General features: G+C 40.6%; 9 protein-coding genes and 1 non-coding gene across 15 annotated transcripts; 3 read left to right on the forward strand and 7 right to left on the reverse strand.

Moving 5' to 3' along the window:
• The first annotated feature begins 27,033 nt into the window (after positions 1–27,033).
• Positions 27,034–91,912, forward strand: hs6st1a (heparan sulfate 6-O-sulfotransferase 1a). Its single transcript, XM_067613326.1, has 4 exons — positions 27,034–27,962; positions 82,118–82,340; positions 84,029–84,277; positions 86,828–91,912. The coding sequence occupies exons 1-4, from the start codon at positions 27,463–27,465 to the stop codon at positions 87,143–87,145; spliced, it is 1,290 nt and encodes a 429-aa protein (XP_067469427.1). The 5' UTR covers positions 27,034–27,462; the 3' UTR covers positions 87,146–91,912.
• A 6,398-nt stretch (positions 91,913–98,310) lies between these two features.
• uggt1 (UDP-glucose glycoprotein glucosyltransferase 1) lies at positions 98,311–131,529 on the forward strand. The gene is made up of 40 exons (XM_067614485.1): positions 98,311–98,451; positions 100,640–100,778; positions 101,153–101,232; positions 101,560–101,690; positions 101,808–101,920; positions 102,023–102,197; positions 103,384–103,480; positions 103,575–103,653; positions 103,905–104,005; positions 108,411–108,510; positions 108,637–108,697; positions 110,925–111,016; positions 111,563–111,713; positions 112,164–112,283; positions 112,376–112,461; positions 114,121–114,256; positions 114,393–114,524; positions 114,969–115,133; positions 117,226–117,346; positions 118,417–118,515; positions 119,258–119,352; positions 119,939–120,145; positions 120,293–120,424; positions 120,561–120,691; positions 120,774–120,869; positions 121,143–121,245; positions 121,370–121,449; positions 122,385–122,574; positions 123,045–123,203; positions 123,366–123,451; positions 123,613–123,697; positions 125,141–125,229; positions 125,427–125,531; positions 125,672–125,756; positions 126,366–126,548; positions 126,734–126,894; positions 127,031–127,145; positions 127,940–128,056; positions 129,303–129,453; positions 130,169–131,529. The coding sequence occupies exons 1-40, from the start codon at positions 98,421–98,423 to the stop codon at positions 130,186–130,188; spliced, it is 4,599 nt and encodes a 1,532-aa protein (XP_067470586.1). The 5' UTR covers positions 98,311–98,420; the 3' UTR covers positions 130,189–131,529.
• A 1,595-nt stretch (positions 131,530–133,124) lies between these two features.
• On the reverse strand, positions 133,125–142,421 carry LOC137199886 (transcription factor Sp3-like). Of its 3 annotated transcripts, XM_067614486.1 has the most exons (9): positions 142,267–142,421; positions 141,881–141,978; positions 141,031–141,261; positions 140,344–140,940; positions 139,393–139,605; positions 139,096–139,300; positions 138,810–138,999; positions 138,113–138,309; positions 133,125–135,945 (listed from the first exon to the last, which is right to left on the reverse strand). In XM_067614486.1, the coding sequence occupies exons 2-9, from the start codon at positions 141,947–141,949 to the stop codon at positions 135,692–135,694; spliced, it is 1,956 nt and encodes a 651-aa protein (XP_067470587.1). In that variant the 5' UTR covers positions 141,950–141,978; positions 142,267–142,421; the 3' UTR covers positions 133,125–135,691. The 3 variants fall into 3 exon arrangements, with proteins under 3 accessions (XP_067470587.1, XP_067470589.1, XP_067470588.1); XM_067614488.1 differs by lacking the exon at positions 141,881–141,978; XM_067614487.1 differs by having other exon boundaries at positions 141,881–142,421.
• Positions 142,422–144,381: 1,960 nt separating this feature from the next.
• On the reverse strand, positions 144,382–151,841 carry LOC137199888 (obg-like ATPase 1). The gene is made up of 11 exons (XM_067614489.1): positions 151,726–151,841; positions 151,310–151,407; positions 151,049–151,192; positions 150,036–150,163; positions 149,084–149,259; positions 148,898–148,978; positions 148,593–148,690; positions 148,349–148,489; positions 147,098–147,194; positions 146,124–146,246; positions 144,382–145,989 (listed from the first exon to the last, which is right to left on the reverse strand). The coding sequence occupies exons 2-11, from the start codon at positions 151,405–151,407 to the stop codon at positions 145,888–145,890; spliced, it is 1,188 nt and encodes a 395-aa protein (XP_067470590.1). The 5' UTR covers positions 151,726–151,841; the 3' UTR covers positions 144,382–145,887.
• Positions 151,842–154,855: 3,014 nt separating this feature from the next.
• Positions 154,856–160,218, reverse strand: tra2b (transformer 2 beta homolog). 2 transcript variants are annotated; one of them, XM_067614011.1, is made up of 9 exons: positions 160,039–160,216; positions 158,309–158,583; positions 157,776–157,915; positions 157,511–157,670; positions 156,696–156,884; positions 156,233–156,348; positions 156,012–156,131; positions 155,783–155,853; positions 154,856–155,625 (listed from the first exon to the last, which is right to left on the reverse strand). In XM_067614011.1, exons 4-9 carry the CDS (start codon positions 157,541–157,543, stop codon positions 155,615–155,617), a joined length of 540 nt encoding a protein of 179 aa, XP_067470112.1. In that variant the 5' UTR covers positions 157,544–157,670; positions 157,776–157,915; positions 158,309–158,583; positions 160,039–160,216; the 3' UTR covers positions 154,856–155,614. The 2 variants fall into 2 exon arrangements, with proteins under 2 accessions (XP_067470112.1, XP_067470111.1); XM_067614010.1 differs by lacking the exon at positions 158,309–158,583 and having other exon boundaries at positions 160,039–160,218.
• A 1,717-nt stretch (positions 160,219–161,935) lies between these two features.
• Positions 161,936–169,550, reverse strand: senp2 (SUMO specific peptidase 2). Of its 2 annotated transcripts, none has more exons than XM_067614021.1 (17): positions 169,224–169,550; positions 167,544–167,605; positions 167,337–167,449; positions 166,861–166,927; positions 166,630–166,711; positions 166,351–166,522; positions 165,921–166,027; positions 165,723–165,805; positions 165,357–165,405; positions 165,207–165,279; positions 164,940–165,092; positions 164,710–164,841; positions 163,812–164,045; positions 163,428–163,507; positions 163,232–163,316; positions 163,041–163,136; positions 161,936–162,950 (listed from the first exon to the last, which is right to left on the reverse strand). In XM_067614021.1, exons 1-17 carry the CDS (start codon positions 169,394–169,396, stop codon positions 162,888–162,890), a joined length of 1,824 nt encoding a protein of 607 aa, XP_067470122.1. In that variant the 5' UTR covers positions 169,397–169,550; the 3' UTR covers positions 161,936–162,887. The 2 variants fall into 2 exon arrangements, with proteins under 2 accessions (XP_067470122.1, XP_067470121.1); XM_067614020.1 differs by having other exon boundaries at positions 164,940–165,095; positions 169,224–169,549.
• Positions 169,551–171,141: 1,591 nt separating this feature from the next.
• Positions 171,142–209,662, reverse strand: pcnt (pericentrin). The gene is given in 68 exon segments (XM_067614939.1): positions 171,142–171,619; positions 173,395–173,550; positions 174,743–174,870; positions 174,961–175,102; positions 175,199–175,278; positions 175,366–175,592; positions 176,013–176,231; positions 176,347–176,562; positions 176,676–177,452; positions 177,625–177,754; positions 178,239–178,396; positions 178,513–178,788; positions 178,880–179,052; positions 179,151–179,253; positions 179,374–179,708; positions 180,077–180,269; positions 180,437–180,607; positions 182,322–183,347; positions 183,463–183,642; positions 184,018–184,170; positions 184,447–184,620; positions 184,726–184,962; positions 185,336–185,356; positions 185,750–185,857; positions 186,012–186,244; positions 186,748–186,990; positions 187,205–187,367; positions 187,502–187,686; positions 187,869–188,041; positions 188,365–188,525; positions 191,305–191,451; positions 192,172–192,324; positions 192,634–192,738; positions 193,414–193,485; positions 193,665–193,862; positions 194,025–194,478; positions 195,009–195,159; positions 195,293–195,539; positions 195,659–195,793; positions 195,883–195,923; positions 196,012–196,123; positions 196,280–196,384; positions 196,571–196,628; positions 196,718–196,837; positions 197,062–197,188; positions 197,444–197,555; positions 197,826–197,926; positions 198,164–198,461; positions 198,590–198,669; positions 198,879–199,116; positions 200,156–200,299; positions 200,434–200,529; positions 201,082–201,300; positions 201,384–201,800; positions 202,085–202,489; positions 202,491–202,503; positions 202,776–203,135; positions 203,224–203,299; positions 203,302–203,442; positions 203,445–203,754; positions 203,756–203,808; positions 203,811–203,931; positions 203,933–204,157; positions 204,345–204,494; positions 205,300–205,443; positions 205,931–206,107; positions 208,375–208,404; positions 209,465–209,662. Coding segments are annotated over 68 exon segments (12,768 nt in total). The 5' UTR covers positions 209,513–209,662; the 3' UTR covers positions 171,142–171,575.
• Positions 209,663–209,883: 221 nt separating this feature from the next.
• zgc:112416 (uncharacterized protein LOC550509 homolog) lies at positions 209,884–214,425 on the forward strand. The gene is made up of 9 exons (XM_067613567.1): positions 209,884–210,719; positions 210,815–210,871; positions 211,046–211,103; positions 211,393–211,466; positions 211,697–211,921; positions 212,710–212,824; positions 212,918–213,054; positions 213,165–213,394; positions 213,491–214,425. Exons 1-9 carry the CDS (start codon positions 210,705–210,707, stop codon positions 213,507–213,509), a joined length of 930 nt encoding a protein of 309 aa, XP_067469668.1. The 5' UTR covers positions 209,884–210,704; the 3' UTR covers positions 213,510–214,425.
• trnak-uuu (transfer RNA lysine (anticodon UUU)) lies at positions 214,133–214,205 on the reverse strand. Its single transcript has one exon. It is a non-coding gene; the product is annotated as a tRNA-Lys (tRNA).
• A 55-nt stretch (positions 214,426–214,480) lies between the features above and the next one.
• atg9a (ATG9 autophagy related 9 homolog A (S. cerevisiae)) lies at positions 214,481–224,582 on the reverse strand. 2 transcript variants are annotated; one of them, XM_067613564.1, is made up of 20 exons: positions 224,400–224,582; positions 224,055–224,110; positions 222,941–223,092; positions 222,767–222,810; positions 222,609–222,673; positions 222,327–222,476; positions 221,534–221,675; positions 221,232–221,372; positions 220,981–221,101; positions 220,680–220,855; positions 220,441–220,563; positions 220,045–220,232; positions 218,991–219,144; positions 218,148–218,327; positions 217,767–217,979; positions 217,436–217,668; positions 217,062–217,179; positions 216,644–216,914; positions 216,190–216,335; positions 214,481–216,102 (listed from the first exon to the last, which is right to left on the reverse strand). In XM_067613564.1, exons 3-20 carry the CDS (start codon positions 223,041–223,043, stop codon positions 216,094–216,096), a joined length of 2,577 nt encoding a protein of 858 aa, XP_067469665.1. In that variant the 5' UTR covers positions 223,044–223,092; positions 224,055–224,110; positions 224,400–224,582; the 3' UTR covers positions 214,481–216,093. The 2 variants fall into 2 exon arrangements, with proteins under 2 accessions (XP_067469665.1, XP_067469666.1); XM_067613565.1 differs by having other exon boundaries at positions 224,370–224,582.
• Between the last annotated feature and the right edge of the window lie 5,666 nt (positions 224,583–230,248).

Below are 230,248 nucleotides of genomic sequence, written 5' to 3' on the forward strand. Positions count from 1 at the left end.
AGGGCGAGTGGTCCAAAATGGATGATGCCATTGTAGCTTATTAGTGATGTTGCACCATTCACTTTTTTATTTAACCCTCTTCCGTTCTGAGTATAAACTGCGCCACAAAAGATGAATGGTTTACATGCAGTTATAAAGACGGGAGATGATAGTACAAATTTTGAATTAACAATTTATTGTCCCGTTTGTGACCAAGCTAATGGGACAAGCTAACTCTGAGAGAGTTATTCAGTATCTCTTTATTGAGTGAAATGATGTACAATTCCGAGAACAGTTACATGGGGAATAATCAGACATAACATTTTGAACTGTTTATTGCTTTAGGTTAAAATGCCAACAGGTGTTCAGTCATGCTAACATGGAGCTATTCACAACGCGGAGGGATATCGACTGTGAGCCACAATACAAAAGGATTGGTCTTTTTTATCTGTACCATTATGTCTGACTGCTACGCAGCATTAACTAGTTCCACATCATTACATTTCAAGAACAAAATGACAGAGTAAACAGTAACAGTCACAGTAAACTAGTCTCCCAATCAGGGGATACTTCTGCAGTTGCTTGTGGGTACGTGGTAAGATTGTGGCGTAGTTCATTTTAAAGAGTAGAAATTACAATAGAAATGTAAAAAAGTATATTCATGTACAGAGTTAGCTGTAACACCTGAACTCCAGGTGTTGAGAGTATGTGAAAACTATAGCAATGAGCAGAGCAGAGAAGTTGTTACATTTAGCTAAAAATGATTTTTGAAACAGCTAGTTAAAAGCAATGGATAATAGTTCATACAGTTAGCTGAAAGTAATGATAAATTGTTGACTTAGTTAAAAGTAGGCTAATGGACAGTTTAAACAGTTAGCTAAAAGTAGTGGATAACAGTTCAAATAGTTCGATTTTTAGCTACCTATAGGAACATTAATGGATAAATTGTTGAATGTAAAAGTGTAAATAGCTAACTAAAAGTAATGGATAAATGGTTGAAAAAGCTAAAAGTAATGAACAAATAGTTTGCTAAAAGTATCAATAAATGGTTGAAACAAATGACAATGTAAAAGAAGGGGCACTTGAGTTCATCTGACAGGACTGACAAAAATGTTGGGAAGTACAACCAACCCAGTACAGCAAAAATACAACTTGGAGAGCTACTGACTAGCATTAGTATGTTCCCAGCTGGCAAGCATGTTTGTTACAGTAGTGTGCCCTACCAGTCCCTATTTCACAGAGCCTCTAAAACCACATATTTTAAGACATGCAGGTAAGTTTTCTACTTTCTGGTGTGATCAAGCCTTTAGTCTCCACTCTTCGCCCTTTTCTTCCTTCCTGTCTTCTTACTTCACCTGCTCTTTTGCTCCACATGCAGCCCTCTCCCCACTCTTGTTTGTGTGTGTGTGCTGAGTTGCGTTTGTGACAGGGCCAGTATTACAGCCTGCTTAATAGGGTGGCGGACAGAGTCTCTTTGCCAAGGTCAGACTGACGGAGTGCATTATGGGAAAGTAATTCACGAGTTTACAATGGAGTGCATTTACACACTCGGCGCTGTCTGCTCAGTCATATTCAAAGGATGATTTTTACATCACAGCTATTGAGTTATTAAGAACACCTGCTTTTTATGCATGTGCATGTGTGTGTGTGTGCGTGCACACATGTAGATGTAGTGACATTTGCTGCAATGTCTGATTAATTACCTTATACAGCTTGGACAGATCGTGACAGGTGTTAGTCATTTCCTTGGGATTAGGAAGGTGGGAGGAAGACAGGAAAGAGGGGATGAGGGGAGGGTTGCAGAGGTGTATGAAAGACAGCGATGCAAATGAACATGACCAAGTCTCAAGAATATCATATGACATAAAAAGGAAAAAAGTGTGTGTGTGCGTGTGTGTGTGTGTATGAGAGAGAGAGAGAGAGAGAGAGAGAGAAAGAGAGAGACTTACCCCTATCTTGTTTGGAGCAATTATCTCTCTATTCCAATCTGTGTTGATGTCTGAGTATAATTGTCTGTAAACACTAAGTGCGCCTACACTTTGTTTAACGAGACTGCCACACACACATATAAACACAGACACACACACACACACACAAAAGCCATTATTATTGTCTGATGGCAGCTAGTGGCATTACCATCCTCTCTTCCCTGTTCCTCGTCGCCTCTCGCTGCAGAGGAAGGAGAGTTCAGAGGCAGTCAGCACCGCCTGGATGTCTGATAATGAGAGGCGTCGGCAGCACAGATTGGAGTAAAGTATTTTTAATTCATCCCAGAAGTATAGCAGGTGTGATGTAAACACACCTGGAGCCACCACTTTTAAATAAAAAGATGTTCCCAACTCACTCCAAAATTATCAGCATGATTTTTTTTTTAATAATTCAAAGATGTGCATGTGGCAAGTTATGAAACCTTGGTATCACAAGTTTAAATAAATGAGACTTTTTCTTGTATTATTTATCAGTAGTATGGATGAATGATACTGTACATTGGTTGGTTAATAATAACTTTAAAACATGTTATTGAAATGTTTTGTTTTTGTTTTTTTTGTTTTTTACAATTAATCAATTAGTCATTTAACAAGAAAATTCTCATCACATGGTCCTTTTATTGGTTTTTCAAAGCTTTCAACCAAATAAACAGTGCATGGAGTTTGTTCATCATGACGAGGATTTATTTGTTTTCATATGAAGTGTAAAATTTCAGTCATGGAATAAGATGGCTGTAGGGGTGTGTCTGAAAATGAAATAGGTGCACCTTGTAATAAGAATTTTTAGTTATTTTTGTCCATTTTTTTTCTATTTCTAAGGTTAAGAATGAACCTTCAAGTTCAAATTAGTCATGTATGCCACTTTTCCACCACAGGAACTTTCCCTGAGCACTAAGAACCTAAGAACCTTTTAAGGAGCTCAGTTCCCCAACCTGCTTTTCCATTGGAGCGACCAGGGTCTGAATGACGTTCCAGGGAGATTGTTTTACCCTCAAAAAGCCCCCTGCTTAGGGGAGGGGGGGTTGTACTTTCCAGAAGTACAGGAACTTTGGGCTTGTGGTTTTTAGGGCCAAATACAGACACCACAGCTGCTTCAACTTCATTCACAAAACAATGAAACACCCTAGTATTGATATCAGGACAATTGACAATTTTCAGGAAATTTGCAAATCATCTAAATGACAAGTAATTTCAGCACTTATAGGATAGATATCAAAATTGTATGTCACCCAATATGTTACACCAGTGTTAAACATACTTAAAGCCAGCCCTTGATGTTTTTGACCACCAGTGGCTCTGTAGCAATGTTTAGATGAACAGGTTCCTATGCATGCCCCACACACGTTTCTGCCGACTACATTATAAAGAGAGTGGTAAACATCAGAGGTGGTAATAAGCGATAAAAGGTAGTGATAATAGAGGTGCCAATAATAGAGGTGAAGAAGAAGAAGATCACAAGATAATGTAAACGATGCAGGTTCTAAAACAAAAACCTTGGTAGTGGTTTTATGAAGTAGATGCATCAACTGGGTTTGTTAAACCTTAAGAATTAAACATGCTGTGTTCTGTTGAGGAACGTCAAATGCAAACAAAAACAAACACAGCAAACAACAAATTGTTTACAACAGAAACTCCACAGGGTACCTTAGAATAGAGATAATTTGAGCTGACTTCATTCAGTGAAAGCAGACACATGGAGACATTGTCACTTAGCAGGAAATCAGAGTAGGAAATGAAAACTCTGCGGATGGAAACTAGACACATGGTCATATTGCAGTGAAATTTTAGAATCATTTCAAAACATCAGTGTCTGTTTTGGTATATTTCAAAACTTTAATTACAGCTAATGAGATACTGAGCTTTTGTTATATTTTAATTGCATAATGACAAATGAAAATGAAAACAATATGAAATGAAATCATTCATACCGTACATACTCACCATTTTAACTAAGTACATTTATTCAAGTAGTGTATTTAAGTACAAATTGGAGGTACTTTATGCATTTTATACTGTAGCTGTAGTTACTTTGAAGTTGGGTATTTGAAATACAAAACATATGATCCTCTAATGAAATATGTGCATTCTTATAGATTAAACTACCCAACAGCATATAAACTAGTTAAAATTATCTCCACTTTGACCAACTACAACACTAAAATACATTAATTACACATTAATGTATCAGTAGTCATAATACAATAATATATGTAATAATATCACCTTATAGAACTTTTATTACTGATTGTTTGAGAACATTTTGCTGATAAAGTTTCCAAAGGAGAACTTTCACTTGTAATGGAGTATATTTTACACTGTGCTATTATTTAAATAAAGGGCCTTTATTCAGCTTATTCAGGAGTTGTTCTTTGTTTAACTATCAAATTTGGCAAGTTAAAAAATATTGATTGTCTGAGCTGTGCGATCTGGTAGAAGTGGAAAGTGTTTTTCTCTGTACTTCACATCGCTGCTACAGTGAGACATACAGTAGCTAGACAAAACCCTAAAATATTCTGGTGTACCCATACAAAATAAAAGTAGAAATGGCAACAATCTGACCTCAAGGTCAATTTAACAGCTTTTTTGCAGCTTTTGTTCATATCACCAGATATTCATCACAATGAGAAATGGACTCAACTTGAAACCTCAACTTTTAATCCAACATGGACAAGAAGTCTTTAAAGTACTCAGGCAAAATTTAAATCAGAATATCTACAATTCAAAGTTGGCAAACTCCATCTGCTGATGAAGATCATGTGATATGGTTGAAAGTTTCAGACCAGCTACTAATTAGACCTTTAGTTGTTTTGTCAACTGCTGTTTCCACACTCCAGATTGAACTTCAAGTATATAATTAGTGTTTTATTTCTCCTGTGGGTTGCAATTACATCTGTAAGTCTTAAAAATATGTTTACAGTAGTTTTGTGAATTGTTTTGGGAGTTTTTGGAGTGTCATTTGAAAATGTACTGTATTTCCTGTATTCTGGATGTTGTTTGTATCAATTTGTGGTGTCTTATTAGTTCTTGCCACATGACACAAAAATGGAAACAACTTCACAAATAAAAATCACCAACATATTAAGCCATCATTATGAATGTCAGCAGAAGTCACCAGATGAGATGTTGCGCTGCGTTGTATGAATAACATCTACATCAGCGCCTGATGATGGGAACTCATCAGCTTGCTTGGACAGATATCTGCTCTGTGACGCATTTTTCACCTGTTTAGAATGCAGTGTTATCGGCTGGTTAACCACCCACTGCCAACCTTCTCTTCCCATCCCTCTCAGCTCTTCTCTCTATCTTTAGACATGCCTAGCAAACTGTTTCACGCTCTGTCTCTTCAGCGACGCCTGAGAGACCCCCCTCTCTCTCTCTCTCTCTCTCTCTCTCCGTCAGCACTCCCATAGAAAGACATGCCTGGCTTTATCCATTACCTTTCCCTAATAGAAACCTGTTTTTCCACCAAACAGTATCCCCCCAAAAAAATCTCCATTTCAGCAAATCTGTGTCTTCCAAAACCATTATCCCTCTGTTCTGACACCTCTAAAAGCCTAACCACTTTATCTTTGTGTGTTCAGCACATTTGCAGGTTGAATTCAGGTGGAATTGTGTTTTGATGAAAACTAATTTAGTGCTGTTTGTGGCACCGCCGGCATGTATTTGGACCAATTAGACAGGAACGAGGAGACGGAAAGAGAGAGGACAGTGATGTGAGAGGAGGCAAAAGAAAAGATAAGAATATTGTAAAGTCCGATGGAAGTCATTTCCTCATTTTGGAGCCTGTGGGTGCGTGTGTGTGTGTGTGTGTGTGTGTGTCCCTTCGGCGTGTGTGATTGGCTTTGCATTATGATGAGTGTACGGGGGTGGCGGAGTGTTGACATGCAGAGCACAATGCCTCCATAAGCAACAGGATAATGAATGCATTTGGGCTCCCACGTTCAAACACAACTAGCGAGGCTGTTTACTCTTTTAACAGACAATGTTCCTCTTTGGTTTTCTAATTTCCCTCTGTAAGTGGCCGACCAGGTGTACACATGGGTGGGAGCAAGTGCAGATTAGTGTGTGTGTGTTTGCATGTGAGTCTGCGCATGTGCGACTGTGTGTGTGCGCATACAACAGCGTGTAACAGTGTTGAGTTCGACTGAGCTTCCAGGCACAGAAACTCATTTAGGCTGCAGTTTCAGTTCAGAAGAGGCCCGGGGCAGCGGTTCCTCCAGGTTGACATCAGGGATGGCTCACATTTTTACCCCCGTTATCAGAGCTTCTCTCTGGGCTGAGCCTGGCGGGAGGCCTGGCTGCCTCTCCGTTCCTCCAGGCAAGACAGATAGCAACCAATCACTGGCACCAAAGAGACTACCCCAGGGCTCTTACTGCAGACTCACATTAGCATATCCAGGTGTGTGTGTGTGTGTGTGTGTGTGTGTGTGTGTGTGTGTGTGTGTGTGTGTGTGTGTGTTTGTGCATGCTAATCAAAATGCACTAGGGGTGCTTAGTGTGCTCTGTGTGTGGGCTTAGCCTGAGTTTAATTCCCGGTCAAACTGTAGTGTTTGATCATATTTTGTTTACTTTTGTCACCCTTATCATCTGAAAACTGCATACATGCCTGCGCACACACACTCACACACACACACACAAATAGACAAAGCTTAATCACAGCAGCCCATGTGTGCACTGCATTCACCAGTCCTTCTCATCTCATAGCACATGATTTATGTGAAAATTATTTGCTGCTACAAACACACGCACACACACTGAGATGTACACACACTAACGCACACGGTCCGTCATCGTATTTATGACAGCAGGACGCTGTGCCAAGGGGATATTGGACTTTCTCTTCAGTTATCAATGTTTCGGTTTTGATTGATGACCTTTATTGTAATTATTTATTGAAAGGCAGGAACAGGATAATTAGAAAAGGTCTGGAGGGGAGGAAAGTGCTGATCCAGTGGGAATTCTAAGGAGGAAACCGTAATGCTGAAGGTGATAAAGTTCACGGATCTCCTCAGAATTCCGTGTCAGTGAACGAGGAGGAGGAGGGGGGATCTGCAGCAGGAATCGATGATCAGAGCTAATGGCATACTAATGATGTAACTACTCACCCATACAGCACAGACAGGGGGGGGGAGAGAGGGAGAGAGAGAGAGAAAGAGAGACAGAAAATTCATTTATAAAGACATTGAGGCAAACATCAGAGGTCACAAACTGACCACTAATCAAAACAAGTCACAGACACGGTGAACTAGAGATCAGGCTGAGGGAAGAAAAACACTGAACAATTTGTAGATTTCCTTTTTGAACTGTCTCTACCTTGGAGTAGGAAATGGAGCGATTGCCATGTAAACATGGTTATCAAAGTAAAAAAACAAGCAAGCTGCAGTTCTCTGAAGTTAAACGGTTCTTTATCTTTCATGTTGCTCTTTCAGACGTCATTATTCCTCTGTGATAGTTAACTTGATATATACATCACTTACAAATAACTCACCATTACTGCTTCACATGATTATTAACAGAGGAAACATGAAATCACAGTAATGCAGTTGTCACGGCTGCTCTCGGAGCAATCATTGATCGAGGTTGTGACTCATGCTCGGGGTTTCTCACTTTGACTGTGCAAAACTGTTACAGTGATCTACACAAGAGTATGTGGCTCTAACTAAAAACAGTAAATTTATACATCACACTTTGTTAAACTTCTTTTGGTGTGTTGACTCCTCCACATAGCAGCTGATAATTATTAATAATTGAATAGTTGTTGCGATCCAAAAAAAAGCCAAAAATATCATGCTGGCATTTACAAGAGAAGTCAAGGGATCACCAAAGACAGTTGGCTTCATCCTCAAGGGGTCTATGAATGTCTGAACAAAATTTCATGGAGATCCATCTGATAGTTTAGATATTTCAGTCTGGACCAAAGAGGTGGACAGACTAATCAACAACATCAATATCACTATCTCTAGAGTCATGCTGCTAGTGTGGCTAATTAAAAGAACATATCCTGAAAAACCAGAGGCAAAAACAGTTCATTATTTACCGGTGAACATGTTTCAGCCGTTGCCTTTCTCAGCTCCATTCTGTGTCATAATTACCTCAACTGGCAATTAACAAGCAATTACAATTCAACCTAATTAGATGGATACCGAATACTGTAATAAAGGTGACTTGTGAAAAACAAGAGCCTGCAGCCTTGCTGGTGGTTCTCTGAGGCTTTTACTTAATGCATGCTCAGAATGATAATGCTAGCACGTTGATATTTAGCAGGTATAATGTTTAACCATCTCAGCTTAGCATGTTAGCATGCTAACACTCTAATTTGCACTGAACACAAAGTACAGCTGAGGCTGATGGGAATGTCATTAGTTTTGAAGGTGTGGCACTAGATGAAAGTAAGGGAATCAAAGTTGCGATAATTCATCCACTGGGAATCATGACTATCTGACCAGTAATCCATCCAACAGTTGTTGAGATATTTCAATTAAAAAAATAATAAAAAAATTGTCAACCTTCTGGTGGCGCTACATGAAAAGTCAGAGGATCACCAAAGTCCTTAGAATAAACTGGGAACCATGAACAGGTGTACAACATGTGGTGACAGTCCATCATGTCTGACCAACATTGCCATCCTTAAAGTGTGATCACAGTACATTTCCATTCTACGAACATTTGTTCCATTTCCCACTCATTTCTACTGAAGCCCGTCCGATAGACAAATTAAAACGTGCATTTCCTGTTTCGGTGTGATGTCCAGCCATCACAAAACCAGATTACAAACTGTAGCGTCACTGTCATACACTGTTTACAGTTTGGAATGGCTTTGATCAATATTAATTTATTACCTACATCAGAAATGTCCTTTTTCAGAGCAGAAGTAAAGGGAAACAACTTAATGTGACCGCAAACATGGTCAGAAACAAGTCTCTCAATTAATAGATTTTTAGTGCACAATCAGGGCAAACATGTTGCAGCATTTATTTAGTAAATATGAAAAACAGATATTGACATATTTGGATAAAATTAAATTGTGAAACCAGGTTACTGAGAGAAATTACGCATTTACACGTATTCTCAGTTTCTCCTTTACTACATATGATGAACTAAGCATTCACAGCATTTGGACTCATGTCACAGTGTGAAGACACACAGTTTTTGCTTATTCTGTAGATGTGTTTGACTTTGACAAATCAATATCAGTTTTAGTCAAACTTTGTATAGAATTATTTTACAAGTAAAAAATATTCCTTCCTCTGCACTGCTGCCAGTGATACTTTCATTGTGTTAAGTCTTTGCCTCACACACATGTGCACATGTAAAAACAATGTAAGAAACTTGATCAAGCATATACAGTACCAGTCAAAAGTCTGGACACTTTTTCCATTCCTTTGAATGAGAAAGTGTGTCCAAACTCTAGACTGGTACTATACATGACCAATAAATCTGGTTTCCACAGCACAAACTTAGTTGTGGATTACCCAATTAAAGAAACCAGGCTATTTATTTTTACAATATGTGCATGTAAACATATAATTGGTTTATTGGTCTTTGATCTCCTTTGTTGGGTTAGTGGATTAAGCAAAACATGGTTGACACATAAATTTCTACTGTAGAAGCCTTAAACTTAGGCCATGTACACAACTTCTACTTAAGACGTTTTTAAGTGTGTGCTACAATATTGTTGTAGTAACAACTTCCCTTTCATCAAGTGGAATGAAAGGGAAAATTGGTACTTGTAGCTTTGCAATGTTGCATCCAAAATGATTCAATCTAAATGCCAGCTGAGACTAGACGAAACTGTGTTGAATTTCCTGTCAGAAACTATAAAGCTGGTCAGTCGTCAAAGCTGAACAATAGACTTCATGAAAGTCTAACACATGTGCACAGTAAAGGAAAAACTGTGTGCTCTCCAACTGCAGAGCCTGTCCTCTCATCCTCTGCACCATCGGTCCAAAATCTCAGGGACGGCCTCATCACACACAACGGATATTCTTCATACGCTTAAAACCTGCCAATACTGGTTCAAAAAGTGTCAAATTTGTACGTCTGGCTCAATGGCAGAGTGTTTGTTCTTTGTCTGGTCGATCAGTGCTTAACTGTCATCTGATTGCTGCCATGCTTCATATTGACAAAGGGACATCCATCAATGCTTATTAACTCTCTAACTGAACTTAATGGAAGGATGAACCTCAGCTCCCTCTCCCCATGAAGCACGGTGGCAGCGATGAAAACTCATTAATGTTTTCCTTTTTTTTTTTCTTTTTTTAAATAGATAAGCACAAACTAAGATCTCTGTATATCTGATTCATGAAATGTGAGAAAGAAACTGTTATTTTAAGCAGCGGACTGATGGAGTCAGGATGTCACTGATGCAGTTATTGCAGCTGAAACTGCACATGTGTGAAGAAGATAAAGGATGAGGTTTGATTTGAAACCAAGGACCAAAAAATATCCGTCAGCTGTCAGGTGCAGCATGATAGGTGGGACAGGCATATCCCAAACAACTGAAATGGATGAGTGCATTGGGTTTGGTGTGTTTTAGTGATGTAAATTATTTATGTGGTTTGCTTTGGAGTAGTGGGCAAAATGGTGACTTATTTTAAATCATCCTTCTTTCATTTTACTAAGAATATATCATCAGTATAAGCCTGATTTGAACTATGGTATTTTCCCAGTAAGCTATACAACCTTTATCTAATCAGGTAATTTCATTGAGATCTCCTTTGCAAGACCAGAATACAAAATTAAATAAATCCAGTGGGAAGACCTTTGTAATTCATCTAATGTGTATGCTGCAAAGACTTTATATAAAGATGGATATCGCAAGGTGTGACATCACCCATTGGATCCGGTTTGAAGCCCAGAGTTTCAGCTTATGGTTGGCGCCATCTTTTCCGTTTGGAGCCAGGATCTTCCAAATAAGGAGTGCGGATGTTGCCTTTCATGCTCTGAAAACAGGCCTCGCTGCCTCAGAGTGAAGCAAACAGGAGCTTACTGGGAACACAGATCAGGTTCGGGTCTGGTTAACAGTAGATTTAGATATAAAAGATGTAATATACTGAGGTAGTTTTACAAGGATACACTTATAAACAAAAATGATTGTAGTTCTCTTCTTGTTGCGTGTGAAGACTAGTCTATTTTTTCATATAGTACGTAGTAATTAGAAGGATATTATCTCCAGTAATGTAATCCTATTTATATATACAGTAACATACCTTGAAAAAATGATGTTGAAATTAGGTCAGGTGAAACATATTTGGAGTCTACAAATGGTACCAATCATTCATGAGAAACAGATGTTCTTCTTAAATATGATCATTTCAAAACTAAGAAAATGTGATGGGAAACAAACAACCACTAAATGAACGAGGCCCCTGGACTTTGACAGCACAATGTATCTCATCCTGTACCAGAGTAAACAGAAGCCTAATCTAGTCTAAATGAAGTTTACCCTGTGGCAATACAGAGGTTCATTTACTTTATCTACAGGGGCACCACAGTTTTGATGATTTCCTTTTTGCTTTCATAATGAAAAAGTGTAGCTTCTTGCTGGTTTATGTGCACTAGGACACATTATTTTTTTTAGTAATATGATGTCTGCACAGATTTTAAACACAAAACAGTCACAAAAACACTAAACTGACACAAGGTTTAGGCACCTTCCCTCGCCACAGTATTCTAAATAAACAAAAACGTATGCATGGACACAGCACAATCATTAATTTCCTCTGAAACACACTTATCTCCTATGGAGTGGTAAGGCAGATAAGGTAAGAACTGCAGCAAAAGGAAACAACAAAGAGGTACACCAATGACAGATACCGCAGAGACGCAACTACACACCAGAATTTCCTAAAATTTTCTGTATGAATACTTACCTCCTGTATCTACCCTCCCTTTCTCCAAAACAACTTTTTTTTCCCAGGCTTTTATCTGACTGGCTGTTGAGGAAAGGCGCATGTGGCTGCCTCAGTAATGTGACATTTAGACAAATTCACCAGGCGTACCAGCGGGATGCTGCCTCCACTATGCACGCATGTGTGCAAATGTCTGCAAACACGCCTCTGTGCGCATGTGTGCGAGTGTGTTTTCATATGCATATGTGTGTTTAAAATTGGTTTGACAATCTGCCTAACTGTAAGAGGTAAAGGCTCTGCTTTAGGTGCACACACACACACACACACACACACACACACACACACACAGAGACACACATATACACATGCCGTTCCGGTGTTTGGCAGACAAGCTGCAGCCCTTTTGATGTTTGTGTTCTCTATGAGCTTCCATAGTCATAAGTCAGTGCGGGAGGCCTCAGATCCTGTTGAAACAGAACGTTTCTCTTTGAAAACCTACAGGACCCAACTGTGTTACCGGACCAGCAGCCTTTATCTCTTTCCAATAATATCACTAGTCTCTTTCCTGCTTTTCTCCCCATCTTACTTCCACAGCTCTGTGTTTCATTCTGTGTCTGTCCCTCCGTGTCTTTCCTCTCACTTCTCTCTGTCACCACAAAACTCCATCATCAGATCTGTCTGGCTGTGAACCTTGAGCAGCCTGAGACAGACGGTCATGGTGAATTGGTAATATGAGTCACAGCTGAGTATTGGAAACATGACAGCCTTCCGTTTTTTTGTTGTGTTTTTTTCGCACAGAGCTTTCAAGAACATCTCACACAGGGTCTTTTTTTTTTTTTTTTTTTAAATGTAGGAATACACACTGAGATACAGCAGAGATACACTTGAATACAATGCAGCGCTTCAATTTCCCAGGCAGAGAGGATGTGAAGTGGGTAGACGCTGAATAGATGGAAATAAATTCAGATTAATCGACAGAGGAAAGAAGCAATGCAATGAAATTAGGATGGAGAGACAACTAAAGAGGGCACCTTAACCCCAGTGAGAAGAGCGAAAAACTCAAAGAGGGAAAATTTAGAGGATAAAGTGTGTGTGTATGTGTGTGTGTGTGTGTGTGTATGTGTGTGTGAGGGGCAACCAAGTGTGCAAAATCAAAGTGCTTGCACCTCAATCAGTGAGAGTTCAGATGGAGGGTGACAGAGTGTAGCAAAGGGGAGGATGAAGAGAGCGGTTTAAAAAGGAGGGAAGAAATTAGATGAATCAATGGAGGCATCTCTCAGGTTATTTTTCATCATTTAGGGTCAATTCTATTCCATTACTATTTATCCTCAATCACACAGTTTTTGCATTATACCAAAGCAGAGCATCCAAACACTGAGAGAAATCACTGGGGGTGAATTTAATTTCTCAATCTCCAAATTGATTTAGTGGAACCTCCTGCACTGGAGGCTACAAACCGACCTCTGAATTTAGCTTATATTATAGCTTCTGGTGTACGCTGTCAAACAGACGGGATTTCAGATCAGCGCAAAGTTATGACCTGACTACGCTAAGATGATAAGATGATTAAATATCTAATTCACTTTAGATCATTAACTTTAATCTGCTGATACTTAGGAGGCAGAAGAGGCGGTGGGGGCGGGTGGGGGAGGAGAGGGAGGAGGGGAGAGAGGGAGAGAGGGGAGGAGCTCCACGCTCTGGCTTCCATCATTCAGTATTCATCATGGAATCAGTTTTATCTTCACTGTCCATCTGACAAAAGGCAGAGGACAGAAAAAAAAAAAACAATCCCAATGAAAGAAGAGGAAATATAATGTATGTCAGTCTGTTTTTCCTATCCAATCCATCTGCTGCTGCACTTTCTGTGTGATTGAGATGACGTTATCCCACCTAATTTTCAGAATAGGTTGACTGGAGTCTTCATCATTGTACTTGTCTTAAAGAAACATACCAGTGTTTTTGCACTTTTAAGCCCATTGACTACAAATCTTGCATACTTTAGTCTACTACCGGCTATTTCCTCAAGTATATTATGGCTTTTTAGATTGATTAATGTGCATGTCTTACTGTCCAAACAGCATTTTTTTTCCAATTTGTGTAATGAAAATCAGTATGCAGAGACTACAAAATTGCTGATACGTAACACATTGAAGAGAACATTTAATTACTATAATTGCTATAAAAAATATGATGTGGTTCTGTGATGATTCGATTGAAAATTATTGTTTTGAAAAATTATGCAGATTGGTGTGCTGATGAGAAGCTCCACCATCATTTTTTAATTTCCCTTTTCACTACGTCTACGTATGCTAATATTTTTTTTATATTCTATAATAATTGTTTTATTTTTGTAGCTTGAGATTTCAAAGATGTCCAGCAGCCAAATGTCACACATCAGATGTCAGAGCTTAATTCCAGCCTCTAAACTTATCCTCAGGAGTCTTTTAAAAACACTTCATGTTTTTAACTGCATTTTTCATGCTACAATAGTGTAACCTTGCAAAAAGCTTAAATGTTCACTGTTATAAATTCCCAAATTTACACAAGTCTCAAGTCTGAACAGATGAACTGAAACAGAGCAACTGCCTGTAAGGTAGGAAAACTCTGAAAACCTGTTGCATGCTTTGGGAAACATACAGCAGTGAGGTTTACTATAAATCGTGGAATGGTTTGTCAGTCTCTTTATCTTTATGTATGTTTAGTTAAGCATTATTTAGGACATGGTGCTTGTCATGAGTCTCATACTGTATGTATTTGTATAAGGGTCAATCAATAAAGTGCAGTTAAATCCACTCTTTCAGATTTGGACAATTCTACAAAGGCATAGATTACATTCAATGCTTTCTGCAATATCTGGCAACTATGGTACTTTTAAAGGATAAGTTCACAATTTTTGAAGTCTGTATCTTCTGAATATCTTTTTGCATAAAACAAGAACTGTCAATTTTGTCCCCCATTACATACATTGGAAGTGCATTATGAAGGGACCTTGTAGTGGTCAGTGTGACCAGGAGGAATGATTACAGCAAGCAAAACCTGTTTCAATGTTCATATGGGCACCTCTTGTTTTAAAACAGATTTGAAAAATTGTGAACCTGTCCTTTAAGGAAAGTGTGGAATGTGGTTGTAGTAAACAAATTATGGTTAAATTAAATAAAACACTTGGCTATGGTTATGGATTGTGGTTATGGTTAATAAAAGGTGAACATAAAATGCATGTTGCATGAAATTTAGAAGCACTACACACTCATCTATGACCAAACCTCCTCACCCTTACTTTCCACCTTGCTAAATGAAGTGCACACTACTTCCTGCACTGGTACTGAATGTTGGCACTGGACATAAATTGTGAGGTGCAGAAGTGTCCAGTATGAACATAATTCCTATAAGCTGCAATAACTTAGAAATAATAGTTCATCCACCACCTCTAAACTTACTTTGCCATAAACACTTGTTGGAACCAGGGTTGAAGGTACTGCATCTTGCCAGTGATCGCAGTTCCCGTCATCGACTGGGACTACACTGATAAGGTAGAGAGGCAGACATGTGTTTTCATGTCCTGAGAAGATACCTCAGCAGGTCCATTGCATGACTGAAACAGAGCTTTGGTTGCAATCTGCAATCTGTTCGTGACAGAGAGACAATTCTGAAGCCAGATCCTGCAGCTATCTTTGGAACAATATTGTTCAATCAGTCATGTCAATACTGTGCGATTGACATGTGGCGGAAGTTGAGTTAGAGGGCAGAGGGGGGATGTGGCTCAGATGAAACAGCCGAGGAGACAAAGCTGACGCAGACGAGAGGGGGAACGGGATTCTGAGGTGAAAACCACCAACAGCCCAGTAATTATTGTCCATTTATTTCAAAGGAGATAAGCAGTGTGACAGATGATAGTACAGATTTCTCTCTGTGAGAACCAGATGCCATGTGGCGTACAATAAAAAGAAGAAAGGACATGGTGAGGGGAGAGTCGGCAAGAGCGGAAAACAAAAGTGGTAGAAGAGGAGAAAAAAGGAGAGAGAAAGGGGGAGGAAAGCGGAAAGAGAGTGAGACAGTGTGAGGTTACTTCCATTAGCCGTTCGTTGTCTTCCAAGAACTGGAGCAGCAGCTAGATCAGATTGCACTCCACTCAAACAAAGAGCTTTGGTTATTTGAGTCGTCTTGCATTGTACCAGCTAAATTTCCCAAGGCAAATGTTGACAGAGAAAATTGATATTGAGTGCAATATTATTCTCCGCCGATCACAAGGAATTTCCTTCACCAAAGTTGGGATCTATGATGTCTGCGCAGCGTTTATCTGCGTTCACATTAAACTGAGCTTCAGCCATGTGGAAAAGGGTGTAAACATCGACTTTATGTAGAAGATTAGTCGTCCATAAGCACTAAATTAAACCAGCTTATACACTGAATATTACTTCTGGTGTGAAAACAAAATTTATAATAAAACTTACTTTGCAATTTCATTTTTAAATGACGCATTAATCTGCAAATTTGCAGCTTTGATCATCAAGTTTAAATTTTTTTGTTTACTCTTGTTTGTCAGCCATCAGATATTGAGCCCAAGTAATCTCCACAAATCAATAAATGCTCAGTGGCCAGTGACCAACAGACAGTGGTTATGCACAGCATTTTAAATAAACCCTTAATCATTAACAACGGCCTTCAAACATGAGATAATTCAATTCCCTATAGATACACGCCTATATGGACTTTAATCCCTCATGTCTGTGAGAGAGCATTACGTGTAAAACCTGAACCACTCATAGAAAAAATATGTCCTCTGGCAAAAAAAGTTCAAAGGTCAACTTGTCACTAGAAAATAACAACCCTGCAGAGAAAAGTATAGTACACACGTGCACGGGCGCTCAAAAATGTGCACACACATGCAGAGGAATGTTCCAGCAGTGTTATATAGACGACAAGGGGGAGGTTGAGCCTGGGGTATGCTTGAAATGAACTCCTGTCGTCCAACCACGTCTAAAGGGCAAAAGCGTTTGTACCTGTTCCAAATGGCCACACTTGAAGGTGGGGTGAAAGGCCCGCTGTCACATATGGGGGCGAGATGAGATGATTCATTCAAATGGGGATAATGGCACACAATTTTGGACAGTCTCGTCTCTCCTCAAAAGCTTTCATAGTGTGGCGCTCCCGGTACAAGTGAAAAGGTGACAGAAGTGGTTGTGTGAAGAATGAAAAGAGAAAGCTTGAGCAACTACTTTCTCACCCCTCACCCTGAACAATGGCTGCATGAAGTAGATGTGATTGTTGGACTGTTGGTTTTGGAAAAAAAAGTTATAAAAGCTCTCTGATGCAACCTCTCAATGCCGACATGGAAAAGGTGTGGGGGCTGTGTGACGGGGTTTCAGATGTTGTTTGATGCTCTGACAAGCACCTTGCTTGAAGCATAGTGACATCTTTAATGAGGCGGGGAAGGAAAAGAAAGTTAAAGCTTCAGGTGGATACGTGCAAACTAACACATCTCCCATCGGGCTGCAATCAATGAATATTTTCATAACTGATAAATCTGCAGATTATTTTCTTGATTAATCGGTTGGTCTATGACATTCACAATTTCTTAGAGGCCATATTGATGTCTTCAATTTGCTTGTTTTGTCTGACTAACGGTGCAAAACCTAAAGATTGTAAATTTACTGTCACACACAGTATGATAATGAACAAATTATTACATTTGAGAAACTGGAAGCAAAGAACATTTGGCATTTTTGTTTAAAAAATGACTGAAATCACAATTAATTATATTAATAGTTGCCAATTAATTTCTGTCATCTAATTGATTAATTATTGCAGCTACTGTATATTCTCCTTGTAATTTTGCTGCCTGGATTACGTTTTACAGTATATCAATATAATAAGGAAACGTTTCAATGAACATATACGTGCCAAATTGCTTAATGTTTATATTGAATTTATCTGCAAAGCTTTGACAATGTATTTGACTTGTTTCCCCAACAATATCTGCTCTTGCATTAAAATATAATGATAATACATTTTATTTATAGAGCACTTTTCAAGGTACTCAAAGACGCTTTCCACAGAAGAAAGAAAAATCTATATATGAAACACACTAAAAGCAAGAGAACACACTAAAAGTACATTAAGTAGCAGGGACATTAAAAAAATTCACTTGTAGCAACAGAATTACATTTTTTTGATGGTTTAGGCAACTCAAAGCAAAGAACTAGGCTAGGGAAAGATTGTGGTTGTGGTTAAATATTGAACAAATCTGTGAAAAAGCGACTTGAAGCACAAGACGACAGGTTTACTTTACTTACATTTAATTGAAACCACAATCTTCACTTAAACTTGACCAAAGTGCTTTTGTTGCCTGAACCTAACCACACACAGGACTCAGGATGCAAACCCTGGTGTCTGGTGTCAAAGTCCTTCACTTTGTAAGCTTTCCATGCAGTCCAAACACATCCTTACGACTTGCATGTGATCCAAAAAGCAGCTGCATTTTAAAAGAAACATTGCCAATGAATATAATCCAGTTAGCAGCTGCATATCCCTCACAATGTACCTGGCAGGACAAATTAGTAGTATGTAAACAGAATTACTAGGGGACAGGGTTGTACAATGACATTTACTATGTACACACACATGCAAATTCTCCTGTGCACATGGAAAACATGCCAACATGTAATGCACAAACATTCAAATACACACGCATATGTACATCATTACATCGACACAAACTCCTATTATCACACTCTGAAACGTCCTCAGTGTCCTCTCTTTCTCAGACACACACAGTCAAACACTAACAGTCTCTGGAATGTAGGAAATACATGGCGCCCAGTTTTGTTTTCTTTCTACAGTGTGTGCACTTCCCCTTAGGCACATCCAAAGAAAATATTTGTGTCTGAAACACTCCGAAGGTTCAGGGAATAATTCATTTCAGGGCTTCATGATGAAAACAGATTGCTAATTCTTTTGACTTGATTCTTTTTTTTGTTTGTTTATGAAAAAAACAAACAAAAAAAGTCAGTTCACTCCAGAGTAGAGAAGAGTTTATGTGTGTGTGTGCGTGTGTGTGTGTGTGTGTGATTCTGTGTGTGTGTGTGTTGCCTTTGTTTTTGTGTTTTTTTTCCTCAATGGAATTCGGTCCTGGCCGCTGGCTGAATGAAAAATAAAGCACAAACAGACGGAGCATGTCTGAGCATGATGTGTGTATATGTGTGCGTGTGTATGTGTGTGTGTGTGTGTGTGCAGGGCGGACATTAGGGCCTGACAGCAGATTCCTAAAGATCAAGACAATGTCGGGACAAAAATGTAAGCACCATGAATGAACCCTCTTTTGCTTGTGTCAACTTGAGCAGTAATCTGCTGACCACATGTTTATTTATTAAAACAGACAGTTTTTTAATTGGGGGCATTTTATGGGTCTCAAACATATGTAAATATTTGTATGCGTGTGTGCGTGTGCATCAATGCGCTTACAGTATTTGGTGTTTCTTTCTTTTTCATAAACATATGTGACTCTCATTTCATTATCACAAGACAAACTTCACTAATAAAATGTGCCTGTGATACATTACAAGTGTAAAAGAAACAAAGAGACATAATGTGTGCATGCGAGACACTGGAACAGGACATAATACACAGCTCAAAGCCTCTGGAAACAGTATGAAAATATCCATCTAAACAGGATCATTATGCAAAGGCAACAATAAACTGGTTCTGATGATAAACAGACTGTCATATCTCTATACCCGAGCCAGAGGGCAACACACTCTGTGACATCCATCTTCTTTAAGTAACACCGCTCACAATGACACTGGCACATGGTGAGAGCAAAGCACACACATACAAACACACACATGCCAACGTACTGTCATAAACACACACATACACGTTAACGTTCACAAACATACAGTATTAATATTCTCAGCCGCTTTCTTTGTGTCACACAAACACAGCGAGACAAGCTCACACACACACACACATGCACACATACACACACACACAAAAATCTCCCAGTATTTAATACAACTGGGTAATGCCAGGGGCAAAGCAGAAGTCATAATCATGAGTGTGTTTAACAGCAGTATGACAGGCGGATGCTGCTTCAGTGTAAGTAAAGAACATTTAAATAAGCAAGTCTGAATTATTCAAGACTGAGACCGGCTCGCACATGCTGGTTGCCCTCACCCGCTCAGCTCCAGTCATGCTGGGATAAGCTCGGGATGGGAATGGGAAAGGGGGAAGAAAAAAAAAAGAAAGAAAACAACCCAACATCCTCCATTAAGGTGCAAACAGTCTAAACCCAGACTGAGCCAAGCCAGAGTTTTTTTTATTTGACCAATGTAGTTAATTCACGTGACATGGTTGGTTAAACTCAGGATTTGTTGAAGTCATGGAGATGCACATGTGGTGTCCACAAGGCTGTGGTGAGCTCAGGGTAGATGTGGTGGATGTGTGTGTGTATGTGTGTGTGGGTGGGTGTGAGGGCAGCAGAAACAGAGCAGTTTAGTGCATGTAGAGCTGAGATGTTGAATTACAGAGAAATAATTCTATTCATTTTAAGTAGTTTTCTAAAGAAAAATAACAAACTTTCCGTATGTCTGGCTTCTCCAGTGTGATAACGTGCTGCTTTTCTCTGTTTTATATTATTGTAAAGTTGAATATCTTTGAGAACAAAACAAGCAATTTGATGGCGAAATTGTGCTTTTCACATTTTATAGATCAACAGATTAATGGATTAATTGAGAAAATAATCAGCAGATTAATTGATTGTGAAAACAGTCATTAGTTGCAGCCTTAGCAGGATGTGACTGGACGTGGCCAGAAAGGAAAGTAGACCTGGAACTGATAAACTGATTAACTGATCAGGTCAATTAACAGAAGATTAACTGGCACCTATTTTTATTACTGATTAACTGTTTTGCTTTTCTTTGTCTTTTATGAAAGTTAATAATATATCTTTGGGTGGATCTTTGGAATGTTAATCAGACAAAACAAGCACTTTAAATACGTCACTTTGGGCTCTGAGCGGAGCTGAATTACCAAGCACCAGAGCCTGAGGGGCCCCCCAAAAGCCCCAGGTTCACTGCATGAGAATAAGAATTGGTAATTTGATTATTTGCATATTTGCACCACTACAGTACAATATCCACCAAGGCAGTCCTTCATTATTAGCTACTTTTGTAGCCATGTGTTGAACAGGGACCCTCTGCCATAATCTAGTTTTAAGAGCTCTTTTTTCATTCATTTTAGTTTAAATTGTCACTCACATAATGCATATTCTTAATAAAGTTGTGTTTAATCAAAGTACCGCAAACTAAAACAAATTAGTAAGCTAATTCTGCAACAGGAGTACTTACAACGGCTTATTCCTGTAAGAAATTGTGATCTACATTTGTCTCTACTTTCTGACTATTTCATTGACCAAATAATCATCAGAATAATCACCTTTCATTTTTAGTGTCATTAATCTAGTTTTTCAATTAACTGATCAACTGATTAGTTAATCAAACGTCATAACATTGAGAAAACTGCCAAACACCACTTACCAACTTGCTTGCTTTGTCTGAAAAGCAATTCAAAACCCAAATATAGTCAATTAACAACAATAATAAAATAGAGAAGTGAAGCAAATCTTGACATCTGAGAAGCTGGAACAGAAGTAACATAAGTATTCAAACATCACATGTAGGTGAAAGGCTGAGAGGAACACTGACTCCACTCCACAAACGTATTAAAATAGAGAACTTTTCTATTTCTGCTGGGTCTTTGTAAGGTCAGAAAAAAAAATGACAGGGATTGAAAAATGTAGTTAAAGCTGTGGTTTGGAGTCAGTGTGCTGGGGTTCCTCTTTTCATTATTTGAGAAGTTGGAACAAGGAACTGGCCTTTTTTCTTATTACATGACTTAGATGATTATTAAAAATTGTTATACATTAATATTCTGTCACTCACTTAATTGATTAATAGACTAATCACTTCAGGTTTTTGGCTCCTTATGTATTCACAGCAGTGGTGGAAGAAGTACTCAGATCCCTTACTGAAGTTTGCTTAAGTAAAAGTTCATAAGTATTATCAGCAAAATGTACTTAAAGTATTGTAGTAAAAGTAGTGATTTGATCCCTCTGACTGATATATTATTATATATGATGTCATTAGATTATTAATACTGAAGCATCAGTGTTAGAGCAGCATGTTACTGTTGTAGCTGCTGGAGGTGGAGCTAGTTTGAACTACTTTATATACAGTCAGCTAGTTTAGTCCAGTGGTTCCAAATCTAGGGGTTGGGCCCTTCCAAAGGGTCACCAGATAAATCTGAGGGGTCATGAGATGATTAATGGGAGAGGAAAGAAGAAAAAACAAAGTTCTGATATACAAATCTGTTTTCAGTTTTTGGACTTTTTCTCTAATCTTTGATTCCTGGTGATATATTAGATCACTGGAACATTTATTGAAATGAAACCATGTGAGAAGTTTTGAGGGGAAAATCACTATTTGGTGGAGTTGTTAACAACTCATAGACATCTGAAATGTGACCCCGACTACACACTGCTGTAAGACGTCAAAAAGGTTGGAAATCACTGGTTTCATCTTTAACAATGTGTTCTATTCTAAAAGCTTGTTATATTATCCATTGTGTCAGATCTTCATCTGAAAAGTAACTTAAGCTGTCAGATAAATATAGTGGAATTGAAAACACAATATTTTCCTCTAAAATGGAGTGGAGTGGAAGTGTAAAACAGCATAAAATGAAAGTGAAGTACAAGTAGCCTACCTCAAAATTGTACTTAAGTACAGTACTTCAGTAAATGTCCTTAGTTACTTTCCACCACTGATGCACAGAAACTCTTTTAAAATGTGGCTGAAGTGTCTGAGTATCTGAAAATTGTGAACACCTGGCCCTCCTGAACTCCACCTGAGATAAATTATAAGTTATGACAGGTTTTCACGAAGAGGATGAGCACAGAGGCCGTTGGAGATCCAGATCCAACTGGGAAATCATGGAAGCCGAAACTGTAGATAAACACACACACAGGCAATTACAGCCTGACTAAACACACATCACATCATCAACCAAAACCACTCAAAGTGAAAATATACCCTCATCCCTTACCAACCACATTTGCCTCCAGCCACAACCAACTGCTGTTTTCACACCCACGTGCTTGCTGATTGCGCTGATCTTACTGATTGAGCTTCATTTACGAAACATGTGGGAATAAGACCTAGTTGCTCACCAAGATTACACACAGCCAGTCATTTTGCTTTGCCCTATTACCACAATAAACATCAGCAATGACAAATGCTTGAGAAATTGTTGCTAAAACCACAGAGGGCAGAGGAAAAAAAGCACACAGTCAGTTTTAGTGGGACTAATCTTACTATCTGATCATCAGCAGTTGAAACATGTCTCTATATTTTCTACTATTAGATGTGATTAGTCAAAACATGTTCGACAGTTATCATATAAACATGCCTGACAAGTTATTTGGCTGCAGGACTCAGTGCTGACCACCAGCGGCAGCAACACAACAGCAATGTGAACCAGCGGGAGACGTTGATCTGATGGTTGTAGGTCATTTAGGCTGTTTTGTAAATTAACCAGTTTGGCGTTGTTTTTTTTTTAAACCAGTTAGATTGTTGGCAACTTTTATGTTTGCTTTTTATTTTGTCGCAATTTCTTTGGAAGTAGCATTTTAAACAAAAACAGAACAGTCAGTTATTTCATGGAAGCCCACAAATAGGGAACTTACTATTTCTTAACTTCCCCTCAGTGATTTACTCATAAATGCGTCAAGATCTATATTACTTGCACAAGTCGATCAGCAAGGGAGCCACTTTTTTTCATGTATAACTGATGTTGTTTGTTCTTCATTAGTCTACAACAAATTGATTTTGACCCTCTTCATATGTGTAAGCCTGTCTGTTTCTGTACTGTCCCAGATAAATATTTTGTGGACAAGTCTTTCTTGATTAATTCTTACATCATATTTTTAAGTAATTTTGCCATTTTCTATGTTTGCTTACAGAGATACAGCTAATTGTATGTAGAGGGAGAGTGAATGGTGACTATAGTCTGCACAAAAATGTAGCCTAAAACATAAAATAATGTATTTTTCACATAAGTAAGAGTAAGAGCTTTTGGATGGTAATTTTCCTACAAGGTTGCACATTTTTGGGCAAGACATGAAATGAAACAGGCTTGAATTGAATTTTAAAAGTACTGTAAACCTGCAGGTTTTAAATGACGGGACAGGTTGCTCTGGATACCTCCGGATCTATTAACAACAAACATGTTTGATGAGTAAAAGATCAAAACATCAGCACACTCCCTTGCACCAGACTTCTTATCTAAACTTTTTTGTTAAGACCTTCGTCAGAGCGTGAGGAGATGTGCCAGATTCACACAGAACACAGTCTCTTACACGGAAAAGGGGTCATCATAAAAATGTGTCATCTTGAAAATATGTTCACAGAGAGAAAGACACTCCAGAACCAGTATGAACAGGTTTCTGGTAGTTTTACCAACATAGATTTTGCAACATGTTTCAAGATTCTGGATGGATAAACACTTCGCGTTCAGGTTTTTTGTTTTTGCCTGATCAGATACAAAAATCCTTCTTTTTTGTTTTGGATCTTAAAATTGTTGGCCAAGAGAGCCACCAGATAACAGCGAATTCCAATGTTTCATAATAGTATTGTTGATGGCACAAGAATGAGGACTGATACTGAAAACAGGGAGCTGCTTCTTACACTTTTCTTCAGAAGAGCCTCTCTTGATTTAGTAAGGACACACTCATAAACTTCTTCTACACTGTGCAGAGTAAATCTCTCTAGAAACTCTCTAGAATGGCGTATTTGATTAAATTAATACCCAAATTCAACATACATCAGCACATAAATTTTTAACACTTAACAGTTGGAAGATTTGCAATTTGCATTTTTGTAGCCTATATGTGGACTTGATTGATTTCTCATTTTGTGAGACTCATTAGTTGTGCTGTAGAGGCAAATTTAAAATAAAAAAAAAAAAAAGTTTTTACAGATGTGAACTACAATTTGTCATTATAATTTCACAAACTAAAACAAAAATCAAGAAAATAATTAATGTGTGCTTTTAAATAAATACTCTTCTATTGATCCTGTTGTGTTTACTTAAGTTTGTGTTTTTTTATAATTATTATTATTACTTTAATTAATCTATGAACATTTTAACATTGCATCTGTATAAAAGATACAAGCAGTAACCTGATACTAATAAAACAAAGTAAAAAGAAAAAAAAGAATACATAAAACACACACACACAAACACACACAAACAAAATGAAATAAATTGGGGGGGGGTTACATAATATATCTTGCCATCTGTTCATATCATCTCAAGGCATTTTTGCTCTGTAGTTTTCTAAGAGATTTAAAATAAAGTCTAAAAGGCTGAAAAAGCTCCATCTCTACTCATCAGGACATGGTTGCTAAGAAGGGTGACCATGTTGAGTCGTACTTATCTAGAGAGCCTTTATTTGTGCAAATTACTTTTTCAAATTTAGCTTTTTTTCAAAAGTGCTTCAGTCCAGTCTTGAATATGTGGAGTGCCGCTGTGTCTCCATTTACAAAAATAAACTTTTTGGCAACAGCAAAAGCTACAGAGAAGCCACTTATTATGTTGTTGATTAGGTAATCTAGACAGAACCCCTATTATACAAAATACAAGATCGGGCTTAATACAAACTTTTGTCACAGTACAAATTTGCTGGTACACTTCAATCTAAAACTTTTGAACGGTATGCAGTATGTAGATATGACCCTTTATTAGATGAGCATTTCCAGTAAATTGGGCTTAACCCAACTCTCCACAACCTATCAGGAGTCCAGTGATATCTCTGTAATGTTTTGAGCTGAGTTAGTTTCAATGAGACATTCTCGGAAGTGGACTGAGCTCTTCTCCAGACCTTGTTCCATTCATCATTAGTTATACTATGGCTTAGATCTATAACCTGAGCCCTTTTCAGAGCTGGAAAATCTGATGATATTTTGTTTTCAACTTCTTTATAGGTATTTTTTTGTGTTTAATTTGGGAGATATTTCTTGCTGGTAAACATTTGTCCCAATAGAGGACTTTGTGCAGCTCTCTCTCTTCCCCACTACACAATATTTAAATTTTAATCAGAAGTGTTCATTACCCATCACTTATGTGCAATACACTTATTTACCTAATTACCACTTATGTGCATTACAGCACCTGCACACCAATGTGCAATATAATATATATTTGTATATATTTTAATTAATCTCTCTCTTATCTTCCTCTTCTCTCTCATTTTATTATATACTCTAATTGGAACTAGAGCTTCACTGCCTTCATTGTTGCCATCTGCTGTGTTGCTGTGCATGTCTGACAATAACACCTTTTGAATTTTGATCTTGAATCACTCCTCACCTGGAGATGGGTATTTGTCTAGGGGACATTTCTGAGTCAATATGATTTAAACCCTGTATCATTATTAAGATCAGCTACTTTATCCATCTTCCCCCACATATAAATGGCTATAGATGGGATTAAAACTATGTTTAAGATAGATAGATAGATAGATAGATAGATAGATAGATAGATAGATAGATAGATAATTCAATCCAATACAGCAGCTCTACCATAAATTCTACATTTACAAAGTTTATACATTTTCAGTTCAGTTTTTGTTGACATTGTCAAAAAGGTGATAATTCTACTCTATGTTTAATATCGAGATCGTTGAAAAGTGTTCCTAATATTTTGCCCCCCTCATGTATGTTAATGGAGTGGACAAAATATTAGGAACACCATCATATATATATATATATATACACATATGCATATACATATAATTAAAGAAAGAAATAAATATGTGTATATATATATATATGTATATATACTAAATAAAATAGTACTATACTAAATAAAATAAGCAATATAAAAAAGAAGAATAAAAATAGAATAATTATAGAAGTGTAGTTGAACCTTTAAACAAGATATTGCTGTTAATGTGCAAATTAATGTAAACTGATGATGATGATGATGATGATGATAATGACGATGATGATAATGATCATGACTAGGTAAGAGAATGTAAAAGATGACGAGAGCAGCTGAGTGACGCAGTCGTTACGTGTCAACCAATAAATTAAAGCGACTCTCCCTTTCGCTCGGTTTTCAGAGAGAGAGAGAGAGAGAGAGAGAGAGAGGGAGAGAGAGAGAGAGAGAGAGAAAAGAGAGAGAGCGAGAGAGAGAGAGAGAGAGAGGTTGAAAAGGTAAGAGTCGCGCTGCATCCTGGGTACATAGCTCCATGGTGATGCAGTGAGGCTGTGGGTCGTGTTTTTGTGTTTTTGTGTGGACGAGGAAACCAAAGTAAAGTAAACGGGGGAGGGTCGGCCGCTGGTGAGTGAGGAAGGGGGAAGGCTTTTAAGCGAGTTACAATGCGTCTTTCACGGTGTTGAGCGGTCTCGGTGAACGATGAGCCAACTTCGCCGGTCGTCTCGAAGCGATATGAGCCACTCTTGAGCCCCGTGGAAACCCTTCTTCTCGGCGGGGGGAGAGCGAGCATGAAGAAGCCGAGCGCCCTGCTCCGTGTTGCCGGCTTGACTGGGAAATGGTAGCGTGCTGCAGGAACCGCACTGGGAAGGAACATGGTCGAGAGGAGCAGCAAATTCTTGTTGATCGTCGTCGGATCCGTGTGTTTCATGCTGATTCTGTATCAGTACGTGGCCCCCGGGGTGATCAATTTCGGTTCCCCGCACGGTTATTTCACGGAGGAGGACGAGGGGGACATCTTCCCGACTCCGGACCCCCACTACGTTAAGAAATACTACTTCCCCGTCAGGGACCTGGAGAGGACGATCGATTTTCAAATCAAAGGGGAGGACGTGATCGTGTTTTTGCACATCCAGAAAACAGGGGGGACTACCTTCGGCAGGCACCTGGTCCAAAATGTCCGTCTGGAGGTTCCCTGCGACTGCAGACCGGGCCAGAAGAAGTGTACCTGCTACCGGCCGAACCGCAAGGAGACCTGGCTCTTCTCCCGGTTCTCCACCGGCTGGAGCTGCGGCTTGCACGCCGACTGGACCGAGCTCACCAACTGTGTGCCCGGGGTCCTCAACAAGAAGGAGAGCAAGCAGAAGATTCAAAGGTAAATCTGAGATTTATATATTTTCTAAAAAAATGTATTTCGGTCTGCAATCAATAACAGAAATAACTGGGTCATACATGTATAAATGTACAAATACACATACAGACATACATAAACACAAAAAAGGAGGCAGATAGTTGAAACCAACACAACTTAAAAGATTTCTGCAGTCCGTAATAGGTGTAGACTGAAGCTACAGCTTATAATGCATACCCACCCTTTTAACAACACATCCTATGTGACCTCAAAAGATAACATCAAACAATACACAACAAAAAAACCATAAACAACTTACATATGCTGTACCTCGTCCTTCTATGACAGTGTTTCTGTCTAATTATCAGCTTATTTTTCTCTAAACTTACTACCTGTTTTCAGCTCCTACTACAGCTGCTCCAGAAATTCACTCCTCTGACTGAAATACAGAGATATTTTACATCAGTCCTCTCTAATAGTTTTTTTTTGAACATGCAAATTCCTCTCAAGTCATATTGATTTTCTCTCTTTAAACACAGAGAAATGTTTGGTTTAACTATAGATCATGAAGAAGCCTTAAAATGTGAGGTTTTAGATATAACTTTGAAATCTATTGCAACTGTTTGACATATTTTTGAGGATTATATCACTGTAACTTGATTACTTTATTATATGTTGTTTTTAGATGATTACAGCAGTGCAGCAATAGTAGTGAAAATATACCTTAAGGTCACTTTAAACTCCCTACACTTTAAATTGTGTTTCTGTAATCATATTGAAATAATCAAAAGCAATTAAAATAAAAAGAAAATGAACTAAACTAACATTCTCCATCTATGTTGCCAGTCCCACTTCTCTCTAATCTTCGTCTGGTTTACAAAACGGCCTTTTAATGCAACGCTTATTCCTCTAGAGAGACAATTATAATAGGTTTAATCTAAGCAATTCACTCAAAATATCAAAAACTTAACTAGACTATGCAGCTATTTTTGGTTTAATTTACACCACAGAAATGCAGTAGTTACACCAGAGAGGATAAAACATTAAAAGAAGGTAATAAAATGTTGTTATAAGCCCATAACCGAATACCACAAATTGTCTCCTGATGTTAATGCATAATGTTCCATCGGTCTCTATGTTACTTTAAATCAAAGGGCTTTCTTTCCACTTGGGTGCGACAGTATTGTAGCATGACTTCAAATTAAAAAAAAAAAAAAGAGAGTTGCAAGGATTGTGTGCGTCGTCATGAAGTGGTGGGCTGATAATAGATGCTGAGAGACAAATGATTATTGACATTTCTACATTGCGCTGTCACAAATGCCACAGGAGCTCAACAGCGTGTCTGACAATTGTTGATGGGTGCCAATATCAGGGCGCCCTCCCACTGAATCGCATACAGAGACTCAGCTGAATTTATTTCAGGCAGTGGGGAGTGTAATACATCCAGGCAACATTTCCACTCAGTAATAATCCCTCACATTGACTGCGAGGTATTCAGACACGACACACATTCTTATTAAGTTATAACCCATTTCTTCTACACGCCTCCCCATTGTTGTTGCCAACATATTGCATCCCTCTCCCAGACATATTGACGGCTGTATCAACTTCCATTTCACTGCACCCTTGTGGTTAAAGGGTATGCTTGTTGGAATAGGTTATGTTGTCTTTGTGTTGCTTAAGCTTGTTCAATATTTTATTTTGGCTGCGGATGATCAATAGGACAAAGAGGGCGCAGAAATATGTGGGAATTTAAAAAAAGAAAAGTGTTTTTCGCCTCTCTGCCTGTCTGTCTCCCAGCCAGGCGCGCTTGGAGATGTCAAGCCGGCTGCTCTGCTTCCCATGGCTGCTCAAACTGGGGATCAGAGCTGCAGGCTGGGCAGGGCTGGGCTGGGCTAGGTAGGGGGCGGGTGGGGGTGGTGGGGGGAGAAGGGAGGGAGAGAGAGAGAGAGAGAGAGAGGGAGAGAAAGAGAGAGAGAGAGAGAGAGAGAGGGGGACCCTGCAGGGGTTTGGCTCCGCTCTAATCCGGGTGATTATTACCGCTGGGACACACACACATACACACACACTAGCGCTGGTATTTGCTGCTGGCGTCAGTCCTGACTCCCGTGGTTTCCCCCCGGTCAGAGGTGATAACGTGTCCGGCCATTCTGCATGGCGAGCTGAGATATCACAGTGGACGCAGGATAAACGGCCTTTCATCACTTTGTGAGCACTTTTTCAAAGCCTAAACTTTTGTGTGGGTGCGTGTTTATTTGTGTGTCTGCGTTTTTTTTGTATGCACCTGAAGAGGCCTTCGAGAACAGAGAGAGAAAAGGAGAGGCAGAGTAGATGCGAGAGGTTTAGGTATGAATGCAGGGGTGTGAGCGCAGCAGAGAGAGGATCTCTTGCCTCTGGTATAATTGACTATCCTATCACTCCTGACAGGAGAAACAAGGGACTATAAGCTTAATAGCACCCTGAAGAAAAACAATGCTGCTCCATATTACACGCAGCTTCACTTCCACAGGGAAGAGAAGTGAATCGCTGCGATGAGGAGCTCTGAAGAGAAACTGGAAGCACACTCTCTCCCTATTTTTGGTTCCTCTTCTGACTCATTGCTTGTTTTTTTTTCTTTTATATGTACTTCTGTCTCTGTCTGTTTGCCCCCAAAGGTTCAAGTCTCTCATTGTTTGACCCTCTCGTATCACTGTGGTAATGCTCGTTTAGGCACACTTGTCTTCAGGGCAGTAGCAGAGCGGTTGAGAGGCCAGAGAAAGTGTGGAAAAAGATCATCTGTGTTTACAGAACGGTGTTGAAGGATTTCTTGGCGCAGTTTCGTATGCATAGTTTTCAGATCAGTCGTGAGTACTGTTGTCGGTGGCAATATACGGTCTCTAAACCCAGCCAGTGGCGTGACAGATTTATGTCTCTGACACGTATCTGTTCACTCTGTGGAGGAAGTGGTTTGGAGTTGCTGCGTTAACTACGAGAAACGGAAAAGGCCACAGCCTATCGAGAAATCTCGGGCCACACAGCAGCAGCAGCAGCTCTAGTGTTTAGATCCTGCAGCTGTGTTCTCGTCCAGCTGTCAAGTGGATTTTTACACAAACGTTTCAAATGCTGCAAAAAAGTAAAATGTGAATTAGGACCATTTCCATCAGCCTGGATTGAAGCACATAAATACTGTACTCCTGAGTTAAATAAAAATCCACATGGAAAAATGGAAAAAGTCAATAATAGACAAGTAGATTAATCAGTACTTGGCAAGTTTGTAAATCACATTTACTGCATTTTATGCTTTCATTTGAAGATGAAAACAACCAATTTTTGTTAATCTGCTGATGATTTTCTTGGCTAATCATTTAGTCTCTAAAATGTCTATTAGCCTACAAGTTTCCAGAGCATAAGTTGACATCTTTAAATTGCAGTCCAACCAGTCCAAAACCCAAATATCTTCAATTTACTGTCATACAACACAAAGAAATCAGCAAATGTTCACATTTGAGAACCTGTAAACTGTGAATTTTTGTCATTTAGCAAAAAAAAAGATGAAAAACAATGCATAGATGATCAAAATTATTGCTGCCAGCTGATTAATCGACCGACTGTTTCAGCTCTGCTTACGTATGTCTTGTAAAACACAGTATAATGGCCTTTTAGCTCACCAGATGCCCTTTAAATGACAGAGAGAGAGACAGCCAGTCTGACATTTTGCGAGATTTTTAAAAACATTTCTGATTGTCCAAAGCCACTATCGAACTGTTGTGTATGGATATTGTAACATTTACCAGGCCCGTTGTCCTGGCTGTATTATTTATTGATTCTGCAGATGGGTCTCTATTGCTGTGTGTTGCACGATTTCTGCAAAATGTTTCTACTTCAAGGGAGCATAAAAAACATTTCTGAGACAGTGAGGAAATTGAAGTGAATATGGTGGTTTTTCATATTCAGTATATCGGAAATTGTGGGGAAGAAACGCTACGATGGATTAGGCTCAGTTTGGTCTGGTGACAAATGTGTCAGCTTTTAGAGGAAGGCGCATTAAGCAGGAGTGAGCGGCAGCGAGATGAATGGTTAGTAATAGGAGAGACAGGTCTGTCTGATCGGTGATGAGATGAGGACGAGATGAACGGTGGCATTGTGGGACAAAAGAACTCACATACTAAGCAGAGCGCCACTCATGGATTTGTCATTTCCCACCTCTTATATCAGTTTTAATATTCCTCACTGATCCCGCGGGACACGCTGGCGCACACCCTTAACACGCAGACACACACAGAGAGAGTACACACGCTAATGAGTGTGTGTGTGTGAAACAAACAGACACAAACCCTAATGCTAGGCCTTAGATATGGGGCTTTTAATTGGTTAAGGAGGTTCCTATCACTTTACTCAAATTAGAGCCACACTTTCAGATGGAGGATACCATCTGTCCTGTGTATGTGTGCACACATCTCATGACTCTGTCTGTGTGTGTGTGTGTGTGTGTGTGTGTGTGTGTTTAATCCCAGTGTGTCATAGAGTGTCTTAGTAAGCGAAGTGATGGGGCTAATTTTACTGCCTCTATCTCGGTCCTCTCAAATCACTCCCTGTTTTTTCTCTGCATCTCTTTCTCTCCCGCCTCCTTCTTCATCCCCTCTGCTTGCCTCTGAAACACTCTCCATCCTTCTCCTTCCCTCCTTCCTCCCTTCTTCCCTCCATGATGGTGTCACTCTCTAATCAAACAGCAGGCTTGCTTTCCGCTTGGTGGCTTTATGGCCAGGGGGGCTCACTCTATCTCTCTCCTTCACTCCTTCTCTCCTTTTTCCATCTCTGCCCCCTCGTCTTTCTTTCTCTCCTTTTGCCATCTCTCTCTCTCTCTCTCTCTCTTCTTTCCCCCCCCTCTCCCTCCGAGCGTGACTACCGCATTAGAGGAAATGTCTTTTCATGGAAGATTTGCTGCAATTTCCAAAATGGCTGCTTTGCCTAATGGACAACTGCCTTGGTTCTAATGAATGATTACATATATCAGTATGAGGGGAGGGAGGGGAGGGAGGGAGGGGAGTTGAGGGGGGGAGGCAAGGAGAAGGGGGACAGAAGAGGAGATGGAGGTGATGAAGAGTAGCATGAGGAAGACGATGGCATGAGTGTGGGACAAGAGGGGAGCTGTCAGGGAATGATTGAAAAGATAAAAGATGGAGGGGTGAAAACGTTTAGTTTCATTGGTGGGGAGGGGGCTAGTCAATTAGCACGGTTGTCAAGCACTGGGCATTACTCTTCTTTCAATAGGTCTGTTTCAGATTCACAGCACAAATCACTGCACTCTAAGATGGCTCTGTGATGGCTCTGTGTGTGTGTGTATGTGTGTGTGTGTGTGTGCATGTGGTGTGAGAGCGGATGCGTGTGCATGTGTTAGCCCAGCATGGTGCCATCAGCCAGCCAGCCAGCCAGCCAGCCAGCACAACCCAGAATCCAGATGAACTCCAGGAAGCTGCAGAGGCAGCCCTGGCTGATTGGCATATAGTACATATGTGTATATGTGTGTGTGTGTGTGTGTGTGTGTGTGTCCATGTCTGTACGCAGTGCATGTGCGCGCTCATGTGTAGCCAGGCAGGTCGGTGTTAATCCAATCAGATTAGCTGGGTTTAAGCGCTGGCGGCCAGGCGCTCCAAAGCCGGTTACGTCCGCTCATCCCGCGACTGCGGCTGCACCACGTTCCAGCATTCCCAACAAACATTCCCACATCCCTCCAGCCAGTTATTCCCTGCCCTGTTTACTGGGATCATATTGCCCTTACTTATAAGACAATCCAGTTTACTGGAAACCAGCCTCTAATTGGGTTGTGACAAATACCTGTTGACTACGTGAGGAACAGGCAGAAGCGTTAGAGTACATTTGGTGATGAGAAGTTAGCAAACATGATGCTTTTCTGCATGAGTTCATGTTCACATTTTGTCCTTAATCCTTCAATAGAGGTTAATCAGTGACTATTTTTCTAACCGATTAGTCTTTGTGGTCATTCATTTATTTCCAAGTGAAAATACCAAACATTTGCAGGTTACAGCTTCTTACATACGAGGATTAGCTTGCTTTCCTCACTTCTGTGTCATTATAGGTTGAATAATTTGCATTTTTTGACTGGTGAGTCTGGTTGTCAGTCAGAATAAGCTATTTCAAGATGTCACTTTGGGCTCTGGTAACTGGTGATAAGGATTTGTTTTTGACATTTTAAACACTAAACCAAATGGTTTTTTGGCTTGCAAAAAAAAAAAAAAAAAAAAAAAAGTCCCACAAACCCAGATGATGACAGCTTGTATATGTACAAGCTGTCACCACTTCAATCAATATGAAACTGTTTCTTCTTGTGTTGTTTTTCTTTTGAATACTTTTTTGAGGCGTGAAGAGATAAAAACCATCCAGTAATTCATATGATAAAAGCGTATATATAAAAGCCTGAAAAACACGGTCTTCTTTCTAAACTTGTCCCACGACCCCTTATATTTATGTCATGACCCCTCGGCGGGGTCCCGACCCAAAGGTTGGGAGCCACTGCGCTAAACAACCAATTAATTCATAAAAAGAATTAGAAATACTTAAGCATTTGCAGTTATAATCACTACATTTTTATACTTCTCACTGACACAACATCCTGACTTAAATTCCAACACTAGATCGGACTACCAGAAGCAGATAATGCAGTCGAGCAAGTGGCCCTTCAAGTTTTATGCTCTGCCCTTCACAATATAGTGAAAGGATGGTCGACTCACATGTAATCTCACACATAAAAGGGTGAGATATAGCCCCTATGTGTTTTCTTCTTCAGCGGCTTGTGGCGAGTGTTGACAGGCCTTTCTCAGCTACACCGACGCTTCCTCTCGACCACAAGAGTTCAACACGGGTTCAGCCTCGGGTCGCCGTAACGCACACAACCCAGCCTCACAACTCGCGAAGTGAAACTGTAGCTCAACAGGATATGCAAATACCTCTCTCGCTACAAACACACGGGGCTTTACTTTGACTTCCTTACATAGCTGCTGTCTATAGCCATTTTGCGGGTAGACCACTGTTTGGATGGATTTGATTGGGGATGCAAAACCTGCCTGATTAACCGAAAAACCAACCAAACTGTTGCTGTTGGAAAAAGATCTGTAGATTCTTTTGTTCTTTTTTAGGAGGATCATAGAATTAACACAGAACTGAAACTGCGCCTCGTTCCAAACCGCTACGGACAAGTTGAGTTACAGCTGTTGCCACAATTGATTTGCCCCAGCTGTCTCACCTCCGGTGCATTGTAAAAGATGGGACAAGGACAGGAAGCCGCTTGAACCGCCGACGACCGTCTCTATCGGTGGTCTGTGAAGGGTTATCTCCGGTCTGCCTGCGAGCCTTCAGTATTGATTAGCTGTTATGGATCTGCGAGGGTTTTTCATCGATTGATTAAAACTTGAATGACACCGACGTAGCGCAGAGCCTTTCCAGACCCATCAGACTGCGCTCGCACAACAAAGAGTACAGAGAGCAGGAGAGGAAAAAAGCAAGAGTGATGTATTTCTTAATCATTACACAGCCTCTATGACTCTGTGTGTCACTCTGTCTCTTCCACCCTCTGCAGCCGACTGTCAAATGTCAGCCCCCACCCTCGTGCCCCCCCCCCACTCCCATCACTAAAGTGATTGTGCAGCCCTGTGGACAAATAACCGTGCGGTGAATGATTAGCAGACATTTCTATGGCTGGTAATGAGGGGCGCTACGCTGCAGCAGCTCCGCCAACAGGATTACTGTCTATTGATTAGCCTAGCCTAGCATTAGCCTTGCTAGCTAAAAGCGACTGACTGATTAGTGGGCATTTCTATAGTGGTTAATGAGTGGTGCTTTGGAATGCTATGGTATGCTATCCATGAGAATAGGATTACAGGCTATTAATCAGACAAGAGGGTAGAAGAAGTCATTATCCGGCCCTGCGGCAATGTCAGTGGCTGATTCTAGTTCCTGGTTTCTAAATCTGGTTTGGCCTTGTCTCTGTCATCCGGTCTCTTGCTACATATCGACCCTGAACATCTCTCTTTTTTCTTTTAACACCCCGCCCCAAAGGTGCCCTATTCTTTGATGGCACTCCCTGTCTTTTCCCCTCCTTCCCCGTCTTCCTTTCTTCTCCTGAGATACAGAAGGACAGAGAGAACGAGCGAGGAAGACATCCCCGGGGACCGCTCTCTGCATCCATTAACAGCACTGTCTTTTCATGTCCCTGGATGTGACAAGTCCAGACAGGATGTGACCCGGGAGCTTCTCCTCGTCTCTCCCAGACTTGAGCTCCTCTCATTATTTGTAAACGTATAAATAAATGCATCCATTTTCTGCATGCATTCCGTTTATGAATAAATACATCTATTCATGAAGCTGACGTGTTTTGCGAGAGAGAGCGTGTTTGTATGTGTGCGAGCGAGAGATCGCCAAAGGAGGCATGTGAACGGAGAGGAGAGGCTGACAAGCGTGTTAATTGAATTGTGGGAAAAATGCAAATCCCGTACTGCCTCTTTGAATTAGGGGGAGGAGTTTTAACTGATTGGGACTGTCTCTTGTTTGAGCACACACACACACACACACACACACACACACACACACACACACACACAGTAGGCTAACTTTTAGCAAATCCCAAAAAGAGAATGAATGATACTGTTGTGTCTGCATCCCTTCCACGCCTCACCCTGTCTTTTCCCATCATTCCTCTCCATTTTTCTGCCCATCATGCCATCCCAGGACTTAAGCCTTTTGTCTTGAGTGTGCATGTCTGTGTGTGTGTGTGTGTGTGTCTGTGTGTGTGTGTGTGTGTGTGTGTCCGACCGACCAGAAGAGCTAAAGGGCTGATGCCATTCATGGAAAGACAGAGCGAAGGAGAAAGCAGAGATTCCTCATTCTGCTACACTTGGTTTGTCTGCTTCGCTCTAGGGCAGAGCTGTAGATCACCAGAGTTGCTCCTTTTTGAAACTGCACACGTTCTCAGTGTCTGAGTGTGCGTTTGTGTGTGTGAGTGTGTGTGTGTGTGTACATGCTCTGCCTTCATTTGTGCATTCGAGCAGAGGTTGCATGTGTTCGGGTGTATGCAGTGTCTGAAATTAACTTTTTGACTCACCTGCCAAGGGGACTCGGTAGATGAATAAATCCACCGGCCACAAATAAATTGTGTCACATATACAGTCATTTCAGTACATTTCATGGAGATTGAATACAAACACATAGAACAACTCATCACTGCAGCTTCAGCATCATATCGGCGCCAGGTTCATGAAACTCCTTTATCTCCCATTTCTCACAAAACTTTTTTTATGTGCTTCATCCTCCTTTTCATCGGTGGGTTTTTAGTTTTTAAAGGTCGGCTTACTCCTCAGGAATGTCAACACATGATAGCGATTTATTTAACGGTAGCTAGCAGCAGCAAGGGAAAGCTTAGCAGAGAGCTGCGATGTCGAGTAGCTGATGTCCCGTATGGTAAACAGTGCCGCGAAGCTAGCAGCGCTCCTCCAGATGATCTTTGGTGAGCGCGCCTTCGGCTCAGACCGTCTTAAGTGCTCCTGCAGTTTTGCGACACTGTTTAGACACGCATAAAAAAACACATATGCGTGTCTACTCTGTATAGGGACAAACATGAGTAATTTCCTCTGAGCCATCATGCCAGATATTTTAATACATGGCTATTTTGGTTTTAGCCACCAGTGTGGCGGATAGCCCTCCGAGATGTTGCTCGGTGGGTGTTAATTTCAGACCCTGGGTGTATGCCATGTGAATGTGTGGTCTGTGTTCAAAAGTCGGAACGCTGATTTGATGTGTGTGTGTATTTGGTAAACCACACACTAAATGTGTCAGTGGTTACATTACTTGTGGAAACATTTGAGAAAAATACCAAGGTGTAAATGTTCTCACCAATATCAGCAGTGTGATTTATACTACTTGTTTTCTATAAACTCCAGGCTCGAATTAATGATATATATTATTAAGATAAGTTTGTAACAAGCTTAAGTGAACTTATTTCTGTACAAATTTACGGACTTATTAAGCGTTAGGTGACATATATGCAGTTTCTTGAGCATTATAAGTTCAATTTTGACCCTGAAAACAGTAGTTTGACAAAAAAAATCTTAATTTAAGGTTGTATTACTAACTTTTTTTCAGAGCTTTCAACAATATCTCATTGTTAATGAAGACCACAGATCAAGTCCATTTTTATTTATACAGCTCAATATCACAAATTTGCTTTACAATCTGTGCAGCATACAGCATCCTCTATCCAGGAAGGTAAAACTCCCCCAAAAAACCCTCATACAGGGAAAAAGTTAAAGAAACATCAGGAAGAACAACAGAGGTCTGTCAGGACAGACAGACATGCAATAGATGTGTGTACACAATAGACCAAGAAAGCAAAATTGCAGTATGAAAAAACAGGATGACAAAGTTATAGATAAATTGATAACGTATATGTATGATCAGGAAGGCATCGAAGAACTTCCAGATGCTGCCAAACAGATAGGACCTACCAGTCTCATACTTATCAGTGTTTCCAATTAATTAATTGTTTTGCACCATTGCTTTAGCAAAACTTCTGTCAATCCAAATAGGAAGCGAGATGAGAGCGAGACGTGAGCGGCGAGAAACGTTCCGTCGTCCAACGCACACTGACTGCGTCTTCCACGAACAGCCGTCTGTCAGCTGCAGCTCCCGGAGAGCTGAGAGGACAGCGGCCGGCTAAACCGCCTCCACCGGGCTGACTGACAGCAGAAATTTACTGAACCAAAACAGTTTTCATGTCGGCTCCACGGGAAGAAATCAACAGTGTTTGCATTTATTGATTCATTGATTTTATTTCCCCGCGCCCACCGCAGCGAGTGAGGGGAATCTGCCTGTAGTGAAACAGGCGAGCTCACACACAGACCGGGAGCCTTGATCAGTCACTGCAGATACTGTTAATAAGTTCAAAACACATGTTCAGCGGAATATTTGTGTGATTTAAGCAGCTGTCTGTGCTGATTACGCTTCACTAAACGTGACAGAAAAAGTCTCGAAGCGTAAAAAAAAAACTACGGGGGGTCTTGGTGAGATCATTTGAGTGTGTCTCGGAGTCAGTTTAGATCGATACATTTAATAAAATGGAAGCGTGTCTGGTCCGCGCGAGTGACGGACGTCAGATACGCTTCTAAAAACGCTCTCTATGTGGATTGGCTGTCACTCCCAGTCAGTCTGGCCCCCCACCCCATCCCCAACTGTGCATGTGCACACACTCTCACACACACACATGTTCACTGGAATATGGACTTTTCAAGCTGGTTAATGATGTCCAGAGATCATCCATCAAGTTATACAGTTTGGTTCGGCCCCATAATCTATTTTCGGCTAAAAACTTCAACTTTGTAGTGGAAAAATTTAAACAGGGAAATAACGATGTGCCCTCCTCATCCAGTATATGTTTTATTTTTCTAAAATATGAACCAGTTCAACGCAGGTAAACACTCTTGCTTCATTTCTTCCGATGTCTCAGATGTTCTAGTCGATTTTGTGTTTTGACCATTTGTGAACTGCGTTACTTTGTGGTTGTGACGTTTTTGTCACGTCATCTTCTTTTATATCTATACAACCAATGTGTTTATGATTAAGTTGTTTACTAGAGCACAAAATTGTTTACAAGAGTACAAAATTGTTTACAAGAGCACAAAATTGTTTACAAGAGCACAAAGTTCTTCCTAGATCTAGCCTCTTACTTTTACTCTCAAAGCGCACCAGATTGATTCATTTAACTTTAAAAATGTACAGTCTCACAAAATCCTGCAGGAAACACTTCCTGTATGAGCTTCAGATGAGTCGAACACAGTCGGTAATGTACAGTTTCTTGTTTTTCTGACACTCCCAGTTTAAGAAAAGTCAACTGACAAGTAAAACTTAAGTTTTCTATACAGAAGTTCACCAATTAAACATTCAACAGTAGCATTATGTTTTTTATAATAGCCACATAGTCCATTGATGGATTTTAGTGGACAAACAAATTAAAAAAGACACTGATTCTGCTCTTTTTTTCAAGAGTGGTTCCTCTTTCTCAATGAAACCGTCTTCAGCCAGGTTTAAATAGTACAGACTGTGACCCGCAGAGAGCATATTAACCAGAGAGCTGCCATTAGCAATAATTAGCTACAGCGGACCAAATTTGCCGACGACAGTTGTCTTTACGGCCGGCAAAATTGATGGTCGCCAAACTATACTTTCACTAAACTTTTTCAAAGATTGTGAAGACGGTGTTAATAATGTAATTAAGTCAACAGAAGTCATCTCAGGGCACTTTTCACATAGAGCGGGTCTAGACTGGATTCTTTAAATTGAATTTATTACATTTGCGTGTCTTGTGATTTTCAAAAAATAAGTAATTGTTCCACCCTACTCTCACCACACAAACACACGCTGTACATCACCGCTCCATCACACACAGTTCTCAGGGAACTGATCTGGTCAAACAGATTAAATAAATATCTCCTCATCTCGACATGGATTGTTGCGGAGGCAAATTTAACAGTTAAAAAGTAGGACAGTCCTCTCCTGTAATGGCAGTAAAGAGCAATTGAGAGAGCGAGGGAGAGCCCTGCTGAATAAAGGTCAGTGTTAAAGCTAATCCAGTTATACTATTCTTAGTGTCTCTTCACCTCTTTGTCTCTCATTGCTCTGCCTCCTCCTCCTCCTCCTCCTCCTCCTCCTCCTCCTCCTCCTCACCCCAGCACAGCGCTGCAGATCTGGGCCATGAGTATGTAGGTTTCACCTCTGTACTTTCGTTTTTTTCCCCTCCACCTCGGGTTTACCTTTCTTTTCCTTTCTCTCCTCTCGCTTCTCTATTTCGCTCCGTCAAAAAAAAAAAAAAAAAGTTTCACTTCTTCACCCCCGCCCCCACCACCACCACCACCACCACCACCACCTTGTCGTTTTGGGTTCCCAGCGTGTGTCAGCTTCCTCCAGAGAGAGGAAGTGATGTGTCAGGAAGTGCTTTTATCTGCCAGTGATCTGATCTGATGTGAGATACAGATAAACAAGGGAGCAGTGTGGTGTTCTCTTTCGCTCTCACCCTGGAGAACTGTACGATGGAGAAGTCCTCTTTTTCTTTTTACCGTCTGCAATTTCCTCTTCCTCATGTGCACAGACAGAAAAATCTGACGGTCTTGGGGTGATTGCCAAATTAAGAAAAGAATAGCGGCGAGTCGGTCTTTTGAAACCTGTTCAGTCCCTCAGTTCTCGTCTGTGAATCCTAATAGAGACGTTTAGATAGTAGTCTTTCTTCCTTGATGATACATATGTCTGCTGACAGCCTTGTGCTGTCTGTCAAAGTGTCTGAGACAGAAACTAAACCTAACCTAAAGTCTGACTTATGTAAGACGTCAGATAAATACTGAAAAATCTATTAGATCACTTTCACACGCTCCATTGGATGGGAAGTACGCTTCTGTGACATTGACGAGACTAATACATGAAAAAGTTACAAAATATATCAATATTTTAGATTTTGCCTTGGGTTGTCCTAACAAGCGCATACAGTAGATCGGATGTTTAGAGTTTAATAGGAGGGGAAAACCCAGTTCCACCGAGGCCAGGCTATTTTCAGGAGTCGGTGTAGTGGCTTTAATTTAATTTAAGTAGGTTGTGTGTGTTACAGTAGACACACACGGAGAGGCAAAGCTGATTCACATTCATCAAGCACTCATAAATTTCAAACCAAGCCGGATATTTTTAGAAAATTTTGCTAACTTAATCTGAACATTTATTTTGCAGTGTATTAGCGAGGAGGCTACTCTGTTGTGCATAGATGCTCTTTCCAACGTATCCCTGATCACACATACAGATTTAAACACCGGAGATGCGACAGGATGCTGATCATTGTCTACTGAGTCACCACAGCCACAGAACTCAAAGGTTGTCTAGTGACGTGTTGGGGACGATTCAGACTTAATGTGAATGTCCTCTGATGCGTGGGAACAAAACCATTCCTGTTCGTTTTTGACTTCCTCAGAATAAGGAAGCACACAATGGAGAAAAAGCCTGGTCGTCATTTCTCATGATATACTGTATCGTAAACAAGCTAATGGGACTCGAATAAGAAAAATGTTTCATATAAACACATCAGTCTGGGAAACTGACTACTTCATTGTGCAACATTATTGCAACAGAAAGGAAGAAAGTAATTACCCAGTCAGAGTATGGAAACTTCATGTTCAGCCCTGAAAGAGAGAAGAATGAGCCTTCCACTTTGAGTCTGTACGTGTTGACCCTCGTAGTAAACGGCCATCAGATCAAAAACAAACTTTCCTGGAAGTTTAGTTTGAGTAATAGATGAAGGTGAAGATTCATCAGACCCAAAACCCCATACAGCAGTTTATAGCACTATAGGAGCTATGAAAGATATAAGACGCAAAAAATAATTTAATCTTCTGTCCCAACGATCGCCTGGTAAACAGTCAAAATGCACCGTTCACATCAGAAAGTGACATCCTGAAATCTGTGCTTGCATGTATATGACTGACTAACAAAGCACTTTGCTCTATGTTGAAAGAAGTAGAACCAGGTTCAAGTTTTTGCTGGACAACCCTTCTATTTTTTTTTTTTTCACTTGGGCGGCTTCACTCGGGCGGCTGCATTTTTTCATGCAAGCGTAAAGTCACTCTTAGCACAACCTCAGGCGTGAGTCTGGAAGGCAAACAAGATCCTAAATCTCCAACTCCAACAAGTTCTCAAATGCTGATAAAATATGTCTTCTGGTGGACAAAACATTAAACATTTCCTTTCACATTAGCTTTTAACCGTCTGAGATATTTAAACCGTTCAGTAGCTTTTGTTTGTTGTCAAAATTTTACTTGGCTGAGTATCCACGTCCTTCATTTCTGGACAAGTCAAACCAAAACAAAGACTACCAAACAGAGCTTCTGAATGTCTGCCTGGTTGCTCTGCTGCCATCTAAATTTCTATCAGGCTGGTATAATTCCTAGAAAGCTACCAAATAGTAGCAGCAGCGGCTCAGAACTTCCCACCAAAATGTTCCCCACCGCCACCAACAAGCCTTTCAGGAAAGGCATTTTAATCACACTGGGAAACTGTGTACCGAGCAACTTTCAGATGTTGTTGTTCTCTCAGTACATTGTAGTAGATTCAGTTTAATGTCAGCTTTCATTAAGCAGAGGAATCAGTCGAGAACAAATCCTTATGTACTGTTGTTAGGGGCAGTGTGGGAAAGGGATTGAACCACAAAAAAATGAATAAATAAGGTAGTTAACACATAAACAAAGAGAAATACAGAGTAAAGGGCTAATCATTCGCAGAAGGAAACAGAAAGCCACAACAATGACTATAAAGCAAGAAAAACAACAAGAAAACCACTAAAAGTAATTAAAACAGGGTGGCACTGTTATGGGATTGATTTAAAAAAAAAAAAAAAAAAAAATCTGTCCCATAAGCAATCTATTGGTTTGTGTGTGTCCATAGCGATGAACGAAAGCGAGAAGAGGCATTCGAAACCCATAAAAGACCCAAAGACCTCCGGGCGGTCCCTGCAGTCCAGAAGGCCTGTTCCAGAAAGATGTCACCCTGTCATGACATGGGTTATTTCTCGCTTGCGTGATGCTGGCTTTTTGCATGTTGAGCGCCACAATGCAAATACTCTCTGAGGCACTGATGCAAAAATGCAGACCCTGCTCTCTCTCTCTCTCTCTCACACAATCTCTCTCTCTCTCTCACACAATCTCTCTCTCTCTCTTACCACACACACACACACACACAAACACACTCTGTCCTCTGTCCCTCGCTGACTTTATGGATGTTCGCTGTTTGACGTTTTCTCTTGTTGAATACACCCCCCGCCCCTTCACACCCCCTCCTCCTCCTCCTCCTTGCCCGTCCTCTCTTCCTCCCTTCCTTCCTTCCCCCCCCCTCCATCTCTCTCTCTCTCTCTTTCTCTCTCTCTCTCTCTGCCGTCTTTTGTCCGGCATCTCTTCACGCTTGACCAGCCTTGCTGTGACTCTTGACTTCAAAGAGCTACTTCATTCATCAGTCACTCATCAGAGAGAGAGGGCCATTCAGCGCCGAGCTAAAAGAGAGGGAGGGGACGAGGAGTGAGTGTATAAAAAAAAAAAGAAAAAAAGAGGGGGAACGAGTGTATGAAAAGAGGGCACGAGAGAGAAAGAGGATCCGCTCTTGACCGCGGGGAACCTCGGGAGTCACAAAAGCTAAAAAAAAAAAAAAAGGGGACACACTCCCACACATCTACACACCCATGCAGACTCTCAACACTCACTCACTCTTCTTTTTTTTGTGTGTTGTTTTTATCCTGTTGGGTGTGTGCAGACGCTGCATACATGATCCTCTTCCTCCTTTTTCTGTCTATCCATCTTCTTTCTATCTCATCTTTCCCTCATTCTTTTCACTTGAGCCGGCAGTACAAAGGGGTGTTGAGGCCTGTTCCTTCCAGTAATCCCTCTCACTGCACCTGGTTTGTGTGTGTGTGTATGTGTGTGTGTGTGTGTGTGTTTTTTCAAATGCCTGTCTTTTCCACGACACGGCCTCTCCCGTGTTTCTAAATCTCGCCTTCTGTATTTTCATCGCCTTCGTGCTCACTGACATTCTCCTTCTTTTTTTTTTTTTTTTTTCCTCAGTCTTCTATATTTTGAGGTGGCTGGCAAGCTAGTTTTCAGGTCAGTGGGAATTGCTATTGCTTCCCCTCTCAGCTGGAGTCAGGCTCACACTCAACTGCACACAAACACACACACACACACACACACACACACACACAGATTTTGCACTCTCTCTTTGTTCGTGCCTCTCTCTCTCTCTCTCTCTCTCTCTTTGTGTGAGCGGCGTACACGGACATGTGGTTGTGTGGTCTTGTACACACGGTTGCCTAACTTGTAAAAGGTGCGTCGCTCGTAGGTGCGCCGGGGTCGCTTTTTCCCCCCCTCCGTCTTTCGGCTCTTCATTATTCTGTCGTTTATTTGTTTTTCTCCCCCCAAAGTAATAAGTCACAACTGAAAGTCTGTCACGGTCTGCGCGCCGCTCGCCTCGACGTGTTTTTGTGGTTGTTCAATTTCTGTACAAATGAGAGGAGCTTTCTTTTATGACTCACCTTGTGAGTGAGCGTGTATCTATTTCACCTTTTTATCTTTTACCACCACAAGCAGGTTTTGATGTTTATTGCCAGCTAACAATCCAGATTTATGTAAGAACAGTTATCATGATTAATGTCTGGGAAAGTTAGAACATTTGCAACTTTTTAGTAAAGCATTCTTCTTCTTGGTCTCCGGCTCTTATTCACAAAGATGACCTAATGAGAGGATATAAAGAGATATTTTTTGACAACTAACTTTAACTTAACTTACCTTTTTAGACAGTAATGAAGAGTGAGAATAAACGCTTATGCTCTCAACTACTGCTGTAACCATTGGTTATTTTCTCAAATACTCGTTTTGTCTGTAAAATGTGAAAATAGTGAGAAATGTCCATCATAGTCTCTTAAAGCCCAACTTGACATCTTCAGATTACTTCTTATTAAGACCACCAATCTACAACCCAAATAAATGTCATTTACTATCAAATTAAACATTGAAAATGGGCAAACCCCCGCAATGGACAGGCTCGAACTTGCTTGTGTGTGACGGAGTCAACTATTTTCATAATCTACTGATGAAAGTTGCCCTGTGGACTTTTCTTATTAACAAAGTTTCTCTTTACATCGCGTGTTACTCACCAAAAAGCAGCGCATGTGTTCTTTCTTCCTAACAGATATGTTAAATGCATTTTCTTCCTCATAAACTGTAAGATATATTTGAAATCCTGCATTTTACATCCATATATACTTGCTAGCAGTCATCTTCTTCTTCTCTGCCTTTGCTGGCGGGTTACCGCCTCATGTGGATCAGTATTAAAAGCAGTATTAGTTGGTGGTGTTGTATTGGACTGCAGTAATATCAGAGCAACACAGAACTTGGTTAAACACAACCATAGTTACCGTACTAATTAAACACCAGATGACATCTAAAAGGCTTCAAACATTTCAAATTTTTTTTGTCGCCGCATTTCGAATGTTTTTATAAGTGTAGAAAGTACAGAAGTGGAATTGAACTCACTGAAAATCCATCATAAATTTGGCGTGAGCATCTGGCGTGTCCGCAAACCACAGTGTTTGGATTTTGAGAGTCAAATACCGTGTCCACACACACACACACGCACACACACATCCCTTTAACTGGGCAAAGCTTCCTCATTGCGGACACACAAGCTGCCACGTGCCACTACACACCAGCGGCCAGGAAAAGCTCAGAGAGAGCAGGTGTAGAGGCGTACATGAATCACAGGTCTTAATAAAACAGCGGAGGTGTGGAGTAGTTAATGAAACACCTTGTCATATTTTTGTTATTCTGATTACCAGAATGGAAATGTGTTTTTTTCTGTGTTTGTCTATTTTGTAAGTGGCTGTGGCACACATATAAAACTTTTTTTTCTTTTTCTTTTTTTTTTTCTTTTTCGAGCATTGGATTTAAAGCTATAAAGGGAAATCACTGTGTGAATTATGGGCGCACACACGGTCCGTTGTGGTGAGTCAGTGAAGTTCTTGTAAGCCTGCGAGCTGAGTAACGGGCCTGCCACAACATGCACACATGGACACACACATACACATACACACACACACACACACACGTACATGCACAGACGTATTAACCCTACCACAGGAGAAAAATGGAGGCGGAGGTAGAAAGACGGAACTTCATAAAAGTACCAACGGAGGAGGAAATTGGAAGGGAGGGATAATTGCATTCAAGTAGGCAAAAAAAATAGAAAAAGCGAAGAGAGATGGAGCGAGCGGTTGGAGGTAAAGGGACTGAAAGAAAGAGGAGATGGAGTGAAAAGGAGGAAAAACAGAGGGCAAGAAGGTGAGGGGAAAGTATCTCTTCATCTTCCCCTCCTCCCCCGATGGAATGTTAATCAGCGTAAAGAGGTCAGGCCTTTTGGCGTTTCAGAGAGAGAGAGAGAGAGTGCTATTTTGTGTGTGTGTGTGTGTGTGTGTGTGTGTGTGTGTGTTGGGGTGAAAAGGTCGTACATAGTGTCCTGGCCTTTTGGAGCCTTGTCTGAAGTGCTTGAAGCGAACAACTGCACACAGGGGTCCCAACGCAACACAATGCCCCTTACAACCTTTCTTTACAAGACGGTCCCAGCCGCAAAATTTAGATAAACACTCCTTTGATTCGTCAGTTTCGACAGAATTATCATAATAATGGAGCCACCGCGTGATTTTTTTTTTTTTTTAATTCTGAGACATTAAATATTCAGTTCCGGAAAGAAAAATGTATGCATGTTTTTTCATCTGTAAAATCATTTGGTTCACTAATGAATTACCTGCTTTCGTTTTCAAGTTGTCTTGTTCTTGTGCTGTCATTATGTATGTGTGTGTGTGTGTGTTTTTTTTAAGGTAGCTGTCAGCATTTTCAAAGGGTGGGTTTATAATTTTGAAGCTAAACTCTGAACATCCATACCTGTCTTTTTTTTTTTTTATTTCCCCACACAGTTTACAGAGTGAATTCGTTGCCAGTGGGCTGGCTTTGGCAGGCAGACACAGGGGACTGTAGATCACAAAACAGGCAAAGGATCAAAATGTGTCACACATGGCAAAGATTTAAAAAGCATTGTACATTTCATATTTTTATTACAGTGGTCTGTTATTTTAGGTTATTGCCCAAGGGTGCGAGAAAAGGCTTGCACAGTATTGAGAGAAACACATATTTTTTTTTACAATCTCAATCGTGCGCGTTGGCACGAGTTGCGTCACATTTCGACACAGCTTTTTTTTTTTCCCCTCACTTCAATTAAAATTTCACTGCTTAAAATATAATACACAATATATAAATGAAGGTGCAGCCTTCAGACGAGCGATGCTTTAGGATTCGCTTGGTTTAAATGAAATGAAGGATCTTTTGTTTATTGGCTAGAAGATTCTTCACCGGCACCAAATTAAATTGTGTATGAAGCCGTTCGGAACATTTTTTGGTTTTAATAAAAAAAAAGAAATTGGAGCCTCAGGTGATTTTTGAAATTGCAGCAGTCAGTATTGAATTCCTCCTGATATGACTCATCATGCAGCCATGTTACAGACAGGTTTGACTAGTTTATAGTTTTATGGTTTCTCAAAAGTCCAAACTTCCAAAGTCCTCCTGAGGTTGTTTGTCCAGTTCTGTGTCACACATGAAAGATTCAAAAACGACATACAAATAACAAATAAGTCCCTCTCCATTCAAAAAATATGTTTTTCTTCTTGTTCCTACGGTGGGATATTTGAGCTTCATAGTGCAGGATGATGTATGGGCAGAGTTTGACACTAGAAGGCTGTTTTCACATTCATCTGCTGAAGGTGGGAAGTTTCTCCTGTGGAAAAAAAAACAGTTTTTTTTTTTTGTCACCCACAAATTTACAGTTTGAGTTACTCCAGCTGCTCTCATCTGCATCGTTTACAGATGCATCAGGCAGTTCTTTTCAGCAAAAAAAACCCAACTATGATAAGCCCTCTGTGCTGTACCTGCACAGCAGCAAGCAGCAGACTGACAAAGTTAGCAACTAGCTGGTGAACATAGTGACACATTTAGCAGTTAAAGAGTCAGATATCTTCTTTAGGAGTTAGTGGAGACCAAAGCGGAACTAAAAGGAGTCAATATTGGACTTGAATGAATGATAACGTCCTCCTCTGCTGCATGTGTAAATAAATAAGCAGCTGTTTCGCCATATGAACTTGAAAGGTGATAGTATGGCAGGGCTGTGTTTACAGCTTGTGTCTGCTGCCCTCAGGAGGCAAAAAAAATCTGTTTAATGCAGCTTTAAATAGATTTTCTGATGACTAAGCCATGTTCATTAGTATAATTTTCCTACTACTGATGACTGTCATGCATGAAGTAATGCAGATTCAGCCCGAATTATACATATGCACGCATGTATCACTGGAGATACACTGCAGGTCAGCTATAGGTCTATGTACCGATTAAACATAGCAAACATCTTAATAAGAACATAACTTCCAACAATCAGATGAGCTTCTTTGTCCTGCTTTTTCTGGGGGGAGGCTGTACTGACTCGGGTTAGTCTTCTCTCACCAACTTATTCTCTTATTCCACACTGATTGCCGTATTTCTCGGGTCACTAGTCCAATGTCGAGAGCGCCAGTTTGTGTCAGCCTCCTTAGCTGAGGTCGTTTTTACAGCTAAATCATTTGAAGCAGCCATTTCAAGCTAGAAGTGCTTTTCCCTTATTTCAGTTTATTGGGTCGTATAAGAAATTGGGCCGTGTAATTCCACTTGGGACCAAAACAATCAGACCAAGACCTTGTTGAGGGGGCGGGCTCAGTACGTCTCAGTGCTCCTCTGAAGCGAGAATCTTTTGGAGGATGAGATCTGACCCGCCATCCATCTCAGCAGCTGTACAAACCACTGCGCAGTACAGATGTAACAGAAAACCCTTTTTCAGAAAAACATTCATGATGGTTCAATTATGTGCTGCAACTACCCGTGTCGTAAAACTGAGAAATTAAACGAAAAGGCACGATTGATTATTCGTAAATAGTCAAGATAATCCTTGTTTTTGTACATTATGACCACAACAGACACGAAGTCTAAGGGGAACGTGGTGTAATCAGTGCACTGATCCACATCCGCAGCAGATGCCGATGCTTCATGTTTGTTTAGCTGTTAAGGAAGTCGTCCACAAATATCTGACTCACAAAGAAACAAGGATCAAAGAGGTCAAATCTGTTGCTTTCTGCCATCACAAAGTTTTAAGAGTCACACAGAAAGTTGGACAGTAATTAAAGAACTCCTCCAGACGTGTTTTGAGACGTATAAAAACACTCCGCTCGGAATAATCATTTGTATCTGATAGGGATTTTCTGCCAAAAAAAAAAAAAAAAAGTAATTACCTCATTAAAAGATTATTAAAATGACATCTGCTCATTCTCCCTCATTAAAATATCCTGAATCTATGAATATACAAATATTGTTCATTTAAATAGCAGCTGGACACAAGATGTTGCGTGTTTCACTGAAAAGTCCGTTTTTATTATACGAGCGCCGGAGGCTTGAGTTTCCACATTACAAATTGTGTAAGATGCATCCTGGACCCCGATTGGCTCCGGACTAGTTGTGATGTCACAAATCGTGCTCATAGTTACACGTCTTCAACTCAGCCTTCTGGTGTCAAACTATGCACATACATCATTCTGCACTTTGAAGCTCAAACATCACAGTCAGGTAACAACTAGAAAAACAGTAGAGGAAGACTTCAAAATGTATGTTTTATGCATGTATTACATAGATATATATCTCCTGTCCATGTACCTCAGCTTTTGTCTACATATGTGCACAGTTTGGGTACATTTACTAGAATTTGCAGGTTGGGATGGACACTTACCCCTCTTCAAACTCTCGCCTCCAAGTTTCACTGATTCGAGTTTGGGACCATGTTGTTCCCCTACTTTTGTATCCACCAAGTGTGCATGCTTGAGGTTACGTGCTTGATCGTAACATTGCATTTTAATGCGTCGATGCATATGTATGATCATACACGAATTAGCTGTCATCTTTGCCACGTCTCTTTTGATTAATTTAACTTTGAGGTGAAAATAAAGTGACTCTGACACGTGCTCACTTACACACACAAAAACACATGCGCACACACATGGTTCGTGACGGTGTTGATTGCTGTGGATATCTAAAATGCGATGCGGTCCCTGTGGAATAAAAGATGCTATCTGTGCCTCCTTGCGTCTCTCTCTCTCTCTCTGTCTCTCCCTCTCTCTCCGTCCCTCCTTCCCTCAGCGTTTCTCCGCGTCTCTTTCTCACTCAATTCTTACCTGTGCTCACTCTGTCATCTCTTCATCTCTTCCTGTCCTCCTCTCTCTCTCTATCTCTCTCCCTGCTCTTCTTCTCCCCTTCATCAGATAGGAGCAGACAGCTGCCATCAGGCTTATTTCAGGCTCTGACACACACCCGCTCCCCTCTCTCTCTCTCTCTCTCTCTTTCTCTCTCTCCCTCTCTCTCTCTCTGTCTGTCTCTCTCTCTTTCACACTTCCTCCCCGTTTGTCACCTTCTCTCGTAATTTCTCCATCCTTCTGTTTGACTCCACCTGAACACACCTGCTTTGTGAAGGCTTATCAGCGTCCAACTTGGATTGGCTTCTGAAGCGCGGCACCTCGTCGGCAGAAGATCTGGAGGAAGATGAAAGCAAACTGGGAATCACTCCTCTGCTACTTCTTCCTTTCTCTCTACCTGTCCATCTGGTCTCCTACTCCAGGGAGGGGGATTTCTCACTCCGTATGTGTGTGTGTGTGTTTCTCCCCAGAGCGTCAGCCTCTTTGAGCACACATCTCTCATTCATTTATAATGAGGTGTCAGGCCTTCCTGTCCTTCCAGTTGCACAAATTCCCTGATTTTTTTGGCATGCCGTCTCTGTCAGTCCCAACATGCCCGTATGTCTCTCTTCCCAATTTATACATCTGTCTACCTGTCTGTTTGCCGGCCTGCCTGTCACTCTTTTTGTCAAATAAATAGGTCACCCACCTATCTATTTGTCCTTCTGACTGGCCTTCTTGTCTGTCTTTCTTCCGTCCGTCTGCCTGTTAATATTTTTCCTCACTCGTCAGTCTGTCAAATTAATTCGTCTGCGTCCTTTAAATGAGCCAATGACTGGCATTTTGAGCTATTGATCTCACGCAGCGTGATTGCTTAGGGATTTTATACGGTTCTCTAATGTTTACACAGTGTCACTCTGCTTTAGGAGATGCGGCACCGCCCAGTGTCAATGCAACTCATTATTTATCTTTTCTTGTCTTCTCTCTCTTTTTTTTTTACATGGTCGTCCCATCCTCCTCCTCCTCCTCCTCCTCCTCCTCCTCTACGTGGCCTCTTCTGCAACAGGTAAGAACTTTTTTCTTTTTTTTTCTTTCTTTTTTTTTTATCTGACCTGTTTTGTGTGTTTGTGTAAATCAGTTCTGTTGTCTCAAGACTCAATGTCATGTCATGGAGGTTTGTTAATCAAACAGTTCGCTCTGTCCTTGTGGCTTTCCACACACTCACACTTTGTTAGTCTCACATGTACTTACAATCTCAGGTCACACACACACACACACACACACACACACACACACATACTCTCCATGTGTGTTGATTTACTAAAGTGGTTAAATGTTAACTCGACTTTGAAGGGCCGAAGGTCTCTTTGTCTCTGTTTGTTCTCCTTCACAGTGTGATCGCGTGGGCGGATGTGTGTGTGTGTGTGTGTGTGTGTGTGTGTGTGTGTGTGTGTGTGTGTGTGTTTTATCCCTCTATTGGGACATTTTCTTGCTATCCCAGCTGGGATTGGCCTCTTCCTTCCTTCCATTCATGTTGCCTGTGGGACTGGTTTTGTATTTGGGTGATTTCTTTATAATTGTGAATGCTGTAGTGTGTGTGTGTGTGTTTGTGTGTGTCATCACCTGCAGGATGTTGTTTTCCCTGAGCTGTCTCTTGTGATCTTCTCTCGCCTCTGAAGAAGCCCTTCTCTAATTTCCCACCATTCTGTATTCTCTCCATCCCTCCTTCTTCTGTTTTTTTTTTTTATTTTTTTTTTTCCTGCCATCCTCTTCCTCCAGTCCCTTATCTCGTCTTTGCAGCGGAGCCAAGCCCAGAAACAGCACCTGTACGGACCTGTGTGTGTGTATATATGTGTGTGTACGTGTTGTCTCTGCGGTGCACTCTGGTGTAGTCAGGAAAGGTATTTCTCCTCGTTCCACCGCCCACCCTTCTGTTTTTTCCAATTCCTTTTTTTTTTATCCTCCATTTACTTTCTCCTTCTTCTGCCTTCTCTCTTTCTTTTTTTTTCCCTGAGTGTGCGTTTCTCTCTCTTTCTCCCTCCTCCCCCTCCTTCCTCCCTCCCTCCCTCCACTGAGTGGTCTTCAGTTTTACAATCTGTTGAAAATCAGTGTTTCCAGCCCAGTGCCCTGCTTCCTCCTGCACATCTAAGTGTGTGGATATTCATCTGCTTGACTACAGTGTGTGTGTGTGTGTGTGTGTGAGTCTCTCCCCGGTCTCCGGTGCATCGGGCCCCATCACGGGTGTATTCTCATTCAGTCCACTGATGTCGACATGAAAGCTCTCTTCTTCTCCTTTTATCATTTTTTCTTTTTCTTATTTCTTCTGTTTTTTCCTTTAACTAGCCCGAAAGCCAATACAATAACAACAACAACAACAACAACAACAGCCAAAACAGTCTAACTTCCATCACCACTATGCCAGCCAGAGTCTGCTGCTCTGCTCCTGAGGCTGGCAGGCAGAACACAGACACCAGGATGTGTATTTGACTCAGTATGTGGAGTTGGTAAAAGAACTGTCAGCGACGGGAGACGTGGAGACTTGGGGTGCTGGACTTGCTTCCACAGATATTTTGTCAGAAGCTTTTTTTTTTTTTTTCTTCCCCTTTCCTTTCCTTTCTTAATTTTTTTTTTCTTGCCTTGTTCTGTACCTACTGTACACCCGTAGGGAAACAGAAGAAAGGATGACCCAGATAGAGAGAACGAATGAGGAGGGACGGGGGGCCGCTGAGGTAAAAAAAAAAAAAAAAAAAAAGCGCGAAAAAAGTGGGATTGAGAGAAAGGGAGGGAGGGGATGGCAGTCGAGAAATTTACTGGTGACACCTGCTTCATGTCAGCACTCCGTCGAAACAGACACATTCTTTCCTCTCCCTCGTCTCTCGTTCCTCAATCTGTCTTCTGCGTTTCCCTCTCCTCTTTTTCTCGCCAACCGTGAAGCGAAAGGACGAGGGAATAGGAGGGGACAGAGAAGAACATGTCATGCAGGGAGGGGAGCGAGGCAGCGTCCCATGTGTGCCTGCTTGTGCGTGCGTGCGTGTGTGTGTGCGCGCACGTGTAAGCATGCACTTGTCTGTCTGAGAACGTGCGTGTGTTTGAAGAGGGATTCTCAAACAGCATTATTAACTCATCTGGGTTTTGCATGAGTCGCCTCCCATTCTCAGACAATGCACTCACACGCACACACACACACTTTTTTAACACACACTCGCACACAGAAAACGGTGCAGTGCGTCTTGACAGCTCCCCAGGCTCCTATCCTGGAAAGGCGAGACAGGAGAGCAGCGGAGCATGCTGGGATAGTAGAGGACCCGGACATTCATCTCTGAGCCCCCCAGCTCAGTTAATACTTAATGTCCCAACACACACACACACACACACACACATACACACACACATACACATACACATACACATACACACAGGCAGTAGCAGTATGCAGACTTGCACAGTCATGAACACACATGTGCACACACACACACACACACAAACCTACACGGACATGCTTATACACATCCACACACACACACACACACACACACACATACACACTCACAGTATATAAAATATTCAGGAGCCCATGAAATAATGATGAACATTGATGGAATGAAACTTGCTAATTTAACTGGGACCTACTCTTTCCTTTGTTAGAGAAAGACGACAGACAATGGAGACTTGGACGCACACACACACACACACACACACACAAACTCACTCACTCACACACACACACACACCTTCCTAGAACTAATCGCAACACAAGAACAGAAGTGACAGCTTATAGGCACCGCTGGGACAGTTTCTGAACCAAAGTATGTTCTTATTTTTTCACAGCATCTGTCCCATCGGGTTTGAAGCACGCTGATACGCACACGCAGCAAGTGTGTGTGGGCGCGCGCACGTTCACTTAGTACATATCATAGTAGGTGCGTTTTGAATTTTACAGTGGTTTAATTGGAATATATATACATGTGGCGTGTGTGTATGTAGGGCAGCTTGTCCTGCTTGCTTCAGTGCAACAGCTTCAGCGGCGAGTGGGAAGTGCGGCAGTATTGCTATAAAGATTAATAATGCTGGCTGCCATTTGTAGCATTGAGATAGAAGTTTGGTAATCAGTTAATTAAATCAGCTAATTAAATCAGTGTTTGGGGGCGAGCGTGTTTTTCACATTTTGCTTTTCTGAATGGTTTGCAAACAGTGGGAGGGAGACGGAGAGAGAGAGAAAGCACAGGGAACGGAGAGAGAGAGAATATGAGGGCCCGTTGAAAGCTGGACGTCTTTTAACGATGGGGGCACAAGACATAACGCGTCTGTGTGCGTCTGCACGTGTGTTTGTTGAATGTAGCTCATGAGCGTGTGTATGTGCGTGTGTGTGGTCATGAGTATTTACATACGCTCACCCGTGCACATGTGCGTGTTTTCAAAGAGCTTTATTAACTCATCTGGATTTCGTTCCCCTCGCTCTCATGCACGCTTATTCCTGTGTGTGTTTAACTTAAACAGTTTCCAACAGCAACAACCTCACTTTTCCCCCCCAAGTGGCAAATTGTAAGTGTGTGTGTGTGTGTGTGTGTAATGCACATTTTCCACTGATGTCAGCATTTGGACACAGAATCACCTTATAGAGAAAGTTGTTACACTGAAATGCTTTTTCCCTATAACAACCTGCATTAATGCTGCGTTATCCGGCACTGATTGTGCTCTTTGCTGCGCTAAGCTGTCAGATAGCAGAGGAGGCAAAATAAAAATGTTTCCTCTTATATTCATGAATCCCAATTTACACAATTACTTGAGCAGCAAGACCTGAATTACAGTAAACTTCATATTTATGTCAGTTTTTTTGGAAAGCACAGTTAAGAGCTTTACAAAACACAGAGGAAAGAAAGCCATTAAGATTAATAGCATAATGAGATGAAACTGCTAGACGTGAATTAAAAAAGCAAGACTGCAGCAAGATAATACGCCGGAGAACACAGCCGGAAACGAGCTCAAACTAAATAAAGTGAAAGCTCGTCCATGAAAGTACGTTTTTAACAAGTGTATCCAAAGGTGGCCCTAATTTTTCCAAGCCTAAGCTCCTCAGGCAGTGTGTTCAAAAGCCTCAGAGCCCGTTCGCCACATCCAGGCCCCGAAGGCTTATTACTTCCTGCAGTGCCTTCAAACTGCAGCACATTAAATCTAAGTTAGCAAAGTTTGTATCAGCATTACTCGGCGAGTCTATTCGTCATGACTCTGGGCTGTTTGATGAGGTAACAGGCTTGGACGTTACAGAGAGGAAGAGTTTCAAATTGAATTACACGTCTAAGGTGCAGTAGTTCACGCGCGCCTATCTGTGTGTACCTTTCGTAGCAGCGTGAGCGCGATCGTGCGTGTGACATCGATCACTCCTCATCCGTCGACAATCTAAAAGTAGGGGATCCCCGCCGCTCGGCAGATTGGCACTGTTCGCTTCACCTTTTAATCTGTACCCCCCCCCGCATCGCGATATAATCCCTCCCCCGCTAACCTGCGCTGACAGGTGGAGGTTGCACTGGGGTGTCCTTGACCTCTGCTGCACGGTGGGCCGGCGTGGCACTGGATCAGATCAGATCAGACTTGACTCACTCTGTGCTTGCGTGTGTCTGGGAGCCGGAAAGAGCCACAGGTATCAGAGAGGCTTTTTTGGGGATTTCTTTTTTTTTTTTTTTTTTTTTTCTGACGAGCGAGTACAATGAATCTCACCGCACCTTTTTTATTTGATGTCTAAACATTTTCAAGCACGTCTGTTTCAACTGAGGCGAGTACATTTATCTGTAGGAAACGTGAACGGACTGGAAAATGAAAGATGAGTTGACTTTTTCTTCTTGTTTTTCAGGTGCAAAAGTAAAAAAAAAAAAAAAGTGCAAATTTTTATTGGTCAAGTGACAGCCTGCAGTGCATTTTGCCTAACATATACTCATTTCATTGCTCAAAATAGAGACTTATGTTGTGAATCCCTGCTTAAAATGTACTGCTGTCCTGGCTAACAGGCATCCCCAAATAAGAAAACACTGATTTGATAGTTTGTAAGGGGCTGTTGTGTTTTCTCAGGCCTCTCTCCTGGCAGAGGAGGATGTCGAGTAATTGACAGTGAACAGAGCAACGTAATGCATCAGGCATCTGAAAAAACTCGCAGCCCAGGAACAGTGAAATAACGCAAGCAAAACCTAATTAAGGCTTATACAATAATAATAAGGCTGTTTTTCATACTTTGTGAAAGTGAATGGCAGCTAATAGTTTCCCCTGAAGGTAGGGAAATGAGCCCAGATATTTTCATTTATGCTGACTGTATTAAGATACCAGCAGGAGTAGTAAAAAAAGAGGAGAGTGGGGAATATGCAGTAGATGATTGGCTCAAACCCCCGGCATTATCCTCAGAACTGAGCCATCCACGCAGGTCAGAAGAAATAAATCCATTTGTCTGAAGTCATATAGTCATATTGAGTAGTTCCTGGTTTAACATACTGATTCCAAACGGCATAGAGACAAAATAATGGCTTGAATAGAGTAGTCTACAGTCAAATATAGTAAAACTGCTCTTATCTTACAAAATTTGGTTTCAGTAATTGTGATTTTTTTTCTACAACACTGATAAACATCTGCAACATTTGCATAATGACCAGAGAAGCACAGAAAGGGAAACTGCTTCACGTATACACACAGTGGGTGTAGCTTCAGGGTGGGAAACAGCTTCAAATAATGAACAAAACAGAACTACACCCCCATATACTCATCTGCCAACTAAATCAGAACAGAATCATAAATTACCACCCCGCCATAGCTTAGAGTCCATTAGTTTTAGTTGACATGGAGTAGTAAACCTCCCCTTTGTTTCTGCAGCACTTGTTGTCTAGCTTGCGCTATGTATCCAGTAACTACCGCTAGTTTTACCCATGTAAGTAATTACTGAACTCTTACTTCTTACAAACTTAACTGTAGTGTCTGTAAAGTATCTTCAAATAGTGAAAAATGGCTATCACAGTTTTTCTAAAGCCAAAGTTGACATTTTCAAATGGATTTTTTTGTCTGAACAACAATCTAAAACTAAACTGCTATCACTTAGAAAAGCCTCATTAAATCCCCAAAAGCTGAGAAACTGGAACGAGGTAATGTTACAGTGAATCAATTATCAAAATAACTGCCATTTATTTTTCTATCAATCAACTAAACCTTCCAGCTCTAGTTTGTTATACCACTTATGAGGACTAGGGTAGACCTGCAACGATTAGTTGATTAATCTATTAGTCAGTCGACTGAAAATGAATCGGCAACTATTTTGATAATCAACTAATTGTTTTGAATATTTTCTGGTTTCTTTAGTCTGATAGTAAACTGAATATCTTTCGGTTGTGGACTGTTGGTCTGGACAAATGAAAGCAGTTTAGGTTGCATCTTGGGCTTTTGGAAACGGTGATCGACATTTTTCATAATGTTCTGACATTTTAAAGACCAAACAACTAATCGATCAATCAAAAAAATAATTGACAGATTAATCAACAATGCAAATAATTGTTAGTTGCAGCCCAAGACAAGTACTGGCTGCATCTTTATACAAAGAAAGACCCTTATTTGTCAGTCTATGTATACACTCAACTTGAATTAGCACATATAAAGATGGTTAATCTATCAAGGCCTGTCGTACACAACAAAAGCATAAATGTCCAAAATTAGGATGAACATGATCACTGTCCTTCAGCTGGAAGGCCTGTGTTCAAATTCCCTCAGGAAAGCAAGCATCCACCTGGCTGCAATGTCCTTGTGCAAGGTACCCTCAGATTGGTATCACACTTCACAAAAGTCTTATCTGAAGGCCTTGGGCCATACTTTGCCAGCCTTGGAGACAGACGTACTGCTTCCCCCGGAGAACTGTGAATACCCTAATAATTTAAAAAATAATACTCTCTTGCACTGTGCCGCCGCAGTCGATGCGGGAGACCCTGTAAAATCCATTATGATCATCATCATCATCAGTAAAGCCCCTTGGCGCCTAGAAGATGCTATACATCATAGTCCCCATCTATTTTTCCAGTTGGCCTTCTTCCCCCTACAGTCCAGTTCCAGTCCGGTGGCGATGGATCTCTGGAAGTGTAGTCAATTACATCCTGTAGTTTTGTATCTGTGGTCACTTCTTTTTAACCCCGCGGTCAGGCTGTCCATCAAATAGACCTTTAGCTATCACATGCGATAGTTAGAGGATCAATCAATTCCCCCCCTATACAGGTTTTTCTCTGTGAATGTGTAGAAAAAAGAAAAATACATCAGAGCTACGTGCGGTACGAGAGCAGTAATTGGAGGTGAATGCCAAAGCCTGCAGCACAGCTTATTCTGGAGTTGATGGGAAATCCGTGTCTTTGCTTTTGAAGCCGGAGTTTGAAACGTATTCTACCTTGACAATAACCGCAGTCGCATGTCTTAAACGTTTATTCGTGACCTTTTCTGCCACCAGGGATGATACGGTACAAAGTCAGTAGTGACTCTTGTAGATCTTACATTCATAAAAGTATCAAATGCTGTAAGAATGAGCGTTCAAACTCAGGACTAGCTGATAGAAAAAATACCAGTATTAAAATTCACACCAGTCAATGAAGATGGTGTCACCTGATGGTCCATTTAGTAGCTGTTCTGGAGCTTTCAACCACAGAAGACAACATTGTACAGCTTTTCTCTGGTATGGTTCCTTTCATGGATTTTTTTTATTGTTTAACTTTATGTATTTTTGTACTCCATCGGTGTATAAGTTTACTTCTTCCTTTTGGATAATAAAATTTGATTTTATTTAGATGTTAACCAACACACACAATGTTCATCAGCAGATGGAATTTACCAGTTGTCGTAGATTTTCAAATTTCTTTTTTTCTGTTTTTTGAGCTATTCAAAGACTTCTCGTCCGTGTTGGTTTAAAAGTTGCGGGTTAGTTTATTCTTGACCTTTTTGAAACAGCAGTTGACAGAAGAAAAAATAAAATCATGCGATATGATCAAAAGCTCGAATGAACTTTGGAACAAACTTAAAATGTTAGTCGGAGAAACTAAATATCCAACTCCCACAAGTGTTGTTGTGTCAGGGTTCACAATAACACTGAATTCCGTAATGAAGTATGGTTGATATTTTATTCAACAAAAACTGTTCTTGAGTTTGTTCAACTCATGCGCAACTCCGATGTATTTTGTCTTTATCTTCCTTGTGTTTTCTTTATGGCACTGCCAAGTGCTGATTGAGCATGGGAGTAGAATGGAACGGAACAGATTAGAAATCTACAGTAGAATTTTAATTCTCCTCTTCTAATGGCCTACAGTAGAGTCAGAGTAATGTGAAAAGGATTAACGCGGGGATGAATGCACGAGAGGAGGGAGAGAGCCTGAGATTACAATGAGAGCTTTGTTTCTCCAACTATCGAGCCGAGGTTTCTGCAAGGATCCATTATTCTTGCTTTGATGCTGCTGTCTCGATGAAAAGTGGTTGGCAGCGATGCATTGTTTCAACAGCAAAGGGGATATCACTGCAGTGCTATTCAGCATAATTTAGCCTACTCACCCTCCACCCCCCCCACCCCCTATTCCTCCTAGCCCACACCCCCTAACTCACTCCCTGCCTGCTTCGTTGTGACTCCGTGCAATTACCTGCGGTGCTAAATCAGAGTTTGACAGCAGTGGCTAAATATGGAGCTTCATGCCCACCTTCACCTTATCAAACTTTCAGGGGTTTGCCAAGCGGAAACCACTCCAAAGAGGATGGAGGCCCCTGATAAACGCCTCGGTTACCCAGGACGACGGTTGTCGAGGGCACCGTTTGTCAGTTATATGGGCTGGTTGTCAAGGAGCAGATTGTCAGAGACCTGGGAAGTCGGGGACAATTAGAAGATGGGTGATTTATGGCGTGTGATAAAAAACAGAGCGGCTTCCGTGTTCGGTTGGGTGTCAGCGTGTCTGAGGCCCCCGCCATCCTCAGCTGTGCGTGCTTGTGCGTGTTGCAGTCGGACGCGTTGATATGTCAGAGTGTGACAGATATTCCTGGCTAGGCACTTGCAACATCATTTCCCATCGCTCCTCACAGCACAGATGTTCGCCCGTGCACGCCCTATCACACACCCCGCCACACGCATACACACACACACACATAATGAGCAGCACTCCACACGCATCCCAGCTCCAGCTGTTCCAGCAGTTAGTGGGACATGGTAGATGCCTCTATTAGAGAGCCGCAAATCCCTACAGAGGTAGAGAAAAGAGATGGAGTGAGCGATGGATGAGGAATGAACAGAGAGAGGGATGAACAATGACCCCAGTGCTGCAGGGAGGGAGGGAGGGAGGGATCGCGCTCTGGCTCTGGCAAGTCTCAAAGCAGACATTCTGGACATTTCTGGATCTAGCTTCAGAGATTTTTTTTAGTGGGGGAGAGGTACACACAGCGGGGGCATGTGGGGGGTTTTGAGGAGGGGTCTTGGAACGGGTGATGAATGCTGGAGGAATGCTCCTGGAATGTTGGATCCGGCTTTTTTTAGAGGCGGCCCGCTCCAACGAGGGCAGATGTGGCCCCGAGGGAAATCACAGGATCATCATTCCGCCACTGCTTACCTCTTGTCTTTCCAACACACACACACACACACACCTTCAGATACACACACATGCATTCCAGTGGAACATTTTCCGCTGTACGACCGTCAAGGGGGGGAAAGTTTAAGGGGGAATTTAACCCCCAGCTGTGGAGGGGTGGCTACCTCCAACCTTCACAGATGGTTTTATTTACTTTTTACAAGGATTTATGTTTGCGAGTTTGAAGCTCCTGCCAGCTGCTGGTAGTACTGCGGAGGTTAAATGCTACAAAATAAAGTACAGGGTTGGTAAAATCCCTCTGTTACAGCTGGGTCTCTTCGGTACGTATTCTCACTGCTGAACCACATCTGACCTCTGCAGAAGTCTATCTTGTCCAATCCCTCCTATTCCTCCCCTTATCCTTCTGTCCCACCATAACTCCCCCCGAGGACAAGTTGTGAACTGACGGAATCGTTGTCCAAAGCATCCAAATCGTGTAGGTAGACCAGCAGCGGTTGTCAGGGCGAAGACGACACAGCGTAGGCTAGATGAACAGACTTGTCCTGCAGGCTTTTGGGCGATTAGCTTTCCCTACGTGTCTCGAGGTCGATCTTTTTTCTGCAGTTAATAATGTTTCCTGTAACATTGGGATGAACCAGTGTGGGTGGATTAACAGATAATAGGCAGTGGGAAGACATGGGAAAAAGTCACAGTGAGCTTTCAGCATGGTGACCCAGTGTGGGAGGTATGCAGGCAGGCTCTGATAAGGGCCAGACTGCTAACTGTTTCCTCCAGTTTCCACTGAATGCTAATCAGGAGGAGCAGAAGACAGTATTGGCTGGTTTCTCTTATTTCCTCTGTTGAGCATCTGCCTCTTCCTCCCCTATCCATCTCTTGTCCTGTCCTCTAATTCTGTTTTTCTCTCGTCTCTCTTCTTCTTTTTTTTTTTTTTCTCATCTCAGACTGCTCACAGAGAAAGCTGTGGAAATAGCGGAGGAAAAGCACAAGACATGTTTCCATGTATGTGTGTGTGTGTGTATTGAGCAATCCATTGACTCACCATATGGAGTAGCTTCATTTGCATAGTGTATTGTTCCCTTGGCACATGGTCTCTTGTGAGCTTTAGCCATAATATACTCAGTCTCTCTCTCTCTCTCACTCTCTAAGTCTGACCCTTAAACACACAATCAACCACACTTGCACACACACACCCACAGTCAAGACTATTCTTCTTCAGCTCCTTTGATATCAGCAAGAAGCTTCTTCGTGTTTTTCATCAGGGAATCTTAACTAGTGTCTTCTTTTATGCCGTGCTCTGCTGAGGGGTGGCGGAGGTGGGGGGGCAGCATCACTGCGGATGATAAAAAAAAAAAACAGGATCAATAAGATGATCAGAAAGGCTGGCTCCGAGATTGGCTTCAACCCAGACTCACTTGGAGGTCACTGTAGAAACAAGAACAAGGAGCCCAAACTAAAAAGCTCTGTATTTTGAAGGCCGTCTATTATACGGTGTTTTTTAACGGACTCAGAGGCTCATTCAGTAAGCGACTAGTGATGCCTCAGTGTTCTGCTGAATGACTCAGAAGGTCTTTTGTTCGAGCAGCGGTCAGATTTTTTAATGAACACTTTCAGATGTGGTCTAGATTCATGGTACCTTTCAGCTGTTAATCATGTCTCTAAAGGCTTTTTATGGAGTTATTTATTTGTTGTGCGCTGTGAACACAATGTCTGTTATTTGTTGTCTGTATGAGTTGATTTGGTGGCAAATGAGTTTCCCCAGTGGGGATTAATAAAGCTGTCTAATTCCTTATTCTAACTCCTAATTCCTCTTGCCCACCCCCCTCCTCCCCCCCTTCCCTTGCACCCCCTGCCACAGTATCTGATCCAAGGATTTGTTTGGGATTCTCTCGGATTCACCCTGACGCTCCCCTTTTTATCGACGTGGACGTGTGCGTGTGTGTGTGTGTGCGCGCATGTACACGTGTGCTCGTCTCTACATGTTTCTTCTGGCTGGGCACATGAATTTAATTACATATCAGCCTCCACCCACACAGTCTTTGATATATTCCAAGGAAACAAAATCGTGTATTGTTAGCCTTGCAGAGGGTAGACTGTGCTGCAACACATTCAAAAACACACACACACACACACTGATATTATTAGTTATGTAGACATTCCATTGACTAACATCCGTTGCTAAGCCTAAGACTTATTATGTCTAAATGCCCAACCCTAAATATAATACAACTTTAACTCTTAAAAGATGATTGCAGTTTATTACAACATGTTTCTTTGGTTTGTAGTTTTGGCCAGTATTTCTATTGGTTATATGATAATATTATACACGCCAAAGTAATTTGGGAACACAGTGACATAATAGGGCAATAAATTAGTGATTGGACAGTCATACAATACTAAACTAATATTAATAGTAGTATATTAAATACTCTAAACAGCTTAATTTGAAGGCAAAACTGAAAGTAAACACACCACAAATATTGGTATTAGCGCATTGTCCCGAATATAAGACGACTCTGATTATAAGATGACCCCCCCCTTCCCCTCTTTCCAAGATACAACACACTGGCACACCTCAGGGCAAGTTCCCCTGAGACACTATTAATCCAAGGAGAAGAAAGTGAGTCCTCATCTTTGAAGCCTTTTCTCTTGTAAAAGTGAAACACTTCCATTAAAACAGAACGTAAATCCCACATTTATGTAGCTTGTCTATCAGTCACACACACACACACACACACACACACACACACTTTCACCTGTCAGGCTGTTGGAAGAGGTCAAAATTATTTTTCTTCAACAGTTCAACAGTTTTTCAGACTCTCTGTTTGCGTTCCTTATCATCTGTGACAGCTGTAATTCTTGGCTGCTCGACAGACAATTTGGACTTAGTCTATTTCCGCAGTGAAGACGTCAGAAGACGCTATAAACTCATTTTCACTCATCATGAATTTATTTCCTCATTGGCAGAATAAAACACGTTACACAAGCCTTCAGAAACTCCTGCAGGTTAAACGGAGCTAATGAAACAGCTTTAGGGTTGACTAACTCTTAACAGATTCACTATAAACACTCGCTAACCTAGCAACATTAAAGCTACAAACAACACATAATGCAGCACTCTCTGTAGGAGCCTCTCTTTTACTCTTTCCATTCAAAAAAGGATATCTGATCTCCTGAACGTAATTACCTAGTCCTCGAATACACTGTACACCGTCTTATATTCAGGTCAGTCCCTCATTGTACAGTCATTTTCTCTCTCAAGTAAGTTTATCCCAGGAAACTGATGATTAGCAGAGAAAACTCCTTTCCAAAACATTATGATGTGCTGCTCTGATTAATCACTGCAAGGAGGGAACGTATACTGTGATCAATCAATCACATACAGAGCTGAATCAGACAGATCCTGACCCGTCTCATCTCGTTATCAATAGATAACATGTTTAAACAACATTAAATACACAGCCTTTTCTGTGTGTTTTGTTACGCCACACCTTAAATAAGCCTTATATTGTGTTTCAATAAAACATAATAGTAGGCTCTTTTTATTTCAGGCATGGCAGGGCGTCCTCCACTAAAAAACACGGCAGGAAACTCTGATTAGGGTTTGTTTTAAAACTGCTTATGTTTCCTACCACTTCTGACTTCTTTTTTAGCGATGTTGCCGTTTTGCCAGATTTCAGCAGTTAACTTGAGTATGATGTCATTATTACCAATGCAGTAGGAAGGAAACTACAAAAATAAGATCCTGTCGTGATAAACCAGAAATATCCTTTTCTTTTTTTTAACAGGAAAGTTCGGTTTTTTCCAACAACACTCAAATATTCTTGCAAGTCTCACGTTTTTTTTTTGGGTAACTGCACTAGTTGTGATAATGAAAAGACTTTCATTACTTTTACCTGACCTTACTCCAGTCTGAAAACCATTTCTTCTCTGAGGTCTATTCTAATATACATGACTATTTCATTTAATATTTCTTGCCTCTCTTGAAGTAGCGCTCTGCCTTTGACCTTTGGCTTTTGTTTACTTTTATTCTAGTGGGTAGGATAAACACGTCAGACTTGATATATATTTTTTTTCCATGAGCCGCACGCTTGTTATTATATTTCCGTTTTATTTGTCTTCCGTTGTGAGCAAATCCCAAAGCCTGGGCTCAGTTTGTGCTGGAAGCACACAGCAGCCTTATGCCAGTTTAGTTCTTTAAGGCAAACGAGCAGATTTCTTGCCAAATCCAACCAGGTGGCACAAATTGTGAAAGGCGCTGTAGATGCCGTTAGAGGCTGCCAGGCTCCAAATTAATTTAGTGCTGATTTATTGATGTTAAAAATGTTCCAACATTTACATTTATCCTACTTTTTGATTTATGGGTGTGGTCCTCAGCTAAATGCTTAATAGTTACTGACAGCATGAACGGTTATTGAAGCTGACACACACACGCACACACACACACACACACACACACACACCCTGCATGCACCTTGTCCTCTGCTGCGTTGGATGTCGGGGTGTTGATGCTCTGTAACTTTCTATCCCGCTTGGTTGGCGAGGAGCGTTGCCAGGCCGACAGCTGCTCCGACTCCACATTCCCCCGCATGTGATCCGGGATTGGAAACTCGGGGGAGAGTCTGCTTGTGACGGACACACTCTCGCACACACACACACACGTACACACACAGTGAAACACATGTACTTAAAGGCACACATGCACCAGCTTACACACATGCGCAGGGTGGGGGGTGGGTGGGGGGGGGTGGTTGACGAACTGGAGAGGCTAGATGTCACAGGCCTTATAATAGAGGGATGCCCTCTTAAGCTGCTTCACACCAGAGCCCAGAAAATCAAACTGTCATATCAATGAGAAGCTCACACACCCCCCCCCCGCACCCCCTCCCAAAAAAAATTTAAAAAAGGACTATCTCCCCCTCTCCTCTCCTCCTCACTTTTCTTTTTCAGCCTCTCACTTCTGCCGCTCTCCCTCCTCTTTTCCTACGCCTTTTTTTTTTTTTTTTTTTGAAAAGCAGGTTTGATGTTCTGTGGCGGACTGAGAGGGCTTTTCAATTATTTTCGGTGTCATTCGTAATGGTATAAGAGCGAGAGATGAGAGGAAAAAGGGAAGAGAGAGAGAGAGAGAGAGCGAGCCAAGAGTGGAGGAGAGCATGGGCGCTGGTGGAGCAGAGCTGTTTGTGGCGGGCTAAATGGAGATCTTATTCAGGTTTAGCTATGACCAAAGGCCAGGCTCCTTTACTAAGTGCCTATTTGCATCAAATGCAAACACAACATCCACTTTTTTTAAAAAAAAAAAATCCCTTTCTTCTTTTTATCCAGGACTAGAGGGCTTTGTATCCCTCCAACATGTCTCCTCTTCTTCTTTTTCAATTTTTTTGTAAAAGGGTTGTTCCTCCGCTGCCTTCGATGTTGGATCTTGTGTGGAATTAATGGCTTTTTGAATCTCTGAATGTGTAGTCAATATGCACCCAACAGATGGTGCGTGGTTCCTCTGCTTTTCTTCTTCCTGTTTTTTTTTTTTTACCTCCTTTTTTTTTTTTTTTTTTTTTGCCTCCCCTCTCCACTAGCCAGTAACAATTTGCTGCTCAGTGTATGTTCGCTGCATGTTACTCTGCGTCTGTTTGTTCTGCTCTCTTTCTCGCTCTGTCACAGATGTAGCCTGAAATCATGTCTGTCACACTGGCCTTAATCTCAGGGTTAGCAGCTGCCAGTTGATTGTGTGTGTGTGTGTGTGTGTGTGTGTGTGTCTGTTTGTCTGTGTGTGTGTGTCTGTGTGTGTGTGTGATCTTGTGTGAAAAATCAAACAAGAAATTTAATTCCCCTTTCTGCTCTGGTCACCTGAATGTGTAAATGATTGTTTGAAGCCATCGGTCAGTTGATAATTAAACCGATAGTTTGCCATTTTGGGAAGTTTGCCTATTTGCTTTCTTGCCAAATGATAAATTTAAAGCTACAGCCAACAGCTTATTAGCTTAGCTTAGCATAAAGACTGGAAACGGGGGGAAACGGCTAGCCCTTGCTGGGAGCAGCAACTACCCAAATATCTGCTGATTCCCGGAAACGTGGAGATGTCAACAACCTAAACCTTCCTGTTTTTTTTGTTTTTTTTTACAGATTAAACAAACACAATATGATGTGTTAATTAGCAAGCTGTAGAGGTGTTGGTAGGCGGATTTTGTGGCCTTTGGACACAGCCAGCTGTTTCCCCTCTGTTTCCAGTCTTTATGCTAGACTAAGCAGCTGTCAGCTGTAGTCGTATATTTACCGGACAGATATGAGAGCGGTGTCAACGTCTCATCTGACTCTGGGCAAAGAAAGCAAATAACCGCATTTCTGTAAAATGTCAGACGATTCCATGAAGAAGAAACTGGTCTGGTTGAATGGGGAGTGTAAGCGAGGAAGGAGTAAATGAGGACGAAAGGAAGGAAGGAAGGAAGGATGGATGCTGCTGCCACACAAGCTCGTTGGAGGCGAAGCCGGTGCTGTGAGCTTGAGTTACACTGCCAGACAATGGGCTTCTTTCACGCAAACTCACCCACACTTGCACAAGACACACACACATACACACACACACACACACCACACAGAGGCATTGTATCTCCAAAACTGTTGTTACTCCTGTTGCACAATATTTGGCTCTTATTATTTCATTATGCCCCCTTCCTCCCGCTGTCCTGCCTCTTCACCCCTTTCTGGTTTTCATTTTCTCGGCCGCTTGTTTCTCGCCCGACTGATCGGAGGCGTCCTTTTGTGCGTTCGCTGCACGTGCACCGCCCTGTCACATGTATCTGGCCTGTACCGTATGATTGCATATGATAACAAAGGCTAATTTTAGCTGTGAAATCCTTCTGACGTCGTGTTTCGGGAGTCACGGCCGCATAATGAGAGAGAGAAGGCAGGGGGACGAAAACGGGGTATGTCATCCTTATTCTTTAATTCCAAGGAATTTCTTTCCCATTTTCTTCTAGCTTTCTCTCTCGCCCCCCCCCTCCCTCCTCTCTCTCTCTCTCTCTCTCTAGGCAGTGCTCATTAGCCCCTTGGCCCTCTCTAAACAGGTGGGGCATGTTTGGCACAGCCCTCCGACATGCAGTCAGGCTTAATTGGGCTTGGAGGACCCCTTACTCACACACACACACCATACATACATCACTCATATGCGGCCCCTCCCTCTCCCTTTCACACATTTCCCTCCATTCTTAAAGAGCCAATTGTCCCCTTCCTATTCCCCAGGGTGAGGTTGTGGTTCCTGGGCCGGAGAGCGTAAATCCAGCCCCGGGCCTACCTCCGGGCCTGGATGACTGACTGACTGACTGACTGACTACCTGACTGACTGACTGACTTGTCTCCTGGCTGTCCTTTCCTGTCTTCTCCTCCCATCTCTGTCAAAAGATAATAACAACCACTACCCATACAAGCTCCATTGATATGCAGACGTATCCCCCAAATGTCAACGGGCTGTTCTAGCCCCTGGCTTCTCTGTCTCCTCGCATCTCTTTTCTCCCTAGCTCTCCACCTCGCCTTCACCTCTCCACTACCTCTCTATCTCGCTGTCTTTTTTTTTTTTTTTTTTTTCCCCACTCTGTCTGTCTGGCTCTTTCCCAACTCCACTCTTTGTGCTTCTTTGTGTCTCGGTTGCTCAATAATTTTTTAACCCACGGAGAGGATTTTTGTCTCTCTCCCCCCTCTCCTTTTTTCTTGCTTTTACTTTTCAAGGATACCCAGAGACTTGAGAGTTATCCTCATGTGACTCAGTTTTGTGTTTGTTTGTGCCGTGTGTATGTGTGTGTGCGTGGATCTGTTGAGACTCTCTGTGAAGCATCATCGTACCTGCGTCTGTGTAATTACAGGCACATCAGCCTGTTTTTTCACTTTCCTAGGCAAACACTTGACACTACCTTGAAAGACTTGTTTTATGCAAAAAAAAAAAAAAAAAACCCAAAAAAACCTGTCTCGCTTCTGCTTCTTTCACACTCACGCACACACATACATACATATACTATTCGCCAGCACTACTCGCTCAGCAATAGCTCATTATCCTGTTTATTCATACAAACGAATGCCTACTTTTTCACACACACACACACACACATATATATATACACAGGTGTAGCGCTGGTGCTGGTGTGGAGGGGCAAGAGCGGAGCGAAAGAAACAAGTGTGTGTTTATATGTGTGCACGTGTGTGTCAGTGGGGTTCACACAGGGCAGGTGGGGGAGGTTTGAATGTTAACTGCCTTATCACTCCAATTTCACACTCTCGCCTCCAGTCTCTCACACACACACACACACACACATGCACAAAACACAATGCACACGCACAGAAACACCCTGTTGCCTCCGGTCTCGTATGTGACGACTGATTAACGGGGAAACAGGGGGGTCAAACACTCGCATACACACTAATCCCAGCCAGAGGGGGAGTTTTTTTTGTGTGTGTGTGTGTGTGTGTGTGTGTGTGTGTGTATGAGTGTGTTAATGAGTGTGTGCGGCTGCTTCTGTAATGGGGCCACCTGTCTACTCATTAGCCTCGTTACCCAGCCTTTTAATTGCCCCCAAACTCTGCATCATGTCTCCTCCACCTCCTCCTCCTTCTTCTTCTTCTTCTTCTTCTGCTTCTTCTTCTGCGTCTTCCCTCCTTCCTTACGTCTTTTCTCCTGATGATTTCCGTTCATCATGTTAAGTGAGCTACTGGGACATATCAGTAATCTGACATCATCGCATACAGCGAGTGTTTGTGGGGAACAGAGGATTATGTCGTTCTGTGCAGGGGCGTATGTGTGTGAGTGTGTGTGTGTGCGTGGTGGGATTGGGCGGGGTTGTGCAAGTGCAGCATGCCCATATGTCAGCGAATTAGCAAAGTGATTGCTTTGACCTCGGTATCAGGAGGCATATGAACATGACGCCGGGTGGAGAGGAATTTTGCACGTACACATACCATGCATGCACACACACACACACACACACACACACACACGCACGCACGATAAGGGCTATCAGGTTGATTTGTGTTACCTTGAACAACCTAAAGCTCCACCTCCATTCCTCTCAGTCTCTGACCCACATATCTCTCCTTTATGACCACGTGATTATGACTCTGATTACTAGGGCTGCTCCATTATGGCAAAAAAAATCATAATCACAATTATTCCGGTCAATATTGAGATCACGATGATTTAACACGATTACTCGCTGACTTTGGAGACATGATGCATTTACTGAACTTTTAAATACTTGTGGATTTCCTTGAACTTTTAATATAATTCAAATGAAAAACATATTTATACATAAGATCAACTATGTTGCAGTGCACTTCCAGAACCTACTGAAACCTACTAAACATATCTTCAATATATAAAAATAATAAATAACAATAAACTAGACCAAAAATAATTGAGATCATGTCATTGTAGTGATTAAGATGCATGTTGTGTGGAGAGTAATCGATACTAAAACGATTGTTCATCATGGTACTTTGAGAAACAAAGAGGTTTGACAGAAATCATTGATTTGTATTATCCTGCAGTGTGTTTACATGCACCTGAGTGACCAGATTACAGTCGGTTTTCTCCAGAAAGCTCATTTCTTGACTGTCATACGAATGAGAAACCTGCTTTCTGTAGTCAGAGTATTAGAGAAAACCTGGTTTCCACAGGTAGATTTTTACTCTCTGGAGAACAGTGATTTCTCTGCCATGTATATGCGTAACCAGGTTTCTAATCAGCTTTTTACAAGTAAGCATATGCACAATAACAGACTGCACACAGAGAAAGCGCAGCGCCGAGCGGCCGGATGAAAGGAGAGATCATTACACGAAGCGAAGCGTCCTTGTATCTAAAATAATAGCATCCAAAGTCTGACTGAAACTAAGACAAAGTAGCCTGTATATGTCTAAACAAGTCACCGCCAAACATTTGTTAAATTCAGACACATTCGCTGTGTGAGGAAGAGCGTTGGATTCCTAACACAAGACAAAACCAGAGCATCATTGCAAAATGCAGCACAATAATTGTTTTATCTCGATTATCTGGTTTTCATAATCGTTGGAGGCCAAAATCGTAATTGAAAATAAAATTCGATTAACCGCCTGGCCCTTCTGATTACTGTATTTTTCTTCATGCTTTGTCCGCACTTCTTATCATGATTATTTCTCTCAGCGCCAGGAAACTACAGTAGATTGTTTTTATTGAATTTTTTGCTGATTAGCATACAATTTCACCTAATTTGTTTCAGTACAGTATTTCTCAAACTTGCTGAGAGTCCTGTTTTCATACTCCTAGTCTTTACACTCTTATTTGTAGTCCCTATACAGTTCAGTTAATAATCACTTCTTTATTACTTTGGGATGCAGCTACATCCCAAAGGCAAACTTAGCAAAGAATCTGTAGCTATTTGTCATGATCTGGCTTAAAACCAAAGATAAACGGAGAGCTTGAGGGGGGGGATTTATTTTCTAATGTTGAGTCAGTCCATTCTGCTTCTTAAACTTAAATTGTTTTGGTCTAATGGTGGGCATTAAATAGAGTAACTGAATGTTTCATATATCAGAGATTAGGAGTGGGTGACATGAATAAAATTATAAATCTAATGATATATTACAGTAAACTTTCTGAAAAATGAATTAAACTGTCTATGAATAAAATATCAAACATTAATGTCTGTTTTTGGTTAATCTAACAAATTAAATACCCGACAAATCAGGGCTTTTCATCACATTTCATCCTGAAACAATAAGGCTCCTTGCTGTAAACGGTGTTGCGAAACCTCCGACGGTTGACAAATTTATATCTCCTGGAGGCATATCTTCAATATCACCCAACCCTATCAGGACTACACAACTTTAAATTGTGAAAACATTGAAAAACGATCTGTGTGATTACTTGCGCAACTCTACTTTTCCTCCACCCGTCTCTCTTTCACCAAATCCATCTTCTTCTTCTTCTTCTTCACATCCCTCCCTCCCTCCTTCCTCTTTCGGTGTCTGTCAGACAGCTCTCTGGGCTGTTGCCAGTCAAGTTACATGAGAGAACAGGCGGCAGTACATTCCTGCTGAACATAGCTTTGCACTCAGGGGATTCCCTCCCCAGTCTCTCTCTCTCTCGCCCTGTCTTTGTCTGCACCCATTCCTGTACCGTAACGTCAAGCTGTAGGCTACACTTCCATCCCCAGGCACTCTTCCTCATGTTTGCTTCTTTTCTTTGTCATTAATCACAGAAAAAAAAAGATGCTTTATTTCATGTGCAGAAGTGCAGCATGCCATGCGTTATTTTGCACTCATGGTGCAAGCTAAGTTTTCACACGCTCTTTAGTTATGGTTGCACGGCAACTCTCTTACTTTGCCAACTTGCATTTTTTTTGTTAAGATCACCTTGCATGCAGAGCCGAGCTCGCCTGAATACTTTGTTAGTGACGGCAGGGGCTCTGAGACGCTCTGAGTGCTGGACTCAAGTTTATCATCTCCCTGGGACCTGGGTTTGAATAAATCATACAGTACACAGCCGCCATAAGCAGGCCCCATTTTGGGTGTTACCAAGAGTTAAAGGAATGCTTGGCTTCATGCTTTTTAAATCATAATCACATGACACCACTTGCCAGTCTATTAAGCAGGATTCTTGCATTGAAATATTATAGAAAGAACTGATTTTATCTGTTAACTGACTGCGACGAGTGGACTGCAGCACTGCAACGAATGATTATTAAGCGTTTATAAAATGTCAGTAAATACTGAAAACTGATCACAACTTCTTAGAACCCAGTATGACGTCTTAAAATTTGCTTCTTATGTCAGATCAACAGTCCAAAACCCAAATGTTCTCATTTTGCAGTAACACAAAGAAGAGAGAGGAGGTGAATTCTCATATTTGAGACACTGTAACCAGCCAGTATTTGCCCATGATTGCTTATTAAATTGTATCCAATAGATTATCAACATTTCTGTCAATTGACTAATTGATTTATCATTCTTGTTAGAGCTGCAACAAGTAGTCAATCAAAATAAAGTGAATATTTTGATAACTGATCAATCATTTCAGTAATTTTTCAAGCTAAAATAACATAAACTCTCTGCTTCCAGCTTCTCAAATGTGAGGATTTGCTTTTTTGCTGTATCATATTTGCTAGTATATAGAAGATCTTTTGGTTCTGAAGGTTAGCAATTGAAGATATCACCTTGGTCTCTGAGAAATCGTGAATGCAAGTTCTTCACTTTTAGTTATGTTTTTTAAGTTCTGACTAAATGATTAATCGATTGTTCGGTAGATTAACCAATTCACATCTTGTATGTTAGCCGTTTCTTTTTATAATCAGTATCTTTGTAAGATGCTACCTGTTGGGCTGCAACTAAAATATATTTTTATCATCAATTCATCTGTTGATTATTTTATTGTTTAGTCAGAAGTTCCCAAACCTCAAGAAAACCTCCTTGAACAGCTTGTTTTACCTGAAAAATGGTCCAAAACCCAAAGATATTCCATTTACAAAGAGAAAAAGAGCAAATCATCACATTTAAGAAGCTGGAACCAGTGAGTGTTTGGAGTTGTGTCAGTCCATTTTATTCGTTTCAGCATCACTGGACCGAAGCGGGACACTTTTTTTTTTCAGTTCTCACTTGAAATAAAAAGGACAGTATCTCAATCAGAGTGAGCCTATCGAATGAAATATTTAAAAGTATGAAAAACTTTCACAGCTTTTAAGTTTTAAACCCCGCTGTCGATGGTTGCTTTGAGATTCATTATGAACACTAGACTTGGCCTAGTTCAGTCACACTCGCCGGCCACATCAGCACACAACGTATCGAATTGCCTCCAAAAGTCTGCAAATCTGAGTCAGGATGTTATGATATATAGAAAATGTGGACAGTTGTAATAGAAAATGTTCAGAAACCATAATATAGGTTTCTTGGAACAATCTGATGTCTCTTTGCTGAGACATCAGATTTCATACATCAGACATTTCCACGACTGTCTTCATATTTAACCACAATCTCCTGGATGTCTGTTTGACTCCTGCTAGACGTCGCGGCCCTTCTCTGTCCCTTCTTTCCAACGCTGTCGCCGCCGTCTCCTCTTACTCTTACCCCCTTTCTCTTTCACTCTCTGTTTTTTCACTCTGTCTCTCGTACGTCTTCTGTGTTTAAAGTCCAAACTACAAAGGCAAGCTGTCTGAGTCCTGAGGCTGTTATTGATCGACTAACAGAGAGGGAGAAAGAAAGAGACACAGAGAGCAGTACGGGGAAGAGGAGCGATAGAGCGAGCGAGGGCAGGCAGAGAAGAAGCCTCGAGAGCTCGTCTGAACCGGAGGGGCTATTTCTGTCTGTCTCAATGCGTCATTATTGGCCAGAAGACACCCAGGACACACGGGATGAGATGACGGATGGTGAGCGGAGGAAAGGAGAGCAGGAGTGGGAGGGAGGGGCAGAAAGGGTGAAGTTTAGTCTTGAGAGGTCACCGTTGATTCGGCGCACACAGACGACAGGAACTGAGATGTAAACGGGTATTTCCAGTCTCACGACCACGCCTGTTTGTTTGTGGTCTGACGCATGAAGTCGATCAATCCGCAACCCCACCGTCATTTGTTTTAGGACTAAAAGTATGTGTTTGTGTATGAAATGAAATGATGACGCATATTACCTCTTAAAAAGTCAACATGAGGGTCTCTGTGGAATCAGTTTATTGAGATTCAAGTGCTGACGTGTTTCTCCTCACCCTCCCTGCTCAAAACACACACACACAAACACACACACACACACACGCGCTCTGCACCAAGGATAGGGTTGGGACTTGATTAGATTTTATCGAATTTGATTCCAATTCAGTCACTCATTGATTATTATTTAAGTAGTGCTGGCCTCACACTAGAGGATAATTGGGCAGGTTTCGGGTCTGATTCGCTCCTTCCGACAGTTGCGGTGTTCCCAATGGGAGGCTGGTGTGAACAGATTATCCGTCCAAATGATCTTGTAGTATGAGGGGTTTACGGACAATAACATTAATGTTACCAATCGGATCAGAGTCTCCCCAATTTCGAATGCTAAATATCACCCGTGTTCGATATTTACAACTTGAAATCCTGTAGTGTGAAAGGAACAGCGATGGAATATTGAGCAGAAACCTGCAACGAGGACGAGCTGACCGGGAAGTGTTCTACACAAGAACGTAACATCCGGTTATGTTATGTTCTTGTGTAGAACAGAAAATCAACTCTGCTGCAAAATGTAGAAGTCATGCTGATTCCGTCTTCTCATGACTTCATCCACGTTAAACGCCATGTGTGTGTGGTCCTGCGTCTTGACTGAATCGTCTGGTGTGTACATTCTTATGATTAAAATATTAAAAATCAGTTTAATCTGTTGTCATGTCTGTGGTCTCCCACGTTTTTAAAATCAGTTAAGATTTGAAAGTGTGCACCATGGATAAGAAAAGGAACCAAAATACATTGAAAGCAAAAACCACCTTAAGGAGGAATGATTACAGTGAGCAAAACTTGCTTCAATGTTGATTTGGGCACCTGAATATTGTTTAAAGACAGACTTTGTCGACCTATCCTTAAAGGTGTCTGTGTCGGCCGATTGAACAAATTGAAAACCACTTGTCTCAAACCTTTCAAACATTTTTTATAACTTTCTTAAACTGTCTGGCAAACATGCAGAGGTTGAACTTCCTCTCTCAAGGTCTTTTTTTTTTCTTTGGTTTTTTCTTCACACAGTTACTTCTGTCACTTCTCTTGTGTATAAACAAGTGCAACCATCAGTGCCTTCAAGGGATATTATTACCTGAACAATTATCTGACAGTTATGTGATTATCTGACAGGTGTGGCCTCTTTGTATGAACTAGATGAAATGAGTTTGCACTGTGTGGACTCCGGCCTTTTGTACTAGGAAATAATAATAGTATAAGAAAATAATTGACAGATTAATCATTAATGAAAATAATCGCCGTTGCAACCCTACTTTTCACTGTCTCGTTACTGTCTTTTGTGAAGCTCAGTGCCACTTTCAGGTGTGAGCTTCAATCCGCTATTGGGTGAAACCGTGCTACTGTGTGTGCGGTAGGTCCAAAGATTGCTTTCAGGAATCAATAGGTGAACAAACAAATCTCTTTGTTTTGGTCTAACAAATTGGAACCCATACCAATTTAGAACCAGTTCCTCATCCCCAGCTCAAACCCAGGCCTCATCAGAAATGTTGAAATATCACAAGTGATGGAAAGTTGGCAGATTGCAGCATCCAGCAGTGATTTATTAAGCCAGGCCATGAACCTATTTTTATGCCTCCGCGCCTGCGACAGCCGTGGTCGGATACATTATCTCGTTGGGTCGTCCGTCCATCCGCCCGTCCCATCCTTGTTGAACGTGATACCTCAGGAATGCCTTGAGGGAGTTTCTTCAAATTTGGCACGGACATCCACTCGGACTCAAGGATGAATTGATTAGATTTTGGTGGTCAAAGGTCAAGGTCACTGTAACCTCACATCCGTCCCATTAAAACACGTTTTTTGGCCATAACTCAAGAATTCATACACTAACTAGGACAAAGTTTCACATAAATGTCTAATAGGATAAAATGATGGAGTGATGACATTTTATATCCAAAAGGTCAAAGGTCAACTTCACTGTTACGTCATAATGTTCTGCAAAAAACACTTTTCCGGCCATTATTCAACGCCATAACTCAGGAACAGAAGGGAAGATTGATGAATAACAAGCTAGACAACAACAGAAGGAATAGCTTTCCAAATGCACTCGACTAGGGAGGTTTGCTTCCTGCTGGAGCTGAGAATGATCTTGCAATGAATGGCTGGAATCATACGTCAATGTTGTGATAACTTCCCTTTGGCCACAGAATATATTTAATACTTTTTATTAAATTCCTTCAACTTCACTACAAATATTATATGAGTCTGGACAGATATGGATGTAAACTGCAACTTTACTGGTTACAACTGCAGGATGGTATTTCTAGTTGATTATTTGCATCCAAAAAAACTAAAGTTGTTTTAATTCGAGTGCATCCTTTATGTCTGTACATCTGCGTGTTTCCATTCTGATTCTTTTTCTGGGTGAAAAACACATCTCACATCTGTGGCGTGGTTTTGTTTTTGTTTTTTGTTTTACTTAAGTTGTTTTTGAGTTCACGTCCATTTTTAGAGGTGGGAAAGAGCTGCGTTGTTGAGTGGATCTGGTTTCAACAAACATCCGTGGACTATTAATAAATCATGGCTGCTCTACACAGTGGGATGGCGTCGCTGTGTTTATGTGTGTGTGTGTGTGTGTGTGCATACGTAAAGCGTTCAGCTATAACCTTAAAGAAGGCGTCTAAACTTTTTCACACTCTTGAGAAGGAAAAAAAAGACTTTGTATCTCTTGTGTATTGCAGCCACAAACCACCTCCAGTATTTCTTGTGCAACCGTTGTTGCTTTCCTGTCATACGAAGAAAGCCTCCAAAAAACACCCTTAATTGGCACGAACCGTAACCTAAAAATGGTAACCCAAGCATGTGAAATCGTAGACCCAACCCTCATTAATGAGATTCCTGGTGTCTTAACCTTTTTTACCAACATTATCTGGTGCAATAAAACAACTGTAAACCACACCAGCGTCCCTCGATTTTTGCGGTGCACCCTCCAGGACATTACGCAAAGGGTCCTGGTTTGATAACAACAGGATTTTAACAAAACCAACTCCTAGAAGGGAGAACACATGGTAATCAGGCAAAGACACACAACTACAGGGGGAGAATAAGAGATGAAGCTGAAAAGAAGACGAGCGACAGAAAGGGGAAGATTTAAAACAGAGAGGTTATGTAGAGAAAAAAGGGAGGCTGCAGGGGTGGTGATTTGTGACCCACAGGAAACAGGCAAAGGGCTTATTTTCCCCGAGCTCCGAAGAGACCATAACAGACGCAGCCACTGTGTGTTTCCTCTTGATAACGCACAGCAAGCTCACATGTACTCACACTTACTCGCTCGCACACCAGAGTCCGACCAATACGGCTTCCCTAAAGGCCGCAACTGGTCATTTTCAGGTCGAAGCTACCGATGTTTATTCCGTTATCTTAACATTTTCTGTGAGATTTCACCGTCGTCATACCAGAAAAAAGCCAAAGAATTACAAGTATTCAATGTTTCCTTTGAGAATTATACAGTTGGCACGGAGGAGACGGCTTACAAACATCTCATCCTCACATATTTATGGCACATGTAAACACACAGATGTGCACGCAAGATGGTAGAGGTAGAGAAAAGGAGGCCAGAAAGCTCTTCTAAAACAGTGAGAGAAATAGAGGATGACTCACGGCTATGAAGTGTTATCCTCTTTTTTTTTTTTCTCTTTTTAGTCCACCAGGCAACTAATATACTTACAGGCTCGGTTTTATATTCAGTTATAGTGATTGAGACACAAAAAAAACCCAGAGAAAGTGAGAGATAAAGATTAAACTGACTAGTTTTGTCCAGACCAAAGCTTCATCACACTTCTCCATGCCAGACACTCGCTTTTTTTTTTTTTTTTTTTTTTATCGGCCTGTTCTACACACCACCAATCTGATGGGATAAATCAAGTGTTCGCGGATAAGTCGACACCTGATAAGTGCAGTTTTGAGGGTGTTAGAGGCTACTCTTCCGTTTTGTCTCAGATATCTACAAAAAAAAAAGGAAGGAAATGGAGCAGACGAGCTGGAGAGGTTTAGTGTAAAATGTATCACACGTAAATGTAGTCTGCAAGAGGCGCTGCTCCCAGACTGCCAATTCCAGCGCTCGGTCAGCGGATCACGTGCTAAAATCTCGACAGCGAGAGATTGAGCGGCTCGTATTAGCTTTGAAGTTAATGTGACATGTGCATATGTTCCAACTATAAGCATTATCACCTGTGATTAAAAAAAAAAAAATACATCTGCTATAATATTCTGTCCCCTCGGAGGATGAGAGCACGTGTGTGTGTGTGTGTGTGTGTGTGTGAGGGAGGGAGGGAGGGAGGGAGGGAGTGGACTGGCTGGTAAGTAAGTAAATGTGTCTGTGTGAGCATGTGTGTGGGCTGAAACATCATTACCTAGGGATCTCAGTACACGGCCAGACATCATTAGGCTTTAAGGCGAGAAAGTCTCAACGGCACCAGTTTTGCAATCTGCCTGACCCAGCAGACATGACAGGCAAGCATGCCGTTTAAGATCATTTATTTAGGTTTGCATGTATGCCAGTGTGTGTGTGTGTGTGTGTGTGTGTGTGTGAGTGTGTGTTTGCGTGCATGTTATTTATTTATTTTGCCTGGTAATATGCCTGAGCCTTCATTATAGCGGGAGCCATAACTTTGATAAATCACTTGGGCTCGGGGCCCTCACTGCTTTCACAGTATTAGAAAACTAATTGAAATTCTCTTCCGCCCCCTCCTCTCTCTCTCTCCCTCTCTCTCTCTCTTTCCCTCTCTTTCTCTCTCTCTCTTTCTCTCTCTCTCTCTCTGTTTTTCAGCCTTTCCCTCCCTTCTCTCTTCCTGTCTCTGTAGCGAGGGCCAAACAGTGCCGTGTTTTCTTCTGTGGAATAGAAGCCAAGAGGGGGAAAATGTCATCACTGATTTAATAGGCGTAGTCTTGCTCAGAAACACACACACACAGGCTCACACACACACACAGAAACACACACTGCACTCTGGGGAGTGTTAGGAATCCTGATAATGTCATCATAGGAATCTCCATAATGCACCCCGCTCTCCTGCAGGCTCCAGTTTGACTGCTCCTCTCCGCTGCCGCCGCCTCCCTCCACCCCTGCTTTTGATTAGATCTTGGGATGAGATTTTAGGTTTAGGTTGATGGGATTTAGAGTTTAGATAGTTGTGTCTGTGGCCGTGATCCCCCCGTTGTCCCCAGATTGAGGGTCTGTTTGGCTCGTTGGCCGGGATCTCCCAGCTGCCACTGGATTTAGGGTTTAGTCGTTGCATTGACAGTGATCCCCCTTGCTGCTTCTAGATTTGTTTCATTTGCGGGGATCTCCGTGCCGCAGCCACGTTCGGGGTGTGGTTGTTTTTTGTTGCGCAGGATCTCCCAGTTGAAATTTGATTTGGGGTCGGTTTGTTTTATTGTCCAGGATCTCGTAGCCGCTGCTGGATTTAGGGGTTTGGTTGTTTTATTATGCACCATCTCTCAGCTCGTTGCTAGATTTAGGGTTTAGTCGTTGTGTTGTCCAGGATCTCCTGCTGCCGCTGGATTTCGGGGGGGTTTTAGCCACTTATTGTTAATATCCAGACACTGCTACTGTTTGTGTGACACTTAGGGCTTTGTGTCCACCTAGCAGCCCCTCCTCTCTCTCGCCCGGGTGAGCTTTGTAGTGTGAAGCCAAAGATTTAGCATTGGAGTCTGTGTGTGTGTGTTTGTGTGTGTATGTGTGTAAATCTGAGTGGGTTTGTGGCAGCTCGTGTGGACCAGGCGATTTCGTCGAGTCCCGTCAGCACACAGAATTCTCTCTGCAAACATTCCTCTGACGTGATGCAAGCCCAGGAGAGAGGAGGGCAGCAAGCGTGTGTGTGTGTGTGTGTGTGTGTGTGTGCGCCTGTGTATACTTTTCGACCGGCGGCGTGCGTCTGTTGCACAGACAGATCCATACCATCGCTCCCAGACACACTGCAGGGCACACAGACGCACACAAACACATACGCGCAGGTTGCGTGTGTGTGTGTGTGTGTGTGTGTGGTTAATGAGGATGTGTTGATTGATTAGACTGCAGTAATTAGCTGGAGTGTGAAGGCCTGGAAAGGTCTCCGCTCTGGTGGGAGTGTCCTCTCTGGAGAGACATTGAACTGTGCTATGCACCATTACGTTACTTACACACTCTCACACACACACACACACACACACACACACACACACACACGCGTGCACACACAGCACAGAAACAGTCCCATCCAAATCTCAGATGCGGGATGGGATGAGTCATCTCTCGGAGGCAGACCTAATACTTGGTGCAAGAGGAAGGATGTTTGCTCCGTGTGTGTGTGTGTGTGTGTGTGTGTGTGTCGGGGTCTGAGACAGAAGGATGTTTGCAGCATGGAGATGTGTTTTCCAGAGTGAGATGTGCTTGTGCCAGCAGTTTCTTTTCCTGCACAGTGGCCTGAACACTGACCTGATCCTGCGCCTCACAAATCAACCCTCTGCCTCACCTCCTCCTCCTCCTCCTCCTCCTCCTCCTCCTCCTCCTCCTCCCGCTCATTTGTAGTTTGACCTCCTATATCGCTGCTCGGATTTCTTTTGTGCATCTCAGGTCTGTTTCTAGTAAATGCAAATAATTCGGTATTAAGTATGACAGCCTCAGTCTGAAGCATTCCTCCTACTGAGTTACTGAACTTCTGCAGTAAACGGTTGTAAACAGTGCCACCATATGGGCAACTGAGGAATTACACGTGATGCATTGGTTTTTTTATGGTCTCCGCACTTTTTGCTCCTCACTCCTCCCCTCTCATCTCTGCTCTGCTCTGATGTGCGACTTTATCTGAACAAACTCATTAATTTCAAAAGGGAAAAATATGCCAATAAAGCTTATTTATTTATTTTTTAAACACATGAGCAGGATGTGTTGCTGCCGGCTTTATTTCTGTCTCCTAAATACAGTGTGTTTGAGTTTGTTTTTTTTAATTGATTGATCCGGTCTGTGCCAAATACAATTTTCTGTGCAATTAAGGCAATAGTTTGTTAATCTAAATCTCTCCTCTCTTCCTCATCCCTCTGCTCTCCTCTCTCCTCATCCTCCTTCTTTACCTCCATCTTTCTCCACTTGTCTGAACCCAACAGGAAGTTCTACTACATCACTCTGCTGAGGGACCCGGTGTCTCGCTACCTCAGCGAGTGGAGGCACGTGCAGCGGGGAGCCACGTGGAAAACCTCCCTGCACATGTGCGATGGACGAACCCCGACGCCCGAGGAGCTGCCCTCCTGTTACGAGGGCTCTGACTGGTCGGGGTGCACCCTGCAGCAGTTCATGGACTGCCCCTACAACCTGGCCAACAATAGACAGGTAGGGAGGAAACACTATCACTATGATGTAATCTAGTACAACCACGCCAGTAGCTCCGATGTTGGCTCAACATTTCTTTGACAAAAGAGAGATTTCAGTCTTGATGCTGGAGTTTATCAGCAAGCTAACCCGCGTCTCTGCACCCGACCTGAATCATCTCCTGTGTGCTTGTTAACAGTTGAAGTGAGGTGATGTGATGGATGGTTTTGTTTTGTTCACTAATAAGATCACAGTACCAACACTGTCAGCTGATACCAAGAACCCACATCCGCTAGAAAATACCAATATAGAGGCTTCATCACTGCAGGAAAATTCAAATTTCTCTCATCTGTTAGACATTTTTTTATCTCTTCATACAATAAAACCAAACACACTCAGCAAATATTGACAGACATTGATTTCCGAAACTTAATTTTAAAAACTGCAAATTTGTTTTTGTCTTGATTCCTCACATTCAGACTCGCTGCAAGTTCAAAATACAAGAAAGAGCAAGGCTACAAGACGAATTGCACACACGCAAACACACGCACACACACACACACACACACACACACACACATGCATGGTCAGGAGTTCGCCTGCTGGCCATAAACACCTCAAATTCACACCTTCTTTTTCTCGTGCTATCTCAGTCTCCCACCTAAACATGTTGCCCAGCTTATCTCATCTGAAGCCTGAGGGTGTTATTACTCAGGGTCCTATGACTTATAAATGTGGCACACACACACACACTTGAGGCATCCTGGTGGACCAGCAGGCTGAGGTGCGCACAGTATACTCTTGTGAATCCAAATCAGTATGAAGTCTGTGTTCCTTACTGTAACAAAACAGCTCCTGGTTGCACTTAGTGATTTGGTGATCTCTTATTTTGGAATAAAATCCACCAGAATGTAGAGTACTTTAATTTTACTGAGCACAACAGGTGATTATTTGAAGTAATTATGTATTCTTAGATATCACAAAGTATTTAAACAACACAGGATTTACAAAATGCAGTAACTCAGGATTAGGACTGCAACTAATGTTTTGTTTTCATGAATTAATCTGTTGACTTTTTGATAAAGTGATCATGTATTTAGTTTATAAAATGAAAGTTCCTGAAATCCCAAATTACATCTTTTTAAAATTTACTTCCCTCCTCTTTTGAAATTCACATTCTTAACAGATTTTTCTCATAAAAACAGTCTCCTCTCTCTTTTATTTCCAGTTGTTTTTCTTAATGTAAAGCAATTTAAACTGGGCTTTGTGTATGAATGGTGCTATATGACTAAAGTTCATTATTATTCTTATTATTATTGATTTAAAAAGGGATTTAAAATAATGTTGTCTGACCAACAATCAAAAACCCAAAGATAAAATCCCATTAGAGAAGGGAAAACCAATATTTTCATAATCTTATCCACATAGCTATCAATTTATATTGATGAACTCATCAACCAATCATTTCAGCACTGTTCAGCCTCAATACAGCAGGACAAATTCCATTATAAATATTATGCTTGATGTATCTGTGATTGATAAACCTTACGAAACTCAATATTCCATATTTCCTGTCTCTAAACTTGCTGCTCTATAATCTCTCTGTACTTCAGAGTCTTTAAGTCACAAGCGTCCTTCATTTAACACACAAATATCCACTGATTCTCTAACCTCTTTCGCTTCCTGTCCCCCCCCCCCCCCGTCTGCAGGTTCGTATGTTAGCAGACCTGAGTCTCGTCGGCTGCTACAACATGTCCACAGTTCCAGAGAAGAAGAGGGCCCAGCTTCTCCTGGAGTCAGCCAAGAAGAACCTACGAGACATGGCCTTCTTTGGGCTGACAGAGTACCAGCGGAAAACCCAGTTCCTGTTTGAACGGACCTTCAGGTTGCGCTTCATCAGGCCCTTCATGCAGTACAACAGCACCCGAGCTGCAGGGGTGGATCTGGACAACGCTACGGTCAGTCATCTTTTCGTAGATTTAGTTCTGTATGTAGCGAAACATAACAGAAAGTGCACTTACAATAGAGCTCAATGTAAAGTATATTAAATTATAATATGTATTTACTTTAATATGTTTCTTTCAAAATGGTTAAAGAGGGAAAAAAAAGGTCTTATTTTCTCGGATTAGTCCTGTTATACCCACAACTCTTGGAGGTATAGATATGGCAGCGGTAGCACGGCCAGGAAATAAAACAAATATTTCCAAAAGAAGTGAAAGATTATCTGAGAAAAGAGGTAGAGGGGAAAAGAAAATTAGAAAAAGAGGGACACAGAGAGTAAACACAGTGGTCTTATATTGCTGTGAAATGAGTTGGGATGACTGTCACTGTTAAAAAAAAAAAAAACAGCAGCTTCAAAGATGTTCTTCACACTTTGATTGGTCCAATGTGGGAGTTCTTAGAGACTCAATTCCCAGCAAAAAAAAAAAAAAAAAAAAAAATCCTCCAGTACACAGCAGACTGGTGATTTATACATCAAAACCAGTTGGGAGGATAGAAAATAAAATATGCCCTGCTTGTGGTGGCTGTGGAAAGGTGAGCCAACGGTTATTATCACAAAAAAGAGAAAATATCACATGAGGGGGGGGGGAAGTTTGGAGTCTGCAGAGTCTGACAGGTGGGGGGAGGCAGCGTGTGGCATTCTGAGTAGAAATGAGTTTTTAAAATTAGCTTTCAAATTAAATACTTCTAAAAGGCACTGTGTGAAATCCTGGCATTATTTAATTTTTTTTAAAGTCAAATAATTACATCAGCGGGTGATGAAAAGAATATTTACTTTACAGACCCCTGCAAAGCTGCTTAAAGCCCACTTATGCCCTCATGGCTTTAATATCCCAGTTTGTCATTTTTGATTGGAACTGGTCTCTAAATTATTTGCGCGATAGATGAAGTCGTTGTTTGGATGACTTGAGTTTGGCACGTTCTTCTCGTCTTTGGTGCCGGTGTCCCCCTACGCCGCCGATCAAACATCTCTAATATTCTTACAGCCGTGCAGCACGTTCGCTTCCCTCTGTTGTCGCACGTGTTGCTCACAAATGGTACACCGCACTTGATTGCTGATTTCAAAGGGATTCTCTTAATTAAACACATCCCCCCCCCCCCCCCCCCCCCCCCCCCCCCCCCTTGTTGAATTCACACACAGCAGATGATGCATGCCAATAAAGCCAGCTGCGTTGCACGAGTTAACATCAAACACGTTCCTGTTATCTTGCCCCACATATTGCCAACACGTTCTCTGTTCGCTCTACATGTAGAGACCCTGTAAAGATAAAGCTCTTGTAGAAATGTCATGTAATAGGGCTTTTCCACAGCAGGAGCTTTCCCCAGAGGACCGAGAACCTTTTCAGGAACTTGACCTGCCTTTTGAGGAACCGGGAACTAAATTAAGTTTCTCTATGATAGGTGCCACCTCACCCTCATTCATTTTAACGCTTCAGGAACTAATGGGACAGAGTTTGCAGGTCTGGACATTTCTTTTAAAGTTTATTCATTCAAAAAGTAACTTGAGTTAAGGCTTTCCAGTTAAACTGTGAGAGAGTAGAGCTGAGAGAACAAGCAAATGAGAGAGAGAAAGGGAGAGGCAGTACAGAGAATTAGAGAGAGAAGGAGCGGCGATGGAAGAGTGAACGCGAGAATTAAAACTTTATTAGTTTAATCACAGTCACGTACTAAAGCAGAAATTAATTCCCATAAAACAAGCATCTTGGCGGTTATTTATCAAGCGTCTCAGACTCCCTCTGGAATGAAATGTGCTGAAAGTTAACCTACAATAAAATTAGTCCCAAATCACGGGAGCTAAGCGAGGCTGTATTTACCCTGTTGTTGTTGTTATGAGGTTTTGAGGACCTCGGTTTTTTTGTGGAGAGAGCATGTTCTCTTTTACATCTCTCAAAAGGTCAGTCACAGTTGCCAAATGAAATTTTGAATAGTCTCATTGTCATCGATAAATATCTCTCCCTCCTATGATATGTGGCCACATGTTCCTGCCTGCATAACTGGCAACTCATAACAATTTAAGACACCTGTGGAGCTCACCTGAATATCAGCAGAGACAGGAGTGATTTCATAAGTTAAGAAAGTTGATCATGCTTTTGGAGAAACCCAGGTTGACTAGTTTGGAGACTGGCATTATGGGGTTTTCAGTCTCCTTTCCCGACTCTGCATGTGTCTTTTTCATTTAGTCATCACATCCAATAAAACGTCAGAGTCACACCACAGTAAAATACAACCAACAACACATGACTCTATGATGTTGTTTCCTCATGTGTGAAAACTGCTTCTCAAAGGCTGCTGTCTTCTTATAATCCGCCATTGTTGTAGTGTAAAGTTTGGTTTCATTAATCCTGGAACTATTTGGTCAAAAAGGGTTATAACTTAACCTTTTCTCACCTTTTTATTTCTGTTCTTTACTCCTTCTGCGGTTCCACTTTTCTTCCTGTCTTTAACCTCTTCTACATCCTCCCTGTTTCAGTGTTAACACATTATGTTCCCCCCTTTTCCTCCTCCAGGTCCAGCGTATAGAGGAGCTGAACGAGCTAGACATGGAGCTGTACGACTATGCCAGGGACCTGTTCCAGCAGCGCTACCAGTACACCAGGCAGCAGGAGAGGCGGCAGCAACGCATCAAGAACCACATGCAGCAGAACCACCAGGGCCTAGGCCTGGGCGTCAGCCTCTGGCCCTCCCGCAGCAGGCAGAGCGCTGTCTCGACACTGGAGGACGGAGAAGGAGAAAAGGAGGAGGGTGAGGAGGGAGGCAGAACGGAGGAGGCGGGCAGCAGGCTTCCCACTGAGGACTACATGAACCAGATCATCAACCGCTGGTAGCAGCAGAATGAGAACAAACGCACAGACATGCATATGTAATGTGAAAAATACACACACACAAACACATACACACACATATTTACACAGAAAGTGGCGCCTGCATCAAAGACCCAAATAACTGACAAACAGACATTATCAGAGAGTTGGGCTGTGGGAATGAGAGTCCAAGTGGTTGCTATGGAGACCTGGGCTTGGTCCATTGCATCAGCTCATGTTATTGAGGTTTGCCCAGTTGTTATTAGCACCCTCTTGCCCTTTTCCCCCCCCTCTGAGTTTCTCCATCTCTCCCATCATCATTATTGACTGAGCTGAGGAGAGATATTTTTAAGAGTTGCTGACAACCGAGTATCTCATCCATCTCCCCCCCCCCCCTTCCTCCTCCTCCTCCTCCTCCTCCTGTATTCCTCTCGTTCTCTGTGGCCTGATATGGAGCATGAGAAAATAAAATTAAGTCTGTGAATTCCCATTAATCCTCGCTAAGGACCAGTCTACTTCCTGGACACAGTGCTCCAATTTCAAAGGAACTAGAAAAGCTATGAAAGTATGCTAATGGCTGAAGCTGAACAAAGAAAAAGGTGGGAGTACATGAAAGACTGTTCCTGAAAGGAAGAAAAGAAAGAAGCGCAGAAAAGTTGGACTGTGTAATAAAGCTTTCTGCTTAAAAAAAAAAAAAAAAAATCAGCCATTTCACCCATGAACATGCTTTGGTCATGAAATAGTGACAGACAGTCTCATTCTCATTTTAGGATGATTTCATTTGTATTTTTCCTTTTTTGTGTTTATGCTTTTTTAAAAGCAGAATTGTAATAACACTGAGACCAATAATGCTGCCTAAAGAAAAGTGATTCCTTTATTTCTTTATTTTTGTTTGTTTTATAAGTCAAAGCTAATGGATTGGATTGACGTACTATGGACCATAGCCATTACTGAAGCCTTGCATCTCGGAAAAGAAAAAAAGTGGCCTGTTTCTCTGTTAAAGGTTCCCAAAGCTCCTGTCGCTTAACGAGTTCATTATTTCTCCTTTTCTCTCCTTTTTCTTGTGTGTCTCAGTCCTGCAGAGAATGACAGCCAATTACGGAGCCCGAATCTCACATACTGTACGTGTGAAGAAATCAAAGGCAGGGAAAGGAGGGAGAGGAGTGAGTGAGTGTGTGTGTGTGTGTGTATGTGTGTGTGTGTGTGTGTGTGTGTGTGTGTGTGTGTGCTGCAGGTTGTTGCCAGGAACCGTGCTGTGTGAGCGGCAAGCGCTTTGGAAGCCTTAACTCAGACAAATGCTCGAGATGGGAGTTGTGGAACTACCGGTCACCATGGCAATGTGAGCCCTTAATGTAGTGGGTGGCATTTGCAGTTGCTCGTTTTTTTGTGTTTTTTTTTGGTTTTGTTTTTGTTTTTTTGTTGTTTTTTTCCTGACCAAGAGCTGCGTTGTAAAAGCGGCGGTCTCAAAAAAAAAAAAAAAGCTTCTGTCCTACTTGCTGAAAGGGCACACACAGTGCTGGTGACCTGTAGTTCATTAGTGTGACTGGTATTTCACTTGGTTTTACCCTGAAGAAACAGACAGGGCGAGGTAGCAGTGCCTCTATGTACTGGGATCATAGTCAACATTATTATTGCCAGATAATATGTCTGCATTATACTACAGTAATTTTCTCTGACTACTCGTGTGTCTGTGCGTATGACTGTGTTTCAGTATGTGTGTAAATAGTATGTACAGTATGCCTTTGATTGGCGTATGTGTATGCCTTTGTAAATAGTGTGCCTGACTGCGAGAGGATGCCTGACGAGTTTTTTGAATGACTGGTTCCATGACCAATAATAACTTGCCATTTTTATGGTGGTGGAGGGCAGGGCAAAACAAAAAAAAACAAACAAACAAAAAAAAAAAAGTCCCTCCAACAGCATGTCACAGCAGTGTGACCGCCGCAGTGATGCAAGCCAATACACTCCTCTGCCCTTTCCTTAACCATTTATATTTTTCTTTCCCCATTTTCTTGTCTCCTCCCCCATGACGTGGTCAGGTGGGAGGACTGTATTGCTATAATTGTCTGAAATTCTGATTTTTGTATTTGTTAAAAATCTGCCTGTGTTACATGTCTTCACTCTTGTCAGTAAAAAGTAGGGTTGGATTCTGATAGCCGGCTCCATAATGAACACTATTAGGAATTTCAGCTACATTGCCACTGCAGATATCAACATATGATATAAGTTATAAGTTCGGTAGCAGCTGTTACCAAAAATGTTGCCTCCATAATATTTAGATAGGGACACATTTTTTAATAATTTGGATAGCTGTGATAGAGGAAATTGTCACACCTTACCTGTCAATATCTGGTTGACCCTTTGGTCTTTTTTTATGGTGTTAATGCACCAAAATAAAGTCACAGCTATCAGATACAAATCTGTAACTGAACCAAAACACTAAGACTCTGATAAAGTAGGGTAAAAATGTCTGCAGTGATTATTTAGCTGAAATTCCTAATCAGGTCACAGAATTTTGGCATAACATCATTTTCTGGTTGGCAAAATACCCAGATTTGTTTGTCTCTAATTCTATTATTACTCTAAAGATTTCTATTATTGAATCTTTTATCTGCTCCTGTTTTTTATTAGCAACGAACAGCATAGACAAACATCAATTCTGACAAATTATATATCAGCTGTAGCCAATTAACGTTAACTTTGTAACAGCTCAAACTAAACTTCTGGCTGTTGTCTGTATTTATGCCGCGTTCATGTCATATCGGAGTTACTGTAATCACAAGTTTCCAACTTGTAAATAGCGTTCATATCAACCTCCCAAGTTGTAATTACAACTGGGGAAACTGGGATTTCTTTCTGCAAGCTCCAATATATCTGACTTGGCACTTAAATCGTACTTAATAATACAGAAGTGCCTGAAAACCAAGTAAACATGAACGCCTCACTTCAGCCAAAGTTCATCATTCAATGTAATTGAACTTCTAAATGGATATAATGTAATTTTGTCAATGCAAAGTGTTTTAAATCCTCATACAACCAACTCATGATTTGTCAGATTAAGTGAACGCTCGCAAGTCCTCAACACGGGAATCTGTCTGACCCTTCCTGTTCATCTGAGATGGCGTGAACGCGGCATTAGCCAAAGATTGTCTGTAAGAGAAAAGAAGCATCACTCTGTAACACCACTCTATGACTGAGTGGACTGTGTGTTTTTTTTTTTTTGCAGTTCAACCAACCAACAGAGCAGCAATTCTTCTAAACACTTGATTTAGCTAATTACACAACTTCAATTTCAGTTAAACTTTTAAGGTATATCATAGCAATATTTTTAACTTAATCCTTCTGTATCTGAACCTCCAGTATTTGGAGCACGTACCTTGCGAAAAGACACATTTAAAAAGTTTAGGTTGTGAACCTGCGCTAACAAAAGGAGATGACAGAACTTTGAGTTTCAGTTATTTATATCCTAAACTAAACCCAGTTAGATTTGATAAGAGAATCAAAAGGATTTAGATTCAATGATGGATTTGGATTTTATAAAAAAAAGCTACCAAAACCCAACCCAAACTACAAGCAAAGAATCCGAGCAATAAGAGGGGAAAAACAATGAGAAGGTGGAGAAGAGAATGTAAAAGCGGGGAAGGGGGAAAAGACATGACACAGAACGATTTAATGAAACTGAATGTAGGCCAAGTTCGGTGTCATCCGGGGGGCAATCGGAGGATGCATGCAGCAGGCGCTTCCTTGGTATTAACATAAATAACATGTTGCATCCTTTTCTTAACAATAGATATTTTAAGTAAGAAGGGAGGGGAAACCGACAATTTAGCCGTCCACCACCCCCCCCTTGTTAAATTTCAATTAATCACCTTGGATCCAAATGTGTGTCTCTTTTTTTTTTTTTTTTTTTTTTTTTTTTTGATCAGCTCCTTTCAAATCAGGGATGATTCATAGAGGGGAAAGAGAGAAGAACAAAAGGGGGGGATGATGACAGGTATTGGGACACATCCAGAGTCAATATGCTACTTTTTGTGTAGCCTTCAAAGTATCGCAATAGGAACAGGGAAAATGGATAAGGAAAGAGAGATCTCTTTTTTTTGTTTTGTTTTGTTTTGTATTAACTTCCTTTCATTGTATTCTCGTGGCAGAAACTGGAGACTTAAAAAACACAGCAGCTCCAGGCATTTTGCCCACAACCTGTTTTTTTTTTTTTGTTTTTTTCCAGTCAGACTTACATTACACCGTGTTCGGGCTCCAAACCAGTATCTGGTTCTGCATTAGTGATTAAGGACCGAATACCAAACTGAAGAACAGTGCTGTGTTCTCCTCTTTGAGTGTTTTTTTTTTTCAGCCTTCAAGTTTCTGTGATGAACCTTCAAGTGACCATCAGACTTGAAGCAGTCCTCAAAAATAATCCCTCTGTACCTGAACTGAAAGAAAACTGAATCCTTTTCACTGAAGTAATGATTCCAGAAATTGATGCTATAAAGCTATACTCAAATATTTTATGTCTCATCATGTTTATCTGATATCTTAACAACGTTTTCCTTTTGTGACAATGAAGCAACCCAGGTGTCGCTAGCATCATCCTCTAATTTTTTTTTTTTTTCTTCAAAAGATGTTTTAAAGAGAGTGTGATAAAGATCTGTTTTTTTTGTTTTTTTGTTGTTTTTTTTGGGTTGGTGTGCAGTTTGTCTCTGGCTCCTTCTGTATGCATCATTCTGGGTTTGTTTCTTATGATTGCAAAAATGAATCATCAAGCCACCAATTAAAATATTTCATTTTTACAGATCTGACTGTGTTGTTGTTGTCACTGCATGTCATTATTGATGCTTCCCACTCTGTCACTCATCATGCACACACCTGCAAAAAAACACACTCTCCCCTTTCACTTTTTTTGACAAAAATTACATCTAAGGCACTGAACTTGATATGAAGCCAATATTCAGTGGTGGAAGGTAAGATTTACTAAGTCCATTCACTCAAATACTATATGTAAGTACAATTTTGAGGTAATCACGCTACATTTCAGAGGGAAATTCATACTTAATATGTAAAACATATCAGTTTGGTATATATGCATTATTATAGATTACACTATCCAAAAGTCTACTTTTACTTAAGTAAGATTTTGACTGCAGGATTTTTACTTGTAATTGAGTATTTTTCTGATTATGGTATTGCTACTTTCTCATAAGTAAAAGATCTGAGTACTTCTTCCATCAATGCCAATATTAATGTAAGACACTTTTTGTGTGGGAGCTTTGCTCTCCAGGTTTCTGCACGTCCATCCGCAGGCCAATCTATAATATGAGGACATCTCCACCATTCGCCTACACTAACCACAGGACCGTGACCCCATAAAGCAGCCTGCCCCCCCCCCCCCCCCCCCCCTAATGACAGCCTCAGCCCTGTCAACAGTGATCTACAGCCTAATTCAATCTACAGACACTCTAACACACGTATATGCACACAAATATGCTTCTTCCTCTGCTTTGGCAGGTAGGCGTTTGGCAAGCAGGGACAGATACTGAGGGCCGGTATAAATATAATTCCCTGTCCTTGGCTGAGCACAGGCCTTCGCCCTTTCTCATCGACAGCCCGGTGAGCTTAACTTTGACCCCCCTGCGGCAGGGCAGAAAAATAATTTGCCTGGACAGCGAGGGGCAGAGGCAATTGGCTGGAGGGAGATCAGAGCGGGCAGACAGCACCAACCAGAGTGAGAGTGTAAGGGAGACGGGGAGAGCTGAGGAATCAGAGAGGGCCTTTATGTAAGACAGGAGGAAAGAGAGGATGTTTTTGTGCCTGACATATGAACAGAGACTGAGAGGGAAATGAGGGGGAGCAAGGGAGAAAGGGAAGACTGTGCAGCCTCTCTGGCAGCTGGTACATGGTGTATTGGACTGAACGCAGTCTTTAATCCTCCCCGTAGCTCTGGGTCACTGTCATTTCAAGTGCAGCTGGACTAAACAAACAATAATGGCTCAGATACTGCAGAGGGATGGACAGCTTTTGTTTAGCTGAATGTGTGCATGCGAGTGTTTGAGAGAAAGTGCTTGCTCGCTCCTGCAGTGGGAGTCAGGCTCTGAGCGATTGTATGGGCTCTGGCTGCAGTCCATTATTAGGAGGTCAAACTGGCTGCAGCTCCTCATTGCTGGTCCCATGCTTCTTTCATGCAAACAAAGAAGCTCTGGCATTATTATCGCTTATTTTCAGCGTGGAATTCTGCAGATAAGTTCATAGTGAGTGCCTCCCTTGCATGCATCACAGCCAGGCTATTGTAGTTCTGGAGGATTGCCCTATTGGCGCTGGCGACGGTCACGATGGAGTTGGTCTTTTTTGTCTCTGGTTGAGTCTTTTCCAGCAGTGGCATGGCTTAGACCTTCATCGTCAAACATACAATGTGGATAAATCTCTGTACACAAACAATTTGCAGAGTTTCAATACCCTGTTTTGTCAAAAAGCGAATGCACAGGGGCAGTGAGAAAGTGCAATCCAGTGCGGGAGTGCACATTTTTCCTCCAGCAATGAAATAAATATGATTAGATTGGACATCTGGGGCCGTTATCTGACCTTCCACTCCGGGTTTGGCTAATCTCCCAGGTCAACACCAAATCATCCCTCATGATATTAAAGGATTGACCCGCAGAATCCAACCTCCCAGGCAGCACGCTGCTCCGGAGCTCTTACAGACTGACACAAGTGGGAGGAATCCCACAATCCCATTATGGTCTAAAAAAAAAAAAGTGTTTTTTATTATGTTGGTGTGTGTGTGCAGGTGGAGCTGTGCGAGCTGTGGCCCAGGAGCTCATAAAGAGCTGATCCGCTGCAAACTTATTAACCTCTACATAAATGTTGATGTTGGAGAAATGTAGCGGGATACAACCCTGGGTCAGGGCCAAACATGAACTCTAAAGCTGTTATAGGGGTAATATATTCGTTTTACACACATCAAGTGACACATGCTCACGCAAGAGGACGTAAAAAATGAAAATCGTAAATGTTGCTGCGCACAAAAAAAAAGTGCCTGCTCCTAATTTAAAAGTTCTCTTTTTGCTGAATAAACAGTGTTGCCAAGGTAACCAAGACTGTCCCCCTTCTCTATCTGTATTTAACATATGAGCCCTGTGTTTGTTGGCTGTAATGTGGTGAATTAGCTTCATGTAGGAGACCCCGGCTGACCCCCATTATACAGTCAGGGACACATTTAATTAGCGGCAACTCACGTGAAACGACAAAATGTATTAATATTAATGGAGGTTTAATTGAGGTCGTTTTGGTCCCCTGTTGAGGCTTTCAACCTCTAAAATGGCTGACGTGTGATAGTGTGAGGAGAGGGAGCCCACACCCCGGGTTCGCCATTTCATATGTGACCCCGGAGAAGATGACAGCCATCTCCCATAATTCATCTGAAGATGTCACCTTCTTGACAGACAAAAGGCCCTGTGGGTAGCATGTGTGTGTGTGTGTATGTGTGTGAAGCCATGTTTAGCTATACTTGTGTGGACACTTTGACCAGTCCTCACAGGGATACAGATTATTTTAGAGCTACTGTGTGTGTGTGTGCGCGCACGTGCATGTGTGTGCATCTACAAGTGTGAGGTATCTGCACGTGCACTTCAAAGTGAAGGTCAAATCCAACAGGATAATTAATGTCACTGCTTTTTATATAATGTTAAATCAAACCCTGGAACTGCTCCCTCTGGAGGATCAGCTGTCCAATTTAATTTAGGCTGCAGAGCGAGAAAATGAAAAAGCAAGACCCATGTCTCTACACCCTGGGACAGTGTCTCCGTACCTTTCATCTTCTTTTTATCAAGACCACACAACAGGTAGACAGGGGCCTTGCACGTTTTACCAATCTGCCCCAAAGGGACGGTCTATCCGAAAGATACAGCCTATCAGAGAAACTAAAGTTTCACAAAAAATGAACTCCAGGAATCCCAGGTGCCTCTTGTAAAATGAGAGGGATTTCAGTTTCTCTGCTTTTTCATTACCACATAACAAATAGTGCTAACCAAAGGGACAGCTTTGGCTTATTATAAATACAGGATTTATTTCCCATGGCCATCACACCATGCATAAAGCAAACCTCATTTCCATGAGCCGCTTTTCAAATTAATAAGTGCAGTTTTCTCGAATCAAGTCCCAGATATATATACGGGTCACCTTAACAGTGCCTGGTGTAAAATTAGCAAGGGACCTCTACACTGATGTACATGTTAGTGCTTGTCCCTTTGCATCTGTTACACAGTGCAGTAACACATGAAAAGGGACAAGAACAAACATCATTATTCTTCTGTGTCCTCCTTTTAAAGGGCAAATCTCCCCTTACATCGTATACATATTATTAATCATAATCATCTCTATAGCTCAGCTTTTTACAATTAATATTTTATGGATTTTGAAATATAACCAAATACAAAACTTCTGTAATATGAAAATTGTAAGAATAATAATACATATATAAAAAAAGACCCTCACGAGCATATGTAGGGGAGACCAGGGACAGTTGTAACACTTTTTGCGATTTTCCTAATAAATCAAAAACCATTGGAACTGGAACAGTCCATTTGCTATATTATAAACTGCAATCTGTCAACTACTGACACAATGTATTTAAGTGGTTTTATGAAATATATACAGGTTGTAAAATTGATTTAAATACAGTCACTCCACTGTTACAACTGTTCCAGTGTACAGGGACATTTGTAACACATGCCAGGGATATTTGCAACATGTCAAAAATATACATAATTAATCAATCAAATACTCAAAATGAAAAAGATTATTTATCATTCATGTTATTATGACTATTCATTTCTTTTTTAAAAATAATGAATACATTTTTTCACACTACAAAAAAGAGGGGAAGCCATCAAATTATAATGCAAGAAAATTATTTAATGGGTGGAACACACATCCTCAGAAAAGTTTAAACATGAAATCAAAATGGATTAGTTTGAGGACAACATTCAGTACAGGGTCACATAGCAAATGCCATATGATTTGGCCACCATCTATCTATCTAGTTTATGTAGGCCTTTAGGTTTTTAAAATATAAATGAAACTTGATTCAGGGATGATTGTAACAAGGCGTTACAACCGTCCCAGTATCACCAACCATGTTTTCACCTCATGTGAACTAGCTTGACTGCTAGTTTGACACATGTTAGCCATTTCTATTTTTAACTTACAAAACAGTGATTCTAATAATACTTGTTTGGATTCCTAGACATTTGATCTCAGGACAGTATCAAAAAAATACATCTGGTAGAAAAGTTAAATTTTTACCTCAAAAAAACCCACTTTTGCTGGTAACTTTCTCTGGGAGTTTCAAATGTAGCTCCTTTTTTGTAAGCAAGAAGACAATCTAACTGAGCATGTGCAGAGTGAATGTAATCACTGTAGCTTGTTTCTGATAGGAGGAATTCAAGGTGTTACAACCGTCCCATGTTACAACTGTCCCTGGTCTCCCCTACATGCAGTACTGTGCAAAAGTTTTAGGCACTAAAAGTTAAGTTTTAGGATGCTTTCAAGAAACAATGTCATGAATAGTTTTTATTTATCAATCAACTTCATACAAAGTGCAGTAAACAGAAGAAACCTAAATGAAATCAGTATTTGCTGTGAGCACACTTTGCCTTTGAAACAGCAGCAGTTCTTCTCGGTACACCTGCACACAGGTTTTGAAGGTACTTGGCAGGTCGGTTGTTCCTGCATCTTGGAGAAATTGCCACAGTTCTTTTGTGGATTTAGATGTCTCAGTTGCTTCTGCCTCTTCATGTAATCCCACACTGACTCTATGATGTTGAGATCAGGGCTCTGCGGGGGCCGTACCATCTGTTGCAGGACTCCTTGTTCTTCTTGTCGATGAAGATGGTTCTTTATGACTCTGGCTGTATGTTTGGGTTTGTTGTCAATGCTGCAGAATAAATTTGGGACCGATCAGATGCCTTTTTGATGGTTTTGCATTATGGAGAAGAATCTAAACCTCTAAAGTACCTAAAACTTTTACACAGTACTGTACATAAGAATGCAAACATGCATGCACACACATACCACTTATATTTACTGTCCGGCTTCCCACAGACTCACTATATTCCATATATTATAATAATAATATGTGAGTTTTAATAAATCTTTTATTTAGATCAACAGCAGATCTACTTTAGTATAATCCCGCACTGTAGACAGTGAATAATAGAACAACATTAAAGCTCAATAACAGCATCCACAGTGATTTTACAAGGATACATTTACATATAGAGAGCTCTGCTCTCAGATAAAACTCATTTGGTTGTTTTTTTTTTATTCTGTGAATCCATGGAGCCAGAAAATAATGAAGGTGTGATGGACCAATTCCACAAAATAACATTTTCTCAAATTTGTAGCCAGACACTGTTGTTCATGCTGGAAAATATTGATCATACTGTCCAAAACCAGTAGAAGAGCACAATTTATACTATGTTTAGGGTGAGTTTTATGATAGATCACACATTTTATTAAAACTGCAACAATTAATTGGTTTTGAGCAATTTATTAAGAAAAAAATGCCAAATTTCTGTTAAATGTGAATATTTTCTGGTTTCTATAGTTCTCTAGTAAACTGATTATCTTTGGGTTGTGGACTGTTGTTGACAAAACAGGACGTTTGAAGAAGTCGTCTTGGGCTTTGGGAAAAAGTGATGGACATTTTCCCACCATTTTCTGACACTTTATAGATCAAATGATTAATTGATTAATCGTTGTTTAATTTTTAATGTTGTTTTGTTGCTTAATCAATCATTAATCATAGCTATGTTGTTTTGTTATTTTTATTTTATTTACTGTGTTTATTATGTAGTTTTGTATGTTAACTGATAGGCTTATATTTGTCCAAATAGTTTTTATGATGAGCCCACCCACCTTTCAAAAAAGAATATCATTGTACAATTATAAGATAGGGAAGGTTTGTGCAAAAACATTGCCAAAAAATGTATTCCTTTTCAGTATATGATCTGTGGTAGGATTGTTATGTTTCGTTTTTGTTTTTTTCCCCCCACAGGTGTCAGTCTGTAATATATAAGTTTAATTGTGTGTTTTTAGTTTGGGAGGAAGGGGTTAGGCAGCAAAGATAATTGCTATATCAGGTTCAGTTTCCCCACACTTCAATTTCTAATTATCTTTCAGAGAGAAATTAGATATTTTGTGTTCACGTCACGTTTTTATTTCACGGAGGGATTTTGAGTAATTTTGAACAGGCAACATTTGCGGTAACCTACTTTGACTGACAGGACCCACCCACTCCCAGCGGATCATGAATGCAGGAAGCTCCGGAGCCGGCTCCGGTGAGAATATATCATTCATTTTTTATGTGATGAAACCACAACCGACTGTATGCACTGCTGGTTATTAGTGTTATTTTAGATTCTGCATCTTTAGCGCACTGTGAGTAAGTCGAAACATGTAAAATTAAGTCGTTTTAATGCTAGTTCACTGAGCTAGCTACTGTAGCATCAGCTCGCCGTCAGTTAACAGACTGATGACGGGTTCCGGATGTAACTGTAACATATATTACAGTAGTTTAGACCACTAATAATGTAATGTATAATACGGTTTTTACAGATTAGCAGTAAGATTATGCTTATAATTGTCTTTAATACAGTCCGGATGTCCAAACTGAGCGCTCATTGGTCGGAGGATCCACGCTGAACTTTCCTATTGGACAGAAATCACAGAGCTTTTTGTTTACTAGTGAAATCCTGTAACTATCTATAATATGGTGATAAAGGATGGGATCACTGTTTTTCAAGTCTGTCTTCAAACAACAGTCTGGTGTCCACAAGAACATGAAAATAGTTGTCTTCTTGCAGTAATCATTCCTCCTTTTCACATTAGAAGATCCCTTCATAATGCACTTTCATTGTAAGTGATGGGGGACAAAATCCACAACAAAGCTTCATCTGAGCAAAAATGTATTTAAAAGTTTATCTGAAGCTAATTTGAAGCTTCAGCCATCCAAATGAGTCAAATCAAGTAGATAACTTTCAACGTTACAGTCTTTTTTGTGCAAAAGTTCCCCGTTTTGTTACTGTTTTTCCACTGCAGCTCAACAGGGAAACACAAAGTTGGGGATTTTATGCTAGAAAGACTGTAAATGTGGCAGATATCCACTTGATATGACAGACTGCTGAAGCCTCATATAAGCTTCAGACCTGTCCTTACCTCTAAGGACAGGTCTCTAAGGACTTACCTCTTTATTATTCTGGCTCTCTTTCTCTCTGAACTCACTCACACTCAGTTTAAACGAAAACCATAAGGGTCTTCAAACATGATTTAGACACAGGGCCAGTGGTGGAAGAAGTACTCAGATCCTTTACTTAAGTAAAAGTACCGATACAGCAATGTAAAAATACTTCACTACAAGTAAAAATCCTGCATTTAAAATTCTACTTAAGTAAAAGTACTTAAAGTGAAGTAAAAGTACTAATTTTGCAGGAAAACGGGCTGATTACACAACAAAGTGCATAGTTAATATTGATGAGTCAATGCAGAAGCAGCATTTTATTGTTGGAGCTAGTTTGAACTGCTTTGTGAGGGTCATGAGATAAATCTGAGGGGTCTTGAGAGGACAGATTTGGAAGGAAAGAAGAAAAAACAAAGAACTCATCTTTAATCTTTGCATGTTTGTGAAATATTGGAGAGTTTAATATTGGGGATGGCATTATGAAATAATTCAGAACCTGCCTTTGTTGATATCGTGCTTAGGTGGTGTTAAATTCCTAACAAATTTGTAATTAATCAAATTACCAAAATCTGTACACACACACACACATAGTCAACATGGGAATCTGTGGCCCTGAGGCTAAGCAGCGGCAGTCTAGTCTTGTCTAGATTCAGCTAAGATGGATTGCGCTTCATACCTTGCATCATAAAAGATTTCAAAAGTCTCTCCTGTGATCAGATGCAAAGGTTGGCCCAGACCTAACACTTCAAAAATGAATTTACACTAAAATAAAGTGCAACAATGTCCAAGAACTTGAAATATGAATTTAGGGCTGCAGCTAACGATTATTTTTATTATTGATCAATCTGCCAGTTATTTTCATGATTAATTGATTACACATAAAATGATGATTATATAACTGATCATATAGGCCTAACTCCTTGAATGTACAAAGCAAAAACTTTCTCATTTTGTTCATTTTTACCGACCACCTGCCTAGAATTGTTAATTATGACTACAGAAATGTGTTGAATGATAATATTCAGTATGCTAAAAAAAAAAGTGAATAATGATCTCTCACTGGGGTTCACACTTACTTGCGGATTGGCTTATTGGATCCATGTATTCCCTCAGCTTTGGATGTATTCACACCTGTATTTTAAGATGTGTCACCCATGATGCAAACTGAGATTGCACTCTCCTTTCTGTCTTTGTAACACACTTTCCTTCTCTGATTTTTTTTTTTTGTCATACCCACAATTATTATTCATCTCATTTGCACATAATTTTACTTTCGATCTGTCTATCAGGTGTAGGCTTGAGGATGTGGCTTCTATGGGTCCTGCTGCTGTCGCTGCTCTCTACAGTGTCGGGGGGTGCGGACTCCAAAGCCGTCACTACCACACTCACAACCAAATGGACTGACACTCCTCTGCTGCTCGAGGCCAGGTACAACACAGCTCCGAACAGTTGCAGCCTTTTGGCCGCGTTACATAAGACATTACATTTCGGTAGCAGATAACAGGTAAATCAGTGTCCTGAAGGCTGGTTGGGTCATTACTGAGACTGTCCTCTAAGTGAGTTTAAACTTCTGTCTGTCCTTGAGCAAGACACTGAATACATAAAGGCTTCAAATGCTGTACTGTCGACCCTGAGCTCTGACTTTTCTACAGAAATTCTCTTTTTTTTTTCAAGTTTATTAATTATTCAACAGCCTTTTAACTGTTATGTAATAAGGATTTAAGCATTTACACTTTGAGTTGACATAGTCTTTCTCTTCTGTCCTTCTCTACCATTGCCACCTTCATCATCTCCTTCCTCAGTGAGTTCCTGGCAGAGGAGAGCCAGGAGAAGTTCTGGGACTTTGTGGAGGCCAATCAGAACATAGAAGGAGAGCATGATGGTAGGGTGAAGCTTCTGCAGCCAGCAGCAGTAGACCAGTTTTCACTTTTAGTCTCTGTGCTATGAGCAACTGAATTTATGATGTGCATGCAAGCCTCTTGGCAGCATTTGCAGTGTCAGTGTTTTGTCCAAACACTTATGCAAGCAGCAACATGATAGAATAGAGCTGCAAACTGTATTTTTTTTGTTCTGTTCATGTGCCTGTGTTAAAGCAGTTAAAGCATAACTCCTGTGACAGAGTTAAAGAAGCAGTTTTTAACAGCTAAATAGAGAGAAAACATGTTAAAGAACTTTTCTTATGTCTGTGTTTGCTTCTTGACTTGTGCAGACACAGATCAGGCCTACTATGACCTGATCGTGAAGAAAGCCGGTGCCTTGCTCAGCTCCGTCCAGGTGAACATGCTGAAGTTCGCCCTCTCCCTGAGAGCCTACTCTGCGACAGTACACTCCTTCCAACAGGTACCAGTGTAGATGACATGAGTTTGTGTGTGTGTGTGTGTATGTGGGTTAGGGGGGCTCATATTCCTCTGTATGTGTTTTTGTGTGTGACGATCCTGTTGTTCTTCATCTTTTTAGATAGCGTCCAATGAGCCTCCTCCCTCTGGCTGCTCAGCCTTTGTTAGCGTCCATGGAGAGAAGACGTGTGATACAGAAAGTTTAGCAGCACTGCTGAAAACAGCACCGCAGAGGTAACTAAAGAGAGAAAGAAGTGAGACAGGATGACAATATGAATCATTAGACTAATTAGAGTAAAGACTGGTCCTCATGATTGACTTGTCTCTCTCTTTCAGGCCGAAGCCATACCTTTTCAAAGGTGATCACAAATACCCAGGATCAAATCCAGACGCTCCTGTTGTCATTCTGTACGGCGAGTTAGGAAAACCAGATTTCCAGAGGCTTCACCAAGTCATATTACCCAAAGTCAACGAAGGCCTGGTGACTTACGTGCTCCGTCATTACCTGGCTGTAGGTGTTTCTCACATTCCCAAGAATAAGATTAACTGTATGTATGAATGATGAATACAAAAACAGTTCACAGTTCAGAATGAGTCACAGTTTTACTAGATAGTAGGTATAATGTAGACTATACATATCATATTTACAGTATATTTACGATATATATTGAATAGTTAGGTTCACTTTTGCCTGAGCTTACAGCTATGTCTCATGATCTTCATCAGAGGATGGAGTTTGCTCACATATTGAATATATAATACATTGATACACATGCATGCAAGTGGTAAATGTATTAAAATTGATTAATTTGTCAATTAAGTTAGTTTCTCTTAAAAAGCCAAAAAAAAAGTGAACACTGTCCTCTCCCTCCACAACTGCTATCATAGTGGCCCTTAAGTAGAGATTGTTAACTCCTATGTGTGAATATATTGTATGTAGCTGTTAGTGAACACAAGGTAAGATGATGATTTAAAAGCACTTGTGTTTTCACATATCCTTATCTTTTAAAAAAAAAAAACTCTGCAGTTTAATTGAGCTTCTCATTTACACCTGGGATGAAAAGTGCTCCTCCAATTTACCATGTCAAGTTGAGGTCGAATTGCTTCTTCCCTCACATGCAAATATAGCTGATAAGTTTTCCCTGTAATTATGCTAAATTATTCTCACCATCTGTCTTGTTAGGCAGGAAGTCCTGCACACTGAAGAGGTTGTAACTTTTTTTTTTTTACTTCAAAGCTCAGAGGCCAATCAGAGGACAGTTAATGTCTCCGGCACTTAGCAAGCAACAGCTGGTTGTCTGTACTTGGAAGCTGTCAAGAAAAAAAAAGTCAGCATGAACGTGTTTATCGTTTTTTATGCTGCAAGAGTGATTGTGTTTACTCAACAGAGATGAAGAAAAAGAAGTTAACAGGCTTTTACAACTACAGAAGCCACTTGGGCAACATTTTTTCAGTGTACTTAGTTGTGTATGGATTGGAAGCAATGTGAAATTTGCAATCAGTGCAGCTGCAACGAAATGACTGTCTTAACTGCTACTGCCAGTTCCTCGTTGAATGCATTTAGGCCCTCGCTGAAGACATCCTCAAGTGGCATGTCAAGACTCATCAAGAGATCCGACACATTCGTGATAGGGACCACTAACTTCTGCCCATCACCTTTTTTATAATGCCTCCCCCAATCCCCCCCCCCCCTCCAGAATCCAAGCGGAAAGAAAGTCCATCTGTCTGGGTACGGAGTGGAGCTGGCCATCAAAAGCCAGGAGTACAAGGCAAAGGATGACACACAAGTCCAAGGTGCACACACAGGAATACACACTGTCGATACACGCATGGCGTAATCCCAGAGGAGTCCTGATGTGAATAACGAGGTAATTGATTGTGGTTTCAGGGGCGGAGGTGAACGCTACAGTGATCGGAGAGAATGATCCAGTGGACGAGGTCCAGGGATTCCTTTTTGGCAAACTGAAGTGAGTGACTCTGTGTCAGCCCATGATAAAAATTCAGAGCTTGGATTACCTCCAGGTACTGCACCACGCTCACACGAGCCAAGTGTTTTTTCCTCTGCAGTTTCCTCCCTCAAAGCACCGACCATAAACCTCTCTGATAAACTAACCTGAAAATAGATTCATCTGTGAATCTGACTTCTATCTCTGTATTAGAAATTTAGGCATTTAGCAGATGCACTTACTCTTTGTTTTGTCTGTCTTTCTCTCTCCAGGACCCTCTACCCAGAGGTGAAAGAGCAGTTAAAAGAGTTGAGGAAGCATTTAGTAGAAAGCACCAATGAAATGGCGCCTCTTAAAGTCTGGCAAATGCAAGGTGGGTCTCTTCCCAAATTATATTCTCCTCTTTCAGCAGTTAGCAAATTTTCTTTTCATTTTTCTGCTTCCTACTGTAGCATGATTGGATTTGTTGATAGCATGTGTTTCTGCCCGTTGGCTACATCACTTCTAAATTATTGTACTTAACAGTCTGTTGACAGTCGAGTGGAACACATATGTAATACCGACAGAGCCAACACAATGACAGAGCCAACAAAAATAAACTATGACCATGCACCAAAGCTAAACACTTCCTCGGCTCGCAGTTAACAACTGCAGGCATTATTTCTGTCACTTCAAGTTTGAGGGAATCGATTTTACGATCCTGTAAATATACCCTCAGGATTTGCTCGGAGGTCTGCATCCATTAGTTTCATAACTACAGCTGACAAATGATAATTGTCTAATGGCAGAAATCCCAGATCTTCATCCCCATCAAAGTATAATCAATTGTTTCGTGACCCAAAGTGGCCCATCTGTACTGTACAATTTTATAAACATCTGGTTATATGTTTTGGAAGGTCCTCTAAGGTCCTCTGATCAGGGTTTGCTGGTTGCTCCTCGATCTAGGCTTAAAACTTAAGGAGGTCTGTGGACTCTGTGGACACCTTTTTAAAAAGAAGCTCAAAACCCATTTGTTTAGACCTGTCTTTGTTTAATTTTTCTATTTAATATTGTTTTTTATTGTGATTTATGTCTGTATGTATGCTTTATTTCTTCTCTGAAGCACTCTGTGACGTCTCTGCTCTCGAAAGATGTTATATATATAAAGTTACTTAGTTAGAGATACCTTTCTTAAAACCCTTGAAACCTAACTCAATATAAACATTGCTGCCAAATATCCACACATCCACTTTATTTTAAAGTTGGCTCCACCTTGACAATCTACAACAATAAAAGTGTACATACATTTCAATGTAACAGTATTAATAATCCAGTTATATACAATGTGACACTCATTGGGCCCGTTGCTCTGCAGGAGTATTTTTGCTTTTAATATTTTAAGAACATTTAGCTGATATTACTTCTGTGTGTGTGCAGAGCTTTTATAACCTGAGGCGTCAGATGGTTTGTTACACAGAACCATCTGAGAAGTCGTCCTTGGAAACTGTTTTAGAAAAGGGCAGGCGCTCCCAGAAAATACTTGGCAAGTGATTGGATTAACCATCTGTCTATCTCCGTTTTACCTTGCGAGGCAGCTGGATTCGTGAGATCACGAGATTACACGAGAATCCTCATAGGATGCCGATTGGTCCGCTTCAGCCTGCTCTGAATGTTTCATTTGCAAAGTTACCTCTACTTCCTCCTCGTGATGACGTCACGGCCGTCTTTTCCGTAGCCTTTGTTGCTAAGGTTGTTGCTGTTTTCCACTTGAATAATTTGGATCGGATTTGGGCTCGAACATGTACGGATATATTTGAGAAGTTTCTATTTCAAGTAAAGAACAAGAAAAAGAAGTGAAATGTTTGTTTGTTACTGTTTGTTTACATAGCCTCCAGATATGGCAGAGGGGCAGCTTCAGGAAGCTGACCAATCAGAACAGAGCAGGCTAATCGGGAGGGGGGCCTTAAAGAGACAGGAGCTAAAACGGCCTGTTTCAGACAGAGGCTGCTTAAAGAGCTAGTATAAGATAAATAAGGAATTATTTGAACTGTAACTGCAAAGATATACCAGTAAAGCCCCAGATTATGAATATAGACCTGGGAATGTGCATGATACATCCTCTTTAAAGCTATTTAAAGGAAAAGGGGGAAAACTGTAAAAAGGGTTATTAACTGACCAGGAAACTAAACTAAAAAGACCAAAAGCGTGATCTTATTGATGGAGATCTAAAGGCAAAATTTTAAATTCCCTCTGATATAAATGTAACTTGGGCTGATGAAAACTGCACTGCAAGACTTAACTGTATGTTTTCGATTTCCCTTTTATTATAAACATTTGCATCACACTGATAGCATTGAAAGTTAACTCATTTCAATGAGACAATTTGCATCCCTATCGCAAACTTACTGTTGTTGCCATCGTTTCATTCATCTCATTTATTCTACGTATGCATTGATCATAAATAAATAAAAGGGAATTACTATTGGTTTCCGTTGCTTTAACAGTGAGATCATTCCACCAGTGAATCAGACCTGCAGCTGAAAATGTATCTGTCTACTTCTGTAATCAATGACTTTGGTCTATCAGTATTCTCTTGATACATTTGAGCCATAATAACATTGTGAAGCTATGAGAGCATTGTCTGCTGCAACATAAAAAGCACTATTGATTAGGATTACATCATCTATTGAGTTACGAACTTGAACACTCTTTCGCAGACGTAATTGCATGCGCTTTTGGATTTTGTCCACCTATTCTTTGTAACTTTTCCTGATTTATATGGGTTTTTATTAAACACTTGGATTAAAGAGTGTTATTTCTGTCATTAGGTGTGATCAGGATGCGAGCATGAGGCTGCTTTGATTGTGGTGAATAAAGGATGTGAGGGAATGTGAGAGTCGCTTGAGCTCGACACTCAGACTGTCATTTGGGCGTCTGTCTTTATCTTCTACCCCAGTGGGGCTCATTAGCTCAGCCTGTTTACAAAGAGAGGGAGACCTCCGGGGGCTAATAATCACACAGGCTACAACACCATTACAGAGATGCTCACTGCACTGAAATAATCCTTGCTACACTCTTCTTCTCCTTGCATGCTAAAGCTTTAGATGCCCTTGCATCGTCTCTACACATCTCTACATACACATATGCTTGTTTTTCCTCTACCTGTGTGTAGACATAATGCATAATAGAAGCTGTGTTAGCTTTCAATGCTTATAAATAGTACTAATTAATGCCTTAAAACAAGCATTATGACATGAAATTATTTGCTAATTAATACATCAATTATCTGAAAGGAAAGGTTTGATATTTTGGGAAATATGCTTTCCTGCTGAGAGTTAGATGAGGAGATTGATACCACACTCTCATGTACGTGCAATAAATATCAAGTTACAGCCAGCAGCTGGCTCAGTTAGCTTAGCTCAAAGACTGGAAACAGCTAACCTCTGTCTAGAGGTAACACCACCTACCAGCACTGCTAAAGCTCACTTATTAACACATTGTATCTTGTTTGTTTAATCTGTAGAAACACATGAAGCGGCTTTAATCAATATTTTTTAATATAACAATGCTCTCATGGTGACAGACCCTCAGAGACATCACCTGACTCTGCAGCTCATCTCGGCTTTACAAGCTTTAGCTTTATATTGCTCATTGTTTAGCTGCCGGGCTGCAACTTTACTGCTTTGGTTCACTCAGTGCTCTCACAGCATTGTCTTCAGCCACAGCAGAGAGCTCTTTCCACAGAAAAAGCTCACTGTACACTACCTGCTAAGCACCAAACGGCAAACAGACACAGTTAGTGTCTAGCTGGTGAACATAGTGGAGTATTTAGCAGCTAAAGAGCCAGATATTTCCCTCAGGAGTTGGTAGAAAGAAAAAATAGAGCTAAAAGAGAGTAAATATTGGACTTACAGTGGATAGAAACAAGACTCCAAATGAATGATAATGTTGCCCCTTAACTGCTGGATGTGTACATAAGTAACTGTCTGCTAACAAGTTCAGCATATCAACTTTAAAGGTAAGGCTATGACAGTATTGTGTTCATAACTTGTTTCTGCTGCCCCCAAGTGGCCAAAAAAATCAGTTAATGGAGGTTTAAAGGACCAGTGTGTAGAATTCAGAGGCATCTAATGGAACAAACTTGGCAGAAATGGAATATAATATTCATAAGTGTGTTTTAATTGGTGTATAATCCCATGAAAATAAGAATTGTGCTTTCATTACCTTAGAATGAGCCCTTTATATATACATAGGTAGCAGGTCCTCTTCCACAGAGTTTCGCGGCCACTGTAGGTTCTCCTACACACTTGGAAGAGGAGTGGGAGGAGAGTAATATTCAGTTGGTTGCAATCTGCAACCTCACAGCTAGAAGACACTAAATCTTACACACTGGTCTTTTTAAGTGTAAAAACAACAAATTGCCGTTTTATGGGGAATATGTGTGGCGCTAGTTCTTACTAAGCTAAGTTAGCTGGTTGCTGTTATGAGAGAGGTATCAATCTTTTCATCCCCTCTCAGCAAGAGGAATTTGATATCTTCAATATGATCATTACTGAAGGAACAAAGGACTTTATATTCCAGGAAGTTGCACCTTTTAGCCCTCATTCATGTTGAGTTCATACACAGCACACTCTGGCAATGTTTCATACCTTTCGTAATTTGTATTTTATTGAAACTTTCTCTCTTTGTGTTTCTCTTTCTCTGTACCCTCTTGTGTTTCCTGTTGCCCTCTTCTCATGTTGTCCACCATCTCTTTCCCATTTGTTTGCCTACCTAATCACCAACCTCTTCTGTTATAGATCTCAGTTTCCAGACAGCCGCTCGCATCCTCGCTGCTCCTGCAGTTGATGCCCTCAACGTTATGAAAGACCTCAGTCAGAACTTTCCCACCAAAGCCAGGTATAGAACGAAACACACACACAAACACACACACACACCTAAAGTAGCCACAATACGTAAGACGTTTACACTAGATATTGACTAGTCTGCAGTTTTACAGTCCAGTTTTCCCTTTTTCTCTCATAGATCCATCACAAAAACAGTGGTCAACTCCGAAATCCAAAAAGAGATCGCAGAGAACCAGAAGGTACGAGTTTGTTTGTCCGTTCATCTATTATTTATTCATCTTGTCCGTCTCGGCTCTTTCCAGCTTCTCTGCCTTCTTTGTGGCCCATCTGTTTGTTTAAACACCGTTCACAGATATATTGTTTAATTTTTAAAAAAGTAATTTCCTAAAACAGCTGGGCACTGTTTTTTTTATCAAACATTACTTAAACCAGAGTAAATAGTGCATTTATACACATTTTGCCCGCTAGTGGGTATTTAAAGCACCATGACAGTGTCTGTGGGATTGACTCAAAATATTTTCCAGTGCTCCAATGTTCATTGTAATGAATACATTTTCTGGACAACAGTGGAGCTCTACAGCACAGAGGAAAGACATATTTCAGGCTTTAACGCACAGATGATATCAATAAGTAGAATCAATTCAGTGTTGGTTTTGTTCTTTTTTTGGGATTTATTGACAATGACAAAAAAAAGTATAATATTGCCGACCTTATCCTTTAAGGCCTAATCACTAGAGCCTGACTGATAGATTTGTTCGTTGATGATATCGGGCACCAGTTGGCTTAACAAAGAAATATTGTGTTTGTGTTAATGTTGGTAGATATACAGAAAGAAACTGCAGTACACAAATGCATTTTTATGTAAATTTGATCATTTTTCATATTCAGTATATTATTGTTTTTTATCTATTGTTACTGGTTATAATTAAATTTCCAGTAAGGTTTATTGTTCAGATTGATTTATCCTTATTTTCTGTTACTGCTGTTTTATATTAAAGTATTTTTTCAGGGCATTTTCTACATATTATATAGTGACAGCTGACAGGAAATGAGGAGAGAGAGGTGGGGTGATGACATGTGACGAATGTCCCTGGCCAGACTCAAACTGGGGGACATTTTGAATACATGGTTAAATCCCCAAACCACCAGGAAGTCCTATTACTGTCATATTTGATATTAAAGATTTATTTACAATATCAAAATATCATGTTTCAGTGCAGAGATTTTTGTTCTGTCACTGTGTGTGTTAGTTTAAAAAAACAAATATCAACATGTATAATATTAGCAGATAATTATTTTGAAAATTAATTTTCTTCATATCTCACTATTGGTCTCAAAAATAGTAGTTGACAAGTTTTCTTCATCACTGCTGCTTGACTTCTTCATCCTCTTTCATTCCTCTGTCTTGCCGTTCTCCCTTCCTGCTGACTGTGTCGTGCTGTGGTCAGGGATAATTTAGGTTTAGCTGTTTGCCGATCTAATCCAATAAAGGAGGAAAATAAAGAGAAAGAGAAAGCATTATTGCATACAGCCACCACAACGCCGCAGCCTCTTAGCCGTCTTCAGGGAAATATCTCAAAATGAGAACTGCGCTTCCTGTTTTTCTTTTTGTTTCTCTCACCTTTTTATTATGTGATAAATTGTAAACAACATCTGATTTGAAAAGAATTCAGTTTCTGACAATGTGTTTGGCTTTGCCCTGCTAATGGAATAGGTAATCACCCCTTTTTCTTGTCAAATTTTTTTTTTTTGTTTGTTCCACTCCTCCTCCCTCACGCTCGCATTATCTTGGTGTGCAGACAGGAGTTTGGATGGGTGAAGGGGGCGAACGGCAAACGTCCTAATTACTGAATCAGTGATTCATTCGGCAGGCGCAGTGAGTCCTGCAGCGAGAAATGATTATTGATTGAAGTAGTTTGGACACATGAACTTGCACGCAGACATTCTCTCTCCCTCTCTCTCTCACACACACACTGTTTAAGTGGGATGAACAGTATTTGTGTTAATCATGTCTAGTTGTAATTGCAGTGTCTGGAGTATGATTAATCTGATGTCTTTGTCTTTCTGTAATGAGATTTGACTGCGCCAGAACGACTTTGAGCTTTCCTTTTGCCTGTTCAGACTCGCACAAACACTCACAGGCTAGACACACACACACACACACACACACACATCTACACCCTTTCTCTGATAATTAGATTTGTTTAGTTTGGAGTTTGATTGCTCTAAACAGACTGAAAAACAGAGCTGTCACTGCTCGTTTGGAGCTTTCGACGTGCTTTGTTACGGCTTTGTGTTGACTGTTGCCTCCAGTTTTACAATCTAATTGACTACGCAATGTCCGGCTTTGACGTTACCTGCTACGCAGCGTGGTGATCTGCTCAGCTGGAGTTGAATGAGGAGTTTTAGGGTTCGATGTGAAGAGGACATTTAGTTGTGTTGACACTTCTCTCTCTCTCTCCATAGTTTTTCAAAGGAACTCTCGGGCTGCAGCCTGGGGATTCAGCCCTGTTCATCAACGGGCTGCATATAGATCTGGACACACAAGACATCTTCAGGTACACACACACAATCATAGTCATATACATATACATATATATATATATATAGACATATATATACGTGTGTGTGTGTTATTATCATTCAGTTAATAAACTGTGTATCTTTTATCTCAATCTTTTGCAACCTATAAAATCAACATTTATATTTTTAGTCACATTTAAAGGACAAATGTGTAAGATTTAGGGGGATCTATTGGGAGAAATTGAATATAATATTCATAAGTATGTTTTGATTAGTGTATAATCACCTGAAACTACATTTAAGAAGTAATAATCAATTTATATTTGAAAATTTTGACAGGTTTCAAATTATATGTTTAAAATCTGATTTGCATCCAGATTTTTTTATTTTTTGTTTTAAATGTAATATTCAGAATAAACACATATAATACCCCATTTTTTGATTTGAAAAAATGAAAATCATGAGCCCTAGGTATAAATCTTTCTTACAAGCAATCAACCGTTAGCAGTTGCAACACTCATGCTCATTTTTTACACTCACGTTCTCACTCTGACTCACCTCTGCCCCCTTGTTACCTGCAGCGTGTTTGAAGTGCTGCGCAGCGAGGCCAGGGTGATGGAGGGTATGCGCTCTCTTCACATCGAGACGCCCTACATCCACGACATCCTGAAGCTCAACGTCCAGCCCTCTGACTCCGATTACGCCGTCGACATCCGCAACCCCGCCATCAGTGTAAGAAATCACGTACTGTATGTTCACACACAATCAAAGCCTCCTCGACAAACAACAAAGCGATGTTGCTGTTGATCAATTCATGGTTCTCAAATGTCCAGGGAAATGTTCTTTCTGCTCTTAAATGGAAAGACGAGTTGTTCCTGGAAAGATTTTTAATGTGCAATAAAGCTTTTCAAGCCTCTAAATGTTTTTAGCTCTGGTCTGTGATGAAGTCACGTTTAAGTTGTATGAGGTCACATTTTCAGACTGGTAATGTCTTTTAAAGTTTGCTGCAAACACATAATACTTTGCTAGCTTACGTAATTGTTTTTTTTTTTAGTCCCCACCAGTTGAATATAATTTCTTGTGTGCACTAATAAATAAATAGCAGCCTTGTTCGCAGCTGAGGTCACCATTTATTTATACCTCCTTTCAACCATTCTTTCTTCAATCCTCTTCGATTTTTAGTGGATTAACAACTTGGAGACAGACCACAGGTACAGCTCGTGGCCCTACAACGTGCAGGAGCTGCTCAGACCGACCTTTCCCGGAGTCATCAGGCAGATCCGCAAGAACTTCCACAATCTGGTACGACCCCCACCTGATTAATCAATCCCTCGTGAATCCGAATATCTGAATGTTTGTCAAAAATATCAATATATATGTTGTGTGTTTTGCAGGTGATGATTCTGGATCCAATCCAGGAGAACGCTGCTGAGCTCCTGAGTGTTGCAGAGATGTTTTACTCGAACAACATCCCGCTCAGGTTTGTGTGCAGAACTGTGTGTAGAGATTTTAGTTACTTGTAAAAAAAAATAGATTCTGTATATAACAGGAGGAGGAAGCGCTGCATGGCTCTGATGGCTCATATGACAGGTGCTCTTTAGTGGAGAAGGTTAAAAATACAAAAAACAAAATCCAGGATATTAGATATTTGTTTGATATTTGTCTTTAAGTGGTGCAGACAACCATGGAGAAAAAAAAACTAAGGCACTCCGTCTTCAGGTGAAATAATATAGTGAATTTATTCTTGGAGCATATAGGCAATCAAGCAGACCGACGCGTATCGACTCTAAGTCTTCATCAGGGTCTGACAAACACATAATCAGTCTGAATTATATACCAGCTGTGGTTGGCATTCCTCCTAACACATAAGGTCTCATAAATAACCAATAGGGGGCGCTAAAAGAGAAGCATAGGCCTCATACATGCATACATACATACATCTACAATAGAGTGTAATAACAATATGTGATTTAAATCCTGAAAATACAGTGAAAGAAAGAATACATGTCCATGCCCCAAAACGTGTGAAACCAACTTCGCATACTATCAATCAATATCAACATCATATATCAATCAACTATCAATATTAAATGAGCAATTGTTTCATTTAAACATTATGTACATTTATTGTCCAGTGACTATGATCAGTCCATATTTATAGTGTCTTTATACTCACTCACTTGAGATGTGGATATATTTATTTATTCCTTTTACACGCCGGTTTAGATTTGTAATGAGACTCTCAGCACTTTCTTGAATTATTTGGTCATTCTGCTGGTGATCAGGTAATTAATTGTCAAGCTGAGATTTGTTTATCTACTCTTGAGTCTCATGCAGTTTTCTTTGTCGGTGCAGAAGCACTTACTGCAACTCATTGCTTCTTTTGTACATATATTTATATAATCTTTTTGCCTGTTTTAATTGTACATAATTATTTCTTCACTGAAATTAATTGAATTTATTTATACTATGTGTAGTTGGTTTCACATGTTTTGGGCATGGACATGTATGTTGTTTTTTTTTTGTTTGTTTTTTCTTGAATATTATTGTTTATTAGTATTTGTTGGGTATTTTCAGTATTTTCAGGATTCAATATGTAACCTAACACGAGGCTTTATGTGTTAGGAGGAATGCCACCCACAGCTGGTATATAATTCAGACTGATTATGTGTTTGTCAGACCCTGACGAAGACTTAGAGTCGATACGCGTTGGTCTGCTTGATTGCCTATATGCTCCAAGAATAAATTTACTACATTATTTCTCTTGAAGACAGAGTGCCTTATTTTTTCAAATATCTTGCAAGACTTCCTGGATTTTAGCTTTATGTGTTTAATATTAGATGTATTTTCTGATGAATGCGGGGATCATATTTTTTATTATTCCCCAGTTGCTACAGAAACCAAAAAAAAAAAGACGTTGCGGTGCAGTCGGGGTGTTTATTTAAAATCCATTTTAATTTAAGAGTTTAGTCAGGCAAGGTTTGGGAGACCTTTGATACCTCTCTGCATGTGGCATCTTGGGATGGTCAGTTTGTTTGAATACTGATGAAGCAGACGGCACACACTCTGCATTTTAACTGACCAATATACATACAAGAGTCTGTCCAAGAAACTTAGGTAGTCTGTGTTTGTGTTTTAGGATCGGGTTGGTGTTCGTGGTGTCGGATGAAGACGACATAGACGGTATGCAGGACGCGGGTGTGGCGTTGGTCCGAGCCTACAACTACATCAGTGATGAGGTGGACAGCCAGAGCGCTTTTGAAGCCGTCATCTCGGTGAGTCGACCTTTCACAAACAGCGTGATGAAGACCTGTGGCTCTTCTTAAAACTTTCCTAACGAGAAGAGCATTTGATGGTTGTCTAATAAAAAAAACCAAAAACATTCCTTCTCGTCCCTTCCTCTTCCTCTAGATGTTTAACCGCGTGCCTATTGGTGGTAAGCTGAGTGTTGGGGATGTAGTGAAGGTGCTGGAGAAGAGGTTCCCATATGTGGAGGTCAGCAGCGTCCTGGGAGCCGACTCCAGCTACGACAGCAACAGGAAGGTGAGATGGGCATGACGTGTTTTTGTTGATATTAGCAGTCAAATGAAATCAATGTCTTGTTTTTTTTTTTTAGACTGAAGTCAAAGCAAGACAAAGCAATTTTATTTGTGGCACATTTCAGACACACTGGCAGTTTAAGGTGCTTGACAAATTGGATAAATATGTAAAACAATCAAAGTAGATGAAAAACAGTCAAGTAAGGTGGATCTATTATTGAAAAATATCAACAAATTTAAATATTTAGATGAGAGTAAAAAGTAGTAATTTGGTCCCAGCCCAGTGATTTGTGGAGGTAATAGTATTTTCAAATGTTTAATCTGACTTACTGGTAACTAATGCAGAGACTTGATTGTGTTTGACACAAGTCTTCTTACTCTAGTTATGTTTTTGAGATGTTGAAATTTAGGTAAATCTCTACATAAGTCTTTTTTTTTTTTTTTTCAGGAAGGACGGGCATACTATGAGCAGACGGGTGTGGGTCCGTTGCCTGTAGTCATGTACAACGGCGTTCCTTACCAGCGTGAACACCTGGACCCGGACGAACTGGAGACAGTCACCATGCAAAAGATCCTGGAGACCACGTCCTTCTACCAGAGAGCCGTCTACCTGGTCAGTTAGTGCCCAAACACACACACACACATACAAACATACACTTTGATATACAGTCTCTGGCAGCAGCAGTGGGGCAGTGAGCTAAAGTAGGATTTCATTATAGTGTCGTCATAATTAAGTTTAGTGTAATAAAAAAAAAGTCAATAAAGACATGTATTTGATGGCTAACGTTCTGTTGCCTTATATTCATCTTCAGCACAAAATCAATTTTCATTGCAGATTAGTTAACAGTAAAAAATATCTACTGACTGCACGTACGTCTGTGCAGACGACATTTTGAAGATTATTCAATTCATTTCAAAAGCTGTAATACAGAGAGATGTGATCATATGCACATAACTCTTACTAGAAAAAACATACTGCACACCTTGTTAATATATATATAATAAATATAATTTAATGTGGCAAAGTACACACTGCATAGTCCTAACAGTTCTTGATTTGTGAGGCAGATACCAATATCTATATTTTAGAGTTTTAAAAAAAATCTGACAACGATATATCGGCTGATATTTGTTTTACACTTGGCATAAACAAACATTTTGAATAAGAATTCCTTAAATGTGGTTATCAAAGAACCGTTATTAAGATAATTAGTGAGCCGGACATTCAACAGTTGAAACTTGTTATGGAGACACTATTTCTAAATTATCTTGACAAATCTTTACTGTAATTTCTTGTTACTTGGCTGCCATATATGCTGAAACCGATATTTATACATATATAATGTTACAACCTCTAATATCAGGGGGGGAACACAAGAGGTAACATAATTAGGTGACTGAACACCCTTTGTAAAAATGGTAAAGAAAAGGCTGCTAAAACAATTGCAAAGTGTAACAGTGAGAACCATTTATTAACAAAAAGGATCATTAACAGATAAACTGACTGATTTATAGGACAGTATTATTGTAAAAAAAGGAAGCAACTTAGGCGTCGGGGTCTCCAAGGCCAAAACAACAAACAAAATCCCACTCTAATTAGATAAGAAAAGTCTCACAGCGGCAAAATGGGAAGAAGCATTGGTTCAGGGGGGTTGATATACAGCTCCACTGACGATCAGACGCAGTTCAGGTGCGGGCAATCCAAGCAGGCAGAGAGGGGCGTGGCAGACCTGAAACACACAGACAGCTCTCTACCAAAAAGAGGCTGGGAGAAAGTCAGTGGATGTAACAATGATGTATAAAGTATTCAGAGCCTTTAATGTGTTGTATATTTCATTTTAAAATTGATAAAATTGTCAATTTTGCACATCAATCTACACTCAATAACCAATAATGGAAAAGTGAAGATGTGTTTTTAGAATTTCTCTGCAAATTTATGAAAAATCAAAAACTGAAATCTGAAGAATAAAATGTGCAAAAAGTGAAGGTGTCTGAAAACTTTCTGAATCCACTGTACTGGCCGTTTTATCAGTCAGGCTTTAGTTACATATTCACTGATAATAAAACTGTGACTCTGCTGGCAGAGTGATGATACCAAGGATGAAAACATTCATGTAGTTTTGCATGTTTGTTGTTGTTTAATTCGCTGGAGCTACTATAAAATAAAATTTAACTGAAAGAAGATGCAAAAGAAACGAGCCAGAGATCTCTACATGTCGTCTTTCTGATAACATCACAAGTTAATGTTGGTTTCTTCAGTGGAGTTATGGAGCAGAGTTCATTTGATTACATTATCAAGGCTTGTAGCTGTAGAATACATTTTCTTTAAGGTTGGGTTTTTGTCTTCTCAGATGGATCTTTGTGAGCATGCCATCTGCCGTTCTTTCCTGTTTTATGTCATGCCAGTACTCAGAGGAGCCAAATCTTTCATTGGTTCTTTGAAACCAGTCTGAGCATTTTCTGAGGCCTTTTAAGTACAGTTAGTGTTGTTAACTCTTGTTCTGTTCCTTAATAATGTTAAATCCAAACTTGTTGGAGGAATACTTCCCTGTCGATACACAATCAGCCTGTAACACTTGGGAGAGCTTTCTTAACTGACTACGGGGGTGAAAAGCGTGCAGCCAGGTACTTCCTGCAACACTGTCGGGTCTGCAGGAACAGTTGAAGAATATCCTTTAACATCTGGAGTCTCATGTGTCCCGTAGGGCGAGCTGGCTACAGATCACGACGTCGTGGACTTCATCATGAACCAGCCCAGTGTTGTTCCTCGCATCAACCCCAGGGTGCTGTCCACCAGCAGAACATACCTGGACCTGTCTGATACCAGTGAGTACACATTAGGCGTGTAAACAAATATGAATTATTCAGATATGAACAGATGTTCTGTATCCAAAAGATGGTTTTCAGTTCAATATTCAGACGTTGAGTGAGGTTCATCTTCAATAACTTCTCATATGTTTTTTTTTTTACCAGAATAGTTGCACGGTGCAGTGATGCATGATAAAGCTTGACTGATGTTGTGCAGGTGTTATTTTTACCTCATAATCTGATATTTAGACCTTGCACCTTGAAGATAGTAAAAGAAACTAATGGGCTGATGTCTCAATAGTGCATTTGAAAGATTTTTGAGAATAGACACTTCAGACCAACTTTATTTTCATCTGGACCTCCTCTCAGTTATTCAGCGTGATCCACTGAGCTTTTATGGCCTGTTTCTGTCAATAACTTGAGTTGGAAAATCAACTTTTATTCATCTAAGCCTCCTCCGATTATATACACCACCTCCAGTTTTAAAGAAATGTAATACAATATTGCACATTTCTGACTGACCTTCTGTTATATGTTTACTATTCATTTCTACCTGGTCTATTAATACCTATGCAGCTTTTACTGTATTTAGATAGATAGATAGATAGTTAATTTGTCTTCAAGGAGGAAATTTCTTTCCACTGTAGGTGCATACAAACACAAACAAGTAAGACATACAGAATTATACAAAATACAGGAGCAAAGCTCTTACTAAAATGGACCTTTCTGCATGAGGGTAGTCTATACCTACCTACCAGAAGGAAGAAGGCTAAAGTGTTTTATTATTAATTTAGGTATATGCTTAAAATATAATGGGATTTTCTTTATATTTTGTGGGAAGCTAAACTTGAACGTATATGTATGAGGAGTATAAATGGCAGCAGAAAACAATTTAACAGAAAATTTAAAAATCAAGACTAATTCTGACCACTTCCACTGTAGGCAAAGCCCACATAAATCCACATACAGATGTTTTTGTGACATAAACAGATACAACCCTCACACATATGCATCTTAGCAGACTACAAAACATCATCTTTGCTGCATGATCCCCAGTTCATTTTTTTTCTCTCTCTCTCTATTTGCAGACAACCACTTTGTAGATGATTATGCTCGCTTCTCGACTCTGGACACCAAGGAGAAGAGCACCGCTGTGGCCAACAGCATGAACTACATGACTAAGAAAGGTAACGGCGCGCAGCTGCTCATATAAAAAGCAAAACACTGAATGTAAGAGAGTGTTTGTGGAGTTTCTCAGTGTTTCTGGATAATAATTTGGTCACCTTCAAGCCTAAACACTCTCCTCCTGTATTCTCCTCTTTGCCCTTCTGTCCTCTCCTCCTCCTCCTCCTCCTCCTCCTCTTCTTCCTCTTATTCATGTGTTTTAACACTTTCCCTGCATCAGGGATGACCACCACCAACAGGCATGGTAATCACCCTTTTCCTCCACATTTTTCCCTCCCTTCCTCACTTGCTCTTTTTCCTGTAAACTACATCGTTGGCGGTGTTTAGACGTGTTTGTAAATCCACCACCGCTCCTCCATCTGCACTGCATTTCTCAGAGGACACAAAATGACTAATTACGCATGTGATGATTGTGTATTTGGGTCTCAAGAACTTTAAAAAAAATGTGTTAACATAACTGCTTACTAAACTCCAAGGGCATGACAGTTTATTCAGTGTTATTTGTTGTAGCTGCATGGAGAATGAGATGCTAAAGGTTTTAATGAGATGTTTCGAAATGAAGCAACTTTAAAGGCTCTGATACAGAGCCAAGATTTGAAACTGAGAATTTTTATAGTATTTATGTTTCCTTCAGCCCAGTGTGGAAGGTTTTTTTCTGTGGAAATTTCTGAAGGAAATGTTGCCTGTCTGCTTTGCCTTTTTTGCACCACCTCAGTACAACCTTTCTTCTTCTTTGGTTGTTAGATGACGGCTACATACGTCCTGTGACCTTCTGGGTGGTCGGAGACTTTGACAAGCCCTCGGGACGCCAGCTCCTTTATGACGCCATCAGACACATGGTACAAAAACTATGGCTCTGAGTGACTATGTACCATCTGTTTTAGTATTGTTGTTTACTGAATTCCTCTGTAATAATATTATGATGATATGAACAAACTGCTTTATAACATATTGTCTTCCAAATGAATGATTTCAGGGAAAGTGTTTTTTTAAAAAGGCCTTTACATTTTGGTTGCACACAAGAGTTTTGTTCAATGTAACACAAAAAAGTGGAACATATTTCAAGGTATTAATCATAATTTTCATTATTTTATATGTGATTCGCCATACTGTGATATTTAGATGTGAAAAAATATTCTTATTCATATTGAGTTATTGATTTCAACCAAATCTCACAGCCCTAACATCTCTCAAACTGTAAAATGAGAGTATTACAATGTAGGTGTATAGTTGATATCATTGCATGACGAACGCCTTGAACACATCATCTAATCAGAGTAGAAGGCTGAGTAGAAGACATCAGGTGCTTTAAAGATCAATCATAACCTTTTTTCTTTTTTTCACAAGATGTGAAGTTCAGTTTTTGCTATTTTACCCTCAAACCAATGACAAATCCTCCGCTAACACTCACCCACTCTGCAACAGAAAACCAGCAACAACGTGCGACTGGGGATGATAAACAACCCGTCGGCCGATCCGTCCGCTGAGACGAGCCGTGTGACGCGGGCGATCTGGTCCGCCATGCAGACGCAATCCGCCAACAACGCCAAGAACTTCATCACCAAGATGGCTAAAGAAGAAACGGCTGCAGCCCTGGAGAAGGGAGTCGACATTGGAGAGTTCGCTGTCGGGGTGCGTTCAGGATCATGAACATATTTATGTAATGGTGTTCTTACTGCTGCAGGAAATTAATAGTGAAACTATGATTAGCCAACTATTCACCCCTCCTCATTTATACTACTTGATTAAATGCCTACAAGTTATCTATTTTCTCTTCAGGGTATGGATGTGTCGTTGTTCAAGGGTGCATATGATGGACCCAAATATGACTTCCTGCTCTCCCACGCTGCCTACTGCCGAGACGTGCTCAAACTAAAGAAGGGACAGAGAGCGGTTATCAGCAACGGAAGAGTGAGCCACAATCTATAAAGAACATATACTTGAAATGTGGCTACATCATGGACAAATATAGTTTGTACTGAGGTATAAATGTGTACATTTTCCCACAAGTTACTGCAGATATTCAATCAGTACTTCCTGTTTACAGATCATCGGTCCACTGGAGGAGGAAGAGGTGTTTAACCAGGATGACTTCCTTCTTTTGGAGAGCATCGTCCTGAAGACGTCTGGAGAACGAATCAAAAGCAAAGTGCAACAGTTTGGGATTGAGGAGGACAGGTACGTAGATACTCACAAGGCTAAATATATCATTTTCGTAACGTTCTCAGACTGTGTGAGTTAACAGCAGGATTTCTCTCAGGGCCAGCGACCTCGTGATGAAGGTGGACGCTCTGCTCTCCTCTCAGCCCAAAGGAGAAGCCAGGGTGGAATACGGCTTTGCTGACGACCGCTACAGGTAAAGATTTATGAACATGAACATAAATTGGAAAAGCATGCCTCCTTTATTCCTCATGAAAACAGGGTGACATGATATTTTGAGCTGTATTTTTATTCTTTGTATAATATTCATTGGCAAATATAACATGTTTAAATTCAGTACCTTAGATTTTATAGTACAGAATTCATTGATGGAACTTTTTGGATCTTCAGCAACCTGTAAAATGCTCCAAAAAATCTTGTAAACTCAGTATTTACTTTGCTTGATGATTGATTTCCTGATTTTCGGCAGCGCTGTGAAGATCCGCCCAAAGGAAGGAGACGTGTACTTTGATGTTATTGCCGTGGTGGATCCTGTAACCAGGGACGCTCAGAAATTAGCTCCTCTCCTGCTGGTAGGTGGATTGTTATCCCTCTCTGGACCGCCTGATCTCTTATTGATTTGTCCTTTTTATTACTTCTCTTTGACCTCGTTCCACATCTTATTAACCTGTCTTCGGTGTGCTCTCTAACCCTCAGGTCCTGAAGCAGCTGGTAAACGTTAACTTACGGGTCTTCATGAACTGCCAATCCAAACTGTCAGAGATGCCTCTGAAGAGGTGAAAATATAAGCTTTTCTCTACAGAGTGAACACATAAAAAAATAACGAGTGAAAATTGATTTTTAAAACTAAAAATGATGCATGAAATTCCACTGGCAGTGCGATCACTCTTGTTTTTTTTACTTACTTCAACCAACTCATAAGAAGCAGCTCTTTCTCACTTTATCCTGTTATTTCAATTAACTCTCTATTACAATAAACTTTTTCTGAGATTTACATTATTAATTTACATTAAACTTTGATGATTAGTGACGTCTTGCAGTAGGAAACTTTTTGTTTGAAAACAATTTTAACCAGGCTGATAAAACAATTCAAGGTCCTCTTACTAGCTTTTTCCAGAGCTTTTAACTACAGCTGCAACAAATAGTCAATAAATGGATTAGTCGATCGACAGAAAATTAATCAGCAGCTATTTTGATAATCGTATCATCATTTTAGTTGTTTTTTAAGCAATTTGCTGGTTCCAACCTCTCAAATGTCAGGATTTAATGGTTTTATTTGTCTTCTATGATGGTAACCTGAATGTCTTTGGGTTTTGGACTGTTGGTCGGACAAAACAAGACATTTGAAGACATCAATTTGGGCTGTGGAAAACTATAAAGGGCTTTTTTTCACTGTTGTCTGGCATTTTATAGACAAAATGACAAATTGGTTAATCAATAATGAAAATAATTGTTAGTTGCAGCCCTACTTTCATATCACTCTTGGTTAAGAGCTGGTAAGTGGACCTTGAGTTGGGTTTGTTTTTTCAAATTACGTTTTTAGAAAATCTGGATATTTTTCCAGTGAAAATCAGCTTAAAACCAAAAACACTGTTTCTTATTTCTGAAGCATTAGGTAGAGACATCCAGGATATATGATTATGACTCCTCCGCTTATCATGAAAGTCTTGTTGCTACTTTAACAAGCGATTCCTCTGCGTTCTCTCTCCAGTTTTTACCGTTATGTGTTGGAGCCGGAGGTGACGTTCCAGACGGACGGTAGTTTCTCTCCCGGCCCGATGGCCAAGTTCCTCGACATGCCTCAGTCTCCCCTCTTCACCCTGAACCTCAACACTCCGGAGAGCTGGATGGTCGAGTCTGTGCGTACGCGGTACGACCTGGACAACATCTACCTGGAAGAGGTACAGCAGTCTGTCTGTCTGGGTTCGATCCGGATGGTGATGGTGGTGAAATATTTAAAAGTGTAAAGCCTCCAGCAATAAACTCTGGCGTCTAAAGTTTATCGACCCGCTCTGTGCTGCTCTCTGAATGAATGTTTTAATTCTGGTGTAATGGTCTATGTTTTAATGTGTATCATCAGTCCATGTTTAAACCCTGCTCCCCAACTACCTGGCCCCCCCTTATACTTCAACCAAACTGATATTTGACTACTTTGTTTACTCATTTCATTGGATTTGTTTCATTAATATTATGATCCTGTTGTTAGTCTGTTTATTTCTATTCATTTTAAAGTTTTCTCTCATGTGTTGAGGAGAGTTTTTCCTCTTCCTCTCGAACACCTCGGGTTTGTTCAGGAGCCGATGCCCTTGACGCTGATTTTTAGGCTGCACGAAATAATTTTGTCCATTTGTCTCGATTCCTGTGGTTGCAGGTGGAGAATATCGTAGCAGCACAGTATGAGTTGGAGCACCTTTTGTTGGAGGGTCATTGCTTCGACGTCAGTTCAGGCCAGCCGCCACGTGGCCTCCAGTTCACCCTGGGAACCGCCTCTGAGCCGGTCATCGTGGATACGATCGTCATGGCAAACCTGGTACATCATCCTGTTTTTTAACACCTTCTTGCAGAAAGTTGCTGAACCATAAACAGCTTTTCCACCTGCTTGCTAAAACCTCTTAATGCTGCATATTTTTTATGTACATTAGGAATTTTTTTTTGTCCCAATCATGTAAATCTCATGTGTTCTTCTCTGTAGGGTTACTTTCAGCTGAAGGCGAACCCAGGCGCCTGGATCCTGAAGTTGAGGAGAGGACGGTCTGATGAAATCTACAAGATTTACAGGTGAGAAAAGAGCTGACTGCACAGGAACTACAAATTGAATATCTGGGAAATTATTACGTCAAAGATTTGAAATGTCTAGTTAGTTATTAGATAGAGCTTATGCACTCCTGCTTTCTGATCAAATTTTTTTTTTTTCTTATTCTTTCTCTTTTCTGTTGCAGCCACGATGGCACAGACTCTCCCGCAGACTCTGATGACATTATAGTCGTGCTGAACAACTTCAAGAGCAGAATCATTAAAGTCAAGGTCGGTTCACTTGTGATTAGGTGATGACAGTGTGTCTGTCAACACAGCTGGGTAATGTCACTGAAATGTTGTCCCCCAAACAAATAAATTCAAATCTAAAATGGTAAGCAGCAGCGTTTCTAGTCTCAGTCCGTCAGCTTTCTCATACATTTTAATGAGTTGAGGAGACTCCAGTCTGTGAGTATTTGGGTGATGCAGAACGTATACAGTATCTGCATAAATTCATGGGTATACATAAATACATTTCAATGGGAAATTTACATATAATGGATGAGCCACAAAACGACACTCTCACTCGGTTTCTGTTGCTTTTATTTCCTCATGTTTAACCGTCTTTGATAGAGTATACAGGCTGCATATCGGCCGGCGGACTAAATCTGCCTAACTTGTGAGTGAATAAGAAAATAAGTTTATAAAAAAATAATGAAAGTAATTTTGAAAGGGGTGAAATAAAAGTAGAAGTCGAAATATAAATGTGTGACCTACAGTGGAAGTGAGTAGAATTTATTTTCCTTGTGTAGGATTTTCTTCAGTTTGGCCTAATTAGTTTTCCTTTATAGTATAATACAAATAGTGCCTTGACACTCTTATATATGCAGACTTTATATGTGTTTATATCATCCAGCATTTCCATCACAGTGTCATTTTTCATTATCACCACAAGGAGTTGCCAAAGTCAAGTTTTTGTAATCTGACACATACAGGCTTTAGTTTATTTCCTTATACATATACATTACATTATATACAAATACAAGTGTGACTCTTATCAGCTGTTACTGATTCATACTGCGTAATGAACATCTCTGTGCAGTGTAATAACATTAAGGAATTCAAACGCTATGAAAACACTGCACAAAACTGACCTTATGTCTAATTTCTAACATTTACCATGTTAATAATTCATTCACGTTAATTCAGATTTAAGCAGGCTGTATATACTGCACATGAAATACATGCATATACTGTACGTAACCACCTACTGTATGTGTATAAAGTAACTTTTTACATTCAGTATTTACACATATTTGCACTACTTGTATCCTTGTTTACAATTTACAGAGACTGTTCGACCTGTATATAGACTTTGTTGTTTGTTGTTTCTATATGCACTGTATATATCTGTATCTATTTTTTCACCTACTTGTTGTTGACTTTATGTCCATGTGTGTCTTCCTGAACATTGATTGGAAGTGTGTGTAAGTACATTGAGGCCTTGTATGCATAAACATACTTTGCCAGTAAAGCCGATTCTGATTAGCAAACTTATTGAGATAACCAGACATTAGCAGTCAAACTATATTGTGAAACATAGACCAACTAATCATGAAATTTGAGTACGTCTTAAAAGGGGCGCTCTGTCATGGAGAGTACTGCTCAGCCTCTTTTTCCAGAACATTTCTCTGGTTATTTAAGTAACTGGTTTTTGAACTGTGTGTTCATCAGGTCCAGAAGAAACCAGACAAGTTCAACGAGGAGCTGCTGAGTGACGGGACCGAGGAAAACGACACTGGATTCTGGAAATCTCTGACCAGGTACAAACCTGCCTTTGTACTTCAGATGTACAAAGACTGATATGATTACTAACTAGTTATCTGTATCCTCCAAGTGCCTGGATGACTGAATAATTGACTCCTTCTAGTCAAAGACGTCTTAAATTTAAAGATTTAGCTGTTTTTTTAAAAAAAATTATTTTCAAAATTTAATGTCAAAAAATGTGTGTTTCTTTCAGAGGGTTCACAGGTGGAGGGAAGACAGAGGAGTCAAAGCAAGATAAAGACGATGTGATCAACATCTTCTCTGTAGCCTCGGGGCATCTGTACGAGAGGTTCCTCAGGTGAGCGTCTGAGATGTGACCAGGCAAAGAAAATGTGATTTTTTTGTGTCACAGAAATCCTCAAAAGTAACACCTCTAGTTCCTCTGTGTATGAGAACTTCACTGATTTAATTTATAACTTTATTCTTCTTCCTTCTCAGGATTATGATGCTGTCAGTTCTGAAGAACACCAAAACTCCCGTCAAGTTCTGGTTCCTCAAGAACTACCTGTCTCCAACTTTCAAGGTAGGATTTTTTTTTTTTTCCCCCTCACTGCTACTTTAAAATCAGCCGGCATCTTATCATTGATGTGGAGATTTTCACTGACAGTTGCAGCTTTTTCTCTGTCCGCCATCTGATGTGGACTTCAAACAGGAGTTCTGAAAATCAAGGCGAGGATGAGATTTTTACTCTCATTATAGAAGAAATTCTCCTGATAAACGTGGAGACTTGAGTACTTTTCTTGGCTTGCAGATCAATTCATCATCTTCTGACTTTTTTTTACTTTCTGCTTTTAGTTTTTGGTTTAAAAAAAAAAAAATCTGAGATAAGAAATTGATGAGTAATTTTGTTTTAACCCAGATTCCCAGAGTCCATCAAAGCAGCTAATCAAGTGCAAAATATACCCTGTTTTATTCTTTAAACACTATTTCTATCAGATGACATCAGTTCTATAAAGAAATACTGGAGTTGGCTCAGTAATATTTCTAGTTTTCAAATTTTTAAAGCTTCAGGCAATTAAGAATTATTATACTGACAATTTACAATCTTTGGTAGGTACAAACCATGAATTAAAAACGCTGTCTTCCTAGTTCACACACTGACAGGCTTGCTTTGTGTGTGGTCCTCTCTCAGGAGTTCATCCCCCACATGGCAAAGGAATATGGTTTCCAGTATGAGCTGGTCCAGTATAAGTGGCCTCGCTGGTTACACCAACAGACAGAGAAGCAGAGGATCATCTGGGGCTACAAGATCCTGTTCCTGGACGTGCTGTTCCCTCTTGCTGTTGACAAGATCCTGTTTGTGGATGCTGACCAGGTACGTAGCTGTGCAAACTAGCATTCACGCTACCTTGATATGAATTAATATCTCAGGTTTGGACTGTTGGTCGGACAAAACAAGCAATTTAAAGACGTCACATTAAGCTCTCGGAAAGTGTGATGGGAATCGAAAGCGTCCTGACGTAATTCTTATGTATTATACCTCGGCTTCCTCTCCTTCAGATTGTGCGTACGGACCTGAAGGAGCTGCGTGACTTCGATCTGGAGGGAGCTCCGTACGGATACACTCCGTTCTGCGAGAGCCGGAGGGAGATGGACGGCTACCGCTTCTGGAAGTCCGGCTACTGGGCGAGCCACCTCGCTGGACGCAAGTACCACATCAGGTACACACACTGTCATAGCACTCAAGTCATGAATGAATGCATGTCTGTCGCCCTCAAACACACTCGCATACACAGACGCACTTTTACTTTATTTTTCATGCATATTTCACTTGTTTCTGTCTTTTATCCTCTGTAGCGCCCTGTATGTGGTCGACCTGAAGAAGTTCAGGAAAATAGCAGCAGGAGACCGACTCAGAGGACAGTACCAGGGACTCAGCCAAGACCCCAACAGCTTGTCCAACCTGGACCAGGTCTGTGATTGTCCACTTTCCTCATGAGCTACATGCACTTTTATCATTTTAATGTACATTTGGATTATGATTATAAAGACTGTCAGACCTGAATATTTTACACTTTTTAGTTAGTTAGATACAAATTGCATAACTTTATTAAGCCTGTAGTTACATTGTATCAATAAATCTCAGGCAGCCACTGGTTTCCATTATATTTCAGTGCATGATGAAAGTTTTGACACACTCACAGTGAATTTTTGCTGCCTTTTATTAATTTTTTCTCAAAGTTACGTTATTGTTGTTTGCTCAAGGAAGTGCCAACTGCTGAGGTTTGAGGGTTTGTTGTAGCAGCAGCTTTTTTAATAAAAGAAAACAACCAAAACGCGAATGATCCCTTTCACAATGTCTGTGTTTATGTTTTGTTTATCTTGCGGTTACGATTTTATGACAACATAGTGCAATTAAAATGCTGCTCAGCAGCTGAGTCTCTCATTTTGGAGGCTGGGATGTCCTTGAACACAGCAACAAATAGAGCTTTTAAAACAGTCACTGGTTGTAGCTGCATTACAAAAAAAAAAACAACAACCATAAAGGCATCAGATTGTAACGCTGCAGAGTTGGACATGTTACTTAAACAGATGCTTCTTTTGATGCTTATTTCTCAACCTTTACGACAGAAACGGAAGCAAATTCTGACTTAAATGAGTCAAGACATAATGTGTCCTGGTGTGACTGACACAAAAGAAGGAACTAAAACAGCTGTTTGTTCTGTTTGTAAAAACCTATTTGTTTGTTTCGCGGTTGTTTTCCAGGATCTACCCAACAACATGATCCACCAGGTGCCCATCAAGTCTCTGCCTCAGGAGTGGCTGTGGTGTGAGACCTGGTGTGACGACACCTCCAAGAAGAGCGCCAAGACGATAGACCTGGTAATATAATAACTCTGTGTCAGAGATGTGACCAGGCGTGTGTGTGTGTGTGTGTGTGTGTGTGTGTGTGTGTGTGTGTGTGTGTGTGTGTGTGTGTGTGTGTGTGTGTGTGTGTGTGTGTGTGTGTGTGAGACACTGCACACATAAGCAGTGATGGAGTTTTCTAAAGGCCGTCATTCCACCTAATGACCACTAGAGGGCAGACAGGCTCACTGTGAGGAAATCATTGATAAATACTTTGTTAGTATGTGAATGAAAGTCTTTCTGGATCAATGAAGTGATTCACATGTAAAAATAACAAACCTTAAGATAGAAAATAATTCCACGAGAGTAAAATCTGTGTCATTAAGGGTTTAGAAAGAGTCTGATATAGTCTTACAGTCTTGGTAGAATGCAAATAATTGCAGCAATAGACTAAAAACAATAGACAGTTACCCCCTCCCCCCCAACTGGAACCTCTTTAAATTTGCCACGTTCACATAAATGAGACTCTGGTGTCGGTCATTCCTCAGTACAGCAAGTAACAAATCAAAACATCAGTATAAATTACGAACAAAGAGAAAGCTGAAGTTGTGGTCACATTCAAGATTTACGAGTTAAAACTTTGCAAACCATTTTCCCTCAGTTGTATTTATAAGTTTCAACAGGCAAAGTTACAAACTATTTCACTTTAAATCCATCGTCCCTGATGTCCCTCTGTTGTAACTGGCTGATAGAAAAACACTCAGACTTAGACATGAGATACATAAAACATAACAACATGCAAAATATACAATAAAGTATGTAAAACAAATGCTCAAACTGACCACAGAAGCGCAAGTGTCAACCTGGAGTACACCCAACCCAGTCAGCAGTGGTTAAAACAACATCAACATTGTAACTCGCCAGTTTTATAAGAGACAACATCATTTCTCAAACTGTTAGACCTGATCTTTGATGATCGGAATCTCCGTCCTGAAGGGAAAAGCTCAAACTCTCCATACAGAGTACAGAGAGAACGCCCTGAAATGACTCGAGCCTTTGAAATTGCTCTCTTGTGGAAAATGTGAGACGGATCAGGTAGTTTGAACCCACAATGATCTAAACTAGCCACTTACACTGTGATGCAGCCTGTTCTTGTCACCAAACCAAGTACCTGAGAAAAAAACAGTATGATTTTATTTTTTTTCACTCCTCGTGCACATTACAGTTGATTATTTCATGTTATTTCTTACCGTTTTCCCACCTGTTTCCTATATAACCTCAGTGTAACAACCCAATGACCAAGGAGCCCAAGCTGCAGGCTGCGGTGAGGATCGTGGCCGAGTGGACCGACTACGACCAGGAGATCAAACGTCTGCAGAGCAGAGCGCAGAAGAGAGCAGAACAAAGCCACACAACACAGCAGCAAGGCACAGGTACGTACTGGACACATTTAACAGGTGCATGTGCAGGTACGGCATATACTTAAAGCCGCACCAATCTTTATTTTTAATTTTTAATTAACAGTTTATCACATGACTAAGTGTAATTTGAAAGGAGTCTCTCAAAGTGACCAAGTCCCTTCAATTAAACGGTGTGTTCACACCAAATGCAAAGCGAATTTTTCTTCTGTTGATGCAAAGATGCAAATTCGCACTGGGTGAAGGGAACCGACACGAAAATGATTCAACTCGAGCAAAAAATTTGCAAGTATCGCAGCTTTATGACAAGTTTCATGAGCTCATAGAGACAAAAGGGGAAAAGGAAAGAGACTGAAGGGAAATAACAATGAACCAGAGTTCCTGGTGATTTCCAAGTTCAGTCGAAACTGTAACACAAACAGCAGCAGATGAATCAACTTTTGCTGTCTGTGGTGAAACTGGTTCAACTGAATGTGCTTTAGTTGAAGTATCTGCTGCTGACGGTCACTAGATGTGTGAGAGAACCTGTATTTTATGCTAAATGATGACAACCTTGCCAACCTTGTCCAAAAACACCTGATGTTTCAATCGTGCATTTTGCAACCAAACAAAAAAAAAGATTAAAATCGTGAATCAACCCCAAGCTTGAAAAAAAACCAGCCCTTCTCTGATCTAAAAACACATCAATCTGCTTGAACAACGTTTCCCCTCGTCTCTGTCTCTCTTTCAGACGTCCACATAGAGTTGTGAGGATCCTTCGCTGATGTGATGAGAACTGGACTCTGTTTAAAGAGTCCGCTTCGTTAAGAGGCTCCGCTCCTGCCTCGGGGACTGCTGACTGACCACACGCCACTGCTAAATGGTTTAAATATTGTTCTGTTTTTGTTCTTTTTATAAAGTGTGAAGAAGGGGAGTTATAGTGGTCAGGTTTAACAGGTTTTTGTGCGTGCGTGTGCGTGTGTGTGTGTGTCTGTGCAAAGCGGTGAGAATGTATTTTGTGAATCATGAACATAAATTCTATTTTTTTTTTTTTTTCTCCAGTAATTTCCCTGTAATAGATGTCGGTCTGTGTAAGTTTTTGCACTGATTGGGATTCTGGTTCTGGCTGTGGTTGAAGCACAAAGGGAGGAAAATCTCACTGCTGGTTAAACGACACAAAAATCAAACATCTGGTGGTGGGAAGGGTTTAATTTTTAAAGCTGGTTAGCCCTCCTCTGGTTTGGTAAAATGTGCAGGTAGACAAGTTTATACAAAATTTTACACACAGTTCCTATGTAGGTCATTTAATATATGAATAATATCCAAATTTTCAGGCCTTGAAACCAGAGCTCAGTGATATGTTTGATGTCAACATCATGACATTTTGAGTTTTTTCCCTCCGATTATGGCAAATTAATGCAAAATTGCAGAGAAAATTATCAAACGGATGTTTAAATGCAGTGAACTGTGATCTACTGTGATTCAAACATGTAAAACAAACACTTAAACAGCTTATTTTGTTTGTTTTTTTATGACTTTTTACTGGGAAATATGAATTTGGACATCAGAATTTTATGAAACAATATTATATTTTTTGCCCAGCCCCTCTTGAGACGTTTCAAAAATGCCAAATAAGTCATTAAAAATCAGTGTCACATCTACACATCATTTGGTACAGTGGTCCCCAGATCTTTTAAAGAATCACCTCCGCCCAACATAAACTAAACAAGACTTTAAGGGAATGTTTGCGGAATTTATAAATGAGCCAGAACGCTGTTAATGATGTTTACATTCATCCAATGAAGATTAAACTGAAGATTAGATTGAATCTCCCGGCTTTTTCGTGGATTAATTAATGTCACTGTGACTCTCAGGGAAAGATGTTCGGAGCTCGTGTGGGTTGCAGCTTTCAGTACGAATCAGGAGAGAAGGGGGACAGGTGGAATTTGAGTTTGTGGTACTTCAAGGGAAAAGAAGCCAAGATGTCAGAGCTTGGTTGAAAAAAAAAATTGATTTCTGTACTTTTGGACTACTTAAACATCCACGGATTTATGATCATTCTCTGTTTTGGCTGTCAAATATTTTTGTTAAATAAAATTCCCCAACAATAAAGTGGGTCCAGTGTTTTATGTATGTAAAGGTGTTTCATACTGTTTGGCTTGAAGGATACGTTCACAATTTATCCAAGTCTCTTAAAACAACAGTCAGAAGCTCAAATGAACACTGACTCATGTTTTTCTTGCAGTAATCATTCCTCCCGTTAGAAGATCCCCTTCATAACGCACTTTCAGTGTAAGTGATGGGGCCTCCTCCTGTGCAAAAAATGTATTTAAAAGTTGATCTGAAGCTGATATGAAGCTTCAGCTGTAGTCAAATCAAGTCAATATTTCTCAATGTCTTTTTAGAGCCAAAGTCCCTCTTTTTATTACAATCCTTCCACCGCAGCTGAACAGGAAAACACTGTCCGTCGAGACACAAAGAAGGAATTCTTTAGTAAAAAAGACTAACTTTGGAAGATATCCACTTTATTTGACTAACTCAGACGGCTGAAGTCTCATATTATCTTCGGATAAACCTTTTTTTTGTATTAATTTCTTCAATGATGAGTACAGGTTTAACAGACATTGTCAATGTCTATTCCCTGTTTTTGACATCCTAATATGAAGAGTTGGTTCAACATATTGAATACAACATATTAAATACGTTTTTTTGCACAAAACGAGGACTGCATTACGGTCAGTATGAAAAGGACAAATGATTACAGCGAGCAAAACCTGTTTCAATGATCATTTGGGCTCCTGACTGTTGTTTTAAGACACACTTGACGAAAGTTTGAACCTATCCTTTATGACAGGTGTGGTTCCTAAAGTAGGGGTCACAAGAAAAAATCTGAGGTGACACGAAATCATTCATAAGCTATAAGACAGAAGACAAAAATCCTGATACACAGTTTTCTGACTTTTTCTAATACTGTTGAGTTTTATCCGTCAAACAAGTATTAAAAATAAATAATCTAACACAGCTCATTATGGAACCTGTGAAAAGGTCGTTCGGCTGTGAAGGGCCACAAAAGGTTGAACCAGTGGCTTTATATTAAGGATAGATTCAGTTTTTTTGTGAGTCCATCTTAAAGCAGAAGCCCACATACTGTATATGTTGAAACATTTTTGGTTTCTCTAATTGTTCCTCCCCTCCTTTAAATCAGTTCCAACGGAAGAGACGAGCAACAGAAAATCTACAGTCTTTGTTCTGTGTAACTAATAATTTTAAAGTTGTGCAATGTTTGAGGACAGAGACAAGAGTTATATTAATTAATCAAGTTGATCCCCTCTATGTTTCACCAGACTGTTTCCTGTTTGCAGTGGGGAGGATTTTGTCCTAAACAGACTTCAAGTTTTGTAGACACCCTTTTGTTTTGTTAACATTTGTCCGCTGAAGCCTCACATCAGCTGTAACTGAATTTGAAAACATTTCTCACCCACATGTGTCACGCTGGAATTGAGTAAGAAGAAGTTTCTTCACAGACAGAAAGGATGAATGTTGTTTCAGCGCACGTACAAGCATGTTTTCTTTTTTTTTTAGACACACTTGGGAAAAAATGTGAACTTGTCCTTTAAGATATTTCATTTCCTCAGTGAATTCGTCCTGTTGACATTTTAAAAACAAACTCCCTTCTCGCTTCTTTCAACACGCATTCAACTTGTCACTGAAGGTTTCAGACTTTTATTGTGATCCATTTGAAAAAAGGTTTTACAAAAGGTAACATTCAATTTTTACACCAATTCTTTAAAAAAAATCACTTAAAATAAGGTTTTGATACATGGAAACAAATTCAACAAAGTTAACTAGGTAATGGCTTCTATAAACAAGGTGAAAATAAGATAATATACATGTAAATGAACGCTACAGACATGAGGACAAACGAAGGAAGGGATTATATTAATTAAAATAAAAAACGAAAAAAAAAAAACAATGGCGTGATTGTTTTCCTTTTGACATCTGGCCAGAATTACCAACAGAGCGGTTATTGCAAAACTAATCCCACATCATCTGGTGTCCAACTGGAATGTTTGATGACAGAAACGCCCTCGTGGGCTCACTGATTTGTTGCATCCGTTTCTTGGTTTTTCTTCACATGTCAACACTTTTTGCATGTTTTGTCATCCTGCCGCCAACGATAAAGAGCCCTGCAGGAATTCAGGAGGTGCCCACCCCAGAACACCCAGATCAGCGAAGAGACATACGGAAACACAACGTGAATTTACAACAAAAATATGAAAAGAAAAAGAAAAAAAAAAAAAAAAAAAAGACGTGGACAAGCACAGCGGACGGCGTGCTCGTGAGGACAGATGAGACATTCTGTTCAGACTCACCAGATGCTGGAAGAAGTTGCCCTTTTTCAGGGCGGCTTGCATCTATTTTTTTTTTCCTCCCCTCAAGGTGGAAAACACAAACTTCAGATCAGTTTACAGTGGCACTGTCGTCCTACTCTGACCACCAGCTGTTTGAAGCGACGCGGCGTGACATCATCGCCACTGCCCTGTTGGCTGTCGGTGATTGGTCGACAGCTGCTGCTTGTTTATTTAAGAAGAAGTTGGACATTTTGGGGAAATGTTCTTTGTTCGCTTTCTTGCAGAGTATTACACACACACACGCACACGTCTATGTGTGAAATATGAAGCTGCACCAGGTGTTTGGAGAAATTATGTACGAGAACTTCCTTTTTGAAAGTCTAAAAACGACAATTTAACTTAGTTACCAGGAAATAGTCTGGTATATAACCCCTAAAATTGTTATTTTTACACTTCAGGTTTTGTACAGGTTAAACAAATTAGATATGTGTTCATTAGTCAGCTTTAAAGATGCTAGGTGAAGGCTAGTAGTTCCCCCCCGTTTCCAGTCTTTGTGCTAAGCTAGGTTAGCCGGCTGCTGCTGCTAGCTTCATATTTACTGTACAGACATGAGAGAGGAATCAATCTTCTCATCTAACTCTTAGCAAGAAAGCAAATAAGCTTCCAAAAATGTCAAACTGGTCCTTTAAAAAGAATAATTTTTTCGTTTACGGTGGCAGCGTTGCAACAGTTCAGCGCAGATGTGGTGCCGCTTCAAACAGAGCGTTCAGTTTTTGTCAGAACTCTCCAAAGACAAAGATTTAACATCAAACATCCCAGAGAGGTTCACTACTTCCTTTACGTTCTTCCAAACACAACTCCTCCTCTTCCTCATTATCTCCTCCGTTTCACAAACACATTTATCTCCATTACAGTTACATCATCTGCAAAGCTTAAAGGTTCTATATGTAGGAATCAAATTCCTTCTCTTTAGTGACACCGGTGGCCGTTAAGTGAGCTGCAGCTAGCATCCTGTTGCTCGGAGCGAGACTATTGCAGGTGATGTCTTTCCTTACTTACGCTTCTCTATTCTAACAAAACATTTCTAACATGTTTTGCATCATGTTTCTGCAAAGCATCTCTCACTCCCAGTCAGTCAGCTGTGTTGTTGTTGTTGTGAAATGTGTGGTTTGACAGAGGCAGCTAGCTGTCTCGTTAGCTGGAGAGCTAATATCTGCAGGGTGTTTCTACTTGGATAGCACCGTTTTTGTTGTGGTAGATGCCGGTCATTTGTTGACAGAGAGAGGCAAGGCATACAGGAGCACGCAAAAAACGTCACATCCTTTGGATTTTCGCGGAAAATCCGGCCCGAGTCCTTCACATAGAAATCAGTCCACAGGCTGATATACCCAACCGGGGAGGGTCTCATTTTTTTGACTTACGTTACAACCTATTCACTCATTGGCAATAAAAACAATGAATTAAGTTGCTTCATAATTCTTACATATAGAACCTTTAAAAAAAACACATGCACCTCCAGCATTTTATACAAGAGTATGATACAAAATAAGGCATTTCATCGTGTTGAGTATTCATGTCGTGTTTTGAGTGTTAATGCATGTTTTCTCCTGTGTGTATGTGTGTGTGTGTGTGTGTGTAAGTGTAAGAATGTGTTTACGCGTGTGTACATAGCAACCACCTTTTTTAATGTTATTCTTTTTGCCCGCCTATAAAAAGACTGCAAAAAACAAACATAAAGTCATGATAACTCTTACTTAAAATATATATATTTGTCATATATATTTACGTATATATTCATATGTAAAAAACAAAAAAAAAACAAAAAAAAAGAGGGAAGAGGGGAAGAGAAAAAGCCCAAGAGGTCCCTGTGATAGGCCGGTTCTCAGAAATCCACCTCACCCCGTCCTCCCCCGCCCCCGCGCTCATTCCATGACCTCACCGGGTGCCACGGTGACCAGCTGCAAAGGGATCTCCTGATTGGCTACGAGGTCGTGGGTGGTGGCGGTCTGGAGGATGAGTGTGGTACCGTCGGCGGTGATGACGGCGTCGGTGGTGGGCGGAGACGTGGAGGAGGGAACGCCGCCTTTTTTATTCTGGTGAGTCTTTATGTGCTTGGCCAGGTGGTCGCTCCTCATGAACCTCTTGGAGCACTCCGTGCACACGAACTTCTTCTCCCCTGCGAGGTCAACGACAGAAACATCAGAGTGGGAACAGGAACAAGATATTGCAGTACAGGACGGATACATTTTGTCATATTGTGTTTATGTTAGTTAATCACTCTCTGGTATAAACTCTTGAGTATTAACGTGCTATGAATTCTTACGATTTGTTACCAGTAGTTTTTGATTGTTTCGTTAAAGGGGAGGGCTAGTGTGGGTGGGGTTAAGGGGATGATATGATGTGTGGTTTAGGCTGGAGTGCCTTTGTTTTATTTTTATGATTCCTTCTTCTTCTTTTTATGTTTAACAAGTAATAAAATGTTCAAAAATGTAAAAAGAAAAGAAAATAAATAGTAGAAACAGAATTCTCCACGTATCTTCCAACAAAAAGCAGCAGAATCAGGTGCTTCTCAGTTTAGGACAGCAGATTTCAAAAAAACAGAAGTGAGAGGAGCACATTGATTAATTTGCAGCCTTTAATTGTGCAAACAGACTAACGTTTCGACACGACTGTGTCTGTAGTGTCTTATATTTTAAAAGAAAATATAGGTTTGAGTAATTCAGAACCAGCGTCACTAGCCGTGTTTCCGTTAGATTCGCAAGAGAATTTTAAGCAAAGTTTTGAAATGTCGCAAAAAGGAAAATGTGTTTCATTAAGCTTTTTTTAATGCAATCCTTCAAAATGTGCATACAAATAGGTTGATGGAAACACAGCTACTGATAAACAGTTTGTCCACCAGACAGTGCTGACAAGTTTATTTTTAACTCTAGTCTGTTATCATTTAGCTCTGGTGATATCTAGTCATGCAGATAGTTTTGGTTTAATGTGCCTGGATATAACTCTCTCTCTGAGATCTCTGCTGCCACTCTGATACATATGAGACGGATGGAGTTTTGTTTGTGGGGTTCACAGCTTTGAAATGTGACATTTCAAAATTTAACACCAACTTCTTTCAAGACAAAATGCCCCTGTTGGTCTGGTTAATCCACAGAACACAATGTTCAGTTCAGTTTTCATTGGACTTACTTTACCAAAAATTAGTCCTTATGAAAACTAAAGATAGATACAACTATGTATTTTTTTTCCTTTTATGCAGTGTGGGTTTTTTTTTTTTTTTGGTAATTTATGTGAACCAGCTCTAAAAATGTGTGAGTGCGCCTGCATATGTGCAACTCTGGAGAATGTTGAAAGACTCAAAAACAAGCTGAAACACAGATTGCATCATTAGCACGCTACCCACATATGTTTTTACTCATTTACTGAATTGAGCTCCACTATGGCACAAGGAAAGTGCACCGAGGATTGAGGACATTGTCTGATCAATATACTGTAGGTGTTCCATTATGACAAAGCTTTCCCTGCTCCATCCAACAGAATGTAGAACGATAATAAAGCACATAACTAAGATCTACCTTTTTGTAAAAATAGCTCATTAGTGCTTTTTCATATTGACCCTGATACTTCAACTAAAGAGAAGCTAACTAAAGCTTTACTGATAATCATTCAGTCCAGTCAAAGATCATAACAAATACTGATCATGTTTTTCCTGAGCCCAAAACAATGTCTTAGAATTGCTTATTAAATCTGAGGAACGATTATAAAAGCCAAAGCAATTTAATTTATGCAGTTCTTCTCAATTACTTTACTGTCCCTGATGGGGAATTTGTCCTGCAGCCACTTGAAGATACACAAAACATAATAAAATACATGAAAACTTGATAAATAACCAATATGATTCTGGTAAATCAAATCAAATACTCAATTTAGCATCAAATTAAATACTATTGTACATCTATACACAGTCTCCCATCACCCAAAATAATGAACTCCAGCATGAAAGTATTAGTAGATTCTTCTGCTTACAAACAAGGTCCAGACTTCACTGTTTATCCATCAAAATGTCAAATCAAAAGGTTAATATTTAGCTTTACTTTTCCTTTTCTCTTTGCTTTCAATATGATGTTCGTCACCTCCCATCATTCAACACTGTGTGATCAACAGTACAGACACCAACAGCAGGATACTCTTCCAAAAACATGTTGAAGGTTTGTACTATCAAAGACAAATAACTCTCTCAAACATGGACGCATGTTCCTCATTTACCGCTGATAACTACAAAGAATACCTTTACTCGCTTGATTTACATATTTTCCCAACAACAAAACGACAGAGCATTGTCTCACCTGTGTGTGTCCTCCGGTGTCTCTGCAGCTCGTCGCTCCTGGTGAACCTCTTGCCGCAGAACATCCAGTTGCAGACAAAAGGTCTCTCTCCGCTGTGCCAGCGCAGGTGAGCTCGGAGATGGGACGTCTTTCCGTAAACTTTCCCGCAGCCGGCGATGTGACAGATGTGCTGCTTCTTTTTCCCCATGCCTGACCCTCTGTGAAGCGCAGGAGAAAGTGAGGAATGAAAAGGACACACGAAAATACAGCGGATGATTTCTTGTTTTTCCGTTTTAACAAAAGTGGAAGAGTCAGGCTAAAAAAAGAAGGTAAAAGGCAGATTTGCATATCAATGGCCTACAAAGTTGAATAAAAGAATACAAAGCCAAAAAAACAAACAAAATGGAAATCAAGATTTTGTAATGCTACACGAATGAAGACTTAAGTGCAGTTTAACAGCTTAAGTACAGAAATGTTAAGTTGTTTAAAACAGATTATCTCCAGTTAATATAGCCGACTGGGTTCTGAAACTATAAACCAGCAATAAAAGACGATCAAACTTCAGACATCAAGTGATAAGAGCAGCAGTTGAAATGAACAACATCTGGGTGTTAAATCCTGCACAATATGGTGGAGATATAATTTATTATTCATGTAATTAAGATGTTTAATCAAGTCTTAGAACCTAATTCAGCTTTCTGGCTTTTAAGTAGCTCACCTTCCTCCGGACTCTTTGCAGTTGGGGCAGGTGCAGGCTACTCTGCGGAGCCTCTTGCCTTCACCGCTCGGCGTCTCCATGTCGTCTTCTCCCATCTGAACCCGCAGGTTGTTCAGGTCGCTGGCGTTCAGCGTTGAGTCTTCCCTCAATTGCCACTCCTCAGAGTCCGGCTCCTCCTTTATCTGGATACCTGAATCAGGGAGATGATTATTAACAAGTTATATTTAAATATTTGCATATTCAGAATAATGCGTGTGGATGTACAATATGTGCACGCGACCCGTACCAGCTGGACTGCTTGCGTCATCCCCCTGTGTGTACTGAACTCCAGCTTGTGTTACGGAGTTCACCGTTACCGTCTGGAGGTTGGGTAGGCTGACCTGGCCTGTCTGGCCCAGAGGGAGGGCCTGGACCGGGGCTAAGGTCAGCTGCTGGGCCTGGCCTTGCCCTTGGGGCAACTGGAGGCCCTGGAGTGACTGGACACCCTGAACCTAGAGAGATAAATACACAACATGATACTTAAATAATGCTCTGACACTTTTCTGTTTTGAACACACTCAACACACACTTCTTTTTAGCTTACCTGGAAAGTCTGCCACTGGATCTGTCCTGTAGCGGTGACAGTTTGGGCCTGGATGAGGAAGGTCCCCGGGTTGACCAGCTGTACGCTCTGTAGAGTCTGACCTGCTGCTGCATTCATGTCCTGGCCCTGAGCCACCTGGGCTACCTGGGCCTGACTGTCCCCAGACAGCTGCAGGATGGGCTGCGAGATAGTGGTAGCATTAGAGGATGACACCTGCAGAGCAGAAAAACAACAAAATAAGTTAGAACAGAACAGGCAGAGAGTGAGAAAGTAGCATTCACGTCATATTACACTCACATACTACACTCCACTGCAGCGGTTCTCAAAGTTTTTGGCTTAGACCCTTCATTGCTCGGGCTCGGTATCATTCAAAATTTTTAGATACCTGTGTTTTGGTATCAAATCAATATTTTTTTGTTACATTACTGTCAGGAATATAATCATGTTTTCCCTTTTTATAAAATTTAACTAAAGCAGCCAAACTTCTTATCTATTAAGTGTTGTCTAAACATAATCAGTCTTGCTATGACATGCCTAGATTATACTGCTTAAAATCAGACAAAAATTACATTTAAATTAGGGATATCTGATCAAAGAATAAGCAAACAAGATTACAAATTTGACCAGACGCCAGATACCAGCATATCACCAATTATGAGCTCAGTGTCAACTCAAGATTGGTATTTTTTCCTTCTCAGATTGTTTAATTTGAAAGATTTTAGAGGCTGTAAGAGGTTAAAGTAACCAGCATCTCACAAGAAGAAAAAGCAAAGAAAAAATTAACAAGATTTTGTGAAATATACATTTTTCACTTGTATGTTTAATCATCTAGTGAGATCAGATTCATCTTGAAACCTCTTCCTGACCTCCCAAGTTGGAAACCAAGCTGCCTTAAAGGCCACAGGCCTGACAAACACATCACATGACAGCGTTAAAGGTTTGCATTCTGACCTGGATTTGCTGCAGGTGGTTGTGGGAGTTGTAGTTTTCTGAGGAGGGGTCGGACACGCCTGCAGACACTGCAGTGGCTTGGGTCAGAACCCCCGTGCCGTCGATGGTCTCGGGAAGATGGGAGGAGTTGGAGGAAGAAGTGGTGGTTGGCACGTAGAGTTCTTGATTGCTGCTGGCGTCGCTTACTGTCACCAGCTGCTGTTTGCTGGCGTCCTGACTCTGACTCTCCAGTGTCTGACCGCTCATGATCAGCTGACCTTCCGGTGTCACCCCTGTTGCGATGGGGACCGTCTGCGCTCCCGTCAACCCGAGCGACTCCAGATCCACACTGTTTATGGGGACGAATGTTATGTTGCTGGGCAGCCCTACAGGTACTGTGCCGGTGTATGCTGAACCCCCACCCAGCGGGACGCCTTGAATCGACTGCACTTGCCCCACCTGCGTCAGGAGGTCTGTGGTCGTTGTCGTGGCACAGCTGATGCCGATGCTGCCCTGGCCACTGTCTTGAAGGAGCTGGATCTGCCCCGTGCCATCATCCAACCCCTGTGTCGAGAATCCTGCAAGTGTTCCATCCGCGTTTTGGATTTGAGGGATAACCTGGAAGATGAGGACGATAGCTTTCATGAAGATCACCACCTGTGCACAACAGCTACTGCTTCTTAAACATGTTTTTTTGTCTCCTTTTACCTGATACTGAATGCCTGACACGCCGTTGGCCGCTGCTTCATTCCCCGACGCTGTAACGTAGATGGGCTGGCTGGGAAGACTCCCAATAGGAAGCACGTACTGCCCGTTGGACGTGACGATCCCCGAGTTTGGAATGTGAACGACTCCTTGATCTTCCTTCCCAGTGGAGACAGGAGTTAACACCTCCCATCGGTCTGAACCCGTCAGCTGTATGGCCGACATATCTGTTGTCTTGGGGGTAAATTGCACAATCAGATTAGCGAGGATGGATCACATTTCTATGATTCATCTCAGATTTTGATGAGATTAAAAAAAAAATGGAAAAGGGAATCAGTCTTGGCTTTTGTGTTGAAATCAGTTATCAAGTCAGAGACTGTGGCTGATCTATCAAACACAGTAAATCAAAGATCATGCAGGCTTTGTACTGATGCAGAGAATAGCTGATGGAAGAGCCAGAAGCTAGATGCAACCACCAACACACAGAGTGGAGATAACAGGCTCCAGAGCAGGGTGTGGGGGATGGGTGGCTATTACAGCACAATTGAACGCTACTGTTTTGATTATGGACGCTTTCCCTGCCATATTATCACACCCCCTGCATCCTCCCAGCCCAAGGTACACCGGCTATCTTCCAGCGAGCCGACCCAAGTGACTGCCTTCAGTGTCCTACCCACTATGGGCGGGTTTTACAGGGGTAAAGTGGGTGGCCGTTATTGAGGGGAACACAGGAAGTGTACGGCTTTCACCCCATGCCATCAAAATTTTAAAACGTGTGAACTTCATGCTCTCTAAAAACACAACCAGCAATCGGAAAGCGAGCGAGAAAGACGAGCTAGAAAATGTCGGATACCTGTGTTTCCGCTGCGCCGCCGGGTTGCAGAAACTCGCTTTGACTGCTGTCCACGTCCGCGGACGCCATTTCTCCTTGTTTCAGAGGCTGCTCTGGCGCTAGCAGGGAGAGAAGGGGAAACTCAGCAAAACTCTGTAATCTTCAACTCCTGCCTGCCAGAAAATCTCGCAAAGCATCCCCACTCTCCAGTCCGAAAGGAGCTGACTGCGAAATTCAACTTTGCAGCGGGGAATCTGGGGCGATTTCGGCCCAGATCGACTGTTTACTTTGTCAACTCCGCGGCTAGCCAGCTAGCTCAGTCAGCTAACCATGTCTAGCTAGTTAGCAACAGAGCAAAAGATAAAAAAAAGACGCAGCTTGCCTCGCTGCAGGCTGCACAAACTCACCGATTAGTTGCACGCTTCGATGCGCTACGTCTTTACGTAGCAGTCATAGCGTGAATGGTAGTAACCGGGAGGATTATCTGATCAACTAAACTCCGAACATGATTATTTTATCAAAGGCGGGCTAGTGTTGATCGGTGAATTCGGGTCGATTTTTTTCTATTTTGATTGACGGTGCGGGAAACACAAAAAGGTGGGACTAACAGGCTGGACCGTCCAATTTGCATCACATTACAGGACGTCCCGCCTTTCTTCTCTAACGCGATTGGCTAAGCAGACGATCTACTGAGACTTGATTGGCCAACCGCGATGTCAGTCTTTTTCTCTTTTTTTTAAATGGGACGTGTGTTTCCTGTTTGTTGTTGGAATGCAGTTGTTGAATTCTCAACAGAGAAACCAGGAAAACGGTGGCGTTTTTGTCGAAATTATACACTTTATTCTATCATTTAATGCAAAATAAAGTTATTTATTTTACACACTTGTTTTTTGTTTTAATAAAGTGTGTTTTCTTTCCCCTCATAACACAGCTGTAGACGAACAACGGCTAAAAGTTTTCGTTACTTACTGCAAATCGTCATCTGGCCTCCATTATCATAACCAGGCAGTTTTCAGTAAATAATACAGCATATAATGCCTAAAGTGAAAAATAATTAACCAAACCTTTGCTTGCAAATCTCACACACGCAAAATTTACTTCACATGATCTTCACAAAGAGAAAACATCTGATGTCACCTCTGTATAGAATATAATGTATGCCACAATAACATATATGTTAAAGGATAGGTTCACAGTTTTTTCAAGTGTGTCTTAAAACAACAGTGAAATGCCCATATGAACACTGAAAGGGGTTTTCCTCACTGTAATCATTCCTCCTGTTCATACTGGCTATTAAAAGACCCCCTTCAAATGTGCTTTCAGTGTAAGTGATGGGGCCCAAAATCCACAGTATGTCCACAGTCATTTTGTGCAAAAATGCATTGAAGCTTATATGAGGCTTCAGCAGTCTGAGTTAGTCATATCAAGTGAATATCTGCCTGTCTTTTAGCAAAAAAATTCCCTCTTTGTGTTTCCTCAGACAGTGTTTCCCTGTTGAGCTGCAGTGGTAGTAACAAGAGGGACTTTAGCACTAAAAAGACTGTAACATTGAAAGATATCTACTTGATTTGACTAATTTGGACGACTGAAGCTTCATATTAGGTTCAGATAAACTTTTAAATACATTTTTGCACAGAAGGAGTCTGTTTCTGAAGGATTTTGGCCCCCATCACTTACACTGTAAGTACATTATGAAGGCATTTTCTAATGGCCAATATTGATTTGGGCACCTGACTGTTGTTATAAGACAGACTTGAAAAATTGTGAACCTATCCTTTAACAATTACAAATGAACATTTACAAAGGCCAACCACCTCCACTTATGGTCCACGTAATGCTTATCTTGGACCTTTTGACTGTATCACGTTTATATCAACAGATGAAGTTTGTTCAATGACAATGTGAAACAACTGAAAGCTCCAACAGGCCATGTGATGCCGTGCCAAGAGTGGAAATTGCTTTATCAACTGATGTTTTAGCAACAGAATTAACTGTCAAGCAAAACATTCAAATGTTTCCATTTTTTTTTAAAGATGATCATTCATTATTTGGTCCACATTGAAAACATGATGTGATATGATTAATCATCCTGTACGGAGCTTTAAGGGTCACTGGAGAGATTCTGACTCTTTCAGTATTTATTATCAATTGATAATTTGATGCATTTACAATAAAGCTACTATAGATTAAAATAATCAGAAAATGAGCTAAATTAAAATTAAAATGACCACAAAGTGTAAAATGTAAATGTTAAAGCAGGAAACAAATGTTGAGATTGAAAGTTCATCAATATTACCTCAAGGTCCATAGATGTTGTTTTGATAATATCACATGATCTTCCTCAGCAGGTGGAGTTGCAGGTTGTCATGGACACTCCTCTCATCCATAATGGCTTATTAATTGATTATAATTACAGTGTAAAAAATTGTAATTATCCCAGTGGCACACTCCAAATTCCATATTTTCTCATACCCTAATGTTACTTTAGTGTGAAATGAGGAAAATGTAGGAATACACAGAGATGACAGAGGTTTGTCTCCTTTTATTGACACATGCATACTGATGAGCGTGACATTTATTAGATTCTGGCTCCTTTATAGTAGCATATTTAACATATTGTACCTCATTCCTCAAAAACTCATTCTGGTTCATTAAGAGGGCAGGATTTATTACGTCCACAATTTGGCAAAATGTATGGTTATGTGATGGTAAGTAGTCTCGAAAGGAATGACATTCACACTGTGGAGGCATTGAGGAAGAGGCGAAGATGCAGTTTGAAGCTCTACAGTCCAGACGATCCAGAGCAAACCATAATTTTTCAGATTCACAATGAAGCATTGTCTTATTACGCAGGGTGGAGTTCATAACGTGAAGAAGAGTCATGTTTTTTTTGTTGTTTTTTTTTTTAACCAGCCCACACAAAGTCAATAAAAGCAGTGTGTATAACAACATTCTCTGTTGAGGTGTCTGATCAGGCACTGGCGAGGATGCCTGCTTTGCTCTTTCTAAAAATAACAATATCCCTCCATCTCAGAATGCAGCTGTCCTGCCCTGAGGCGCAACACTGAGTGACGGCTTTCAATCTCTCTCAAATGTTCATACACTGACAAGTCAAAATGTTTTTGGACAACGTATATTTTTAATTTTTTGGTTAAATCTTAAGTAGTGTAATTAGAACTTTACTTTGGATACCATAAAAATAAAGCTTAATTAAGGAAAATGTGTAAATGCACTGAGAAATGTTTTTTTTATTCTAAGGAAAGACCTAAAAGTAACTCAAGACGGACTCAATTTTGATGACTAATTAAGCACCTGTAGCACACATACAGTAATTACTAAAGTTACCACTGTTCTCCTGTATTTCAATTACAGAGGTTAGTTAATGATCCAGTACAACTGCCTCCAGTACAGCCCTAATAACAAGTCTTGTTAGAACCAGAGTACTTGCAAATTAATCAGCAGTTATCACAGAGGAAATCATCAACTCATGGCTGAGGCTGAAGCTCTAATTTCTCAGAGAAATTTTATAGATTGTCTTACCAAGAATTTTTGTGCATTTGTGACTTAAATGATCAAAAAGCTCAGATTAAAATAGGCCTGATTAAAACTGTGCTAACATGAGTTACAAAAGAATATGCAATTTGCGGTCTGTAACAGTTTCCTGATTAGATCATTCCCAATAAAATAAAAAAAAAAAAAATCTATTTTTTTTTTCTTTCTGGAGGCAATGACTGCTAGAATATAGTGTTCAAAAACATTTGACTTTCAGTGCAGTTTGTGCCCTTTGAACTTTTGCTTAAAATATTACAGATGGGAATGTACAGAAATGTTATTATTATGTAATCATCTTAATAGATTCTGGTCCAAGCCCGGGAGGCCAGTTGAGTAAATACTTCTGGCCGAGGGGGCAGCGAGTTGTTCCTCTGAATTCAAGAGAGAGGTATAAAAACCAGCAGACAATGTAGCTCTCAGGGGCCCTGACAAAAAAATGTATTCTGAGCTCTCCCTCTGGTGACTGTGTGGTCTCATTATTTCTTTTTGGGTGCATTGGGTGTGTTGAATTTGAAAAAGATAATATCCCCATCCTCCACGACGTAGTTCCTGCCCTGTTGCCTGTATTTACCAGCAGCCTGCAAAAGAGGAAATTAACGTTTAAAAAAAAAAATTGTATTAATTGACATTTTTCAGTGTCAACAAAGTTATTGACAGAAACTCAACAGCACAGTAACCTGAGTTTATAATTGCGCTATAAACAAACACACACCTTGACTGCATTTTCACTGCCTTCCTCTTTGAAGTCATTGAACTTCATCACCTCGGCCATGATGAAGCCTTTCTCAAAGTCAGTGTGGATCTTTCCTGCAGCTCCTGGAGCCCTGGTGCCTTTCTGTAGGAGCACAACAAAAACAAAATGACAAACTGCCTCCTTTAAGATTTTTATCATAGATAGGGATATGTTTCATAGATTATTTCATTATACTATCACAATATGCTGCCCTGGATAATAATATAATAATGTCAAAAAACAGGCAACTCTATGAGCAACTCAGGCAAAAAGAACAGACCCATTCTCTTTAACTATGCTCTGCATTTCAGATTGACTGAATTTAGGAGACAACTATGATGAAAGGAGCTTAGTACAGTGGCTCTTAAGGACAAAATGCATACAAGAGTGAAAACATTACATACTAAAAACAAGAGTAAAAAAAAAACAACAACTTCAAATCAATAAACTCTTCAGTTACAAGCAATGGAAGCACAACAGTGAGGAAATCAGTGACCCACACCTCTAACTTATTCAGTGATTCAAATAGTGCATTGTGAAAATGAAATGGCAATTCAGCCTAGCTATCAGGCTAAAAAGATCTAAATCCAGAAATGCTGCAAATACCAAAACAAATACAAAAGTAAAAAGCACAAACATTAAGAGAAATATTCTTCAAATCCAAAAAGATGCACATTTGGAGCACATTTCTCAGTCATTATCGCATTTCAGGCCCATTATGTGCAGTAAAATACTCAAATATTTGCAAATTTCAAAAAGTCAGATTAGTAAATTGCTAGAAAGAGAGAAAACATTTAACGATACAAAAAATTATTTGTTGAAATAGATGTTAAATTCACTGTAAATTACAAGTTTGAAACGACAGTGTCTAGAGTTTTGAAATAAAGTCTTTAGTTCAGCATCCTATCAGGAGTTACTGATTCATTTTGAGGAAAGTCAGTCATATCACTCACCCTGATGGTCCAAGCTCGCACCTCATCTGGTCCCGCTGTGAAGAAGTATTCCAGCTGTAGAGCTGCATAGCCGGTCTTTATTATTTTGGTCAGAACACTAAAAACACACAGAGACGTTCACTTAAACAGCTGTGATGGAGAGGTTCAAAAATTCAATGATTGAAGCCCCAAAACTGGAATTTATTTGAACAAATACAGTTAATTATTTTAATAATAATTCAGGAGGATTTGCGCCTTTGTTACGGCCGAAATACACAGGGCATGGATGCGGCGTGACACGTCAGCACGATTGAAATAAATACCTCATTGTACCAGAGGCAATGTGACACAGCAGTGCAACCTTTTTACATTGCGCATCAAAATAAATCAATCAAGTCAATGTGTATCCATCATCCTGTAGTTAATACGATCTATTTAATTAATTAAGTACCAGTTATTATAGCTTACGCTTCCAAGCCCTGCATAACCAACTGCATTATCAGTTGGCAACACTCAACGGCTAACACGCAACCACATGCTACACAGACTGACTCTGTGTAGCAAGTAAAAAAACCCCTGCTCTGCCCCACCTATATGACGTCCATGCTTCATGTATTTCAGCCGTCACACAACAGAGTAAACATTATTTATTTATTCAACACGACTTGACACAAAAGGTCTTTTTCGCTGTAGACACTTGGGCCTGCGGTTATCCTCCTATAACAAGTCAAAATGTGTGATGTGAAAAGGTCTTGATGACTTGTTCAGTTGACTCAAAATAATATGACTCTGAATAATATTCACCTGTCAACAAACTACAATTAACAATCTCGTTATATTGACTGTGAGGTCAAACACTTAGCTGTCGCTTCACTCCAGTTAGATCAAGAGAATCTAAAGAACTTTAGAGCTGAAACAATTAGTTGATTAATAATCAATTAGACAATCAACAGAAAATGTTGATCTCTTCTTCAGTTTCATTCTTGAATGTAGAGATTTCTTGCCTTTATGTTGTTGTAATTTGGACATCTTTGTATTTTGGACTTTTGATCAGACCGTCAGACAAAACAACTAATGTGATGACATCATCTCTGGGCTGTGGGAAATGATGAAAAGGCATTTTTCACCATTGTGTGACATTATATATAGATTGAATGTTTAATCATAAAAACAATTAAAAGGTTAGTCAACTAATACAGTAATCGTTAGTTGCAGCTCTACTTGGCATCTAAACGGCTTCTTGTCACATCGTGTGTGTGCTGTTTGTCTCACCTCTGTGTCTTCTGTTCCTCGCAGTACTTTTTCAACTCCTCCTCCTCCATGTCCTGCAGTTTAGCCTCAACTGCTCCACTCAGGGGAATGACCAGAGCACCGGGGTCGTGGGCATCTACCCACTCCTTGATTTTCGCCAACCTGTGGAGAACGAGTTATTCTGAATGCTAAAAGACAGCTAAAATACATAAATAAATAAAGGGACATCAACACACACACACAGGGCACATGTAGATGAACATACCATTTGTTCTTTTTTCTGATGTAATCCTTCTCTGAGAGGTTAACCAGGTAGATCATGGGCTTCGATGTCAGAAACAGGTATTTGTTCAACACCTCAATCTGTAAAGACATTAAAAAAATTTTTTTAAATTGCAAAGATTAAAAACAAAATGGCAATGCACAGATTTTTATCATATATATATGAGAATACATCTCCACGTTCCACTGATCCATACAGCAGCCAAGTAATAAATAGCTGTACAAATATTTGACCACTTACTGACACACTTGTACAGCACAACCAGATTACACAAAAACACATCATACCTCTTTGTCATTCCAGTCATGGTAAAATCGGATGTGTTTCTTCTCGTCCACTATCCAGTTCTTTACCTTCAGCATGATATCCTGAAGCAGGGAGCAGCAGGTTAGGTGGCGTATACAGACTGATTACACATGATGATCTTCCATCTCCTCCAATAGCAACACATACGTACAACATGCTTTACTCACATATTCAGGTTTGAGTTTCTTGTCACCTCCTCTGACTGCGGTTTTCTCCAGTTTGTCGATGATTGGACCGACCATTTCCTCATCCTTTAGTCGCAGCTCCTCGTGGATGATCTCGATGTCCCTCACCGGGTCAACATTACCCTCCACATGGATGATATCCTCGTCATCAAACGCACCTAAAACACACAACATTTAACAGATGTGGTCTGCCTGTTGAGTTTATTCACACATGTTTAAAAAAAGACAACTATATGTTATTTCTAAACCCTTAACTGTTCAGTCAGTATTTATGATCATGCAGGTCTTTCCTAAAACTTTAAAAGTGGAGTACTAATATATTTACTGGGACGTAAAATCCTACACTGTTCAAAAGGCGATGAATTTTGAAGACCCTCCAAGACTATCAAATGAGGTTGTGCATCCAGACTCCATATTGGTCTGAAAATTTCATTTAGCTTTACAGCCTCTCATTTTACATGCAATGTTGGTCACAAATGTAAAGATTTTTACTCTAAAATAACACAATGCAGAGTTTCAGTACCAATACCAAAATGATTCTTTTATGTCTTCCTTTGATGTAAACACTTAAATGTCTAAAATTGACAACAAATGTATTAAATTCAGAAACGATCTATCTATATCTATATACTAAACAAAATTACAAATCTGACCAGATATATGATGCCAGCTTTTGGCACTTAACAGCTTGATACTTGGCATTACAGACACATATTGGTCAGTACTATAAAAGTATTGAGGTTAGATACCCAGCTCTAAGGCAGTTTGGTGTATATTCACAGGAACTGACTATGTTGTCCTGTCTGGGCCATGAGCATAAATCCTTTAGTCTTGTTCCCCTTTCAAGACATGTAGTAGTGGCACTAACTCGCCCTCTTAACACCTGTCCACTCTGCTCAGTTGTTACTACACAGCAGCTGCATGCACAACTCACGAGTCATGTGGAAGATGCCATCGCAGGCACTGATGTGGGAGAGGAAGGCGTTTCCAAGTCCCTGTCCTGAGTGAGCTCCTTTCACCAGACCAGCAATGTCCACGACGTTTAGAAAAGCAGGAACCTTACTGAAGGAGACAAAACAGCCAGACCAGAAGGGGGGTCATCAGTGAGACAGAGGGAAATGTAACACAGGTAGAGCTGCAATGATTAGATGATTGACTGGTTAGTCAACTGACAAAAAATTAATCGGCAACTATTTTTATAATCGCATAATCATTTAAAGTGGCAATCTCGAAGATCTTTGTTTCGTCCTCTTTGGCAGCACCACATGGCATTAAGCGATAACTGCAGGTGTGTTTTTTGACCTCACTTGACCTCACTCCCAGAGATCCAAACCGTATTGCTGCTGTGTGATGTCACACTAGCACAAGTGAATTGAAGAGTGAGTCTGTTGCGTTAGGTCCGCCTACCCTCGCTGGTGGATCAACCACTACATGATGGAAACTGCGTCACAAACTGCGCTGCTTGTGATTTGAATGCATGGCGGGAAAGTCGCCACCGACACCTGGTTTGTAATAATCATAATACTGCAAAGGCAAGAGCTTTCATCAGCGGGCCATAGGCTCAATCACCATTGTGTTACTGCATTCAGCAATAGATAGTGACTTAACAGATGTTTGTTTAAATGAAAATCTTCGATATTGTAACTTTAAGCAAAAGTACCAGACGTTTGTCGGTTCCAACTTCTCAGATGTCAGGATTTAATGCTTCTCTTTGTCATACATGATAGTAAAGTAAATATTCTTGGGTTTTGGTCAGTTGGTTAGACATAACAAGACACCTGAATATGCCACTTTGGGCTGTGGGAAAATATGATGGGCATTTTTCAGTATTTTCTGGCATTTTATAAACAAAATCTTAACCAATTAATTGAGAAAATAATCATCAGGCTAATTGATAATAAAAATAATCGTTAATTGTATTTCTAAACACAGACTCATAACACGCACCTGGCTGGTTTATGGTACTGACAGAGGAAATCAAAGCGCTCATCAGGGACAGGTACTCTGCTCTCATTTGGGTCGATTGTGCAGAATGGGAAGTTCTCTGCAGCTGCTTGGCTTTTGGTCAACACATTGAAAAAAGTGGATTTCCTACAATGAAGAGAGTCAGACAAGGGTCAGTAGGAGGGCAGCTTCAAATGATGATGTGATGACCCCACAGTAGTTAATTTACTCATATCATAAACATCGCTTATAACATGTACGTACCCAACATTAGGTAATCCCACAATGCCAATTTTCAGAGAGGTTCCAAATCGTCCAATTAATGGAATTTGTTTCGGGGCTTCTCCCTTCTTTGGGGGCATCTGCAAGAGTTACAAGAAGTTGGATACACCGTGACACCCACATCAAAATATTTCACTGACGCCAACATTTCAGCCCTGGTCAAGCAGCACTATATAGCTCCATCCTATTGAGTCAGCTCCACTGAAAACGTGTTTACGCAGCTTCAGTCATATGCTCATTCAAACACAGCATGCTAACGTTAGCTAGTGGCTAACTGAAACTACTCCTAGCTACCTGTTAGCCAGAATATCCGACTCAGCTAATACTACTATCTGCATTCTCCACTAGTTAAAAGGAGCCCGAAAGCTATTAAACCGGGAATCCTCCTCATTTAGTACCTTTATTTCTGTTCTTCGCCTGTGGGCTACGTGGTGTACACTCCTGGTATCTGCTCACACCGGCCGCTCCAGTAGAAAGGCAAGTTGGAGAGCATAGCGGAAGTGTTTTGACGTGAGGGGTCTCTGATTGGTCGGACGACGAGATGAAAATGTACGTCACAAGTGTACGAAGTGACATTAAATTAAATATTTACGGTTAAAAAAAGCTTTTACGATAATAAATAAATAAACCAATAATAAGTATTTACGATATTGTTAAAATTAAAAAAAAATAAATTAAGTATTATCATATAGTATACAGTAAAAAAAAAGTATTTACGGTTTTTAAAAATTAAATATTTACGGTTAAAAAAGTATTTACTGTTTAAAAAAAAAGAAGGAATCAGCATCGAGGACCTACCAGTGAGTATGTCTCAAGCCTGCAAAAGGCTGTGGCGGCCTTGGACAGCACCAAACATTGAGGTAATGAGTTCATACTGCGGGTCATACTGCATAAAGTCACTTGTTATGAAAAAAAAGCCAAGAAAAGACTGAAGGGCAACAGTGAAATGAACACTGAGAAATACACTGCATGAACTTTGTTGGACTTGTACTGTAAACCAAAGGAACGGGTAAAAGACTAAAGTAATTGAGGCCGAAACTTTAGTTCTGTTACACTTGGTGATGGATGTATTATTATAAGAGCTCTTATAATACATCCATGGTACAAGATGGGAGCAGAGAACACTGTGTAGCGATTATTAAGCTAAAGTGATATTTTTGCATTTTGCAGAAAATCTTAATTAAATGTGTACTACCAGGCTGAGCCAGTGACTTCATTTTGTGCACCACTAACTTACACATACAGTTAGTATTCTCCAAGATCTTTCTTTAAGAAATCTGATTTTATTGCCTACCTTTTCTGTTTAGTTATTTTTCTATTTATTATTATTACTTTTACCCTTTGTCTTGTTACCATGTTGACTGTATCAACAAATTGAAAGTGAAGTCATGTCCTTTATGTCATTTTTATTTCATTATGATGCCTAAATTGTTTTCTGTTATTTTATTATTGTCACACATGTTGTAAGTGACACTTTCTATAAGTAAAGTGACGGGAAAATAAATAAGTAAATAAAGTATTTACAGTCTGATTAGACAGACGTTGACCAGTGACTTATCCAAACCAGTTCAACAGAGGACTTGATTTCAGGGACATGAATCCTGGCAAATTACTATGAAACATAATTCGTACATTATCCCATTTTACCCAAAGCTAAAGAAATGTATTTTCAAATTAATTAATGATATATTTCCCTCTAGCGAAAGATTCAGTTTTGAAAGTTAATGCTGAGCATGTGGATGTAATCTGTGGACTGGTTATTAAAGAAAAACGAGAAAATCTGCTGATTAACAAATTTCTCATAATGGCAAAATAGTATATCCACAAAGTCAAATTAATGGAAACACCATCCATTTCTAATGTTTTATACAATGAGTTTCGACTGTATTGCAAATCCCTGTAGTGTATGAATTTATAAATCTGCAAAAGAGCTGCTGAAATGTTTATAAGTTTACAATTTAAGGGTGCAGTGTGAAGAATTTAGTGGCATCTAGCAGCCAATAAATCTTAGTGGCTGCTAGATGCCAAAAGTTCCCTTTTGACTTTGAAAGCAGCAGCTGACAAACTGTCATCAAAAGGTTCATGTTTTAGCTGTTGTTGAGTTTGTCCTGTAGTCATGGAAACTTTGTAAAACTTTGTAACTCTTATTACTTTTTGATTTGTTTAGTTTTGTTTATAATTACTGACAACAAAACTTGACAGCAAACGTCAGTATTGGCATGAAAAGTGTTTTTGTTTTGTAGTGTAATGTGCTCTTACACTGCATTGATGCTGTCATGTTTTGCTATTTTTCTGTTAACACTTAGAAAAAAAAAACAGTTTAAGATCCCCTCCATGCATATTCTCAGACATAAAAATACTCCACTTTGAATAATAATCTATGCCTGATATGGTTTTTCCACAAGGAAAGTCCACTTACCTCATTTTAATCCTTAAAAGGACATCTACAAGCCTATTTCTCATTCCTTGAAAAATCCAGAATCTATGAATATGGAAATATTTTCATTTCTTAAAGGACAAGTTTACAATTTTTTTAACAAGTCTGTCTTAAAACAATAAGTAGGTGCCAAAATCAACAACGAAATAGGTTTTTCTTGCATAATAATTTCTTCTGTTCATACTGACCATTAGAGGATACTTTCATAATGCACTGACAATGTAACTGATGGGGAAAAAACACATCTTCCTTGTAAATTTTTCCACAAAATGACTGTGTGGACACACGGTCCTCTCCATCACTTACAATGAAAGAGTGTTTAAAGGGGATCTTTTAATAGCCAGTATGAACAGGAACCTCTTTCAGTGTTCATATGGACACCTGACTGTTGTTTTAAGACACACTTGAAAAGATGTCTCCTAATTCACTGTAAAGTCCATTCTCAGTGTTGGTGCACTGGATGCTTTAAGTTTCCACATCACACTTGTCTAAGTTGTACACTGGACCACGATTGGCTTGCAATCTAGTTGTGATGTTACGAATCATGCATGTAGGCACATGTGTTAACCTCAGAGCACAGAGAAACTTTCCCCCTTCAGCAGATGAATGTGAAAACAGCCTTCTAGTGTTCAACTCAGCACAGTGAAGCTCAAACTTCACAGTAACAATAAGTAAAACACATTTTTAAGTGGAGGGAGTCTTTCGCTTTCAACTGAAACCAAAACATACAGTAACACTCTCATATAGTTGTTGTGAGAAAGCAAGCTGTCCCATGGAACATAAATTCAGAATTAGAGTACATGAGCATCATTTTACCTCTATATATCTGACTCCCAGAATATTTTACAAGCCACTCCACATCGGTTTAGTGTATGATGAATTTCATTATTATATAAACCTCACTGAGTTTTGCAAATGTTCTGTTCTGTGAAGGATTTTAATCAACAAAGTGAAATCTGAGACGACACAAGTTCTTTAGAGGGCTACATTATGGAAGATCACTTTCATTTGGAATAAGATGTATTGACGAAATCCGATAAGTAATATTTTTTTTATTTGTGTCAAGTAAAACAAAACAAAACAAAACAAACTCATGTCAAAACAAATGTTTAATGGGCACTCCTGCAACCATCCAGCACCATTACTCAACAGCAGAAGACATAACCAAGAACAAGTCAATTTTTATTGCTTATATACACAACCGGGGAAAAAAAAAGAAAAAAAAAAAAAGTACTTTCCACCAAGAAGACAAAATTAAAAGAAACATGGTATTTAAAACATATCCAAGAGCAAACTAAGATCTTGACAGTTTCAGAGACCAGCTACATACAAACAGGAAAAAGAGAAACTGTAATACAACTGTCACGGAAAAACCTGCTTATATATAAACACCAGTCTGTCGAGCCAAGGACACACTAGCCAGCCCTTCGATTAATTACCGTCGCCAAACAGGTTATATTTTCATTCATGCTTGTCACAAAATGCAAAAAAAACTACTTCACAGATTTCAATTAAGCGAGGTGAAAAGTTAGGGCTCGAGCCAATGGAGAAGTCATCAGTTCTAGATACAGATCAGGAGAATTGTCGATCTCCACCGAAACAATTATCATGATTTTTTTCCTACAAATTTAGTGACGATTAACTCGCCGCTAAAGTTTTAATCATGCCGTTTCAAAAAAAATCTGCGTAAACAATATTTATTCCATTAAAGCAAATTTAAAGAATTGTGAGACCTTGGAGGAGGTATGCATGTGGACTGCTTTCTGATTGTATAATAATCTGGTGAAAACATAAAAAGAAACAAGCATCCAAACAATAACACTGAATCTGTCGTCGACTCTTTTTGCTGCTCAGTAGTGACCTGTGAAAAAAAAAAAAAAGACATGATGAGAGATTAAGTTTGTATTTGTGTATAATCTAAACTGTTCAAGTGACAACGTATACATTTCATTCAAACTGTGATTAAGTTCATATTGTAATCCCTGCTGAGCTGTGTTAAAAACATGGGTTAAACATACGTGGCGAGTATGACCGTGATCGGGATCGAGAGCGGTACCCTCTGCTGTAGTAAGGAGATGGAGATCTGCGTCTGTAGGGCGAAAAACCAGAAACAATACACTTCACTTAAAGCCTTTAAAATTACACGTTATCAGTTGACTGTGCATCTTTAATTTCAGTCATATTTACTTCAAAGTAAATATGACTGAATATTAAGTAATTCAAAAAGTATAACTATAAAAAACTCACCTGTATGATCGGTACTCTCGGTCCTCATAGCGATCATAATCGCGATCGTAACCTCTTTCGTAACCTCTGTCGTAGCCCCTGTCGTAGTCCCTCGAGACACGCCGCGATGAACCGCCGCCACTGGAAATACACGCAGAATTAAGTTTAGCGACATCTCAGATGATACCGTAAGCCTGCTGCTTCTGAAAAAAAAAATATCCGCCTGGTTAAGAAACACTCACTATGTGGGTCGTCCCATGTAGATTCCAGGAGTCGGGGTGTGGGCTCGTTTGGTAATAGAGAAATCCACTCGAATCCTGCGTCCATCCAGCTCCATTCCGTTAGCACGCTCCTTGGCCTGAAAGAGACACAGTCTGTTATCTAATAAGAAGATGACATAACTTGCTTGTTCATCCTTCGCTTTGATGTAGATGTATTACAAAAGACTTCAAAAAAATATCCCTTTTCTACAGGAGACACATGCAAGACGCGGGTCTACTTAACAGGACAAATAGTGGTTATCACTGTTAGCTGAGACTCCAGTCTGGACTGTACTTACACACACTTCACCAATGAACCATATAATTACACAAAACTACATCAACTTTCACTTCTCTCCTTCTGTTTGTACACAAACGTTCGCTCTCATTCACACAATATGTTGTCAAAGAAATAAAACTCTTGTCGCCTTCTTATCCTCTTTACCTCCTTGGAGTCCTCATAGTTTTCAAAGTAGACAAAAGCAAAGCCTCTTGAGCGGCGCGACTGCTGGTCATACACTATGTTGACGTCACTCAAAGGGCCGTATTTTGAGAAGACCTCCCTCAGATCCCTCTCAGTGGTGTACAGACTCAGACCAAACACACCCAGGCAGGTGTTGGGGTCTGGGTTGGCCTGTGAGAGTCAAAGAGGAGGGAGAGTGTGAGAAGTAAGCAGGAAAAGAAAAAAAAAAAGAAAGATGCAGTGCACACATAGATCTTTCTTGTAAATAAGCAACAGACAGGAGGTGTGTAATACAAGCAAAATCTGTGAAATGTAAAAAAAAAACAACAGGCGATTCATGAATACATGCACATTATTGTTTTTTCTTTTAATTGGATGCATGTGTAAAAACTGTGCAGCTTTTAGGGTCTGGATGGTGGGGTGTAACAGCTGAAACAGCAGCAACTAAGGTGCAATTATGTTATAAATCAAGTGATAATTATAAAATTCAGTCACGCAGCAAACTTAAGACCTTTTCAATGTTTTGCCAGGTTAGAATAAAATGTTGTATTTGTTGGTTTAAAACAGGAAATTTGTAAAAAAAAAAAAAAAAAAAAAAAAAAACCCAACAGAATGCTTTTATTCATGATCTTCAAATCATCACAAGTTTTTTAAATCTAAAAACTGAGCACCAATAGTATGTCTGTGATATTTTTTAGTCCAAATACTTTGAGGGATGTCTACTTAACTTCTAAATTCACAAACCTTAAGGCTCATTATAAACCCCAAACCAAGCATGTAGAAGAAGCATTACGTACCCTGTTGCCAATGTGTCTGCGGCGGTTCGACATGGGGGAACGGCTGTGGCTCCTACGCCGGCGGTACTCCCAGCTACGAGATCGGCTCCTGGAGCGGCGTCGGTGGGAGCGGGAACGGGAGCGCGAGTAGTGCCTGCGTGAGCTTCGATGGGAACGGGACCTGTGGAGACACACTATATCATGAAACCAACTCTGAATCTGTAATTTACTTTCATCATGCTACAGCTTTAAAATGTTTACATTCGCATTTCACAACCAACTTTACCTGGATTTGGATTTGGACCTGGATCGAGAACGAGATCTGGACCTGGAACGGCGGGAGCCATCTTTGGAGCGTGCTGGTGAGCGGCTGGTGGATTTCACCGAGCCCCGAGGGGATGCGCTCCTCGAGCCAGGCCGCGAGTCCTGGACAGACCAGACACTGAGTTCAAATCTGCTCCGCAGGTAAGTTTGTGCCAAATAACAAGAATAAAAAGGGCCAGGAGGTGAATGCGTTCACCCTCTACATTCCCCTTTCAGAAGGAATTCACATTTAGGAATTTAGCAGGTTTGAAAGAAAATATTTAGGAATTTTCTTATATAAAAAAGGTCATACATAGCAAAAAAATAATTAAAGTAGAATTTAATTTAGCTCAAATACAGATTGAACAATAAATCTAAAAGGTGTAGAGGGATTGACCTGATGTATCTGATACAGAGAGGAAAAAAAAAAAAAAAAAAAAATCAAGCATGCTTTAGAGAAAGAAACAGGATGAAATAGAGTAATAACATAGCAGGCTGTTAGGAAATTACTCATACCCTGGTCAACTTCTGATCTTAACTTCATAACTTCTTTAACTTCATTACTTCAAAACAACCCTTCATTTCTTCTTTCTTCTGTTTGACATTACGACTTCCTTCTCCTCCTCTTCCCCAATTTATCATCTGCCATTACAACTCTAGTAGTGGGGACAGATCTTGATTGCTTCTTTTCAGCATCCAATACATTAGCATGCATCAACACCATCAGCTTCAAACATTAACAACTTCACATCTGAAACGTCTTCCGCCTTTTTCTTTCTTCCAACCTCAACCTTAACAAAGAACAAACAAGGGTGATAAGGCATGTTGGTTTCTGTGAAAACCAAAAAAGGTACAAAAGAAAAACAACAGCAAAAAACCAGGAAAACATAGCTGAACATTAGCAGAATATATGTTTTATATGTTAGCATGATGTGGTCTTTATTGGTCCTGAACTAGGATATAGCATTAAACGAAAGGTTCACAATTTTTCAAGTCTGTCCTAAAATAATAGTCAAGTGCGCGAACAAACATTGAAACAGGTTTTTCTGGCCATAACCATTCGCCCTGTTCATACACCATTAGAAGATCCTCCATAATGCACTTACAATGTGAGCGATGGGGCCTCCTTCTGTGCAAAAATGAATTTAAAAGTGTATCTGAAGCTAATATAAAGCTTCAGCTGTCTGAATTAGTCAAATCAAGTCTATCTCTTAAATTTTCTTTCAATGTCAGTCTTTTTAGTGCCACAGTCCCTCTTTTTGTTACTATACTTCCACTGCAGCTCAACAGGAAGCACAAAGAGTAAATTTGATGCTAAAAAGACTGTAAATGTGGCAGACATCCACCTAATATGACTAAGTCAGACTGCTGAAGCCTAATATAAGTTTAAACCTTTAAATACATTTTTGCACAAAATGACTGTAGACACACTGTGGATTTTGGCCCCCCATCACTTACATTGAAAGCACATTTGAAGGGGATCTTTTAACAACCAGTATGAACAGGAGGAATAATCATTCCTCCTGCGAGGAAAACCTCTTTCAGTATTCATATGGGCACGTGACTGTTGTTTTAAGACACACTTGAAAAACTGCGAACCTATCCTTTAACGCTACCGATACAAACGTTGAAGGTAAATATCGACTAGTAGTCAATATTTCAACAGGTAGCGTTAACGCTAAGTGCCAATTTAGCGGTAAAATGAAAGTAGCATGGCACGGCGGCGGCCACATCTCCCGGGCACTAGGTCGTGTCTATAGGGTAACCCTGAATTTGCTCTCGCGACATTTATGCACGTTGTTTATTATTGTTCAAAATGATTATGCTTTATGATGAGACTGCACTGTGGTTAATGTTTAGTTAGGTTTAGGCTCAACAGCACACTTAATTAGCGTTAATTATAGACAATGGTTAAGTTTTAAAGTCATTCTCGCGATATCTTCCGCAAATCTAGGGTTACCATGTAGACACAACCCAGCTGCTGTGCTTTGTAGGCCGCAGGCTTTATCTAACAGCTAGCGTTAACATTTAAAACATTCACGATGTAACATCTACTGAGTCTTCTCATTACTCACACAAAAAACTGAGATTAATCTTACGTAAAACATAATGCTTTCATCTCTGAGGACAAACTTGTGACCACTACCAGACCTGCAAACGAAACTAACAGCTAAGCTAGCGAGCTAACGTTAGTTAGCTTAACGTCTTTTCAAACGCTATTTTCTTTGCAGCTAATCACAACTCACCTGCTCCCTGAAATCTTTCTCGGTGTCGCTCATTTTAATGTAACTAGACAGCAAATACGTTTAAAAAAAATACGTGGTAAACTGGCTCTAACGACGGGTTTACCGCAAAGCAAACCGGATCGATCTAAACTGGTGTTATCGATGAAAACGTTTTGCAGCTAAAAAAGAAGTCGTTGTCCTTTTCCGGTTCGATCTTTCAGAATAAAAGCGTCGTTTCAAAAATAAATCGTAAACATGGAATAAAACCTTTATTTTGACAGAAAACCAGATGTGTAAACTTCAAATAAACTGTGTAAAAATAATTAAGAGTAAATAATAACAATATTAATCGATTTATTGAATATTCCTCTCTACATTTTAAGCAAGAAGGGTCATACATTATTTTATTGTTACTGCACATTTGAATGTTAAAGTCTCAATGTAAACAGTTAAAAGTTATAACATGAAACTAACCAATGGTGGAAAGTACTGTACTTAAGTACAATTTTGAGGTACTTGTACTTTACTTGAGTATTTCCTTTTGATTGCTACTTTACACTTCCACTCCACTACATTTCAGAGGGAAATATTGTACTTTCTACTCCACTACATTTATTTGACAGCTTTAATTACTCTTCAGATGAAGATTTGACACAATGGATAATATACCAAACTTTTAAAATACAGCACATTGTTAAAGATGAAACCAGTGGTTTCCAACCTTTTTGGCTTTTGATGTCTTACAAAAAGCAGTGTGTAGTCGGGGTCACACTTCAGATGTCTGTGAGTTGTTAACAGCTCCACTAAATAGGGATTTTTCCCTCAAAACTTCTCATATGGTTTCATTTCAGTAAATGTTCAAATGATCCAATATTTCACCAAAAATCAAAAATTACAGAAAAGTAAAAAAACTGAAAACATATTTGTGTATCAGAACTTTGTTTTTTCTTCTTTCCTGTCCCATTAATTATCTCACGACCCCTCAGATTTATCTGGTGACCTTTTGGAGCGGCCCGACCCCTAGGTTGGGAACCACTGGACATGCCTCTTACACACTGATGTTTCAGTATTAATAATCTTTTACCTTTTAACATTGACCATAAAGGGCATCTTGTATGGCTTTGCTATGTTCTTCTATGTATAACATATCTATTATATCCAAGAATACTGTATGTAATATGAATACATACTTACCTGCTGTGCAACACAAAGAAGCATCTTACAGTACAGCTTTATAGTTGGTCCATATTGCCTCATGACTCTTCATGATTCTCATGGATTCATTAATTGAATTTGCCAACTTTGTGCAGAGCTATGAAAGCACCTGAGAGTCCACTTTTAGTCAAAATGTCAGTTTTACTTTATGGTGAGCTTTGAGGATCTACCATTGTTGTTAAACTTGGGTATATGTAAGCCTTTTGCTACAATGCAGGCTTTAGGAGTTCTTAAATATATAATTTAGTGTCAATGAAAAGGATGAAAGGCTGTTGTTGAGCGTAATATACAGCATATACACAAACACTAGTTATATTATGGGTTTTTTTAAACATCTGATGACCATTCTGATCACATCTGACTAAATGACCAAACCAAAACCAGAGTTGATTTTTAGTTATAGCTCTCTAATTTGCATGATGATCCATCGATGTAGTGGACTACCAAAGAGGGTCTAAATGCTGCAAGTAACAGCAAAACTTTGAGAGAAATGTCACATCATTGTAGTTTTAAAGTGTGGCATACTGTAAATAATCAGGACAAATGTATCAGAAGTGAGCCAAAAAGAAATAATATGCACTGATGCATCTTGAAAAATGTTAGTTGCCTTTAGCATTATTGGAGGTAAATATAATTTCATCATCCAGCTCTAGACAAACCCCTCTAGTAGCTCTGTATGAGTCATTTATGTATGTGTATAAAATTCAAATTTAGAAAATGAATACTTTATTACAGGAAACAAAAAAAAAAATCACATTTTAAAGCATGAACTCAAACATGCGTGTGTGTACAGTAGTTTTCTATGCAGTATGCTATAAGTAAGTGTAGTAGCCCTAAGTAGCCTCAGTACGCTCATGAAGAAGATTCACAGAACTAACAGCGACTTGTGTAACATACGGGAGAAACAACTATTAATACTCCACTCATAACACTATACACCACACATACACACTCCCAAAACACTTTCTCATTCAGTCAAGTCATAAATAATAGCAAATCAAACATATTACAAGCGCTCAACTGTGCATTTTTTTTTTTGTCCGGAAAAGGTCTGGAGAGGAGGTATTTTATCTTTCATTGTCTATATTTAGAGATTGATAGTGTTCCAGTTAGTTGCTGTCCACTCTTGTTGATCATAACTGGGAGGGATGCAGCCAAATTAAATAAATAAGAAAATGAGTCAGCAAATTCTGGGGCAAGCTCCTCAGAACTGACTTGTAGTTTTATGCGGCTAAGGAATTTTGCCAAATTAGACAAAAATTTGAGCTCAGTGTCAGAGGGCTGAAGGCACTTCAGGCAGTACTGCAAACTAACAATCCAAAGTCAATAAAAAAAAAAAAAAAAGCCATTCAGTCAGTAGTGCCAAAGCTTGTGTAATACATACACTTCTTACATCCCAATAAAGTCTCCAATTACAACTCAGAGATTACAAAACGTTAATGCGTCCCCGGCAGGTACAGGGATATAATCAAATCTTAAGACTCGTGTTTGATTTCTTCAGACTGTGTTACGTTTCAGTCAGTAAAGTTCACGTCTTTGGCCCATCCTTTTTATTAATCTTCCTCGCTGTGTCGTTACTTGTACACAGACGTTGCTCCCGTTGAGAAAGTCTCTGTTGTTAGGCGTGTAACTGACAGGAGATTGTTTTCGATTCTCTATAGCAGCTTCTGATTGAGAATTTCCCAGATCATTAACTTCCGGAAGAGAGGCATGTGGCACTGTAGAGAAAGAGGGACATTTATTTTAGTGTTTATATTAAAAAAAAACTGTAAAAAACCACAAAAATGAGGTGAACATACAGTATGTACCTGTTTGAAGGTGAGCGGCCTTCCTTTTGCAATATAGTCTGCATATTTACAGGCAAAAACACCACAGTCGCTGCCGTTTTTCTGCTGTGGAATCTCCTGTAAGGCATGCACAGTGCACAGCACGTTAATCTCAAAGTGTAAATAAAAATATTTAATGAAAGCGGTGCATCGTTCATCCCAGTTTGACTTACAGCGGCCCGCATGCTACCAAGAGTCCATTTGCCACTGTCGAGCTCTCTGCCTTTCTTTGCTTTGTGCTCCTCCTTAAGGTAGAGTCTGGAAAACATAACAAAGTCACTTTTATTTATGCAAAATTACAAGATATTGTATAGAAAACCATTCAAAATGATCAGATATCTGAAGCTGAAGAGCTCGATGAGGACTCACAGTAAAAGACTACAGATGTCATCATGTCTCTGGCCCATCGAGTCATATGACTTCACCGTCTTTGATTTAAAATCTATTACCTGGAAAGAGAGAGTGAGAAGGCAAAAAGTAAAAATGTTTATCACCTATTAGAGTATTCATCCTAGCTGACGTTTTATTTTTTTTTACAACACTGAATACTGGATGTAATTAAGATTTTTTGACACCAATCAACAGCAAAACATTTCTACATTTTCCACATTTCTACCTAAATTAAATATCAAAACAGTTTGATCTTTGTCAAGTTTTTATAGACACTGCGTGACAAGAATCACCCACTTAGGGAGGGATATGACATGGGAAGAAATGATAAATATGGACACTGTTCTCAGCGTTCTGACTCACAGCCAATGCCCAGTGGACGCCCAGATGCAGAGGGACAAGAATAAGATCATAGAGGAAGAGGTCGACAGCCTTGGTCCAGCGCTTCACAGCGGCGTGTCCTCCGGCTTGTGCGCCTCCTCCTCCTCCTCCACCCCGCAGCTTGGGGAAGAAGAAGGTGCTGAACGAGTAGACTCTTAATCCCGCTGCTTGGTTGGAGCACCGCTCCATGATCAGGGAAAGGTAGAAGTTCATCACCTGGATGTGTTTAAAAGTAAACATGGGTCACACATTCACAATAATCACTTAGCATCACCTGCATTATCTCTGTAGTGCAACTGCAAGAAAGGCTCATTTTTGTTAACTTTGTCTTTCAGTGAGAAAACAGAAATAATTTGATTAATAATTAGACTTAAGAGAATAATACTTGCTCCAAAAAGCATCAACTCTTTGCATATATGCCTCTGATATATTGTACATGGTAATATACTGGTCCCTCAGTTTCCAGTAACACAGTAATGTATGAACAGATTTATGCTCACATGGTACTGAACATCACAGTTCTGTCAACAACATTTTTGCTGTGATAATTCGAGAAACGAGGTCATGCAACAAACTTTTGTTTCCATAGCAACCGGGTGCAGTAGCTGCTACTGTTGGCAAACACTCACACCTCACAAACAGTACATAAACAATTTGATGGTTGCGTTATGAACAGGATATTAGAAAAGCTGCATCTTCTCTGGTTTTTGCTGAAATCTATCAGATATTAACTACAACTTCCCTCTGTTTTGAGGGAAGCTTGAAGTCACAAGCTAGATTTAACACCTGCAGCATAATCGTTATCAGTGTTTGCTGTTGACATTTTCTTGCAGTCCATCTTGTTGTTGACCACATACAGTATCGCTTTACTACACCATACCTCATCGTTGAGCCATCCACCTTCCTGTAGTGTGGCCAGGTCTCTCTGTGTGATGCGTAGTTTGAAAGCGGCACTTAAAACAAGGTTGGGATCACTCTGAGCCAGAGCACCGCTCACCTCCGCTGCCATGTCCTACACAGACAAAAAACACATTCAATAACATAAACTGTATTCATGCCTCCTTCAACACAGTAAGAATGCATGTAACTCCCTGAAAGTTTGAGTCTCACCTTGGTGAGTCGAGGTATGTCCTCATCACTGTGTCTTATGTGGGTGGTGTGTGCAGAATGTGTGTCCAGCAGGCTGACGGCAGAAGTCTCTCTGTCCACTAGATTGAGGCGAGTAGCGACTTCTGTAGAAAGGTCCAAGTCTGCTGTCGGCTTCTGCTGCAAGACAGGTTGACATAACAGGAATTATACATTTACTTTTCCATCCATATTTATAATGTAACGAGTGCTTTGACCTGTCAGGAGAAAGCAAGAAAAAAAAAAAACTACCTTTGCACATCTCACATGCTGTGTGTCCTCAAAGGTTCCACTGAATGTCTTACTGAGAGTCAAACCAGCCCGTCTGGAGAACAAACATTCAGATGTTATAATAGATAATAATAGAAACAATCAGAATCAGAATAATCAGAATATACCAACCTGTCCTTGGGTGCAGATGCATTTCTCCATGTAAACACACTTGGGGCAGCTGTGCGACAGAGACAAATATCAGTGCGACATCCTCAACAACAGATTCATTGGGGCTTGTTTACTGCATTATTGAGTATGTTTATCTCATATTATTATATATATATTAACTTTGAATAAACTGACTAAGTGTTGTGAGAAAAGCGATCTGTTTATTCACGGAATAGCTTTATTATAGCTTTATCTATAAAAAAAAATAGCCCCACAATCAAGTATGAGGCAACTACAACTTAATGACATAAAACCATCACTTAAAACACCCAAAAACGACTCCATCGGTTTTCTTGGAGGTGAATAAGGATTATAGAGGTGTCTTACCTGTGTATCCTGTCTTCCTGGGCACTGATTCAAAAGCTTTTCCTGAAGCAGTCGCTTTGTGTTCACTCTGCACCAGCGACTCACTGGGATCAAAAAAAAAAGAAAAGGATCTCAGAGGACTGATCAGCTCATTTCCAGTCTATGTTGTTCAATTGATTTTCAAAAAATATCTTCACACGTATAACAGGTTGTACTCACTCTTGTGGTTTCGTTTGGTTGAAAGGTAGGGGTTGGCTTTTGCTGTACTTCTCCGTCACCATCTCCAGCAAGCGCCTGTAGTGCTCCTTATTGTTCTGCTTTATGGCCTAGAGGATAAAACCCAAAACACATGATAACGGACGCAGCCGTGAGGTGCAGAGCTTTAAAGAATCATTAGAAAGAAACAAGCTAATAGCTAATGTCTTTTTTATTGTGATTTCTTCATTTTCAGTGAGTCTAGTTTTCTGCTGCTTAAGCTGTTGTGTAATTTCACTTAGAAGATGAAGAACACTTCATAATTAAGCTTAATAAATTGGGTCTAGTTTTACATAAAATGCTGTTCTAAATGCATCAAATTACACAATTATATAGAATTAGAAAGAGCATTTGTATGACTACATTCATCAAGCCAAATGATTGTGTATTTTACCTCTTCCACAGTAAGACTGGGCTTGTAGCAGCGGTTGTGTCCAAAGACATTGCAGGTGGGGTCGGGGTTTGGGGTTCCTACCCTCAGAGGCCTGGAGGGCAGCAGCTGGAGGGAGCCTCTCCTCTCCCTGTCTTTCCCCCTGTCAGGGAGCCCTGCAGACAGCGCTGTCCCACTGTATTCAAAGAAATAATGACCATTACCAAGGGAGCATTGTCAAAAGACACTACACAGAAAAACCGAGTGAAGTGAGTGAATGAAGGACGCTATCCGATTACTTGCCTGTATTTCCTCATTAGAGGAGGTGAGGAGCTCTGAAAGGGATTCTTACCGCCCCTTTCATTTACTCCACCCACTGGTTTATCTGTGGAAGAAGAACAAAATCAACGGAATGACAAGCAAGGATTAGGACGATAACACCACAACGTACACAGCAGAGCGTATGAATGACACAAAGGGACATTAAAATGAGTCAGCAGGTCATTCTGTGCAATAATAGCCGCTCTTACTTACCCATTCTCCACTCAGTGCTGTTCAGCCATGAGGTGTGGAGCTCATCTATTCCCATCAGAGTGACGGGCTGCGTCAACAGAGGAAATGTAAGTCATTCAAAAGGTAAAAATAAAAACCGTAAGTCAGAGCATCAAGCTAAACTTACAGTAACACTGAGCTCAGTTTTAAATGCAAATACAGTAAAATTGTCAGATTAAATGTTGATATCCTGTATCCAGACACATTCACATTTTGTCTTGATCCACTTCATTTGCATTACAGTTCACATCTGGTATCAGATTTTGCTTCCCCATTCATATTTGACCAAGTCTGACCAAATAAAATACAACTAATACAACTATATTTGGTATCTTGCGTCACAAATAGCCTTTAAAAACTTGTCTAGGTTGTTTGGCATATAGGCTAATCAACACGTTCCGCATCTCTTTTCATAGGTTAGTTTTAGTGTATGTGTGTGATGGAGTTGGAGCACAAACCTGTGTCTCTTCATATTGTCTGTGCTTCTCACAGCTGGTCGTCAGCGGATTCCGCAGCCTGAGCAGACTTGCTACCCCGGCCACAGTCTTCTTCACAAAACTTATTACTACATCTGACACACACGAGAGCACATATAAACATCATCATTACATTCATTTGTGAGATTTTTGGAATTACAAAAAAAAAGATTTTTTTGGTAAATGAACCTCGTCTGCGTCTTTTCACCTCCACCTGTTCACTCTGGCCAACACTGTCTGCAACATCAACACTGTAACAGAAAAACAAGATTTGAGATAAATTACAAACAGTAGAAAATGTCACAGTATTCTTGACTCGATGCTGTAATAACAACAATGTGATGCTACGTTTGGTTTATGGTTAATTTGCCAGTTTATCAGGTACAACTGGTTAAAACTAGCGCAGTCGAATACAACAGCACTGCAACAAATCCCATGTTCATGAAGGTAATAATACACAGTTTTTGTTGATATTGTACATAAACTTAGATGTTGATTTAACTACAAGGTCATTTTGGAGGCTGTAGTTTCTAATGTTGTTGAACCATTTGGTACTATACTCAGAGGTGTTACTAATATTTAGTCTACCCTCACCGATATGAATAGGGTGCACAACATATTGTAGTAAACACCGCTCGGTATAATCAAAACAAATCAACAGCACCACAAACTACAGCCTCCAAAATGGTCATAAAGTTGAATCAAGATAAACTTCATTGATTCCACAGCGGCTCAGATGCATTTCCAGATGAATAGATGAGAGATAAGTACTGTTGTGTTAGTTTTAGCTTGGTGTACCTAATAACCTGACATCATCATACATGTAATTTGGGTGAGCCAACTATTGGTGCCTTCAAACAACATATAAACGAACTGGTGTTAAAAGACGGTTTCACAATTTTTCAAGTCTTGTCTTATAACAGTCAGGTGCCCAAATGAACACTGAAATAGGTTTTTCTTGCTGTAATTATTCCTCTTGTTCATACTGGCCATTAGAAGATCTCTTCATAATGCATGTACAATATAAGTGACGGGGCCTCCTTCTGTGCAAAAATGTGTTTAAAAGTTTATCTGAAGCTAATATGAAGCTTCAGCCATCCAAATGAGCCAAATAAAGCAGATATCTTTCAACATTAAAGTCGTTTTAGTGCCAAAGTCTCTCTTTTTGTTAGTATACTTCCACCACAGCTTGACAGGATACACTGTCCGGGGAAACACAAGGAGGGAAATTTATGCTTAAAAAGACTGTAAATGTGTCAGATATCCACTTGATATGACTAACTCAGACTGTTGAAGCCTCATTTAAGCTTCAGATAAACTTTAAATGCATTTTTTGCACAAAATAACTGTGTGGACACATTGTGGATTTTGTCCCCCATCACTTACATTGAAAGCACATTTAAAGGGACCTTTTAACCAGTAGCCTTCTAGCCAGTATGAACAAGAGGGATGATTGCAGCGAGGAAAACCTCTGTCAGTGTTCATATGGGCACCTGACTGTTGTTGTAAGACAGGTTTGCAAAAATGTGAACCTATCCTTTAATTCAAAATACAGATGATAAGTGTGGACTTTATATTTTAAGTTGAGCTCAGGAGATTTTAACAACTGATTGAAATGAAGCCTGTGTGATAAGATGAAAATGAAAGCAACCTGTGCCAATATTAAGATAATAACAACAATGGACGATATTTAAGATACAGTAAGATCTCTACTTTATTTTAACTAACTAGTGTTAAGGTTAGGTCGATTGTTGAGAGACTTAACGTTATAATCACCAACCTCCTTGAAGACACCCATTGATTCTCTGGTTACCAATAGTAACACCTAGGTATATAATTAAAACATAGCAGTTATCCTCAAACACCAACCTCTGGTAGTTACGTTTAGCCGGTCTGCCGTTAGTCTCCTGCCGCTGTGTCCTCGCCTCAGGTGTCGTGGGTCTCCCCTCGCTAACGTTACCTTTCCCGGGCCACTCGGTGGGGTTTTGCCCCGTTACGGGCTCAAACAGCGAGGATATTCCGTCAACTATCCATCCATACATCCCAGACAAATACGAGAAAATTGTAACGAGGTCTTCTACGCGGGCCAGGACGATTTCACCGCAGAGACGGTGTCAGACAACGATCTACGACACACAGCCTGCTGTTATCCTAGCTTAGCGTTAGCACACACTGACTGCGTTGCTGGCCAATTTTTTTCCTAGGATGGCGATATTATGACCCGCCCTACTCTGGCTCTGATTGGCTAGTACTCGTTACCTTCGTTGGTTGGGTTGGTTATGAGGAATGACATTGGTTAGAATTAGGGTAAGAATATCAGGGTAATCCAATCAGAAGCAGAGTAGGGCGGGTCATTACGTCGCCATCCTAGGAAACAAAATACCGCGCGCTGCTGACATCTTAAGGATGTGCGTCATTTAGTGTTGATGTTTCACGAGATGCGAACGTTTTGTTCATCTGTGTAGAACGGAATGGGCGGAGTTCTAAAGTACAACCGAGTGGAAACAAGAGACGGGAACCCGACCACAAGCGGTGTCTGTGGACTGACGAAACGAACCAACCCTGGCGAGAAGCTAAAGAGCGTCAGCGGCAGGTTAGAGTATCATTGGCTGAGACTGAGCTGCTCAGACATCAATTCTGTTACATAATCGTGGTCAACATCCCACTTACTACAGGTCACTTACTACAGTGACCGATTTAAATAGACAAATACTGGGAACCAGATTATAAATTTTCATGACATTCATGAGGCGTTAAAGGAAATTTGAAATTAGAAAAGCATGCTGATAACAACGGTGTAATTTATGATAAAAAGTGAAAACACTCATAGTACATCGAAATTATGAAATAGTAGTAATTTTTAATTAAAATATTCATTTTTTTGTGAAACCAAATTGATTTATCATTTTAAAATTTGACTCAATATTTCCAAAATTTGACTTAATTAGTACCTATTTCATAATTTTTGACTCACCAAGAGTATATTTATTTCTATGATGACCAATGTAAGGAAATCAGATTACAGGGGACAGACCTGGGTTATAAATATTCATGGCATTCATAAGGACGTGATGAAAATTGGAAATTAGAAAAGTATGCTGATCAAAACAGTGTAATTTATCAGAAATCTATGAAAGCGCATATCCGCCAGGAAGAGAAAACATTTGAAATTATGCATGATAAAATGAAAATACTCATAGTAAATCAAAGTTAATGAATTTTGACTATATTTGTCCTAAGACTACTAAATCTTTGACTGAGTATCTCATTATTTTGATTTATCAAGAGTATTTTTATCTCTGTAATGCCCAACATTTAGCAGAAATGGGTTTACACAGTAATCATAAATCTCACTAAAAGGGATAATCTAGCAGATGTCAAAAATAATTTAGACAACCTTTATGGAGGTAAAAAGTTGAAATTGTTCAATCAATACTGTTGTTCCTACAAGACTTAGTGTTCTTAATCTCAATGTTTTATCAGAATTTACTGTATGTAATTATGTTTTCAATAATCATCATAAACCCGTCTGTGACTGCTTGAATTGAGCCTGTGCCTTGTTTATTGTCTGTTTTTCTGCTCAAATACAGTCTGTTCCTCTTATTTTATTGTAACTGTTAACAGAGCATTGTTTACTCTGTATAAAAAAGTTAAATGAAAAAGCATAAGACAATCTCATATGTATCTCAAATATCTCATATGGATTTCTTGAAAAACATACATCATGCAAAAATTATAGACAATACATTTGTCAATTCTAATCTATGATAAAACAAACCCCAGTCTGTTTTGTAATCACACATGTAAAATATTTATTAGCTTTATGGTAGAAACACAAATAATACAAAAACACCTTTATGCAACAATGCACAAACTAGCTATGTTGATTTCCAGTATAAAACCAGAGCACATTTGGACACATGTACAATGAACATCAGTCCTATTTACATAGCAAATAAAAAGAGTATAAAATATTAGTAGAAAAATAACAAACAGCACTATTTAAAACGATGAAAGACATTTGTTCTCAATAGTGGCCTTCACAACGCTGAGGTACAGAGAATAGAAAAATTACAATAGAAAATCTTAAAAAATAATTTACGTACTTATAAAAAAATCACATGTCATTAAAAATTTGACACATATGTGATATTCCTTTCTACATATTTCTACATGGGTGTAAGGCCATAGACGATATGCAGACAGGAGACATTCATAGTTTCAGTGGTCGGACTTCTTCGGGTCGGGCTGGAGGACAGATGAACCTGAGAAGACACAAAGATACAAACAAAAAATGCACAATATTAGAAAAGGAAACAAATAATCTTAATCCTCAGACTTTAGTAGCATACATAAACAGCAACCAAGCTATAGTACAGTTAACAAACTACTGGTTCTGTCCTGTCTTGTATTTATTTGAGTGAACAGATGGCAAAAGACAACATCCAACTGGCTGCTCTCAGTAGTTAAGTCAACAGTTTATATTAAAGCAACTCTGCATTTGTTGAAAAAACAACTACAGTTTGAATTAAAACTTTTAATAAACGTACAAGCAAACAACAGGGTTCAGTAGTCGAAGGGGGAGCTATTTTTTAGAGCTGCAACCATTACTTGATTAGTTGCCAACTATTAATATTAATCACCAACTATTTTGATGAAATAAATAGAAAATGTCCAAATTCTCTGGGTCCAGCTTCTCCAAAGTGAATATTTTCTGGTTTCTTTAGTCCTCTATGAGAATAAAATTAATATCTCTGGGTTGTGGACTGTAGGTCAGAACAAAACAAGACATCTGAACATGTCACCTTGGGCTTTAAGAAACAGTGATCCATGTTTTTCACCATCTTCTGACATTTTATGGACCAAACTACTAATCAATTAATCAAGAAAATAATTGACAGATTAATCAGTATTTGTTGAAGCCCTAATATTTTTTTCATAAGTAGGCTTAAAGCAGTGCGACCTGTTTAGTGTTAGACAACAATGTTAAAGAAAACTGGAATATCTTAATTAGCCCGGGGCTGCAATCAATGATTACTTCCATTATTGATGATGAATAATCGGTTGATTGTTTAGTCTATAAAACATCAGAGAACACTGAAAATGGCCATCATATTATCACAAAGAACAAGACCATGAATTCAATCTATTATAATGAAGGAACCAAGAAAAGCAGCAAATTCACATATTTGAGAACCCGGAGCCATTAAATGTTTGGCGTTTTTGCTTGAAAAAAAAAAATTACTTAATTGATTATCAAAATAGCTGCCAATTCATTTTCTTTCAATCAGATTAATCAGCTCACTCTACTATGAGTGAATATCTGCCACTATCTCTTGGCTACCAAAAACCTAAAACATTCACTCCAGTGAGTTAACACATCAGTAAATGCTGCACAGACATGTAAGCAGAACCTCCAACTTCAACATTAAATATTCAGTTCTGTAAAAACACAACATGAGAAAACGTCCTGTAATGAGAGACTTTACAGACAGTCCATCATCAGCAGGTCTGTAACACTCTGCTGTTTGAGAGTAAATGTCCTGCAGGTTTCTGTTGCTGTCTGACAGTTAATTATACTTTTTAACAAGTCAGTCCACTTTTTACAAATTATGTACGTCTACTTCACAGTACGGCCAACAATTTACGAGAGCAAACCATATTATTTTAGATTTCTGAGTGCCCATCATCTCTACAACCACTGGTTTAAGTTCATAGCTGTCTGTATGAAACAAGCTGGAGATATGTAATCAGTGAATGAGCTTAGATAGAACTGTTGGCTAATTAGGTATAATTAGGTCATCTACAGCATGTTTTTTTTTGTTTTTTAAAGCCAGCAAATGGTTACATGTGTTAAAAATGTGTTAAACATGAATTTAAGGGAATGACCCTCTAACTATACGATGGTCAGAAACCTGCAGGATATGTACCAACGAGACCAGAGTGTTATCACCTCTGATCTGACTGCTGACAAGTCAGTACCCATCCTGGGAGGTGCACTGTGCTGGAGGTGGAGTGAGTATGTTACACTCACACTCACCTGGACCATACAGGTAAACGGGAGACAAGCAGCTCAGGTACAGCCACGTCCTATTCTCCTGCAGCCAGCGCTGCCGATAGCCAATCATATCAGGGGAACAGGCTGCCTGTATCTTCCTTTCCTCTTTTGGGGGTGGGACTAAATGAGTCTTGCTTACTAGGTTGGGAGATGATAGAGCACACAGGTTTTGTGGATTTTGGCAACATGCGGATTTGCTCACACGGTCCAAGGAAGTGTTGAGAAATGTACACAGAAAATTTCTAAAAGGTTACAGATTAATGGGAAAATCACTTCCTGGAAAACAAGTGACCAACGTAGGAGACTTGTCTCTAATGCTGGGATCAGACTACACAACATCTTTGACTTTGAGATAGTCATTGTGTCAGACTAGGTAATCAAAGAGTCATCAATTCTTGCTGCGACTTGGCCAAGCTTGCAGTCTTTAACAACTTGTGCAAAGGTGATTGTTAATGTGTCAAGGACTGACTTCACTATTCCGCCTGACAGCACAAACCAACTAATGTTTATGTACATGAACACAGTTTTATGAATGAAAGTGAATCTGCAATCATTCATAGCCACTTGGCTTCCTGCCCAGTCAGTAGAGAAAGATTGAGAGAGTGTTTTTTGCAGCTTACATATGTGTGCAGACAGAGGATGGTAGTAAAAGACATTATTCCTTGCACTGCTGTGTTTACAGAAAACTGGTCTATGCTCCTCTGGGCCAATGTCACGGAGCACATTGTAGAAGTTTGTAAACTAGAAGAGACAAGGCAAAAGATGTCGGGAAAGTGTCGCAGATGCTGCCTCGGTTGTCTTCCGCTGGGACACACTACACACGATAAAAATAGAAACTGTTGTGCTTGATGCTCATTTTTGTTTGGGCCACTACTGTGCAGGTATTGTGTAGTCTGATCTCTGCATAAGAGCTATAAAACAAAAACCCAGTGCACTGTAACATCTCCCAGTGAGAGATCACTTGCTACATTTAATTAGGTGCTCAGAACCCAAGAAGTTGTGCTTATTAATTTTGCAGAGTGGGATGCCTTGAAATTTTTGGGTACCATCACCATAGCAATTTCTAACTGGACTGTACACACTATTCGAGTACTGCCTTGTGCAAACAGTCATAGATAAAATATTGCTTACACAGACATCTGTAAATTTTACAGAGTGCAATAAAAGAACAGCAAGAAAGCGACAATGCGCCCATCCCTCAACCGATGAAGCACCCAGTGTGCATCAAATTTATAACAGTGTTTTAATTTCCTCCACCTCAGTGCATTCAACTCCATCTTTTGTCTTGAAATCCACCTGGTGCTCCCCACCTCTAACTAATGCTGCTCACCTTGTCTGGCCCCCACCAACCGCTGCTGGACTTTCTCTAAATGGTGGATATATTCAGTCAGGGATTTTTCTGGATCCTGAGACGTTCCTCCTGAATGCCCCGAGGCCAGAGAGGAGCTGGAGTACACCCTACAGAGAGAGGTGATCTCATTTATAGAACAAATACTTTCAGTTTCTAACTCTTGAGCTGAAAAGTCTTTGTTGAAGAGGAGACCAAACCTGTTGTGCAACCTGAAGGGAGATTTACTGGGTGGAACGAGAGCTGACATGGTGTCTCTGTGGCCGGGACTGCCTTCTCTGTTTGGTAGCGAGTCAGACTTCGATCTTGGCTGTTGCTGCCTTAAAACCTCGGCTTTAGACCCTGCGATAGATATTAAGAGTGAGACCCCACCAACACACACAAACAGTCATGTCATGCATGTTGAAAGATGGATAAAAAAATGTTCAATGAGCTGACCTGGAGCATGCCCATTGACATTCCCAGATATAGATAACCTTCTGATGGCTCTCTGCCATTTCCTGGTTAGGAACTTCATTCTGAAAAAAAAATGTGTGTGTAGTCAGTTTTATCCATACCAGAGGTTGAGCTTCATCTTAAAGCTTTACATCCTGTATGCTCCCTACCTTGAGACTGCAATGACCACTCGTACAGCAGCCCTGAATCTCCTGAGGGGTCTACGCTGGGAGGAGAGCGGGGGTGACGGCCGTGCTCCCATATGGGCGATGAGACACAGCGTGGCCTGCTCACACTCCTGGAAACCTCCTAACAGCAGCAGCAAGTAACGTTTCTGGTACACCAGAGCTTTCCTGAAGCTCTCGGCACGCAGGTAGCGCTCATATAAACGCTGCACCTGCAAACCAAAAAACAGAGATTGTAATTGTTTCGTCGCTTTGTTTAGAGCTGCAAAGATTAGTTGATCGACAGAAAATTAACAGACAACTATTTTGATAATCAATCAATCATTTCAGTGATTCTTTTAAGTGAAAATGCCAAATATTAGCTGATTTCTGCTTCTCAAATGTGATGATTTCATGCTTTTCTTTGTCTTAAATGGTAGTAAACCGAATATTGCCTTGCTGCAATGCTACATCAAAACATATACACAAGACATTAAAAAGAGATTGAGACTAAGAAAAGGAAAATGTCATAAACAACTAGATTTAAATCATTTGCCAACTCTCATGCCAAGTTTGGAAACAGAAAACTCAAAATGACATCCAAATCATATCCTAACTATTTACAAGATTATGTGACTGTGTTTTCGACTGACTTTGCCGTGGCTGGTGACATCACTGATGGGTCTGTTTTCAGTTTCCGTGGTGACCTTGGCGAGCTCGTTCTCCGAGCGACGCAGCTGGCGCTCCAGGCAGGTGAGTTTATGTTTGAGGGTGGCTCTCTCCTGACTCAGTGATGTCACACGCTCCGTCAACTCCGAGTTCTCCTTCAGCAACCTCTCCAGCAGACTGGATGACGACGATATGGACGGCATCTACAGTGAGAAAAGTAAGATGCATTTTATGAATAAAACATTTAGCTGGAGGAGCTTGACAAAGACGCCAAACATGAGCGAGAGACTTTCTTAAAAAAAAGTTTACCAAGTGTACCTGCTGGTTTTGTTGTGAGCTGCCAGCTTGGGCGCCATCAGTCTGGAAGTTACTGCGGAGATGCTGTGAAGATGCGGCTTTGTGTTGCTGTCCTGCGGTTCGTCCCGACAGCCTCTGAGCAGCCATCTCTCTCTCCTCCCTTTCAAGCTCTGCGAGAGTGCGCTGCAGCTCCTGCATGCGCTGCTGGTCCTGCTGCCTCAACAACTCCAACTCGCACTAAAAGTCAGACGTTTTTATAAGCCGGTGTTTGAGCGCATCCGAAATTATTTGAAAGATGTTAAATATGAGTATAGTAGAGAAGTGTAAGAACAAGGTTGATGATGTCTTACCAGTTTGTTGTTGGTCCTCTCCTGTCGTCTCTCCCTCTCTATCTGCTCTTGCCTCCCCTTCCTCCTCTCCCTCTCCCACTGCTCCTCCCTCTCCCTCTCCTTGTCCTTCAGCAGTCGGAGCTTCTCCTTCATCTCTGCCAGTTCCGCCCCTTGGTGTCTGGACCGCTCTCGCTCCACCTCCAAATCACGGCTGGCTTCCTGTTTCTGCTCCTTCAAGGTCTCCGTGGCTATACGATGACGGGTTGCGGCTTGCAGCTCCTCCCTTGTTTTGACCTCCTCTTCCCATTTCCTTTTGCTCTGCAGTAGCTCAGCCCTCAGTTTGTCTGTAGAGGCTGCGAGCTCCTCCCCTTGACGTCGCTCCTGCTCCAGCTGGGCGCGCATGTCAGAGATTAACTTCCTGTCCCTGGCTGCATCCGCCTCATGTCTGCGGTTGATCTCATCCAGTTGCCTGGAGCAATGGTCTCGCTCTTCATCCAGCTTCCTGTGAGCATCGGCGAGCTTAGAGTGAATTTCGGCTAACTGAGATTGTTCCTCAGTCAGGAGGCGCTCAAGACGAGTCTTCTCTTGTATGTTGAGGTCTTGTTGGTGGGCGGAGCGTTGGCGTCCATCTTCCAGCTCCTTCTGGGTGTCGTCAAGGCGTTTCTCGAGCAGCACGCTGCGGGACTGTTCAATCTGAAGCTCGCGTCTGAGATTGCTGCAAGCCACCCTCTCCTGTTCCACCTGACCCTTCAGAGCCATGACCTCTGACCTCTGCTGTTCAGAAGATACTTGTATTGCCTGGAGAAGGAAGAGGAGGGACATCTTTCAGAGTTTAACTACATTCTGGCTACTTGGATTCTTCACATTGTTTTAAAAAAATCCACTCCATCAAAGGGAAACTATCAAGCTGCATATTATCGTATAATAAACATTTTTTTTCAGTATGCATGTTTTTAAGTCCATGTCATACCTCTCTCCTTTCCTCCTCCTCCTTTTCTCTACGAAGACTCAGAACTCTCTCCTGCTCCAGTTGTTGCTGAAGCTCCTGGATTCTGGTCTGCTCCCTCCTCAAAGCTTCCTCACCCTCCTCTACAGCCAGCCTGGGGGAGCGATGATGAAACACACAATTATAGCATTACCTGTGCATTTGGCAGCTTGTGTGAATGTGACACACACATGATGAGGAGACAGATTGCAATGTGTGATAAAGGTCATTACAGCACGGGGTTGACATAAACTAACAAAAACACAATTTAAGGAAGTGATTAATTAAAATAAATAAAATATTCCAAGTTATTCAAAAACACAGAGAAACTTCTATTTTAAAAAAAGGTAAATAAGACAGTTTAATGCTTTAACTGCACAAATTTAGGATACATATAATAACACTAGGAGATTGGATCCATTTGTGGCATCAAGTTGATAACTTCATAAAATTGTAAAAAGTAACAAAATGGTGAGTTTAATTAATATGAATGAAACTATACAGTGAATGTGCCCTGTTTTGTATTATATTTTAACTTGTGTCCAATACATACTGGAAAAGGCATGCTTGTGTGCTGATATTGAGTATATGTTGTATACCTGAGTGACTGTACTCTGTTCTTTTGCTCTTGCTGAGCGTCACTGGCACATTTCAGCTGTTTGTGGCTCTCCTCCAGCTCTGCTCTCAGCCGGGATTCAACCTGTCCATCAGTCTGTAGCTGCTCTCTGTGCCAGTCATTATCACCTCTGTAGTCAGTCTGAGGGTGAAAATAGAAATGATCAGCATGGACCACTCAAGGGAACTGAAGAACAAATTCCCTCTCATATTAAGTTTAATATTTACTGTAAGATTATATATATATTTCAAACTCACATGCGTGTGTCTCTGTGCCATTCGACAGAGCAGCTCTCTGAGAGCGATCACAGTCTCCTGCAGCGCCCTCTTCTCCTGCTGCCAGCTCATGGGGGGGTTGGAGGAGGATTTGTCACGTTGGTCCAGTAGATTGGAGCTCTCTTGAGAATAATGGTGTGTCTGACTCAATGAGAGGGTTGTTAAGTCTGGGACATAAGGGTGGGATGAGGAAGTGGCACGACGTTGGGACAAAGTGAGAATTCTGCAGCTTTCTTGATACACTTTCTTCAACAGGCCCTGCAGAGAGATAGAGGAAAAAAACTGAGTAAAACTGAAGCTTATTGTCATATAAAATTACTACAAGTTTGTGTGTGTGTGTGAAGTCTACCTGGAGCTCAGGTGACAGCAGGTCGTCGCTGTAGCTCATACTGCCTGCAGCACTGTCGGTGTTAGCGGTGGGGTTCATGCCTCGGCAGCGGAGATACTCAATAAACTGAGCATCCAGCCTTTCGGTCTGTTCCAGCTCCACTCTCAGCCTCGCACCCAATTCTGAGCTCACATCTGAAACACCAGAGTAGAACAAAGAGTTTATGATCAATACTTATTGCCAGATTTGTTACAAACAAACAAAAGGCTTAGCGATGTGTAGCGATACTCACTGCTGCCATATCCGTCACTGGCCCATTCTGGAGCGGACAAGGACGAGGTGGAGCCAAGAGGAGATGGAGGCGCTGTTAGGTCAAGTTCTTTCAACTCATGAACCTAAGAGAAAAAGGAATTACAAAAAAATAACATTAACGATCTGAATCCTGAAGAAAAGAGCAAAAGCTTCAGGAGAGGTTTAGAGAAGGTAATGTGTATGAAACGGTTTAGACCACATACTTTGTCAGCGTCCAGTGAGTCCAGCATGGAGAAATTGTCAGACACCGACAGGGAGCCTGGTGAGTGGGTACTCTGTGTGGCTGGATCTGGGGTGATGGTCCTGGAGTGTGGTGGCTCCATCACAATCCTGGGAGAGGTGTGGACCTGGGGGAGATCCAAGCCCGTGCTGTTCAGAGTGCTGAGGTCAGACAGACGAGAGCCGAGAACTGAAGCGTGGAACCGTTCCGGGAGTCTGTCTTCGGAACATTCGAGTCGCCTTAAAACCTCCGGAGAGCTCAGAGATGCTTCGTCACGGGAGACACTCACAACCTCTTCGAAAGCTCTGTGAGAAATATCTAACAGAAGAAAAAAAATATATTATAAAAGGACATATTTTTGGTTATAATGCCATTGTCTTTCTGGCCATTACACCTAAGTGCTATCAAACTTCACGATCATGTGATAAGTGTACAAATTAATTATACAAATAAAGCTTGATCTTTATTATCTTATCTATATGCATCTATGACCATGTATCTATGTGTTTGCTATTGGTTCGAATATTACATTCTCAGTACAAGAAAATTAAACCAGCTGATCACACGGGGAGACAGAGAGCTCAAACTCATCTTCTATATCACTGGATTGCATTTGCCAAAGGACTGTACAACATCTTTAAGATTTAAAAGCAGAGTAAATGTATGAAGCATCATTAAGTACTCACCCTTTTCTGAGTATCCTTGATGGTGAGGGAGTGCGTCCTGCTTGCGACTGTGACGTTGTTTGAGTTGCTGTAGTTCTCTTTGCTGATAGGCCAGTTCCTCTTCCTGTACAGCCAGGTCCTCCTGCAGACCTTGAAGCTCCGCTTTCAGTCGCTGGTTATCACTCTCCAGGTCAGCTAGGACACGGTCTTTAGTCTGGCAGACAGGAATTAGTGACGTTAAATCCAGCTGTCGTATCGATACTAAACCCCATATTGCCACTTAAATCTCACAATAGACAGAAATGAATCCATGCAGAGCGTCAACAGATTAACTCAAATGGTAACTGTATCTGATATTTAGTGCACATATTAATTCCCCACCTGTCCTTCCTCATGTAGTTTCTCAGCCTTTTCTGTACTGGTATTCAACCCGAGCTTCACTGCAGTCAGCTCCGCCCTCAGAGCCCGATGCTCTGCCCCCAGTCTGGCTAGCTCCGTCTCCTTCTGTCTCAAGGCAGCATCTGCTTTAGCCAGGGTCACCTCAGCATTAGTCTGGGAGAAAGAGAAACTCACTCATTAACCTCTTGTATCAACATGGTAAAATTATTTGACTGGTATTCATAAAAACCTTGTATCCACACATCAAATGTTTTACCTTGTTTTGCTGTTAGTTTTCAGTTTTTCCACAAAGAAACTTGTGTTTACATAAGACCATCAGATAACTGGAGTTACGTGCTTTACAGCATAAACAGCATTTTAACAGGTACCACATGTGCATGTTGCATTGCCAAGTTACACATCTGATTAATTCTTTTATATCTACTGCTAGATACATCTCTATGCATGCTGAACGAAAGCTACGTTTGCTAAAAACACTCGTCAAAAACAGCTCAGACTGCCAAGACATGCAGCAGCCCAACATATCCATTACAGCCTCCATGTTTTCTTTTAACAACCACAAACACTGCTTACCACATCCTGCCAGGACAAAATGTTAACAAATGAAAAATAAAATGCATCAGAGATTTAAAAACCAAGAGCTACCCAAAAGTTTTCCTTCTACTTCCTCAATTCAATGTCACTTCCTCTGTGTGAGTAAGAATCCGCTGTCTCAGGAGCGACGCTGTGCTGATGTGTTATCGGCACTAACTATAACCAGATGTGGTCTGGCAGCTAGTACAGCTGTATGCTAGCAAAAAAAAAAAGAAGAGTGGCAGCAAGACATTTCCTGTCTGAACCTGGGGCTCTGTATCTGGGGCCTGTTGAAGCAGGTTTACTGTATTATCAGGACAACTTTGCAGAGAAATACCCTCTTCAAACCTGTAACATGCACTGAAGAAAACGACTGTTTCAGTCTGTAAAGTATAATATAGTGAAATCACTTCTTGGACCAGGCCTCAGATTTTAGTCTATGTTGATAAGACAGTATTTATCTTTTCTTCTCCTGCCCACATTAAAAGCCCAATCATTAATTTTGTGAACATATACATTTGAAGTATTGAATATTTACTGATGTTATATTTATACGTTTTGTCAACACTTGTTATTGAAAATAAAAAGGCCCATTTTACTGCTGGGTTTACAAAAAAAAATAATGTAAACAAAATATTTCAAGAGCCACAAATTAATATCTTCACTCACTGAGCAACACCTGTGCAATCTAATGCAATCAAATACAACAGCTCTGGCATAAATTGTACTTTTACGAAGGTTATACATTTTCAGTTTTTGTTGACGTTGTCAGAAAGGTGATAATTCTACTTTATGTTTATTATTGAGATTGTAGTGGGTGGTGGTGTACTGTTGTTGTGTACTATTTTGCACCCCTCACATATATTAATGGGGTGGACAAAATTTTAGTAACACTTTTCAATATAATGCACTCCAGTACACCTCCATCACCCACTACGACCTCAATAATAAACATAAAGTAGAATTATTACCTTTATGACAACAAAACTTGAACATGTTTGCATAGCTTTGTAAAAGTAGAATTTGTGGCAGAGCTGTTGTATTGGATTGTATTAGATTGCACAGGTGTTCCTAATAAATTGCTTGGTGAGTGTATGTTATGATAGAGTTTGACATGTCTTTTAATAACAATTTTTGACAGCAGGTTCCAATCCAGTGTTTGTAATTCTGGTTTACATTTGGATCACAACCCAAAACTGAAAACTACCAAGTTCTGTTTGGACCAGACAGGAAAACACTGATATATAATCCTACATGGTGCTTCATGTTGATCATTGTAACCTTTGACACTTACCAGCACCTCCCTTTGAGCCTCTTCTTGACTGGTTTCCTTTTCATTGAACTGAACGGTCATGTCCTTGATACAGGCTTTCAGTGAATTGACTTCCTGTCTGAGCCTTTCAATTTCCTCCTGCAGTTTCCCCTCCCTCCTCCTTAGCGCCTCCCGTTCATCAGACAGCTCTCCCTTCACGGTCTCAAGTGTTTCGACCTTTGCCCTCTCCTCGGCAACCAGTTCCTCCATGTCTACTACCTCGGCCCGTACCTCCTGGACTTGTCTCTCGAGGGTGAGACTGGTTTCTCTAAGGGCGTCCATTTCTATTTTCATCTCCTGCTCCTTTGTCTGCAGAGTCTCGATCTCTCTCACTCTCTCCTGTTCTTTCTTTTGGAGTTCCATAATCAGAGAGCTGAGGTGGGCTTTCTCCTCTTGCAGGGTGTCCGCCTCCTGGGCTTGATTTTTCCAACTGTCCCTCTCCTCCTCAGATAGTGTCCTGTTCTCCCTCTCCTCCTCTACCTGAGCTTTAACCTCCTCCAGCTCAGCTTCTTTGAGAGTGAGGAGACCTTGGAGCTCATCTGCCTTCTCCCGCTCAGCTTTCAGCCTCTTTCCAAACTCCTCCCCATGTCCTCTGTATTCTTCCTCCTGAGTGAGCAGCAAACGCTCCATTCCCTCTTTCTCTGCCACCACGGTCTCCAGCTGACTCTGAAGGGCCTTGAGACGAGATCGAAGGGAATGAGAGGAGGCAGAATGAGTCAGATTGAGTTCTTGCTTCAGGCTGTTTGGCCCTCCTCGTCTCTCTTGTTCTTGGATGGTATAGTGGTGAGGTTCAGGGCTGGGAGCAGGCGAAGGATTGATGCTGTCACCATCCTGAGAGTCACTGACTTCGTGCAGGTTGGGGCCCAGTGTGGCGAGCTCCGCCTGCAGCGTGCTGATGACCTCGTGAAGGCGCTCCTCTTCTTCCTGCTTGTCTTCACGCACCCTCATGACTTCAGACTGAAGATGTTCCACCTGTGAGCGCAGATCCTCAAGCTCAGCCTCCAAAGCCTTTTGTGAGAAAGATCAAAAAAGACAATTATTATTATTATTTTTAAATCAAGGCCTGATTAACTATGAGCACTCCCACAGTGACTGCATGTATTCTGTGTATACTTAGTCTGACCTTGTTGTCCCCGGTGTGCTCCAGCTCCTGTTCTAGTCTTTGGATCTCATTGCTGAGGTGGTCGATTTCCTGGTTTTTCTCCTGGAGTAGTGCAGAGGGGAGGGTCTCTTCCTCTGTGTCTTCCACCTCCCTCTGTTGCTCGGTCTCCTCCTTGAGTACAGTGAGTGCAGACACATTCTCCTGCGAGTGGAGTTGAACATTATTCTCTTTTTATTTAGACTTACATTGAATGAACATACTGTATTTTAAAACATCTGGTCTGAAAGATGAACACACAAATAATCAATTTTGTCTAGTTTCCAACAAATCTATCTCTAAAAAAATCTCTCCATTGCATAATTATTGTACATCAGGTAAGAGAGAACTCCAAACATAAGAGTTATTCATCTTTGATCCCACAGGATGTTCAACAACTGAAAAAGACCTCTCTTGGGCAAGGCTACAGAATTCTCTCCAAGAAGAAGAGCTTATATAGCTGATGTCTAAATATCAGTTCTCACTTACGTAACTAAATAAAATATATATCAATTCAATATGAAGACAAATAGTACTTACCTTAAGGGCAGCAATCTGTTCTTGAAGCTCATTAACATGAGTTGTGTTCTGATTGGTCAGCACCTCCAGCTGTAGTGTGAGATGTTTCAGCTCAGCCTCTTTGATGCTCAAGTCCCTCTGCACATTTTCCAGTTGACCAAGCAGGACTTCAACCTAAGAAACAGAAAAAGAAACAGTACTGATTAAATAAAAAACAATAATTATATTCTTAGTTTTATAATTGTAACATACTTTTCTGCACAGATTTTAAGAGATTTCTAGTCCTTGTGGTGGTTTATAAAAGACAGATTAAGTCTGGCTACATGTTCAGATTAGTACCACAAGGTGGCACTACAGCCAGCTGCAACGATCAACAACCAACAATTATTTCGCCCAATCGACAAGCCCAAATCATCTCGGCTACAAATATTTGTCTAAAACCTTACAGACCTCTTGCTCTTTGCTCTGTAGGCCCTGCTGAGCAGTGTCCAGGGCATCCCTAAGCTCCTGGGTGGGGTCACGTGTGTTGTCATGGTAACAGTGTCTCGTCTCATCCAGTTTGGACTGCAGAGCTGAGATCTGAAGCCTGTTGGCCAGCTGCTGCTGCTCCAGCGCCTGCTTATCCTGACAGAAGGAGGAGTAGACGAGTGAATTCATGAGGCAAAAAGCGACGGTGCAAATTGACACTAAAAAAAGGTAAATTTAACTTGAATGTGCATTTGTTCTTACTTGTGTGAGCTCCTGTTCTCTCAACTTTACTCTGTGAAGCTCTTGTTCAAGGTGACTGGCGGATCGATTACTCTCGGCGCTGTTAAGCAACGCTTGCTCTAGCTCTCTAATCCGTCCAGCTAGCTTGTCTATCTCCTCGTTGCGTTCGGCAAGATCGCGCTGCGCTTGCTGATTGGCTGTGAGCAAGGATGAGTGGTCCTCTGTCTTGTCTTTGATGATGGCTTGTAGACTCTCCACCTACAGACACATATAAGGGACAGCATTTAGTATTACAGCTTTCTAGAGTGATAAGTAGCACAGTGATTTGTGAATAGAAAGATACATGATTTTTTTTTTTAGCAAAATAAGCCATTCCGGGTCTGCAGCCATTGGTACTGAACATTGAAGTCATGCCATTCCAGAGAACAGTAAGATGGAGGTGAAAGAGCAATGAAGTGAGGAGCAGAGGCGAATGAATATCAGCAAATGGATGATGAGATGTGAATGAATGTAGAAGCATAAGCACTACAATTTATCTATGGATGATTGCACAGAAATAATGATGTACGATACACGCCATGCACAAGAGTCAGAGGAGCTAAGAGAAGAATGCTACTGTTTGAATTCATACCTGCAGAACCAAGTCCTCAAACTACAGCAATCCGTTCAGCGCAGGGATAAACACATGGCAAAAGTCAGGCTCATTGGCAAACAAACAATGCATTCATCACTTCAACCTCTGTAAGTAGTCATGGTTTCTAATCTAAACTGCAATACACTCATCACAGCAAACACATCAAAAAGCACACACGCTGCAAAATGCTAGACACTTTTACTATCCTTCTGTATCTAGAAATGAAAGCATTTTGTGTAATATTGTCCTGTTAAATAAAAAAAAACAGTTATTCTGCTTTAAGATGACACTCAGCCCTACTTGTGACGTGGGGAACACTGTGTGACTGAATCGCAGTGATGTAATGGAGTGCTGAAATCTGAAACAGTTCCCCTTTAGGCTTGAACTGGCTATCACATAAATGCACCTCACCCTGTGTCCTTTGATATCCAAGCTGGCCGTCTGTCTGAGTTGGGCCTCCAGTCTTCGGATCTCCTGCTGGAACTCATCTCTCTCATGCTCACGCTCAACAGCTTGTTCCTGAATGCACAATAAAGAAAGAAATTAAAGGTAATACTGTCAATCACAAGAAAATGAACGGGAAAAACGAATGCAGATTTATGAAGAATGACATTTTACATTTAAATAAGGGATAATTTTGGAAACATTCAGATTTTAAGTAGTAAAAACTCACCTCTATAAACTGCCGGTCGTGTTTCAGCTGTTTCTCGAGTGCTTGGACACGCTGGTTGAGGTCTTCAGTGTGGGTCTTGTGGTGCAGCTCTGTCTCCAGGCCCTTTGTTTCTTGCTCTTCCAGCTCCCTCTCCAGGGCCCTGAGGCGAAGGGACAGAGAACTGTGGTCCTTCTCTGCCTGCCTCTGCAAGTCCAGCCTGTCCTGGGTCAAACGCTCTGCCTCTGCCAGTAGAGCTTTAAAAAAAAAGAGAGAGGAAGGTTAAGGGAAAATATTTCTATGTAAATACATAACACACACACAAAACATTAAAAGGCAGGCAAGGCATAGAAAAGGGGTTTAAATACATACTGTGCCTTGCCTCCTGAAAAGGCAGTGAATGCATTCTCTGGTCTAAAATATGTTTAATGTTTATAAGAGGTAGGATAATAAAAAAAATGACACAGCACTCCAACAGCCTTTGCTACAACCTACTGGCAATGGCAGTGTTACAAAGAGCAACCTCACACAGCACAGCAAATATACTGCATATTCATCCCCACCCCCTCATCACACTCATTCTTCACTCTGACCCACAAACCTGCGTCAGGATCTAAATTGAGCCAATGGCCTATGGAGAGAAGACACATCTGAGCACAGACATTACATAAGTGTATGGTCAAGCTCACTGAAGAGGTCACGTAACATTTTATGTAGACAGATGCGGGATTTTATGATTTAAGTGCTTGGCTCCGCTCACCTTTCTCCCTCTCTCCCAGACCGGCGGAGAGATGCTCCTTCTGACGCAAGACAATCGCATGCTCCTCGCTGAGTTCCTGATGCTTTGCTCTGAGGCTGTCCAGCTCCGCGGTGAGGCACTGCATCTGGTGCATCTTCATCTTCAGGTCCTCCAGCTCCTTCACTAGTCCCTCCTCTTGTGCCTCCTTCTGCAGTAGAGTCTCTTCTAGGACAGCTTTTTCAGCCATGTAGCCCTCTAGTAGCCCTGAACACATAATGCAAATAGTTCATGTGAAAAGAAAAGACATGTTTGAGATTCTTACACTCAGCCTCACAACTTGTTGAGGTTAGACTTCTGTGTAACTTGGAACACTGTCAGAGCAGCAAGGCGTATTAACGGCCAGTGGATTAACTACTGTAACTTGGCTTTGCTTTACTTGGCTTCCCTCTTGTGCTGCCAACGAGGACACAGCGCTCACCCTCAGCCTTGTGAAGCTCTAGCTGGAGTTGACTCTTCAGCTTTGCCTCCTGATCAAGCTGCTCCAATAAGAGCTTGTGCTGCTCAATGAGTTGGGCGGAGTCTTCTCTGCCCTGGGAGAACTTTTCCTCAAGAGAAAGGTGGACATCATGAGTCTGCTCCAACTGGAGAAAAGGTTAGAAACCCAAGATTATCAGACAGGTTTGTTTGTTTAAGAAGAGAGTGTTAAAATTCTCGCTGTGAATTTGATTCTTGAGAAACACATCTGGGATTATTGATTGGTCTATACATGCTCTACCTGCGTGTTGGCCTGGTTGAGCAACTCCAGTAGTGTGTCTACTGTGTGACGCAGTCGGCTGCAGGCGTTCAGAGCTGCTTCCTCTCCTCCAGGGTTGATCTGTGTATCCGATATGAGCAGGCTCTCACAGAGCATATGGGTCAGTTCCATGTCCTCCGATGACATATCTGCGACTGAGATACCTACTAAAAGAATAGGTCAGTATTACCTGGTGCATTGATGCAAATATTCTATTTGTCAAAAGATCTGTTTAGTTACTGCATCTCTAATCAGGAATCAACATCTTGCATTGAGTGTTTGTATGCCTAATAAAACACAGTGAAGATCCACACATTTTCTAAAAATTTAAACATGAATCAGAACAGACCTGATTCTTGTGCATCTTTGTTCCCCGTCGAGCTTCTCTGATGGGCCGCCTGCTCAGTTGTTTTGGTTCTGGCACTGATCTTTTGTCCAATGAGCTCTTCTGTTGCAATAGTGCTGCGAAGCATCTCAATCAGCACCTTCTTCAGCTTGTCATTGGCCTGGTGCAGGTTACGTCTGGGAGAACAAAAGTAACACGAAGCAAAACACATGACTGTGTTCAGACACTAAATCTCTGGAGAGATTTAAACACTTGGCTAGGATTTACTCAAATAAATCCAGTTGAGTTAGTAGAGAGGTTTACAAAAAGACAAAGCAACAACCATACGTTGTAACATTGGTGGTGTATCTAGTAACATTGACCACTTTATTTCCAAATTTAAATAAGGCAATAAAATACTTTTTTTTTTCTTCTAAAAACTTGCTAAGTATACTGGGAAGATTAACCAGCATTAACTGATGGCTAGTCCATAAAAGAACCAGCACTGAATATTGTTTACCTTTCCTCTTTAGCAGTCTGTAAGTCGTCAGTGAGCATCTTAAGAAGGTTGCCTCCCTCCTGACTCTCTCGCTCCCTCCGCTGGAGGAGGATGTCCAGCGTGTCCATCTCTGCACGCTTCCCTTCTAACTCTCCCTGCAGACAGCCAACCTCTGCTCGCAGCTGAAGAGAGATAACAATTGACGGAGGGAGAGCTTGTAAATTCTACCAACACTTAACGCAAACCTAATGAATTGAAATGTCTCTCCTCTGCTGTACTGTGACTTGTTTGTAACCTTTTGATGTGATGCAGAATGTTAAGAGATAAAGTTTTTTCATATAGCACTATTCAAGAGCAGAATGTCAGAAAGTGCTTTACATTAAAAAAGGCAGCTGACATAAAATACAGACTTAAGATTAACAGCATAAACACCATAAAACAGAAATAAGTAAATCTCGAAACAACCAGTCAAGTTGCAGTTTACATACATGTCTGTCCAGACTCATAATATTTGTAGTGAACCTTTTAGTGAACTTTTGAAGGACTTTTAAAAAGGTATTAAGTGTATTTTCCTTGTATGTGTTGACATGTTTGGCCAATAAAGCTTAATCTGATAGAAGTAGCTGTGACAGTAGACAATACTTCAGATATGGATGTTGCTGCAAAGAAGCTACAAATTCTAAAACGTGGATGCTCCACACACATACACATCTTCAACCCTGCACCACAGAAGATCTAAACAATTACCACAGTTTCAAGGTGGACACCCAAGATTAGTGTCACCAATTCAGTATCTGAACAAACATAATACATGTTCACAATCTCCCCTTCTGTTCCTGAGTTATGGTGTTGAAACATGGCCAGAAAAGTGTTTTTTTCAGAACATTATGATTTCACAGTGAAGTTGACCTTTGGCATATAAAAAGTCATCACTTCATCATTTCATCCTATTAGCCATGTTTACAAACAAGGTCACACTGACCTCCACCAAAATCTAATCAGTTCTTCCTTGAGTCCAAGTGGACGTTTGTGCCAAAGTTGAAGAAATTCCCTCAAGGTGTTCCTGGGATATCGTGTTCACAAGAGAATGGGACAGACATACGGACGGACAACTTGAAAACATAATGCCTCGGGCCATGACTGTCACCAGCACGGAGGCATAAAAAGACAAGACTAGTTTTAACCAGTGGGTCTTGAGCTGCTTTTTAAAAAGATATCCACATTGTTCACAAACTGCGTCCAAAGGGAGCGAATTCCAAGAAGGGAACTGCCAGAATCAACAAACTGAAACAGTTCAAACCTGAATTAATCAAATTCAAAGACTGGCTCATTGCCGTCTAGCTTTGTTTGCTGAAAAAAGCATCCATTTCTAACTTTGAGAACACACATATAGAAAAGTGCAGACCAGTGTGAGCTTCTATCCAAGTCCATCAAAATTAAGATACGCCGCACAACTTCTCCTGTACATCATGCTTTATATCCACAATAGAGCATGGTGTACTTAACTGTTTTTATTGTGCTCTATTCATAATGAAATTCAGCAACATCCTTTCAGAGCCAAGAGCATCATGACAAAAGCAGAGGTTATGTTCTGCATATAAAATGGAATCAAAACCAGATGTTTGTTTTCACAGAGAAATGCATTTTTTTTCCAGAGTCAACAACCAGCATTATCTGATCCAAAAACCCACAATACATTTAAAAAAAAAAACCCACAAAAATCTGCATAATGCATTATGTAAACAGACATACTGACTGTATAATCATCATCAGGCATCCTTGGCAAAAGTACTCCGCTTAAGCACCAAGTCAGCGTGGGAGTGAGGCAAGCCGATTTCTGGAGGCACAGTAGAGTTTTCTCCCAGATCTGTAGTGAATTTTCTTACCTTTCCTTCTTCAGGCAGTTCATTCTGTCCCTCTCCTTTCACCATCTCTTCCCTCTCATTTTCCCTCTCTCTCCCTCCCGCTCCTTCCCATCAAGCACGTCTCATGCAGCCACCTGCCTCAACAAAACAATGCTGTTGCCCAGACAACAGCACCCTCCCAACCTCTCTTCAGACTCTTTGCTAACCTCATGGGGGGTGGGAGTGTTAATATCTCACGATAAAGAGCCAAGCTGGGTAGGTGTCATGGAAACAAAATATACACATAGATACATAAAGTATGTTTATGCTGATTGTTAAAACAACATTTAGCTTTATCATAAGAATATTAGGGATTCACTACACATTTATACGCAGTCAAAACTGATTTTTTGGATAGAAACGAGGGCTTTTAGTAGTTTAGCAATTACCTTGTCAGTAACCGGGGGGATAACAAAAACATAAAAGTTTCAGTATGCTTCACATCTCCACAACAACCAACCAACAAACTGAAGCTTTGCTCTAATGACCTGTAACAGGACAGGCAGAATATAATTGAATATAAAAATGAATAGATAGAGAAAGAAATGTAGCTTTGCACTTGACTTTACAAATTATTTTGCCATCTGATGTTTGTAAGTCATGACCTGCTTCAAGTGGGGACACGAAAAGCATACAAAACATACACACACCGGATTAGTCTACTGATTCATTGACGTGATAATCTCTTTAACAAGATGTAATCCAATGCCAGATGATGTTAGATGAAAATACAGCCTGGACGCTATGCCTTAGCAGCAATATTCTTCTCTCATTCTTAAATCCAGGACTGTTTTTCGGTTTCTAAGTCTTATTTGTCACCTTTAGACTGTCCTATGAACTTCAACACTCATGTTGTATTACCCATAATACAACACCTTTGTCTCAGACCTGTCTAGACTTGCCTGTGGTAAAATGAAGACACAGGTTCATACTCAACTCTTGTCATTTGCACTGAAAAAATGACAATGTAAAGCCTTGGACTGGGTAGGGCTTTTTCTATACGTGTGGTTTTGTGTGTGTGTGTGTGTGTGTGTGTGTGTGTGTGTGTGTGTGGTACCTGGGCTACCACAGCATCTAGCTGCTGCAGCTGGGCAGTAAGCTGGCTCATTTTGCCGGTGTAGCTGCGCTCCTTCTCCTCTTGTTCAGATGTGAAGCTCCGCCTCAGGTCCTCAAGCTCCGCCTCCTTCTGCTCTTCAAACTCAGTCTTCAAAGAAAGTAGAAACAAGTGAATTAAAAAAAAAGGTGTAGATCAGCACCTTCAACGCTGCAGTATGTATTTACTTGTTCCACAGCTACAGAGATCTCTGGTCTCACTGGCTTATGGCTGACCACTGCCCATTTCAGATGGTCAAATGCTAAATGTCTGAAAAAAAAAAGTACCTTCAGCCTTAAAACCTTCTGCATCAGAGGATAAAAAGCTTAGATCCCATCCCATTTAGCCACTGTTCAGATGGTGGCATCACAAACACATGCACAACCCAGCGGCACACAGATTCAGAGAGCAGAGAAACAGACGGACAAGAACATATCTAGATATATGATGGTGGGATTATGTGGAAACTGGGTTTGAATAAAGCTCCAGTGGGACAGAATCCAAGAGAAAGAACTAACCCCTAGGAATGAACTGGTGCAGCTGAAGCTTAGAGGGGGCAATGCCACAACACACATACACTCCACAGCTCTTAATAATCCAGAGCTATTACATAATGGTGTTTCAAACAGGCACTCACAGTTGAATAAATATGCAACTCAAAATAAAAAGAATTGGGGAATATTGTTATAATATATTTCACATTTACTGAATTTATTATATGCATACAACATGATTGTCACAAAGGTTCTTTAGGAAAAGGATGCCTCAAAACCATCCACACTGTCTCATGTTTTTCCCCCTCCATCTCCCCCAAGCATCTCCCTCCTTTACCTTCAGCTGATTAATCCTGTCCTGCAGCCTCTCTTCTGATTGGACTTTGTGGAGCTCCGCCTCTTCTAGGAAGTGCTGGCGTTGCCTTGTCGACTCCTCTTCAAGCTCCCTGCGACATGCCTCCAATTCTCGTGCAGAGATACCCCTCAACTCCTACGACAGCAGACATGTGTCATGTATTTGTTTAATACTGTCAATACGCAGTTGGTCAAATGCTCACATTCATAGTGCTTCTTAAAAAAAAAAAAAAATCCAAATAAATACGCCTCTTCACACAAACACATGATTATGGAGGATGAACAATGACTCTGTGTAATCCCCTCTCTAATGGGCCGTAAGAGCCACAGAGACAAGAACTCTAGTGACAACCACTAAAAACTGCTCGCCAGGCAGAACAGGGGATGTTCATTCGTCCTATGAAACACACAGATTCACACACAGGCAGTATACACACACACACACCTGTAGCTGGAGTTGGTGTTGTTCGACGAGTTGCTCTTTCTCAGCAGTGTAGGAATGCGAGAGCTCCTGAAGAGCAGTGCTGTGTTGTTGCTCCAGCTCTAAAACCTGAGAAAGTGCACGTGATGTCAAGACAAGTAAACTCTTTCTGAAAATTAAAACAGATTCAAATTGGAAAGCAGGAAAGAAAAGTTAACATAAACCAATGTGGAAGTTTTTTATGGATATCCAAAACACTTAACACTCAATTTGATGCATTTGAAATGATGTAATTACAATGCAGTAACAGCTAACAACTCATCACTAAAATTCACTTTAAAAAAAAGCATTTGTGAAATTAATATCATTAATTGATGATTTGCCCTGCAAAAGATTTATCAAGTCTAGCAAATGTAATCTAGCTGCTTCTTTCTCATCTTTATTTGTGCTTCTCACCCAAACTAAAAGATTTTTTCCATATATTTACATTCACGATTCCTTATTTTTTAAAGTGTGTGAGGAAAAAAAAGACAGAATGGATGCCAGTATGTGGTTGCTAATCACCACTAATATATTCTCATTCAGTGGGAATCACTGTTCTGTTATGACTAGCTACTGAATTCATAGATGTTTAATTTTTGCTCCTGAGCAGTTAAAATTTATCTCTATAACTTTATGCAGTGCAATTAAATATAGACATTGCTCTTATGTTTTCACCAGTGTCCACATGGTAATATGACTAAAATCTAAAAGCTAATGTAAAAGCTATTTCAGAGAATAATGTAGGGATTACTGGATAAGTACCTGCTTCTTAAGGGTCTCCAGAGCCTTGCAGTGTTCAGTGTCTAAGGCCTCTTTCTGAGCAGACAGCTCAGTCTGTAAAAACAATCATGAAGTACATAAATTCATTTTCATGCTGTTGCAAGTTGGTTTTAACAAGACAATCTCCTTGTTGCATACATTCATGTTAAAAGTGGACAGTCGAATTTCACTTCTTAGTTAAGTGAACTGTATATTCGGGAGTAGCCTGGGGTTCAACTACCCTCCTTTCTCACCTTGTGAACGTGGCTGAGCTCTGCTGCCATGGCGCTAAACTTCTCCATGTGCAGCTGAGCCAGCTCCTTCCTTAGTTCCTCCCTGATGGACAGCTGCTCTGCGCCGTGACGCTCCATAATCTGCCGGTGCTCTGACTTTTGACGATTAACATCTTGACAGTGTCTCTCTTCAAGCTGCACCATTTCATCACGCAGTGTCTGAGATTAAAGAGAGGATGGATAAAAAAAAAGGTACACAAGTACTTACAAACTGAGAAAAATGCACAATATGGTCATTGTTAGGGTTTAAAGGCATTTTTTAAGACTGCCCAAATAAGGATCGAAATTGTGTTTTACTTCCTATGAACTGTATGTCCTTACTTGAACTTCCTTCAGGTATGTGGCCTCCAAAGTGTCCATATTACCCAGCATCCTCTTTTCCAGTTCATCCTTTTCTTCCTGGTGTTTGCGAGCCAACTCTGCCTCTAGAGCCTCAAGCTGAGCTTGACTGGTTTCTTGAAACACAGCCTGCAGACTTTCAAGGTCTGTCTTTCGTTTGGAATTGAGGGCCGCTTCCAAGGCAACATGCTCAGCGTTGTGCTTGGATTCAAGCTCAACAGTCATAGCTGCAAGCCGATCTCTGTGACTGGCACTGAGTGACTCGAGTTGGGCTTTGTGTTTGGCATTGAGTGTGTCCATCTCTTGGGAGTGTTTGTTCAGGAGTGTTGCTCTGTCGTGTTCCAACTCAGTTTGATGTTTGTTCTTAAGCTCTGCCAGAGAGATTTCATGTTTCTGGGCCAAAGACTGCTCCAACACTGCTTTTTCCTCTTGAAACCTAAACACACACACATAGACACACAGAGAATCACTTAAATCACAGAACATTAAAACTGCCCAAAAGCAGAGGGGATGAAACTGCAGATTTTAAAACTGTTTTTCATATGATTTAAGGAAAGTAAGCAGGGACTTTGCATGGTGTGTAGCATTAAATCAGACCATGATAGCAGCACTGCAGCTGAAATGTTGGTGTTCAAAATAAATGTCACAACAATATTAAAAGGAAAAGATGCCACTTTGCTCCAGAAAACTGTGTTGGATGTTTACTTTTTTACTTTACATTTTGACCAAAAAAAAAAAAAAAAAAAAAAAAAAAAAAAATCAAAAAGTAAAAACATTAAATATTAGAAGTAATCTATGACCTATCTGCGCTTCTTCTCCTTCTTTTTTTTTTTTTTTTTTTTTTTTAAATTCCTCTCACTGTATGATAACCAAAGTAGAACTCGCTTAACATAGTAATACAAACATGGCTTGGGCCGCAATGCCTAACTCCTGTCAAACCATTTACCTCCAGCTGGTCTTACTCACCTCTCTTGTGCTTGGTGTAGCTGCTCCTCACTCTGCTCATGGAGAAGAACATTAAGTTCCTTGATTTCTGTTGCCATGCAGTTTTTTGCCTTTTGCAGCTCACTGTCAAACTGGGCCTCCAGTCTCTGCTTCAATAACAGGACCTGTGGGCCTAAAACACAATCAATATGTTACAAATTGAAGGAGAGCAACACTTATCTGCTTGGAAGCTATAACAAACTGACATTTTATTAAGAAATCAATGTGTATATTGTTCTCCTTTTGAATCTGCCAACTGATCTTACTCTCATTGTTGTCCAGTGCAGCCTGTAGAGACTTCAACTTCTCCTTCTCTTCCTGGAGTGCTTTTTCCAAGCAAGTCCTCTCCTTCTCCGTCTCTCTCTCAAGGTCTGTCCTCAAGGCAGAGAGCTCAGCTTCATGCTTCACTTGGAGCTCTTCTCTCATCCTCTTCATCTCCTCCTGCACATCCTCCCTCTGCTGTTTCAGAGCTTCCTCAAGATGAATGAGCTCCCCGGCACACTCCTGCTTCAACTGACAGCATTTCAACATTTAAGCACTATGCTTTGAAATTACCATATTGTACTATTAAATGTGTGTTTCTGTATTCATATCAACATATTCCAATCCTGAAATTGTTTCTCCCCCTCCACCTTTTGTGTGTTTTTCTCCATTTCTGCTTCATGTTGTTTGCTCAAGTCTGCAAGTCTGTTCTCCAGGGTGTGGATGATGGTCATTCTTGTCTGCAGCTGCTCAGCGTGACACCACATCCTCTGTTCAACCTCCACCTAATTAAAATCACAAAAGCTTTTCATTATATAGCTGATAACTTCAGGGGGTAATATGAAGTACACATTATCTGATTATCTTTTCTCACCTCAACCTGTCTTGCCACCTCCAAATGGACTCTGGTGAGGTCTATGAGATAGACAATTAGAGATATTTTTTTATCTTTACCACTTCTGGATACCAAATGGCAAATGTTTTACATGTATGCAAAAAGTACCTTGTAAGTGACGGTCAGAAAGTTTGGCCCTGAGTTGCTCTAGCTCCAGGGCATGACGAGTCTTCATCTCCTGCAGTTCTTCATAGTAATGGTCTGTGAGGTCTGAACGCACCTAAAGCACATGTAATGATATAAAACTAATAAATGAGAATGTCAGGGCACTATTTTCTAAGAATCTCTTCACATTCTAGCTTATTTTCCGATTTAGTGGGGAAAAAGGGGAAAAGAAAAGACTGAAAGACAGAGGGACCAAGTTTGTGTGTCTGACCTGTTGCAGCTCTTCCTTAAAGGAAACAGCCAAAGAGGATCGTAGGCTGGCCAGCTCTGTTGTGTGTTTCTCCTCCAGCTGCAGGTGCAAACTGTCAAGCATTTCCTGGATGAAACATAACATGATGCTTACAATACCTTCTAATGAGGATCACAGAAATAATAAAATACTATTATGCAACTTTGTAACTTGGTCAGTGGTTTCAAAATTTCAAACTGCTCCATACAACACATTTATCTGGCGATGGCAGGTCTTGAAAATGTCTTATGTTATTAATTTGTGCACCTTTACCTTTTGTTTCTCTGGCACATCACCTTTTTCCTCCTCAGCTTGACTGTGAGATATGAAACTGAAACAGAGACCAAAGGCACTGATATTCAAAGAGTTTCATCTAAGTTTACGGTACACATATCTAGTCTTAGACATCTGCAGTAATACCTGTCATCTGAGGTTTTAAGCACGGATTCTTCCAAGGCACCTTCTACCAGCCTGAGCTGGAGCAGAGCAATTTCCTCTCTGTAGTTCTCCTCTGCTGACCGCAACCGCTGCTCAAAGTACCTGGAGGAGGAGTGCGGTCAAATGTGCATAATTTGCAAGGGGTCTGCGTGAAGTTAGTTCACCTTCCTTCTCCTTCCTTAGTTAAGGAAGTTAAGGACTGACATATAATGAACAAAATAATGCAAAGGTACACTGTGCAAACCAGTCCAGTAAACAACGAAGACTGTGTAAATAAAAACATCAGGACTATGTGTGTGTCCATGTGCCTTTTTGTGCACACATACCTCCTCAGGCTTTCCAGCTCAGCCTCATTCTGCTCTTTGATTTCCTGTTTTTGTTCATTAAACTCTGTCTTCAGGCGCTCGATATCATCAACACGAGATGAGCGAGCTAGCAGCTGCTCCTTCAGCTCTGTGAGACAATAAGGGAGATATCGAAAACAGAAAAAATACTGTTATTTGAAATACACACATGCAATTGATGTCTGAGAGTGAAGTTGTTCTAGTTTCCCTTTCTTTATTTTATCTCATTTCATCATTGTCAACAGATAATGGAAAAATGTATTTTAAACATGCCTACATCCTTTACACGGGAAGCCTTTAATTTCTTCAAGTTTTTTTTTTTGATATAAACTACTAAGACGTCAGGCTGGTTTATTAATCTCACCTCCCAACTCTTGACGACTAGTCCTCATGCTCTCCAGCTGGGCCCACAGATGACCTACTTCCTCTTCTGATTTCTTTTTCAGCAAGTCCTTCTCCTCCTGTAGGCGCAATACCTGGTTCACAGAGAAGAAGTGTCATTTTTTTTTTATTTCAAAACTTAATGTAATGTAAGGTTTGGTTTGAATACGTGTATGTTTCCTGTTATTTTAGAGACTGGTGCCAGAAAAATTATTGAAATATCCACAAGTGGGTGGGTGGGGGGGGGGGGGGTTGATCTAAAAATACAACAATTCGGTCATTTTGCCAGGGCCTGTTTGTGATGTGTATACTGAAACAAAAAATAAGGCAATTTCACTACAGTTAATGTGTTCCAGTGAACTCACCTCCTGCTGCAGTTGCTGTTCCTTCTCCTCTAGGTGGAGTACTTGCTGCTCTCTCCCCTGCAGCACCGCCTCATGACTAGAAACCAACTCCTCCAGAGCACCTAAGTAGCATTCACAAAACAAGAAGAAAAGCATGAACATTTTTTATAAAGACGCTCATATACACTGCTTGCAAAACATGCATGAAGCAACATCATAAATTAAAACGACCATAGATGTTGCACAATTCAACCTTGCAAATCTCTAATATTTGTGGACAGAAATTATGTTTTCTGTCTTAGTGGAATTATGCACTCTGAGTGGGGAGTGGAGGGGGGCTGTAGAGGAATGCAACTCACGGGCAGTGGCATCTCTGTCAGTACAGGCCTGTTTCAATTCCTCCTCTAGTTTCTGGTTCTGCTCCTTACTGGAGGTCTGGAACTCCTCCAGCCTGGCCTTTGAATCCCACAGCTCCGACTGGGCCTGGGACAAAGCTGCCTGGGCTTCAGTTACAGCTTTGCTGGTCTGGGTGAGGGAGGCCTGAGTGCTGGAAAGTTCTGTCTGGGTGCTAGTAAGGCTGTTCTGCGTCTCTGAGAGAGATGTCTGGAGGGTTGACTGGGTGCTTTCAGCTTCCTTCACCCATTCTGACCTTAGAGCCTGTGAAAAGAAAATAACTTGATTAATTGAAATAAATAATTCAAATGATGTAAATTTGGTAAATAAATCACAGAACTCCGATGATCAAATGCACTATTAGTATGACAATTGTTTTAATAAAGCTTGACCTGTATCTCTTTGGCCTGTTTTTCCTCCATGGAAGCTCTTTCCTGAGCAACACGAGTCTCCCACTGCCGCTTCAACTCATCTGAACATACATATATGACACAAATGAAAGGATTCATATACATCAAAGACTTTGAAGGTTACATCTGTCATTGTGGTTTTTCCGCAACATGCCTCTAAATCTATATGAGGGTGACTTGCTTGCATCCATGACAGCATGCATGTTGAGTGCACTCAATGGTAGACATGAAAAAGAACACTGAATAAACAGAGCAAGCACTCTAGACTCACCCATGTCTCTGTGATGCAGCTCACGCAGTCTCTCCTGCTGCTCCTGGTTCTGCAGTCTGATTTGTTCCAGTTCTGACAGATGCTGGGCCCGCAAGAGTGAAGTCTCCTGAGTTAATGTCTCCCTCAGGGAGGCCTGAGCAGACTCCTGCTGCAGGTTTATCTGAGGAAACTCCACCTGGGACATGTGGACGTTTGTCAGGCTCAGACGCAAGACTTCAAGCTCGACGGTCTTTTGGGTCTTGGGGAATGAAAGCATAAGGTACAGTTCATGTCAGAGCTTTCCTGCATCTAATAGTGACACCATGTCAAGAGGGAAATGCATTTACATTTTAGGCATTTAGTTGACACTCTTATCATCCATGGCCATTTATGCCACGTTTGGACCGCAGGAACTTTCCCCGGGGACTAAGAACTTTTTGAGGAACTCAGTTCCTCTACTTGTGTTTCCACTGGGGGGACCAGGGTCTAAATGAGGTTCCAGGGAGATTGTTTTACCCCCTAAAAAAGTCCTTGCTCGGAGAGTAGTACTTTCAAAAAGTACAGGAACTTTTGGGGCAGGGTTTGCAGGGATTACTGTAGCTGATTGGTCAAACACACACAGAGTAGCTGCTTCAACTTGTGTACTGCTTCATTCATAAAACAAGAAAGTACTCTAGGAAAAATTTAGAACCAGTGTAGGATGGGAGGAAGACATTTCTCTTCGTTTGATAACGTAAAAGTAAAGTTAGAGTTTGCTGTCAGCTTCCCGACTCATTTTAAAAAAGACAAGAGAAAAAGAGAGATAGCACGGCGAACTGAGAGCATGAGTGAGCAAGAGAGAGAGAAAGACAGCACGGCGGTGGTCGAGTGAGGAGAGGGAGGAGTGGTAGTGAGAATAAAGCAATGAATGAGAGGACTAAAACGTTTTCTGATTGTTTCATGGCGATTACATTCTAAAGCACAAATAACCATCAAACACTCAACAGATGTTAGACTGTGCAGACAAATTCTGCAAATTTATCAGTGTGCTCCAGTGAAGTTTGCTGTCCTTGTTCAGCTGCACATTTCAGGGAGATGTATAGAGAACCTCTTTTGATCTAGAATAAGATTTAATTCCTAAATCGGGTTCAAAGTCATTGTAATTGCCATATTTCTGTGGACATGAAAAGGTTATCTAAGAGAAGAGTGCTTGAGAAAAAAAACAGCTTAGAAGACAGATAGAGGGATATTTTACTCCATGGTGTGGTTGAGGATGTTACACTGTGTGCGAGTGTGTATCTGTGTGTGAGTGTGTATACCTGTACGTGCTGCAGTTCAGCCTGGTGGGCAGCTTCCATGCTCTCTCTAAACTCCAAGGAGAGCTCTGTCTTCAGTTGACTAAGCTCCTCATTGTGTTTGGCAACTAGCTCTGACACCATCCTCTCATGCTCACGTTCAGTCACCTGCAGAGGAGAGAATACAAAGAATGGCAGAAGCTGAAAAATAATATAAAACAATGGTAAAAAGTTAAAGAACTACTATTAAAGATGTCTGAGTACTTCCGAGCACTACGGTGAAATTTGGCCTTTTCTAATACCTGTTTGATTAAGCTGATCTGTCTCTTCTGTTCTTCCTCCTTAGTGGCCTGCCGCTCCAGCAGCTGTGTCTCCAGGTGGGTGTTCAACTCAGAAATCTAGGCATTCAAGCAGATAAGCATGTCAAGGAAATGACAAAGACTAGAGAGCAATCACAACATTTTGCATCACCAAGGCTGCACAATCCTTTCTTAAAATTTCAGTAATAAAAAAAAAACTTATGAAATATTTAATCTGAATCTGTATCAAATTACACAGTGAGAGACAACATGGTATACATGTGACTATTTTTCTCTTCATGTATGTGCAGTAGTTCATGACAGAGTAGTGAGATGTCCAAAAATGCCCCATCTTACAATGCTAAAAAAGCATATAAAATCCAGATCACTTTGAGATATCCTGTTGCTAATAAACTAGCAAAGAAATACAGTAAATATGGATTTCAGCAACACACATTGTAACATATAACATATAAATAACTAATGTGAAACAATCTCTGGGTGGGAGAATGAGCAAATATGGGTCCTGGAAGTTTGATAAATACACATATTTACATTTAACTTTTAACATTCCAATTTTTTAAAAATAGACACCATTATAAATCTGTAAAATTGATGCTCTTTAAAGTTTGCTTAATTTATAAATCCCACCTCTTGTTGATGTTTATTCTTCAGGTCTTTTATCTCCTGTTGGTGAGATGTCCTGAGCCTCTCCGTAGCCTCGTCCAAAGCCATGACCTGCCTCTCCAGTAGAGCCTTCACCTCCTCCTCCCTCTCCCACCTCTGCTCCTCCAGGATATGCCTCACATCAAGGAGCTCCTTCTCCTTCTCCTGCCTCTCTTCCTCCCATTTCTCCTTCTCTTCAGCAAACTGTGAAAATGATTTTGCACATCATGATGTTCCCTGGAGAGCGCTGATTCAAACTAATTCACACAAAGTGTTATATATCTCACCTCAACATCCTTGGCTTTTAGCAGGTTCTCAAACTGTTCAAGTTCCTCCTCTAGCACCTGCTCCATCTTTTTAATCTGTTCATCCATCTCCTCTTTCTTCCTCATGTGCTCCTCCCTCTCATGCACTGCCTGGGCCTGCACTTCCTCCAGGCTGGCAAGGTTTTGTCTCAGGCAGATGACCTGAGATTCCAGTTCACTCCTCTGTTTCTCAGCGCTGTCCAGGCTGCTCTGGCTCTTCTCTAGCTCGTCCTGCAGTCTCTCAACCTCAGTTTGGACGGTAAGAAACTGTGCATGTGTAGTTTTGAGCTCCTTTAATGCTGTGTCAAGCTCCGCAGTCCTTTGATCTAGTAGATCTGATGCAGTTTTATGTCTTACTTTTGTCTCCTCTAGTTCTGACATGAGATCATCACAACAGGCCTTGAAAGGGGAATAAACAGAAATTCTTTTAGCTTTTTGTGCATTTTATCATATTAGTTTTTCCAACCATTCATTGCCCTGACCTTTCCTAAAGCATTTTAGTACAAACAGATTGCTGCTGCTGACTAATAATATTTCCACTCATCTAAATCACGCTGGGAAAAAACTGAGCAGAATGCATCATTGGGTCAGGGCATTGCAGTTATTCGAAATAACTGCAAATGTGTGCAGAAAATAGCATGTTTATTCTCTACATTCTTAGAAAGCTTATTCTACTGGTATACCTGTAATGTTCGCAGCTTGTTGTCATCTCTGAGTTCTGGGCTCTGTTTGGTCGATTCTGCAGTTTGCTTTACCCCCTGCAGAGATGCTACCAGCAGTTCCTCCTGTTTTTGATGAGACGGGAGTGCCAACTGCTTCTCCTGCTCCTCCTTTAGCTCCCCTACCAGTTTATCTTCCTCCACTGATGGAAAGGTAGCAGAGTCTAGCAGGGATGTTTCAGCAGAGATTTCAGCCTCCTTTCCCATCAACATTACTGCCTTCTCTCTTTCTCTCTCTTCCAGTAAGGCACTGAGTTTGTTCTTAAGGTTGTCTTGTTCATGGGCTTTCAAGTTCATCTCCTCCTCAACATGTCTCCTCTTCTCCTTTTCCTCCTCAAGTTCCCAGAGAGCCTGCCTGAGCTCCTCTGATTACTTGGGCCCACCTGAACACACAAATGACAGTTTTTAAAAGAAGTTACCAAGTTGATTCAAAACGGAATGATGAAATGACCCTGGTACATTCACTTTTAACACTAAGTTTTCACACTTAAAGTTAACTTTAACTAAAAAATCAGGAGGAGCTAGTCTGTTTAAGTTGGCACAAGCATAAGTAAACTGGGCACCAAGAAATAATACATTTGTAATATAATAAAAACAGAATTTGAATAAGTAATGCAAAGAAATGGATCTGCACATGCCTAATTAATTTCATTACCTGCTCCTGGCTTCCTCCAGCTCTTCAGCACTCTTGATGACTTCCTCTCCTAAAAGATTCAAGTCCCTGTCCTTGAGAGCCAGCTCCTCACGGAGCTCCACACACTGCTGACTCAGCAGCTCTTTTTCCGGGTGTGTCTCCTCAAAATAACGCTCTGAAACATCACTCATCTCCAGCTTGCCAGAGGTGGAGTTGTTAAGCCACTGAGACAGAGACTGAGGATTGGAATCGTCAGCCACTGAGATGCCAGGGGAGTGCTCTGGGATAGAGATGTTGTGGAGGTTGTCTACCTCTTCTTGGGGACAGTTTGAAATTGACAGCAGAGGCTGGTCACCCAACACTTCACTGTTCAGCTCAAAACTGGGAAGAGGGAACAAAGAGACAAATTATAGGATCTATTTAGCCTAGAAAACAGAAACACACACATAACAATTAGCATTCCTCTAACCTGTAGTCTGCAGATATGTCCAGTTGACTGCAATGTTCAAAGCTTTCATTGACCACTGAAGACTGAGAGTGTGCAAGGGAGCTGAAGACAAGTAGCGCTCCATCAGAAGGTCCCCAGGTGTCGATACATTCATACTGTCCCGATCAGATCCACTTTCCAGATAGACCTCATCTATACCAATCCTCTCATCATAACTAAAACCAGCTTTTGCTTGGTTCTGCGATTCTTAGAAGCTTTAAGTCCGAGGACTTCCTCCTCTCTGAACTTGAGTTCTTTCTCCCTCTCCTCCAACAGCTGCCTGACTCTCTCCACCTCTTCTTTGTGCTCCTCCTTCAGCATCTTCATTTCCTCCTCCTGTCTCTCTCTTTCCTCCTCAAGGCTCTGTAGGCGAAGGGCAGAGCTAGCTGCCTCCTCACTAAATCTCCTTACTGCATCTTCTTCCTCCTGAAGCCTTTTCCTCAGCTCCACAACTTCCCTGTTGAGCTTCTCCTTCTCCTCTTTGTACTGCTGCATCTCAAGGCACTGAGTTTGGGACTTGGCTCAACTGGGTCTGGAGGTCCTGTAGCTGTGCCTCCTTGCTTTTTCCTCCTTTTCCCTGCTCTTCTTTTCCTCCTCCAGTAAAGAAAGCAAATGTTGGTGATTCTCTCTCTCCTCTGCTAGTTCGGCACATGCACGTTGGCTGTTCTCCCTTTCTTCTTCTAGCCTTAGCCCTAAGTTTGTGCAAAACAGAGTCCGTTTCAGTGTCACTGTCAGCACCGAAGCTTTCCACACTTGACTGGGAGCCAGGACCCGCACTTCCTGATTTCCCCAATGGTGCCTCCTTATGATTGAGGTCTGCATCTTGGGAGGCATGGACAAGCTGACGCTGCTGTCGATTAGCATGAAGGACTTCAGGCCCCGACTGATTTCTGATGCGCAGAAACTCTACACTCGTCTGTGTGAAAGACAATTTAAAGAAGATGCAAGTTTAGTTGCTGTGAATATGAAAAGTGAAGTTCATATCCCAAAATCCAGAAAACCAAAACTTGCAAAAGGTAAGCTGGTATTCTGTAAAAGTCCAATACTTTTTAGGCAACAATAATCTGGATTTACTGAGATGGATATAATTGAGTTGCACGTACCAGCTGGAGCTGTCTCTGTAGCCCCTGAATCTGCCCAGCAAGTGACTGTGCCTCCAGTTGAACCTGGTCTCTACTGGCCAGGGCCTCCTGTAGGTTGGAGCTGAGCTTGGCAATTATCTCATTACGCTTCTCCACAGCCTGTTGTAACTGCTGCAAGTGTAAAAGAAAGGATCAATATACTATATTATAAGCACAGACATACACAGACACATACTTGAGAGTATAGCATGCGTTTCTGCCCTTAAGCAGTCTTAAGAGGAAATAATATTAAACAAATTCTCTCCTGTGTAGCCAACCAGAAAGCAGACTTGACCACTGACTACTTAGGTGCCAATTAGAATAGAAAATAGGACCAGAAAAAAGGTCAGAAAAGCATTTACCTACAGCATAAAAAACAGTATATTATTACACCATTTCCATAACTTGAAAACCCTGCTCAACCTCATTCCTCTACACATAGACATACATAGTACAGATGAGCTATGTTGCATTTTCAGATCAGCGCAGCCAAGCAGCCATGCAGAACAGGAGACAGTTACATTCCCCATGGGTTCGTAAAGACACTTCAATACTATAACTCTTATTGTCTTAGAGGGTAAACAAAGCATGAAGACAAATTAATCCATGTGACCAAACACATCTAAATACACTACAACATGGCATGTAAACAGAAACACATTTATAGAACTGTTTAAGGGCCTTTTTTTCCACTGTGAGAATTAAGAGCAGGATTAGAACATCTTTTGCTAGTCATACCTTAGCCTATTTGAGTCATTAACAGCAACACCAAAATAAAGCCAAAAGGAACCACTTAGAAGACATAAAATTACAGAATTATTCCACAAAAAAAAAACAGAGTTTTGTTCAGATAATACAGCATGCACTATGGAAAATTATAAATCTTTAAAAGAGATTTGATATTCCCTGTCAATGATTAATTACCAACTGTGTATACCTTTAGCTGCTCTTTGTCGGTAAGTGCAACAAGCTCCTCATCTCTCAACTCTTCTGCAGGGGATAAGTTTTGCTCCGGGGTGGGGGGCTCATCCTGCTGTTGTTGGTTCTGCTGATCCTCTGAATTCTTGTGCTCTTGGGGTTCCTAAAGAAATAAATCGTTTTACAATTAAATCTGATTTTGCACAGGAAAATGTCACAAATCATGTGCCACAAATATGTACACCTAATGTTGTGGGTGAACTCTCCCTTTAAAAAAAAAAAAAAAAAAAAGGCACTAAATAGTGCCACAGTTAATCCTGACCAGGTTGCTATGACAACATGTCCTACAGGCAACGTGATGGTTAGTGACCCATTTCTCTAATGTATGTTTACCGAGCAGGGGGCACGGACCATTTGTTAAGGCGTACAGTGAGCAAACAAAATTAGGCATATACTGGAGGTCAGGTAGTGTGACCCATGAGTACTTGTGAGCCAAGTCATGCAGTAAAACAATTCTATTTGGTGAAAATGATCTGTTATTTCAGTTTAACAAATAATCTTATGGTCCACACCAATCAGATTTCTACAGCCTCTTCTGTAACTCCATTTTTGATGCCTGACTGATAATCTGTATGTGATGAGTGGTATACCTCATGGTTGGTCTTGCTGTTCAGCTCTGTGTCATTGGCTGTCGAAGGTGCTGGTTCTACGTGACAATCTTGCGTCGCGCAGTCATTCTTCGAGTGAGCCTGGCCCTTCCTCTTCTGCGTCTTTTTCGCCGTCCCCGCACCGTCGTTTTTCGCCCGCTTCTGTCGGAAGCTAGCAAGCTGCGCAGGAAGGACAGCGAGAGGTAGATGGACACATAAGTCAGGACCACTGAGCACCACCACACTATCAGCATGGTGGAGCTCGGGGGTCAAAGGTGAAAGAGGACTAGAGTTCAGATTTATCTCCTCAGTTGAAAAATAAAAAAGGTAATCAAAAAATAATTCTGAATCACTGGACAAAGAATTAATGCATGTATATATAAGTTCTTGATTGTCCCCACTGTAGAGAAGAAAAAAGATTTGGAAGTCCTTGTATTGATGAGTCAGAGTTATACAGCAAAAAAGACAGAGCCCAACGAAGCAAGAAGAAACCCAAACTCAAGCCCAGAATAGACTACACCATAACCTGACATGGTATGCAAGTTCAAATGAGGTGATGCTAAATATTATCAAATCTCCAGATAGCAACTTCAAGCCCGTGAGAAATACAGATTTTAGCGACACACATTGGACAACCTCTCAGCAGACCAGAAACAGAGCAAGGTTTAAAAAAAGGACACATCCATCTCTGCCACTTCACATTATTCAGCTTGTAGGAAAAGTCAAAATCAGAGAGAGGCAGACTGGCTTTTTGAAACATCACAAAGTCCTGACTAAAAACATAAATGAATAAAAAAAAAACCCATCAAGAATCTAAACCTGAGAAGTTCATTCACAGTGAAAAACATAATCCCCCAATCAAGCCATGATATTTAGCTTGAATTCCATTGGGACTGAAAAGGTACAAATCCACCTCAGGCGGGTTCTCTTTGCAACACACTCCTCCTTCTCTCGCTGTCTCTCTCTCTCTGCCTGTCTCTCTCTTCTTTTAAGCAGCTTAAATCAGATTACAGCAGTTTACATTGTAACAGGGACCCTCATGAAGGACTCCATCAATATCTGACAGTCAATCATCAACCTCCTCCGTTGCTGGTGGTCAGATTTGTTCATCCTTCCATATCAGGGCAGAAGCTCTACTGTCCAGATGTAGATCTTCCAGTCTGTAGATGCAGCACATTCTGCCCAGCCCATCATCCTAAAACTCCCCGCCAAAGCCAACGTACAGTGCAGAGGGATCCACAAACTCTGGATAAGGGATGCTATGTGTCTGGACTAAGGAAAGAGGGTGGAGACTGGGACATGCATTCACATAGAGAGGAGGAGACAGAGCTCCGTGTGTGGCAAGCAGCATCAGAGTGTGCATGCTCAATTCAATTTGAGATTACATGGCCTCAGGAGAGCTACTTGTTGCTTTGTGTGATGAGTCACATATATGTGGATGGCAATATTGAGCGTGCATGTGCACCAGTCTTAAACGGATGACATATTACCGGCCTCTTCATAAAGCCACATCATAGCTTTTGATTTGTACTCCCATTTAGCTCCATGCAATACATTCATCCCAATACCCTCTTTCTCTTTTGACTCCTAAAACCAGGTTTAAGATTTGTTTAAAATAACTGTTCCCTTTCCAACACACTTAAATTTCTTCCCACCTCACATCATTCATATGTTCACCTACTCATTGTTATCTGAAATTCAACCCTTTGTGCATTCACCCTGTTCACTGCCTCGGCTTGCCACAACACAAGTCATGTCTTAGAAAGACACATCAGCCAGATGAGCAGTGTTTAGCCCAAGGCTGCTTCCACGTCTGACTAAACGGCAGGCTGCAGCTCATGCTGGCCAAATCAGATGCAACTGGACTGCTGAACACTGCTATTGTGTTATCAACAATGCCAACACCAGGATGCCTAATGGGATTCAATTTTGAGTGCATATTTGTTGGCGCATGATTTGTATATGTCCATGGCATGCTTTCAATGTGGCAGAGAATCAGAGATTTTTGATGCACCACACACAGTAAAGGCAATTGACAGCACTGCATTACCATAGCAACACCATCCATGTGAGATGCAAGTGTGCAACTGTTACCAAATCTCATGGGCTCACTGCACCACCTGATGGCCTGCAATCAGCATGACAGCCTGTGCAAGGTGTGCAGAGTACAGTCGACGTTCGCCTTATAAATGCGAAGCAGATTTTCCTTTGTCGGTTTACAGTCTTGATTATCTGTGCTGTGAGTCATTTTTTAAAAAGATCAGTGGGCTTAAATCTCAAAAGTTGACAGAAATCACATCATAGTGCAGAAAAGCAGAATAAAGCCCTGATTGCCTACCCAAGAGAAACAACAAGAAGGCTGAAATCACAAAGGAATAATGTTCAAAAACCCACACTCCCATGACAAAAGACAAAGATCTCTGCCAGTCACCACTTTCTATACTTACCGACTGGCTCTGTGGCATATTGGAGGATTTCTGTCATGAGGAATATCAGTAGTTCAGTTGAGTTATTTTCTAAGTATCATGCATCAGACTGATATGTACAACCAGTGCCGTCTGAATGAGTTACATTGTTTGAATGTGGCGGAGATCATCTACTATGTGTAACGAATGCAATTAAATCAGCTACTTTGAACAAGTGACCTAGTTTGAACCTAATTTTTTAGACAGTATGGTCTGGTTGTCAAGACAGGGTAGGTCATTCTTGATTATTGGCCCATTAATAATATGGCCTCCCATTGAAGCAGAAAACAGCTGCTTGCTCCTTTAATTTCGGCAGTGACAACAGCAGCCATATTCACAGACTGGGAAAAAAATGCCACAAGGGATACTCTCTCAAGACAAGTCATCAGCGTAGAAACATGTTAATATTACTTGGTTGGACAGTTGTTGAGAACTGAAAGATACTGGGATTCTGAATAGGCCATTTAATTGTTTTTAAGGCTGTAAAATTGTACCATAATTAACATAAGCCCTTTTATTAGACCCGTTAAGTGTTTTTCCTATGTCGGTGAAGGTTGTAATGGCAATTACACACACAAACAAAAAAAATCCCCAAATGCAAATGGACCCCAACATGTGACAAAGCGTTTAATTTCCGACGAAAACATGGACACTGCTCAAAGACAACACTTCAGGAATACGTAAACATTCAAAGACAACACTTCAGAAATAAGTACGTTGGACGTTAAAAGCTTATTTCCCTCGTATTTGTGAATAAGTACACCTTTCTGTTTCTACTGAACTCCAAGTGTGTGCGAAGAAAGTCAATTCATTAGCCGATTAACCGAACATAACTCCATCACTGTTATTGTTGTCGTTATCTCAGCTAATAATCAACGCGCGGCTTATGCGCGGTAACGTTAAATGAGTTAAATTAGGAGTCTATAATTTGACGACAAATGGAAACTAGGCAACGACAAACAAAACGTTGAATAATATTGAGGGAGTGTAGTTCGCAGTTGACAAAGCTATGACAAGAATTAGCCAACTGCTAGCATTCAATATTAGCGTGCGTTTAATGTTAGCAACAAACCTTCGCTCTCCCAGCCTCTAGTTTTCTCTGCCGTTCATCTTCATCCATCTCTCGGTTAAAATAAAACCATTAAAATTTAGGACCAACGTCCTAAATCGGTTGAAAAGCTCAACAAAACCTTCACTTTTAGCATAAGTTAGCTAAAACAAAATCTTTGAGCTTCCTTTGGACACAACTGTCAACAGATAATATTCAATATGGCCGCCAAGTCATTTCAACTCCGCCCTTATCGAGTTTCCCTGAATGAACAGACCAATCAAATCATTGCTTTCCACAGCTTCAGCCAATGAGATTTGCGTCGATATTCCCGCATAATAATAAGCCACCTCCTAATTTGTACATCACCTAAACTAGAATCTTGGTGACCAATAAGATGATTGTATGAAGTTGCCACATTTGGATTGACGGCTCTTGCAGCCAATCAGAGCCTACTAATACAAAATAGATATGCGCTCACTTGTGTTTTGAAAGTGCCAGTGCGGAATCCTGCCGGGGGTTACTGGGGCAACAGAACAACCTTATGACGACTAAGGCGCGGTTACCATGGTAGTTACAGTAAAATATGTCTTTCAAACTGGGTCAAAAGGTTAGAGTTATTTAAATCATGACAACAATAGTAATATTTTTTGTTATTTGTGGGTTATCATTAAATAAAAACACCAATTTATTTTTTCTATCTAGATTAAGTTAGACAAGAAATATATCCAAGGGGCATAGTTATTTTTATTGCATTGTGGGTGACAATTATTGACTGTCATCACCTGGTTAATCACCTAATTTGGACTAAACAGAGCCCCACAAAAGTTTAGAGCAAGATCATCTTTTAATTTTGATAAGTGAATTGTAGTTTGGGCCTTAAAGGACAGGTTCACAATTTTTCAAGTGTGTCTTAAAACAACAGTCAGGTGCCCATATGAACACTTAAAGAGGTTTTCCTTACTGTAATCATTCCTCCTGTTCATACTGGCTATTAAAAGATTCCCTTCAAGTGCTCTTTCATCGTAAGTGATTGGGGCCAAAATCCACAGGGTGTCCACGCAGTCATTTTTATGCATTAGTCATATCAAGAGGATATCTGCCACATTTACAGTATTTATAGCATCAAATTCCCTCTCTATAGAAACCAAGTAGGAAGGTCATGGTGACGCACCAGTGGTAAACAGGTGCGTCCCATGACAACCAATGTGTGGCTTAGTTTGACTCAAACACAAAGGTGGACATCAAATCTGTGTGACTCCAAATGCCACAATTTCAGGTAAATTAAATAATCTGTTTGTGTGTTTGCGTGAAACCTGTTCACTCCAGAGAATGCCACAATTAAACTGTTTCTTCATTCTGCTCACCTTGTAGCATGGCAGTCCTGTGGTTGATCAGATGACAAGATTTAAACTCAAACTGCTGGAGAAGGTATGTGATAGGTAGACAGAGTTAATAAGAAATTGTTGCAACTGCATTCACAATTATATTTTTTCTTCTCACGTACTCACATGTGGAATAGTTCAGCTTGGTTTCTGTTTCTACTTTTTTTTTGAGAACAGAAGGTCAAAATCTTTAAGAAATATTCTTTACTGACATTCATAGAGACTGGAAAACGAGAAGCACAATATGGACCAAAGAGCAGAGTCTGCCCAGTCTGCAAGTAAGATAAAGATTTTACTGTATGAGTACATTTACATTTTACATTATAGACATTTATTTGACACTAAGATTGAAGTTGGCATGTGGAGAGTATACCAAGATAATGTACTGTTAGTCATAAAATTAACAAGTAGTTATGAAGCTGAGCACCAACATTAGACAATTAAAAAAAAAAAATCATTTCTTAGGAGCTGATTGAAGAGTTTGAAGCTGTTAGTAAAGTAGGCAGACATGAATGAGGATAAACACTTACAGAGTTAGTTAGTGAGAGCATGATTTTGTCTATTCAGGGAGTTACGATGGACAGATGGATGCATTGCACCGTGCACTGAGGCGAAAACAGGACCTACTGCAGAGACTGAGGGTTAGTACAAAATCTTTATATCTTTACATTATGAGAATAAACATTTTCACTCATTAACACATGAATATAGTTGCCTACTTCAAGAAATTGAGGTGAAGACGACAAACTGAATGCATGCAAAAGGCAGAAGAAATTTACAAGAGCTTAGTCCAATGTCTTGAGTTTTTACTCTTTGACCTGTCATGACAAGTGTATAATGTGTTGTATGTTGTTTGGGATCTTTTGTGTAGGAGCAGCATATGTTAGAGGACCTAAACAGACCTCACACCTGGGGAGGGTTGCGAAACCAGTACCGGTCACATTTTGCCACTGCCCCTCAGCTGCCCGTATCGCTCCCACATATGGAACCGATTCACATCCACCAGCCAGCGCCTGCTCTGCTCACCCTGCCCCCACCACCACCACCACCACCACCACCTGCCCCGCCTCAGCCCCCACACATCATCCAGCAGACTGTGAGACACTCAGCATTAATCTCAAAAACACCCCCAATCCCTCGGATCCGTCTCGCTGTATCCATGTGGTCTATTTAATTAATTTAATCTTCTTTTCCGCTTCCTTATCCTCTGTTTTTGGCCCATTCATCTACTTTTATGCACTAAATTGACACTTTTATCCAGGCTGACTTGCAACAAGTACAAGAAGGGTGATATCCCTGTAAGGAAAATTGTCATCCTTCCTCCTGACCTTACTATTACACCATACTCATTTTCATATGTTTAATTTGATTTTTATTTAGCTCTATATCTGTGTATTTAGAGTTCAATAATAGAAATGTACATTTTCAGGAAACACAACAAAACAGAAAACACAAAGTTTCACAGCATGAACATGAAAAGTTGTTTTGTGAGATGTTTTTGTGTTTTATGAAATGTCATTGTGTTTTGCACCCTAGGGACACCGTATAGGCTAAATATTATCACATATAAAATATAAAAAGTGCCATTGCAAGATTAAGATTTTACACAATGGCCTTTGCAAAATTTGTCCACATGCCACTGATTTCCTCTAAGCATACTGACAGACATAATTTGCCTTTAAAATGACTGGTTAAAGGAATAATACTAAGAAAAAAGGATAAATCATATTAGATTGCTATAATACATTAGATCATGTTAGTATGTGTGGGACATGGGGCAGTATTATCTTGGTAAAGGTGACATGAAACTAGTGTCAAAAAATGGAGAGCCTTATATTTAACATATTTGTGCAAATTAGATATTCTTTTTCTCTCTCTCTGAAGCTACCCCAGCAGCCTGCCACCATCATACAACAGCTGCCACAACAGCAGCCTCTGATTACCCAGATTCCCCTGCTTCAGCCAAACCCTGCATCTCGCTCAGGCAGCATCAAAGAGGGTACGTAACACTACATATACCGTATGTATGTATCTTATTTAAGGTTGTCTGTATTCATATGTCAGTATGTGTTTGTGTACTCGTGTCTTTTAGACATGGTGGAGTTGATGCTGATGCAAAATGCGCAGATGCACCAAATCATAATGCACAATATGATGCTGAAAGCCATGCCTCCTATGGCCCTGTCGCCACCCAATCACAGTGCCACTCAGGCTGCGTATCTTGGACAGGTACACACACACACACACACGCACACACACACACACACACACACACACCTGCACGTTTACAAAATTGTCATGTCTGTCTTTTCACAAATCCCCAAATTTGTATTTTCCAGGATGGTTACCAGGGAGCCCCTATTTTTGTAAGGCCAGATGTCAAACCAAGGGGAAGTGCTGTCCATCATCATCATCACTATGGTCCTACACCTGCAGCACCACAGCTGCCCCCCATCAGCTACCCTATATGGCAGCCAGTGGTGTCACCTGTCCCTGCAGGACAAGCACAGGGACATGTACCATCAGTGCAGAAGGGAACAGAACCATTTTCACTCCCACCACTCAATGTGTAAGGTTTATGACAGCACATGTGTACTTTATATTTACACACTCACACAATTATTTTGGGAATTTTCAGCTTTCACATTTGTTTGTGTCTTCACAGGAGTGGGATTTCTCTCTGAGAGCCCCCTGCTGTCTCTGAATTGAAACTGCATGCGAGACATTGAGATAGATGTAATTCCCCGGTTGTACAACAGGTCAAGAATAACTCAAACTAAAAAGAAACAAAAACTCGCAGGAGAACAAAACGCACATGCATTTAATGGAAACGATGTTGTTTTCCCTTATTTATTTCCAAAACATGTCATGTATGAATGGGAGACAAATAAAAACAGGTCAACTTCGAAGTCCTAGAAAACAAAACTTCATTTGAGGGAATCATAGCTGTTACGAGCCATCCCACAGATAGTAAGTTTCTTTTGCAATATCTGGAAGATAGACATTTACTCGCAAATTAAATTATATTTTGGGGACTTTTATGATTTATTTTCCATAACAGGATGATCTCCATCCATTACAAACACATTAAAATATGTCGCAATTTAGTTAATGAACATTAGATTAACGTTTACACTCGTCTGATTAGGTTAACGATTAAATATACAAAGTGACGTTAGTTGGGCACATAGCTACGACTTTTCGTTTTAGCGTAATTTTTGTCGGTAAAAACACCATATTCCTCCAGTAAATACGTTTAAATGAACGACGATCGTTCCCAAAGAGCGAATATAAACAAAAAGACTACCGCCCGAACAGGGACTTGAACCCTGGACCCTCAGATTAAAAGTCTGATGCTCTACCGACTGAGCTATCCGGGCTCTGGCAAATACTTTTATTTGAGTATATAAGAATATTCCAACGTTACCAAGGAAGACATAATCTTAACATTTATTGTCCAAGTTACCTTGATGTTAACGTTAGTTAACGTGTTATGTATTTAGCGAATTAGCTAAGCTTAGCTAGCCGCATAGCTATCAGGCTAACGCTAACGACAGGCTAATCACAAATGTGAAATATAACATTAGCAGTTAGTTGGAGTTCAGGCCAAAGCAACTGTAAGATGTAATAAGCACATTAATGTATTCACTACTCGTATCATTGCCCAGAGTTTAATGAATGCATTTAAATCTGTACAAAATGGTACTTTACAGGATCTATAAAACAGAAATAACAGGAATCACTTCTACGTTAACGTTACCGCACTGAATCACCGCGTCCTCGATATCAGTCCAGCATTGTGACACAAAGTGCTCCGTTTATCCCCCATCAAAAAGCACAACAGGAAACACAGCATTGACTCACAATGTCAACAAGTGTCAATCATCTTGGCACATCCCTTTGATAAATAAAATATATATATATATATATATGAGAACATACACATATAAACAATCCCAGTTAGGTGACACCTTCTGCATTAACATGTTATTAAAGTGCATATTTGCTCTTTTAAAGAATTGTGGATTAATTACAGGAGAACAAAAGGCGGTCATGCTGTGATTAAACAAGACGTAGAGGAGGATGGTTCATGGTGCAGCTTTCTTGCTGTGGGAACTCTTCAGAAGAATGAGTGGATGATGATCATGCACTTGCTGGAGGGGGGGCTTTTTGTATGGCACAAAAGTCAAGATTACATGCTGAAAACACTCTTGTTTTACCCTTTACCAAGTCTGTAGAAGAATAATGAATGGTAAACAATAAAAACCTGGGTTAAATCGGATTACAATGTGCTTGCATTCCTCATCTCTGGTTACACATCCGAAAATGCTGGCCTTACAACTTTGCACACTTGATAATTGAATCGTGTTTACCAATGCTGAGAAATAACCTGATATTGTTTATTTACACAGTGCATGTGTGCAGAATGCCTGGCTGCTCTACAGCAAACAGAGCCAGAACTGAACTTTGAAATGCAAAAGAAATCCAAACAGAGTAAAATAATTAATAAGAACGTTTCAAATGAATTTTACACTATTTGAGGCTTTTGTGTGTTTTGCGACGAGGCAATCTGCAAGCTGAAAGACAGAGCACAAGGTAGGATACACAGTGTCCTACTATTGATATGAGAACTTACAGTATACACACAATGACAGTCAGTGTGCTACCAGCATCTTTCTAAACACATCTCGGTGAATGCTGTTATTATTAAAGAGGTACCATACATTCTTCAAATTTCACGCCACTTGGTCTATAAAAAAGGGAAACAATAGAGACAGCACAATTCAGATTATTGTGATCACAGTTGGGGCAACCTGATTTGTCTTTTTTAACAAGTGACACCTCAGTAAAGTGCCATGGATGCCTCCAATAGTGATCACAATTTCTTTTCTGTGTAGCATCACATGCACGTTCATTATGTTATCCTTTTGACATTATAAAAGAGTAGTGTAATCTGATGTTATCAATGGCTTTTAGAAATAACTTGACCTTGCAGGTCCTCTTCAGAAATTTACCCTGTCTGCCTGTTAAGGCATATAGTAAGTCATACAGTCTCCCACTGTATCTTTAAATGGACAATCTAAACTTCCAGATGACTTCAGTAGTTGAGTGTTTTGAGGGGATGATGGTACACCGCTCTCACACGTGCCAATCTTCATCTGTGACAGATCAGACGGTCGATCCTGGAGGAAGGTTTGGTAAAGGATGATCATGGGTGTTTGGTTAGCTAAGGAGGGAGAGACGCTGATACTTCTCCACATGGCTTAGTTATGTAACCTAAAAAGGGAGAAAGATAACAAAAATATCACTTATAATGCACACAGGCCGAATAAAAAAACCACTCCACTCTTAAACAGCATTTACCTTGTGTATATGAGGAGGCATCTCATCCTCTGAGCTCTCTTCTGGTAGTGGCTCATGGTGTCGTGGTGCTGCTTGACCCTCTTCTGCCCACCCTCCCATTGGCACACGAGCCGACCTCACCGCCTTTCCCCCAGCACCTAAAGAGTCTGGGGAGGCAGAGTCAAGGCAGAGGGCATCATTAGGAAAAATCAACAGTTAACATGACTTGTAGAGTTAAAGAAATCCGCACATTGTCCTCAATTGATTCAGACAATTTAAAATGCTGAAACTGCAGGAGTGGAAGCACCCATGTGACAATAACACAAAGTAAAGATGAAGTGATAATACTGTCAAAAAGAACAGTAGGTGAAAATCAATCCATGTTGTTTAAAGCCTGAACTGCCAATCAAATATTGTTCAATTCAAAACATGCCAGTGGTGTGAAACATGGAGAGTAAATCAAAAAGATAGATACCTGTGATAGTTCCACTATGGCGGCGCTGGCTGCCGCTCTGTAATGGAGCCCCCTCCTGGCGCAGGGCAGAACCGTTGTTGGCTGAAGCTGAAGTGGGAATGGCACTGGGACTGGGTACTGCTGTGGGGAAGGTGTGTGAGCGAGGGAAGTGTCTGGAGTGAGCGCTGGGTTCGCTCCTCACTTCATCCGGGACACTGTCGCTGCTTTCGTCACTCTCCTGCCTGTGCCACGTGTGACGAGAGACCTCGCTACGTGACTGCTGTTTATGGAGCTAAAAGGGAAAAAAAAAAGATAGGAGGAGGAGCTGTAAATGATGTCAGGTGCGTCAGATGTGAGAACACGCTGAACTTCAGTCAGTTTATGACTCCAACAGATCCTCTCTATTCTCTTCCTCTAATGTGTGCATATGTACACTTACCTCATGCATGTAAAGTGCATGGATGCTCATCTCAGTGGAGGCATACTCTGATAGGATCAAACTGGAAAGTTGTCCCTCCCATGCACTGCTTCCTGAACTGACAGTTCGAGCATCAGTCCTATCAGAGGAGAGCAAAAATGTGGAAAAAATGAGGACATGAAGATGAGGATGATAGAGGAAAACAGAATATTGCATTTAGATAAGAAATTAAGATGGGTAATGATTGACAAAGCTCTTGTGAGTGTGGTAGATTTGTACTTTGAGCTGTGAGTTATAATCTATTTTTAGTTTCAATCCAGCGGCAAGGTAAATATTACAAGTTGGACAGAAAGAGCCAGCCTAAAAGGCATAATTATGAAGGAGCATTTTCCTACCCAGAGCCTGCCATGGCCTTGCTCATGGTTGAAGTGTGGCCACCAGCCCTGTGAGCTCCACTCAAGCTGCCTCTCAGGTGAAGACTGCTGCTGATTGGAGAAAGGGAGCGCAAGGCAGATGCCCCATCGCTTATGCCAGCTGCTGCATGATTGGTCAAAGAACTGTCCCGACCAAAATGAACAGAGCCCAGGGTAGATGGACCTGCCAAGAGGTTTGCAACGAGACTCCTTGGCTATAAGAGAGAGAAAGGGTAAGAGATAAGGAAGTAGATCCACTTCTGAAGATGTTAGGAATTTTAACTCAAACATGAATGTTTATTTATCGCCGTACTTCAGACTCTGAAAGTGAGAGTGGATGCGTGTCTGAAGGGGCTCCGGTGGCCTCTCTGTGAACTCTTTCTTTCAGCTGGCTGATGAAGTGCGTGGTCTCTTGAGGAGGCTGCCACTGAGGGTTGGTGATAGCGAAATGCATCAGAGACAACTCCGTCTTCCCGTCCTCTGCTTGTTGGTAGATAGATGCCTCTGTCTTCCCTTCTGACATCCACTGTAGTGGGAGGAGAGAGAGGCAACTTACAGATACATTCTCTCATTCACTCATATTGCACTTTTGAATGAATTAATCTGATGCATGTAGACATGGATACAGTGCACAGTCTATAGACACTTCAAACAGGTGTCTACAGGTGTTTATGTCTATGTGGCAGTTCCTCACCGCAGGGTGTCCATGCTGCCTGATGTCCATTTGGGCAAAGGAGCAAGTGTCTCCCACCCCGACGACCTCTACGGTGAAGTTCCTGAAGAAATCAATGATCTCTAGAGACTTCCTCCTCAGGCAGAAGATGAGGATGATGGGAGTCACCACTGGACTCAGCAGCTCCTCTAGAATAAACACCTGGAAGCAAACAGATACGAAAGGTTAACCCTGTATACTTGTATAACAAAGAATGGTTTAGAAAGCACACCTAATTAATTTTGAACTCTTGCTTAAAAAGATGTGTTATTTAAAACTACAAACTCATATAATTGAGATGTTGTAAAAAAGCAAAAGCAGTTGCCGTTGGCTGGGAAAATCTAGAACCAAGGAGTGAATCTCTTCTCTTATATAGTGCAACAAGGTGCAGCTCAGTGTGGCACTGAAACCCCTATTGGTTCAAGTGGATCTGCTTAATATTGAATTGCAGAAGTCTGCAGTTTCACTAGTCTGCTAGGAGTTATGAATGCAAATAACGGTGTGACTGTAAAGCTTGGCATTTCTCTAAAAAAAACAGATGTTCAGAGAGTATTTGGCAGTATAACTGTAGGCCCCTTTTCACAGCAGACATTTTGACTTGTCATAGCAAGAACAGCACAGGTGCAAGTAATAATATTAATGATGGCTTGATTGCATTTAAGGACCATTTCATGATCCTGAAGGTTCAGCTGTAATACAACCATCAATAATTATATTAATCATACCTATGGTTTTCCTACTGTGACATGTCAGAATGAACTTTTGACAGGTTAATTCCAATGTTATCATCTTGACATTTATTCCCAGTACAGAATTTGTACGCACTGCTTTGTACTGGAAGAGCTGGGAGAACTGGTCACGGGTCTCATATCTATGTGCATTGCCCTGCCAGTGGTCAGGCATGTAGTGGATATGAGCCAGGATAACTCGCAACAGCTGCTCAGGACAAAACACCATGTGCTTATCAGGAATAAATGACCTGCAGAGAGAGAAAAATAAGTGATTGAAACATAACGTAGTCTTACAACTTCAGAGCTTTAGTGACAGGATATCGGATAATAACAGACTCTACCTTTGAAATGTTTTTGATAACCATAAATACAGAGTTTGACATTGAAAACATTTTTAGTAGGTAACGTTTTTTTTAATTCTTTGCAAAGATCTCACAAAACAATTTAAATTCAGTTCAGAATCTACCTATGAAATTTCTTATGGATTCTTAATTGCCTTTGATCTTTATAGGTACAAGATAGACTTACACAGATAGAAGATTTTTCTATCATAAAAATTCATGGGAATGTTCAGTGTTAATATTTAACATTTTTGATTTAAACTCATTATAGACTTCAAGGAGTGAGAAGCTACTTATGGAAGGAAACCCTCTTATAATCATCAGTTATACAGCAGAATAAACTGCTGAAGAGCATTAAAGGGATTACAACTCTGGGTAGATTTAAAAAGGGCAATAAAAAAATGGCTTGTGGGTAACGGGACCCTTATATTCTAGGTTAATATTTCTGTCTTGTATTCATGTTGTATATTTTTATCTGATGTTTGTGATTTAATATCTGTTCAATAATGATGAAGGTGATAAATTTTAAGAGATGAATGAGAAATTGGTGATGTATTTTATCCATCTTCATTGTTCATACAGTTACAACTACTGCCTTTTCCTCCCTCCCCTGCTCTCCCAGCATGCTGGACCATCATTGAAATAAGCCTCCGGGCTTTGCTGTGTTACCCTGACTAATCATTAAATGATTTGTCTATATGTTTATAAAATGCTTTTGTTAAATACAATCATTAAATCAATCACGCAGATGTGTATTCAGAGAGATGAGAATAGCAGATAGATTATCTGTGTGACACTGATCCCTACCTGCATACTGTGATACACACTCCGAGCAGTGTGATTGACGAGAGAACATGTTCAACTGCAAGCACGTCCTCGTCATAGATGGTCAGGGCGATGAGGACTGCCAGAAGAGATCCAGCAAAAAACGCTACATTTTTGGCCACCACAGTCAGCAGTGGTGAAAGGAAACAGTTCATATACTTGGATGCAGCCTGAAGGAAACAGGAACAAATGAGGAGGAAGAGGGAGAGAAAAATGAGGAAATAGATTAATGATTAACTCCGCAGGCAACTGAAGGGAGGCACGAGTATAAGCTTAAAGAGCATAATGTAATGATATTCTGCATGTTCTTTCTATTTAATTAAAAGAAAAACACTGGGTTCAAAGAGAGAAGAAAGCAAAATAAGCTAATACACTGACCTTGTAGCCTTTGCTAAGGCGTGACATGAGTTCATGGTCCAACTCATTAAAGTGACGCAGGTAACATCGACCATACAGAGACCAGCATCTCGCTCCCAGAGAACCAGGCTCTCGCTTAATCACCTAGACACACACACACACACACACACACACACACACACACACAATAAACTACTGTCTTGGCCACTGAATGAAACATGAAACTGTTTAGAGTCTGTATGTGCATGTGAACCACTTACCTCAGTATAACTGAAGAAGGCGTAGAGAATCTGCCACACCAGAATGACCGGACACAGCAGCAGATTGGCAATGCCAATCCACAGTATACGTGATGCTAGCCTGTCTGCCAGCTCAAGCCTGTTGCCTCCTCTTTTATACTCTTGTTTCAGGCTCCACTCATTCTCAAACAGAGAGCCTACAGATGCACAAGGAAGAAACAAAAGGGGGAAGCATACAGACAGATCAGTTCACCGGCACACCAAACGAATGCAAAACATACAAAAGGTATAAATGGATTACAGCGAACACACAAACACACACCTGGCCCCCAGAAGAAGATGAGTTCAAAGTTGTACTTGAGACCCCGGGTGTAAAACACAGAGTCCCCAAGTAAAGGAAGTCGAAATCGCACAGGAAGGAGAGATTTATTCACCATGGCAACCTACAGAAGAACAGGATGGAAGCTTTTGTTTGAGGTCACACTGTTTCCTTATGTTCACAGGTAACTATGTCAGACATGAATAGTGCCGCACCAAACAGTGTTATTAAAATTTCATCATAAATACACATACCATGTAGTTTTTAAAGCGGAGGATGCGGTGGTAGATGTCAAGCTCTGTCAGTTCTTTTTTATGGATACAGATCTGATGCTCCTTCTGGATCTCCACTATCCTAGCCTGAACCTCCTGCCATGTTGCATAGGGGAGCTCTGACTGAAAAAGAAAAGCACAGTAAAGGTTAGAGGGTTAAATTAGATTATACTATGTGATTATAACACATCTTACTAGATATTTTTAAAGCAGACAAAGTAAATCTTCATGTGGCCAACACCCTACTACAAAATAACATCCTGACATTACTTTGCCTGGCTCACCATGGTCATCTTGAGGGCGTTAATATAGAAGGATCGGATCTCCCAGTAGCAGCAGACGTTATAGATGAATTTGATCAGGCGATGTAGCCAAAACACGCCAGAGATTATCAGCACAAAGATCACAAATGAATTGCCTTGGATACTGTGGAAAAAATTTTTTATAATTAAAAGATTTATGCACAAGACAGCTTTAAAGTCTTCAGACATAAGTCATTGCTTTGACAAATTTAATATTTCTTTATAGCACAATCAAACACATGGTAGCTAACATGGGTAAATAAGTTAACACATTTCAACAGAAAAATTGTGTGAAAGTCGGTGGTTTCATACCTTTTTCATATTAAAAATGTGCCAATGCACTGTAACTCACAAGGATTTCTCAAAAATTATTTCACTGTTATCATTAAGAAAGCACAAACATGCTTGATATTTGGGGTAAAACTTTCATCTTTTTCTCATATACATACTTCAAACATCACACTTCTGAATCATGTTCTTTCATAAAAAACAGGTATGACTCAGAGATTAACAAGTAAAAAAACAAATTGGGATTTACGATAATTTCCCACTGTGCAACTTAATGATTTACATCCCACACTTATTTAGTCTGGACGTGTTAGTGTTTCTTTACAGATGTGTCATTTGGATGATGGTATCCCACAACCCCTGTAACTTTCTAATAATCATCAGATCTATACTCAGCTACACCTCACTTAGAAAGCAAATAACACTTGTAGATTCTCTGCAGAAAGGTATCACAAAGTACATTTGCTAAATACAGTGTCATACTCACCGTGCACTGCAGACATTCACTGGGAGGATGGCATCAGGCAAGGTGACTTTAGACGAATCAGTGTGATTTACAAACTTGTTAGCAAAGAGGATGTCATAATCCACACAGTTGGCAAGGAACACTGTGAAGCCAACCACAAACAGCAATTGACTGCAAAGAGAGAGAAGAAGAAGGTGGCAGGGGAGAAAGGAAAAGACAGTAAGAAACCATACTTATAGGGCACATCACATACCAAATTCCCTGAAAAACGTTTTTACAGTTTATGATGAATAGGATACATACACCAGCTCAAAGATCTCGCCCAGCAGCATACAGGTGAATCCATTCTTCTGATGCAGATTATAGACGTAAGAGACGTTAAGGAATATTGTAAATCCATCTGAAGTGAGAAATCTTATTTGTGTAAAGATAGAGACAATTCAGAACATGTGAAAGGATATTCTTTGGAAAAACAGGTCCAGGTTTTCTATGTGGTGCCACTGAGCTGCAAAAGATTCATTGCAAATTAGTAGTGCTGATGTTGTTAAGCATTATTGTCAGTGTAAAAGAGAAGGAAGTGTTTCTGTGTGTGAGAAGGCCATGATTTGCTTGCGATTTGTGTGTGCGTGTCATACATTTGACTCCTTCTGGCACATGCATCAGCAGGTTCTCCTCTCCAGGGGGAGAGTCGCTGTAGGACGCCTCCAGGCGCTGGTACTCTGTGTCAAAGTGCGCCATAGTGACAGCAGCTTCAGTCTCACCAAGTAGATAAGCCCACTGCTACAGACTGGAGAGATGGGAGGGATGAGGGGATAACAAGAGGGTTAAGGATATGAAGATGAGTGGTAAAACATGACAGGAATAGAAGAAAAACAGTGATATAATAAGAAAGTCACAAAACAGAAAAGCACATGTTTGTAGTTGTTGATCCCTGCAGGAATATTCTATTCTGCCTGACCCTCTTGAAGTGAGGTGAGAGGTCAGGATCAATGACACAGCAGAAACCCTGGAGCTGGAGCTGGAGTCTTGCTGACAAAGGCAGTTCAAAACTAAATGCCCAGGTTAAAGGGCAGTCCTCTTATTCAATATGGAAACAGGCACGTACTGTAGTGTCCTCACACAGGGCTGAATTTTAAACAAAAGCAGACATAAAAAAATGCACTTTATGTAACTTGTAACCGACGGCCTGGGAAAACATACAGCGATGTATGAAACGAAACTTGTGGTAAAGCCACTTTAAATTGCAACTGCCTCGGTTAGAATAAGACTGAAACTAACTATTGTATGTAACACTAAAACCAACCAAATGGTTCAGAGACAAATATTTCTGTCTAAAAGGTCTGTCTATGTAGTTATGGTTGTTAATACCACCAGGAGATCCCAAAGAGACTCTTTGAATTCATAATGTTTTCACTCAAGGCTATAATTACATAGTATGGAGTACAAACTACCTAGCAGGAGTGAAGTGCAACAGAAATTATGAAAGAAGAGGCAAAACATTCTGCAGGGACTCATCTTAATTACGTTTAACTGCTGCCCTGTCCTGCATTAACAACATTTTGTGGTGTAATAACTGTAATAAAAAACCAGGGACCATTTTGTAAGAGGGAAGGTACATTATTGAAAATGTAATGGTGAAATTGAACTAATGCTTTATTTACTGGTGACATCTTTTAACCACACATAAGCGTATTATGCCAGAACAAAGCTATGGTATAAATATCAGCTACAGAAATATGCCTTGCTTACCTCCATTCCAGTAAAGTACGTCCTATCCAGATCTGGTGTTTACTCAACATTCCCAGCTGAAAAAAGAGGAAGAATCCGTCTTATTTAAGACCACAACAAACAGCAGGAAAGGGCTTTGTGCCGTATTATTCTCGAGACAACATACAATACAGTTCGGGGGGGCTTAACCCACACACAAAATACCATATATAGCCGTCTTTTAATGAGTGGCTGTTTAAAAATCATAAGTAGCAGTGACACATCAACGAAGCCAACACAGATTCAAGTGTTGTTGTTGTCGTGGTTTGACAGCGCAGGCCTGCCCCAATATGTTACCTCTCAAATCCCGCCGCATGGAGCCCTTACCGTTAGGTTTTCACCTCCGTTGAGACAGGTATAAACAGTGAATCCACGGGAATTTTTTTTATCCGTTCACCGTCTTGTTTTCGTTTTCCTTTCGCCCCCTTATCGAAGTCAGATATAAGCCAGTTTCATTTTCGATACAGCTAGCAGTGTGTGTGGCGTCTATCACGGCGAACGGACGGGAGCGTTATCCAATCAGAGAAGGAATTCTGTAATGTTTAAAGAAGCGGCCAATCAGGTTCGTCCGGAGGCGGGCTCTGAGAGTGTGTTGTGTAGATTTTGGGACGTCCTGTGGCACGCCCTGCATGAGCCTCCATGATGGGCTCCTTTCAAAACATCACTCTGGTTTGTTTAATTAAATGTGTGTTTACTACCACCGCCTGGTCGGTTTAAGTAGCACAACAATACTCTCAGAGGTGCTTTCAGACTACACATAATGATTGGAATATGAATAAGAAATTATATAAATAAATAGTCATAAAAATTACAAAACAGAAGATTTTTTTTAAAATAAAAAACAAACCAAAACTTAGGCTAAATATTGCTGTATGTATGTAGTGCCCCAAAAGGGATTTATTGAGTTATTACAAAGCTTTTGAACTGCTTTTTTGAATGAATTATTTATTATTTTATAGTTTAAAAGGCTTAAAAATGAGAAATGGATCAGTAGGATTCTTCATTTTCGTTTACTGTAATATATAAACATCAGTGATAGAGGAAGTATTCAGATCCTGTAGTTAATGTACATAAAGTATAATATGAAGTACTCATTATGCAGCAGAATGACCTCTGTCAGTGTTATATTATTATACAACATACACACTGTTTGGTTAAATTAATTATTATAAAAAAAACTTGGACTGTGTTTCTTTAAGGGAACCTTTTCTATGGCTGATTTTATATATAGAGCATGGTACATAGGACAAAGTTATTTGCTTGCAATGTAATGGATGAAAATTTGTTCTTGTCTATGTTAGATAAATATTTCACCACTGCTGTATTTAGTCCATGTGGGCTGGGAACTTGTATGTGCATGACACAATAACTAACTACCTAACTAACTAACAAACTATATTATGTAAACTCATTATTGCCATTGCCTTAGTGTGTAAACAGGGCATGCACTGATGTAACTACTTAATATACTGTTGGATGGTTTAATCTATAACAATGCATCATGTACTACCTCAAATTTGTACTTGGGTAGAGTACTTAAGTAAATATATTAGTTACTTTCTACTGTACTTCTACCATATATAATACAGTAGCTTGCCAAATGTCATGCATTGGTAATGGGATAGTAACATTAATGGGATAGAACATCAATCAACACATGCAGATAGATGTAGCCAGCATGTCAAAATCCTTTCCAAATCCAAAAAACTTTCATTGCTTAACAGTATGATTCTGACTCTGAATCGTATTGTGGTGTTGATATTAACTCTGATTCTGAAGTTAAGACACATATCTAATTTGTTAGGCTAATAACACTACGTAATGCTCACTTATGATGAATATTCATAAATGATTGTAAAGTCCCTGCAGTGACAGCTGGGCTTTTGTTCACTGTGTCACTGCATTAGTTACACTGTTAACACCAGTGACTGTGTGTTTGTGTGCAGGCTGTGTGTGTGTGTGTGTGTGTGTGTGTGTGTGTGTGTGTGTGTGACTTTGTGTATTGAATTTAGTAATGACGATTTCATTGACCTATCTCCCCAAACAGAACAGACACCTTCTCTTACACGTCTGTCTCTTTCTCACTCTCTCTTTTGTCACGGCGCCAGAGGAAAGTAACTGGCAGGGCATTTGGGCCCCCCGTAGCATCACGACTCAACTACCGTCCAACCTACACAAATATCAGCCACGCTTAATTTGCATACATTAATGCATCAGCAATCACTCATGACTGCTGTTATTACTGTTGCGGAACCAAATAAACTCATAGTGAAATATACAGAAACTGCGTCAACAAAAAACACAGGCTGGCGAAAGTCCAGGGCTTTAACAATTTTACATGTTCTGTTCGTGTTTACAACAGCTGCTGTCACCATGACAACCACGACACATTCCGTTAAAAGTCACCAGATAACCTTCGTCACTGTTGAAAAATAAACAGGTGTTTTGGTTTAATCAGTGACCGTGTTAACTGGCAATCTTCAGCTGAATGCGTGGTTGCCCGTAGGGAAGGTAGCTGGTTTCTAAAAGTACGGCGCCAGAGGAAAGTAACCCTCCAGACATTTGGTTTTTCTGGGCGCGCCCGCACCCATATTTAAGCCTTTTATTTGGACACCTACATGTTCTGTTCGTGTTTTCAACAGCTGCCGTTACCACGGCAACCATGACACACCAGATAACACGGTCACTGGTTAAACAGAAACACCTGCCGGCACGCTAGCCTCAGCTAGCCGCTTTAACTTCCCGCTCCAGCGTCACACGCCGACAAAAACGCTGAATAACAGTTAGTAACTGCCGTGAACTGAAGTACAGATGGTTAATCAAACTTCTCAAACACAGAAAGAGACGACAGAAAGATTAAAAAAAAGAGTGAGACTAAAAGTGTAAAGGCGACAACTGCTGCTGACAACAAAACAAACACCGTACTTCCGGTTTCCGCTCAGGAGCAGCAGAGATTCTAAACAGAGTGATGTCTCACGTCTCTCTAAATCCAAACACCAAAAATGGACAAAAAACGTACAAAAGACGCAGGAGTCCCCCCCCTACTTGTGAATTTTATTTTATTTTTTCCCCGAGCCTCGTGGGCCCTTTCACGTCGCTGATTTCTTCTGGAGGGGTTGTATGTGTGTGTGTTGACATTTAAAAAAGGGCAAGGGTGTTTTGAGTTGGGTGAGGGGATTGGGGGGGAGTCTGTGTAATCCCGTTATTATAGTGATCTGGGTAATTTAATCTGTTCTGATTAGGATTAGTCTTCATTCAACTTAATCCAGTGGAAAAAGTCTGTCACAATGAAGCTCACTCGCCAGTAAACACCAAACAGTAACTGAAATGTAGAAGTGATACATGATTCAACATGAACTGGTGTCTCTGATAATCCTGGTGATGAACCTCAGCAGTTAGACTTAATCTTATTTAATTTTGATAACATGTACAGGAAAAGGGTGGCATTCCAGATGTTGAAACATGCAGAAGTTTACTTCTTCTTTTTTTACAGCACGTTTCCTCACATTGGACAATCACAATAAACAAAATGATACAACAGGAGCCCATTATTGCAAATGTCTAGACACTAAGTTAGACAAACTTATCCAGATTTTGCAGGAAATACTGATAATTTGAGTTTGTCAAAACAAAAATAAAGCTTAAGCTCCAGTTGAGTGAGTTCACCTCCGTTTTTCCTCTATTAGATGAGTTTTTTTCTGTTGGATGACTTATGATGTTTGTTCATTGCCACAATAATATGAAATACAATATCTCTTGATTAATCTGCATATGAATTACTCCCTGTGTTATTGTACAAGCTGATATGTCTGATATGTAGTATGTGTGTTAGCATGTGTACTCTGCTGCAGGCTATAGCTGGCTGATTAAATTACCCCACTGTCTGAGGGGAATTAGGGGGGTTGCATTGACAGCTAATTTGCTCCAAAGACGTGCTGTCATGCTGGCCCGCAACCCATGGGTGGTGCTGGGTTAGCAAGGGGTGGGGGTTGGGTGTGGCAGGTGGGGCTGCTGGGAAAGGAGGGGGGAGGGAAAAGGGAATCAGGATGAAGTCATCTCTCTGGAGCAACTTAATTAGCTCAAGCCCTGTCCTGTACGTACACACAGCAGGTATGGAGTAAATGCACATACACTATTTATGTAGCGTGCTCTGTTTAACATTTAAATCATGGCTTTTCTTCCTCCCCATGCTGGCACCCCTGGGGCAGTTTTCCAACAGCCTTTATTGTCCCACTTCCCTTAGGGCTGGAGAGACATACAGTAGATACTGTATTTCACTGCCATAGTATTAAGGGATTGCATTTAAATATTGCAGGCTGCAACTAGTTATTATTTTCATTATCTATTAATCTGTCGATTATTTTTTTTCAAAGAACTGATTAGTTGTTTGGTCTATAAAATGTCAGAAAATAGTGAAGAAAGTCAATTGCTGTTTCCCAAAGCCCACTGTAACTTCCTCAAATGTCTTTTTTTGTCCACAGCCCAAAGATATTCAATTTACTATCATAGAGGACTGAAAAAGAAGAAGAAGAAGAAAATAATCACATTTGAGGAGCTGGAATCAGACAATTTTAACATTTCACCTTAAAAAATGGCTCAAAACGATTAATTGATCACTAAAATAGTTGGTGATAAATTTTCAGTTGATCAACTAATCGATTAATCTACTAATCACCCCCCCCCCCAAATTTCCTAGAAATAATACAGAAGATTTGACTTTGATGTCCTGGTCCTCCCTGAATAATCTCTTAAATATGCTTGCTGAATATGACAGTTCCAGTTTGACTGTCTATCTGGTCCAGTGTAACGACCGGCTAGATTTAACATTTAACACCGATTTCAGGACATTTAATGAGTTTTAAAGATGCTCTTGTGGTTACAGACATGTACTTTTCCCCCATATCACCCAACCTTTATCCTCCCTTATTTCCCTCAACAAACACCTCTGACAGAAAATAACACTCAGGTGTGTACACACACACAGAATGGATCAGTTTGATATCAATTTCCTGTCCCTGTTTGATTCAAGTGGGTGATGTATGACTGATATGTCAGGGAAGCTGACCGGGTTAGACTGTTTTTGTGTGTATGTGGGTGTGAAAGAGATACAAGGAGCTCCAAACAAAGAGATTACTGATGTGTGCCTATATTTTCTCAATGTTAGAGGGCATCTAAATCATCTATATGACACCAAATGAACCAAATTTATTTAAAAGAAATGTTAAAATGTGTACTGTATCTGAGGAGGAGAGAAGAAAAGAGGAGGTCAAACCTTTACTTTCATTCATAATTCGCTGATATGGCACTGTTGGCCTAATAAGCTGTTTAAAATAGTCCATAGCTGTCTCCAGACAGCACCAGTAGTACACTACACGGTCTGCTGACAGTAATCATAACTTGAACTACGCTTTATACTCTTTTAAAAGGAGTCTGATCAGTAAGTTTCCTCCAAAATGACCTTCTTTTAGTCCTTTATTCTCAGAAATGGGATTTAATTTTCAATCCAGAGCCACAGTTGGTGTGTGTGTGTGTGTGTGTGTTGCATGAGTCATACAGATCAGGTGACATCATATATATCAGTCTCTGAGAAGGTGTGCTTGTGTGTGTGTGTGGGGAAGGGAAGCATGCATCAGACATGAATGCATGAATCATTGTATGTGCTTGTCCCCAGGGAGTGGACTCAGAGACCAGACTGCATGGATTGTCCTTCAGAAGCATCACAGTGGCTCAGTCTCTTTGTATTCATTATTTCACCTTAACCCTCCATAGAGGCAAATTTATTGTAAGAAAAAAGCAAAACTGTGTCATTATTTCTTAATATTATTTAGCTCAAATTTTGTCTTTATATATTCTCCCCCCTCTGTGTAACTGTCTCCACCTGGATCTCTGTTGTCTATGTATTGTAAATGATGCATTAATGGTTAATGGTTGTGCATAAACACCATCCAGACATGCAAATGTCCTTTGGACTCGCTCACCCGACAGAAACGTCAGTGCTCAATATCAGCAGAGCAGTTATTGATTGATCAATACACAGGAATATTTGGGAAGGTGGTGGCATGTGAGGACAGATAGAAACCAGCTGGAGGTGCAAGAAGTGGACAAAATAATGGCAACACCAATACATGTGTGCATCCCTTTGATGGTTGTAGTCAGTCCTCAACATCAGTGATTTT

Source organism: Thunnus thynnus, chromosome 16, assembly GCF_963924715.1.
Source record: "Thunnus thynnus chromosome 16, fThuThy2.1, whole genome shotgun sequence".
In the NCBI taxonomy this organism is placed as follows: domain Eukaryota; kingdom Metazoa; phylum Chordata; class Actinopteri; order Scombriformes; family Scombridae; genus Thunnus; species Thunnus thynnus.

Coding starts and splice junctions, on each gene's coding strand:
- hs6st1a (XM_067613326.1), top strand. CDS start 27,463: ATGGTCGAGAGGAGCAGCAAATTCTTGTTGATCGTCGTCGGATCCGTG. Junction 27,963..82,117: donor AGCAAGCAGAAGATTCAAAG/GTAAATCTGAGA, acceptor TGAACCCAACAG/GAAGTTCTACTACATCACTC. Junction 84,278..86,827: donor TGGATCTGGACAACGCTACG/GTCAGTCATCTT, acceptor TTCCTCCTCCAG/GTCCAGCGTATAGAGGAGCT.
- uggt1 (XM_067614485.1), top strand. CDS start 98,421: ATGAATGCAGGAAGCTCCGGAGCCGGCTCCG. Junction 108,511..108,636: donor AACTTTCCCACCAAAGCCAG/GTATAGAACGAA, acceptor TTTCTCTCATAG/ATCCATCACAAAAACAGTGG. Junction 128,057..129,302: donor GCGCCAAGACGATAGACCTG/GTAATATAATAA, acceptor ATATAACCTCAG/TGTAACAACCCAATGACCAA.
- LOC137199886 (XM_067614486.1), bottom strand. CDS start 141,949: ATGGCGTCCGCGGACGTGGACAGCAGTCAAAGCGAGTTTCTGCAACCC. Junction 141,262..141,880: donor GCGGCGCAGCGGAAACACAG/GTATCCGACATT, acceptor TTTACCCCCAAG/ACAACAGATATGTCGGCCAT. Junction 140,941..141,030: donor TGTCAGGCATTCAGTATCAG/GTAAAAGGAGAC, acceptor CTCATCTTCCAG/GTTATCCCTCAAATCCAAAA.
- LOC137199888 (XM_067614489.1), bottom strand. CDS start 151,407: ATGCCCCCAAAGAAGGGAGAAGCCCCGAAACAAATTCCATTAATTGGA. Junction 148,691..148,897: donor ATGACTGGAATGACAAAGAG/GTATGATGTGTT, acceptor ATGTCTTTACAG/ATTGAGGTGTTGAACAAATA. Junction 147,195..148,348: donor GAGGAACAGAAGACACAGAG/GTGAGACAAACA, acceptor GTGTGTTTTTAG/TGTTCTGACCAAAATAATAA.
- tra2b (XM_067614010.1), bottom strand. CDS start 160,071: ATGAGCGACACCGAGAAAGATTTCAGGGAGCAG. Junction 157,916..160,038: donor AGAAAGATTTCAGGGAGCAG/GTGAGTTGTGAT, acceptor TGGTCTGTCCAG/GACTCGCGGCCTGGCTCGAG. Junction 156,885..157,510: donor GCAGACACATTGGCAACAGG/GTACGTAATGCT, acceptor TGACTCTCACAG/GCCAACCCAGACCCCAACAC.
- senp2 (XM_067614020.1), bottom strand. CDS start 169,396: ATGTATGGATGGATAGTTGACGGAATATCCTCGCTGTTTGAGCCCGTA. Junction 166,523..166,629: donor CCTCTAATGAGGAAATACAG/GCAAGTAATCGG, acceptor CTTTGAATACAG/TGGGACAGCGCTGTCTGCAG. Junction 164,842..164,939: donor ACATACCTCGACTCACCAAG/GTGAGACTCAAA, acceptor TTGTCTGTGTAG/GACATGGCAGCGGAGGTGAG.
- zgc:112416 (XM_067613567.1), top strand. Junction 211,922..212,709: donor CACACATCATCCAGCAGACT/GTGAGACACTCA, acceptor CTCTCTCTGAAG/CTACCCCAGCAGCCTGCCAC. Junction 212,825..212,917: donor CTCAGGCAGCATCAAAGAGG/GTACGTAACACT, acceptor CGTGTCTTTTAG/ACATGGTGGAGTTGATGCTG.
- atg9a (XM_067613564.1), bottom strand. CDS start 223,043: ATGGCGCACTTTGACACAGAGTACCAGCGCCTGGAGGCGTCCTACAGC. Junction 219,145..220,044: donor GTGTGTATCACAGTATGCAG/GTAGGGATCAGT, acceptor CTCTCTCTGCAG/GTCATTTATTCCTGATAAGC. Junction 218,328..218,990: donor AGCTCTTCCAGTACAAAGCA/GTGCGTACAAAT, acceptor GTTTGCTTCCAG/GTGTTTATTCTAGAGGAGCT.